The following is a 286534-nucleotide window of genomic DNA, read 5'->3' on the forward strand; positions in this document are numbered from 1 at the left end:
TTACTCGAAACAGGTAACCAACGAAAACGTAAGTCAGTGACCACGGCGCAAATGATGAAGAATGATGTGTGTTTGAAAAAATGGAGTATCGTTTAGATCGAATATAGGTAACCGGGTAGGTAGGTGGACGTTTTGGGATCCGTCGCGGGGCTTATGCATGTGTGTGTGAGTCTCTCTTTTCCGTCGGGTGGTTCCGTTGGGAAACAGGCAAGGGTAGGAAGGTCGCGATGTACCGTGATGTTACTAACTTTTGTAATCCACAGCGTCAAACGATCACAGAACTTTTTTTCTCAAAAGACTCCGTATTCAAGTCTCTCGACGATTAGTAAGCATTTGAATACTAACGAGATTGAATTTCCTATTTCTTGTCACTCTGGAACTATTTTTCAATCGTTATTCAATTCAATCATTCAGTCATTACCGATCATTATTCCATTCAATTGATCTCTGTGATCGTCTGAATGGGCAAAACGCATCTCTGGACCATCTATCGCGTTCCGTGGTACGCTAGATGGAGAGAGATGCTGAGCTCGAAGACTTCGCGTCGAAGAGGACCGCCGACCGTCACGCCACATAATAATGCATGCCCTCCAACCTCCCTCTCGATTTCGATTCGATTTGTAATCTGAGAACAACAATCCGCATAGTAATGTATCTAATTCAAAAAGATGCAGATGTGGATTGGGTTTCTACAGAATTTTTGGGACCAGTCCCAGATAATACAGATTTTTTGACAGTTTAATCTGTCGCGCCTCATTACGCGTAGATTAATCACGAGAGTTGGACGCAGCTTCATGCGCGTAAACTAATAACGGGAATCGGACACGTTTTTTTGCACATCGATTTTGCATACCGTACATAAAAGAGTTACACACTTTCAATGTGCTGACTTTTCAGGTCTTCGGTCAATGTTTTGACGAATGATAAAGTTTTCAAGTTCCACGGCGCCTTTTGCGCGTGGACTTGATGCCTTTCAGTTATGAGAGTAAACATGGCATTTGAAAACCGACGCATAACGTGCAGGAACAAAAATCACGGTAGTGTATACTGATAGTGGAGAATCTTGACTTAAGTATTCATGAAATATATCTGAAATGTACAGAAATACTCGGTTAACTGATTGTATTATTTTCTGATTCAGGGCAATAAAATCAATTTTTTAACTAATGCACTGAGAACTATGGAATATTCAGTCGGAAAAGATATTCACTGTAATAACTCAAAGCAGAAAGAGATGTCGATTCAAAACATTTAGAATGTTTTTCATTCATCAATACAATTAATAATCGAAAGCAACGAATATTAAAGCGAATATCATGTTGGACTCGACCCATTTTTTGTCAGTATTTGAACTCATGTGATTGTGCTAACCATACTTTCGTCTGTTTCAGCTAATCAAACCTTTTGTCTGTTTTAGCTAATAAAACTTTTTGTCTTTGTCTCTTTCAGTTAATCAAAATTGTTGTCTGCTTCAGTTAATGAAACCTCTTGTCTGTTTCAGATAATCAAACCTTTTCTCTGTTTCAGCTAATCAAACCTTTTTTCTGTTTCAGCTAATAAAACTTTCTGGTTCTTTTAGCTAATCAAACCTTTTCTCTGTTTCAGCTAATAAAACTTTCTGGTTCTTTTAGCTAATCAAACCTTTTCTCTGTTTCAGCTAATCAAACCTTTTTTCTGTTTCAGCTAATAAAACTTTCTGGTTCTTTTAGCCAATCAAACCTTTTTTCTGTTTCAGCTAATAAAACTTTCTGGTTCTTTTAGCTAATCAAACCTTTTCTCTGTTTCAGCTAATCAAACCTTTTTTCTGTTTTAGCTAATAAAACTTTCTGGCTCTTTTATCTGATCAAAACTTTTGTCTGTTTCAGCTAATCAAACCTTTCGTCTGTTTTAGCTAATAAAACTTTTTGTCTCTTTCAGCTAATCAAAATTTTTGTCTGCTTCAGTTAATCAAACCTCTAGTCTGTTTCAGCTAATCAAACCTTTTTTCTGTTTCAGCCAGTAAAACTTTCTGGCTCTTTTAGCTAATCAAACCTTTTGTCTCTTTCAGCCAATCAAACTTTTTGTCTGCTTCAGTTAATAAAACCTCTTGTCTGTTTCAGATAATCAAATCTTTTGTCTCTTTCAGCTAATCAAACCTTTTTTCTGTTTCAGCTAATCCAACTTTCTGTCTCTTTCAGCTAATCAAACCTTTTGTCTGTTTCAGCTAATCAAACCTTTTGTCTGTTTCAGATAATCAAATCTTTTGTCTCTTTCAGCTAATCAAACTTTTTGTCTGCTTCAGTTAATCAAACCTTTTGTCTGTTTCAGATAATCAAATCTTTTTAACTAATTAATTTGTCTCTTTTTCGTTAATTATATATTTTTACTTACCTAAGCTTGGTATATTTCTGTCTGTACCGACATATGTTACTAATTATATTTTCATCTATTCCAGGTTACTGAGTTTTGTTGACTATACTGCAAAATTAACGTTTCATTTTTTAGGCTTAGGTCTGGTTCAGGGTCAGTCACCTTGTTTTCACCGATAGACAGATTTAGCGATGTAGTTCAGAATCATCATTATCACAAAGTGTGATAAAATTTATTCAGCTGTAGTTTTTTTAAAATAGTTTTACAGTCTTTTATTGAGATCGTTTTAGTGTGAGTTTTTTTTGTCGAGTCGTTCATAGGGCATGTTCGGTTTGTATTTTACTGTAGAATTATACTGCTCTGTCGTATTTTGGTGATTGCACTTATTCTACTTCAATTTGTTTCCATTTCTTCAAATATTTCTGAATCGTCTTGTGATGGGTAAACGCCAACGTCTTACAGCGATTGATGTTTTCGGTTCTGGTTTAGTTGTTGATTGTTTTGCGTATTTACGAGGTTTTCATAAATGAAATAATAAAGTGAACAGATATGACTAATTATAATCTGGACCACTTGATAATAAATTTCTAAGCAATCTTGTGTTTGGGGGTCAGCGAACAGAGTCGCAATCTAGCCAGGTAAATATGAGTAGAAGATGAAAAAAGGAACCTTGATCATCTTTAAATTTTTATTAATTATTTTTGTGATAATAATTGCCTGAGGTACATCGGAGTTTATTGTAGCATGGACCCAAACATTAGTAACAATCGAGACTTACTTAATTTCCAAAAAATATTTACGAGTAGTATTTTTGTGTAAAATGGTCTGGGTTTTCCGCTGCAAATAAACTGCATTTTTCAAAAACCACGGAAATCTAACATCAGTTAAGAAATTATTTTTATATGTCAGCTGCATGTTTCGGAATGAAGGTATGAGCATTGACTGAAGATACATATTATTATCTTCAGTTAACGATATGAGTGGAGTATTAAACATATGTACAGAAATTACATAAGGTACATATACGAACAACTATATATTTCTATCCTTTGATTCACTTCTTACACTATATCTCTCCCATTCTTTGCATCAAGAAAAGGTTTCTAATTCTGTTAACGGTAAACCAGGTGCATGTTTGTTGTGCATCTATGATAATAATATTTTTGTCGATCAGATGGAGTTAGATTGATATAATCGAATTTGGCCGAAATGAATTTGCGTAGTTGAAAAGTATACGGCGTCCGTATGGGGTTATATGAAAATTTCGGTCTGTTCCTGTTCGACATTCCATAGGCATAAGAATATTTAACTCTGTATTATCTGGGTACACGTGGTGAACGATGGTAACATCAGTTTGTGATACCTTTACTTACCGACCGCGCACCGGATCGAGTAGCGCGTGTAGGGGAGGACGCAGATGGCGAAAAGCCCCATAAAGCTAGCAGTCTAGTATGTAAATCTAAGCAGACAGATTACAGAAAGTGACGTTTGATCCTTCCGTTTGTGACGCGGCGGACGTGACTCGTGCTTCGATTGTCGAAATGGAGTATAAAGGGTTAAAATTTGGGACCCTACTGTCTATTTTAGTGATAGTATTAGCAATTTATTACAGGAAATCAGAAAATACGTTACAGAAACGATTGATCGCTGTACTAGAAGGCCTAGAAAGGGTCGAAACGAAACATGAAGGATTACCGAGACCGAAAGTTGCAATAGGTTATGGAATATGTACCGATGTTTATATCGACGCTAAGTATTTATTGAAATACTCAAACGATATTAGAATTCCTGAACATTTCGACGAAATAACTACCGAAAAAGAACTGTTGAAAAGTTTTGCATACTATTTTCGTCATGGAGCTGCGGCAGAGTATGAATAATTTTGCAATTCACCACTCATCATTCTTATTAATTATTCATTCGATAATTGTCATCTTTCCGTCAGGCACGTCTTAATAGCGACCAGAATATTCCCCTCAAAACTTCTCAATAAATCCTCATCCTCAATAAATTTTGATCACTTCAAAGGAAATATTCATGTTCTTTTCAGACGATTCATGTCGAACAGTTCACTATTTGAGAAACTTGTTTCTCACGCTCGATCATTCCCATCTTCCTACTCAACTATTGGTGGTAATGCGCCTGTGATGGCTCTTAGATTTGTCAAAGAAGGTTGCGATGTGCTGCTTGCAGCTAAAATGACAAAGGCACTTCAACAAATGATTCCCTCTAACATCAGAGTCGTTGGAGGTGATGTTAACAGAGATGATGTACATTTAGTCCTGGAATACAAACGTGGTGAATCATGGGGACCTTATACAAGCTCTCGTGCTAATAGGTGAGATAATATAGGTAAATATTAATGAATACAATAATTGCAATATATCAAATTTTTTAAAGAAATAGCAACTAATTGTACCACATCTTAACCTGTGACATACATTATTCAAGTGATTGATATTGGCTAGGTACATCGTGCACAACGACATTAATAATCCTACCATCAGTTCATTGGAAGAGTTTGATAAATTATTACCAGAATTTGCTCCAGACTTGTTCGTCGTTTCTGGCTTACAAATGATGGATAATTATCCTTTTCCTGAAGGTATAAAATCTTTCATTTGGGTGTGATCTGGTGTTTGTTTTTCCATTTTTTTTTTTTATAAATTATAGAATTTCCTTTTTTTCTAGGAGTACGTCTAAGTCGGTTATTAAAAGTGAAGCAGCAGATGATCGCCCAGCCAAAATCGACAAAGATACATTTTGAAATGGCTTCGTTTACAGAGGAAAGTTTGTTGCTGGAATTGACTGAGCTAGTCATACCCTTTGCAGACAGTTTAGGCATGAATGAACAAGAAGTTACTAATTTGCACAACTTGATGTTGTATGGAAATATTTCATTGGTTGCTGATTCAAATCCGAGAGTAGCTACAGTTTTGGACCAAATGAGAACGCTGTTCAAACTGGTACGGAGAAACGAGAAGTCATTTATGAATGCGAGACAGTTGACACGTATTCATGTTCATACTTTAGCATATCAGGCAATTTTGAATGTGAAAAATTCTCAATGGAAAAACACAATGGCTGCAGCAGCAAAGGCTTCATTAACAGCCAATCGCCATGTGTGTGGATCGAATAATGTGAGTATAATATTTTTTGTCAAGTTCCACTTCTTTTTTTACTGCAGCACTGAAAGGAAGCACTCAATAAGCCTTTGATTGTGCAGAGTGGTAGTAGAATCATCGATGATTTCTAATAACTTGAGTACCAATTATTGTTTAATTTCAGGTTGATGTACAAAAGGCAATGCTGATAATGGACGACAGTTTTTCAACGTCAACTGAAGCTGGTAAAAGAATTCCTTTAGACATTGAAAAACCAGTTTCGTGTTGGGATGAAGTTTTAAAAATTGAGAACGATCAAATATCAGTTCAAGTCTGCGTTGCGCCAGTTTTGGTCTGCACTCAGGCCAGCCAAACTGCTGGTGGTGGCGATAATATTTCGAGTGCTGGTCTAGTGCCCCAAATTTCGTAATCTTTTCATTTGGTGTGAAAAATATGCAGTTATGTTTGAATATTTTTATTGTGTGATGCCTCATACCATTTATGGACCACATGGAGCACCATTAGTGCACGATAGGAATTCTTTTCATTTACACTTGATTGATAAGTCAAGCACCGTATTTCAATGATTCATTCCGTTTCATGGCTCTAATTAAACAAATCGTTCCAAAAAAAGTTCAGCTTTTTTGTCGCTTTTTCTTAAAACAATAGACAATATTTTAATGTCATTCCGCATTGTTACATTTCGTATTTTTATGGTATTATGTTGAGCATGAATTAATTTGCCATTTGTTACTAGAGGATTCAATTAAACTCATTTACTATAATGAGGAGATCCGAAACTATGTTTGAAGAGAATGTGATTCATGACAAGCTAGTCATTCCATTGAACTCGATTTACTTGAATGATTTTGTACATCATTTCCAAATCATGGAACGTAGATACTGATTTATAAGGCCAATTGAATCTTAACGTTTTTAGAATTTCATATGAGTAGATAATGTATACGTTTGATGTGAATAATCCTGTTCTAACATTCCATAAAGTTCATCTTGAAATATTACACATCAATATCGATTCTTGGCATTGAAATTATTCAAATATTTGCCATACTTTTAGGAATACTTTATTATATGAGTTAATTTGTCTCGTAAACATTTTATGATTTATGGGAATAAAATATAATGAAGCGACTTGTAATAATATACTTATTATCGTTTACAACAATTCATTATTTCATACTATAATGTATTCTAAGACTGAAATAAAATTTCGTTTACACATGATGAATATTTTTGAATTTTTATTGGATTAAATCATTATTAATTGGCGAATTGTTCAAATACTGTATAGCTAATAGTAAACATGGGCGTGATATAAATTAAGTCTTTAGTGGAATTAAGTGGGGACAATACCATAGTTGTTTCGGAGTATCTATCTTTATTCATGTTCCATACTGCGCTTTAGACAGTTAAAAATTATGAAATTAACAATGAAATTATAAACTAATATTGTAGTCGCATTGAATACCATGGGCTTGGTTAATTGAACTGTAATCATCCTATTAAATATTGTGATCAGTGTTTGCAACTTGCAAAGAAGAAAATTAATCATGACATATTTCAACATGTGAATATTTAAAACCTCAAGTATAATACACAACTAACGTGTGAGATTGTTGAATTTATACAAATCACAAAACGAAGTTTTATAGCTTTTCGAATTATTCATGCAGGTTGTTCCACATCTTCAATTTAAATTATTCCTCAAATATCCAGTACGTGGTTTGAAATTATTTTCTCTATTATTCAGAAGCAGAAATCTTGAGGATGAGCCTAATTTCCGACGATATTATACATACATTATAGTCGATATGACCAGTAACTACTTGACATATTTTCTTATACATGAGAAATGCTTATCCTAAAGTTCATGAACACGCGCAAATGAAATAATTATCAAAGAACTGAAGCAATGATAACATCAAATTTATAAAATTCTAACTACAGTAAACCACCATTGTTATCCACACGTTTCCAATTCAGATTCAAATTGATATTTAGCTTGTTGCTCTTGAGAAAAAATGAACTGAATTACCATGTTTACCAACCCAAATACGTATCTTTATATATTTATTTGAAGTCCCTGTAACTATCACTGGCACATATGAAATTGTCGGTTTAAAATATAGTATCGCCTTCGTCAATCCCTAACATTTTCAAGTCGTCAGGTCCAGGCTGTGTATCACCTTCAGGTTCAGCTTGAGTTATTTCTGGTGGTGGATGATCCATATACTCAGGTCCATATCCAATGCATCCTAACATACTGTACATTGTTGCATACATGACGCTTTCTTGTTGTTGAGTTTGTTTAGCATCTTTTTCTTCTTTTGGGAAAATGATATTCAAGGCTTCCTGCAAATCTTCTGGTAGTGGTATAGATGGGTCAGCACGTTTTTCTGCTGGCTCAGGTATATCTGCCACATCATGTATCGAAGTTTCTGCAGATGGTAGAGGAGGTGGTGGATTTGTATGAATTTGAGCAAATGTTGAATTGCTTTGTACCGGAGGTGGTGGTTGCATTGGAATGAAGGGAGGAATATTCTGTACTGGTGGTTTGCGTATTGGAGGATGTGTGACAAATGGTGGTTGGGTTGATAGGAATGCTGGTCTATTAGAAACAAACGGTGGCCTGGTTGAAACGTGGGGAGTAGGAATAAACGGAGGTCGACTTATAGGTGGTGGTGGATGACTCGGAGGCGGCGGTAGTTTGGGTACGTTTGTATTTGGTTTTTGTTGTTCAATAATTGGTTGTTCAATGATAACTCCTTCAGATTGATTTTCAATTTCCATGTCAACAACTTGAGGTGTCAGAGTTTTACTTTCTTTCAGCATCGGCGGGGGTGGTGCGACTAGTATCTTCATCTGTTGTAATTTATTCAACTGGTTCAAATTTCCGTTATTAAGATTTACTGGAGTTGCTAATTTCGTAATGTGGACCACACCAGGTGGATTTATTATTTCGCTAGGAACTCTTGGAGTGTCTTCAAACTTGCTTTGCTGATAGGGCAGTGGAGCTATGTCCTTGTCTGTAACTTTAGATTCCTCAGTTTTCTTTTTAAAGAGGGGTAGTCTCCCAATGAACGGCAATTTTCCTTTAGTTATTGTTGGCATTGGTTTTTTCGGCTGCGGACCAACTTTTTTAAATTTCGATGCAAGCTCGTTTGTCTTTTTTTCAAATTTGGATTCGTCATTCGAGGAGTTGTCTTCTCTTCTTTCCTTCTCATACCTGTCATAACTTCTCTTAGGACTATCTCGCCAGTTTCTGTCTCGCCTTGGGGAACCACTTTCCCGTTTTCTGCGATCATCGTAATATTCTCTGTCTCTTCCTCGTCTTCTGTCATTCCTGTCGTTTCTATCATTTCTGTCATTTCTGTCATTCCTGTCGCTTCTTTCATATCTGTCGTACCTTTCATACTTTTCTTCTCGCCTTTCATACTTGCGGTCACGCTCATCTTTATATCTGTCTCTGTCACGATCTCTATCTTCTTCTTTTGTTTCAGGTAATTTATTTTCAGTTGGTTTAACAGCCATATTAACTTGTTGCTTTGTCCAAAAACCCATATGTGGTTTGGGCATTTCCTCAGGTTTGGCTGCATCAAGTGATTTGTTAGGAGTAGCTGGCTGCTTGTCTTCTTCTTTTTTTATCCAAAACGGTTTCGGAGGTTCTTTAGGGCCCCAAGCTTCTAAATCTTCATCTGGTTTCTTGGGGAAAGGAGGATTTTGACTGTGAATCTCTTCATAGGTCAGTTTTTCTTGGCTTTGACGACCTATTGCTTTAATTTCTTCCTCCTGCTTGGCTTTCAATTTGTCTCTTATAGAGTTTAATAACTGACGATCATCTGCTTCTTGTTGTGCTTCGGGAGTTGGCTGCTTGATTTGTTGCGCAACCTGGGCCCACGATCCTTTCAATTTCATTCCATGGTAATCAATTTCCTCATTCAATATCGCTTGGGTAGCGGCCTTCATTTTATTTCTCATAGCAACTCTTATACTTTTTGATTTATCCTGATCAGAATCAGAAAATGACTCATCTGAATCTGAAGATGTATCAGTCCCACTACTCTTGTTTCGACGTTTTTTCGATTTCTTACTTTTCTTTTTACTCTTTTTAGATTTCTTTGGCTTGGATACAGGCTCGTCCTCTTTCTGTTTCAACAACTCAATTTGCATTTGCTTGTGCTTTTCTTCTGAAAAGGCTTTTTCACGATCAGCCATCCAGTCTGTCTCCCAGTGAGGATTTTGTTCCACAAAACGCTGTATTCAATTCAAAGAGGAAAATTGTACTTAGAAATCAACTCAAGTTAATTGCGTTATTCGACATATGAAATAAAACAAAGAATCTTTACATTATAAAATTGACGTCATGCTCAAAAATTTGATATTACATGTTTTAAGCAATAATCATTTTTTCCACTCTATTATTTGCAAATGGATTGTGAAAATTCATATAAATTCAATATGAATACTACAATGCTGTCAAGAGATTTAGTTAAAGATGCGGCATAAATTGGTTGATCAATCTCAATTAAAATAAAATAAAAAATCTACTCACAGAAAAATTCTCTGAATGCCTCTTTGACTTCAAGTGTAGACTGGCGCAATGCAGGTCACCGATCCATGAATCACAGAGTTTGCAATACCACGCTGTAGCAGAGATGAAAAACTGGAGACCTAGAATCAAAATTTGTTCAACATTGAGCTATGAAAATTTACACATATTAAGCAAGGCTGGTAAGTTTATAAAGAATGACCTTATGTTTTTCCACGATATACTCAAGTGGCTGAAAAGATAAATAAACACTATTAAAATTTTGTAAATATTATTATTTCAGTCAAGTTTGTCAACTTCTGTTCAAATTCGTGATAGCTGCTCATAGCTGTAAGAAACAAGGAAGGGAAGTTTTTATTCTTTACATGAATATTACAGTGCATCATTTATACAAATTACATACCGCATGTAAGTGAAGTAGGTAATTATACATTATTCACACTTGAATTTACAGATTAAAGTTAAAAGCTATTAAACATTTGCTTGAAGTGACATAAGTCAGGCATTGTTTGAGAGAATTATGCACAGCTTGACTTTCATCACAATCCATGGATTCATATATATTCTATGACAATTTTATTTAATATAGTTTTACACATATACGTCTTACTTGAAATTATTCACTGCTAATGAGCAATTTCTTTAAGTAGTAAGGACGGCATTCTGTTCACTTATCTTCTTTCTTCATATTTGATGATATACATAAATGTGCACTATCACGTACATAAAGTATTCTATTTACTTAGAATATCTCACAATATACAAAACACAGATGAATGGAGTCAATAAGACCCTCTCATAAGACTTACGGGGGAACATAGACTTATGTGGTACGGTAAAGTAATCAGCTCAATGGTAAATCTGTACTGAGTATTGAATTCTCACTTATATTTTCTCAGTTCAATGTCCTGGAAGTTTCGAATTACTCATAAAGGAGGAATGCTACAGATTAAGTCTTTAGAGGTGAGCAAACTATGAATCAGTATGCTACAAATATAAGAGGAAAAAATCATAAGAAATGTTATAAAGTACTCAACAGAATATCCTCTGTAATGATTTGACGGTTTGTAATTGAACTGAGGTGTGAACAGACAGGAAGAAAAATAGGGGGGTAAAAGAAATAATAGATTTATTTATAAAACGGTGAATTTCGGGGACGAATTTTCGAAAACGAGATTAAGTTTCTAGTGCTCATGTACCCATCCTGAATAATCTTGAATGCAGACTTTATGCTCTATCACCTAAATTTCATAAATTTGAATTCCTTGCGAACGAACAGCTGTGGCAGTGGCAGGTAAAGTTTCATGCTTAGTTAAAGATGGAGGTCGCCTCTTCAATACATACCGGAAACAGTGTGCAGCTACGGAATTTGTATGCTATTAGTAAAGATCCATTAAAAAATAATCATACCCTTGATCGGTGTTCGTTTCGTTGGAAGTCCGGGATAATATGGTACTTCTTTTTCCGTTCCCTCGCCGTTGGCTTTATGCCACGGCATGTCAACTATCTTGCGTTCCTGTCATGGGGAACGCAAAGTTATTAATAATCCTATGCTTTTACAAAGAAGCAGCATTACTTCGAAATATAGATGGACGAAGAAAACCAAATTTTTTAATCAAAATGGTTGAGCGACAGGTGGACCAAAAATTTCGATCCCACCACATGACCCATCTCCTGGTTCGCTTTTATGACATTATTGTTTGCAACGGTTGTAGGAAATTGCGGTATTCGTCATCAAAGTTAAATGAAATTCATTGATGATGTGCATCTACATAGATATATTTTACGAAAGAACGAATGATTACATAATAAATGTAGTAGCGATTTCAACTTACCACGCAAGCCTCTTTGTGCTCATTGCTATGAAGGTGATTTAAATACTCCTTCGCAGTTTTTGGAAAGATGTCGCACACCTTACACCAATGCATTTCAGGATCATAATGTACAAAATTGTACATTGGTTTTGTATCTTCGGGAGACTTTTTGTCTCTCTCTCGATCTCTGTCTACTTTAGATTCCTTGTCCGAGTCTGATACAGAGCCTCTGTCTGGGGATTCGGATTTCCCTTTAGGGAACTCGTCTTTAGGACTTTTCAAGTTTTTATTGGATTCCAACTTAAATTTCATCTTCAGATCATCCACTGTTGCTTTATCACCGATGATTCCAGTCAGCATGTCTATCACATTGTGTATAGATTTCATTTTGTTCTGAATCTCAATCTGTAAGAGAAATTTTGTGCCTGAATAACACCATTTTATCACAAAGTCAAGTTCACTTTCATGAATGAATTCGTAAAATTGGGGTCGCACGTTTTTTGAAATTATCATTCTTTGTTTGATATAGCAGAAATAGGGAAATCCATAGTTAGGAACACTGTTTAATTCACTGAATGTATGTAAGTATTCCAGAAACATTGGTATTTACTCCGAAGACAAGTTTTTGTCGTTATTTATGTATAGATTACTGAACTATAACTCACTTCCCTGAGTCTTACTTTATTTACCTGGAGCTTTTGATTCTCCTTCAAAATCCGATTGTTGTCTCTGCCACCATCTTTGCTTATTTCATCACACTGTTGACGTAAGATCTCCAATTCACGTTGAAGTGTGCTAGATTTTTTAATGTATTCCTCTCGCTGTTTGCTCAATGTCGCTTTTTGTTGCTTCACCTCAGCCGCAATTGCTGCTGAGTTTGTAATTTGGAGGTATTTCCAGAGTTAGGAATGGATTGGATATTGACAATTGATTTGAAGATCAATAAGAAATGAATAAATTTCATCAGATATGAAATAGTACATGATTCGAAACACGTAAGAATTCAAGAATCATAACATATATTATAAAAAAAATTCAAAAAAGAATCAAAAGTGGATAACAAGAAATTTTGATTAGAGATAAAAAAAAAAGAGCAACCAAATATAATTAAATACAAGCCGTTGATTAATCAATTTCCATCGGTGTAAATGTGATACATATTGAAAACGGAAGACAATATAAGAGAAGTGGAATGGATTGGAGTAAAAAAAATTGACTTTCATTAGAAAATGTACATGATACGTAGAAATAGCTATATTTAATTTGTTGATTGTATACCTTCTTTTTTAGCATCCTCAGGTCTTGGTAAAACTGAAGCTGCTAATCCCGGAGGTGCAGGTTCCACGGGTCTTGGTGGCTCGGGTTGTGTATTTAAATTAGGTGGAGGTGGTGGCTGTTGACTGTTGTACGGTACTTGGGTTCCTTGCCATCCAGAAGTTGTGTAGTCCTATAAAATTAATATCGACTCTCGATAATAAGATCTTGAAAGAAGTTTAAACGAATCCTTACCTTTGCGAGTCCGAATAATTGAAACGGGATATCGAATGTATTTTGAAGACTCTTCAAGTTGAACCTTTGATGTTTTTTATTTTATTCTCAGTACGATTCGTTGAAATGAGAAAAATAATAAAATTGATATACTTACTGTTCGACAGTATGCTTTTTTGTTGTGTCTATTGTTGTTCATCATAGCGTACAATTCAATGATATACATTTGTCATATAATAACATTATTGAACAGAAGGATGGACTAAATAGTGGGTATTTAAAATACGAAGTAATTATACGGTCATACCGCGCAATCAGTGTATAAAATTTATAAATTATAATTTAATTTGCAGATTTGATATAGAAATGTTCCCAAGTGCTCGGAACCAAATTCCCATTACTATTGGCAGGATGTACAGCTGAAGTATATCGCACATTGATATATTAAAAACTTATCTAATTTATTCATTCAAGTTGTTTAACTGGGACGAATCTATACTCGATGAATTGTAATCCTTAGATCAGAGGTAGTGGGATAGTTAAATAATATCAATTCCAATCTGACTCTTGGTACATTTTACACACTGATTTCATTCCCAAAATGGATCGACAGATTGAATTTAAACCTACAAATTGACAAATTCATTGTACTTACACTACGATAACTTGCCGGCTGCTGGTAGCTATAATCATAGGTTTGGTTGTAGTTGTAATTATAGTTGTATCCCTGGTTATATGCAGCCAATGACGGTGGCGGCTGGCCAGTATTTGGTGGTGGTGGCCCCTGTTTAAATTGTAATATTCAAGTTAGAACATGAAATCCTCGAGCATATGGCAAATTCTTAAGCTTAGTCATGTATCATTGTTTGAACCTGGTATTGGTTATGAATAGGAGCCTGATAATTGGAGGAAGCCACAGCTGGAGGGGGTCCTTGAGGTGCCGTTTGCGGAGCCGGTTGTTTCCAGTCTTGATTGCGGCTAGTTTCCTTACGCCTTCTGTCCCTCGAACTGGAACGCGATCTTCTGTCCCTCGATCTAGACCTGCGATATCTAGATCTCCTCGGAGACGGAGACCGATCATATTTTCGTGACCTTCTCCTGTGAGAGTCATCAGACTCTGGGCTAGGACTTCTAGGCCCTTTACGCCTAGATTCTTGATCCATAGCGACCAAGTTATTCAACTATTACTAGAAAAAATAAAAATTTAACGTTTTAAAAACATCTCAATGTGTCCCATTTCATTTATCTGTTGCCAACACTTCTTCGCGAAGGCTTCAGAGATTTGGGCATCATGCCAGTATGCGTGTGACACTTGTTACTAAGTATTTTGGGTACTGAAACGCTTCCTTATGTACTGTATTCGATGTTTCGTATGATATTCGAACGCCAATTGTCCGTTAATTCGTAGTATCGAAAATTGCAGACACTGAGATGTAGGCGTGATTTGTGCGCGATAAAGCAACCGCCTCCATTCTACACATTTACATTTGGCTCGAATTAAAGCGGCAGAACAAATCAGTGCGATGTGGAGACTGAATTAATATTCGTACTGCGTATTATCAGTTATTACGATTATAACAAGGAAAATCTGTTCAAAGATTGATATCGACGAAATTTGCCCTGCGGCCATTATGGCTTGGCTAATTTTACGGGTACAATTTTCAGGGTTATTTGTAACAGGTTTTACTATTATAGGTTACCTGACTTCAATATTCAGTTACGTATAAAGCTCTCACTCAATTAATTTCACTGAATTAATTGCAATGCAATTTCTAATACCATGCCTTCGTTTCCCAGCCAAAGTAACAGGCAAACACTTAGTCAGATTCACAAGCTTGCGCAAATGCTGCAAATGCGTGAAGTATGCGGCGGATTGCGGCGTATGCGTACGGCAACCACACAACCCAACCACACTGACTGTCGAGTACCGGGGATAACGTGGCGCTATCTTTGCTCCGAGTGTCGAAACTTCCGGGGCGTACGTCTACCTTTTCAAAAAATTGATTTTGCACGACAACATTAGAGTCGTTTGATACAATTACAATGCGATACAAAAACGCGGGGGGGGGGGTTATTCTTTCAATGAGATAACCGGTGATGACGCTGAAAGATGTTTGAAACTGCTTTCCCAATGGTAGACATTACCTTTATCGCCTTTATCATCGCTTATCGCAGTTGAGGAATAAGCGACGAACCGTGCACACTTACATTGTACGCCCTTATCTGTACAGTTAAGAATCACGGAGAAGTCTTGATTTGCAAACTAATATGAATTATTGTCATTTCAGCAGTCTTTTTATCGTAATCGACAGTTAAATTCTATACGAATCGTGAAAGAATACCTATTCCTATCAAGAGAAACTGGATATTTTTTTTTTTTTTTTAATTTAGTACCGATTGTACGTGTATTTTATAGATTCGTTTATATAACGCTCTTTTGGTTGACGAAACTTTAAGCCATCTATCGTCGATTGGGATGGCATTCGTTTTTAACGATTTATCTTCTATCCGAGGAATATTATACAGTTGCTAAGGAAAACGTCGAAGCTTTGCCACACAGTATTTACGAGTATAATCCAGTAATATGAGGCTAAAGAAAGTCTATAGACAATAGAAGTAAGAGATCCCTCGAACTGACGCTAATAAAAAAAGTATCGGGACGACGAATCGGATCTGACTTCGGTATCGTCAGACGATCGTCATCGAGCGTTAAAACCCACGTGACATCGTCCAACATTTTACCTTATACAAGCCCTACTCGGAGGGGTAAGATCCACCCTCTTTCTCTCTCGCCCCCTTATTACGCTCGTATACGTGTATGCATCCGGCACACGTTCCTACACGGCATCACGCGCGCGTGTTTTACACGGGGATATTCGCCCACGTCCGCGTCCTCGGGGGTGCGCGCATTCGCGCATTCTCGGCGAACGGATCGATGTTGGAAATAGCTTGCGCGAGCGAGTCAGCAGAGCCGGCGCTTTCATCAGAGCCTCAGGCTCTCGGCGGGCTTCGGAAATATTGGACTTGCAGCTGCAAAGGTTTACGCTGCCACACGTCCACGGCCAGTGTAGTGATCGGGAAGTTATTAATAATACCATTCTTTTTTGGCTGTAGTCGCGGAATGACGCGTAAAAAATGTGCACATCGTCGACGGGGCTGATGAGGCTCAAATTGTGAGTATCGACTAACGTTACCTACCATCTTCCTGCCTGCTACACGGGAGTCTGCATGATATACTCCAAGTTTTATCCATCTCGCAATTTCACCTTTTTTTCGCAAATTCTCAATTACTTTTCGATCATTGATCGAGAATCACTTCCGGGCGCGTGTCTAATTGTAAGTAGCTGTCGATATGTAGCGAGTTGGGGGAGCTTAAAATCATTCAATCCAATCGGCCTCGTTCTGCAGTAATGGAGTCCGCGTTTGGACTTTTCGAGTTTTTGAAGTAATCGTTTAATTCATCTCGTCGACATTTGTTCTATGTCTCATTGAATTTAATGAAAACATTCGCTGAGTTTTTCCATACTTTTGGTCATCTTTACAATTTCCTATATATTTTAACATAAGCTTACCGAGGAAAGATTCCGTTATCAATATATGAAACAATGTAATTAATAATCAACTCCGCGATTGCTATCAGATTTTCATAATCAATTGTCGAAGGATTCGATCAAAAAAAATTGTAATAGGATAAAACCAGTTCACTCAAAATTACGTCTATGAGAGGTTGTGTAAGCGCCGAGAGATCAAAAGGGTTCGAAGGCCAAATCGATAACGAACTAAAGTGTCACTTGAAAATGGAGCTTTTCACAAGGTACTGAAAATTTTTATTTTCATATACTTCAAAGCAAAAAATCGAAATTGTCGCCACACTTCCGTATTTTACGGAAAAGTTATGTGCTCGTCATCGCTGGGAGAAAAACTATCAATGCCACTCCTTTACTTAACATTTTCATCTATAAATTTATTCATTCAGAACTACGGTGAAAAACTAAAGTAACGTGAAACCGCAAGGATATCATGTAAAATTATTTTTGACCGTCATCATTACTTGCCCTCGGTGTTTAAACAAGTGCAAGAATTAGTTTCATACCTGTGAAAGAGTAAGCTGAATATCCCGACAGTAAGGATCAAAAATAGCTTCCATTACAGATCCAGATTTTACTGAAGTTTATCATTTAGTACCATGAATCTTACGATGGCAATTCTGAATTAGTCTTCCATTTAATATAGACTTTCAGTTTATAGTCTATCAAGTGCCCAGGTCCATAAATTTTTTGCTCATACGGCCGCAGAGCAAAAGTACTGATTTCTAAATATAAGTTCGACTTAAGTCTTCGCCTTACGTTTCGTCGCGTCTCTTGCTCATTCATTCGCACTAGCTCGAGCTTCGGATCTACCTTCTTTCTCTTACCGGCACCCGTTGCTTACCCCACGGTACCGCGAATCGATAATCTCGAAATAACTAGCTCGTCAATTTCACCGCATTCAACTGGGTCAAATTTCGTCATCGAGAAGAGTGAAAAAAAAGGTGAAATACACAATGAAGTTTGATTCATTATTTCTTAATTTCTTGTTTAACTAAATTCAAACATCGTGCGACGAGTGTGATATATGACGTCAGTTTTTCATCATACCGCGGTTCGCTCTCGATTTGCAGTGCTGCTTGTGGATTATAAGAAATATTCAAAGTTCTTTGAATTGCTTGGATCTCACTTCGCATTTAGATATCTGAGGGAATCTTGATTTAGGCAAAGAGCCAGGTTACTTTGACGGGAATCGATTTAAACCCCAGAGATAATTAAACATTTCTCCACGAGCGCTGGTTGATTGCAAATGCAGAGGATTGTGCAGATTTTTGTCGGTAATGGGTGTTGAAACATACCCTGCAAGGTAAAGATTATTGTCATTTAATACAGTTATTTTTATATCCGTGTGTTGAACTTTAATTGCAGCCATTGAAGTCGGTTTGATCTCATTTTAAAGTACGTAATTCTCTAGCCTTTGCCCTTAATATTGAAGGAGTGATGAGAAATAACTAAGGGAATTTTGAATCACTTACCTGAATCCAGAAATGTTAAGAAGCCGTTGGCACGCTGAGAATTTAATTAAAATGTAAATTCTGCATGTGGTATGAATATATAAGCTTATTTATTGCATATGCGAGTAAAGAGTATGTATATAGAAAGGTTCTGGTGTAGTGCGGTGCCATACATCGATCGCACCGACGCTTGGCAAACATCCCGTACAATGTATTAAAATCAGCCAGATGAAAAGTTCAACCTCAGTATCATTATTTGTAGAATGTTTTTGCCTCTCCGAGACTTATTTAGGTATAACTTCTAGCAACAGAAAAATTTCACCCACGCTGAAAAATTGAAAAATATAATTTACTCTGTCATTAACGGAAGCCTGAATTTCATTGCGATTGCAGCTTCTACACGGCGTAGCCGTTATCGGTCGGAATATTGAACAATGCCAAATGACTTTTACGTATGTACAGACCCTTAGACTGATTTTGACAGGTTCAAGGTTACCAGTGTATTCTCCTGCCAGTTGTTTAAAACAGGAACGCTCGTTAACGTGTGAAATGTCAGCTTAAAACAAATACATATAGTTTTGAATGTCGGTGGAAGTTTTTAATTTTTAACTACTCAGTTTGCGGTTAAACGGCGACTGTCTTGGAATGATTCCAGAGGCCTCCGTCACACCGCGGTAGCTCTTAGAGGATGCACAAGCTAGCCAAGGGTCTGAAGAAGAAGAAAAAGCAGAAGAAGGGAAAGAAGGGGGCGGAAGAGGACGAGTTTGACCCCGAAGAGCTTGAGCGTTACCGGAGAGAGCGGGCCGAGGCCCAGCAAAGAGCCGCCGAGAGTGGCGACCCTGGTGCAGCTGAGCCCAACGCAGACTCCGCAGCCGCGGGATCCGACGAGTGGAAGAAGTTCGAGGCCTTGACAGCTGGTGTAGACTCGATCTTGAAGAAAAGTCAGGGTGACCTAGACCGCATCAAGTCGACGTCCTTTTTCCAACGCAAAGCACCGCTAGAGGATCCTAAGGTAGCCAATGCTCAAAATGATAAGAAAAAGGCCAAGCGGTGGGTAGGCTTCGACGAGAGTGGTAATCCAATTGGTGAAAAGAGCCCCGAAGAGGAAGAGAAACCCGTTAACGACGTCTCTGATGGTTTCGTCGAGATACCCGACGACGAAGATGACCAGGAAGACTCAGCGGAAGAAGACATCTTCGACACCACTTATGTAGACGTTCTTCAGAACATCGACGTTCAACTCGCCTACATTCCAGAAAGTCCTACGCAGGAGGAACTTGGAGACGATCCTTTCGATACAACGAGCGCTGACAAGGTGCTGAAGACCGTTGACAAACGAGGAAATAAACTTGTTAGCTTAGGAAACGCCGTTGAAGTATTGTCCGGTCGTATAGATCACGTGAGCACCTGTAAGATATCCAGACCTAGGAAGGTTAAGACCCAAAACGATTTGCTGCTTGGTGATTTTGACGAGTCTGAGCAACTGGACTCGTTACCGTCCACCGGAGTTGTCGAGTCAGCTGTCGTAGAGAAAACACTTCTTGATGATGATTCCGATCTTCCTGACATTCCTGTCGACTTAACGAAGCTACCACCCGTCTTGCCAAGACCGGTTACACCGGAGACCAACGCAACCACCACTTTCAAACTCGACTCTGACCCAGTTGATATCTCCGAGTTTGAGGTCCTGAGGGAAAAAACTATCCTTGAAGAAATACCTGATTTGGATGATACTGAGTTTGATCTGAGCACGACTTCGGAAACACCTTTGAAACTTGAAGAAGCTGATGATCCTTTTAGTGCCAAAGAATCTGAGGAAAACAAGTTTCAGAGTGAGATAATTGAGGCAAGCTTCGAAGCTGCAACTTTTGTAAACGAGGAAGACCCGTTCGATACTACTTTTGCTGAAAATCTTTTACCGGGGAAGACGGAATTGAAATGCATCGAAAAGGAGCTTGAAGATCTTCCCATTTCTGAAGTCGCTATATCTCTTACCGATCCTGCTGGCCTCAGTCGTGATTACGAAACTGGGCTTATAAAGAACGCTGACGACCAAGACGGTGACATCTTTGACACTGACGCTTCTTCGACTATTCAAAAGGATCTCTTAGGTGGTTCTGTCACAGATCTAAGTCAATTAGTCGATCAGCCCATCGCTCCAATTGAAGAGATCACCTACGTCGATCCTTTTGATACCTCTGGCGTAGTGGAGCTTCCGCCTGGAAAAACTGAGCTTAAATTCCTTGAACGGGAACTTCTTGGTGAAGTTGAGAACGCCGAGCCTCTCTCTGACGACGACTTTGATCCACGAGGAGACGAAACTCCTGTCAAATCTGCTCCGTCTCGACCTCCCGCACCTCCGAAAGTTATCAAACCATCTCCTCCTAATTTCGAAGTTACTTTTGGGGACGCAGATGACGCCGTAGTTCCTCAACAAGGTCGGAAACCATCTAGACCAGAAGAACTCGGGCTCGCTGCTCCCGTAAAAAGTGTCGCATTTGATTTACCAACTCCGTCTCAACGACCTGATTTGCTCAAGACTTCAGAAGAGGAAAAATCAATTCCCTCGAAGCCTTTGACACCATATTCTCAGAGATCGTTTGAAGAAGTTTTATCTGAAGACGAACCCGGCGACGAGGCTGACATCGATCCTTTTGACACAAGCTTTGTGGCAAAAGTTGCACCTGGAAAGAAAGAGTTAAAATTGATAGAATCCGAATTGTTGAAGCGAGACTCCCAGCTTTCTCATAGCTTGAGTGATCACGACTTTAATCCGAGAGCTGAGGGAGCTGAGATCAATCAAGGAAGAAGATTCTCGGATTTTTCAGCGACTACTGCTAGGCCGAAGAGTTTGAAGATCGTGGGTGTGTCCACTTCTTTGATAGAGGAATCCGAAGAGCAGCAAAAATCGGTCTTCGAGGTGAATATCGAAGCTCACAACAAAAAGGCTAAACCCAGAAGACAAGAGAGTCTACTGGACGCTGAGTTTAAAGTAGATGCGAAACCTTTAACGCCAAGAATTGAGGGCACGGTAACCATTCAAGAGAAAGACATTTTGTACACCGATCCATTTGACACTTCCATTATAGGTAATATTCTTCCTGGAAAAGCTGAACTAAGGATACTTGAAAGTGAGCTAAGCGAAATACCTGAACAATTACCCTCGAAGAAACTCTGCAACGAGCAGAATTTTGACCCAGAACTTTCTGTTGAAGACGATTTTGATCCGCGGGCCGGCGAACCGGAGAAGCCACAAGATTTTCTGGGGTTGTCTGGTCGAGATACAGGCGTAAAAGTTTTGACACCCTTTCAATCGAGAGAATTTCCCGAGGAAGAGGATATCGATCCTTTTGACACAAGCTTTGCCACGATTGGTCCTGGCAAGACAGAGTTGAAATTACTCGAGTCGGAACTGATAGAAAAATAATAATTATCGAATTGCAATATCGTTTCCACTTTATTCATTTTCGTTGACTATTGGTTTACTGCTAATCGTTGAGCGCTCGCAGATAAGTACTGTCTCTATTTATTGTTGCTAGATATTGACGAAGTTTAGTGCTCGTTCAAGATGGAATCCAAGGGTGGAAATCCGTTCCTTATGGACGATTATGACGATCAAACCGACGTTGCTGGAAATCAGCAAGCTTCGAATCCATTCCTGCAGGACTTTGGCCCTGCAACAGCATCTGGCGGTGGTGAAAATCCATTTTTAAATTTCGGTGTCGATCCAGGTTATCAACCACCATCTACTATAGACTCCAACAATCCTTTCGCATCTTTCGGCGTAGAAAGTACAGCGCCAAGTTCTCTGTTCGGCGTTGAAACTTCCTCGGTAACTGCATTTCCGATGGATATGCAATCGAATGACATTTACGGTGGTGAAAATACAGACTTATTTGGTCAGGCAGAACCTGAACCACAGAAGCCACTAGACCAAGAGACCGACCTTTTCGGTAGTCCAAAAGAAACTAGTAAAACATCCCCAGTAATGATCGTTCAAACAGGGTATCCAGCTGAAGTTCTTGAACCTAAAAATGGAAAACCACCGCCCATGAGACCTCCTCCGCCAAGGCCTCAGCCTCCTCCTCCACCTTCTTCTCAAACAACGAAAACCAAAGATTTAATTCTCTCGGTGACCGGTGCGATGGATGCTACGTCTAATCATCTACTGGACCGCCTCCAAGCAACAAGAACTCCAAGTCCTACCCTGATGCATTCACCGTCGCCAACTCCAGAACATAGTTTTGCTGATCTGCTAGACGTCGACGGCAACGTACCAGAACTTGCCCAAGACGACAGCAAGCCTGAGACAAACTTGAGAAATAGCGACATAATGGATCTCTTCGATGCACCGAACCTGGATAATATACCCACTTCCGCATCAGACATGATATTTTCTGCTCCAAAGACGGAACCCACCTTGTTCTCTAGTACTGAAACTTCCGTTATCACAAGGGTTACTAGTACTCAGGAGAATCCGTTTGCAGATGTGGAAACTGAGGTTCCCCAGGGTGACGCGATTCACACCTCAGATTATCCGACCGAGAGTGCCGCAACCGCGGTTGAAAAGCGACTATCCATCAGTTCGGAGACACCGTTCTCGGCCAACAGCCCGTTCACAGCTTCTGACTTCATCCAGGACATCGCGTCAGCTGACTTCTCTTCTACTGCAGAGACCACTTTCTCTGATACCATTGGAGCGCAACTAACGAGTTCTACATTTTCCATGCTTGATCAAGCCCCGACTATGATGACCACTGCAGAACCATTGACCGAGTCTTTCGTATCTTCGACTGCTTCTGCTTTTGGAATAATTGAACCTCTGTATACTGAAACGGTCCCAGGAGTGAATACGACCTCCGCTCCGTTCTCTGCGCAACAGGATACCACTACATTTGCATCGGATCTACTGGGTGACTTGAGCCAGTCGGAACGGGAACCTTCTCTGGTTTCTACCAGCCCTGAACTAGCCTCTGAATTTCCTTCTAGTGGGGTTTACCAAACGGAAGGTCTCGATGACTTCTCCGCAACAGCTAAAGTCATTGAATCCACAGGAGATGCTTTCGACGCTTTCGCTTCTAAGTTCGATAAAGCGGCGGAGCCTGAACCACCGGGAGAGTCATTTTTCGATGCGTTTGGTGCTGGACAAACTGCGATGGACACATCTAGCGACGGTAAGAGCACACTGGTGTTTAGTGATTTTATTACCAAAATTTTTCTTTCGGTCCTACTAACAGTTTTTAAATTTTTCTCATAAGTTTGGGGTGATTCATCCGTGGCCGGGTCTGAAACTGCGACAGGTTTTGGTGAGAACGAAGGCTTCGATTCTTTTCTTAGTATGACAGCACCACCTCAGGATAACAAAGCGAAAAGGACCGAATCTGTGGATTCGGATGAAGCACCAGATTTCAGTATATTCATCAAGTAAGCTAGCGCTCTAGTGTAAATGCCTTTAGAAATATATTGTCCCCTTTCACGAAGAGGAATTTATACATCTCTTGTATAGCAAGTAAGTATAGCAGAGTATGTTCTTAGACCAAAGGAAGGGGATCAGCTGACAGCCACGGAAGGTGGTCCGGTGCCTGTCATTGCGCCACCACCAAGAAGTCCGCAGAATTCTGCCTACGCTGATTCTTCTCCGCGTTTTAATCCCTTCGACAAGTCTGCTGGATTTGCTCAAGAAGCTGCTTTACCATTGGAGACAGCACAGGCCGGCGAAATGACCAGGACTGACTCTCAGGTTGGCAAACACTTGACTTGACTTGAGGCTTTAAAGCGTATGAGCTTGAAGCATGGTGGAGAATAATTTATTTTTTGACTCTCCAGGAAACTCCACCAACTCCGTTATTTGACGAAGATGTAAGTCAACCATTGGAGGATTTTCCACGAGTGACGTATATCGGAGACGGATGGGAGATGCAATTGCGTCAGCCAAATAAAAAGAAGATCACTGGTCAAAGATTCTGGAAGAAAATCTTTGTGAAATTAGTTTATCAAGGCGATAATCCGGTTCTTCAACTATTCAATGGAAAAGATGACAAGGATCCGTTCCAAGAGCTGCCTTTGCAGGCGTGCTATTCAGTATCGGATATTGGTGCACAGCAATTCGATCAATACGGCAAGATCTTCACGGTTAAGTTGCAGTACATTTTTTACAAAGAGAGGCCTGGGGTCAGACCAGGTCAGGTTACCAAAGCAGAAAGGATCACTAACAAGCTGAGCCAGTTTGCGGCGTATGCCATCCAGGGAGATTACCAAGGAGTCAAGGAGTTTGGTAGTGATCTTAAGAAGCTGGGACTTCCTGTTGAGCACGCACCTCAGGTAGAAGCAGTTTTATTTATAATTGCCATTTTTACATCAACCAAGCGTCGGCGTTTCATAATGTTCCAAGAATAAATTTTATAATTCTCACACCCAAACAGATCTCACAACTTTTCAAAATTGGTTCTCAATGTTACGAGGATATGAAACAATTTTCGAACGCCGTTGAGGAAGCTCTCTTCCGGTTACCAGCTCACAGAGATCGAGCCTTGAATTACAAGATGGAGGAGGTACAAATAACGGTAGTCGACGAGCTTTACGTTGAACAAAGCGCCGAAGGACATGTTGATAAGCAAATTGCGAGGGTCCGTCTTTTCTTCTTGGGATTTTTATCAGGTGAGATATTTCAGGAGAGTTTTATCTCCAAGTGCTGCTACACAAGGTCGTTAGTACGCTAACCAAACAAATCCTCCTAGGAATGCCTGACGTTGAGTTGGGAATCAACGATATGTGGAGACAGGGTAAAGAAGTTGTTGGAAGACACGATATAATCCCCGTGGTAACAGAGGAATGGATTCGGTTAGAAAACGTTGAATTCCATTCCTGCGTACAGCAGGACGAGTACGAAAGATCTAGGATTATAAAGTGAGTGAAAATTACTCCGTATTTATTACGAAAGCAAGTTTTATCTTTTTATATTTCCTAGATTTTTTCCAAACTCCTCGAATTTCATTTGTCCAATACAAAATGCACCCATAATAAAGTAATAAAACTATCAGCACTGCTTGCCAAGCTAATTGATAACACACTAACATTTTGTAAGGTTTAAACCGCCTGATGCCTGTTACATCGAGTTGATGAGATTCAGGGTAAGACCCCCTAAGAATAGGGAGTTACCCCTACAGCTGAAAGCCGTCATGTGCGTAACCGGAAACAAGGTGGGCGGAAAGCATGCACATATTTAGCATATGTAGATACAGGAGAACCATTTGTAATATGATTTATGTAAAATGCGGAAAGGGAACCCTCATCCTTGTGTGTATCAGTACACTTGAATTCTTGTTGAAAGCAATAACAGTGATTCAACGAATCCTGTCTCAATGTTATTCATAAATGCAGATTTCATAAGGCGTATTTAACAGGTTGAGCTGAGAGCAGACATTTTGGTGCCCGGTTTTGCATCGAGGAAGCTCGGCCAGGTGCCCTGCGAGGATGTGATGGTTCGGTTTCCGATTCCCGAGTGTTGGATCTACCTCTTTAGAGTTGAGAAGCATTTCAGATACGGCTCTGTTAAGTCGGCTCATCGAAGAACTGGGAAGATCAAGGGTATAGAGAGATTCTTGGGAGCCGTTGACACGCTAGAACCACAACTGATGGAGGTGACCTCCGGCCAGGCCAAATACGAACATCAGCATCGTGCCATAGTCTGGAGAATGCCAAGACTACCCAAAGAAGGCCAAGGTACTGTTTGCCATTTGATTAATTATAATTAACGCAGTACGCGCTGCGTTCGCCTTTATCGATTCGTCGAGTGGAGTTCGAGCTACGCAGCGTGCAAGTTCCAATCTGAAAGAAATTTCTGGCACCTAATTTTCCGAGGAATTAGCGTGAAGAAACTCTGTAACGTTGTCCAACATATTGGTACATATTATCTGGCGAATATTGCAACTGTCCAAGTTGAAATAACTTTCGTTTCCAGGTGCCTACACGACCCATCAGCTTGTCTGTAGAATGGCTTTGACTTCGTACGATCAGATCCCTGAACAACTGGCTGAATATTGTTACGTCGAGTTCACAATGCCAGCTACGCAGGTGTCTCACACAACAGCGCGTAGTGTGAGTCTTCAGAACAGCGACAGCGACAATCCACCTGAGAAATACGTGAGGAATTTGTCGCGGCATGAATATAGGTATGTCGTATGAGGATGTGGCTAAAGAAGCAATACCAATTGTGAACTTCCTGAGGTGTAGAAAATTACGGAAATAAATGCGATTTTCATCAGGGTTGGTATCGAGCATACGCAAGGAGAGGGACCAGGCGCTTACGTCACAGCAACGTTGAGTAAGAAAATTCCGGAAGCTACACCCGAGGTGCACAATGAATTTCCTGAACAGCCACCAGAGTCGGATTCGGATTCGTCGGATTAATGAGGTTTCCTAGGAATAAGGTAGGTCGGTATTATGAGACATAATTAATTATACGTAGTGTTAAGGGTTTAGTTCTGTAATTATAATTTAAGAACTTACGAGAGTTATAAGTTAGTGACGAACGTGTGACTAAGAAAATAATTAACCGTTATATTGCTTACTATAATATTCTTAGTGATGATGTAAGAAATCATACGTTGATGTAATCCACAATGCAGTGATGCAGGGGATACAAAGATAGTTTATAAAACTTAAGAAAAACTTCGAAGAATTAATTTTTAAGCAAAGACAATACTGCTCTTTTGTTAAACTAGCTAAATATCGTAGAATTCCTGTGGTTCAGTAATTTCGGAGTTTTACGAGTTTCAAGGGCTGTGTGAAAAATACAAAAGCTGGCTTTCCAGGTAATGTTGATAATGTGTTTTTTTTATTCTTCATGAACTGAAATATCATTTGGAAAAATATTTAATTTTAAATAATAAGTAACTGCTTATACGGAACAGCTGAATAGGAAATCTATCCCGCGTTTAAATGTTAATAGATTTTCCCATTTTAGCAATTTGCAATAACTAAATATATACATACATATATGTTTAACGTATATATATGTACCCTAAGAAAGTTTGATTGAATTGTCATTCTTATTTATGTTTTCACTTAGGATTGTTAGTTGTTTAATAACGTTATAGCGATTAAACTCTTTTTTTAGAGATTAATATGTAACACTTTACCAACATGCATATCTTGTTGATTTCGGTTTGCAGATGGTCTAAGAAACGTTATATAGTCATTCTAAATTGTAGAAAAATAGTTATTACCATATTCATAGAAATAATTTACGCAGTAGACATGATATGAATATTAAAAAAAAGAACAGGTATCGACAATTCTAGTAAAAAAAAATGTGTGCATAATATTAAGACGAAAGATTATGAAGTACAATACTTATAAGTCTATTTATCCAATTAGGTGTTAGTCAACCAAGTATATATATATTATTACGTAAGTTTCATTTGAGTTATGCTTCAGTTGGCAAGAAATTGCCCAATTCAGTGAGAGACAGCTACACCAAATATTAGATTTAAGAATCGCTAGTTTCGAATCGTATAATATATATACGATTCGTATATTAGATACGATCAATAATTATAGGTTTCCTTTTTAATTTTCTTTACGCGTTTTCGTCCTGCAAAGGATTCAAAGAGTGTACACTCTAGTCACTAGATATAAGGCGTGAAATATAATACATTGAGTAATATATAATTATTAATTGCTAAGTAATCAAAGTATTATATTAATGTTGGTATGAAATAGGAGTAAACATAAAATATTCTACATTCTATGATGCCGTGCAAGAGACAAGGATTAAATGGTAGGTGATTACTAGGAGCAAATAATTTACAACGTGAATATGCTATTTACTTTTATGTATTCATAAAGATGGCGATTTAGTACATAGTATTTTTGATCGGTGAAACATATGATTGGGATAGCAAAGAATCATTTCATCTGTCATTGAAGCGTTTTGGAGTATTTTTTTTCATAGTCCTTGAAGCACGGTAAGCCTGAATCATCTGCGCCACAGGATGAAGTTATGCTTCTGTTAAAACTTTAATTGAACTTTTGGATAAAGTTTTACGGAACTTTAGCCAAAGAATAATTCCAGCTGGTGATCTCAAAATATACTCGCATGTGTGGACAAAAAGAAAGATGTGTACCTAAAAGTAGATAATTATTATAAAATTATATAAAATACATATAATGATATACGAATAGTTAATAGTTTTAATGCATTATATATACACTTATGAATAATTGTAGAAATGTTGAACAGAATTTTGCGTTTGAAAATAATCCCCAAAAAGTCTGCGACTGTTTTCAATCGTATTCTAAACACGTGAAGTAATAATAACAATATACATAAGTATGCAATAATTGATGCAAGAAATGATTGATGAAGGAAATGAAAGAAGGAAAAACGACAGCGCGAAAGAAAGAATATATAGTAACGAAAATCATCTATTGACCATTAATGGGTACAACGGCTCAGTTGCATTTGTGAAACTGAAAAAAATGAGCTGCCGTTTAAAATGTGCTACAGTAGATAAATAGCTTTGTGTGTGAATGTATGAAAAAACTGAACAAATCGATGTTATTTATTACCCACATGTAGAAGAAACGAATTTTCAGTTAGGAGTTTTAAATTGCGTTACGCATTCGGAGTGATCTGCTTGAAAATTCAAAAAAGTGAACGGCAGATCCAAATATTACCGAAACATTCCAAAAATGTAGCTGTTACGAACATGCATAGCAAAACATGCTTTAGCAAAAATTTAAAATATATAAATATATTTAAATAAACGTATAAATATTATATCTACCATTATACGAATATTACTACTCATATTACTATTATTATTACTACTGTTGTTGTTATTATTATTTTTATTATTATCATTATTATTATTATTATTATTATTTTTTTGTTTATTTTTATTACTATTATTATCAACATTATTAATTATTGCTACTTAGTATTATTATTAATATTATTAGTGTGATTATTATCATCATCGTAAAAGGTATTATTATAATGACTGTATATCGAACATACTCTATATATATATATGTATATGTAACATAATTTGCGATAAAAATAATACATATATCGTTAGCTAAACGTACGATCAATAAATTCTATGTATCAATAAATTATATGAAATTGTTTAACGGACGATATTTCTAGTAATTTTTAAGTATGAAAAACTTTCTCTTCTGACAAGTGCTGTATCGTTTTGCATTCATGTTTCAGCTGTATGCTCAGTCAGCGAATACTGTGTCAAACAATTTGCAGGTTGGCGATATGAATTGCCACGGGAACTGGGGCCGTCACTTTTTTCGCATCTTGTGACTTTTTTCAAAGTGTCAAATTTTTCCGAGTTGAAATTTCTTCTTTGCATTCTCTTACAGTTACATATGTTATATTTCTAACATTTTAGTGATCGGTGCTCATCTGCTGGCAGGGAAATTTCAGGCAGCTCTGAAAATTGTCACACTGGCTTCTGTGAGTAATTGCAATATATGTATTATTTTACGCGCGTGTAAACGTTAAAAAAAAGAATATTCGTAACGAATTTGGATGCAAATGTACATGAACGAGGTTTGAAGTATGTTTTTACGATTCGGGCGTAATTTAGAACTGCGAATGTTTCAATAAGGTTCCGTGTTTCTTTCAGCCTAAATTATGACTCGAAAAATAATTTCGCTTGGGGGTATTTTGATGAGGATAAAACCCGTCATTATATTCATTAGGTTTGGGGTCAGTGCGCCGTGAAAAAAGGTATGCAAAATTTCGATCCCGTACATAGGTATACTATCGCGTGCACTATAGATCGACCGCTATGATTCATGTTGTTTGTCTCTTTCTCCTATCGTCTGGAAATCTGGTGAACGAACTCTCCTTTCAGACTACTGTTACACACGCCCATCAGGCAGTCGTAATCACGAGGATTCGCAAAATTCGTTGTGTAGTATGCGCTGTAAATAGTTTCCGAAGAAGCAAGAAGCCTGGCAACTTGTGTGAATAAAAGTGAAGAACTGCGCGGTATTCGCGAGATCTACGCATATCGTTTTATTCCCGAGACCTCGAGTGAACCTCGTTGAGTAGTAGAAAAATAAAGAAAATAAATACAAGAAAGACCTGGCAGTATTGGGCGATTTGTATTGACAAGAAGAAATAATTGACATTGGCGATGCCTTGCACGGTGTTGTCCTTCGATGTTCGTACGACGCGTTTATAGTGTTTTATAGACTAGAAGTACTAAAGACTATTATCATAATGAGCTTTGCAGATGCGGGTCGAAGGCACGACGTTGACTAACGAAAAGGCATAAAGACGTGGTGGGCTTCGTTCGTTCTTATTTTCTTAGGCCAATTTTACTACAATTAGGTACGACTTTAACGACGCTCGTGTATTTTTCCATCAGAGTTGAATACGCGTATGACATCTCTATACGTAGCAGAGAGAAAGGTCGTCACGAGACGAAACTGTACACCGTACGTTGGCCGTTGCATTTCAAATTTCTCAAATCTACAAACTTACGTTGTATCGCATAAATTATGAATATCTCGCTGTGGTTAAAATGCGTAAAAATTGGCAAAAGAAAAAACAAAAACTATTCAACCAGGGGCTACGCATAATTTGAAACGAGGGTACTGCGTACTCTCTCGTCTACACGGCAACACCACGGTTAACGGTCACTTGCATGAGTTATGATGGGTGAATATTTCTTACGCTTCTGGACAATAAATTTTATGGATCTATCTGCCACGGAATAATAGTTTCGTAACCTCACCGAATTCCACACGCCTATAATCATGATAGATATCCACGACCCTGAACCGATTGCGAATGTTTACGAGCTTATCACCACCATAGAAAATAATCTATCGATATGTATGTTGGATGCTACGCGCGTATAGCTCGTGTATTCAAGGCTGCAATATCAGGCAAAACTTCCGGGTCTTTCGTGCTCAGATCTCATAGGTCGAAAGGACTGGTTTCAAACGGCGAGCCAACCCGACTCGTCGTCTATTCTGTGGATATTTCAAAACTTTTGCTCCACGCAAAGCGCTATGACGTACTAATTTGCTGGGACAGTTAAATTAAGCGGTTGATCTCGTTCTTCGGGGTCATCTGGTTGAAGTTTTATCTTTTTGGAAAGCTGCGAGATCTCTGCTGCTGATAAAGATTGTCGTCATCGTGTTAGATGATTCACGTCTCGGGATTCGGAACCAGGAAACAAAAAAAAAAAAATATCTTATTATCGAATCTGAAACCCTTCGCGATAGCAGAAAGTTTAAACATATCTAGGCGGTTCTTCAAGCGACATTCCGATTGGTCTCTGTCCCTGAACTCTGGACTCGACATTACGCAGTTCATCTCTGGGCTAGAATGACCGTTCAACATCGAGGAAGGCTAACTGCGAAGACTCTTGGTTGCATTACGCGAGCTAAACACGTTCTATTGACCTCGAAATCACTGAAAGAAGATTCACGTGCAGTGTCAACAGGAAAAAACTTGTGCGTTTAAAGTTCTACAAACAAGAATTGCCAAATCTCGGTGGAGTTTATCGCGAACGCAACCGCAAGATATCGGCTGTCATATTATCGGTCGCAATGGAGCAGCAAAGTCCTGTTGAAATCCTGAGACCGCAGCATAGAACGGCACGGTTGCATAGGAACACGGTAGACCTCGTGTAGTACAGTCTCGGAAAAGAAAGTCGTATCGACGCGCGTCTGAGAGCAAAGACTTCGATCGTGTATTTCCGGGCATGACCGACTGCGTTCGGGTCCGTTCGGCGCGATTCGTTTTTTATCGGAGCACCCACGCAACGGGCATAGACCGTCAGCTGTTTCTGTTTACTAAACAAAGGAGTTACTCGATCGTCAGTATAAATCCGAACGGCGAGGGAGCCGTTCGTCGTCGGTCGGTTCACCGTTTATCAACGGCCCAAGTGCCTTGCCCCAAGAGTATATTCGCGATCCTGGATCCGCGTTCAAGGAGGCGCGACACACTCCTGAGGAGATTCACCCGGCCCATAACTTGACAAGCAGTGAGTAGCACCACCAGTGCAGTAGTACGCTGAAAGGGACATTTTCCTCCTCCCAATTACTCCCGGGCATCGTACGCGTACAGGCCTCGACCCAATTTGCCGATAGATCTTTCAGAACGACGCGGCCTAGGTCCCGCATCGCAGCGATAATTTTTTTCCTCTCTATCCCAGAACCAAGGGCGGCCAAATTGGACTAACTGGAATCGCGGGGGGATGATTTTTCCTGCAAGTAGTACGGGTCAACGCTCCCTGAACTTCTACTCGTACCTTCGCGGATCGACCTAACGTCGTAAGGCCGTAGCCCTAGTTGACGTATGTCAATCCTTGGATATTATAAGGTGTAAATTGTTTGGTGTAAGAGAATATCCCCAGTGCGCCGATCGTCATTCCGCGCAGTCTCACTGCCGCTTCATCTGTAGCTGGAAAACAGGCATTAAGCATATGGGAATTTGTATATTTTCGCTGGATTTTTATGGACGGTTTTGAATTCAAACGGTGTAACGTTCGACGTTTGTAATTTATTTCGAAACTCGATCCGACGAGCGTTGAGTGTGACGTTTGAAGATTACGTGGTGAAATTAGTTTCGTTTCGTACGCCGCGGAGTAAGATACTAATTATTATTGTTTGTTTCGTTGAAGCATCGTACATACGTATTCCTTGTTTCACGTAACGTCGTCACAGCCGGTGATCGCCGTTTTGTTGCATTCGCGAAACGGCTGCAACCGAGGTGGTCTTTGTTCGATTCTCGAGTATTATTTATTCAACGACAATGAATAGAGGAGTCGAATAAACCTAACGACTACTGTGTAAATATACTGCGTTGCGAGAGGTAACTCGATGCTAAATAATTCGGAGGATATCTTTGCTGGTTACCCACCGCATTCCGTATTTCTTTGTGCAATCAATTGCTATCTGACAAGGAAGAGATATGAACGACGAACAAAGCGAGTCAAAGAATTCTCGGACACCGTGCAACCTTGGAGAGCGAGTAAACGGTGCAATAATAATTCTGCGCAGTAGATGCACAGGCCGTTTCTATTCGGGTCTGCACGCGTTTCAACTCCAGTCCACACTCTGGATTTCTAGGATATTGCACGTATCAGCTGATAACCGAATAGTACACCGACCAGCGATAACCTCAGACCGTTTAAAATACGTCGTAAAAAGAGAGGCTCGAACGCAATTTTTATTCCGTTCGGTATAAACACCGCGTAAATCATTGCGAAACGTAGATCGATTTCGAGATAAGCTACCTACTCATGTGACTTAGGTATTCAACAACGCTGTTCTGGTGTGTGAAATCATCTATTTGCGCAACGAATATTTTAATTACAGAGTCCCCCAATTTCTGGCAATTGTGAAAATCGACGAGGGTCTTCTATACCGCGACGCCCACTCACGAAAAATTTTTATATCTGAAACTTTCCTAATTTAGCTGATCGGACTGTAAAAGTAGGACATTTGGTAATCCGTAATTTCTTCGTTTTTTTTTTAATTGATTTTTAACATATCTTCTTGCGTTGTAAAAAGTTGCAAGAATTTAGTTCAAATATCAAGAACTTATGTTCCATGTTTCCCAGTTGCGAAGTCGTGTTTGCATTTCGTTCCGAAGACAGACTTATTGCGCAATCAAAGTCGAAAAATTTCGTCGTATCGCGGTGCAAAAGGAAGTTGCAGCGTTGAATTGCGAAAGTTTCCCAAGTTTCTCGCACTATCTAGTCAATTGCTCGTTTTCTGCCGATGAGTGTTCGCCAGTCGCGGAAACCGAGCTTAACTCGAGCGCCAAATGACCCACTGCGCGAAAGCCTCTGTCTGACATTTCGTAATCGTCTCTACTCCCGTATATTTAGCAATGTAGCACACAGCGGTGTTAGCCGCAATGTGCGAGTTCTAGTCTCGAGTGTCAGAATCGGGGGTCTTCCATGTGGGCTTAACCGCAAACGGAAGACCCCTGATACCGTTTCGTCATACGCCCTGCACTATCGTGTCCTTTTTGCTCGGCAAAGTGGCGGAGGCGTGGGATAAATCCGGAGAATCTAGTGCACCGGGGATCCGTGAAAAATAGTACGCCCTCTCTTCGTCGTAGGTAAAGATTAAATAAGGTAAAGATTAAAAGAAGCGAGCTAATTTCTCGTCAAAACTAAACGCAGAACGTAACTCGCTTCGTAGCTCGTGTTACGCTGCTGATACGTAACGCTAATTAAAATTTCTAGACACGAAGACTCCGGGTCGAGCACGTGCTCGGAACAACACGACGATCCTCTTCTGCGACGTTGAATGTTTCTTTTTTCTTTTTTTTTTTTCACTTTCGCATCCGCGACACGATGACGAGATCGTCGCGTTTCGACTGACGTACACCGGCAAGCGCGAATGTGTGGCGCACGTTAAAATTACCTTATTTCTTTGTCACGCGTTGTGTCAGTCTCATTCACCAATCTTCTACGACGCCAAGTCCAATTACTGACCCCGAATAACTCCTCGGCGACTGCAGTTTGATCGCGCATCAGTGCTCGAGGCTTCAAAATTGCTCGTATCCGTTGAGGCATTGGAATGCAACCGAAACGCATACAAACAGAGATAGAGGTTTATCGTAGTTACCGCGTACAATCATGCTTGAATGCACTCAACTTGATCCTTCAGTGTGTGCGTGCTACTAGTCGCTGACCCTCGGATTTTTCTTACTGCGTGATGTTTTCCAATTTTCAAATTCTACGAGTCCAGGTGCACCCACCTCTGGCACATCTGCTGCTAATCGATAAAGTCGTTAAAACAAACTATTGGAAAACAAAGAATACGTTAGAACCGTGACTGGAAATGCATCGCGCATATATTTCTTGTTTTGCGTCGATGTACACGCGTACAACCTGGGCGGTTGATAGTTGTCCCATAAATCACCGACGCAGGTGTAATTAACAATCTTGGTAGGCACTCGGCACGAAGTCGAGATACTGTATGTTTTTTTTTTTTGTTTTTTTTTTGTTTTCTTTTTGTTTTAACCTCTCGGCCGTTTTCCTCAAGTTCTGCTCTTTGCTTGTAAATTTTTAGAACGCAAAAAAATAAAGTTTCGTACCAAGATATTCTTCGGTGCTACCGATATCAGCATTACAAATCAGGGACTGAAGGCTGCTGGATGTTCATAAATAATTCGAAGCAGACATCTGCCTTTGCCATCTCCGAATTGAACGCTGCCGATCAAAGTATCAGAAGCTGAGGTCGCGTCGCGGTTTGAAAAATGCGATATTCTTGTGTGGAAATTCGTACTATTTTCGTAATATAACGATAACGATTCGACTTCTTTAGCCAACTTCATGATTTGTTCGTTTTGTATTTCATGTTTGTGGCAGAGTTGTTATTCAATGATTTCTACTATAGTGCGTGCAATGCTGAATCGACACGAGATTACGTAGCAGTTGATTCACGCTTTATTGTCAATAAGTCTGTATCGGAAGTTTTGTCTGATAATATTCGCAGTCAAACGATGCATGAGTAAGGCTGGCAATAAAACGTCAGACTGCCTAATCTGATTAATGCTATCGTTATCGCCTCGAGACGTTCCACTTAGTTTGTGATTATCCAATGTTACAGTCCTCGTGATAAGAGTTTTAGATTTAAATTAATATATTTATGATGATGCTTTTTTCGAGAGATTATTTATAATCATATGCGGTGTTTCGGAGAGGTGGCGAGAAGAATCGTCACCAGATTTTATCGGTAATAGATACAGTTTTGCTTGATAATAAATGAATGGGCTAATATTGATCATTATCAATTATGGTTTGATGTGATATAGCGATAATACTGGATGGCGAACTGTCAATAGCAAATGCCATTAACTCCCATCTCAATTATAGAGCAGCAACGTATGGCATTGTTCCAACATTACTTCAAGCTATTTACTTTCGATCTTGGCTTTGCGAATTCTCAACTGGCAATGTCTGCCCTTTTGTAAAAAATGCAAATTGCGTTTAGATTCCCGATTAACGTGTCGTTATCGAGGACATGAGTGGAAAAGTGAATGGTAATTTGTATCCTTGGGTAAATGACACTCATTGTCATTGTGGAAAATGTTTTGAAAAGGGTATCAGCAGTGTTTTCTTAATGATTAAATTTACTCGAAAATATTACCGACGATCACAGTTATATGGGAGCACGGGTATTCTAGCGGTGAAAAGTATGTTTGCATTTGAATTTCAATCTTCCAGATAGATTTGCAGAAGGGCAGCAGAATTTAATTTTAGCATACATCCTAACATATGAGTGAGATGTATAAAAATGTGGAATCTAGGTTGAAACATTGATGTGATTTTGCAACAGGTAGCTGTGAAACAAACTAAATATTATCTCAGAAGTAATACTTTTTGACGAAGAATGTTTTTAAAATTTTATTCTTGGTACGGCTCGCAGTAGCTGTACAGTTTATAGATACGGTATCGGCAGGTGGAGAACAGTCCTTTCCAAGCTGTAAGCGACTTTGTCTCACGTGACAAAACCCATTAGACATTCTCTCCTCTGACCAACGATGCTTGACCACAAAGTTGTCATAATGCACATGCTTGTTGGTGGCCGACACCAGAAGAGAAGGAGACAGATCGCGAGGGAGAAGAATAAAACGGGCCGGAAAAAGATAGAGAGAGAGAAAGAGAGAGAGAGGAGCCTAGGTTATAGAGAAAGTTCATTTTGCATGGCCGTTGAACCAATCTACGATTACGTAGGGCAGTTGGCGGCACGTTCATTGCAAAAGATACGGGTTAGATTGCAATAAAGAGTTAATGCAACCAGCCAACATTATAATTCGTCCCAAAGACTTTCCCCAAATTGTGGTTTATTTTTTATTTTTCTTTAAATCCTTTTTATCTTATACTTTCCTTGGACACGACGATGAACTTTGCAGAATTGTTATTGTTTTAATTCCCCGATTCATTCTCACTGATTCGTATTTCCGTTCTTTGGGAAATAACATAGTTTTCCGTTAGAGACTCGATTTTAAACTATTCATGTTGTTATTATCCGTAGTTTTGATTTTTTTATTTTTTTCTTTTGATAAAAATTTGAATGAATAATTTTACTACGATTTTGACAGTCGTGTGCGTTGCTGACAGAACGAGGGAGGGCAGATGAGCGTTTCGAATATTTAAAGTCCGCGTGGCCCTGGCCCGCTCCCAACACACTCGATTTTTTAACCCAGATTTCCCGTGACGTAATCGTTAGATGCTCTTCGAATCGCAGTTCAGTTACTCGGGACCAAAATAGAAATGGACAAAGGCAGGGAGCGCGCGCCCGATTGCCTCGAAATCGAACAATTTGAAACGAAGCTTTATTATATGTGATATTTTCAAGACACTTGCATGAGGATCGATGCGGCCTGCGGTAATATGAAGAACGGATGCAACGCGGACAAAAGATATTGAAGCAAATAAGAATATCGCGCTCGGCGTAAAAAATCTTATCCGTATCTTCAATCCCGGCAGTTCGACTGTGAATTTTGCATTTCACACGCCGATTTACGATCAGTCTGATGGAACACGCGAGCTGGAAACGCTTATGGATGTGGATATGTAATGTAGACAAAGATAATCGCGGCCTGTTTGTGCCTGGAAAGTTTTGCTTTCGTAACACTGCAATATGCAGTAACGTGTATACAGAATAATTATAATAAATTAGCTTGTACTCGATGTAATTTCTGCTATGTGTCCATAATTTTGCTATCCCTCGCGTTTGAGTACCGAACCGCAGACTTATAACTAGGGCTCTGATAAATGAGTATTCAAAATTGCAAAATATGTACGTATAATATAGACTTAAAAAGTAAAATATGGAAAATATATACTGCATTTTCTGGCTCTAAACATCATACTTTGTGTAGAAAACGAGATCGGGAATGAATTAAATAAAAAAATATGTATTTCCATAATAAACAGGGCCCTATTTATAACACTGCCACTTTATCAAGCGTCGCAAGTTGCCTGCCGGATCTTCGGTCAAGTTGCGTTTAAATTTTAACCGCCATCGGAGTTATTTTTCGCGTAGGTGAGCCGCTTCGCCATATCGGGATACTCGGACCGGTTCTCAGCTGCGGCGCAAAAAGACAATGGTTGACCTTAACAGATATGGAGAGACGAGGTTCTGCGGCAAATGCGAACCGCGTTCCGCGCCGGGAGATTAAAAACGACCCTCAATGTTTTACTCGACTTTCCGGAATTTTGCTTTTACATGAGATTCGTGTGAGACGGATCATGTTTAGCTTTTCTCGATCGACGCGAACTCGGTGCATGACGATAACGTCGACGATGCGGAAAATTTACATTACTCCTCGAACGACAATCCTTGTCTCGTATACGTGATGCTGTTACTTCTTAATGAATTTGTTGCTTCAGCGAAGACGATCCCAATGCGAGACAATGCAGCACTTTTTTAACCATCTATAGGAGTAGGTTTACGGCTTCCGCAACCTTGAGCTACGTCTGAAAGTGATTGCAGTTAACGCAGATGCAAGGCACAGTGTTCGTAAATATTCAATCAGCCTGGTGTAGAGTAGGTGAATCGTTTGAATTTTAGCGATTCTAACGGTTGCGTTCGTAATTGACAAAGGATCGTCTTCTGCTTCTTTGTTTCAGAATGCACTAAGATGCCGTCTTTACTGGAAGCCTTGGAGCTGAAATACGGCAGTTCAACGACCGACTGTTCTCTGACCGACGAAGAAACAGAGTCAGGCTCTCCGAAGACGGCGTTGTCAGTGAGCATTTTTGTACCGAAAAAATCACCTCGTCATACGGTTCCAGCGTTGCTCGTCCTGCAGGACTGCGATATAGAGTCTGCCGGAAATGACGACGAGAAGTTGAAGAACAAGTGTAAGAATGTCGAGGAGCTTGACTTGGCGCAAAACAAATTGACCCAATGGACCGAAGTGTTTGGCATTCTTCAGCACATGCCGAAGATAAAATTTGTCAACTTGAGTTTCAACAGTCTCGCGGACGGGCTTGAAACCAAAGACGGAAAGTACGATCTTCTCAAGAATCTGGTTCTAAACGGAACGCACGCGTCATGGTCGACGGTTCAGGGTCTGGTTCAGCTTCTCAAGAATTTAGAGGAGCTTCATCTCTCGTTGAACGAGTACAAAACTGTCGATCTCGAGTATGAGAAGCCAGGGAACAAAAACACGGTCGTAAAAAAATTGCATTTCACGGGTAACCCGATAGAGATATGGTCGGAAATATCGAAGCTTGGCTACGTTTTTCCGAGCTTAGAAAGCTTGGTTTTGGCCGAGTGCCCGATACGCTCTCTGAGCCTTGAAGAAAACCGAAACACCTTACCGAGATCAGTGTCCCACGAAAAACTGCCGTCGGAGAGCGACGACAACGAGAACAAGAATCTACCGGACTCCGAGACGTCCGACAAGTGCCAGGAGAACCGGATATTCGTCGATGAAAAAGCGTACAACAGAACCGAGTCGGAGTGCGAATCGAGCAGCACCAAAGTCAGGTCACCTCACGATCCATTCAGGATGCTAAGATTCCTCAACGTCAACGGGACGCTTCTTTCTACCTGGGACGACGTTGAGAGGCTCGCCAGGTTCCCCGCTCTCAAGTCCTTAAGGATCCAAGGGTGTCCTTTGTTCGAGGTAAATCATCTACGGCGATCCGCTGACTCACCTACAGTGATCTCCGATTAGTCGCTAGGTTTCGGAATCTCATTTCCCCGTTACCTGGTTCCAGAGCCCCCAAGAATATACGGAGCACGAAAGGCGGCAGCTTTTGATCGCCAGGCTCCCGAATGTGGAAACGCTCAATGGAGGCGGAGTTATCTCGGCCCAGGAACGGGAAGATGCCGAACGCGCTTTCATCCGATACTACATGGATAAGCCGGAGGCTGATCGCCCCGAGAGGTGATTTCCCTTTGAATTATACCTTGCTCTTCGATAACTCTCGCACAATATTCCTTAATTGAATACCAGGAATTATATTCGGGCTGTGATTAATTAAGAGAGAATTATCGACTTGCTTTCTGGAAATTCCAATTTTGGTAAAGGCTTGATCCGTTATTTTTGTTGTTTGCAACAGATATGCCGAGCTGGTCGGAATTCACGGGAAGCTGGATCCTTTGGTTCACGTAGATTTGACACCGGAGAAACGTGTCAAAGTCACATTTACCTACGGAGATCTTGTCGAGGTAAATTTAATCAACCCGAGTATCCGAACTTATAACTCGCCTGCGGAGTGTCTTGTTTCCCGTTCTATTTGCCAACCATATCTTCAAACTGTCTTGGGAACTTTTCGTAAACAGCGAAACTTTACGTCACAGCTTTGAGTGAATGAGTACTTGTATATGTACGAATTCGTTCCAGGTACGATGCGTGGATGTCTACCGAACGGTTTTCGAGCTTAAAACAAAGCTAGAATCCATGGTCAAAATACCAGCGAATCGGATGAGGCTGTTTTACGTAGACCAGGTAAATTTGTCGTTTTGCAATTAATTTGAAACGTGCATGTGTTTTTCAGAATTTCTGGTTTCTCGAACGACGCGTTACGAGTCGCGAGATCGCAATTTAAAATTACACTCCCTTCACGCCAACGTCCCATCCAGTCCTCACTAGTAAAAAAAAAAAAAAATATATACATATCCGCCTAACTCTCCGCAAAAATTGTCAAAGGTAAGCCACCGCGGACCCGATCAATTGTCTGAAGGTATATCTTCTGGCTTTTCAGGAAATGAAAACGACGTACGGACCGGAAGAGATGCTTTACCCGAACAAACAGCTCTACCGCTACAACATTCGGCACGGAGACGAGATAATAATCGACAGCAAGTTGAACCGTTTCGTTTCTACGTCTTCAAGCACGTCTTCGATTCGATCTTGAAGAGGTCCAGCGAAATATATATCTCAAGGAGATTCGATTCGCAGGGTCGGAAGTCACGCCGGGAACCCGCAATTCACCGTTCGGATTGAGGACCCTCAATCGCAGGCAGCGATTTCTATTCGTTGACGAGTATACGTTGAAAATCGGTCCAACAGTTTTGATATATACGTTCTAAGGATTAAGTTGGTGGCTGTATTTATTGATTCTTCGGGGTTGAATGCGTGTCGCGTACAGAGATATCTGCAACAAGAAGAATAGATACGAGCTCGTGTTATTCCTCGGACTGGCGGCTGATTCCCTCTCGTAATCAGAGAAAGGCACGCTGCAGTTATTATCGATTCAGTGTAGCTCTACAATTTCAATTACTAATTTATTGTTATTATTAATCGTAATATATATATCGCTAATAACGTTACAATAATACTACTTAGCTGTTATTATTATAATTATGGCACTTAACAATCCCGTTACTCTAGTTATGCCATGTTATAAGAGAAAGTAGAGAAGTCAGCGTACAGTTATGTGCACGTAACTCTGTCCAGGGGGATTCCGTCATTCAACGACACGATGCGATACAAGTTATCGTACTTTATTCTCGTCGAATAAGCGACGAGTGATTACGAGCCCTGATTGAAAATAAGGTTGCCACAATCGGTCCTCGAAGCCCGCCTAATCGTTAAGTGCCAAGTGCCAGAGTGAAGAGTAAGTCATAGTTTACACAAAGCAACACGTGAACCCGACCGTCCCGCGTTTAGTTTTGCGGCCCGAGATCCCGACTTCGTATTCGTTAATTAGCAGTCATTGTAGGAGATTACGAAACTTTCAACTGCATTTCGTCATCCTTGGCGTGGTCAGAGCTGTAGAGTATACCGCCTAGACGATAACCAAGGTATTTTATTCCCCGCCATTTTGGTGCTTGGGTATTAGATAAACGTGAGTTAGGTAGGCACTGGTCTGGAAAAAAGAAAAAAAGGAAAGCCTTGAAGGGTCACTTACAATTAGTGCCTAATTATAGTAAAATTTGAATAATACTAACACTGCCCTGTACATACTGTAATTCGTTCAGCTTGTCAAGGCTCTGTACATACATATGATGTTTTTCACGCGAGAACTGAAATGAGTCGAGGAAATTTCATCGACCACGAAACAACAAGTTGTAACGCTACACTTAGAAAGTTGGAGCGATGAGAATAAAAAAAAAAGACTTTTATTGAAGAAATCGAAATCTAGTAAAACTGAAACTCGACTTTAATCAAAGATGAATAGCATTACATCAAATGTTCATAATTATTCGAAATTTTCATACATGTGTGTTCACGGCTGAAAACTGCTGTGGTTAGATAAAAAATAAAAAAATAAAAAAAAAAAAAATGAGAAATAAGAATATTAATCTTCAATTTTATCGAATATGTTAACCAATTCGTTAGCAAGGTACATTGGCGTCAAAACCCTATTGTGATGTGTCTAGTCTAGATAAAAAAAAAAAAATTCTTCACGTTTCTCATTTTATAATAAAATCTCGTTATCTATCCTTTTTTGTGCTGGCGCAAATGTACGTACTAACAATAAAATAAACCATTTGTAAACGATATGTTGATGTATGTACAATTCATTGGCATGATTCTTGTTTACCTTGAAACGAGGGAACGAGTGTCCAGACGCATCAGGATTTTTCATTTATTACAGCTTAATGTGATAAAGTTTTAAATAAACGTTGACTCGTCCTCGTTAAAAAATAAAAATCATGCCTATCGGCAGGACTAGGATTAGAAAAAATACTGCAAGAAAACAATTGCCCAATCTACTCAGACCTGCACGGTATAGGTAACCCGAGAAAAGTAAGTTCAAACGAGGCTAAAAGGATAAAAAGGTGGGCCCTGTTGAGAAAATATGTTTGATTAAAAAAAAAATTTATGTGTAAAAAAATGTTTTCAGCCTTCCTAATATTGGACAGATTCTGAGCGTCTCTTTTACGGTAAGGTTGTCAGAATAGTTCCACAAAAAATGTTCCATATTACTTTCCGAAATACTGTTGCTTCCGAGTCTTCTTTAGTCATTAATAATTCTTTTAGAACTTGTTTGCATTTAAATATAAATTTCACAACAAACACCGGATTTTATCCGCAACTCTTTCGCGCATAAGGGGTGTTTTAAAGGTCCGGTGGTTGGCAATCGTGGGTTGCATTGAGGGCGACACCGGGGTTGGATGCGGGGGTGGGTTGGCTCCATCCATCGATCGATCGGTGGATGGCTGGCGCCGCGACGGAATGAAACGGAAACGTGACGTCGCGAGAGTTCGGAGGAGCGGACGTCGCGACGCTCCTCTCCGACGCCGCCTCCTCGAGCCTCGTATAGCGTAGAGAGGCATGAAGCGATGAATCCTGAAGAGTGATAAGAGAGAAGGGACGTGTTTTTGCACCCAGCTAGATCACCATGTGAGTTCACACCGGTTGGCATCACGAAGAACCAGCTTTGCTGAGAGGTACTGGAGCATGGTATAACGGACAATCGATTCTCCCTTAATGGAACGTAGCCACCGCAACTGGGGTAAGTCGAATTGAGCAGCTAATAAAAACCCTAAGCGTTTCAACCGTTTACCCTGTCAAAGTGCGGGTGTAAAACCTCTTAAATTTGATCGATATTATTCGACTGGTTTTCTTCTGCTAATTCCAATTTATTTTGCGTCTCAGAGTTAGACTAATATCGACGCGTTTTGTGTTAATACGGCATCTAAATTTTTTTTACTCTGTTGCTTCAAATCTTCTCTGTTAGCGCTGGAACGCTCGCACGAATACCGATAGCTAATGCATGCGTGCACCTATTATTCCGCTATCAATTAAGATAATTCAAGGTTCAGCTGTATAAAAATAACGAACACGGTTCTATTTTCAAACTCGTAATTCGGTTGTTTGTGCAGAGCGATTTTTGTCCTGAGTTAAAAAGTGCAGAATCTCGGTGAAAACATAACAGGTCAGAAATAGCATGTATTAATAGACTGTATTGCTTCGAAGCAGGCACACGTTGAACAAAACATGGCACAGCGCGATTCGAGTTAAAACCGAGAACCGCTTTACAAGCCAAGCGTGCATCGTTTTCCCTCAGTGTTGGTAGCTGACGCGATTTTTCGGATATTATTGGCATGCTTCCATGGCCAGAAGCTATTAGCCACTCCTGGCCTTACCTTTTTAGAAGCAATCTAACTTTGCGCGGTAGAAAAATATCTGTATTCCGCTTCTAGCCGCGAGCAGCGAAAGTCCGTAAATTTGATATCCTGGGTCCTACGTTTGTACTACATTCAACTTTTGCAATGTAGTCGAAACTCATCCAGCTCGAAGTTTGAAACTACGAAAAGCATTCCCTCCAAGCTCAGTTTATCCATTCCCTGATCCGCTATTTTAAAATTATTCTTCAGCCAGCTGAACTTCCCATCGTTGGATGCTTCACCCTCCGTGTGTCTCTCTACATCCGCGTTTGACCCGCGTAATCCTCGGTACCTCTGGGTAGGGCATGATTCGCAGCGGGTGGCGAACGGATTGATTGCGTTTAGCGTTAATTGGGACGCGTGGTGGGCGACTGATGGCGCTAATTTAGGTCGTGGCCCACGAGGGCGACCGTCGACGATGCAGCCGCGCTGGGTTATACCCAGAGGTTCGACGCTACGGTGTTGGCCAGTTGCTGGCACAGTGATTGCCTTGGCCACATCACGTATACCTATAATGCGCGAAGCGAGGGAGAGAAAGAGAAGAAGATCGATTGCTCTGTTTTTGTGAAGACTGGAGGTTTTTATCCACAGTAGATTCTGCGAAATCTTTTAAACAATTAGGGTGCCGTGAACGCCGCGGGTTTACCGCAAGCGCTGTAGAAAGCACAGATTTATACAATCTTTCACTTTCACGTGGTGGAGGAAAAGATGAAAACGCGATTTGCGGCTCGGAAGACGAACGACCGACCTATAACCTTCGCGAAAATCAATATGGTGATAAACCGAATCAATCAGCTTCTTTCAGTCGTACCAATAACTCGATAATCCCTTTGAGTAAACATATCCAGCTCTGGTTTCAGCGCCAGGGAATAGAAATAGAAGAGCAGGTTTTAGTTCCCTCGCATAATCAAATAGAACAAATCAATTCGGGGTTGGATTACCCGCGGGATCAGACTTTTTTTTCACCTGTAATGCCGTATGTCTTCGAATACCGAGTTCCCCGTCAGTCAGGCTACGGATAGGAAAGATGCGGTAAATAATTCGTCCTTCACCTTAATCGCTCTAATGTTTCGCTAATTAGGTGTCAGGAAAAAACGGTCGTTCGATCGCTTAGCGTTTTACCCCCGTTGTTCATTGTTCCAGTAATAATGAGTCGTCCGTTTCTTGCAGAGCAAGCCAGCGACAATATTGACAATGGCATCAGGATTCCCGAGCGTTCATCAACGGAAGCTGGGACCTGCTCCGATCGCATCTTTCGAAGATCTGTCGGATGAGTTAGAGAACGTAAGTTGTACGTCTGACCGAAGCCTTCCCGCGCCCCAATTTCGTGGTTTAACCAGGCCAAGGTTGGCTCTGGAGCTAACTTGTCTCCTACATCCGCGACGGGCAATGTACAAAACTTCGTTAAACCTTTCAAGATAATTTCGTTCTCCGCAATGCAGGGAGAGGCGGCGTCAAGAATGCCTGGAATCGTCGAAGTTACAACTCCGGTGACACCGGGTAGTTCCTTAAAAACACCGAGCACGCCCAGGATCGACATCAGCAGAGCCAGCAGTTCGTCTCACCACGAAGACAGCAATAATTCCAGGGACTCTTCGCCCGAGCGAGAACTTCTAGCTGGTAGGCATTTTTACGTCTTTTTTTACAAGTCATTCCAGCGTGAGCAAGTTCCCGTTTCTAGCAAATTGCGAGACCCAGAGACGCATATTAAGTATGGCTTCGTTATCGATATTGGCTTAGAATCTAGTAATTTTAGGTGCCGAGCCGCCTCCGGGAAGCAAATTAACTCTTGGGTACAAAGAGGATGTTACTGATCTAAGGTCGTCCACCGAGGAACTGGATTTGCAGGACCCGGTCCATGAACAGGACTTGAAAAGTCACTCCAGAAAGCTGGCGCGGAGACGGCTTAAAGAAGATGGAACTCAGTCGGAAAGTGGAGGCACGAAGGTTCTGGACCGTGAACGGAAGGACAGTAACTGTTCGGAGATCATATTGCTCAACATCAGTGGAAGGACCTCACGATTGTCTTCGGTTGGAAGTCAGGGCTCAGGAGTATCCGGAAAGCTGTCAGTCATGTCAGCCACCTCTTCAAGGTATGGATCATGTGGGATACTGGAAATACTCTCCTGAATTGAACTGACTTGGTTGCCGTAAGGCTTTGGTTGGGGAGTGTCAATTATCTAATGGATGTTTATGCTTACGGCGTTATGTAGTGGGCAGTACTGAAAAATGATCGATTTTTCTCAAAGCAATACACATTAACTTCCCGTTTTATTTTTTATTTTTAAAGGTCCCCGAGCCCGCACAAATGCCTCTTGGAAACATCGTTTTGCGGCAACAAACCGATGTTGGCTGACAACTTGATTGAACCGTCAAAGCCGGAAACTGATGACCTAGAAAAAGTTCTCCTACAGAGGGAAGCTGACACTACGAGAGCTCTCATCCCGGACAGTATAAGGGTGCCAATGGTAGCAGGGAATCTTAAACCGGATCCACTCGATAAGCCGAGACGACGAGCGCGCGAGGACCGAAAGGAGATATTCAAAAGAGAAGTTGAGATAACGAAACGAGTTCTCGAAAGAGTCCACATCGACGTGAGTTCCGCTCGTTACCGTTTTTCACCTACAGCTGCATGCCCGAATAACGAGAAAATTACTGCAAATCATTGGAGAAAAAAAATTGTTTATTGAAAAGAAGAAAGAAAAAAAATAAATGTTTTCACCTTTTCCAGCTATAAAGTGATATTATGCATATTTCTCAGGTTCCTATCACTAAAAAGTACGAAGAGCCAGAGTCAAAGTCGTCGTCGGAAGTGCAGAAACCGGCGTCCCTCGACTTGACTGATAAACGAAAGAAACCTCAAAACTTCAAAGAAATCGTGCAGACGACTCCGACGTCCAGTGGAATCCAGGGAAGCCCAAAGCTGCCTAGACATCAGAAGGTTCGAGAACTGGAGGGCTCGAGGACGCCGAGCCCATCTTCGGTTTCACGTAAAAGCAGCTTCACCTCGTTGTTCAAAGCCCGAACTGACGGCAGCGTTCTGAGTCCCGAGTCACCGACTCCTGGTGGAAAGTCGAGAAGGAGTCTCACTTCGAAGATCAAAGACACGACTGAGGGCATTAGAAGTAGGTCAAAGTCCCGAGAGAGGGTGTCGACCGACAGAGGTTCGACGCTGAAGAAGGAGACAAAAAATAAGGGTGTGTTTTCGTCGACTTTGAGTTTGTTCAAGAAACGGGAACGCAAGAAGAGCTGCGGTGATCCAACGACGCCGTTGGATGGGGATAATCCTTCCTTGGAGAGTATCGGGAATGTGGAATTCACCTTCAACTCGGAACGGAGTAGCCAGCAGAAGGAGGACTCGATATTCATCAGTCTGCATGCCGACGACAGATATTACGAAGTGGCTCTACCTTCGGAGAGCGTTTCCATCCCATTGGAAACCCCGACGAAACTCTTTGACGAGTACGAATCGGAACCACGCTCCGGCAGTATCGTGACCGAGGCTTCTATAGAGCACCATGACTCGAGCCAAGTTAAGACGGAGGCGAGTATCGAGGCATCGGTGCACAGGTCGTCTTCCAAGGATAGTCAAATACCCCAAAGCAACTCGAGGGAGTCCCAGATGTCTAAGAGCTCGTCGAAGGATTCGAGGATCAGTGTACAGACGACAAAGTCTCTACTGAGGGACACGAAGATTGATTCGGTCGCGTCAAAGCTCGAGCCCAACACCACGCAGCTGGCAAATGGCAGTGCGATTGAACCGCCCGTCAAAAAACCGGAAATAATAAAGCCTAAACGAAAGAGCAAAGAAGTGCGGAAGATCGAACCCTCCGAGACTATAGACGATACATCGCTTAAGACTGAAATAAATGGCAACGAACCACCTCGACCGCAAGTTCCGCAAAATTCTAGGGAGCACGGCTTCGTCGACGATGAAGGTTGCCTGAAGGTTGCCGATGGGCTGGTGAAAACACCAAGCGTTGTTTCAGACCTCGATCACAACAGTTCCGAGTCAGAGCGAGACTCGGAGATAGAATTTATCCGGAACAAGGCTGAGAAGGTGGCCGAAGAGTTGCCGGATGAAAGGAAAGGCCTCTGTTACGACGAAAGCTTCGAAGAAGACCTCCCTTACGTACCCACAACTTTACCATTGGAGAAGAGCGTCGCTGTTCCCATACTGCCGGTGAAACAGAGGCTTCAGGAAGTGAGGTGAGTACCGATTCGCCGAAATTGTGCAACGAATCGAGTCTTTGACAGTACATGTTCGCTGTTTCGTATGTTTCAGGACAATTCCAATCGAACGACCAAGGTCTACAACCCCTATAAACCCGACGCTGCTTGACGAATTCGTGATGCAGACATCGATGGACGAGCGAAGGGTGGAGAAGATGAAGATATCACTGCCGAGAGAAGACAGCTTCAAGCTAAAAAGCCCGAGAAAACAGATGACAAACACGTTCACCGAGTTTGCGGGTAGAGTGCCAAGAAACGCAGGAAAGTCTCCAAGTCCACCGCCACTTCCGCCGCGAGCACCGGCAGCCAGACCCACTGCCTGGATAAACTTCGAGGAGATACCGGAGAAGCGGAAGGCTCCTAAGAGGATCCAAACGATTCCGAGACCGGACGACGAGGCGAAGGGCGGGTATAGCTACGTTCAGCCGGAGGAATGCAGGTGCGAGTGTCACGAGGAGTCGAGGAGGGCTTCTCTGAAGGAGTCGACCTCGTGCACGAGCAACGGCGAGCGCCCTTGCAACGGTGAGAATTGCACGGGACCAGTAGCGGCGACTTCCGGCGACCGGGCCAGCATCGTCAGGTAAACGCATTAGGGTACGATTGCCTTCGGATTTATTTACCACAGTCATGTCGGAGGTACGTCGAAGACTTTGTTGATGAGTAGGAGTCTGTTTTTGTACTTCCAGTGATAGCTCCCTGGATTACAGCTTGAGCATAGAGGAACCAGGCGCGCAGCCTCTCCTGGGTCCCATGAAACCTTTCGGAATGGATCTGGACGTGCGTTCCAACCGATCCAGCACAATCTCGCAGGAGGAGGCCGACGACGCGCACCAGTAAATACGCATACCTTCCCCCCTTCGTCGAAGTCGAACTTGGTTCGTAATAGGGACTCAAGTTCAGCTTCGATACAGAACGAGCTTGTCAGTAATCTGGTAATGGAACAGCTAGCTTCCTCTCTATTGCCACAATTATTGCGTTCATTCGATTCGGCTTCGTTTTATTCGGTTCCCGGGCTTACTGGTTACCGGAAGTCGCATCGATCGGTGCACCTGACCATATCTTCTGCTAGATTCGAATATACCTTTGACGTGGAAACAGAATTATCGTGAAAAGTGGGTTTATTGATTGGCGCGTCACTGCCTTGGTTGAAACTTAGACCGGGTTAACTGCTATAGGTATGTAAAAAAGTGTTAAATAAAGAAAAAAATTAAACAATCCATATAAATAATAACGATAATGACGAGTGATGGCAAAGTGAGCAACTCTCGGGATACAATCGTAGTAATGATTCTAGCAGATTATTCATTCATTCTCCCCATTTTCTACTTTCGATTTTTTACTTTATATTTTCTACTTTCTCTACATATACATATATATACACACACGCATATATATATATATATATATATATATATATACATACATATATATTCTCTCGATGTATTTTTTCCCCAATACTTACACTCCGACCTTCGTTTGCGGGGCTTAGCGATTACCGCGTTTGTAATTTAAGATAGGACCAATTCCGCGGACGCAGTGTCTTCAAGATCAACACGCTTGATGCCTTGAAGTGCTCGTGATGAACGTGACGTGACGCGACACTACACAATAGTAATAATTATAAATGAAAAAAATTTATCGACATTCACTGATAAAGAGAAGAAGAAAAGATTCCTCATGTTGAAATTCATATTGAGCTAAATCGCATACATATACATATACCTACATTATACATATATTTATAGTATATTCTCGTCGTATGAAATACGCAGAACATTCTCACCATTATATTGCACACATTAACAAAGTGGTAAACATAACGCATTCAATAAACATACATAGGTACGTGCATGTGAGATGTTAAATATGAAAAGAAGAAGTCATTTGTAATTATGATACAACATTGATATTTTCTCCGCTCAATGCCTTTATTTCATAGTAATTCTTCTAGACGTATTTTCTATACGAAAACTGTACTGTGTTCAAATGAAGAGAGAAGAAGCAGAAACAAACAATGTACGATGAAGAGGAAATACTGAAACGTAATTCAACATCAAACTCTGCTTGTGAACAGAGTGAATCGCAAACAGGGAAAAATTGGTAGACAAAGACAGCATTTGCAGTGAACTGACTATTTGTAGACACCGAGTAACAGTAAATTGAATGATTACTACCTATGACGCTTATCAGAGAAAATAGAGTCTCTTAATATTTTACAAACGGTAGAAAAAATTGGTAGGGTAGGGAAATTACTCACTCTGGGCCACCAACATTGACCGATTTCCCAGAGTGCGTGGTGTTGGAATTGATTGAACCCGGAAGAGTTACCATATTGTATCCAAGTAATAACGAGAATAATCTTGAAGTAATGAAATAAAACTATAAAACTATAACGTTTAAAAAGAATATCGTTCAATTTGTGACCGAGTGTATTTTTTTCTCATAGTCTAACACGACAAGAAAGATGTTAATCCAAATAAACTGAAAACGCTTTTCAAGAAAATGTAGTTAGTGTACCATACGATCTTTTTGAGATTTTGATGTTTAGCTAATGAAACGTTAACATGTATTCGCACTGGGCTGGTTCCGCTTCGTGAAGAAAAAAAAAAAAAAAATTAAATCATTTCGTACCGTGCGTTGGTACGCATATAATTACATAATGATACGTTGTTTAGTGTATTTGGATGAATAAGTGACGGGACCGATTGCATTGTACTTTCTATTCTGGAAAAATGTTACTTTTAATTGAAGGATGGAGGATTTACTTCGCCAAATTTGGTTGTTGCACATCGGAAATAGCGCTGCATTTAATTATCTTTAGATCTTGGACCAATTTCAAAGTTTTGATTAACGAAGCGAAACGATCATTAAATTCTGTCATCCATTGTGGATACGTACAAAAATTGTATTTCAGGGTGTGATGTATGAATTGTAGATTGATCTATTTTTGTAGTGACTAGGACGAATCAGTAATTAAAACAGGAAAGATTTTGGGTGGATTACGAGTGGTCGGTCCTCGTGCGCTTCGTTGAGGATGTTATCCGTATTCTTTGAATTTTTTGAAAGACATTTAAACTATGCTTTATAGAGTCGCGACGTTTTGGCCCTGATAATGTCCTTGATGTGCTATGGCCCTGTAAACTCAATTGGGGACTGTTTGGGTAAAAGAAAAAGAAATCGAGTAATTATAATATGCAAGATACAATTCATCAGTTGTTACTAGTCGTTTAATAAATTCCACGAACGGGGCGTGACAACCCCGTATAGCAATATGAATATAATGATTAATGATTATTATTTCTAACGCATAAGGTATAAAAAATATTCAAATGTTTGTAATCTTGTGTACATAAAATTATGAAAAGATTGACAAAACATTTTCAAATGCTAATATAACTATAACGTACGTTTGACGACCTCACATGTTCGCAAAATAAAATATTTATGTGTTTTATTCAAAATGCCTTCTTAATTCCGATATTCAGAATTTCATATCATAAAATTTTCCACCCCGCTTGCAATGGGACGTAATAAAAATTTACAAACAAATTAATCCTCCATTATTGGTTCCTGATTTGTGGTAAAAAAAAATTCACCTAAAAATTGTCCAAAACCGAATGAGAAATGATGAATAATTTGTTATGCATAGAAAATTCTGATCTCTAAAAAGGTATAACAGTATTTTTGGGTTTTTTTTTTTGTAATTACAATTTAAAAAGTTTACCGACTTACCGACAATCGATCTGTTACACTTTCTCCGCTGCACGAACATCGCCTGGGTTGTCTGCAGGGAAATCGATTTTAGCCAGGCAAGCGAAGGCGAGCTCTCGGCGACGTTATATTTAGATGGACCCTCGCGTCATGCTGCGTGACATGGTCCATCGCCCACTAGGTGCGTAAAGCTCAAGATCCTTTTTGAAACCCAGTAGCAGCCCTACTCTCCACTGGCTTGCAACCCTCGACTGGTCAAATTGGCGAGAGTAATCGAAGCGTGAAAAAAGTCAGCGAGCCAAGATTTTAACTACGCAGACTTCTCGTAACCCTTGACAAAATCGTCAAAAAAGTTTTTTCGCGAGACTTTTCATCACCAAAAAAAGAAAATTTCCTGTTTTATGAGAGAAAAAGGTGAAATTATTGAAATATTAAATAATTCAAATAAATAATATAAATTCGAAAGAACCTAATCGTTAATTTAGAAAAAGTAGTAAAGGGGAAAAAGGCTTATCGCCGAAATATTGAAAATGTATTCATTTCCGGTTGAACCGGACCTTCAAATCAAATGGGACAGAGCAAATTTTCATACTCGTCATTTGATTGTAAAATTCCGTAAGTTTGAAATTTTTTCGTTGAGCTGTTTCCAAGATCATCGCGGGAGTTTGTTGGACAGACCGAAAGACGGACCGATAATCGTTAAAAACTTGTTTTTAGGATTTTAGAGGTTTGAAAATGTAAAGATTCGTTGAAATTAGAAATAGTGATATCCGTTCGAAACCAATACTTATCTTATATCACCAAAGGTGCTGAAAATTAAAAAATGATAAGTCACGACGACACCGTTTTATTTGAGTTGTGGCTCGTCGGTTGGCACGATATCATATTTCCCACCGTTTTCTACGTGCTTCGAATGGATTTTCACCTACTCTGGGAAGGGAAAGTCACTTCTGGTATCAAGACCAAATCGAAACTCGTAAATCTCGTTCTTCGCATTGCAACAAGTTTCAAAAGAAAGGAAGAACAGAAAGATAAAAAAAAATGTCTTACACGCAGTTGGTGATAAACGTAACCATCGACGAAACGTTGAACCACTTTTACCTTCAATAACTTTCGGCATCTACACGTACGAAACGACCCACCAAAGTTACCCTGTTTCGCAATCGCATCCTCTACGAAAGGTGTTTAGCATCGATTTTTCCTCGGCACCAGTAGTCAGGCACGTAGTATAATAATTCGGAGAAGTTGTGCAAGCACACAAAAATCCTCGGTAGCGCCATCTTGCTCTCGTGGAATTTTTTTTTTTTTTTTGCAAGTTCCATCGCTTAGCTACGAATTGAACTGCCGAACTTTGGAGAGAGGTCGGTTTCCGTAGAGCAATCTAGCTTAATGAAAATTGAATGTCAGAAGGTCTGGCCTGGTCTTCTGGATTTCATTACTGTTGCACTTGACACGGTTGTCGAGGTCCAGACCACTCCAGATGTTCAACGAGGGGACGGTAAGTCCGACGTGAGGTGGCGGATCGACATCCGGCAATATCGTTGCAAGAATTTCATTACCGGAATGAGCTTTAGAGCCGGCGGATATGGTTTTACTGAGAATTAGGCTGACGCTGATTCGAGCCAGTATGCTATCGCTTGAAATTTCATATTGCAATTCGATAACCGTTCGTCTTCGGTGAAAGTAAGTGGAGAATTTCGATTCTTGATTTATGCTTTCCGAGAAATGTTTATATCTCATTATCCGTATGGATTTCCGATGTTTCTAGAAGGTACCAGCCGTTGTAATGATACAGGAAAAACAAGCTCGGCAGTGAAAACTCTGAGTACATGTTACAAAACAGAGAATAAAAGCTCGCAGTGAAAATAGTCAGTGGGTGCTGGGGGGATATTTCGAACCACCCATTACAATTTATGCCAGGTGGTATTCACTCGGTGTTTGATGAGAAATTGTGTCAAGAAGGAGAAATGATTAATAAGGTATTGAAAAATTTGTAAGTACAACCTCTCTCGAAATTCTTATACAACATGAAATCGGATGCGCACCGAAAGTGGAATTAACTAAAGGTGTTACTCACGTCAAAGATCACCCTCGATTTCACCGATTGGTTTAAAATAATTACCGGACGTTAATTCGTGCGTATAATCGAGCAAATCCGCTTGCTTCACGATAGCCGAGTTCAATTTATAACTGACGATCACATTGACGATATTAAGTTGCCCAGATCGTAATCCGCGAGTCAAGTTTCTCGGCGTCCGCTATACGTCTTCCTTGTTTTAACAAGGGTTAATTAATGGCACACTAATTGCCAGCTACCGTTCGCACGAATGTACAGCTTTCCACAACAATAATTATGTGCTTTGGTATTAACGGCGGGTCAGAGATCCCCCTGATTTTCATGGCTGACTGGCTGCGGCTGGGAAAGATTCTCAGATACGTTGACGACGCAGTGATGAAAATGAGGGGTGGAACCCGGCAGTTTCTTTTACGAAAGATTGGCCATCTCTCTCTGCGGGCAGCGTAAAGACACGTGTGCGAAAAATCAAGTCGGTGCTTTGCCAATCTGTTGAATTACCCACCGCAATTTCGCAATCAGTTTGAATAGGTGAGCGCTAACTAACGAGTCAATCGAACAATCCATCTCCAGCAGAATGCGGCGAGTGCGAATTAAGAGCAGAGAGGCACGTGGTTATTCGAGGAACCCTTGTTCGGTCTAAAACATCATTAGACATAACGTTATTCGGCTCATATATTACAATAGAGCTAAGTTTGCGCACAATTTGCTGGATCTATATGTAATATGCGTTGTGAACAATTTCTTACGCACAATGGTTCGCGATACACGTTCTAATTTCAGACCCATTCAACCACCATGTTCCTCTCTCTCTCTCTCTCTCTTCCCCTCTCTCTTTCATGAGGTACTTGAGCCTCGGCTTTAGTCGTATAGGGGGGGGAGACGACGGCTTGGATCTCTGAAAATTCAGAATATTATATGCCTCGAATCCAGTAATAATTATTATACAGCTAGCTATATTACGAAATCCAGACGGCGGCCGTCCACAGTGTTTCATCACTCGCGTTGAGATTTCAAAGTTTCCTACTTTAGGATTGGGAATAAAATACAAGTGCCCCGGGGTAAACGGGTTTACGATTCACCAGACCTTCATTACGTATAACGTATCTGCGAAAAAGTTGAACCAGCCATCTGATTAATTTGTCGTAAACAGCTGAAAAGAAACTAAAATTCGATCTGAAGTTCGTTCGAACTTCATTTTTATCAGGGAAAAATGCCTCTTGAGCACTGAGCTGTTTATTTCGTGTTTTATAATTTAAAATGCCAGGATGATTTTCGCCCCGGAATAGAATGGGATACACACACCGGCACAATGGCGAACAAGGTTCTGCCTTTAAGCATAAATTTCGAGCGTCATGAGAGCTCATGAACGTTACATTCAATTGCAAACAGATGGAGAAATTCTCGTCCTTCTACGGTTTTTCCCGGGCGAGCCTGGACCGAGAGAGTATAATTGATTTTTTCCTTCCTTTTTACCAAAAGCCCGGCTTTATGGTCGATTTGAAGTTTTTATACGAGGTTCAAAAAATATTCGGTCGTGACGTACGGGCATTACAGAATTCGTTTGAACGTTGGCTCTGAAATTACAGTTCACAGGATTACCTGTAATTGTGACACAGCCGTATCAGCCAGTCGAGGTGTTTCACGCATATTTTCGAACAATAACGTGAAACTGGAACTTGTCGATACGAAAAAGCCTAATTAGAAGCTCGGAAATATCTCAATTTCGGAAAGCAGTACTCACTATGGGTATAAGATACTTGATACATTCTAAGCGTGGAAGAAAAAAAAACAATCTTAAAACACAAGTAGATCATCTGCCACGCGTAGGCAAAAACTGGGACGGTTTTCACTCCGCAATTTACGTAATTCTACTAGCAAAACTTCCATCATTATCCAAGTTACTTTGTAAACGTCCTGTAAAAATATTGGTGGTAATATTTAACACTGATTGCCTAAAAAGTTCAAAAGTTGTTGTGCTAAAGTTAGAACGAAACTGTTGGGACTATTAGCTGCAATGATATATCTTACATTTCAATAAAATGTCGTTCTATGCATGTCAAAAATTCATTTTGATTAATATTTATTACAAGTAAAATGAAGTGGCGTGCGTACGTCTTGACATTGCTACAAGAGATCGGACAGGAAGCTATTGGAACAATAATATCGGTTAAAAAATCGCTAAGAATTGGTAATACGACCATTGTATAATTCTATTTTCCAGGTTACTTGGGACCTTATATCTTAGGATAGAGGTGAGTAACGAGTCTTGTACTATATCACTTACAATTAGTACCAGCATACACGTAACTTCGTGTTTACACTTTGAGTGTTCTGTTTACGTTTTATTCTCAATTGTAGTACGATATTCGGTCGCACTAAATTAATCCGAGGCACAGAAGTTGTATCTTCGATACGGACGAAGGCTGAAGTCGGAGACGAATCGCCAGAAGCCATTATAATATACATACCTACTTTTTCTCACTTCGCCACAACAATTATTCTGATTTCTTTTACTTGGTGAGTGGTAGAAGCGAATTTTTCGAGGGTTGAAAAGCATAATTCGGAATACGTTGAATTCATCGGATTCTTGGGGATCGATAAGCCACTCCAACAATTTGCGGATAAGTATATCTGAATATGTCTGAGACTTTGAGAATTGAATTATTACAAAGAGGGGGCAGAATCATCTCTGAGATATCCAGCCAACGTACCCGTTCCATAATTTCAATAACGACACTAACCAGATTTTCTCGATCCACTTTAAAAACTTCTTATACCATGCGTGTTTCTCTCCGAGGAATGCTGATGATTTGTTTTATCGTGATAGGCTTCCTTGATCGTCCCCTTCCGATCATCGGCCGTATATTTGATACGAAGATCACGAGGAAACTGTTCAAAAAGATGCTTTTGTATCAGAAACTGGAAAATTTTCATCGTCAGTCGATATTGAGCACCGAGCCGAACATGCCGAGAGAGTGCGTTGGCAAATCGCTATTGTGAAGAAGTATATCGCCAGGGACACCAGTGTGCAAAGATTGCGAACTTGGGCACTTTATTGGTTGGAAATTGGAATCCCTCCCGAAGGTTCTGACTGAATGGACAAAAGTATAGTTACACCTGGTGTTTACCGCAACGCGATTAAATCCTGGTTTTTGGTGAGTCAAACGTTTCTTTTCCTTCATATTAATTTTTTTTCTTGTCAGAATATTGGAATTTTTCGAAGGTACGATTTTCACCACCTGCCGAATTTCTCCTTGAGAAATAATCGTCGTGCTTTGATTACTATTAATAAGATGAGTTTGAGAGAAAAAATAAAAATAAACCAAGAACGCATAGAAGAAATGGAAATTTAATGTAACATTTTATGGCAATTCGTAACTTCTTCCTCGAAAATTATCTGAAGGATGAAGCGAGGCTTTCGCTCAGATTTATTAAAGTTTAAATTTAGTTCAAGTTGTATACTTCTCAAGAGGAGAACGAATAATTACTTTTTTAATTCATTCGGATGTTTGCCCCCAAGCTTGTAGACACTTTTTTTCATTTTCACCGTGCATAAAAATATACTTATGAAATCGTTGTGTAGAGCTGGATACGCATATTTAAAGCAACAGCAATTTAAGCAATAAAACGTTTTTTCTGGCTTATCAACAATAAGTCTCGGTACGGGGACCGCCTAAGCTTTCAGAAGGCAACCGAAGTCTGGGGCAACGAAAGAGCTTTTGGTAAGGTCCTTGTTAAAATCTATATCGTATCGCGGTATCGTATTATTATATGTATAGTTGTCTCGTAACCTGAGATATATTAGGTCTTTTTTATGCCGTTTTATTGACAGCTTCTGAAATGACGAAGATTTGCGGAGAATATAACCGAGACAGAAAATATGAAATTATATACCTGAGTAAAAATAATTTTCAAGACTTGAGCCGTGAATATGCATGAGATACTCCATAATAAGGGTTGACTGTAGAATCCTCGCCGCAATATTACACCGCGCTCTTCCAATTTATAAGATCTTTTAATTAAATTAAATTTATCGAAAATTGAACGGAACCTCGTTGCACAGCGGGCAAAAGTGCCTAAAATAATCTTTCCAATTAAGTAATTAATTAGTTGACGCAATCATAATAACAACAACGACAACAACAACAACAACAACAACAACAACAACAACAATAACAACAACAACAATAGCGTGATGATAAAACAATACTAATTAGTGTTTCGGAGAGCAAGTCTCGGTCCTGAGGGTCGGCTTGAATTATGGTCTGTATAAGAGCTTGAAAAGACAAGATCAAAAGAGAACCAATGAAATGAAATGAATTAAAAAAGTTTATGAAATTCTTCGACGAAATCACGAACGAATGTTTGCGTAAAAGTAAAAATAAGCGCTCGTAGCCATCACTAGATGGGTGTACAAGGTGCCATGATGTATTGATTGGAAGCTGGGCTACAGGTGGCTCTCTGGCGCAAGCGCCATTCGAGCTGTTTCATATACGCGAAGGATATGAATAACTTTGCGTTTCGGTTAATAAAAGCTTTGTCAAAGAAATGGATAACGTTTCAGTTTCATCACCGATGCCCGTATGCCCAAAGTGATTATTCAAGACTGATCCGCGAACGGAATCGTAATTATTATTCTTTGATCCGACAATTATTTTGAATTCAACACCGCAAAGCTGAGTCGAGTCAATCTAGAGTCGACGCGTAAATCTGCCAAGGAGATATCGTTACAAAATGTAAAGGAGATACAGGAACGAGAAATTTCCGCGATATTCTATGATTCGGATCTAGTTTCACACAACCGTGATACAAGTTGTAGTCACTTGCCTCCTAACACACCTTCCATTTATTTCGCACTTAGTTTCCAGCGAACGATCTTCAGCGTGGTAAACTTGTTACTTCCTAAACAGCGCAGCGTGTTGCAAATTCACTTAACCGCACGCCCACGATGTTCCGTGACTTTGTTAACGGTAGTTGTACAGGGCGGATTATGTTGTACGAAGTTCCGGTTGAAGATTATCGGCGCATCAATTTATCTCAACACGCCAATCGCCCGTGTGTGTTCGCCGTTGACGAAATCGGGAGCTTGATGCAGGTGATGACAAAAGCTCATTGTCGGTGAACCGGCCCGTCTATAACGATCGGCAAATTCATTCCGAGATTCTTACGTCGTATACCTAGGGTGGTCCGTTACGGTGGTCCCTTTTCGGGATTCGGTTAATGAACCACTTAACCAGCTCCGCGTAAGCAGCTGAGCTTTCCCGAGTTGTTGCCCGGAAATATACCTAACGATAATGACGATGCTGGAATGCCTATTTCATTGTACAAATACAATCGCGAGATACGGCTGATGCGGCCGTTCTCCTTGAAACTTAATCTATAAATAAACGAGGCAAATAAGACGAAGAAAGATATTACGGAGAAAATGAAATGGATCGTATAACCATAAAGTGGAAGTGAATAGAAATAAGAAAAGAAACCTCGTGTTTATCCATACGCGCCGCAACCGCAGGGCGGAATCTCTCCGGAGGTCACGTCTATATCGAGAGTTTACTCGAACCTCAGACAATCGAGCAAAAACAAATCGCTGGGGGATCTTACGGCCCTTCGGCGATGGTAACCAAAGAGCGTTAACTGACTCTACGCTCTGAGTTGTCTATATTTACTCGTGATACCAAATTTACGAAGGTCGCGAATAGATTTCAATGTCGCCGAAATATCGGAAAACTTTCATAACCTCAGCTCCTTTGAGATGATTTCTAGAATGGAAAATACAATCTGAGAATTCTTCGCGTCGTGAATTTTTTTAACAAATAATTACCCTACATGTACAGTTTTACGTACTTCGATTGCCTCGTGCTGTTTAATATCCCGGTTACTCAAAAATATTCTCTTACACCTTGCGAAGATATTTGTGTGCACGAACGGATTCTATCTACATTCAATGTATAATTTAGTATTTGTTTTCGCGGTTGAATTTTATTCGATGTTTTCGTTCCTTCCTCTCCCTCACCCCCCCTATTGGATTTGTACTTGTTTGTCGTGGGGGTGAAATTGTGTTCAACGACACGGTAACGTCGTGATTCCGAAAGCGAAACGGGCAAAGCTGCAAGCGTCTTTTACGAAGCCGCGTATCCGTGGGAGCAAAGAAACGTGGTATACCACGTTGTATCACCATATGGGATCCAAAAATTTCCATATACTTATTCGATGTTTCGAATCAGTCGATTTGCATTAGTATATAAGGCAAACCTGTGTCGAACCCGGCAGCAAAGCCGTACACGATCGGAAAAGGATCATCTGTCTGGGTGGATTATTCAATTGACTCGCAGGAAACGGCGGCTGAAAGCTCGGTGTACGTATTTCTATTCCACTTTGCGGGATAAATATTTGAATCGTTCGCATGCGATTTTAACTCGGTTTACAAAATGTAATTCATTTTCTAAACGTGGGTTGTTTCTCATTGAACAAATTTCCTGTACACCATTTCTGAACCCCCCTTTATTTTCCTTTGGAGAACTCATAATCCCAGTGCAATATATCGCTTCGAAGTTCGACCCTCGAGCGAGAAGGGTCTCCTCGCTGTGAAAAAAAATTGATGGAAAAAATTAATATAAACATAATAAAAAATAAATAAAAAATGAGCAAATTCATGTTCAATTCCTAAAGGAAACGCCGGACAACCACGCCGTATTACGTCTTTGGCATAATATTGAAAGTCGGCTGATTCTGCGGGGCTGAATCTGACCTACATACGTAATTCGATGTTGAATGTTTGATCTCTCCCCACGTTGCCCTGCAGACATCCGGTCTCGGAGTCTCGCCGTCTGTCGCGATGGCGTGGGCGTGCACCATCCGCGTGTCTGCCGGCGTCTCGAAGCGAACCTGTAGATCGAGTTGCGTCATCCTCACCCCTTTCGATTCGAGGCCCTCCGCCCCGTTTCCCTCGTGAAATTTAAATTCAGAGAAATTGCACCGCCCCTGCGCTGCGCCGCAAGGGTTCAAAGCACTAATTTCGCTTCCTATTCATCTTCATTTCCCACTCGAGCCCCTCGACGCTCATCCGCAGCATCGTGACGCGAACATTCGGTAATCGAAACCTCTGTCAATGTCGCGGCAGATATTATTCCTGCAGGACACGAGTCGCGTCAAATCCGGATTCTCCCCCTCTTCGTTCGCCGGTAGCCCCCGAATCGGGGGAGCATAGAGTCCGGATTATCCCTCGGGCTGGGATTGTTGGACTGTCGACCCGTCGTGGTCGCCTTTACTCGAGCCGTTGTTTGGCCCCGGAGTACAAGGTGGACAACGGTCACCCGATCTCGGGGGTTCGCTGCTTCGGTCCCGAATGCTGCTGTAAAAGCAACTCGAGTCCCTCTTTCCCGCTGCCCTCGAATCAGCGGAAGCAACAAGCGGATCCACGCGACTCTCACGGAGACGTGAATTCTGGTTTCCTTCTGTGCGGATCTTCTGGTCTGGGTTCACGTCGTCAGAATCCCGGTTCCCGGGAGATACGCGGATGGGTTCACAGTGGAGGACTTTCGTCTTACACAAGCTGGGTACTCCTTCTCCCTTCACTTTCTCTAATACACCCTAACAAACTTGTCAAATTTTACTACCGTAAGCCGAGTCGACTCGACGTGGGTAACTTTTATCGATGGAAATTGATAGCGGAACACCGCTGCTGCTGGGACACCAGTGAAACGCTATCGGCCCGATTACATCCAGATTGTTTGTAAACAGAGTATGAGTGATTTGTGACCAACTTTTTGGAAAAGGCACGTTGCCCTATATATATATTCAAGTTTGAATTTTCCACTCAGAAGCCGCGGAATCGTCGAGATTGAAACGCAAATCTTCTCTATCCGAGAGTCGAAGGTGCCTCGCGCGTTGCAAGTTTCGTTTTTTAGGATTTTGTTTATTTCTTTCATCCCCGAAAATGATTTTCCGTGTTTTAAATTTCACCGAGGGTTTACGTTTACTTTTTCGGCACGAGGCTGCTTCGTTCACGTTTATACCCTCGGTCAAGAAGGTATGCGTGATATAAAATTTCTTGACGCATTTTTTCGCTTATAAATTTACCGCGTAGTGTCTCAATATACCACAGGGGTGAAAATATAGTCGACGGTTTCCGCCGGAATGCATTTACAAGATCACCACCCCCTTTCCAACCGGCGTCCGCACCCCCTACCACACGGCAAAAAATTACGCGAATCACGACGGCGAGCCAAGGTCATTACAGAACCGACCCTGATAAGGCCGGCGTCCAAAGAGTGCGAATCACGGAGATGAAGTGAAATCTGACAGACTTATCGCGGTGTCGCCAATGTGCGGATGCTGGGTCGTTTCCCTCGTGATTACGTTGATTTTTTTGCATGCCTTTTTTCAAACCTCTTTTTCTCTCATCTCGTCACTGTTTGAAAGGAATCTTTTCTCTTCGTTCTTCTCGTTATAACTCTGCTCTATTTCACTTGACTTTTTTACTAACCGAAAGCACACCGTGAATTTGGCAGACGGCGAGGCGCCTGCGCGCTCAAACCTTGTACCGCAGACCTGGTGGTGGATGCCGAGCTGGAGGTAGACGTGAGAAGGGGAGCGCAGCGACAGTAGGGCCGCAACACCAATCCGCGACAGGCATTATTGTGAGTAACTCATTTTATGGGTAATTGTATACGTTTGCTTTTTTCCCTCTCTTTCCACAACGGAAAAAAGAAAATGATTATTTAATTTACGAAAGCCATTTTTTACAAAAAGCGAAAAAAGAACACGTTATTCCACCGTTTGACAAACGTCTCGATTCGAAATCGTCTGTGGGTACGCAGATGGACGAACGTGGTAAACAAGATGTAAAAAAAAAACCATTCGTGTTGCAAAAATCTGCGCACAATCGGGTATATGATAAGTTTGATAAAGCATTATACGTACAGTTACAGATGTACCGGTTTTGTTTATCGCGTATACTTGTTTAACCACATTCCATCGGCTTGTTTCACTATCAGGACTATCAGTATACCTGTAAATGTGACAGACGACATTTTTTATGGATCCATGTATATATCTGCGTTCGTAGCGGCGGGAGAACGGTGTAACTTAATATTCGATCTCTCCAGGGAGTCGTAGTTTGCTATTTTTGTACGTTTATTCTCCACTTTATACGAATAAATAATATTTATAGTACACATGCAGGTATGTGGATGTTTAGCGACGAGTGGGGTTAAAACTGAAAAATCTGAAACTTTCAAAACTCTTGTCTACGGTCGAGTGATCAAAGAACGCGATATCGTTCCCTCGCGACGGATTATACAAAAGTAACGACTGTTCAAGCTGCTCCTTGACATCAAAGAGAAGCGAGACCGTTTTTGCGAGGTCGGCGTGCGGTTAATAGCAGCCTTCTTTGAACACGCGTACCAAACTTGGGTAATTAGCACTCGCGAAGGACTTCGAAAGTTATACCGATTAGCCAAAAGTGTCGGCATGATCATTCTCTAATGTCGCGTCGTGTAACGCGAGACGCGCGCGTTTGCAACCAAGGCGATTCGGTGACGCCAAAAGCATGAAATCGTCTCACGGGATGGTGAAATCACCATTTTAGTATACTTGGTGCGGTTGGCCCGCTGGGATTTACCGCGCGGCCGTTCTGCCGGTATAATTTTCATGAATATATCGCGCCACCATTAAGTCCAATGTTTACCTTAAACCGGGTTGAGCGCGTTCGCATGGCCACGACGCTCATTTATTACCTTTCTTTTTCAACTTTATTTTCTCTCGTATCTCGTCCCTTTTTTTTTAAAGCATTATTATTTAATCAGGTTAAGCCCGAGTCGACGTTGTCGGCTCGTTCATCCGTGGTATATAAATTGGATGACGCCGCATCTGCCCTGTGAAAATATCTCTCGCTTCAAACGCGATCGACCCTGGTGGATTTGCTCGGTTGACCATCGGGTGAAAAAACCGTAATAACGATGTAGCATTGCCGGGGTTGTTGTACGTGTAATCTATGCGATTGAAAAAAATAAATAAATAATGGGAGGACGGAAGACAAAGGACGAAGAACGTTGGATTTCACCTGACAAAGCGGCGACGGCGCAAGGGATGGTTATAACTTTGTAAATCGGTTTTCACGCGGTACGAAATACATAATTTAACCCCAGGGCGAGAGAAAGAAAGAGAATGAGACAGAGAGAGAGAGAGAGAGAGAGAGAGAGAGAAAGTGTGTGAAGTCTGGAAGGTGAAAAGTTTCAGCACCGTTTTCATGAATTATATGCAGCAAGTCGACAGTAGAGTGGCCTGATATACGGCCAGACAACAATGGGCTAGACGCGTATACTTGGACCCTCAACATCTTCGCGTGTCCCTTGTGTGTACAGGCAAAAGAAACAAAAGCTGAAAATTAAATTCACCAGCTCACTGCATACGTATAGCAATTCGTGACTCAGGCCGGATCCCGCTACCTTTGTATCCGATGGCGTGGATCCTCACGGCAGGATTTACGATAAGGAAGGATAAAGGTTGCGGTTGATCGGTGAAATCGAGTTTAGATTCGAGTTAAAGCTGATCTTTGCTCCCCTTGGCTATTTGGGACTTAGATTGACCAAGACCCTGGCCGTTAGATGGTAACACTTCAAACCGGAGCCCCGGTAACTGAACGTCCATTGTTTGCGTCCATTTGCATGTTTCCCCCTGCCTTTGTAGTCAATGGATTCGTTTGATATTGAAATCGGCATCCGCGGGTGGAATTTTTTTTTATTTCTTCCACCTTTCATTCGAACCGAATCAAACTATGCAGAGATATAAAAGTGCGTCTTTTGTTTCGGTAGTTTTGTCAATAGCGACTATCTAATCGAACCTCGTTGAATTGAATTGATACGCTATCGGTAACTGTTGTATATCTACCTTTTCACCGCGTACGTACGTAAAACTCACAACGTCGCTTAGCTCGCCCCGGAGATCACCCTCGCCTCTGTGCACGCGTGCATGCATCCGTGATACACGTAGTTGTGTGCGAGTGCGTATCTCCCGTTTCTCGAAATCCCTGCGCCTCTCTGGTTGGCACCTGCAGGATTTTAGATACATAAGTATTTATACGTATATACGCGTCAATCCCCGAGACATTCCGTCTGGTATTTTTCATTTTTATCGCAAGGTTGTAACAAAAATAAAAAAAAAAAAAAAAACGAAGAAAACGACAGCCAGACGGAAAACCTTTTATTCAATCAGAAAATGGTTGTCTTTCTCTGTCGGTGGCAAACACTTTCGATCCTTTGAAGCGTCACGGATCCGGCCATCGGATGGTTGAACGATAATTCTGTTTTTGAGTTTTTGAGGTGACCGAGGGGGTCCGGCAAAAGAACGCTCGACCACGTTAAATCGAATGTCTTTTATACAGTGTACGTCATATTTTTATGAATTTCACGCATCGATTAACAACAGTCCAATTCGAATCGTTGATCTCCGTTATGTCAATATTACGTTGTTTTTTTTTAATTTTTTTCCTTTTAACCTAAATTTTTCTTTATACATCTGCGTGCTCGTGGCTTAGCGACGATTATAATTCTTTTTACACCGTTCGAAAACACTGCGTCTCGTTCGAACGCAGGGGGAAAAAGTTGAGCCATTCATTTGGTTCGACAGACGTGAAACTAATTGATGGAATTTCCGATCGTTCGACCGCTGTAGTTATCAGGCAGAAGCAATGTGGCTTAAACTGTTCCAATTTACACACATTATGAAACAAGCTTTCGTTCGATTGTGAGTAATGCTTTGTACAAATCGGAGCTTTTCTCACTTGGTAATTAAATTCGCACGCATCCACAGTCAGCGAATCGCGGCCTCGTTAACGAACACAAAGAGAGAAAAAATGGATCAAATATTGTACTGTGAAATGTAAGGAGCGACAAGTCAAAAGGATTTCGCCACTCGGTTACCAACGTGCTCAAAAATCATCCCCAATTCTTTTCTCGAGAAGTTCCCGTGAAATAAACCGGTTTCAGTAGAGCAATTCGCGTGATGTATTAAGCGGATCGAGTATTCATTTCGCGCAGGGGAATTTTTTTCGATAGACCGCGCTGATCGTGAACCCAGAGGATACGCAGGGGGATCAATCGATCACTTATTTATTCATTAGGGATTAGCTCTAGGAGCAAGAGGTATGGGATGGTCAGTATTTGAAGGCGAAATTACACCGCCGAGGGGCAAAATTGTTATCATGCTCGTTCTCCGCGTGATCGTCGAGCTTACGATATCAGTCTCGAAATTTGATCACGCTGTCCGACATTAAGAGGTTCGTCACATCTGAGACGAGTAAAAAAAAGTTATCTTTGAGATTTTTTTTAGCGTATGAAACCCACTTTTATTCAACATTCATGACATACATTTCAGAGTATAGTATTTTACGTTGATTGTGTTAAAATTTCGTTGCCAAATCCTAAAACTTAAAAAGTCTCGGCCGTCCGGCGCGGCGTCCGTCCGAGATGCATTTTTTTTGTTTAGTCAGCAGTTGCGGTATCAGATGTACTTTCGTTATTTTGTATCAGATGAATAAAAAAAAAAAAACAATTTCCCTGAAAGTATCTAGAATTAGCAAGCAGCGATCTGGAATAAGGATATTCCAAATTTTTAGAAAATGGTAGTCTGTGATTTGAAAATCGCAATATTTTATCTAAAGTCGTTTAGTATTTACAAAAAAACAAAACAACTATACTTGGTACAGAAAAAATGGATGATTCTCAACTAACTACTGGACAATCGTATGAAGTGGAACTGCATTGTAAAAATTTTAGCCGAATCGCTCGAGTAGTCTTTGAGATATTTCTTCTACCAATTTTGAAAAGATTGTTTCGGGAAAAACGCGTCTTAAGTTTGTAGTGCAGTTTACACCGAAACAAAATTTTTTTTCTCAAACTTGCATAAAATCATCGCTTCCTAGACCACGCAATGTTCGTTCTTAGGATGTCGACGACTGCGAAAGTTCTGATTGTTTCTTTTCTTTATTTTTAACAGACGTAACGAATAGCCGGCCGTTCGTCAAACATTTGGCAACGGCCGCATGTTACAGCTGCACCAGGAGCTGATTGCCAAACATGATAACTCTGCGATTTTTGGGATTTCCTTCACAAGATTTCCCCGACATACACTCAAACCACATGGTACTTGCAAAAAGACATATTTGCGAAGAACCGATTTAATCGACACGCGAGAAACTTAACGCTGCGCACTGCGCTGCAAACTGGCAGCAAACGACTAGGACCAGTTGCATCCGGGCCGATCCGCGCACTCCTCGAGCAGTTGGGCAGGGCGCCAGTGGAGGGCCACCTGTTGCGAGAAACTCTTTCGTTGCACTCTCGGCCGGCTCAATTTTCCCCAGCCAAGTTTCACCCGGTGTAAAACTGTGCCAGAGACGGCCTTTTCGTCGTGCAGGTGGCGCCGGACACTCCAGACTGCGAAACACGTTCAGAAGCTTGCAGCCGGGTACCGTCTACCTGCGATTAATTCCCCATGAATTGAAATTACCGCGATTTTGTGCCGCGAGCTGGTGGGCAGCTCCTTTCGGGGCGAAAGTCATACCGTTCTCAATTACGGGCCAAAGTAAACTCTTCGCTGCATGTTGCGGTGACAGAGGCCGCAAGGCGAGATTAGCCGTCGGTTTTGCCGCCTCTCTTCGCTCTCCGTGCGTGATGACTGTGTGCGTCGATATCTGGGCGTATAACATGTCCAAGGTCAGCGTTGCCAAGGGGACTGCAAACTGGGATAAAAGAGACACGTTGGCCCCGTGGCCCTGGGGATTCCCCGGGGATGATGCCGTGGCAGCCCCGCTCCTGCCCCTTTTTCGACCTCCTTTTTCGGGGGTCGTCCGCGAAATACCAGATATATACTAGATATAACAAATTCGGAAATCGATTCGCGGTCACGTCTCTCGGCTTTTTGGCTCTTTGCTCCGTCGGACCTTTTCATACCACCCCCTTACTCGGGCGTCCGTCCTACGCAGCTGCTACATGCACTAGGCGAAACCTCGTGTACGCAATCTCTTTTAAATTGAACGCTTTAATGCCGGAGGGGGCGGAACTCGATGGATTTTCGAGAGGTCGGCGAGGAATGGTTATCAGAAAAATATTTTACATTCAACTCGTCAATATTTACCGGCTTCGGGGTACGCGAGGGGAAATTTAAACTCGCTGTCTACCTTTTATACAATCTTTCTTGGGTATAACGAGACGTACTGTTTATCTCTTCCGAGAGGTCAACGCTATTTGCAAAAGTCACTTGATCGTTTCGTGAACTTTTTCATTACCTTCAACTCTCAGACTCGCAGGGAAGACAGAAGAGCAATTTCCCAAATGGAATATCAGCGTTTCATTACTTGGTACTCCGTTAATCAACCTTAGCGAATTTCCTGCCAACGCTGCTGAAATTTTTCTCACTGAATAATTGCTACGATCGGTTTTCCTAATTCGTTGGAATCTTCGAACCCTTAACAGACGTACATGTAACACACCCCGCATAAGATTTCCCTTGACGTTCACATATATGCCTTATACCGATCCCACGAACAAACTCTGGAGGAAATTTCCGATTCGAATTCTCCTTCTCAATTGTCTGGTCAAGGTAAAATCGTCCCTTGTCGATCTGGCTGATTATACCTGCAGTTTAAATTTCACGACAGAAATATCCCGACTAAACTGGACTCCCTGACGTGTCCTAAATCCACGCAGCTCTGATGCGACGACGGGTTCAGACGCTCCGCGGATATTCAATATGGACAAGAGCGAAGAATTGAATCCGAGCCAATAAAGGTTCGTTATTCGAGTAAATTTCCAAGATTTCTGGGAGCATGCCTGGAATACCTTGTGCCACTGAATATCCCTCAGTGCGCATCGCTGACGAACGAAATTTAATTCTCACCACAACGGTTCGGCGCGACAGCTCACTCCGTCCTCTTCGTCATTGCGAGAATATTGTAAAAAAATTATGGAAAGAGAGATGAAAATCCGGAATAAGAATGAGGAGAAAAAAGAATACAAGAAAAATGATATTCCTCGCGAAACTTGCCGCGCACGCTTATGGATTTCTCGAAACACGGGGCAGTGATTTTATTGCTGTATCGGGCTTCGACTCGCGGGGCGCATTAGCCGCGCCGGCAAAGCTCAGCTTCCCAGTTGGACATCTCAGCTTGAAGCTTTTCTACGAGCCGTATAAGTATCAGAGGAATCGTTTACTGTAATGGAGTTTTTCGTCGTCAATCGAATCGAGTAACCGGTTGGTTACACATCGTGATATATATATATATATATAAAATAAGACACACCGTCTTGATTTCGTTTCTGGCGTCGGTTTCGAGGAGTTCAAGACACCCGTGAAGCCTTAACCGCAGGACTTTGCAGAGGCCTCCATCAAGGTCCAGCAGACCTCTTCAATCAACTCCTGAACACGACACCAAGTCTCAGCCGTGGTTCAAACTGTCTCAAACTGTCAAAGGAGGGTCATGCCTTCGAGAATCACGCGTTCGCCGCGGGTCCAGGCAACGCGAAGGACTCTGTCTCCGTTAACCCCACGCCACCACTCGACGCCGATGGTCTCGCCGCAGGGATAACGAGCCGTCTTTCGCGTGGCTTGGGCCTTGTGGAAACCAGCCAGTCGACGACGTTGAAAGCCGTTCCGAACCGTAGATGATCCCCGGGTTCCTTCGGCGAACGAGCATCAAATACTCTTGTCATTGGCGGTGTATTTCGAAGGATATATTTTCTTTTCATTGTGGTATGTCGGCTTCGTTAAGGTCGTTCGATGCTTCTTTACTATCATGCCAGCAAAGGGTCGCTTTTTACGAGAGTGATGCGTCTCGCTACATCGTGCCGAAAGCTGAGCTACCGAAGATCCTGGCTTTGTCTAATTGAGTGGGTTTAAAAAATAGTCGCAACCTGCCAGGGAAGGAGATTGTGAGTTGTAGAACCGACTCCCGCGTGATCAATCAATTCCGAAATCAATCGTTCCGAAAGCACCCAGTCTTTCATACTACACATCCGTCATTTCGTCACGATCAACACGCAAGTCGCCGTGACCAGTCAACCGCGCGCTGTCAGCTGGCAATCACGCGTCGCGAAATGACGGATGCGTGTTCCTCCGCGAAAGCAAAGGGCTCAATGTACGAACCTTTCTTCCATTCGATCGTCGAGTGATCAACCGAGAGACTCAAAGCGCAAGTGAATAGCTGCTCGAGGGAAAGAAGCTTACATTTCACCGATCGATAATATACGGTTCTCCGGTAATCAGCTGTACAACAATTTATTTGGCAGATTATACGGTTCCAAAGTACTGCAATATTACTTCGAGTGGATGGAATTCGTTCTAAGTGAGAGGAAGAGGCTGGGCTGGATTGTACAGGGTAGAGAGCAGAGTCGTGTAAGGGCGTTCGGGTAATCGAATTAATCTGCTTAGGATGAAATCTTGAAGGTTGGGGTGGGTGGCCGTTGTGAAATTTCGTTCAGGTCTGGTTGGCTGAGCCGATGTACATACATGTATATTAATGTGTGGATACAGCTTGCGTGTTCGCACCACTCGCGCTGGTCCAGAGATGATGACCACCCGCGGTACGGGGAGGTCGCGTCTATTTATAGCCAACGAGGGGTTCAGCGAGACTACCTGTTGTTGGCGTTGGCTACGTGCACCTGGGTCGAACAACCCCCGGCGAGGGAAGTGGGTCAACCGACCCGCGGAACTGGGTCAACCCAGCTCCCACCCCAACCCCCACTCCGACCCCTCCGTTTTTGCCCCCATCTCTCCCGACCCGCCCCCGACTCTCGTCCTTATCGCCATCTCCGATGAAATCGCCTTCTCGATGTCGTCCCGCCACCCCGGCAGCGGCTCTTATATACGCGTCGCGTTAAATAACGCCTCAGTGATCTGATGAAAATTAGATCCAAAAATGTGTGATAAAAGTGATTTTACATCAGCACCTCGTCGCACTTTCGGGCGCCTCGAGTTTGGCGAAAGCGTAATCTGCCAAGGTCGATTTACTCGACGCACGGTGCTCCGCTATTCAAATTTCTTTTTTCCTCTCCCTTTTTGTTTTTTTTTTTTTTGTTCTTTTTGCTTTTTAGCTTCGTTAGCTTCGCTTTGCAAGGGCTAACCTCGTTCCCGGACAGATTTATCCCTCCCCCTCCCTCTTCCGTTCTTCAAATATACCTTGGGGCGTGTAGTCGGGAATCCCTTAGCCAGTCCTCCTGTGATTCACCGCGGTCTTTCAACCATGGCCGGGACCTGGAGCGCCAATAAATATCCGTAATCAGCTAATTGAAATCGGTTCAATTTATAACCGCGTCTGTTTGCTATTTTTATTTATGTATTTTTTTTTTACACAAAGGCAATTCATGTATACAACATTAACGATTTCTTGATACTCGTCGTGTGATAGCTCTCAGTCAGAGTATAAATAAACTCGTATGTACCTACAAGCTCGTTCGTTGTTCGCCTTTTCACTCAATCGCTTCAAACCTTTGTCTCCATGGTACTGCCAGTATAGTCAATACCGTTGGGTGATAAAAAGTAGTAAAATATCGAAGGTAACGGAGAAATATTCGGTATGTTCTGGCCGTTTTCTGAATCGTCAGCAAAGCTGCAGCATGGGCAAAGATTGGTACGAAAAAATTACAGGATAAAAAGTCACGTTGCCTCATCTCGCGGTGATCGTGAAGTCTTAACTACCCAACTTGAATTACGAACTTGTACAGGGGCGATTTTTGTGTGGAGTGAGCTTCGCCGCGAGAAGCGCCAACCGCGATAATTTCCCGCGGTGTTATTGTCAGCGGGTATTTCATTTCCGGTATTTATTCTAGGAATGAAGTCGGTATAAGATGTAATTTCTGCGCGGCTTTTACCCTCCCTTTTCAGCCCTGTCGTCAGCTCCTTTCACCCCTTCCACCAGCGGATGACCCAGTTGTCACCGGGACGCAACAAGTCCAGATTCCCTCCCTCGCGAACCCCATCTGGAGACGTTTTCTCGGGTCGGGAAAAATATTGTTCCGAACGTGAACAGCCGCGAGGGTGAGAAGATGTAGGGCAGAGGACAGCGTGACTCTGACATTCGAAATCCCCGTTTACTTCCGGTGACTGAGTAGGTACGTTTACACGCGCGTTATTCGCATTTATCGGTATAATAGATACGTTTGTACACGGGCGGAGAATCGTCGGGTGAAAATATCCTCGTCGTAGGCGCGTGGTAGCGAGGAAATTAAAAGCGATATTTATTGGTGACGATACATTATATGTTTATACTCGAGGAGGCGGAGAGCTGGACCGTTCGAGAATGGGATCGATAACCGTTACGGGATTGAAATCCATCGGCCTTGGTGTATCCCCGGCGTCGTGACGTCCTCACTCCAGGTTTCACGGCTTCGAATTCGATTATTTCCCATCCTCATCGATGAACGCTTCAATTCTCACCCCCGTGATGGGGCCGTATGGCCAATTTCGTATTTACCGGTGTATTTACGCGACATGGTCGGAAGCTTGAGCGACACCAGATCCCGGTGCCTATTTCGGTTCTCTTTCGCTCGGGGCTGTCTCGAAATCCATTAAGGACGTGGCTCATCCCCGGGCCTCCGGCTGAATTACGTATTTACGTATACCCTTAAACCCGTTGCCTGCAGAGCAAACTCGCGAGGAGTTTTGTATGATGTGCGTTTCTGTATATTCGTGGAACCCGATCGCCTCAAGCTGCAGATCATTCGATCGGTACCGGATAGACGAATTGCTCTAGTCGCGACCTGGTTACACGTATCTAAATTCCCTGTAGATTGTATCGACGCGGTGTGAATTCAACTGTGTGCAGACGTGTGAAATATCCACGGAATAGATCATATACTACAGCAGGAAATTCTAGCAAGGATAGAATTTTTCGTTCGAGGTGAAATTCGCATATCGATTATACTGCAACATCATCGTTGTTCCTTTTTTCTTCCCCCTTTTTGTTTGCTCCCTGATTTTTTTTTCTCTCTCCTGTTTTCCCCCAATCATCGGGATATAGCTGAGGTATAACTTTTTAATTCACCGTCGGATACCAACAGTTGCCCTGGGGGGTAACGGGGGTTAAGAAGCGGTGGAAACGACAGGGAGCGTGCAGAAGCGGAGAGGTAAAGTTGGTGTTACGTCTGGGCTGCCAGCCGCAGGTTTTCCTCATCTCTTCCGATCATTTATTATCTATTACTTATGCTTACCGGTTCTCGCCCATTCTTCACAGTAATCCTATGGTCTCTTTCCTGTCACATTGTTTTCTTCCGGCCTCAAGCTAGGCCTTGAAAGCTCACGCCACTCGCTATCATTCTAATTCAGCAACTTTTGTTCTTGCACCTTTCCTGCATTCCTACTCTTTTTCTCTAAAACATGTCTATTTCGACATCAATCTGAGTAAATTTTATTTCGATAATCAATTAATTACCCCAAAACTGAACGAGACCAACTCCTAACTCCAACTACCAATTCCAACTATGGATTTCGTATTTCGATATCCACTTTGTTCACCCAAACACCTTCACACTTCTTACCGTTTTAATAAATCATTTATACATTTAAATATGAATCTTCATCATATCATTTCTTACACCTGCTTCCATTCTCGAAGTTGAGTGTAGAGACGAGGTTGAGCCGAAAACAGACAATGATAGTAACGATACTAACAATAAAGATACTAAAAAGTAAAAACGAAAGAAAGAAAACGAACCATAGGCGGCGGGCGGTGGATCTGTATTCCGAGGATTAACTTGGTAATTGGGGTCGTTGCAGATGCGACGTTGAAAGCCGATTTAAGGTCACCAAAGCCTAAGCCCGAGTCTGCAGACCTGAAGGTACGTCATCGTCGGTACTCGGAGTGTAGAGTGATTAAAAGCTCATGGTAGGCCAGAGCTTTTATATGAGACGAAACAAATCGGATTCCAAGAATTAAATTGTCGCTGTAGCTTTCCAGTAGTACTGCGAAAACATGGAAATCCCTAAAGTTTCAGGTATATCGAAAAGGCTTTAAAAAAACTTCGATAAAAAGAAACCAACCGCAACTCGCCTTATTGGTTGCGTTTACTTTCGCGCAGAACGATTATACAAAACTCATGTTCAACCACGCAAGTTCTGCTCGATTCCGCTTCGCGCAGCAGTTATTCGCAGGCGTTGCGAGCGTCGCATGGCTGCTTGAACATGAAAGTGCAAAAAAAAAAAAAAAAAAAAAAATTTGTCACGCAACTTACAATAGCTAATGGGTATCATCTCTTGCTGCGAAGTTTCCTTGAAACGTTTTTTAGTGAGTGGAAATGAGAAGCGAAAAACCTCCTCGGGCGTCTGAGATACCGGCGAATAAGACGCGGAGCTTTTAGGCGGCTAATTTTCAATCTCGAGCGTCTTTCAAAAGTGGGTGTATACGTACCTGCATAAAATGAAATTTAATCCCGTAGTTATCTTCCTCTTCTGACGACATTTTTCTGATTAACTCGTACTCGCGGTAAGGTATAAATACATGTACCCTGGGCACAAATATGCTTCGGTATTCTGTAAGGCGGTGTATTTCCACAATTTTTCACCGCATTTTTCGCCATTCCCTGCAGCGTGAGGCATTTTCGTCCGAACATGCAGCGACGGCCGTGTATTTTACGAAATTAAACCGTTGCCCAGCCGTTTGTGAAACATCCTTGCTTTCCTTTCGTTTGCCAACTTTGCGGAATTATTATTATTACTCCGACGAGTTAGCGGTACCTTTGATACAGCCGTGCCCCCCGGGGCTTACCGGACTAATCGTTTAATTTTGATCCACCGGCTCATTCGAAGATATCACGCCATGGAACCGAACCACCTGGAGCATGTATTAGTTCGTGTAAATTCATTGATCCACGTCCGCGAGCCACGTATTCAATCATTTTTTCATATATTTTAAACAACGGTTCAGCTTTAATTTACGACACCTCGTTTCAGGTTTCTCTTCGCTGGATGTTTAATCGGTTCTTACTTATAATACCGGCTGGCACACAAATTTCATTTCCCCTATCATCGCGAAGTTTTGGCACAACGCGCAAAAGAGACCCTCGATACATGTACTCGTTGCAGATCAATCGCTATTCAAATTACGCTTCACCGTTTCAAGCGAGACGATATTTCGGGACGAAATTATAATCTAAGGCTCTTATTATATTTCGAAACGAATCTCCGTTAATACCCAGCTACGCGGGATGAGGTTCGTTCGGGATTTATGAAATTAAAGTCCGCGGTCCGACGGTTCCTCGATTATGACCGGTATCAAGTTGAATGATTCTCGACACGTTATACCGCCCGTCTCGATACTTCCCGGGGATCGCGTCCGTTTCATTTTTTATAGCCTCTTTATCGTCTTGATCGCTAACCCTAAACCAGGCCGTGAACCGCCGCAGTTTATCACCCTTGAATTCGCATCGCCCAACACTTCTCAACCCTCTCACCGCGATGTAGAAACAACGATGCACCTTTTCGCCCTCGTTCGTGTATTACATGGGTTGGTTTCTGTAACATATATTACGCTTCGCGCAGTCGAGGGAATCCACAGGGAAGGCCAAACTTGTTTTCTAGGGGTGAACGCAACAAGTGTATCATCCTCCTCATCAGTAAAGACTGCACAAATTGAGAGAATACCCTTGTGCCTTGAGGAAGCGTGTTTCATGGTGAAAGGGTCGAAGGACGTTGAAAGCTGTTTTCCTTGTTACTTCGACTTCTTTCATCGTACATGGAAATTTGCGATCCCCCGAAATTTGGATACACGTTGTGTGCGAGTTTTGTTTCGCGATTCTTTATTTCACAAGCGACTAGCGGTTTCTTGAACGTATCGCGTGGATCAGTTTTCACATTCACACGTTGTTGTACAACAATTGCACGCGAAACTCGTCCTTTTTTCATGGCCAAGTGGCGAAGGTATATATTTGAAGCACGTGTCAATGTTCTAAATTGGAAATTCGAGAAAATTTTTTATTTTTTTACTCTTACTCCTTTTTAATCCGAGGTCGCAGTCACCTCTCTGTACCACATTAATCATGGCTCTCTGTTCGGCGACAAAGACTTAAGTCGGTTGGTGTAATACCCAGTACAGCTTAAGCGTTATTACGCAGCATGGGAATATTCTAATTCAGACTATCAAATCGATTAGGTACTCGAGCGTATAAGGTACAACTGGCACAAACGTTCTCGATATCGATAATACCGCTATATTGATATCACATCGTGCTTCCGTTAGCACGACTCGTCCGATTTTGGATAAAACTCGTATTCAACGCCGTTTATTTCCCACAACGAAGAATGCTCGATCGTCGATGACTGGTCAATTATCTGTGTTTCCGCAAATTAATCTACGCCGATGTGCTTGATCAAGATCATTTGTTGGAGAAAAGCGGTTACGAGACTCTTATGTTATGCTCGTTATTATCGTCTGCGCGAAGATTCCTGTTGCTGAAGGGTGGGATCAAAGTGATGGACGATGATGAGGTTGATTCGGTTAGCCAGTACCGAGCCATTCCTTCCTGGTTAATTATCCGGCGACGTTCGGAAATTGATACTTCTTTGCGCGATATATTCTCTGGGTATCCCGAGTTGCTCGAGGCAATCTTGACAGTTTTCGTTCAATGAAGTTTCATTTAGAAGCGATTGGTCCGTGCTTGTGTGTTTCTTTACTTGTTGATTTTTTTCTCTTTTTCATTTTACCCCTCGTTTCGTTATCTTGCCTCCTGGCCGAATGCCGGAGTTTTTCAACTTGGATGCTTGGCAAGACGCATCATATTACTTGATATCCAATTATCCTCATCGCAGTTCAATTCGCATCGCAACCCGGTGATGTGCAACGAAAATTTTCACGCCCACACGCGCTGAGCAAATCCCATTCTTGTCGTGCTGATTTTCGCAATGCTGTATATGTACCTATAACATTGTACATACAAATGAGCAAGGAGCTCGGCGGGTATATGCATACCTACACCCTGTGCGAATCGATAGAGCAAACTGTTGATTCCCGCCCGGATACTAAGGCCGACTTTTTCCAATGGTGAGCGAGCGACTTAAATTCAATGTTATTTTCCAAGAAAGTGAAGTGATCAGAGCAATTTCCTTTCTTCTTTCCATTTTTCTTGTCCTTTTTTTCTGTTTATCACGATATTCCGTAGCGCGGGTATGACAACAATTTTCACTCGAGATACGTGCGGGACGTTGGTGGATGAAGTTTCAGGGCAAACACTCCACAGTTGCATAAACTCTGCCACGTAGAACTTGTCACGAACTTAATCTAATCGTAAATTGCGCTGGTAATTAGTCGCATGTTTACGTCTGGGTCACTCGCTTAATTAGTGTTGATGTTCAACTCGAACGGGGGTTATTGATTCTCTGCATCGAAGCGGTCGGTGCAAATGGGGTGGCGAGTGAAAATTTTTAAACCGCTGCGACGTGGTTTAAGTCATCGTGAAACGGGATAGAATCGGCTTATAAATGTTTACTGAGGAATTTCCTGGGATTCGCATTACTCTCGCGGATTTAGTGCTGAACCGTCAGTCGATAGGAAATAAGGGAGCTTGGTTCACGTGCCAATTTAATTTCCTCGATACTTTTGCTCGTGGTGTCGCAGAGGCAGGGGTTCGATTATATACGCGGAATAGCTTCGTCCGAAGTGCGTTTTATTATTCAAGGAACTGTGGCTAATCTGTAAAGCAAATTCTTCGGGAGTTAACTTTGCCTTGAAGGTTCGTCCTTTGAATATCGCAGGTACCGCCAAAAAATTTCGACTTGTTCCTCGTCGAGCAAACATTGCACGGAACTGGCAACAACCAAATGCGAGAGTTAAATAATCATAAGGTACCTACTGTAAGGTGCCCTGTAGTACTAGGCGATACCATCGGATAAATTGGACCACCTTGAAAAGTTTCCGTTCAATTTATTTCCCCGCCATTTATTGCGATTAGTGAAAAGTTTGTCCGTCTGATGCCAATTATCGTGAATTTCTTCTTCTTATATTTTTTCGCGTTTAACAAAAGGCCGATAAGTAGTCACGCGAACGTTTCAGTTCTGTTGACAAAACGTGGGTGCAGTTCTCAATTACAGACATAAAACAAAGACGAAAACAAACAGATCGAGAGTAATCTGCGAATAAATAAATAAGACATCTGCATCTCCCAGGTTGAAGCATTAAGCATTGGTACAAGTTACCATTTATTTCCTTTACTTTTTTTTTTTATCTACAGACGATCATAAGTACTGAATTTCCAGAATACGATTGGACGCGTGAAGAGAAAATGGAAAGTAAGCTTCGTCTCTGATTTGAAAGAGATTTTTATAGAACTTGTTGTTTTACGTTTACATTATTATTTCAGCATACACACACACACACACACACACACGTGTTATTGAACAATTAGCTGCGGGAATTCGTATCGTTCTTTCCCGTTGTAAAACATACCTTCGTTTAATTTTGTCGAGTTTTTCGTTGAACACCGTGTACACGGTGTCCATGCCATCCCTTTTACGGCCAGTACCCTTGATCACGACGCAGATAGTATTCCTTATCTGTCTCGTCTCCATTCTGAGCGCATTAGAAACGGATGGAAAGTTCCTCCTAATATTCACGTGTGCAATTTAAGCTCGGAAAACCTTTCTTCACCCTGACCTCATTCTTCGTGGAATAAATGCTCGTCCTGACCCCCGCGCTTTTGCCATTCCGACAGGGTGTATCTTCCCATCGTGCAAAGGGCTCAGTTTGCCTCGGTGACATAAAGGCCGAGATCCCGAGTCTCTGTCATTCGTGATACTCCGTTAATATCGCTAACCGTTGCCGCATCTGAAATCGATGGAGCCTAAGTTCCGGAATAACCGCAGGGTTCTATGTAAGGCGGTCGGAAACTCAACGGAACCAACCCTCTTGACCCGCACTTTATTCCTGCGGTCTTTTGATGCTGATTTCTGTCTCATCCCCCCGGAATTTCTGCGGGCTACAAATATTGCCTTCACTTCGAGGGCAAGTTTACTCGGAAATAAACGAAATGGTCGTTCGTTTCTAATACAATACATAAATATTTATGCGCAAACAACAGAAATACAAGTGGAAATGCCGGTGATATTGACCTCAGCGTCGAATTCTCTTTGCAAGAAACCCATCTGGCGGGTTCGTAACAAGTATTTATTGTTTTTCCACATATCTTTCACGTGAAATTCTTTTGCGGCTGTAATGAATCAGGGATGAACTAACTTTCACCAACCCAAGCCTGTAAACAATTTTTACCAAGTTTCCAACTCGTTTCATTCTGTGTGTGTCGTATATTCAGTATTCGATACTAGTTTGAAATTCTCTCTTGTTCAATCTGATTTTCTTATACCTACGTCGGCGGTAATTCTGGTCAAGGATTTACTCTCAATTCAACGGGCTTTAGAACCTGCAGAAATTTGGTTTCTTATATTCCTTTGCGTCGTGGTTCAAGAAAAGGAATCCTGGTCTCCAGTTCTGCTTTTTTCCTTCGGGAGAAGGAAAAATGTTGGTACTAGGAGGGCAGAAACAAGCAGTTATAAAAGTGTAAGAACATTTCGGGATTGTTAAAAATTGATAGTGCACTTGATGCGAAAAGCTTCGGGTTCTGCGTTTCGACCGCAGAATACAAAGCAGGGATCCTCGTGCGGTGGTTGGATACCGAATTTTTAATGATCGGTAACGTATTCCGCCGAGGAGCAGGTGTATTATCGTTGCGGGGGTACGATGACGACGGTGGTACCAGATTGAAAAATTGCGCGTACTTTTTTGACATGTTATAAAACCAGCGTTTCAGGTACGAGTCCTTTCAGCGAGCGCTCCGCGGTTGAAACACCCTTCTCTTCCATTGCTGAAGCATATTGAAAATCCCCGACGGTCATGAATACGTTACAAAAATTCATGATGGAATCGCGGGATGTTTATTGATTGCCAAGAGTAGGCAGGCAGGCAGCAGGGACGAGGACAAAGGGTGGCATCCATCTCCGGTGTCCCTAAATCTCGGCAAATTTCGAGAATTTCATATCTCTGATACTCGAAGATGTCTCCATATCTCCCTCGCGTTACAGATCGTGCCGTCTTTTTCCTTCTTACGACATACATTTCTCGCTTACTTTATTCCCCTCCGGTTGTTCGAACGCCGAGCCGTCTAGAGTTTAATAAGCTCCTCGATGGATATTGTCGGGGTTCTTTTGCAGACTTTTGGAGTGATTTTTATATAATCATTATGAGCTTTCGTTAAACGTCCGTCGTTATAACCAAGATTCATACTCGGTACTTGGTTCGTCGAGAACGACGCGGAGACAGTTGATTGAATATAATAGGTTTTCATTTACTTTTTCAGCAAACAAACGAAAGTATTTTCTTCGAGTGTTTTTACCCTCCACCGAGGACGAAGTAAAATCCAGGAACGTTAAGCAAGTCAAGCGAATACAATTCGAATCGTAGGGACCTGAGTGTATTACGTTTAAAATGATGCATGCCGACCGAATCCCCTGTTTGCGGGGATCGAGCCGTGTACTAAATAATAACAATATGCTCTGCAGAACAAATTTCGTTGGTAGATAACATCGCGACGCGGTATTTTGAATGATTTGTCACATGGGATAATATCGGGAAACGATGCAGGTTTCGTGCGCGAAACTCTTTGACCGAATCAATCACGTGTCGAATAGCGTTGGAAAACTCGAACAGCAATTACCGATAGATTTCCAGGCATTGTTTGCACCCCCCCCCCCCCCCCTCCCTCCTCCTGAAACTTTTGTTTGCACTGCGTTTATTTTTTTCTTATCTTCGCGTTCGGCTCATTACCGCGAAGCACACTGCAGAGCACAATGGCTGCCACTTGCCGTTGGCAAAGAGCTGCGATTTATTGGCTCGAAAGCACAGGTGCTTCTGCGTGCGTGTGTGTGTGTGTCTGTGTGTGTATGTAGACGATCTTCGCAGTACAATCGGCCGGGCTAGATTCGAGCTTGAACGGTATCTCAAACGAGTTCTAGGCTGGATGTCGGACGGCGACTGCGTAAATTGGCGCATTTTTCATCAGATAAAAACGATGAAAATACCCAACGGCATACCTTCGAAGTCGAGATCCCTCCCGGGTCTTTGAAAGATTTATTTTAAACCGTGTTGACTTTCAATGGTATAAGTAGCCAGAAGCCGTTACGAACGGATGATTTATTCCTATAAAGACATGAATGTTTGATTCAATTTTTGCGCTTTTCTTCGTCTCGCCGAGTTCCTCGTTATACTTATGTGTATACCTATAACATCCGTAATATATAATGGACGAGAACTTAGCGTGAACGTTCTGTAAAGGCTGTCAAACTTCTATAGGAACAACACTATCGTTCATTCGCATTGTTGGCGATGAGAGGGCTGCTCCCTGACAGTAAATCGATATTGAAATTCAGTATACGGACCACGGTGAGCTTTGAATCGCCCGCAAGACGTCAGATTTTGATTCAAAACGCGCGTGTAACGATAATACGTATGTCTCGTGTATGTGTGTGTGTGTGCTTTGCGTTCGATTGACAGCGTCGAAAGTGCCTCGGCGACTCGTCGTGCGACTGTAATTTACATTGGATATATCTCCTTCCTTCTCTCCTTCTCCTCCTGCATCCCTCATTCTCTCGCAAAACTCTGCGCAACAATTCATAGCGATACGATACAACGTTCTTGTAACAAGGGTGTTAATAGCTTGTATATTATATGTATTGGTACAGAGTTGGGTGGAAAAAAATTCGTTCCCCAGTCAACGCACGGATGTATTTTTAAAGAAGCGTGAATCTTCCTCGCTCACATTGAAAATGAATGCTTTGCTGAATATATACCCGGCTGGTTTCGTTCGGCTTTACAAAATTTCATATCGTTTTCGCGTACCTAATTACAAGCGTAGAGGTAACATTATACGCACAAGGAGCTGAGATATGTTAATTTAATTTCGTGTCTCTGCATTGAGCCGGCTCTTTTGACACAGTAAGTGTTTTTCTTACCTCAAGAACCAACCCTCGCGAGATTGTTCATTTCCGTTATTTCCTCCGTCGGAAGGGCGGAAATTTTGCTCTACCGCGATAGCTTCCGCTGATCACGGCTAAAACGTGATACAACTTCACAGTTAGCCGGTTCGTATTTACAGTTCGTATTTAAAGAATTCTCCACCTTTCATCCAGCGAGAGCGTATCGGCTGTTCGTTTGAAAACGGAAGGCGAGCGCGTATAAAATGCGCGAGATTTTCGATAGTACAATTACAAGATGGAGCGCTTGCCTTGACGCCGAGGACCAAGGGCTCGTAAAACGGTGGCTATCCGCGACATGTAATTGCCCCGATCTTTAAGGGTGATCTTTACGACCTCGAGTCAAGAACGCTCCCAGGGCTTCACGTCCCGATTCGCATTACCGCAGGATACCAACCCCCTTTACCTCTCCGTGCTGACATTTTCAAGGTTCCCGGATAAGCTCTCGCTGGACATCATTGAGGCAATATTTTTTTCCCACGCATTTCTTCAAGCCTTATACCGTTCTTTATCGTACGGGTAATTTTTCCGCCTGTTCAATGTGCGCCCACGCAAGAGCGGCGGATTATACGGCCGGGAATAAGATGTACGAAGAGATATCTAACGCGAGATCGATTCCGCAGAAACGCGAAATTGCCATTACTAAACTCGAGGGTGGGTAAGAATGTCGGAGCTGATCGCGTCTTCGAGCTTCGGGTCGAGCTTGCGACGTTAGACAACCGCCTGTATTTTCTCATTCACAATGTATATCCATTTTAATTTTTTTTTTTTTTTCTTTTTGTGCTTTTTTCTACTCCTTTCTTTATCCACCGAGATGGCACGTGCGGAGAGTCAATTAGCTGCTGCCGGAAGTACGGGATTGAGGAAAGGGTGCAGCCGACACGGTCATGCGTGCAACGCGTCGTCGTGTATTCGACAACGTACGGCGGAATGCTTTTACAAGTTGGAAAAAAGAGCGCCGCTGAGACACGGAGAAAACAAGTTTCGCTCTATCTTGGACCGTGTTCCAATCGGTGGACAACTGCGTGTCGGTTAAACTTGATTGAGGTAAATGAAGCACCGGCTAAGCCTGGAATGGCGAAGGAAACCGCGAAGTACGCGCATCTCAATTCGGAACTCGTGCCGATTGAACAGATTTTTATCACCTTTCGATGTCACGTTGGATTGGGAAGGTTTCAACTCGTGATGACATCGCGTTCCTTCATTATTCCCCGGCTTTGAACCCGTCTAATGCCGCCGTCGTTGTAGCTCCCATTTCCTTTCATTTCAACTCACTAACCAACGACGAGGTAAATCATACAAGTCCTCAACGCGAGCTTTGAATTCACCATAAATTCGACTCGGAGGTGAGCTTTGCTTCTCAACCTACCTCCGTCGCGTGTAATCATACAAATGCAAAACAGATTAACAGTCGAGTCGAGTTTATTGCGTTCGATATACGTATATTAAAGGCCAGCGTATCGTGTGCAGGGGTTTCATTCAAAAGTTGCTTATTGTGCCGACGACAGACGGACGATGAATTAGAAGAAGGTTGGAAGATGTTGATAACGAGTCCTCTTTGCCTCGAGTAAATATCATTTTTGCTGTAGTTATCAAATTTGCATAGATCGAATTAGACGGTCTGAAATAGCCCCAGTTTCCTGCTTGGCGTGTGATTATTCACCACCGTCGTTAAGCGCCAGTTGATATCTTACACGTTGTACATGCAACTGTGATAGATGGTCCGAATGACGTGCGGCATAGCTCGAGACAGAATGTCGTAAACTGGAAAGCTTGCGGCGAAGAGACGTCAATTTTTTATCTCGAGACAGCGGGAGAATGAGGGACAGAGGAGGCGGAGCATTGTTAATGTTTGCTCGCAAGTAGAATCGCTGATACAAATGGGGGAGTCTCTTCGTACAGCGATACATTCTAGATGCTTTATACCACTGCTTGTATTCTAGCTGTACGCGGTTGTTCTTTCCCTTGTATAGGTAATGCTAACGGCTCTGGGTACGTTGAAATACACAACCCGCGTTGCTTATAGTTCACGGGATTTTCAGGTCGACGTAATTATCGATATTCCAGGCATTCCGTGTCCCGTTTGCAGTGCTTTCTTCACCAAACAAATTTTTAATCAACAACAGTAGTTTTAATGATCGTGCTTTAGTCTGATTCCTTGTGTTAATTATTATGAGATTCGAAGTCGAACTAATTTGCACTGAATACCGAAAACCTAAACAATTTCACCGTTCATCAGAGATTGTTAAATGGCGTCTCATTAGATTTATAATTAGGAAAATATGGAAAACGATGAAATTTTTACTTACAAGCTCAAAGAAATGTGAGGCGTTTCATGGATGACTGGAACCGAAATATTTTGATGAATATTATTTTTGAGAGAACGGCGGTAAAACGAGTCAGCTTTTGATGTGATTGTTTTTTTTCTTCATTCCATCGCTGTTTTTTCCTCGATATTTCCAAGCTCTCTCTGATTGGAGTTGATATGCTTTGAAGCAAAAATTTCATCACTATTTGTTCTTTTAGCTACACACCATGATACAGGCGTGTATTCAACTGGGTAAAACTCAGAGTCCCTGCAGTAATTGAATTAAAAACTGGTAATTTGATCATTTCCACACACTTAAAATTAATTTCTGACAGTTAATAGATTGAAAAAAATGCTTTGAAACGACTGAAGCCTGATTCATATTACTGTAATTATTCTCGTTAGTCGAACACTTACCCGTATACGCTAAACAAAAATTTTGTCACAAAATAACGATCGCCCGTCGTGTATTTTTGTACATACCTTGCTAACTTCGACCCTGTGTGAGAGGTCCGATCACCCGATCAGAATGATGTTTGATTTTAAGGGTACAATAGAGAGCTGCAAGCTATTTGTCGCGAAGCAGTGCACGTGCGGGTTGGTGATAAAAGCTCTTCGCATAATTTGAAAATGATACCACCAAGTGTCGTAGGTAAGCATTGCCAACCGATTGGTGGCTCCCAGTGCCTACATACATTTCACCACCGGGGTATCAGTTTTAGTGAAGAATTCCCCGGCCTGAAAGCCCCTTCGGCGACACAATTACGAGGCACAAAGTACCTTGGAAGACGAACGCGTGTGTGGGAGACGAACGAAGGTCGACTGGGACTATGAAGAGACACTTTAGATCTCGGCTCGCTTCGCTGTTGTTCGAGCACCCGGTGTAGATGGAATACGTAATTGATTTAGGTGGTGTACCGAGTTGGCTATTACCCAGCCTCTGCACACACCTGTCCTCCGCCCTTCTGCCGCTAAGATCTTTCCCCTACCTCGTTCGAAACAGCAGCTTCCTCCATCGGTAGCTATACACTGCCACAGTTGCTAACTCAGTAAATTGTCTAATGGCGTTAGTAATCGCGTTGCAAATATTTTAAACGACTTTATAGTTTACCCATTGCAAACAACTGTCGTAAAACTAAACTAAGAGAGAGAGAGAGAGAGAGAGAGAGGAGAGAGGTTGTCTGCCGTTCCTGTCGTTAAGGTAACGTTCTTTTAAAAGGTTTCCGTATCTATTATGTATTCGCCATTATACTACCGACACAGTGTACGTTTACTTTGGTGAAAAATTTAAGGTAATTAAGAGGAGGTGCCGTTGTGATGGAAAATTTATTCAATGTGCTGTGTATATATATATATATATGTATATTATACATTTTTGTTAAATTATGCCTTTCAATATTTTGTTAATTAACTTTCCCATTCAAAGTGCGTACGCATTCATCGTGACGAATACGTCAATTTTAGCTATTCGGAATTCCTGCATTTGCGCGTTAAAGTTTTCAGAATCCAACGTCGGCGATTCATGTTTAAAACGGCTTTTAAAGTAATAAATCTCATTATCGTAGCGAAAACAGATGTGCGCGAGGCATGAAGAAGAGGGTATGGCCTTACAAGGAACGATTTGGGAGCGGTAACTGTTTTCATTTGCGAACATTTATGCGTAACGCGATTTTCAGCGAAATACGTGTAACAGATTGCCAAATTATTCCGAATGAGATCCAACAAATTAAACCGTGTCTTTTGACAGCTGTGATATAAACTTGCACTTCCGGGATGAGAATCACCGTTGATGTATTTAAAGTTAAAGGAATTTGCATATCTGCCTTCGAAAATCTCGCCGTATTCAATATAAATAATTATTCCCCTCGTACATATACGCCATCAATTATTACGTATTACGGTATAACAACATTTCCCACTTAAAACGCCGAACAAAGTGAATGTTAAAACGCTTATAAATGACGTTAACTCATAATTGCAGGACGCTACGCTGGTCTCGCTTATGCTCATCTCCTACGGAATCTGACTCATGATTAGTATGTGTCTTTGTGCAGAAACTAATTTAGGATCAGAATAAGTGCTGTATGGATTTTTAATCAAATTCTTCGGAAAATCGTGTATTATATTTAACACGCTGCAAGAATTTACAACAAAGTAATCGTCTCGGCAAGTCTCTGGTACAGATACGAAGAAAACCTCTAAGAAGAAACTAGTTTCGGTATGTTTTGCAACGTTTTTACAAGAAATTCGTTAGGATGGCTTACCTTGACCGCAGGGACCGCCGCTTAGGATCACGACCCTATTCTCTCGAAATGACTTTCCGGTTCTTTGCAAGCCGCTTTCGTACAGAATAAACCAGTTCAGTCGAAGAAGGAATAACGATGCATTCTGTTACTTCATTCAATCTTTTATAGAGAAAAGTATCGTACCTGCGAATTTGATGTTCCTCGAGTGACCCTCTCTGAGAGGGGAGAGCAAATGTTAATACCCCAGCCTTTTTCCCGTCCTCTCGTTCGCAGTTTCAGAACGATTAGTTGAATGAATCACCTGTGTTTAAGGAGGGAAACGACGAGAAGAACGATGGCATTGCTCGTACAAAGCAGTGCTTTGGGAAATGAGGGTGTATAATATTTGAAAGGGAAAATAGTACGACCGTGAGAGCTCGAGGTGTACGCGATCAATGCCGGATAACAAATGCTGTGTTTAAAAGGGACAGATAAAATGGAAAATGATAAATCGAAGTGCGGAGGGGAGGGGGGGGGGGTTGAGAAAAAGTGGGAGAGGGAAAAAAATGGTGTCATCTATCTCGTTAACTAAAGTGCTCAGAAATTAAATTAATTCGGGATACGGGCATCGGGTAGGCAGGTCCACTCCCACTGAGAGTATATTGTTCTGACTTTTTTAGAAGATCCATTGTGGGAAGTTGCTAACACTGAAACAATGCCCTCATTGTTTTAGCATCCCTCAAAACAGTACCTACACTCAAACCACGCGATCTCGGTACCCCCGTGCTGCCTTTAACCTGATTGTCATATTCGTCCTCATCGTACGTATAATACCCTCGTCATTGGCTTCGGCTCCATGAAATCAGACTACCTTTGCGTCCGCCTTTTTCATTCTTTCAGCTTTCGACCCCGATGAAACTCGACGGAGGTATACGCGTTTCTCTTTTCTCATCAAGCTCGCGGAAAGAAGCTTATTCATTTATCCGCAGACTGGAATTCTGAAATCGAGAGAGATATTTTTTTCCTACATATACTATGCCCTCCTACACGTGCTGGAAATTGCCCCTCGCCGGAACACGCTCTATTTTCACACGAACAGTTTCGTTCGATGAAACACCACCTTCGCTGTAATTTTGACGGAAAAAAAATGAATACACATATATACATAATAAGACCAACTAAAGTAGCCGTGTAATGATTTTTTTCCCTCTTCTTTACACGCCGATGACGTACAATGTGGGCGGTGGCCCAGCTGTGGGGCTACTTTATGGCGTCATATTTTTCCCATCCTCCCTAAGTATCCCACCCACGGACTTGCGCCAAATTTTGTCTCCAACGAACGCAGATGGTACGAGACCCGGAACAAGAATTATAACTCGGATGAAAATTTTTTCGTTTTCCGACTTTTCTGCAGATCAAAGAGGAAAGGTGATGAACGAATTTTTTAATGCTCGAAATGAAAACCCTCCGATAACCACTTTTTTCTATACATGACTGTGCGATTTCCATCGTAGACCTTACTTCATAACAGGGAATATTAATGGCTCCCGAGCGGAAACTACCACCTTGAATCTGAGCAGTAGGTCGTGCAGCTTTTCATGTTTCATACTAGGTACAGTCCTCTTTGCAACGGGCTCTTTGCGTATATTTGCGAGTATGGAGATTCAAGCCTTTCTGACCGACTTAGGACGGGCAAAGCTCTTTTCCTTTTCACCCTAGCATCGATTTTCGGTTCTGCAAAGACCTCGCATCAGACGAATCGTCTTACCTTTCCCATTCACATGAAATTTCAACGAAGATCTCCTTCTTCTCGACCTTTCGATGACGCGTAAGCATAAAGTATTCAAGGTCGATTTAGTTTTCACTTCTGCGAAGTCAGCCACTTATATATAATATATATAGATCGTTTTGCCCCCTGGCTGAATCTTTCGTGATCATGAGATTCATTTTTCCCTAACTAAAAACGAAGCAATTAGAACTGCACGAGAAAAACCAGTCTCATCCTTCCGGTGTGCTGTGTGAATAAAACTTTGCACCCTCTTTTCCTCAACCGTCAGGGACAAGTTTTACCGATACAAGACCGACCGAGAACGAAGGAGAACGAAACCCGGAGGGCGGAAAAAGGTGAGAAAATAGAGAAAGTGAGAATGAGAGACACGTCGTAAAAGTTCACTTTGAAATGCGAAAGAGACCGGTTATATTATTTTATTTCATATTACAGCCGTCACTTTCTTTCAGATGAAGTGCCTGTCGTTTCAGCGATCATGCGATATTGATAAACCGAAGTTGTGGTGTGCCACTGAAATTTGTTGAGAGAAAGAAAGAAAAAAAAAAGAAGAGCAGCGCGTATAACGATAACATCAAGGTATATACCTAGAAGCCATGTATATCATGTATTCATGTATAATGTATATACATATTGCAAAAAAGTTCTCTTATCCATAACATTTCGTAATTCAGGATGGAAAGTGGCAAAAGTTTTGTATTCTACCATTATTTTTCTGCAAATCATAACGCGATAAATATCAACACCCGCAAGATAGTTCAGAGACATTAAACGGGTAGCTCCCGCCCATGGAAAAACGACCGATTACCTTGGTTTCGGGTGGTTTTCACTCTTGTACCATTTTCTGTCCGATGCATTTGCCACAAGCACTCAGGTCGGCGAGCCGCCTGCAGCCCGCCGTATCCGATGTACCGTCAGATCAGCACGTCAAATGAATATTCGCGTATACGAACCGCGCTCATCCCGGAAGCGCCTGTTTGTTCGCCAGTGGTCCCGATCCATGCGGTTGCGATAGTCGGCCAATGCGAAGAGTACAACCGATCATTGCAAGCCTGCGCTATTGCGCGATTGCGTGAGGCCAGCTGGCTAATGTTTGTTCGTACAGCGCGAGCGAAGTTCAGATAATGCGTGGCAGTCGAGGAATGCCGGGTACGCGAGCAGGTTATTTGATATTAATTAGTGCCGGTTGGTGTAAGCGCTGAGCGTAGCCGGAGCCCCGGTTTCAAAGGGTTGTCAGAGGCAGACAGAGGACGAGAACAAGGGTACGGGGGTCGTAAGGTCGAGGTCGGGATCGGGGGGGAGGGTGGAGGAGCTTTTCACCCCGTGTGTGAGCAGCGTACGCATGCATCGCATTCGTACCTATTTCCATATGTATGTACTTACTTACCGACACCTCGGTGCTTGTACGTAACCGTATGAGTACCTACTTGTCAATATTCATGTTCAGGCAAAGAGAGGAGAGTTAACTATAAATAAACTATGGATTACCACGCTGTCATTTCCAGCGCACGAGTAAAGGTAAGGGTGAAACCTTTGCACAAGGTTTATTAAGCATGTTTACCGACTCCGGTGCTTTACGGAAATGAAAGAACCACGCATTACTAATTTAGCGGGACGGTTGTTTGTTCGTTACACTTCTGTGCATCGTTCTCAGACATCAATGTAGAAGAAAAAAAAAAAAAACGTATTAATCATCGGCCAAGTTCTAATGAAGAAGAGATACCGCGTAGTTTTAATATTTCACGAAGAATATGAAAAATTCATTTCGTTACCTTAATAAAGTTAGCTAGTTGGTAGAAAAGAGTTGCTATTATATTCCTATTTTCTTCGGTTGGTGGAATTTTATTTTTATACCATTTTTAAATGATATTCAGACGAATACAGTTTCCGGAAAATGTACTTCTAACTTTCCCTCACGTTTTCAAGCGGTACGGCAAACTGTTTCTCAAAATTATCTCTATCAATCAGTTTCCTGTCCATATTTACAAAAGCTGGGGCCTCGGTCCTGTTACAAACTTGCCCTGCGATCAGTGAGCTACGGACAATAGGTTGAACCCTTGCGCGGTGGTTTGAAACCTCGTTGCCAGTATTTGTAGAATGTTCAGTAATTTAAATTTCTTGCTGTACTTTCCGTGACGTACGGAATTTTTAAGTGGGCGGCCGCTTAAATGTGCGTCAAGGATGGAGCCGTTATAATGAATAATAATGAGAACAAAAGAAATTTCGAACGCGTGTACCCTTTAATCTTCTATTGTATTTCCGTCCCACGCTCACACCGTCTTTGTTAGCCCCCCCCCCCCCCCCCCCTCCCACTTTCACAATCAATTACCACCGTCACAAAGTCACCCTGGAAAACAGGGAACGTCATACCGGCAACTCGATCGTTATAATCACTCGCAGATCGAGTCAAAGGCAGTAATATGCGCCCAAAAACGAATTTCCCGTGGAAAAATCAAAACGCAATTGAAAACAGGGGTGAATGAAGATTGTTTTCGTATCCATAGAAATTTGTTTATCCGCGTGCGTTTGTTTATCAAGCGTAAATCGAATGTGTTTCGAAACCTCGATGCTGCTTCCTCCAATGTTTCGAATTATTTTTACATCCTAAGTTGTCGATGATATTGTCCAACTGGCTAAAATGGGGTGAATCGGTGAACCGAATTTAACGCTCACAATGCTCGGGGTTAGAGAGAAATTAATATCTTGCAGCGGGTGTAGAATGTTTCAAATATTCTACTGACGGCGATTCTACAGCGCCAGTTATATGGCCGTTGTGAATCGAGGGAATATCGAAGTGTAGATTCGAACAAATATCAAAGCCATTGTAGGTGTATGTGATTATTATTTCGCATGAAATCCCGGCAAAAAATTTCCAATAAATTGCTTGAAACGTCAAATATCCGTTTCTAGTACATGCATATCGTATAAATCTACTACGCAGCAAAGAGATACCGCTGTTCTTTAACAGCCGCGCTCGTCGCAGCTAGGTACATAGGTACTTTACCGTTTTGATCGTGTACGAGTCGTGATTCATGTCTCTCTCACACCGCTCCTTCTCACATTCTCGTTTATATCCTGCCGTGCTCGAGCAAGGGTATGTATTATTTTTCTGTAAAAGAAACAACAAATTGATACCAATGGTTCCCTGTATAGACGACTTTGCCATATCATATTACCTGCAGCCAGCATATGACTGTTGTAGCTAACAACCGGACCACATAATGACAAGATAAAACTACATAGCGTGCACGAAAGAACCTTGTGTCGAGTTTCTGGTATTCGTTTGAAATCTGCAACCCGTGTACACAAAGCCTTGCCGTTCCTTTGAGCTGACGTTTCCTAGATACGTATCTCTCGCTTTCAACGACAGAACTAGAACACTCTGGGTCACATCTCAAATCGCCCATCCATGGTTCATTACACGTTCTTACGATCAGTAAAAATTATCGAAGGATTCCCTTTCGCCTCTGCATCGACGAAATAAGATACGCGCCTTAATTGTCTAGTTAATTTTCAGCCCAGCGGGCGCCGATCAAGTTGCAAAATGAAACTGAGTAATTTAATTTTAGTTGGCTTAAAGTAGCAAGATGGGGGGAGGGGATGAACTTTGTTTGTAGTTTGGTTTCGGTTATTATAACGAGCAGATGCGCGTCTAGCAGGTTAATGTGGCAGGGCTAGGCAACGCAAAACACCGCACAAGTTTCCCCTCGGCAGTGTGTGTCTTGGGACCGCTTAACGCTTATTGTTAGTTGATAGAGTCTGGAGTTTGTGCTGATCTGAGTCGGATGGAAGGGTGGGAAGAGGGGGCTGGTGAGGAGGAGGTAATTTTGATGAGGAAAATAAAGTCTGTCCGAACAACCCTGTGCTCTTTTCAGCTTCCTCTGATCTTCGCAGCGATTAATTACAGAATTCTTTGAAATTTTCTTGAGACCGTTCTGCGCTAACAAAATCTCTCCGGCGATGAAATAAATTCACGCGTCTACTCGTTGCCATTAATAAAATTTCTACGTTTACCAATCCCGCGATGTAATCTACCCCGTATCGAAACTCCGCGCTCCTTATACCGGCTTGACCTCAACAATTCGCATCTGTGGACTCGAAATTCCAAACTTAATGTTCGATATGACGCTATTAACAGTCGTGTCCACCGAGACATAGCGGCAAATTGAATATCACTGACGACCCATGCCCTATTCCTTGACTCGACAACTTCTTTCCACATTCACTTGACTCCCATAAATTTCTGTCCCTTCCACCCTGTAGGAATTCCAAGGGTTTCCTCGCTTATCGCGCTCCGTGTCAGTTACACCCTCTTACAAGCGAATGAGGGACGTCAGAGTCGGGTATCGATGACATAAAAGTCCTCTTGGATGTCGACGAGGGAATTTAAAGTTGTGAAAGGATGGAAAACTGGTCATCTTCTTTACCCTAATTCCCCAACTTGAAAGGGTCCGCAGATCACAGTTTGGACCTGGTAAGATATGCTTTGCCAGCACTCTGCATACACGAGGCCCGGCCCCTCGCAGGATTAATCAAAATAACCAGCCTAAATTATACTGACCGAGTTCTGACAAGAGACGATATAGCGAGGCTGAGGGTTCGTCTGAAGCGGAGGAACTTCATCATTCCGTTTGAGTAATTGAAAGGGTTCCTTTCAAAGATGCAGAAGCCCAACTGGGGCCCGAACCTCGAGTCTCGGAGAGAAAAGAAGAAGCGTTTTGATCGTGCAGTTGACTTCCACGCAAACCCGTTTCACATTTCGCGGAGTATTTTGAATACTAAATTGATACCGTAATGGGTTCCTGGGAGTGTGATTCAAACGAGTTGTGACTCGTAATTGCGTTTATTGGCGCGGATCTATTCGGAAAGCCTTTCATACCTTCTCATGGCGAAGGTTACCAAACTGAATAGAATTGTGCCCATAATGCAGCAGGAGAACAAAAGCTTTCATGGGAGGCAGAGTCCCATCGGCATGGTATACACGTTCACGTCAAAGAATCTGTTCGGGCATCTCACGGGTAGAAAGCACTTCGCTCTTATTACTAGCCAATAACTTGAGGTTGTCGTGGATACGACGTGAGCATAAGAGGTCAATGGTCAAGGCACGCGTGCGTCGGGCCGACTATTGCGTGGTCACAAAGGAAAAGTACCCTCAAAGAGGACAGTAGACAAAAGGCAAGGCACCCTGTTTTTCGTCTCACGTCTCAAATAATTTCTCTGTGTTCCCTGTTCCTCTGGTGGTCCTGGACAGGCAATCACGCTGTCAACTTATGCCTACGAAATAAAACCAACCCCAAGTTTCACCACATGGTTTTACAGAGACTGTCGACTACATTGATCAATTCCCCAACGCCTTTGTCTGAAAATAGCATATCGCTGCTGTATTTTAACAAGTAAAATGTACCGTCGTATGTCATAGGTATGTGCGTATTGTTAGTGGCTGGTAACTGTGTTACATGTTCATTGTGGTTCTGAAGTATTCACTCAGCGCGCTTTCGGCGAGAACTGAATCGACAACCTTGAATGTTTTGATCCAGATTATAAATCTGTCAGTTTTTTCAGTTTACTATTGCACGAACAGCACTGCCATTGTCAGTTCGATGCTGCCTCGTATCGTCAGACGGGTTTCATGGTACAGAAGATCGAGTAAGATGGGTCAATCCCGATAACCGTTCAAAGCAAAAACGAGAAGAAGAAGAAGAAGATAACAAGATGGGAATTATTGTCTGGGTCACGCGAAGACAGGAGAGAACGCCTATGATCAGCATTGGAGAACAACTTTTGGCTCGCGCTGTAAATAGGATTGACAGACGAAACATCTATTTTGATCTCGGAGCGAGCGAATGCTTCAAGTAAATGGCGAAGCCCGTCTCTTCATCACTCTGGGGTGCGCACGACAGACGCGCTACAAATGTAGGCCATAGCCGGCAGAAGGGTAGTTCAACTTGCTTACACGTAACTTTTCGACGAGAGAACCTTCGGGACGTCAAGCCGAGAGGGAGAGGCGGGAGTAACGGGAGAACTAAGAGGGTCGGGAGGACTTGAACTTCTTTCATCACCGGTACCGGGATCCGGCCCGTTCTTCTCTCGGCAAGAGCCGGTTTTGCAATTATTAGAAAGTCCCGTTTGTTCCCATGGCGACGAGTCCCTAGCCTATCTTCATTCTTCTCACCGTCTACCTGCCGGGACGCGGAAGCGTTCATTACTCCGTTAGGGTACATCCAGAGCACCTTGAATGCTTCTCGAGATACTTGTCCTCCGGAACATTCACCTCAAGGATACTTCCTTTGTGCCTAGTCTCGAGCATGGTTAGCGCAATGGTTTAGTGTGACGCGAGTTTGATCAAATCACGATTCATTAGCTTCGCTCGAAAATTACTCGAAATTAACATTTCGACAACTGGCAATCTCCAACCGGGATCGCTTATCGCCATTCGCATGCTCGTTCACCCTCACATAGTTAGACTCTCCACATCCGGGGCACCGGAACTGAAGAGTGCATTGAATTATTGATTAAATCACCACTGATGTTACTGCACCGTAAAGATTCGTCGAAATTTCCGTGATTCTGCTCACGGTAATCCTGACCTATGAATCATAACGGAATCGATGCGTTACACGATTCAGGGAGCAAGTTATTACCACTTTATACTATCACAGAGGTGTATTCGGTGCTGTATAATAGGTACCCTCTTTATCCCCATGACAATGGAGGGAAAGTTGAAGAAATAAAAGTCACTCTCAACGAGTGTCATATACCGGCATAACTACGCCAATAAATTCAAATTATACTTCTCGCCTCCTTCAACAATAAGTACAGTATCCATATCGCGTGATGGGGTCGAGCCCATCTTGTCGGTGAGGCGGGTCTTTCTCCCAAGTTTCTCCCGGTTTATTTTCAGGAGTTTTATTCTAACCTTATATTTCGGTTTGATGAAACAGTGTTAAGTTGGCAGATTCTTTCATGATGCACCAAATAACCTACCACGACCATTCCAGCGAAATTGCGCTACCCCAGATTTTTCGGAAGTACCGAAAAAACTTGCCATCCAATGAAGGGTATGATTAGAATAATGCTTCCTCGGGGATTGAGGAGAGCACCGAACCTGGCAGGATTTGAAAAAAAAATCACTGGGTAGGGATCTGCTTTATTTCTTTTTTATTTTCAAAACAATGGCGGACGTATCGAAGAGTTATTAATCGGTGATTGTGAATCGAACACTGAACAAGTTACTGTTTTTCCCTTTGAGTCTACCTAACTTTCAAATTTCCAACCATAAACTGTATTTTAGGACTAAGAAGAAATTTGCGAAATTGGTGAAATATTCTTTCACACATGTATGTGAAATGACAAATTCGAAAGTGATAAAAATCTTTGTAGCGATCAGATATGAGAGTGCAGGTTCGTTGGATCAGGTGTACTCGCCTGAACGTAGCTTCCATAATTAACAATAAATGTGCGCACAACGGAGTGCACGTTGCACATCCCTTCCATTACAGTTAACCGCGGTCTCTTCAACAAATTATGCATGTACCATATATTCCGACCACAAGGGGTCAGTTTGTAAACATTCGAACTTAATTAACCTTGTTGCTCGTGTCCGTCAAAGGCGGGTGTTATTTCAAAATAGAAATCCAATCATACACTGTTTTTCCGGTTTTACCGGCTTGACCGGCTTATCCGGTTGTATTGAACGATTACACAGGCTTGCGATGATTTTCCCATGATAAAACCGAGTAGTAATTTCGGCAGGTATTAGATACGAATCTATGAAAGAAAGTGTTTAAAAAATTCTACGCGTAAATTTTCCAACAAACGTTTTTTTCTGATTTCCTAGTACTCCTAGAGTTAACTTTTAATTTCTGTGTTAAATATATGTATTAATGGTAGTGTTGGTATTTAAATATTTATTTACTCTCACTAGATGTTGTTTAGGGTGATTTTAAGCATACTTAGAGATACGTAAGAACAAGAGAAAAAGATTGAACAGGAGTTTTGAAGAAAGTAAAAAAAGATATAGGTCGTTTCGATTTATCTAGTCTCTTAAGTCTTGATTAAAACTAATACTGTTCATTTTATACCTAAGCGTACAGTTCTATATTCATTATATTTTCATTTCTTCATAAAAATTGTTCGAAAATCAGTAAATATGCGTATCTTCCATAAGAATAAATCGCGATATGCTGTATAAAAGCCAGCGCTATGTATGAACTCAACATACGTGAATCCTTAAAAAAAAAAAACATCATTGCTTAAGGGGGAAATTAAAAGTTGTATTTCGCAGGTCTGTGTTACGTGTTTAACGGAGAGCGATCACTGCCCGACCGTTTCACAAAATTACACAAACAATCGCAGAAAAAAAACCAAAAACATATAAACAAACAAACAATTAGGTCAATTCACACATCTCTCCGATTTCACCGACGAGCAAAATCTCGGTATGCTCGAGACCATTGCAATAGTTTAAATCACTGTCTCATAAAATCGTATACTCGAGTTTGCTGATTTTGGGGTTGCTTTCCACATTTACCGACTGCTGACTGAGCGTAGGGATTGGGGTTGCGGTTGAGATGCTGGTGGAAGAACACAGAGATCACTTCCCCGATACTCCACCAGTGGCTGTTGCACGTGTGGATCAGACAGACTGATCTACGGTAGGTATACAAATTATCGTACAAGCTCTTCTATTCCCGTCTACGTACGGGACTGTAGCTCGGGAAATTATTCGTCTGACTCAAGGTCACCATTATATACATCTATATGATATACACCTATGTATGTTTGATTGGAATTGATGAAGTTGGCAGTTTACAGGTATGGGGCGATTTTCCGTATCCAGCAAGCTTATTGATTTTGTTGATGAAACAAAAATTGACTGGTAATTAATTTTCTGAATTATTAAAACAATTTCTTCACACATAGGGTAGTTGATTATACAATTATAAAATGTTCTACGTGTTGTGAACTTTTAATTTGCTTGGCTATTGATCGGTATATACGTTTATTATTAATACGTTGCGTTCGATTTTAAACGGGCTTCGAAAGATTCTTTCGCAAAGTTATTTCATTATAGCGGTTGTATAATGGCGCTACAGTAACGAGCAATTGGGAATCCGTCTGGAATTTACCTCATACCTCCTCGTTTACCATACGCTAGTGAACTCTAAGCCCTGCGATTTACAATGCCGAGAGTGATCCAACAGCCACCGGCGTTGAATTAATATACAACTTTATTTTTCTCCCTCATTTCACTTCTTTGTAGAACGGTTATTCGAAAAAAGTGTGTACCTATCTTTTGCAGGTCGGCCAGGCCCTTGCCATGCGATGTCGTTGCCCAGCCCCAGACTTCGACATTACAGGTCGAAAACACAAGATCAAAACTTATTTTCTCAAAATTTCTATACTCTCGTATTTTCCATTCTGAAATATTTCTGCTCTGCATCCTTAAGCTTTGGAATGAAATTCATTGATTCGAGTTACACGCATATTTTATACACATATTTTTTTTCACAACGTATTACGTTTCAACTGTAACATCATTGTTATACAGTTAACAGTTTTTGCATACGTTTGCAGCATTACATACAGCATTGTATACATTGTTGATTGTGTTTCAACAATACATTAAGGTAGTAGAGTTTTTCTTGTGTAATCAGTTGGTCGCTAACCATTCAACAAATTTCGTACAATGTGGTTTTAAGTTTATTTGCAAACATATAATTGGCTTCATATACACATGTTGTAGAAGTAAATTACATATATACCTTTCATCGATCACTTTAAGAGAAAGAAACAGATCGAGAACGATTGATGACTTTTAATAAGAACTCAGACGAACGGTTTTTTCTCACTGACTGTAACTCGACCATATAAGAAGTTACTTTCAATTCGGTATTCACGCACACATGTACGTAGAAATATAAAAAAAGGAAGACCAAAGCAAGACTGTGGCTTCGATCAACTTCGTTCCAATTATGTAATAAATTTGATTCATAGAACCAGCTGAAAGACGCGGTTCACTAGACGAGGTTTGAACGCGAGACGAGTTAATCACCGTTTAAAACCATCGTTCGACTAAGTCTGTTAAAACTGCTCTCTCGGCATGGCCTGGTTAACTCTGTACTTCACTTTATATTATAATTAAGATGCACCCATTTCTATTCCTTCCACCGTATGAATACGATGTAAGCAATTCACTGCTGTTTGGTAGCAGTATCGATAACCACGTCAATGTTTTATTTCCAGGACCATGACAGCAATTTGCTTCGTGTGCAACCTGCCCATCCTCAGCCATCAGGTGGGACTAATTTGGCAGGGCGGAAATGGGTGGGACGATCTTCTTCGAGAGCAGGTCGAAGAATCAACCCTCAAACAACGGCTGGGTAAATATTTTCAACCAAATCAAGCATGAGGAATACATATCATGGTTTTATAAATCACTAGCCAACTTGCATTTCTTATTAGCGCATGAGATTGAAAATGTTTTTGACAATGAAATAGAAAGAAGAATTTTTCCATTCCGCATCGTCTTCTTTTTAACTATCTCGTACTTCTGTGTGAATGTTCAAGACTTCGTTTCTGCAATTATTTGGCCACGGTGGATAATGCAATCCTCATACATATTTCTACAGCTTTGATTGGTATCGAAAATTGAGGAAAAAAATATTTCTGAAAACGATGATCCGATACCTCTTTTAAATTGGATAAATGAAATTTCCTGTGGTTAATGTCACGCCGTCGAGGCGTTTGCTTGAGTATCGTGTTGGCCGTATCCAAGGAAACCTTTTACCTTATCGCGTCCCCCGCAACCGAGTAATTTTAATCAGAGCTGGGCTGGGAAAAGAAAACAAACCAGCTAATTGAAAAGTTAGAAGCGTTATGCTAAATATTCTGAATCCTTGGAACGCCACAAGACACTTGGTAAATTAAACAGAAATTATATTAGATCGACCACATCGCCTTCTGCTTCTTGCTACTTCACCCTCGCATCCTCGTAATTTTATTACTGTACTCATAATTCCGGACACTTGTAGGAGCGGGGCGGAGGGACTCGGCCGCACAGATTACCTCAATTTCACCACCGAATGAGATCCAGGAATCGTCTCCTCCAAATCAGCGTCGGCGTCGGTCCAGCTTGGCCCAGTTGACGGAACTCCTGAAGGAATGGGGCGGCGGCGGGACGTCGAGCAAGGGTGGAAAGGGTGGGAAGCTGCATCGGCGAGAGACCCTTGCGGACATCGCGAAGTCCATGCCATGGCCGAGACAACAGACAACGGACGCGAGCCATATGACGAGCCTCCGAAGTAGGAGGGAGAGCTCCGTCGACAGCGGAATCAGAAGTCAGGTGTCCTACAAATCAAGGAGAGACTCGACCATCAGCGACTTCAAGAATGAATTGGCCCGATTTTGGAGCAGAAAGGACTCGCAGCAGTCTTCGGCCCCGCCAACGGTCATTTCGCCAACCACGAGGAGAGGTAATCGCGACTACCGTATTTTACTGTTACAATCCGGGCTCTGCAGCGATTCTCGAGTATCTTGTTCAAGGAGCTCGATTCTCGAAAAGAAGTGGGCTCCTTGGCAATGCTCGGGAATTCTTTGAGCTCCCGAAACTTTGTTACAATCCAACCCAGGCTGCCTCGCCCTGCTTTGTTCGAAGTAATAAAGAGAGAAAATTGCTGACAAAGTTGTCTTAAAGGTCAAGAATCTTCGGCGTGGATATACCGAGAATCCACCTGGAAGAATTTCGCGCGTTTGCTAACCGGGATCAAATTTCTTTTCAGGCTCCGGAGAATCCGTTAAAAACTCGAGACGTGGGTCCGGAGAGAGTGCTAAGTCGCGGAGAGATTCCGTCGTCGGTGGGCAGTCGGTCAGCCCTGGAGAACGGAAACACAATTGTCGACACCACAGACGCAGGCAGTCCCAACAGTCCCAGGAAGGCGGAGGTGTCACTCCTACTAAATACTACCGGAGTGACCAAAGGCCCAGCGCTTCGAGCACCGACAGTGGGGCCAGCTGTGCGGTTAGGTTCGTCTCATTCACTTTGGCGGCATTAATTTTGCAAGAAGCATGTGGGAACGTATATCACGATAAACGGATAGCCGACAAAGTTTCGCGTGGGCGGAAAACAGGAAGGGATTCCTCCGGTATATTCGCTATCAAGTTTGCGGCGTCCTTGCATTTAACCGGAACATTGGAAGTTATATTCTATTGAAACTTGAACGATTGTTGTTGTTGATAAAAATCGAGATATACACGCTCTGTTATACTGCTCAGGGAACATCTGGAGGCGCAGAGACTTCAGGCTGAAAAAAACGAGAAGGCTAGCTCGACGGTGGACGTGAAGTCTGACGTGAAAGCGCCAACGACGACGCTGACGGTAGAGATGAAGACCACTGCAACTGACAGTGGCAAATCCATGAATCTAGACCCGACGATGAATCCTCCCACGATCATCACGTCCGCAGTGACGCCGCCTCTGGTGTCACCGATGGCCGGAAGCAGTCTTCCCTTGCCAGGAATGTCCGCTTCCGGTGGCTCAAGTCCCGTAGGAACTCCGAATTTGAACAGCACCCCAACCCACCCCCTGCTCACCACAAGAAGAGATTCCACCACTCAGGTAAATGTTTCAACCAAATTGGCCCACGTCGATGTTTACAAACCCATATTCCAACGCAATTAATGAAACATGAAAGTCTGAATGAAACGACAATTGAATAGTCAAAGGCGCTCGGACAAACAGCCGTGTAGTCATTAGTTTGTTACAAACACATTCGGAAGAGGATTCTGACTTTTGATCTGAGGACAATTACTCATTGAAACATTTGTTCAAGTGCTATTACAAAGGAAAAGAGGCATCACCGAGCAAATTGGCAAGGCTAACGAGGCAGGCAGCTGCTATCGACGAATCGCTCCCACCTTCCGGTCGACGAGGGAGTCAGCCGACGCTTTCTCCGGATCCTGATGACGGAGGTACGGGCTCGAATGTATAGAAGGGTTTCCGACCACAGTGGAAACGCCTCGAGTGTACTTGCTCATCAATTTTACGGTTTGTGGTAAGAAATTTTGTCCGTTTCAAGGTCGCAAGGCTCGCAGGGACTCGTTGAGTCCAGACTCAGCCTCCTATCCCAGAAGGCGTGACTCTAGGAGTCATTTGAGCCCGGACAGAAACGCTACTGATAAACGGGACATCAGTCCGATTCGACAGAGAAAAGCCAGGCTGAGACGGCAATCAACGTCCATCGCGTATGGTCGACCGCCCAGGTAAATCCTAGTTTACGTCAAAATAAATTGTTTTAGAATATTTTTCCTGGTAAATCATTCCGGTACATCTTGAAATGATTTATCATAATTTCACGACAACTGTTGGGTTCACCAAGGATCGGGTAAACATAAGAGTTATTGCTTCTCATTCTCGTTAATGTGGAATTGACAGATGTTGAAAAAGATATATATAAAACGATAACGAGAAGACTGTTGCTAGCTTCTTATACTTACGTTTCATGCTTGCGGAAATCAAGTCAACTAGATTCATTTATAAATTTTCACGCTTCACTGTCCCAGTCAAAGATTGAAAGTAACGTTGGACCGAATTTTTGTGAATCCCAGGTCTTCGGATAGCTCATCCTGTTCATCACGGGATCCGAGTCCCTGCGCCCGTGGACCAACTACCATTCAACATGCGCCGGTGATCAGAAGACAATCAACGACTGAAGAGATTTTGATCGCCAGAGGTTTCAGGCGGCAGAGTACAACGGAGGAAATGATACGATGCAGAAATTTCAGAAGACAAAGTTCCCAGAGCGATGACACCGTAGGTTTTAAATATTAAGAAAATCACGATTCATTAATCGCAGACCGAACAAGTCATCTACCTTTCAAAATTTGTTTCAGGTTCAAAGGTACAGAGGCCGAAGGGACAGTTCGGCTCAAATTACTGACGGAACCTTTGCCACGATGACGGTCGAAACGACCAGTACATTTTTTGACAGCAGCACGCAGACCGGTGAGTTGTAAATTTCGAATGAGTAAATTAACGATTCCCGTACTGTGTTACATTGACTGAAACATCGTGGTATTCTGGACTATTTCATAAGTTTGAATGAATGACTCACATGCGTCATTGCTAACGCGAATATTCTATCGTGACACACGAAATAACTACAGTGGCTCAAAATACCTCCGATACAATGTATAATTGTGAACGTATTCACTATTTGGAACAAAGATGTTGCCGAATAAACGCAATAAGGTTCCTTGAACTTTAAATTTTTGTACATTTCGTGAAAAAGTAGCTGAATCCGATCGAATCAATACTTTATCCGTATTCATCCCCATACACGAGGTTCGTGTCGTAATTTTTAACGTTTGAACACGACGCCGAAATCCCATGATACCTCGAATTTTTCGGGCCAATACGAAGCAGCCCTTTCGTGCACGCGCATGGGTAAATAATTTTCATAGCGGGTAACATCACGCAGGCGCTACCCTTGTTATAGTTCCCTTATATTGTAACAGGGTGCATCCCAGTCGATAGCTGACAACAGAATCAGCAGTAAGTAGAAAAGTCTGTCGAGAGATAATAATAATAAAAGAAAACTGCAAAGTCTTAAGACGGTGATAAAAATGCTACAACAACTAACCACGGGGTAGGTGTCACGATTTCGAACGTTTGAAGAAATGACAGAAGCGGGGAAATGATTGATTCGACTTGTTGGAAAGTGAATTGATTTGTTCGTTGATAAGTCGTTGATATCTCAAGTTGATAGATTTTTAATAGTGTCTTGAACGGGATAGAGGAAAAATTAAGTGAAAAATAAAATGGTTGAATACGTGAAAAATTGAATAATTGTTGCGGTGAAACAACGTCAATAAGTGTATGGTGTGCGTGATGAATAAAATAAAAAAAAAATTACAATCGCCCGAGAGTGGTGTATATCGTAATTGTTGAAGGGGTGAACAGTTAGAGGGCCGTTAATTAATTAAAAGTGACCGTTCGCACTACATTCGTATATGCTTAATCATTTTAAAAAATTCTCACCTAGGACGAACACTTCGATTTTTCATTAGCCACGCAATGGATGGCGCCCTTTCTGAATATTTTATCAACTCAGGGATTTTGTATTGGCAAAAAGTGAGATACCTTCGGTCATTCGTGCTAATGATGATAATTCGTTTGCCCATCCGATAAATTGCTTCGCAACTTCTGTCTCCGTTTTTCATCCGGATGAGAAAAACGAGATGAAAATTTTCATACCTTTTCATAGACAACCACTTGTGGATGCGAGAAGGCGAAATAAGCTCTTCCCGTATAGGACGAACGAAAAGACCCATTCTAAAATGTCATTCTTTGCAAAGCGCGAGTGAATTCTTGATTTAATTAAATCACCCATTAATCCCGACTTAATATATCAGTCTTAATGAAATTTTAAACGAAAATGGTTTCCGTAATTGAATAACCTTTCATTTCGGGATAAGGATTATAACACGTTAAGTATAATCAAGAAAAGCGGGCGGTGAATTGATATGAAGCGAGATAGCCAAAATTTAATCGGCGGTACACACCACTGAAATATCATTACGGATGAAATCCGAGGCTTTGTTGGGAAATTCCACCCCCACCGCTCCGGAATTTTCATTGTACTCAAGCCACACCCAACTTCTTTATTGCTGAAATTCCCTAAATTTTCAAAGTATGCATTTCACTCAAGGACCTACGCTTTATTTCGATTTAAAGAACCTTCTCCACTTTATGACAACAACCATTACCACGAGGAGTGCCTGAGATGCAACAGTTGCGGCCTCAATCTTACCGGACCAAATCAGAAGCGCGCACGCAGGTGAGCCAACCAATGGCAATTTTTGCATTCCCCCGTATCTTCTTATACGTGTAGATAAGAGCATCGTATAGAATTATTCTGACATGTATACGTACACCAGTAGTACTTGGTTACGCGTTTGCATGTTTAGCGAGAAGGACTTAATCGGCGGGAGTAGACCTTGCCGCTTGAAGATATAAAACCCTCTATTGCTGACCTATACCTACATCGAGACGATAAAATTGCCATTCCCCATCTCGAATGTCGTTCGGATTCTCATTTTATGCACTTTCTAGTACATGATCATCCCTTCCCGCCTATGTTTGCACGTACATGAACGACCAGGATTCGCCATTTCGCCCGCAGGTGCCAATAACGCCTCTGTTAAACCAGCGATCCGATATTCCTTCCAGTATTGACAATGAAACGTTTTGCAGTTTCGACATTTTATTACTCAAAATTCATACTCACCGCATTCTTTGTCCTTTACATACTTTTCAAATACATTTAGTCAGCTGGATTCTTCGGCACAGAAGCTCATCATTTTTTTTAATTATTATTTTTTTTTATTTACAAACTAATAGTCTACTGAAATCGATCTATTACAGGTTCAAAAACCACATTCTGTGTGACTTGCACTTTGCGGACGTCGCTCTGATGGAGTGTGCAGATTTCATGCAACAACTTCGCAGCTTCAAGCCTCAGAGTCTGGGCTGTGCCGTCGCCCGTCGAAAGTCATCGACTACCCTGATCTTCCCGTTACCACCTCAAGCTTGTTCAGGTTAGTAGCAATTCGTATTCCAGCGTACTAACCGCGTAGTGACAATTGCCTGGAAATGTTAATAAGTGAATATTTCGCACTCGTTGTTGCGTAGAAGTTATTCTGCAACAGGTACTCAGATATTCAAAAAGCTTAACCGTCTGCCGGAGCAATACAATCATCATTAATAAATCGTAATGCAAGTGAAGATGGACTGCGCATATTTTCTAAATTAATTAATCAGCTGTTTGAAGTGATAGTAAATCAGCAGAAGTTCTTCGCATCGTGTCAGCCTTGTTAGTCGCACTTCTTGCTAGTAGAAGTATTACATGCTATGTCAGCCACGCTGCTTGCCTAGTAGAAGATTTTGAACCATGTCAGCCATGCCAGCCTCGCAAACCGCGTGAGTAGAAAAGTCCTGAACTATGTCAGCCGCTCCAGTAGTGGAAGAACTCCGTGGCGTACCAGCCACCGAATTATAAGTTATCTCACGTTCTTAATCTCGCACGATGTGCTAAATCCGAAGAAGTCCAAAGTGATTGTTGGGTCGCAAAACCCTCGCTAAGCTTTAAGAGGTAGTTTTCAACCTCACATCTGGTTCCCAAATATTTCTTGCCAACTCTCACTGAGTCCTTCAGCTTTCTATCCGTATTTCCTCTGTTCAACCACTCAAGAACTTAGCTGCATTTTCTCCCACCGCGTCTGCATTTTTCAAAATTACCCCTGTGAATGTTTTCACGACACGAGTTGTTCTCAATAAATTTCAATCTATACTCGTGTAACAATCTATCAATGAGATCTTCACATAAATAACCAATCACATCGATCTACTACAATATCAACTCTTTAAATATATTTATTGTTATTTTAATCACGATCAAACCTCATTCAAAGCTAAGTACCCGTAATCCTTTAATTAGAATTACAAGGAGTTCGCGTGATATCCGAAGCTAACGGAACACAAGGGAAAACGATAACAGTGATCTTCAATGCCGATGAAGAGAATTATAAATAAACAAAAAAAAAAACGTACGTAAAGCTACCGCAGGCGGTTCACTCTAAGTTCGAATACCAAGCCCTGTCTGCCAAACAGCTTGGTGTTCTACCTTACAGTGAATCGACTGCGGTCATAACATCATCGCTTTCGACAAAATAACGAAGAAATTTATCGACAATACGTGCTCAAGGGTTGAAGAAGCTACTCTCCATATCTGGATCTCGGTCAAGATTTTCTTCTCCCTCTATGTGTACGACCATCTCTCGATTGGCTCACTTAGTCTGAGATAACGCAGCAGTTTGACGAAGCACATTTGCACAATTAAGACAACGTTGATATTAATTATATTCAGTGGTAGTTGAACGGAATTAATTATCCGTGTTCTTTCAGACGAGTTCTGCGAAGAATTTCCTCACAATCTAATCCCAACCCCCGGGTACTGGATCGAATGCTCTCGTCAAAAGATTGCCTCGGATACTATTTGGGACGAGAGCGAGAGTGACAGAGAAGTAACAGATCCTGATCAGGCTGAAGAGCAGGCAGATTCGACGTCGAGGCAGCAGAGGCAGGATTTTTGCCTCTTTGAAGAGAACGAGATAGAGACGGACGATGCGCCGCGTAAGAAAACTGCGATCGAAGAACAGTGGGAAAAAAATCAGGGCTTCGAATTGACATCGGTTGAGCAAGAAACGTACGAAAAATACTTTTACGGATCGGAACATTGGAACTATTTCACCAACGACGACGACCTCGGTCCGGTGATACTCAGCATTAAACAAGAGACGATTAACGGTAGAGATCAGTTCCGGATTCTGGTCAGAGCTATAAGCTACACCGTTCACGGCTTGATACCGGCCAGCTGTGTGTTTGCCGATCGTTACAACCGCGAGGAAGTTGTTCGTAGCCTCGGTAAGGAGGTGAATATCAACCCTCCGCTGACTCTGGGTCAGCTGCCAGACACACCTGAGGAGCTTCTCAAGTTGGACCAGGTCTTCATTAAGTCCGAACTCAAGGTTGGGGTGATTTACGTACAGGAGGAACAGTACAGCGAGGAGGAAATTCTGGACAACAACGACAACTCGCTCTCGTTCGAGGAATTTCTACAAATTCTCGGCGACAAAGTCAGGCTCAAGGGCTTCGACAAGTACAAGGGTGGATTGGACACCGTGCACGACTTGACGGGGCTTTATTCCGTTTACACAAACTGGAGAGGAATCGAAATCATGTTTCACGTCTCGACGCTGCTTCCTTACGAGAAACACGACCCTCAAAAGGTATTTCAGATACTCAGATATGCTTTTGCCAACTTTAAATGGTGAAATACTCTTTGAAGCAATATAAAGAATTTTTTTTTTTTTTATTGACAGTACTACTAATCTCATTTTCCCATACGTATTCGGTGAAATTCTGGTTACAGCTGCAGAGGAAGCGGCACATAGGCAACGATATTGTTTGCGTGGTGTTTCTCGAGGCCGACAATACGAGTTTCAGTCCAGCGTGCATAAAGTCGCATTTCCTCCATACTTTCATCTTAGTGCGAGTCAGTCCAAGAATAAAGCGTAAGATCACAAGGTACGAGGTGTCCGTGGTGACGAGGGATGAGGTTGGCGCTTACAAGCCGTACCTGTGGGAACAAAGTATATTTGAAAAAGGTAGGAGGTTTGAAAAACGCCACTCATCGTCAAACACCAATTCTATAAGTTCGTGATCATTCGACAGGACCGATGTTCAGAGAGTGGATTCTGACGAAAATAGTAAACGGGGAACGAGCCAGTTACTCAGCGCCGAAGTTTGCGAGGATGCAAGAAAGGACCAGGAGTCAGATGCTCGAGGACATTGTCGCCAACTTGGCAAATCACGCGGAAACCGGGCAAATCCCTAAGCCGTACAGGTAAAATAATGCTTTCTAATTTACTCTGATCTTTTAGTTCGTAGCACCGATTTTTCCTGTAAAAAAAAAATAAAATCTTCTTCGACTCAACGCTTAGACGCGGGTCTTGGAGACCTATCGGTCACATGAGACCCTCTTCTCCGTTGTTGGACTCCGTGAGAGATCAATTCGAAGACTACGATCAGCTGGCCAAGGATTTCACCCGAGTATTTCTGAACAACGTAGCGAACGTGACACTGAACGCCAGCTTGTTTGACGTGTCCTTTTTGGTTCCTGGCCAAAAGAAGCAAAAAGTTCGGTTTATCGGAGTTCGAGCTATTCTCGGTGTCAGAAGCAGGTCTGCGATTAAATCTCGAGTTATACCGACGAAAATTTACCCAAAGTTCTCCCAGTTTAACGGTCTCGACATTTTTCCAGGGTCTTTCAAGAAATGCTGTACGGAATTCAAACGGGATTTGGAAGTCCCCAAGTTCCGGTCGGCGAGTTACTTTCCAGGCCTGTCCCCACTGCACTTAGTCCACAGAAGCCAAAAAGTTCGAACTTCCTTCAGGTTCCTGACGTGGAAAGTCCAAGGTAGGTTGAAGAAGCAGTATTTAAAATCACCCGTCAATCAATTTCCCTGAAACTCGGAGCAGGAATTTTGGCAAGCGTGTCCGAGAAACCAACGATTGGAGATTACTCTTTTCAATTCGATTTCACGTTGAAAATAAATGCACTTAATGGTGATTGGCTTGGAATTATGTTATCGTTAATATGGTGAGATTGATTGCTGTAATTTGATCGATGTCGAATGATTGATATCCGGGTAACAACTACGTGGCGTAAAGTCTGCCATGATACAATCCACACATAGTGGCCATTACGATACATGAATTCATTTGAATTATGCCAAAAGATATATTCAAAAATTTGCATTTAGTAATCAGATTGACAGTCAGAGATCAGACTTTGAATATAGTCCTTTGATACGAATAAGCCATGCCAATGCTATGTGGCATTAAATATGGCAGGTGGGCTACCCGGATATAGGAACATATATGTATATTTCGATGTATTTTTCAAGGCACATCCATGAATCCAATCTTCACAGCACCGCATGTTTCCAAATTTTTACAATTACTCTGATTTTGGCATGTTTATATACCGTTCATGGATAGTACATGTATATTATATATTTAATTCATGATTTTCAACACGCTTGCTCGGAACTTGTTGTCAATTGAAATATTTCTCACCTTATTGTGTTTGAATGTTTTTTTTCTCCTCAAAATTTACATTCTTCATACCACCCACTTCATATTTTAGCATTCGATAACATACTCGATATATCCCAATAAAAAAATAATCTCTATGGTAATTTAATTCACTCTTGGTATTCGAACGACATCCGACTTACAAAAAATTGGAGAAGAATCAGACTTCAAAACTGAATACCGTGACCCTTCGCATCATGTAACTGCACTTTTTTTAATCATATAACTGTGACCCTCGGATCACTCTGTGTTAAACTAATTCCGCCCCAGGAGAATTTAACGAATCGCACACATTGTAGACACAAATGAACGATGAACAGAAAAGACACTTCTTTCAGCACGAGTTATCCGCATTGACGTCTTGTTAATCGTACAAGAAATCACATACCCAGCCATCCCAAAGCTCCCAAAATCTCCTTAAATCCATTTTTGAATATCATATCTGATTGTCCTCCGAACCCCGAAGTGCCGCCCCGCGGTTTCTGTGAGATACTCGTTCCGATATGTTTAGGCCCAAAAGTGTGCCATCCTCTCCAATGGTGAAGCGTGCCTTCTCACGTCTCGGGACCATCACGGCAGGATGGGGTCGCAGCATTCGTAAACACGGAAGCGGAAACACCCTCCAAACCGAAGACCGAAAGTTGTGGTCCAGCTCTCAGGACTGCAGCAGTAAGCAAATTTCGCGCACGATTATATCAACCGTCCGCGTGAAGGCAAGTGTCTTTCAATTCGTTTGAATTGGCGAAATCCTAATTGCAGATAAAGAGGGTAAGGAAAAGGATCGAGGAGTACAGTCACTGGCTGTTCCCAGGCTGAGCGTCTGTGCCGATGCCCAGAAAGTCGACAGAGCAAAGCTCGCTCAAACTGAGGTACGTAAAATATCCCACCAATTTCGAGTATCGAATGCCTTTTGCGGGTTGCAACGTAGCCCAGCGAATGACCGGCCGGCCCTTCCAATTTTCAGTTCGACATAATCGAATTTGACCCGGAAACCTTCAGGACTTTGTTGGATTATCTGCACACCGGATCATGCCCGCTAACCTGCACGAATATACCGGGGCTGATATGCGCCGCCGAACATTACGACCTCCCCGAACTGCTTCAGGCATGTTTCCATCACGCGAAGCAGTTCCTGCGCATCGAGATAGTCTGCGTGATGCTCTGCGCTCTTGAGAACTACTACTGGAGATACACTTCGGCCTCGGAACTGGTCAACATGATCCTCGCTTTCGTTGAAACTCGGGCCTGGCAGCTCTTTCGGAATCCCGATTTTCTCACCCTAAGTGAATCCATGGTCCAGATGATCATGTGCCGTGAACTGACTGTCATTGAAATACATAAGTTCGAGGCTATGCTGGAGTGGGCGAAGCACAGGGTGGAGACCAAGACTTCGGAGCTCGACGCCGAGCTGGAGTTCAAGTGTATTATGGAAAGACTGACTCGGGACTTGAAGCTGCAGAATATTGCACCGCACGAACTCATCAGGGTGAGTCCAGGGCCAAGTTCCTCTATGGCCAGTAACGATTATGTAGATGGAGGAAAGTCGAACATTGAGATGAGTCCGCGAATCGAAATTATTGTTTCAGACCGTTTTACCGTCTAAGGCTATCAAGAACGAAAGGATTTTGGAGACGCTGATGTACCAGGCGCACACTGGAGTTTTTCGCAACGTTGACACTTTCTTGGAAGATTACCAGAGAAGGATACAGAATCCGGAAAGCTTGGATTGAAGGTTATAAATTAATTTGGCATTGGAATTCATGCTGCGCTCCTCAATTATTCGAGGAAAAGATTCTCTAGTACCAACGGTTCGAGAGTATTAAAATAATCGTCGCGGATTTTTGGCTTAGATACTTTACCGGAATCACAATTTGCGCATAAAAGCGCGAGCGATCAGAAATCGTTTATTTTTTCGATTTCTAAACGCAAAATGAAAAAACAAAACTTGAGTAAAACTTTTAAAAAATTTGGAAATAAAATGGAGAAACGAAAAAAATTTATTCGGACCGTTAAATACTATGCTCAACGTACTGGGATTTGCTTTTTCTAAATCTTTGCGACGCGGTTGATCTGCTAAGATCAAGACTTGCGATCGTAAGTAAGACCTAACAATGCGTATACTACGTGTAACGTATACAACGGTAAGTCTGATGTATTCGAAATTTTGGTAGACAATACAGAGTGTTCCTAGAAATAGTTTCTGGTTATTGTATGTACACTAGACGTGTATATAGATGCGTCTCCGCGATCAGCAAGTAAAAAGGAACTATAAGGAGGTGGTGAGAAGTTTTTAACGTTTATGAATTAGTTTTATATATATATAATATATACGAATTCTAGATTATACTAACGATAAAAGTATAATAAAGTCTGCCTTGAACTGTGCGTTTGCGAGAAAAAAAGGTTAGAAATAACGCGAAACAATAGAAATGCGCGTATATTTCAATCAATCTCAAAATCAATAAGAAAAAAGAATTCAAACGTTATAAATTTATTTTTAAAATATATGAACACGCCATATATTATTATTTAATACAAAAAGTTTATATTTTTTTTCACCCCGTACGACTTATTGGTCAATTTTTTTTCTTGTTTCCCTCTAAATTGAAAAAAATGTCGTTACTTTTTCATTTTATTCCACACGTACGAAAAGTTATAACAAGGTATGATTGAGAATTGTCAAACTTTCACCTTCTTACAGCCCTTTTTATTTCTGTTTAATGGCAGCCAGTGACGGTGACGCTATGACCAGAGCACGTATCGATGTAGCGACACTCTGCGTATAACTACTATACATTACATACATATACATGCTGCTGTATTCTAAATAATGAAAATGACAAGCTAAGGCACAAAAAATTTTCGCAAAATTCATGGCTTGGTTGACAAAGTGAAAGAAATTGAAATCACACGACGAAAAAGAAAAAAACTCACGAACAAATGAATAAATAATATATAAACACAAAAAGGAAATGAAAGAAAGAAGAAAAAAAAAAAAAACTCCTCGACACCTTCGAACGAGGGCTGAATATTAGTTAGGTGTGAAAAATAAATATAAATTATAATGAAAATACATGTGAACTTGATCTTTGGCAAACTGAAATCCATCGCATTGTGTGTATAAAATAATTTTTCTCAAGGGACGCGATGTGAGCTTGTGTGTATAAAAATTGAAATTATGTGACGACAATCTCGCCCGTTGTAATGAAAGTAACTCGCATATAAATTGTTAATAAATGTTTGTGACAGGGTTAAAAACTTAGCGCATGAATGGGAAGAATTTTTTTTTTATATATATTAGCAGAGTTTTAATAAGTGTTAAAAATTACTATCTGCACTTTATACGTATAACCTTGACAGGGCAAACGTCGCGTCTCTTAAAAAAAAATTCACGATTCAGGCTGTCTGCATTTGAAACCAATAGTAGACAGATTATTGTAATACTTATTACATATACTTTGCAAGCAAGATCAAATAATCGGCGGCATGTAAAAAAGCCGAACATGACAATCTATATAATAAAATAAAAATCTAATATTCGATAAATATGAAATAAACATTATATATACAATAATAATAATAATAATGATTAACAATAACAATTATTGAAAACAATAATAATATTAATAATGGATAATGAATAATAATAACTATTATTATTGAAAGCGTTGATGTTGAATGTGGGGTAAAAATATTTGAAGTCTGTTCTGTTTTCTATCGTAGATTTTGTATCTTCAATACTCTAAGACAGAGATTCTAAAATCTGTGGGGCTGGAACGGGCTGGAAAATCATCATTTCTATAGGGAACGTCAAAACGGTTCTAAGGCTAAAACTAATTGTAAGACCTGTTAATCGCTGTTACGCAGAGCCAAAAACGTTCGCGTATAAAAATGATCGGGTCTATAATTTGAATCACACGACTGTACTGTAATTTCGTATAAAGATACTCATCGCGCTGAACGGAGGCCGAGACGCGTCGAGCCAATTAATTATTCCTGCAAGCTTTTAAGCAACATATTATTATTATTCGTAGCGTTAATTTATTGTTTCGCGTCTCGGTTCACCGACACCTTAGTTCGCGGCTTGGAATTGGATCGAAATACGAAGTCACGAGATTCATACTTTGAAAAGGACGATCCTGTCATTACCTATTATATTACTGTGTCTTACCGTGTATATGCCTAACGTGTATAATATCTGGCCATACACAGAATATGTATGTATTACGTACGTACATGTATAATTTACACGTCGCACATGGAGACACGCACGCATACAAAAAATACAGACACATTTAAAAAACAAAATAATTATAGTAATCGTAACAATGATGAAGGTAATAACCATATAATCAGAATAATAATATAAATATAAATAATATTAATAATAATAATAATAATAATAATAATAATAATAATAAGTGAAAACAAATTACACATACAGAACGTAGCTGCTGCAATGGAGAAACCAGACAATAGGATAAAATATTGTACAATACGTGAAGAAAATTACATTATCGTGTACAAAGGTGTAAAACAATGAATTTATTTTGAATATTAATTGTGAAGAAAAAAAAAAAAAAGAAAAGAAAAAAAAAACACAGCAACAACCAACGGGGATTGAAAATATTGTACTACGTGTGAAGTAGGTTATATGCTGTTACCATTCTTTTACTGGATCAATTCTCCAACGCTTATAATCGTCTAAGATACACCATAAATTTTTTGCATTATTCGTTCATTAACTATTTTTATTGTCTATAAAATATAATTAACGAGTTTTTCCGAGTGATAGAATTATTCGTCGTACACCTAAAACACTTGTTAAAACGTGAAACATTGAGTGACAAGTTTAGATTTTATACGAAGTGTTCAAGTCTTGTCCTACTCATATTCTTGCCTATTTTTTTTCCCTTTCCTTTAACGTAAAAACTGCTGTATTCTACGGATAAATTTAGACCGTTGCCAACGGGATCGTCCTTTGCGAATTCAACAATGATAAAACTTAACAAACTCTAATACATAATATTATCTAGTACATAATATTATACCTATGATTGAACAAGCAGCTGTATATTATTACATATAATCGTGTATAAGCTGTGGAGCATATTTTCAACGCCGAGTAATTTTTCGAGCCCCAATTCCCCACATATAATGTATATTCTGTTATACATAAAGAGAAGAAAAAAAAATTGTACTACGATATACATGTACATACATATATGTGCAAATATACATGCATGTACACGCATGTACGTATGTATGTATGCAAATATTTATACATACATGTATAATAACATATTGTGAAATAAATATTGTTGGTTCTTATCGAAGAATCGCCCGAACTGTTAACAAGTGTCTTATCGTTCAGGCAGAAGGCTGGATGAAAGAATTATACAGAAAATTAATGTATATTTCCTGTTAGAATTTTCCATCGTACTCCAACATTATATACGCAACTATACATAAACCATCATTATTATTCGCATCATTCGAGTATTCGTACGTAACTTTTGAAATTGAATCGTCACACTCATACCTACTTTGTTATAATATTTCTAAATGTTGTCGAAACAACAATAACCAAATTTACCCTATTTCTTGAATTTGGCACACGCCTATCTTTATTGTACTCATGGTATAGGTAGCCAACTTTCATTTCACACACAGAGAATGTGGAGACGTTTCGGTTTTAATCAAAAACCTGTGACTCACATCGTCTTTCATCGTTATAATTGTGTAATCAGCAATAGAATATAAGACATAATCATAACTGTATAGTGTATATTTCTTCATGTAAATCGGATATTTCAACCACAAAAGGAAAAAAGAAAAGAAAAACAAAAAGATCAAACCTTCTACAGATGTACCTACAGACTTTATCGCGAAATGTTGCACGCTAATGATTGCGGATTCAATGGGATGTGTCCATCCATTTGCGACGTTAATAATTGCGTTATATTACTTGGTTTTACTGTCAAATAATTTCGATTCAGTTTTAGAATCAGTCTCTCCCATTACCAGAATTATATAACTCGTAGATATCAATTAAAAAAAATAATATTATAATGAAAACGATCGCATTAATTTCTCTACAGAATTTCGTACAAATTATACCTCATTTCGCGTACTTTGTGTATTATACCTCTCCACACGTACCTGTGTATGCACATACTTGTACGTAAATACGCAACATCTTTTTTCTTATATAGATGTGAACTGTCCCTAATAAATCCCAACTCCCTTCAGCTCTTGTTGTACGAAGTTAATTCACAGTTATATAATCAAAAGGATGATAGGAAGAAAATAGAAAATCTTAAGAATAAATAAAAATTGCCAAACACCGTTACATAATGGGCACGTGACATATTATTGGAGATCATCTAAACTTTTGTGAATGTTGAGATTAGCCAGCGTCAGTTTTTCAATTAAGTCCAATATAACGTATATACTTGCAGCGACATCGAAGAAACGAATAAACGTTAATATTATCCCTATATAATGCGTGTTTATTCGATTTGTATAAAAATAATGAGTAATATTAATGGTGTAATGATAATAGAAAAACTTTATAATCGTTATAGTAGAAGGATGCGATTTAATTATCGGCGCCGCAATGCGCGAGAATTGAAAACTTTTTTGTTCGCTTTTGTGAGAAAATACATATTGGCGTTGTTATAAAAGTTAACGAATTCACGATATTGATTTTCATGTTCCTGTGTGGCAGGTCTCATCATTCAAAGACTTTTCGACGACACAATGACACGCACATGAAAGCCAACACAATCTAAAGTAAATTATTATATGACAAAAGTTTATTGTATATGAAGCTACTGTGATGTTACTGTTGAATATAATAAATATATATACAATATATATATATTGTAAATATATTATATATATTATATATATACGTATATATATATATATGTATGTATGATGTATTTATCTTATGGATTATTTATTCCGTACCCTGCGGTTGAGAAAAAGTAAGAAAAGATAACTTTGATTAACCATCCAGATTGATAAAATATGAATTAGTACAGAACAGAGGCTTATTTTCTTACAGAGGAATGAGACCCGTCTCAGCATTCTTATAAAATCTCATTTATTTACAATTTTACACTCTCAAAGTGTATCGCTGTACAAGTTGTATAGAGTAATGTAATTATCGCTATAATAGTCATTTCGTTCATTGATAATGCGCCTTAAAATTTTTTTATACATGTGTTTGTAATTATATATATATGTGTACTTATCCAATATTAAATAATTTCTGTGTCCGGTTTCATGAATATTTGCCATTTAGATAGATAATTATACTTATAGCTATATGTATAAAGATATTCGACAAAATTTGCGCAACTGCTTCGTTGATATTATAATTAATATACATGTTTGTACATCTTCACCTTTAATTTTCCATTTCCCTTACACCGGTACAGACTAAATCAGTCGATAAATCTTACGATTCGCCGTTCATGATTGAATACTTAATCTAAAAAAAAAAAACATCTTTCACATTTGCTGAAATACAAGACGAAAGATTTTGACAATGTTCGTAGATTAAATCTATGAAAAAAGGGATTTTTTCTCGTTCCTCCTTTTTCTGTCAACAATTGATGTCCACCACATAAGTAACTAGTCGAATTAAATCGAAATGAGCTTGATTTATTGTAAATCATAATTTTTTTTCTCATAGCGTCTCTTTTTTTTGCTTTTTCGCTCTCTCTTTCCCTCTTTCTCTCTCTCTCTCTCTTCCTTTCTCCTATAAGCGTGAAATTTAATACACAGACAAAAATACGCAATGATAAGACAATTTACAGATAATCGATAACAACTTTGATATAGCCCGCCATGGCACTATACTACAATCGGTAAACACTTTGTAGGGGTTCAATTAAACGTTGTAATAAACTAAAGATAGTAATTATGGTTCATACTTAATTTGTAGACATCTTATCACTGTTATTATTATAATTTTTGTTTTTTTACCCCATGCCACACTGATTTCTGGTGCCCGACGTACTTGTATGAGAAAATTAATATCAATGCATGGGGTAGTGCACTTGGACCTATTGAATGAATGAAATGTCCAGACCAAGATCCTTTGCATCTTTCGACCACAACGTTTAAAAATAGTCTTAGGTGTAATTAAAAATAAGCGTATAGACAGTGCTGGTATTAACGGATTTAAACAGTGGGCAACTAGCCGGGCAATGAATTTGAAAGGAAAAAGAAAAGCAAACGGAATAAATTGAGTGACGAGAGCAATTTCCATATCATATAAAAGGAAAATAGTATTTGTAAAACTTTGAATTCCCTTGTCGAGACTAAAATTCGCATTTTTTGAGCATACTTCTTTTGTTTCATTCTTACTATACGGTTACTGACGGCATTAATCTAGTCAAGTTCACCACATTGCTTGTTCTTCAATGCCGCAGACGAAGATTTATTATTTTATGCCCAAGTTGTACGCAGTTCAAGTTTGGTCACGAGCTGTTCAACGCTACCGTGCATACAGACGATCAGACATACAAATAGATGATCTTTCTACGATTTTGTATATTAATATAATAACTGTGCAATCGTGAGTGGTACCATAAAATACAAGATCCGAACAAATAACAAGCGCACCACACCGACGTCGAACTGCTCTGGCCGTTGTCTTATAATTATTATTATTATTATTATTATTAATTATCGTTATTCCTATATTATTAAATATTATTAAATACAATAAAATAATATAGAAGAAAGAGCGTTGGCAAACCAATTATACTTAAAACACATATGGAATGAATAATTAACAAGATCTCTATCTGTACAAGTATAAGAATTTACATCTAACAATATTATATACATACATATGGTGTATATGTATCATGCAATATTTTTGAAACTAGACACAGCAGGTTTAAAACGAGAAAAAAAGCCCCACAAATTCGAGAGTTATGTACAATTTTGCACGCTTGCGTGACGTAGATAATCAGTTCCAGGATTCCTGAAACGAATTTTAAATCACATTAGCGTATTTGTATTGCAAGATATTAGTTTTGTTCACCATTTCGCTCTGACGCTCCAGTCTTTTGGTGTCCAATGAAGACATTTTGGGTCTATTCCTATCTGACGCTTCTCCATTGCGGCGGCGTGTTGCTGTATTATATCTCTGTGAAAATATACAATCATAACTCAATGATTTTTCCACTAATTTTCGTTCAATGTTAGATGTCAAGTATATTCATAGAAGTTTAGATGACGATGAAGATGATGAAATCGATCATTTGTTGTCTCCTTACCTATTAAGCGTAACGATGTATTGTCCTTTGTAGTAATTAATGAGGTTTAAATTTTGCAGCGTTGATATGACGTCTTCTTTTTTTATCGACGTCAGTTCACATATTTCGTTTATCGTTATCTGTGGTTTTTCATTCTCGACTAAGGGTTTGACATTTAGTAAAATGTCTAGTATCGTGTGGGCCCAGTAACTTCTATACGACAATAACCCCAAGTCGGACAGTGGCTTTTCCGGAGATCCAGTCTTACCCTCAAATTTCGATAATTCATAAGAAAATTCAATTAACAGTTTTCCATAACCCTTTCTCTGGTAAGGAGGCATTGTTAAAATACAAGCGACATTGTAATCCTCGGTCGATTCCTTCTCCTTCGAAAAATATCCCACAATATGAAAACCTCGGCTATCGAATTGTGTCATAACGTAGAACAAGAAGGGATCCGTGTCGTAATATAAAGTTTTATGATCTAAGAATAACTTTGCTAATAAACAAAGATTTTGAGCATAATTCTTGTTTTTCCTTCCATCTATTTCAAAGAACGATATCGAGCCTTTTCTGTATATTTCGTTTCCAGGCGGATGCCTTAAATTACATTTTGCCAAGTGTCTTTCTAGACATTTTCGACTCTTTCGATACTTGAGGCAGAATTCACATATGTAAATACATTGGAGGCTGACCATTTCTTGAGGGTACGGGCTGAAATACCATGGTTTTATCCTATGCCTTCCCAATTCAATTAATTCTATATTTTTCATCCTAGTTACAACATCATCGTGGTGATGCGCTACCAGTGAACCGGTAGACCTTGGACCGGTAGCCGCAGGTACAGGTTGCGGTGGTGCTTCTTGAGAATCCTCGTTCTCTAAGAATGTAGCTTTTCTTTTTCTAGAAATTTTTTTCTGTAACGCTGCCTGCAGTACTGCCGAACCGTTGACCGGCTCAGGTATCACATTGTTTGGACTCGGCGGCCTGCTAGGAATCTGTTTTTTTGGTGTCGCTGCCCCCGTTCCAGGCGCTGTACCATCTCGCCTTGGAAATTGAACTTTCCGCGTATCTAAACAATTTTCCATCACCCACTCGTCCAATCGTTTGTTAACTGAAATAATTTAATTTCCTGTTGTTCGGAGTGGCATATCGAAGGGAAACAATGTACACTATTCAAATATATCAAGTTTGCAGTGACAGTTCAAGTTTTCATGGCTAATGACAGTAAACTTTTAACAGAAAAGCTAATCAACTGGCTATTCCATGATAATACCAAGGTACGTTTTATGGAATATTCATGTTTGCAAAGTTTCCTGTCATCTAATTGCAGTAACTGAATACTTACAATCCACATAGTGGACATAGTAGCATTTGACACCTCGCATCTCTTTGACGCTGATGATTTCAGCGAGCGCTGTAAAAGAAAACGTTGTGTAAGAAACGAAGAGGGCAGCGGAACGAGATCCAAATATTTTAAATAATTTTGCAGGGCTACAAGTAACTTACGCCAGTCGTCGCCGTCTTGCATCCTGACCGGCAAACGACAACCCTCGACAAGTGATGACTGAAATTGAGGTTAGAATTAGTAAAATTCACAATTACATCCAACGTTGGCTCCGGGGTCAAATATTCATATCCTTCGCAGTTGTAATACAGCTCTACTTACCACTGAATCACATATCGTCTCCCGCTCATCGTGTTCCTCGATCATTTTGATCAAAATTTGACCAAAACTTGTCACTAAACACAATGTTGTTTTCATACACTTCGGGGAGCAGACACTAGCGCTATTCTTGGCTCAGAACAGAAGCCTTTCACTAAACGCAAGCGTTGCCGGTAATATCTTGTTAGTTTTATATATTGTAAAGAGACAAGGTTTGCGGTTCATCTCGTACTTTCCATTAATTTTGCGTTAATGCGAAATATTTAATTAATTCCGAAATGCGTTACAGATTCTGTAGTACAGAAAATACAGAATACATATTTACGCCTGACGCTACGGAGAGTAGCAATTTTGCACGACGCGGGCCGCATTCTGCGCATTCGCCACGCGCAGCCCGAAACTTCGTTCTGTAAGTGAGCGGCGTCATTCGCTTTCGAGCAGCAGGAACAGAGTCACGTGCGTTGATCGTCTAGAATTCGTACCGCAATAGTTGGTCTGCATAAGGTGATTTGAGTTCTTTCTAAAATTTTGAAGTTTTCTAGATAGTTAATTGACACATTCAGATTGTTCTCGGGCAAACGTTTGACTGTTCACCAGCTTTTTGTGACGAGAGAATGTCCCGTTAATTTTCTGTTGCGATTTTCTCTCTCAATTTCTGATCAAACGGACCTTTGTAAAATGCAATTTTAGCACGTTAATTATGATTTGATTTATTTTGCCGTAAAAAACTGTCTATCGGAACGTACGCTGAATGAAAGAGTTTCGTTATTAACATGTAGTTGTACTTGCGTCCCTATAATGCGTAGCGCGGTGACTCGCGCAGTTCATCGTTCGCGAATCAACAGATCGTCGTTTGTTTATCAACACCGAGGCATTTCTGAGAATTTTGATTCGTACTTCCATGCAACAAGGGTTGACGCGTTACAGCGTTACTATTTATTTCGTGATTTTAATTGTCTTGACCTTGTCGATAGCTTATAAGGTGTTATGTTAAAATTACACTAAAATCCTGTTAATAAGTCTTGGAAGATGTGATGCGGTAGCTGAACAGATGAATTTATTGCATAAAGGTAGCAGGCATAAAACAATGGAAATTATTTCTCACTTTATTATTTAGGCAATCGATAAAATTTTCCAAGGCTTGGCGTAATATGTAACATACTACAATTCCGTTCGTTTAACACTGATCGTGAGTATATGGATTTTGAATATGAAATATTTAAATCATATGGGTGGTCTTTCATCTGATTACAGAAATAAGCTGCAGCGAGATCGATTGAGGTTCTAGCTAAAGTCTGAATCGTTTGACCTTAGTAATGAATGTGGGAAACAAAATACACTAACCGAACAGGTCGTAGCGTTATGGAAGATCGCAAAACAGGTACACGTTTTATTTCATCCTTGATTATCCTTTTACACTATTTTCACTCTGGAAAATTGATCTTTTATTTGAAATTTATTGCTGTTTAGTTTTTTGATTATATTTTATAAAAACTATGGTGCATTTCCAATGCTGCGTGTATTGATTTAAACGATAAAATAATAATGAAATGTTATATCTTACCCCATTACAGGAACAAACTACACTGCAGCACCATTAACCGCATTTAGCAATGAAGTAAATAAAGTAACCTGATTAATCGATCTCTGAGAACAAAGTGAAAACTAAACCATCCACTACAGTGAAAAAATTGGAAGGTACGTAATTGATATGATTATTGTTTATAATGTCGCTTTTGATTGTAAATGATTTTAGCTGCTCGTTGATTTTGTGCATTTACTCACTACTTGTGCTCATTTCATTAGCTTTCATTTATTCATTCCTACATGTCATTTATTAATAGCAGTAGCCACCACTGAGATAATATGGAAAAAAAAACCGTCACACGAAATCTGGTCCAAGTATATTGTGTTAGTAATCTTCTGTTATTTTCTTATTGCAGTGTAAATACGGCGTCACCTCACCACTCAACCTGAGATGCTACAAGAACTACTGCATGTAAAGTGTGGAGCAACCTGGAGAAGGTAAGAATACTTATCTTAATTATTGTTTGATAATTCAAGGTGGCACATTGAGAGACGAATTTTTGTCTTTGTGTAACATTCAGTGAATAAATATGGAAGAAGATAACAGTAATAATTAATTTGAGTACTGAAAATCCAGTTTGCCAAATTAATTCGAGTTAATTTTTTTATTTTTCCAGAGTGAAGCAGAGACATCCGAGTAACTTCTCCATTACTCGGCAACCCCGGTGAGTTAGCATGCGTTTAGGTTACGGGTGTTTTCCTTGGTCCCCTTTGTAACGTAGCATGGCGATTTAAACGGTTTAAGTGGATTTATCTGAGGTTCTAATATATTCCAACTATTGTTTAATCATATTCACATAATTATTGAATCAATGCAATTTCAACGTTCGATATAGTGTAACGTAATCAAATTCCGTAGGAATTTCTGATCCATCTTACAAATAGTTCATATACCGATAGTCCACCAGCAACCATTAAAGTAATACAAACTATAGGGATAGGGTTGGCGGGAATGTAAGCTTGCCACTAATTTGATTGAAATCCGCGTCTAAAATACTTTATTGTCATTTTTTGAACGTAACTCTTTTAAGTACAATAGCATTGCAGCTAGAAGACAGGGGTCAAAAACATTTTACTTCCTAGAGGTAATCAACGAAAAAAGTAGGTCACAGTGAACACAGCGCAAATGAGGAAGAATGATGTACGTTGTAAAGAATGGAGAATCGCGTAGATCGAATATAGGTAATCGGGTAGGTAGGTGATCGTCTCGGGATCCGTCACGATATTTATGTACGTATCTGTGTCTTTCTTTTTAACATTTTTTTTTGGGTGGTTCCTTCTGTCATTATCAATTATTGTTCAATTCAATTGATCTCTGTGATCGTCTGAATCGGCAAAACTCGAAGACTTCGCGTCAAAGAGGACCGCCGGCCGCCAGAACACGCAATAATGCATGCCCTTCCAATCTCACTCCCGGAATTGATTCACATGATGTGAGTCGAGCGATCGTAACTTTTGTGCGTCCATTTCGCCAGTATGTGCAAAAAGGTGACGTAATTTTTTTCAAGTAGGGAAATCTTCAAGTCTGGTCGCGTCTTTTGCGCGTCAACTTGATACTTTTTGATCCTGAAAGAAAGCGTGTCATTTGTTGGCCGGCGCTCAAAGCGCGTAGATAAAAATCGTGGAGTGTATATTAATAGTGAAGAATCTTGTGTATATAGAAGTATTTGCTTTACTGATCGTATTGTTTTGTATTCTAGGGCAGTTAAGCGATTTTTTTAAAAGTAGATTGACAATGAGATATATAGAGGGTTTACTAAAAATGCTTACTTCAATAATTCTTGGAAAAAAATTCATGTTGATTCAAAAAAGGAACGCTCTCTAATAGACAGCAATAATCGCGTTAAAGTCCTATACTGCAAATGTGTTGGACAAGCACAGATTTTGTTAGTGTACCGTTTGTTGTTTGTTCCGTCTTCATGCCAATCCTATGTATTATCTCATCTGTTTCACACTACAGTGGAACTTCACCATGGTAAATATGCTCTGTATTATCCATTGCTTTTGTGTAGGCACGGTAAAACGTGGGTCGGTAACCGACTTGCATTTACTGTTGGAAAAACCTATTTCATGTCAGAGAGTGCTATCAAATTCTTAGGAAAGCGAGTAAGCGCGATTGCAGGAGCTGAAATGCGAAGCGCGAACAAAAAATTGTCCACAAACACGACATGGACAGCTTTTCTCGCACTTTGAAGCTTCGACACGGAAAGCCGAGTCTCCGTTGTTCGAGTCAGATAATTTAAACATCGTTCTCGCGACAACGTTAGTTCCATAACAGTTCTCGCAGTTCCCCCAGCATCTCGTACCATGTCGTTCCAGTCGGTCGGAACCAGGATCCAAGCTTTATCGACGCGACCTGCGACGGTATTCTGTCATAATGGAGTACAATACGCTTTAACTCTTTCCTATTTTGTTGTAGCATAATGTTTGTCGACTTTTTGGCTTTACTACATCATTATTGATTTGTCGTATGTATTATGTAAAAGTAAAAGTTGAAAGTTTTCTGACATTTCACTGGATACTCGGTGCGCAAAGCTCTATTACCAACAGACGGTAACATCGAAAATCTGTGTCGGCGCTGTTATAAGTCAATACAATTTGATCGTGTTGCTCTTTACAATTCGTTGGCGGTTTGTTATCAACTTGAAAAAAAAATCCTTTTTTAAAAATATGCAGCATACTTTACACCTCCGTAATTAGTGTTCAAATGTTATGATGTTCAAGATCGAGGGCGAAATGCAGAAGCGAAGAACTGTTTCGTGATATGTTACATACATTTCCTTTGCTTCTCGTTTCTTATTTGCCTGCTCTTAAATGATTTGCAAATTGCATGGAATTAGCACCTACTTACCTATAAATTTTCTGCTCTGTACTGTTTTCTGTAGAGTAACTTGACGATTTCTGCTGTTAACGTATCGTTTTCGTAATTTCTTGCGGAATGTTTATTCATTTTCATCTTGCATAAATTATCAGAACATATTTTCGAATGCGTATTAGTATATAGATACGTGCTCTTCCTTGTGCATTTCGGTGGTATACACGCACCTGACTTTATTCTTTGTTTATAATTTATTCCTGCGACGGGCTTACTTCTAGTAATTATTTATGTGCCGCCTTCTACGTTCACCAAATATCATCGTGTTGATGTTTTAACCCTCTGTGTTTACCTCCGAATGAACCGGAAGTGTTTTATTACGGGATTATTCCATTTTATGTTAAATCGCGCTGAAGTTGAGACCAGCTTACCAACGTCAAAAAATAAAGAAGAAAAATTTTTAGTCAAGTGTCTGTGACGGTTCATATTATATACCTTGCTCGCGAATATAAGCTATAGATCGTGAGGGTGGCAGATTACCATAAACAAAACTCGGGGTACAACTGGAATTCATGGAAAATACTTTATTTTGCTCATTACAATGATTCTTATCACAATCTTGGCTGCTGATAAAATGAATTTCCAATTATGAATTCAACGTCGTTCAGAAATATTAACGCGATGTTAATGAATTATCGTAGATAAATCAAAAATTTGATTGCTACGATCGTTTCTTCAAGTTTTTAAATGGATGTAAGAATCGACAAAGATCGAATCTCACAAATATATTGATAATGGATAAGTAATTTTTCGTATTACACTGGAAATCATTTTTGTTGTGGTTTTCGTTTGATGTTGGTAGAATAATAAATTGATCTTACGGCCCTTTTCATCTGAAAAATTTCGCAGACCAATCAAGCAGATTTAACGTTCCTATAGTCAGAAAATTTAGTATCATCGGCGATAATTCCACCAAATAGTAGCTCTAATAAAATTGTCTTGCAATTTTAACAACATTCAAACCCTTATTGACACGATACAGATATTTTTCAGAACTGTCTATAGTAACTATATGAGAATAAGACATTTTTTCTCTAATTGCTGAAAAAAATTGGTTTCGTTCAATCGAACGGCGTAAAAAAAAGCAACTTGGAAAATAAAAGAAAACGTTGTAGATATTCAGAAAACACGAATAATCAAAAAAAAAATATCATCCTGAAATAAACACCCTGCGCACCCGGATTGAATTCTCACCCGGTAGATATGCGTCCCTGGGCATATATTGTTATACGAAGTCCCCGAGTACATAAGTGTACCCACATCGAGCACATAAGGGTTGATAGTGCTCACGCGTACAAGGCACCCTTATGTACAGGGCGTGGCCACGGCCGGCCAATCGGATCGTAGGAAACCCCCGAAAGCCCAAATCGAACGAAATAAAAATTTTAGCGGCTGTGTCAAACGCCACGACGTAAGGGGATCAGCAGGGTTGATCTGGGCTTACCTACATTTTTCTTACTTTACCGTGGCTCTCCGATCTGCCTATCCCTCTTCCCTCTTTCCTCTTTCCTCTTTCCTCCTCCCTCCTCCCTCCTTCCTCTACACGCATACCGCTCTTCCAATACTCTCTATCTGCACGCTCTGTCTTTCGATTCTTTTTACCACGGAAATTTTACCTTATCTCTCACTGTCAATGCATTTACCACTCAGGGAACGGCGCTCGGTCTCGTTCACATCACCCAACGACGCTCGTGTTATTCTTCGAGTCAACGTGCGATGCGAACCTTTTTTTTTTGCTTTAAAAAAAAAAAAAAAAAAAAAAAAAAAAAAGACGTTAATGTACCTACAACCAACGGTCGATATTTTATTCTGTGCACTTGCACCGATGTCGTGTGATTATAACTTGTTAATTTAAATCCGTTCTATAACGAGACTGCTTAAAATAATTATTATCTCTGTAGAAAAATTTTTCCTTCTATCAGCCAATGTACAAATTCGTAACGAAAGTGGGTTAAAATACTTATAAGTTTCTTGTCACAGGTAAAGGATAGCGATTTCACAGATAGAGCAGGAAAATATAACAAGTTAAATATAAAATTAGTCGCGTACATGCTGCAGGCTTAATTCTAATCGAATTAACGCTGATTTTTAAATTAATTATTCAACCAATTTTCTCGGAGCAATGCGAAATGAGGAGGGCGTGTATTTAATAGCTTTAGTGTTACCTCGGAGGCATGCTGCCATTAAGAATCCCACAAGACCACCCCTATCCTTCTTCCTCGCCCTCCTCGCGAACTCCTCACCCTCTGCATCCCCGCCCTTGCCAACTCGCACACTTTATACACATTGACTGGTTCGTACGTACCTACGTAGGCGAACGGATGGGCGAATAACTGCACACTCCCCGAAGGTTTGTACGGCACATGGGCATCCCGGTGTGTACTAAAATCATTAGACACACGTGTGTCGCACATCGCGCAGAATCCTGACTTGCTTAGAATGCTTAGATACCGTAGCCCGGAAATCAATATGAAAACAAACTGTTACGAGATGTTCTTCGAGGTTCGTTCTCACAAGTTGCGTGTGTATTTCTTTACAAAATGTTGTTCGCTACGATGATTCTCACCTCTTTTACGACGATTCGTCGGTGTTGAAGATAAAAAGACTTTCGAAACCTGCAATTTGTGCAATGCTTTTAGGTATTGATACTCTTACCGCATCGTGTACACCTTGAAGAAAAAGATTGTTTCGTATCTTGAATCTATTGAAGAATTAGTTCAATTTAATTAAATATTTATTTAACTACTCGTCATGTCTATGTGTAGGTTATACATTACAACGAACAGATTTTATTCTGGAATCATTCAGTGTGTGCAGAAATTGAAAATGATTTGTTTCAAATGTCGTGCTGTTCTCTCGTTGCGCGTGCCAGTAAAGATACTCGAAAATTCTAAACTTTACAAATTTTGCACACAAGTCGAGCGCTGGAAACTGACGATTTGGATGCATGAAATGAATAGCGCTGCACCCTTAATCTTGCATGAAAATGAATTTAACTCGCGTCGTCAAGAAACGCCACGTTTACCTCTGTAAAACACCTGCACCTTATACACGTGTATTATACTACAATGTGTATGTGTATATAATATAGGTGGAAACACTTTGAGAGCTATTTCGCATATACGTACGTGATCTTTATGCATCTATTTTTCTAAATTACATTGCCCTCTTTTGCCGCGTACTTTCCTCGGTGTATGTACGCATGTATACAAGGTGCAGTGTATATAGATATGTATATACTGAATATAAAAGGTTGTTCAAAGGAAGAACGTTTTCTCTTGCGACGCTTAAAATTCATAAGACGTTCTGTTTACTTACTAAAGATACCCCTGCCTCTTTGCCGTCTCCCTTTTTCTCATGTTTAACGCGTGCTTTATCGCTAAAAAGAAAATTATTATTAGCCGCACTATTATTTTCCACCACGCGCTTAGATATTTCCACGATGCTTACGAAAGAAAAAAAATTTAATACGGTACATAAGTATGAAAATGGAAGCAAGTGCATTCAATTCAGTGAAATGTTTACTTTCGACATCAAGAATTATGTCACAATGGGCAAATTTTAAGGGTGACTTATAATCCACCGAAACGTTGTGTCGTCGGAGGCAACAAATAGAAAAAATATTCTAGTCCTATCTATGAACAAATTTGGTGCCGCAGTGGAAAAGATTTGATGGTGATTACAAAATTAATCCGTTTCCGACGTGTTTTCTCAGTTGTTTTTCCTACGAGTCTTTGGTCGTATTTTTGGAGTTCCCGATGTGTCTATTAGTTCAATATTGGGCGAGGAGGTTACAAATTAATTCCGAGACCATAAGCTTTTCGCTGCAAATTTCGTAACAAAACCGAGGCTACATATTTTTAATTATTGCCAAAATTCTGAACGAGTTTGAAAAATTGTAGAAGTATGTTTTGACCACCACCGATTTAATTCTGCAGATCGAAGTATATTTTCATGAATAATATCAAATCAACATCGACATATCGTACGTGTAAGTGCCTATATCCTACTCAATAAAATTTTTTCGTATTGTCAGACTAATTACTTAATCCATTTTATCATAAACATGGAAAAAATATTGATTATCTCTCGATAGGATACATTAAAAATAAATTATCTTTTCTCTTCAAAAAGGTAAAAATTATAGTTAATAAAATCAGACGGTAACTGGTTTTAATTCCGTTTAACGAATCATGCCGCGATCATGCAGTAGTGTATAATAGATTACCAAAAATAGAAATTCAATGATTATCTCCGAGCTTTTCTTTTCACCAAAAGTCTAATGTGATAAAAGTCGGATTGAACAAAACGACCGTTTGTATCGAGATATTCTTACAAACTTGTACAGTAACAAATGTAGGTGTCGTAATTGTCATGCCGAAATGAAGTTATCTTGCGGAGGCCTTCGGGGCATGGCGAGAGGTGGGGTGAGGACGAAGGCATTATTCCTGGAGAACGTGTGCATCTCGGTGGGTGGATAGGTACATCGGAGGCGAATACCTGCAGGTTGAGTTACGTGTGTATATATATATGTGTGTATATACATGAGTATTTCGCGGGTTGAGAAGACATCAGCCAGGGTAGTAGAAGGGCGCGCGGTTGGTAGCAGCCATCTTGCCACAAACTTGGCTAGACCAATGAGCGAGGAGCCGTGGTCACCGCCGTCTTCTCTCTCATCCTATAATACACGCGCGCAACCCTTTAATTGTAATCAATTTACTCCCACGAGCTTTACTCGTGCTCGCTGTATAGGCATATATGTATGAATATACGTATATATAATTGTTGTGTGAGCCGCGGTGCGAATATAGTGAAATAATTAGCGTGAAAGATGAATTGCCAAAAGTTAGAGAGCTATTGTTAATGGCGTTGTTACTCTCCCTTACACCCTATACGTCTACTTACACGCGCGCATACGTATACATTTGTATAAAATCGGCAACTTATAAGCACAGGTACATAACCGACTCGCCGACAAACGTTCAACTTGGTCAAATATCTGACTCGTATAATAATTATGGTACTTTCCTATAGTAACGATTAATCGCATTAGATTCTCACATCTTCGGTTGTATTAGATATAACTCAGGTCACGATCGTCTGCGAAATCGTAATATCACAATTACCCAATGCGTTCTCCACTCTTCTCTACTTTTCTATCAGTTCCTTTTTTCTTTTTTGTTCTCTTCACTTGAGGACGAGTGTTTGCTTGTATCAAATTACATAACGGGCTATTATGCGTTAACAATGTGTAACGTAGTTACACATTTGCCTAGTTTTGCATATGCTGTGCAGGGTCGCGTGTTCCGTAAACCAGTTTCGGTGGCATTCTAAAGGTCTTTTGCTGCACCCGCGCCCATCGCATGACTAACCCGTTGGAAAAGTTGCAGCGAGGGTCAAGAAGCTCTGACCTCTGCACGAGCGGCTTTCTCAAAATGTCAAACGGGTCACTGATCAGTGATACCGGAAACGTCACCGGTTTCGCGTGTTTATTATATACGTTTTCTTGCTTCGTATACATCCTTCTTCCTGAGGGATGAATTGCGGGAATCCGGGATTATCGATCGATATTCGGGCTCTCCTGTTTTTCTCGGCGGGTAATCTGGAAAAGGATCATTTACATCGAATTAAACACTTTACTTGACGATATGCGATGGGAATTCAGAAATTTATACAGATTCATTGTGTTCGTTTAACGAATAGATTCCTCATTGAGCATAAGGAGTTTCGAGATTTTTGTTATTGAGGGGGAGAACATTTAATTACGTAAGCTTTCTACAAAAACAAAAAAAAGATACAGTAATGCTTGCAATCGTTTTCCAAAAGCTCATAGCTACGAATTATAGATCTATAGGAAGTGTTCGTAACCTTTACATTAATTCGCGTTTATTCTGCAGAGGGATGAAGATGATTATCATACCGTATGAAAACGTAAAAACGCTTTGCATCCGCACATACATGTGCGATATATTGTTATATATATATATTTTTTTTTGTACCATTTTAATCGTACGGAGCGAGATTTTGCGGGAGATCAGCAGCAGCAGCTTCAGGCTGCAGTCAGCCACCGGCTCGGATGGTAACTGATCAAGTTGTTATCGAGGTTCGGTCTGGTGAGCAAAAGGGCGAACATCGTCCGCGATGAATATCGCGTCGCATGTGTACGAGACGGAGGTACGGGTTGAGATTTTTCATCCCTCCGGTTTTGTTGCGGCAGGTAGTCACCCTCGGTGCTAATTAGAGCCGAGCCACCCACGTGTCTTTCCACAGCTTGGTTATGCTAAAAATAAACGCAAAAGGACCTTTTCAGGTTTCGTTTCAACGTGCGGCTCTGTATGCGAATCCGCACGCGCGATTCGAGCTGCTTCGCAAACCTGAATACACCTACAACCCCGTGGGTATAGGTTGGGGCTGGTTCGCCGCCGCCATGTCTGCATGTATATACCATCGGGGTAGTTAATTATCGTCCAAGTGTTCTTTAAAGAGCGAATTATACACGGGCTACCTTTGCCGCCAGCCACCGAGCCTTTCAATTTTCACTTCTCCGTCACCGCAGGACGTCGCGCGTTTTTTCTTTTACGCCTCGACGGATTTTTTCTCTCCCTCTCCGCCACCGTGCTAATTCGACAGCTATTTCTTCTAAATGCATCCCTCGCCTTCATCCCGCTCTCTTTATCCTCTCAGCTAATACGGATGCAACCATTTTCTTCCGCACGTTTCTCTCCCATCATGTATTTTTCGTTATTTATATTATATATATATATATATTTTTTACACCGTGTGGGCTGTGGGTAGAAAATGAAAATTCGTATACCGTAGATTTTAAATGACGATTAAAGTGCAGATATGAGATGACAGTATTAGAAATTTTTTCCTCGTACACACAAGTAAATAATTATAGCAAGTTTTTACAACTTCCAAGTCTGCAAGAGTATCATTATATCCATAAGGCTTGGAATGAATTTTTTTTTGACGTTGTTGCCCTTAGATGAAAGATCATTCGTGCAGAAAAAACAGCACGATACACGTTATTGTGTTCAAAGCTATCGTAAATTATCGACCAGTGTTTAATCATTTTATTTTGTCACGATAATCGATCAAATTCAACAACAGTTTCGTTCGAAAATTAGTTCGATGCGTTTTTTTGGCAAAACTTTGAAAAAAAGAGAACCAATAATTGTGCCCTTAATCTCTAACTGCTAGAAAATGTCATTGAACTCGTTATGGCTTGTAAAATAAAATCGATGAGAACGGATGAAAACAATTTCTACAAGATGTTATTTCACCAAAAAGTCAATGACGAATAAACTTCATACCTGCGCATCAAGCTGTTATAATAATTATTCGTAGAACAAATCCTAAAACATGCGGTAAGCAAAATATTGAAGTCACGAACGAAACAAAATTATATTACGACCGTAACGAACAGAAGACGCATAATTACCTCGACCATACAATAAATGAGAATCGGAACGGTTAGAAGAGATATTTGGTTCGAGGTTCGATCAACCCTCGGGACGACGCCCATGGTCGTCACCGCATTTCACCCCCTTTCTCGTTGAGTCAGTGACACGGTGCGCAACGCCGTTAAGAATCATTTCCGCAGCTAAGAGACGCGAGACGTCGCGTCGCGTCGCGTCGCGGCTACGTCAACTATGCGTTGCAAATCGTCCGGTCTTGGTCCTCTGCCGGCGAAGGGAGCGAGTCCCTTATACGCTTCCTGTTTGACTCTAGGCACCTCCATTTTCGCGCCCCCCTCGCATCCCTCGACCCCACCTCGGTCGACACTCCACACCCACAAGCTCGGCACCCTCGACGTTCCGCATCCCTTCGGTGTCCCTCGTCGGTATTTCGAAAGCAGACCCCATGGCTATGTGCCTGGCCTCGGGGGCGGCGAGAGGGCGGCAAGGGTGGGTGGGGTGGGGGTGGGGGGGGGTAACGGTCTACCAGCCCGAGCCCCTAAGAGGGTTTCCTCTGATATATTACCTCTGTAGCCACCCTCGCGCGCCCTAAACCATCCCTTATAGCAGCCATCTTGAAGGACTCACCCCGCCCGCCGCGCGATCGAAAATCCTGTTAGAGTTATATCGGTTTAGCGTCCATTTTGACGAAGGGTCCTAGGGTGTTCCCGGGATTTCACTATATTGCGTAGGTGTTTGTATGCACACGTATACGCGTATAGTTGATCGTGTATGTACCCACGGGAATTTACCAAACTATTTCGAGGGAGGGTGTTTCGAGTTATACACGGAACTCGGTACCGGGGATACCAAACTAGGCAACGCGGTGTGCGCCGTACAAGAATCTCGCTATGCATTGTTAGAACTCTTCGAATAGTAGGGATTTTAACCGGGAGACGGCTGTGAGCTGCCCTGTAGTCTATACTTTCAACGTTGATGGTGTATTGGTACTTTCATGACGTTCAGACTGCTGATGAAAGTCTTCGGTCGGATGAAAGTTTCATTAGCTTCGCACCAAAGTTACGTGTTCATTATTCTACGATTGAGTGTTGGAATGAAAAAATATATATATATATATTCTAAACTCACCAACACGGCAAAGAAAATTTTCCGTTCATTCGAACATATACGTATGGTTTTATTTGATAACGCAAATAGTTGTCAACATTTTCGAAATTGGAAATAACATTTCTTTTCCCTATACTTTTTGATCGGTCTGTTAGGTCGAGTAAAAAGAAAAAATCCTTTTCTTGTGTTTCATTGATATATTCTTGAATGCGTATATAAATATACACATAATTCGTGAGGTGGTAAAAAATGAAAGCAATATGCAACGGATAAGGATGTAATGAACTGAAACCAGCGGAGGCAAACGTCACCTTATAAATACATCTGATAATAATTAAAGCATCGCGGAAACCGTGAGATAATTAGTAATCACCGCGTTTATCCCGGATTCAGCCTCGCAGTCGCGTACCTTTAATTTTCGAAAGAAGACGAAGAAGAAGAAAGAGAAGGGAAAGATAGGGCTAGACGTTAATTATTTTCACGTACTTTATGTAACGCTCAAGGATCGTGCCGACGCTTTATGTGTAAAGTAATGTATGTAATACATACATTCATTACATACATTCTCTCGCGCGCTCAGGAATTCTCTAAAGCAAATGATTTTATGCTGAATATAGTGTACAACACACCGTGAGAAAATATGACCCCTTGACACTTGATCTGGTAATTTGAACAGATTTTGCCGAGGCAGTTTCAAACAATTGTATTGCAATAATTACTACAGTTGAGAAATTACTTTTAAAACTGCACGTATGTATATTTTTGATGCCTCGATATGGTAAATAATCAAAAAAATAATCGATGCAGAAGATCGATTTATTATACGCATTTAGTATCGCAGAAACGAAAGGAAAAAATTTCTTTCCCTTATTTTCAGCAACCTGCCTACGTCGCGAATATCTTGTACATACATATAATATGAGCTCGGGGTGATAAGCAGTTTTCTATACCGTATTCGGTACACGCCTGTATCGCTTCTCGCCTGTGACACTTTTGAAGATGGTAAAAGTGACGAGAAGGAGATACACACCCCACTTCCTTTCATCCAGCCACTAGGTTTTCACCGGTTCTTTTCCGCGCCTCGCAAGTTTCACCGCCTATCCAATTTTTTTTTTTTCATCCCGTATACATGTACGCGGAATTTCAAAGATCACCTATTCTTATTCGATGATAGACCTTGTACACGTAGTACATTATACGAAAACATGTCACGCTCTGTCGTATGCTAGAATCTTTCCTGCGTAGTAATAATAATAATAATATATCAATATAAAAATGATCTTAATTTTTCTGTACTCCGGGCGGATTTGTATTTTCAATGGTGTTCAAATGAACGTAGACTTCACTTTTTCCCTTGTCGCTAATTTTTTCATTATTTGGTTTATTAGAATTTTGATTTTCAATTTGAAATTTATACGAAACACCCTACAACGTTTAATATTAACGAATGACGAGCAAAATGAATTCTCCCGCGGTTAATGCTCATATGGGCTTGCATGATACATTTTTTTTTCAAATATTGACAGTACAGTTTCGCATTTTTCTGAACTAGACCTGGTGTACCGATCGACAGACGAGGTAAGAATCGGCGTTCGTTCTCCCTTATGCAAAACCGATCGAAGACTGCGGTATACATATTTTACGACCCCTGGTTTGAACGCAGGATTTTTAGCCACCGACGCCGAGCGCCGGCTTATAGCACTCCATTTGAATACTGTCGATTCTCAATTGTTACGAATCAAAGAAGGAAAGGAAAAAGGAGAAAGAAAAAAGAAAGTATATAATTTGGGACCGACGCCTGGCAGCTGTGTGGGACCGATATGCAAAAAAGGGTCCCGGAATTAGAATATCCTCGCGGTCTCATTTGAATTTGAATCTCGAATGCGGATTTTCGGAGGGTTAGGTGAGTATCTCAGGTAGCGGAAGGGTTACAAAAATACTTTGGCCCATTAAAATGTAGGCTACCGACACACAGCAGCTACCTGGATCCCTCGGGACTCCGGCGTACGTTTCATATGGTACACATTCAGCGACGGGCCGAAACGGCGAGAGCCGTTCGCCTCTCTCCGGATTTCATTCCTCATTAGAACCGTGTTAAATATTAAATACGGAGCAGTGGCAGGGCTGCCCTACCGACGAATCCACTGCTGCCAACTTGGGGTCTGTATTTTCACTCGATATTTCAACGGCGCGGCCGAATCGTCGGCGCTAAAATAGTCCCAATTTTTTTTTAATCCAATTCACGTCGTACCTAGCTACGGAATTTTGCCGGAAAAGGTAATCGCTGCTTTCTAATCTTTGTCGCAACGGAGATCGCCTGACGCGATATGTCCTGTTTTACGAAATTCCCCGCGTCTTCCACCTCGGCTATACCTCACCCCGAACACTTTGATATCCATATCGCACACGACACACGCGGTATAAGACGAGCGAGAGGGTGGTTTTGGTGGGTGGGAAGCTATAGCCCCGGGCCCTTCCTTCTGTACAGAACGTTCTATGCTCCTTCCACGTACAGTCAGTCCAAACACCCGACGCGATCATTGAAAAGTCATCGGTTTCCGAATTATTTCACGCTTTCTTCCATCCCAGAAGATGATCGTCTCCGAGAATTCGTGGAACGAAATTTGATTCGAACTGCTTAAAAATTAACCGTATCGTTTGATGGACTCGGTATTTTTGCCAGATCGTTATCCATGCATGTACGGAGATTCAATCGGAACGGATTGATTTAGGCAGGGGAATTACGAAAACTCGAAGATGCGGTAATTTGACGCGAAACCGAGACACGATCGGTATCTCAGGACCAATCGCGCCAATTTATGTGTAACGTATGTATGTATAACGCTAGGGGAGAAGAAGCAAGCGAACTTTTTTACGGTTAGGTATATTTTTGGAGGGCACTGTACCTACGCCGGGAGTACGTCGGGTCCGTCAAGTAACTCGTGCGAGCCCCGACGTCGCGCGTGGACTATAAGTTTACCGTCAGCCGGGAAATTTTCGACCCCTGACGTGCCGTATATACTCCGTCAAACCGTCAAGCGGAGCGCTTGGAAAGTTTTGGATCTCAGCCCCGGGGATTTTGGTTAGAATATTGAATCTCGAGTCGAGGTTCTCTGGGCTTTTGGATGAAGGCTGATGGCTGCTGCTACTGCTACTGCTACTGCTACTGCTTTCTGACTCGTTCCTGTAACGAGCGACATCCACTATATACGACAAGGCGATGTGTCTGCCTTCGCGTTTCTACGTCATTTCAACCCCCCCGCCAAATAAACCGATTCCTTTTCGAAAAACGACTTCTCACCGAATCGAGAGACGCGCTCCGTCTCGTCTATTTTCCCACTTTATTTCGCCGTTTGGATAATCCTGCATGATCTATATGTATTCAGATTTTTTTTGTCAAACCCATATCGAGCAACTCTTTAATCAAAACTCTTCGTAATGACGTAGCGCGGTAATTTTAACGGCTTGGTATATTAACTGACGAAGAAATTCACCTAAATTCCGTTAATTTCCAATTAAAGTTGTAAGAATGATTTTCCGAGCTCAAGAGAACGAAATTGAACACTAATTTGTTTAAATATAATATTTCGAAGAACCTGCGTAATTTTAACGTTAATTTGGTCAAACCATAATTTCGACTTGGGATTAAAATGAGCGCCGACTACAAACGAAATTTATTTGATACCTACTTACGCGGCAGTAAAAATACGACGAAAAAAATTACTTTATGCCAAACACGTGCCGCGGATGATATTCGGAGAGAATTTTTGAAAAGACACTTCTCGTGTCTTTTATCAATCTAAAGGTTTCGGAGCATTGATTTGAATAAAAATCATAAAACGAACTGTGACCAAGTCTGTATAATATAGTAAATACAAAATTCTATCGTATAAGAAATTTTTCACTCGCGAAAACTACTTTCCACTAACGTCACAATAACGACTAATATCTTCACAGCGTTCGCCGTACTTTTTTTTTCGTGGAAAAAAAAAGACCAACCGCAAAACTGCAGTTGGCAAAATTACAAAGATATCAATATATTTCCTCATCGTTTCTTGAAACCCACACCTTATTTCCATAACCAGCTAGGAAAATTCAAATTTTCGAGGGGGGAAAATTGAAAATCAGAAATGGAAAAACTTGAACGAACACGCAGGGGGAAGTTGGGGGTCGTCCAGATTGCAGGTAGGCACTCGAGTCGTCAACGAACCAGTTTCCGTTGCAGACCGGACAGTCGATTCGCGCGACGATCCCTTTGCTCTGTTTCCGGACAGCGCGAAGCTACCTGAGAATACATTTCGATAATTCGCTCGACGAGATCGCGACGCCGGTCACGCGAAAGGGTCGCTTTGACCATCCGAAGGCGCGTGCCCGACCCTCGGGCAAATTCCAGGGCGCGACCGGACGGCCCGAAGGGTCAGTCTTTGACCCTGGGCGTGCAGCCTGGCCCCGACCCTTTGGTGGTCAAAACAGGCAGAAACATGGCCTGACCCTCGTATATCAATTCGGCCGCTTCTTCCGGCGCGCTAATCGCCTCGGATGAATCGGTCACTCGACCGGGAGTCTAATACAGCTGAAGAACCGCAATTGATTCTTTGCGGGAGGAACATTAACGGCTATTAATTTTTGGCGCTTGGATCACGCGTTGCGTGTGGCGGATTGGGAAGATGAAGGTTTTTGCAGAATATTGGAAGCCGAAAAATAAGGATGTTTGATTGGTTCATTTGTTTATTCGTTCGAACAAAAAAAAATTGTTCCATATTTCACACGTTTATTTTATTTTTCGTGTTTTCAGTGCTGGAACATTATTGTATCAAATAAGTTTACGAGTCGATACTGAGTGTTTTACAATAACGTTATGTCGACTGTAGACGTAATTGCTGTAGTAATACCTGCCTAATTACACTTATTCCAACTTGGACGCCTAGTCGGTTTACAGAAATGTTCATAGAAATTGGAAAACGTTTCATCGTGATTTCAACGCCCACTTGTTAAACCAAAATTTAGGTCTAACACAAGTTTTCATTGGGATGAAAGACCGAAATAAAAATGAAAATCGTAATACAAGTCTCCACGGTGCGTATTCTTGTGGAAATAAGAATAAAATATCAGATACCTTAACGGTTAATTACGCGATTGGTTTGGTGCAGCACCGGAAAGCAAATATTGGCCAAGTACCAAGTTTCCGATTACGGAGGAGATACGTCCGCGAACTTTTGGCATTGAATTTCGGAATTTCGTCTGCAGAGCCTCGAGAGTAATTCCTCCACGTATAAGGTATCCTGGAATGATAATAATAAAAATATATATCGGAGAATATATTGACAGCAAAATCAGACACGCGGGGGTGGGGACCCGACACAAGGGAAGCTTCGGAACCTATAGAAGCTCGCCCCTCTTCGATATTAAAAATTTCAATATCCTAGCCCCGAGGGGGTGGGGCGGGAGGGGGTGGGGGGGTCGCCGAGTACGGGGCTGCTGCCGAGGGAAACACATAATGTATTCAGATGAGGTCGCGGCCATTCCATCGGCGGGAAAAACGCACAGTTTTTCGAGAAATCGAATTCTCTCCAACGGTTCTTTGTTTCACTTTTCTCATGCGGAAAGGAAGGTCTACCTACCTATAGCCGACTACGTGCGTTCACATCTATTTTTCACCTCTCGAGACGTAGTATAGCTTCGCTAAACTTCGAGCAACGCAATTACTTTTCGCGGTCCGTTAAGTGGATAAATGAATTTGAAACCGGCAGCTTCCAGGTGGCTTTTGACATCTATATATATTTATGTATATATATATATATATTTTTTTTTTCCTCAGCGTCTGTTGAAACCATGATCATGGTCCGAGAACAGAAGTTTCTGGAATAAAAATAATTTTCAGAAACATGTATCTACGTTACCGATTATCAGGTGCTTCGTAATCTTTGTATTAAATTAATAAAAGAGCCGGAAATTTCTTTCCAGCGTAATTTGATCCGGTTAAATACTTTGGGAGCTTTTTTTCGGCACGGAGTGCGAAGCGAATTACATTTAGCTGGAACGCTCGTGTCCTAAATCTCGAACAGACATCAATTTCACGTCGTTTTATTTGCTCATTTGTGATATTTTAAGCCTCGAACTCTATCCGTTTAAACAATTTTGAAGCCTCTATCGAAAAAAGCGATTCATTTTATTAGAAAATTCAATTATCCGAATTACCAATCTTTCCTAAAAATATTACTTTATTCATACTACAAGGTTTATCAATTGAAATTTCCGCAAATTGTTTCGACGAACGAAAACGACAATAAATATTCTATTGAAAATGATTCAAGACTGCAATTTTGTATACGGTAATATCGGTAACGTGCGTTTCTTCTTCCATCGAGCTGACGGAATCAGAAAAACGAGCTTGAAGGCGAAAAAATGGGAATACGTCTCGAAGTTGGTACAACGAGTTATTGGCCCGAAGGTTCTGGTAGATCGGTCGAGTTCTGACGGGAATAATTGGCAGCGCGAAACGGCCGGATTTATAGGTAAAAAATGTCCCGGGAGTAGTCAGCGCGGCGTCGAAGGGCCTCGAAAATAAAAGGGAGAGGGCAGAGGAAGTATGCAGTACGTCTCTTCCAAATGAACCCCCTTAACTGTTCACGGCGTTCGGTCTAAACAACTTAACGATAAAATTTATAGTTCCACAGCCCGCCCACCCCTGCGGGCCCCCGTCCTCGTCCTCGTCCTCGTCCCCGGGATCCCGCCAACCCCCACGAACCGCCCCTTCGCCCCCGATTTCATAGGCCTCGGGGTTTACGCCAGCGTCCTCCTATCGCGCTATCGTACTTCGCCTCCGTCGACGGCCTTAGGCGTCTATTTACCCACATGGACGTGCGTGCATATGTGTGCGTGCCGTATAGGCGGCTAACCAAGGGTACGCGCGTGAGCTCCGCAGCATCCGTCGGCATCCGCGGGTATGCGAAAGGGGGCCTCGAGTGTTGGTGAGCTTCTCGCACAGCCATCGCCGTGGAAGGTCCCTTGTAAAGGACTTTTACCCTGCAGAGTTGCGTCGTAATTTATGGATGCTGTTCCCTTATCCTTAGGATACGAACTCCTCTCCCCACACGGTGGCCATCCCTCTATCGATCCCACGGCCCAACGGTACAAGGCACCTAACGGGTGTCTTGGAAGAACTTGGCCCTTCGCCGCCTCCGCGCTCCCTTATCCCACGGTCTCATCTACGACTTGACGCCCTGATCGCGGGGACGCTTAAGATTTTACTCATTTTTCACCTTTCTCTTCTTTCTCTTCTTTCTACTCGTTCGCACTCCTATTTTCGCTTATTTCGATACGCTTGTATGGTATATATATTTTTTTTCTCTCTTTGCCAAAAGAGGAACCTCCGTGCAATTTTGAAAAAGAAGAGTACAGTTACAGCTGTTCCCCCGTGGCTTGATAAAACTGCAGGATATATAATCGGATATAAGAAACGACCGTTCGAGCTTTTCCGCCTCTCATTTACCACCCTAATCGAAAAGTTTAAAGAAGATCGGGGAAGAGCCCTCTGTAAGGTACTCGAGGAATTCGCAGAAGTGAAAATAAGCGGAGGCAACAAAAATTACGGAGCCAAGCCGGGGTGTGAAAGGGGGTGGAAGTGAATTACAATAAAAATCACGAACCCTTGATATACCAGCACGTTGCAGTAGCTTCCGCTTTACTTTATCTTTCGCCCGTAATACCTATCCGGCACCAGCACCATATCCCAACTCCCTAGGTACGTACGTACCTATAACACAACTCTTGTAAGTCGTAATCGCCAAAGTTCACGCGGCATTCTGCACCGTGGTAACGTTTCCGTTTAAAGGGACACGTTTTACATCGTTCCATTGCAGCTGCAGTATAAACTGTGCAGCTCCACTCACCCAGGTAGGCGAAGTGTAAAGTGAAAAACCAAAGCAAAAGATGTACGGATATAGTACAAGTTTAGAATCGACGATCCGTCGATTCATCCGAAACACAGAGTGTCGTGCATATTCAAATGAATTCTCACTTCGAACCCCTATATATATAGTGTATACTGCAATTCAGTCCACCCGTTGTTTATAGCGACTAGAGACGAGTGTTGGTCTCCACTTATCGTTAGTAGCGTTGGTGGTCGGACCCCGTAAATCATCCAAAGTTTGAGGCTGGGTCCGGGGTCCGCGGGCATGCCCGTCGAGCTTGCAGACGTGTAAGGTTGGCACGTCGAGATACGTCTCGGCATACATGTACCTGGATACTTATGCGGTACCTTCATCGGACGCGTGTTAGCAGGAGGACGACGTCGGCGGTTCTTCCACAGCTAGGTCGGTTCTGGAGCAGAGAGAGGCCCGTCTTATATTGATTTCTGTCCGCGCCGTACGTCCCGCTTTCCCGCTTTCTACCCCGTCGCTTACCGCCCGGTCGTTCCTCCCTTCTCCACCTCCTCCTCCTCCTCCTCCTCCTCCTTCTCTTCGCCCTCGGCCTCACCCTCACCCTCTCGTTACCCTGCCAGCATTCGGGGGATGTGGATGTGGATGTGGAAGTGGCCGAGGAGGGACGGTAGGGGGCGGAGGGGGGCCGCCGCACTTTCGTCGGGCTGGAGACCCTCGGGGGCGGCGGTACTCTGTCACATTCAACCCCCATTGAAATAAGAGGCCAGGCGGGGGTGCTTGCGCCGGTCGGTTGGGGGGATGGCGGGTCGGTTGAGGGGGTGAGGCGAACGGAGGCGGGGGGTGAGTTTCGTCCGGCCAAGGCATACCTCGATCGATTGGGGTTGTCCAAGGGGGAGACACCCGCGTGTGTGTTATATATATATATATATATATATGTATATACACGTACATACATATATATGTATATATTTACCTGTGTCTGTGGCCATGCATGCGTGTGTGTTGGTCGGTTGCCATGGTTACCCACCCTCGCCGCGGGGGTGAAACGCCATTGGCCAGTCACGGACCCGACCAATCCGGGATCCGTCCATCCCGTCATCTTCTAGCTCGAGATGTGACCGACGATACTGGCCACGAATTTTCAAGTTTGTTACAATACGTTATATATATATATATATATTGTGCTGGCTATTTTTTATGCGCATTCACCAGCCGGTGACGTGCCATGGCGGCTGATGGATAAAAAAAATGAAAAAAAAAATTAGAAGGATATAAAAATTAATTCATATTACAACGTAGGTACGGCGTTCGGATGAGATTTAACAGGTTTTGCTAATTTTATACTTCAACGCGCCCGCGTCCGTTTCGTTTCAAAACTTGGAAATTACTGTTTACAATACTTTTGTATCAATTTACAAGGGTTTCGTTTCGAATTATACGTCTTTTACACATTTGTTGAACGATTGCTTTCATTCTGCGTATTCCTTTTACAGAAATACAATTGAAAATACTCGTTGTACTGAAATAATTCTCACACGTTATTATAGATAATCTTTCGTTGCTGATCAGGTTTCACACGCATACATGGCTATTCGCTTTGCCAAGTATTTATGTACATCGAGTTTCGAGAAGCGAAATATACGTTGTGTATATCATGTATAGAAATATGCAGGGAAATGAGAGAAGGTGTAAGCGGCAGAAAAATAAGAATACGCGACTGGTGTGATAAAATAAAGATAACGTCGAGACACGATCTGAGGTTATCCGGTAGCGGTGGCGTTCAATTTGAAAGAGAGAAAGAGAGACATAGAGTGCAGAGTGAGGTCTCGCGCAAATAGGCGACAACCGTTAAACGCCTGAGGACGCTAATTGAAAGTACACCGCGATAACACTGTCTCGGCAAATCCCTCTCCCCCCCCCCCCACCCCCTCTTTACCTTGAGCAGCGTACCCTCTGCTTCCGTTCTTATTCCCTCTTCTTCGTCCTTATCACTCTCTTATTTCAGGGTTTCCTTGAGAAAAGACGGCGGGTCGAAAAGAAAATATGGAAATTTTTTTATTTTATTTTTTTTCACCCTCAGGAAAGGGAGGGGGGACAGACGAAAGTTTGCAGGTGTGCGCGTGTATTCTCGATGCCGGTATAAGGAGGGTGGAGCTGTGAGAAGTGGGACGAGGGGGTGTGTAAGAAGCTGGTGGGAAGGAAGGAAAGACTCGGCGGAGCGCGCGAGAAGGAACTCATAAAATAATTTAACCCACTTTAAGAAGAAAATTAACAGAATGGCGAAAGTCTTTAAGGATCCCCTGTCCCCGCCTCAGCTAGCGCCACGTCGAGGTTGCCGCTCTTATTCATTGAGTAATCCCCCCCACTCTGCAGACTTCCGCCACTTTCTTCATTCATTCTTTCTTCTTACTACGCCACCGTAGTACTACTATACTACACCGAGGTGTATAACGTACATAGGTATTCGCATTGCCACGTATATCGTACCTTTACATACACCTGTGTATAGTTATATAAATGTATATATTTATATAACTACTCCTCTGTTTTCGCCCTTTGTTTTTTCTGCTCACTCTCTCTCTCTCTCTCTCTCTCTCTCACTTCCTCTAATTATGAATGAAAATCTTTGGTCTGAATTTTCCGACCTTCCCCTTCCTTTCTCTCTCGTTCTTTCTCATTTCTCTTTTCCCTTTTCTATTTACCTTGCACTCTCCGTGCATATTCCTGTAAGTTTAACTTTCTTATGCTACAGATCTTCGACGCAAACACATACACGTGTGTTATATACACTTACGCGCAGTGCACTTATTTGCATCCAGTCACGAAACGTACGTTGTAGAAAGTTATTTTCTTTCGCGTTCTTTACTTTATTATTCTCAGTGATTTCATCCTACAAGTACATCTACGTAACTGTACGGAAATGTGCAGTGTGATAGCATTTTTCCCGTAAGCTTTGTCGGAGTTTTTTTTTTTTTTATTCCTCGCGTCCTTCGTAAATCCTGTATAAGTTCTTTTACGTATATTTCATATGACATCTATTTCTTCAGCCATGCACTCCAATTTATTACGGTAATTACTCCGTGGTTGCGGTTTTTTTTTTATTCTTCTTCTCACTCTTAATGATACTCATGAAACACGTATCGATGTACTCGAATGCATTGTTACTCCTCACCGTACATCGTAAGCAATTTCAACGAATCTTTCAGAGCATTGTCACTTTTGTCCAATTATTTGATACCAATATCTATAATAGTATCATTATTTTGGCATGATTATATTGTACGAAGGAATTTCATAAAATTGTAAACAGTAAAGCTTAGTTCAATAATTTCTAGGTATATTTATCTTCACCTGCGGCTATAATTTCAATACAATTTTCTTCCCACACATCTCGTTCCATTTGTTCTATTACATAACAATTAACTGGCCCTGTTCGATCGGGTGATTCTCCAGGCACGTCGATCCACATTCTAGACATAAAATGGAGGCGTACCCAAAACGCGAATTCTCTTCCACGTTTATTGTTAGAAGATTTTGCGAGTTATGCGCAGCGTAAAGTGGTAGCTGCGAAACGCACACGGCATACATATTTAGTTGTAGGGGTAAAATTTTCGTACGCATCCAGGAATGAAGTTTCGTCGAGAATTGTTTTTTTCGTAAGATATACATTCGCGCATGCATAACACATCACAAATCCATGTATGCGTATTATGCACGTATAATGTATGCGTTCGCTACACGATATCGCGTCTCTCGTCTTGTCTCGGCCCTCGTGTCGGTGTACAAAGCTGGAACATTTCTTTGGCAAATATGTTTTACCCGTGAATAATATAGCTACTTCAATCTCCGAGATGATAATCGTTACACGTGTATAATATGCGCGCATTCATGCTCGGGAAATGTTAGCTCTGCTCTGCAAACAACTTCCAATGCCTACGTGGTGTATTATACTTACGATACACGTATCGTAATATACCTGTTATTTTTATTTTCATTTTTTTTTTCTTCAATTTTTTTGATTTATATCACGGGACTGGCAATTATTTCGCTGCCAATTGGGTTGAAGAATCTTTGTCTTACACTCGGTAGAAAAAAAAATGTCTCCTTGACCTCCCGCTGACGTGGTTATCTCATTTTACTAAATAATTGAATTTCATTTGACCGAATGAAATCAACTCTCGAAGAAATTCTTCGTGGTCGATACTTTTACGAAGTACCTAGAAATTATCGAAGTAAGCTTTACTGTTTACAATTTTACGACATTCCTTCGTACAATGTAATCGTGTCAAAAAAGAACGATACTGTTACAGATATTAATATTAAATAATTCGACAAAATTGACAGCCCTCCGAACGATTAGAAGAAATTACTCACTGCCTTGTAGAAGTAATCAAGACACATTTTCTGCCGTCGAATGTTACAACTTAATTATTTCGTGGTATCAAAGAATCACGGACGACGAATTTTTTTTCCTTGTTATGTTAAATGAATATCCTTTCAAAGATACTTGATACTACTGTCAAATTAGTTTAACGCTGTATAAAGACGTGTCTGATAAAATTACGTGACATCTAAAGAAGTTAGCTCTTCGTTCTTAACCCTCCGACGGAATTCATTGACAAAGAAAGCGCGTATTGCTCACGCTAAATCGCATTGTATGCGAGAATAATTTTTTCATCAGTTTTGAAAGCCCTCAAGCTTTGATTTACGAGGAAACGCGGGTTCCGCGCGTCACTTTTCAGAGTGCGACGCGGGGTTCGACCAGTTTTACATCCCGTCTCACGGTGCTTTTCAAAGCTTACCCTGCAAGCCGAGGCGTCGTTCTAACTTGTACGACTCGTCGTCGTCCTCGAGCCAACCCGCCGGGTAAAAATCGGGGTCTTTTCGAATAAAATGTGAAAAACAAAAGGCTCGTGCTGGATGCTTGTGGTGCAGGGCTCAAATTTCCTCTGGTACGTTTGACGCTGTGGTCAGATACGACCTTCTGCCATCCGGAGTCACACGCGTGGAGAAACAACGGCGAGAGGAGAGCCCGAGAGAGATGGAGAACGAGAGAGAGAGAGACGCGAGCGAGTGGCAGGTCCCGCCGCGACCACGAGATCAATATGTATGCTGGGGGGGAAAATCGCGGGTTGCGGACCGTTCGCGGAGGTTGGGGGTGGCCGGCGAGGAAGCTGATTGGCCAGCGGACAGCCCGAGGCCACGCCTCCGCCCACACACGCTGTCTTAACCCCCTGTAACCACCTGGAGCGTCGCGGTCGCGCCTTGTCCTCCCCCTACCCGCTACCCCCTTGTCCCCCCTCCCTCTCCCACGCCGCAAATCCCCCCAGCAGCCTGCATCCGCCAGGGGATGGAAGCCGGCTACCCCAAACACTCTTACCGAATTCGGGGAAATTCATCGAAAATTGAAAATCGTCTTAGAATAAGGCACCCGTCCGTCCCGGCGGGTTTGAATCGCGTTGTTTTTTTTTTTTTTTTTTTTTTCTTCCACCCCCGTAATTTTCCGCGCGCACGTGCATCTGTGCAGCGGAGAATACTTACGCCTATTACGTATAGATCATGTATACATGCGTATTTCGATGGATGGTATGCATGCAGGGATGTGCGACGTGTAAAAGTTTATCAAACCGTTTTCCTTTCCGGCTGTATATATGAAGAGAAGAGAGGCAAAAAACGCTGTAGAAAGAAGCTGGAAGAAACGCGCGTCACGCGTCTTGTGATTTCATTTTCCTTCAAGCCTCCTTTGCGTGAAACAAAGGAAAGGAACTTTCCTCGTTCACGGTTAAGGGTTGATTCTGAATTTTCTCCTTTTATTTTCTACCTTTATTCTTCTCATTTTTTTCTTCGGCTTTTCCATTATAGCTTTCTCTTTTGCGAAATGAGGTGAAACATACTTTTCGGACGGATAAACCTCTCCTACGTACATAACCACTTTACAATTTTCTTCCATTTCTCGCAAAGAGATGTACACCTGTACATAAGTGACGACCGTGTTACAAACACTGATATCTTTGTATACAGGGTTAAACGAGCTTTATTACAATCACATATAATTGTAAAATGTATAAAATAATTCGCGTGTACACGCGTCTAGGTTTCGATGTACGTGCATTGTGTTGTGGAGAGAATTTTCCTCATTCGGCAGGAAACAGCACGGACGTTTTTATAATAGATTTTGAAAAAATTCTATCTTCTTTACATGGAACCTAAACCTAAGCGCTAACCGTAAAACGAGTAGGTCGTGTAACTCCGTATTAACGTGTGCAAACGCGCAATATCGTTACGGGTACGTTGCAGTTTTGTTACACAGGTACGTAGCTGGTGCGTATATTGTGCATGCATGCATTCAAGCGTAAGTGCCAACTCGGGAGTTGCGTTTCTCACGTCACGTATCAAAGTTTTACAGAGTCTTCTACTTTCCATAATCTGCACCAGTTTCGCTTACCTTCCGACGACCGTTTCACTGAATATTAACCAAATTATCGTCAGAACTATGCGACGACGCGATCTCGTGGCAGAGATGTATTTTTATCATATAAGATTCCCGTAGGAAAGATTCGGGAGATCCTCGCAGCTTCTCCAGCATCCCTTAAATTGGTTGAATATCATTTTTTTTCGCGCTCGCATGCTGCACGTCATTTTACGTAGGTACATACATTTATCTACGCGTATATGTATATATGTATGTATAAACGTCCCACGAATGTCGGCAGGGATTAATTCCCGTTGGATCGACACCCGACAGCGACTCCCTATTTTATTCGCTCTTTTTTTTTTTATCCCTTTCCGAGTTGGACCGTTGGTCGATTCGAATAATAATGCGTGAATGAAAAAAAGAAGAGAAAAAAAACAATAGTAATAAAAATGAACTAGAAAAATGAAAAGAAATGAAATAAATAATAATAATAATAATATTGATAATAATAATAATGGTCAGCAGAAACAATACCGCGAGTTCCCACAAAGCCGTTGGCTTCCGTTAAAACAATGGGGGCAATGCGGATAAAACAAAGAAATAAACATGAAAAGACAAAAGGGAGAAAGAGAGAGGGGCCGAGGGAGACGGAAAGACCCCGCTTGAATCCGTAATTTGCCCCCGCGCTCTTTTGTTTCTCGAAAGCACGTGCCCCTCCCCCCACGTTCGCTCTCTTTTTCCATCTCCTTCTCACTCGATCACTCTTTTTCTCTCACTCTCTTTCTCTCTCTTTCCCTCTCTCACTTGTCGAAATGAAACCCCTTTTCCTCGCCCTATACCAGCCACCGTCTTTGCGGTAGGTCTTGGGCATCCGAGAGTACAGCTTCCGGAGTCTCTGTTTTAAAATGTCGTAAAAGTTTCATGGCTATAAAATTAAGAGGCACCAACTCAGACTCGACGGCGCCTTCGCGTTGCTGTATATAACATGCATATATATGTATATATATATAAAATATATATAATATACCAAGCGGCAAGAACTCGAGATAGAGAAGAAGATAAAGGGACAGAGGAAGAAATTCTTTTGATTCTGGTTATTTCGAAAAAGAAACCAAAAAACAGAAACAACTGTGAATGTACGATCTTCTCTCGATCACCGCGAGACATTTGATATTGGATTATACCTAATTGTAAATCATACTATAATACTCAACTAGATGTGTAATGAGCGAAAGTAATTCGCAAGTTACTTTCTTGCCGGCGAGTTTAAAGTTTGGATTTGCCGGAGGCGTGCGGGTTATACGATATTATATACAGACATCGGATGTACGCGGCGCAAGGGGAAGTAAAATTCTTAAGGGAAAGTTTTCCGGTAAATTCTTTCCTCATTTTCCCCGTGCGACGTTGAATTATTCACAAGCTCCTGCCTCTTTCTCTCTCTCTCTCTCTCTCTCTCTCTCTCTCTCTCTTTTTCTCTCTTCGCTTTTGTTTCTGGGCCAGGGTCGCATCCGGCAGGGTCTTTAGGTTAACGAACTTTGGATGCTTATTTGTATCTTTATTTCCAAACGAATAGCACACTCCTCCCTCTTCGCTCTCTTACCCCCCGGTTCTTCATCCCCTACTCTTTCTTACTTCATCACCTCTTTATTTTCACTTTCTCTCACCCGCTCTCGCTCTCTGACAACAATTTTCCCCGAGTTCATTAACCCGCCAACCTACTTTTTTCCTTTCTTCACTTCTTCCTTATTCTTATTCAGCTTCTTATTCTCCTTTTTTTCACGACGAGCTCAACTTTTTTCACCTTGCTCGAGGTCAGGATCGCTATCGGAAACCTTTGAGTTAAATCCGAGACGGTAAACGAGGAAGAATTTCAATTCCCCGAAGGGGGGTGGGGGGGTGAAACGAATTTTAGTCGAGTAACGCGTAATTGAGATAAACTAACTCGACTAAATCTTAGGTATATTCAAATCCGCCATTCCGAGTCAATTGTCTCTCTGGGAAATCTTTGCATGCTCGATTAATAACCGTCCGACGAAATCGCGGTGTCGTATTACACATATGTATGTATTATATATATATATTTTTCATTCATCTTTTCTTCACTATATTCATGCCGAACCTTCGCATAAAGTAGGGTAACTTTTCCGGGTAATTTGACATCCGTAATCCTACAGTCAAATGCAGCAGCAAGCAAATCGAAGAGTGTGAACGAGAATTGATTTATTCAAAATTTGGCCCGAAGCGATTCCCACGGACCCAGTCAGCGAATAACTGATATATTCGAATTCCGCGTCCCGCTGCCGCATGCGGCGCGTACGCAGGCACGGAACCGCAACGAAATAGTGAGCACGCATCCTCCTAATAACAAACGAAGGATCCGAAGGGGGTTGGAAATTCGAGACGAAGGTTTTCGCCGGGGTGGACCTGGAATTACCTACTTTGCTCACGGCGCCTCTTTTGTCAATGGACCTGCCTTCGGATGCAGTGTAACCCTTTCCCAAGACCCTTCGAAAGCCCCGCTTGCACACGCAACCCTTTCGGAAGATGATGCAGTGCAGCGAGCTCTCGCCCCGCGTTTTCTTCACCGATTTTACCCACCCGATTCTTCGCGATATACCTACGATTCTTCGACCCTCGCGTGTCATTCGATCAGAAAATTCGTATAGCCCTACGGCAGTCTCGATCCCTGCAGCGGCTCACATCTTTCATCCGGCTCACATTGTTCGTCCTCTTCCCGAAGCGAAGAAGCCTCGCATGAAGCAGGGTTTAAATTTAGAGGACTAAGACGCGAAAGGGTTGTTTTATTTCACGGTTATAAACACCGTGGCTAATCCTCATTCTCGACAGCGAAATTACGACGTCACAGCCAAGCCGTGAATCCAGGTTAAAGGGTGGAGGTCGAAAAGTCGAATGCCCACGCGATAAAAGGATCGAAATATCGAATTTTCAAACCGAAAAAATCTAATTCCTTGAATATCGAAACACTGACATGCAAAGTGCACTGATGTCGAAATGTAGAAGGGTTAAAGAAAGCAAAAATATCGTGGAATCGTCGAAATATGTTTCTACATTTGAAGATCGGTTCGACAAGTAATACAGTTCGGATTGAAATTCTCTGCGTCGTTTCACCTTACATATACTCATCTACAAGTCGGGACATTGATATTCACACTCACTCAAACGACTCCGCGAAACGTTGACGTTGCGTGTACCGGAAAATATTCTATTTGTTTCACATTTTTAAGTTGTTCAGACTTTATTCAACGTTAGTTTGAAGCGGCAAAAAAATCGGCGTTCGATTTTTCTTTGCTAATTATTCCGTATCCTGTTCCTTGTCAACGATTAAAAAATCTCTGCGAAATGGAGCCTAGAAAAAAGGTTAAATTAAATTCGAGTGATGTTATATAAGAAAAGAGCACGTGTAATTTTTGACATAAAAAATATGTCAAGTATTATGGAGAATATTACAGCTGTCTGTGATTAAACGTAGGAGAAATTTTTATATTCTTTTTCACGCGTCTCTCTCTCTCTCTCCCTCTCTTTTACTCCATGTTCCGGACACTGAGAACACCCAGTGTTAAGCTCTCGTACTTCTTTTATTTCTCTCGATTTACTCTAGTTTAATTTACTCTCAAGCAGCGTATTACATTGTGCTGTCCATCTCTCCTAGTCACAGAGTAATTTTTATTTTGTAATATTTACTTTTATTTATGTATTTTTTGTTTTTTTTTTTGCAATTCTCTGTGGCTAGGTATATTGTCTGATATTACTACAGACATAAATACACATACATATCCATCCATCTATCTATCTATCTATCTATCCGTCTCTCTCTCGTTCCCTCGCTTTGCAAAACGCAAAACGACGAACGATCCCCGGTGACACACGAAAAGTTACCGCAGTTGTTGTAACCGCGGATTTGAGTATAGGGATATTTTTTTGATGAAAAAAAAAAAAATAAAAAATTCACGTGTATGCACGCATATGACCTATAGAAGAATACCTACGTGGCACGTACAGGGTTCGCTTTTTTACGAGGTGAACATATGCGTGGCTACGGTTATCCATCTAGTTAGCGTGTACGGTATCGGCTCAGCATCCCATTGAAATATTGAATGGACCACCGCGCTTCGTTAACCAGTCTGTCGCATTTTTAACCCATCATACCCGCTCGCCGAACCCTTTTTTTCGATTTGAATACATTGTACCATAGGCCAACATACATATGTATGTATGTATATGCTGCAAACCTCGTCTCCCTGTGTCTCTATATCAAAAAATTTATACCTGAGGCCGCGCGTCCGCCGTTTTGTTGCCTTCGGTCGCATTTTCTTTTCTACTATTTTTCCCTCTTCTCTCTCCTCAACAATGCGTCTGATTTTGATTTATACGACGCGAGATCGAGCCTCGGATTCAATGCAGAACGAGCTGTCACGTGTTGCGTGAAAATTATAAATTCATATCCCGATGCATCGAAGCGTTTCGATCTCTTCTTTCCCTTTTTTACCCCGATCTACATCATCCTTGTTCCCTGTCTCCCGTTACCCTTTCGTCCCACGTTTCATTCCGAATGTAATACAATTCGAGCCAATCACGTGTACGAAGAGAATGAATACAAATAAAAACAATCTGTCACTCTCGATTTTTACCTATCTTATCACACGCGATTGCTACTACGTAAAAATAAGCGGTGGAGTTAAAAAACGTTTACTGGTATTACACGTAACTCCGTCTCGTGGAACTTGCGGCAGAAAAAAGGCTTAAATTTTATCCCGTCACGCACTGGGGCTTGACAATCAGATTAACGTTCCTTGTTAGGCAACCCTTATTTTTTTTTTTTAAGGACCATGCTCTTCGGAATTTTTATACTCCTTAGGTACGCCGCTCCGCCTGCTCGTGGTTTTCCGTTTCGCACGAACCGCGAAAGCTTTCCTTCCCTCACATTCATATTCGGAAGGAAACTTTTTTCCGCCTCTTCCCCTTTCCACTCGTCCCGCCCGCCGTCGTGCAAAGTCTTGAACCTTGAACTACATTTTTAATTGCGATTTCCGCACCGCGCCACGGCTCGCGAGCCTGACGATAAAAACAAAAGGGAAACAGTTCTTCACCCCCTTTTTCACCCTGCACCCTCCGACCAGGGCACAGGGGGGGGGGGGGCAACACGCCCCTGAGCAACAAGTAGCGCGTTCGTTTAAGACGTGTCGACGTTCTTTTGTTCCTTTTTAAAAGGCGGCCCAGCAGCCGGCAGCTTCCTCTACCCCTCCACCAACTTTAAAGAGAACGACGCTCGACGAAAGAGTTAAAACTTTACCAACTTTTTTTTTTCTCCTCATTATTCTTGTTCCGGTCTTTTTTTTTTTTTTCCTCCCACACCTCCTTTTCCTATTTCGCTTCATCTTCTCTCAATTTTATTCCTGCACACTTTTCATTCCGACTTTTTCTTTGACCTTCGCGAAGCTTTTGCTTCCATCACTTCACCGCGGCAAACTCTTTAGAGTCTTGAAAAAAGTCGAAAGTGCCGTGGTATGTATACTATATACATACATATATATATATACATATGTACATACATATGTATACAACACATACGTATAAAACATTCCCGAGATAATACCTGCAGTGCAATTTCTACACCGCACAATGCCGTGGAGTCAATTTATAAAAAACGAAAGAGAGCGAAGATACAGAGAGAGAGGGAGAGAGAGGAAGAAAAACCACCTGGCGCAGAGTCACATCGGTGGATTCACCGAGTTTCCGAACGAGGATGATCAGATCGTAACTGTTTTCCTAGTACACACTCGGTGTCACTCGAAACGGTGGAGTAGACTAGACTTTGGTTATTTTTTTATACCTGCCGGTCGGTGGTTTCCCCTCGACTTTTTGGGGCGAACACGAAGATCGGTACCTAAGTATTATACGCGTGGAGTCTGCGAACTGCGTTATGGGGGGGCTATGGTGCAGGGGATCGGCAGGTAAGCCCTTTGACGCGATTCGGGGTGATTTTTTGAAAAAAGCTTCACCTGTGTCGTTTTCGGGATTACGTCTGTTGAAAGGGTAGAAAGAGAGCCCGAGTCTCTCTCTCTCTCTCTCTCTCTTTTTCTCTGTGACGGAAAGGGCGCGGTGAGGAAAAAAAAAAACGCGGCGGAAAAAAATCACACAATGAGAAAAAAACAGCATTATTGGCTTTTCAAAATAGTATTTACCGAAAATAACCAATTTGGGGGGATAATGCGAGTTCTATAACATTCGCGCGACACTTTGATCCCGCCGTGTCAACCACCTCGAAGTCATTTTTCACCATGAAATTTATTAATATACGATCAGCGCTGCATGCTGTGCTCGGTAAAAATATTTTTGCAGGTTCGCGAAAAGAGTAGGAATTTGAAATTGTGACTGCTACGATACAAGTGAACGACGTTTTTTCATTTAATTATATATACTTTTCCATGATCTGATCATGGTCTATTATCCGTGTGCAGGTTCAAAAAATTGATGAATATTTTACTCGCGAGTGATTTGAATATTTGTTCATTCAACGAAAGTGTTCTTGATCACAAAGTACACTCAAAGAAACAAAGGTATTTCTTACAAGATAAAAAAAAATCTCTTCTTTCAATCCCAAACAAAAATGTATAGAAAGTAAACTCAGTTTTGTTTGATTTTTTGAAATGTAGGTAATTAAATAAATTCCTTTACCGTTTGAAAAAAAATATTGTAAGAAATTTTTTATCGTAAAAAAAACAACATTTTATCGATTTAGCAAAGTAAATTTTTCTCCGAAAGAAATTATACTTTATGTAAATTGATGAGGCGTTTTGCTCAAACAACAAAACGATTTACTTACGTTAAATAAGTAAGGGCAAAGAAGTTCCGCGAAGTGAGTTCAATTTTCATTCAAAGACAATTAGTTTTCCCATTAGCGGGTAAAACGGTCGAGGGCCTTCGCTTAACATGGGCGATTCAATCTCATCGGTATCGAATATGAAATCACGTAACTATATTACGAGGAAGCCCCGTAGAACGTACGGTTCGATTGCCGATCGTAAAAGGACGACGAAGCCATACTCAGGCTTATACACGGCCCGATACGCGTCCGGGACGCCTTGCCGTTTGAATCGTATCGCTTTTCGGCTCCCTCGAGCTGAAATCTAGTAAAAATGGCATGTGCTGCAGGTTTGTAAATTTTCAAAAGTGACAGAGCTTTTCCCCGCAAAAGGAATCTCAACGCTTGCGTGCAGCGATTTGACCGTAAGAAATTGAATTCTTGTCGGGAGATTGTTGATGGCGGAGCCGCGGGACTGTCTCATCTCGAAACTGTCCATATTTCTTACTAACTGAAACGTCTTGGCGTCACGTAGCCGCTCTCGCATACGTGCCGAAGACTCGCGTGCACCAACACGCAAAGCTTAGTTCCTGTGTCACGCGACACGTCGGGGAGGACCGAAGACACGCAATAGTTTCCCAGAGTTCACCCCTTGGGGAGAAACCGACGGTCCTTTGCCAGGGCTGGTCGCTCCTTCCTTCTTCAGTTCGCCAATTCGCCTGTGTGCGTCTTGCCGTCTGTACGTTTACACTTTATACACTGCGCGTATGCAACGTACAGTGGAATCTCTCTCGAATAAGGCGAGAACGCGGAGAGGAGAGAGAGAAAGAGAGACAGAGAGAGAGAGAGAGAGATAGCGCGAGAGGGAGAGAGCGGGCAGGCTTCATTTGTTTCAGGAATGGTGGGTGGTGACGTCACGTGGTGGTCGTCGTCATGGTTACCATCTGGGCTTGTCGAGACAGGGGGGGGGGGGGGGGGGAGGATTTCCTATCCTAGTGGCTGGAAATCATCCTCCTTGGAAGTATCTCGATGGTGTTACATGACCTCTGAAACCGTCAAACGAAACTTCCTCTACCTTGTACCTAACCTTCGCTTCTAATTCTCCCGGGAATCGCCCTTTGGTTTATACTCCTGGCACACCTCGCGAAACGATCGATAATTATAAAACGCCAAAATTCTATACTGAAATTTGAACGGGATTGAATGAGAGCGTTATTTTGACCCCATACCCTCGAATCGTGACGACAAAATTAATTGAAAAATTTTTAGGTGTATAGGTTACGACGATGAATACATCACCGTGGTTGAAAAATTACTTACACCTCGAGTCAGTCGCGTCGAATTGTGAAGACGTTAATTTCAGCTAAAAACGACGAAGGAACGATTAATCAACCCCAGCTCGCGCCACTCAACCACACCGATTATCACAACGTAATGTTTTGCGCGTATAAACTACGTGTCTTATAACCCTGTATATTAATCTTGTTTACAGAGTGCATTTGATGCGCGATCAAATTTGTATTCCAACACTACGAAGCTTGAATACATTTTTCTTTGTACTAATTGTAACGTTCGTTCGCCAAAAATTAAGAGTGAGGAAGATGCTTTTCAGCATTTCTTATGGAACAATAAAATTTTCCCACGCACAGTGGCGCAATTTGAATTGCAGCATTGAGCGAATGATTTATCATCGAAATATCTTTTAACACATTCTTGCGATCCATTGCGTACAATTATGATTGAACATAATTAACCGAGCATAGCCCGGGGCTTTTGTATACCGCCTGTTGACTCGCCGATCTGTTTCCGTATGCGTGTTTGCTCGCTACACGGAGTAAGGAGAAGGCGGCAGTGTGAGGCATATACGCGAGTATTGTTTCCTTCTATGTTTGAAATTAATTTGAAGTTGCCTAGGCAACCTTGTAGAGCGAGGTTCGCCGGGCGCACTTGGGAAGGGCCTTACATCCCCCGGAGCCCGACACTGCCAGTCAATAAGGACTGTACCTACCCAGCGAAGCAGTTTCGAAGTTACGTTCGCCGGGCGCCGCGAGATTTTGGCGAAGGGTAGATACGAGTCCAGAGTTTTCCGTGAAACTGCTCCGCTGAACGCCGTCCGACAGGCAACCGTAGCTACATAGGTAACGTTTTGAGCTTTGCCCACGTCACCGATAAACAAGCGGCGAGTTTCACGGCAATCTGTCCTTTTCAAGTTTTCCTGACACTTCGAGATAATGCAAAAATCGTGATTTCTCCCTTGTATCATCATTCAGCCTCCGCAGGGCGACTTGTTCGACTTTCGCGAGCGTCTTCGCGCCCTCGCTACGTTCGAGGGGCATGCGAAAACCACCCTGCCGTACATCCTCCCCGTTGATATATAAATACGTGGCACAAGGTACACCCCCGCCGACTCACACACGCCGGGATGACAGCCAGCGTCTCGGCGGTCCTCCCTTACGGGTCCCTTTACTTCGCCTTGAATACACGAGCCGCGCGTACAGCTCGGGATCCAGGCTTCTGCCGGCTTGACGGTATGCGAGGTGCACCCACACCTCGATACACGGATACGGACACACGCAGAGGTTGAGACTTTGAATTGCTTGCCAGCGACTTATCGTTAGCGTCTTCTGCAGTTCGGATATATCCCGCTGCCATAGCCGTTGCCGGAAGGTGCCTGATGCCAATTTACGTCGACTTACCGTCGTCGGCCCTTTACCCTTTATTCAACCATTCTTAAGAGAATTGACAATTACCCGCGACATGTCGTGTCAGGATCGGTTACAATTGCCGTATGGATTTATTGATTGACGTTGGTATCCGGAAAAAATTGGAGATCAAACGTTTGTTCGGAATATAAAAACAACGTGGCGTATGAATCGAGGACTTTTACGATTTTCATGACGTTGATGAATATTTTTTAACCCTTGCAACAGGCTTGCAAATTTTTTCCATTCCATTTATTCGCGAATGCGAAGGCGATTATACGTTTTTAAATTTGGCTCCATTTGTCTATGGCTAAAAGATGACAATTGATTGACTGACAGGTGCACCGTGCAAGTCGCACGCATACATTAGCTCCGTTTGTATTTTATTCCAGAAGTTGCCGAGCTGATCTGAACCAGGCTTATTGTTTGTTTGATTGTTTATCGACAAATTGATAGCAGAAGCAAATTAATTTTGAGGTTATAGTGCGATTCAAACGCGAAGAATTTGATATTATTTTCATAATTTTTACAACCAAAAGTTGAAGTATTTGCGACAGTCACATTCGCAAAATATTCGCACGTTTTTTGTGAATGGGAATATTCGTTACATCATTAATTGTGATGTAAAAACGCGGGAGGTACGTAGAAGAAACAATTCAAACTTACTGCATTTTTATAGCATCACTGTAATTAAATATTTACTCCAAACGTACGAATAAATATTTTTATTTGGTACCAAACGATTGTGGCGTATAAAATTCCCGTTCAGATTGAACAATAACTAAAGCAAAAAATAACTTCAAAATAAATTAAACTGAATCTATTTTTACGTAATCGTCATTTACCGTAATCATTACCTTGTAGTTTTGAACTCTGCATTATCTATTAACAGAGGTATAAGGAAATGCAGCGTGTAATTTACCGCGCGATTACATTTCACTCGAACATTTGAAACTGAGAAATTTGCGGCGTCGTGTAATTTGGCAATGCGGAAACTTTGTTCCAAGCCCTGGGACACTCAGCTACGGGACGAGCATCAGGCGAGCCACGGCTGGGCGTTTTAATTAAGGGCTTGTCTAGGCGGCTTGTCCTCCGCAGCTTGACGCAACGGTTTCTTACCGCAACACCTGAAGCAGCGTTTCTAGCCGCACGGCGATCTTCTTGCGAACGCGAGTAAACTCGGCTACCCGGGCTTCGCTTTCCCCGAGATGTATTAATTGTCATTGTCGTGGCACAAAAAAAAAGAAAAAAGAAAAAAATCGTCGACTGATCCTCCGCGGTTTCATCACACCGCTCATCGGCGAATTAAACCGTCGTCGTTCCGCACCCCGAAAAGTACAAAGTAGCAGCCCATAAATCATAAGGAACCATCCCCGACGTTCGCCTGACCGAAAAGTGTTGTTTGGACTGACCCTCGACCCGGCACCTAGTCGGGGCACGGGCCCAAATGACCCCTGGTTGACCGGCGAACCGGATTTTTCACTTCTCGCCGACCCGGCCGACCCGAACGCGGTTGCATCACTCCTCCCCGTGGCACGCGTCCAGCCTTATAGACCTTGTATAAACCGAGAAGGGATGATGATAATTTATCGCCGTTTCGTCTTACAGCGCATATATGCGGAGCGATTATTAACCAACTGATTTGTTTTCCGTTCCTCTTATGGCCTCGGGATCGAAGTATAAAGGTACTTACAAGGAGTAGGTATAAAGGGAGTTTCCAGAGGCTCGCTATTTTTTTTTTTTTTTTTTTTTGGAACCAAAACCGGACAGGGTTTCCTTTCTAAGCAAATCTTATGCGCCGATGACTAGCCACGCAAGTGACAGGAGAAACAAACGATACCTTGATCATAGACACATCAAACTCCTGTAAAAAGAAAACTCGTTCCAGTTTTGATTCCAAATAGATTGCGGACCACTGGGAACCCATTAATGAAAATTGTTGTACGTAGATAGCAGAAAATGTGACGCTGGTGGTCGGTCAGTTCAAAAGTTTGAGAAACACGTTCCTCGATTCTCTTTCGCTTTTCTCGATCAATCGATGTTTGGTAGGATTGTTATACTTAAAACGAGACTTTGCCAAAACGCCCCTTTCCCATCGTCGCCATTCTGCTCTAATCGAGTTTTCTCCACCATTGGCGCTCGCACCAGGCGCAACTTGTAATTTCCGGTCAAATTCACTCTCGTCAAATCAACTTACTCACGGTCAAGTAGCACTGCCCAGTGGTCAACTGGCTCGCTGCGGGACGTCCGATTCTCTGGTAAAGCAGAAGTTCACTCGGCACAAAGAGGGCGCGGTGTTTAAACCTTAAAAGGGGTCGGACACGAATTTCATTTCGCGGGTGTATAATCGCCATTTTGACTAGCTGCCGACGGCCGTCGCGACGCTACGCTGGGTGGATTTTTCATTGCGGAATACAAACGTCCCTCTGTAGCTACGTATATTGTGCAACGATGACAATCACCGCTGCAGATTTATCCATTACCGTCATCATCGTCGTTAATATTTCTCCGTCAATTTTTCATCACGCGCAATACTCGCTGAATATATCCATATTTATACATGACAAACGATCACGTATTTTATGAAAGACGATATGCAGACTTCTACCAGCAGCGATGCGTTATATCGAAGTTGTAAAAATTTTCTCTCCACTCTTAACTTCAATTTCCATTCTCGCATACAAGTTCCGGTAGCTAGCGTCCGGATATATTTTACTTACATAAAGACGGCTCAGCGCGAAAAATCCAGGGTGCAGAAGCGCGGCTCGTCAATGTTAGGTAGTTTCCACAAGTCTAGCAATAAATAAAACGGTTTATACGTGGTAATAAGAGATTTTCAGGATAGTTTAACGCCGGGCACCAAAGCACGATGTTAAATTTTACAACTATAACGCCTCCATTTTCAACGCGATCGCCGCTGTATACGAGGGAGGTGGCGGTAGTAACTTACAAGACGGTTATTACGGACGGCGCCTTTCCTTAATGTCCTTTTCGCATTACTTTATTGCTATATCTGTTATACGTATACGTCCATATCGTTTGAACATACTTTTATACATATACGAATGCTTGTATTCGACGAGCAATATTCATTCGTTGTATATATTCTTCGACGCCATTTTTATTCCCTATACACGTTCCTTGTCGATCGTACGACTCGCCGACGCGTCGGAATTCTCATTGCCATCTTGTAGTTGAATATATTTTGACTTGACGATCACTTTTAAGTCGCTCGAAATGCCCGAATACTCTCGAGTCTTGTAATGTACATGCACGTAAGTCACTCGGTCTGAATTTCACACGAAACAGACAATATTTACATAAATTATATGTATCCGTATATTAATGCACATTTTACGATCTTGGATACACGAGAGAATTTTGTTTTTCAGATTAGTATTATATTGTGTGGAGCCCTGAGAATGCAGGCTAATTTTTTATGGTAAATAGTACAAATTTGGCAGTTATACCGTTTACAAGGATTTCTAAATATGTTCACCCCTGAATTTCAGAACGGATGATGTAAGCACGCCGCGTGTATACCTACTCTGTAATTTGTGCCGGTATTTATGAAAATTACCCAATGTGCGCTGGTACCCAGCGTATAAAATACCTACTAAAGTATAGTTATCGTATAAATTCCTTGTGGTAAGATTTGATTCCCTAGAAGATACCCAAAATCGTTTGACGCTGCGAGTAGTAAAAATTGCAATCAAGAGGTATGGTTGAAATTCTCTGTACGAGTACGGACAGATTTATTTGTTTGTTGTCGCAAAATTTCTATATCACTTTGAAAAACTGATAATATGAAATTAAATGATCTAAACCGTGAAAACTCGTACCGAATTTTCGAAATCCTTATTACACGAGTGTCTGTACATAATTCATCGGCATATCTACAGATACTTTTTGAAACGAGATGTTAGGAAATTTTGCAACAACTTTTATCACACGGATTTGTGAAAATTGCAGAGCGACGCTATCGCGACTAATTGTAAGAGAAAAATCTTACCTCGACTACACCAGAAGTCCGCAGATTATATCCGCGTTGAAGCAAAAGCTGCTGCCGTCACACTGCCAAATCGTCGACTAACTAAAGGGTTAAAATATTCCTGAATATAAAAGACGCGTGACGCGGGACACGTTAATGTATGCGTGTGCGTGGCGGGGCCGCACCAATACGGTGCGAGCGAAACTCACGCATTTCGGGGCCCAGGTGGGGCCTTCAGAAATGACGGAGGTGCAGAGCGTATGGAAAACGCGAATCGAAGCGAGTCTACCTGGGCCGGACGAGGAGGGGAAGGGGGCCCAGACTTGGGGGTCTCGTGCCGATCGCGAGTCCTGGAGCATTTCGAAGGGCTTGCTTTATCACCTTAATGCCAATTTTATAAGGACATGGACGTTAGCGCTGGCCGCCAAACCATGCACTATACTGGATAATTGATGATCTTTCGAAAAGTACCATTTGTTAAACGATCGTTTACACGAGGTTCGGTTCCCTCTTCATTTTATTGCTTGACAGTCCTTGTTGGATTGCGGTTACCTATCACTTACATCCTCCGGCTCTATTGCCGTTTTTTGAAATCCATTTTAGACTCAGCAGGTGCCGATATGCCAGTCGGACTCCGTCCTAGTTCGTTCACTGCGTGTCGCTACGATTTTTACAAGGCTTGAAATCAAATGAACGTCAAACATCAAACGCAGACAATTTATACAGCTAATTGTATAATTTTATCGGATACGATTGTCTTCCATTGGTGATAAAAAGAAACCAGGATGATTTCAGGCCTTTCAGATACCGGTGTGAAAAGCGGGCAGGTTCAGCCACCGAGCAAACAATAATCCAGACAAATTGAAAGGCTTGTCGGTGCCAGCTCGACTATACATATATATATATTATGATTTAATCGCGCTCGGATTTATACCGCGGCAATCCTGGATTCGCGACTCAAAATACAAACTGGAATCACCCTTGTATGCACCTGTAGCTTACAAGAACGTTTCTGCTGACAAAACGCAGTCGGTTTGTTGCATCGGAATCTGCGATTTTCAGATTTTGCATTACCTTCTGCGGTGTACGCGCAGAACGGAATAATAAAAGCTCTGTTTTTCTTCAACCCCTGGCTTAATTTAATATCGCGCTATTTTCGGGGCGTGATTTGAATTGGGTATAAATTTTTGCACAACCGTAGGATATCCGCGGGATCTGTTTTACGGCCGCGCCGAGTCTCGGATGATATATATAAAGTACACGCGAAACCTCGGTTCATTTGATGATTGAATTGGATTTTTAACGGCGTCGCGGTACAGGCGGAAGGGTGGAGGAGGGAGGCAGATAGCCCGAGGCGATAAGGTTGTTTTTGTCAGGCGTCGAGTAGACGGCGAAAGGGGTTATTTGGGCCGCGTTTATAACGGATGGAAAATGTTACGTGGAGGATCGGCACTGGACTCAACCCGCAACCCTTCGAAATGCCGCAACGCCGCTTTCCATGCAGAGGACTTAGTTAAGACGTCAGTGGGCCTGACAATAAGGTCACCCATGCGGACCACTTTCGCACCTTTCGTCGTATAGAATTTGATTTTTATCTTCGAGTGGCCCTACTCTCTATTCGGGGTTGATTTTGAGATAGCGCGCGTTATTTTCTAGGACTCTTCAACGCCCGACGGACCGGTCGACGTCCCCAATCGTAAAATCGTTCCTCACTCTCGTCGACTTCGAAAAGGCACGCTCATTCCATCGGCTTGGCTCTGACCTGCATCTGCTTTTTTGGATCCGTGACGTTCGAGTGTAATTTTTTAATTTTCGTTTCGGTAATTTTTTTTCCACGTTTTCGGTGTTTCAACTCGCGTTAAACGAGACGCTAATTCGACCGTTCGCACAGGGAAGTCCCGAAGACTGTCTGTCCCGTAGCTGTTCGTGCAGAATGGAATCGAATGCGTTTACAATAACATTGATTACGTCAATAATGGGCCGAATGGGTCGAGGGTTGAAAATGGGTGTTAGGTTTTCCGGGAGCTAACAATGCCCGGCGAAGTATACAAATAAAAAATGGGGACGGACGGGGTTCCAAGATACCTAGTTACCCCTTGAATATTCAAATCGCAACCCTTCTACCCTCAAAAGGAATTCTCCGACCCTTCGATCGCTCGTTCAATAGGAATCGATATTCAAATTTTTTTTTCCGATGGAGGTCACGGAAAACCGTTACAATACGACTGCTGCACTGGTTATACTTAATTCGCCTGCTGCACATCAGCGCCATCGGCTTGGGTAATACTTACATTTGCATTTCTCTCTCTCTCCTCTCTTCTATCTTTTTACTTATTCTCTTTCGCTATATTCTTGCACCAGCTCTATCTCTCTCTCTCTCTCTCAAAATCTAGAACGGAAACAGCTGTGCGACGTTTTCTATTTGTACACACAGTATCCGAACACCGTTGCATTCCGGATGCGCGTAGGTACAGTGGAGCGAAGATTCTTCCCTGTGCATAATCCGTAACAACGCAATTCGATCTCTTAACTGCACTTGGAGTAGAGTTTCTTTTCGAATGTCTTTCATGATCTGCAAATTGTCGATGCCGTCGTATTACAGTTTCAGCGATACGAAAAGGAACGTATGAGGTGACATCTTCCACTGTAAGCTCGGATGCAACAGTCAATGAGAAGATTCAAATTTTAGGATGCGATTTAGTAGAACCGAGTACGTTTCGGAGGTTCATTCAAGTTATAGGGGGAGGAGCAAGGGGGAGAAGAGAAGACTTCTTTCATCGTTTACTACGGGAAATAATACGCCGTAGCGCGGCGTAAAGTATAACCTGTTAAATATTCCATGGAATCTTAATAAGAAGAAGAAAATAATGACTCTTGTAAGTCTGGGGTGGTTTCGCGTCGGTTGAGGGATGGAGAATATATAAGGCGCCGGCACCGATGCTGGTGGTGGCGTCCTGAGCGGCGTCGGCCGTGACCTGGTTTTTTCCGAAGCAACAGGTCTCTTCTAATTAAGAACACTTAAGAAAACTTCCCTCTTAAAGCCGACGCTCCCCACTTTCTCTTTCTTCCGCCTCCTTTGATAACGCCGTTACATATTTTAATAACCCCTTATAAAAATTCACTGACATTTCACCGAGCAGCCAACTACCGATTAATTACCCCCAATGTCTAGCTCTGATTTTATTCGACGCAATGTTAGGTAAATTTGTTTCTTTCAAGCGTCAAGTTCGATGTTCTACAGTCACGCCTTCGCGCCTCATGACTTCTTTAATCGTTTAACAAGAATATGAAATCTATGACAATCTGTTCATGTTTTCATTTTTAAAAATATCCTAGGATATGTAACATACTTTTGTTTAAAATTCATTTAATGTACAGTCAAGTCTTGTGCATATAGACGATTTTTGGCTGAAATTTACGAATCATATATTTTCAATTTTCCTTCTCGAAATCACGTATGGAAAAAAAATTACAATTGTGCGCGAAGTGTGTTAGAAAAGTATTCAAACTTATTAGTGGCGGATTTCGTGACATTCGTACTTTTTATCTGCCTACCCGAGGTATCGGGTACTTGTGCCAGCTACGGGTGCAATGTGTTTTTGTGTAAATTTGTACCTCAAGAAGTATGTATACAATCGAGTTAAAAAAAAAAAATCTACAGAAACCGAGTTTACTCCTCGGGCTTGCAGAAACGCGGGCGGAAGTTGAAGATTACAAGAGACTCGGTGAGAACAAGATCGCCGCATTGCCTAGGTCATGCAAACCGTGAAATAACGACGTACAAAATAATTGTGTTGTTCGGATGGATGCTCGGTGTAACAACGACGACGAGAAAAAGAAGAATGATAACAAGGATCAGAATCGGAATAAGAAGAAAAAGAAGAAGAGGAAGAGTAAGAAGAAGAGGGCGATACTACAATTTGGGTAGCGTTCAGAGTGCCCTTAAATTCACCCGGGTCACGGGTGCTGCCATTTTTCCCATTGTCGGTTAATTCTCCAGAGTATAGAGAAGAGCTATGCTCGATGCTTCGTTGGCTCTAAGCTCAGGTTCAATTCCCAATCGTCGCAGAAATTTGACTAACCCGCAAACAGGCGTATCCACCTCTCCTCTCACCGATTCCATTTCTCTCTTGTTCGCCCACACGCGACCCTGTACACAGAAAACCCATATAAACCCAAGTATAAGGTACAACGCGATACGAGGTGAAGTTTCTCAGCCTTTCCGGCATTCATTAAACTTGCAACCCTCGGGGTAGCTAGGTGGGTACGTTGACTACACTTGATACGCTCACCCCGGTAAAGCTCGCGCCTACGCGCCCCGACGCACACCGACTTTCGCCCCCCCCCCCCCCCCCCCCACCCCCTCATCCTCATCCTCATCCTCATCCTCCGCCACCTCCTTCCGGGCCCTCGGAGTAGGCGCGAGTACATACGCAGCTCGGAGAGAAGAGAGCTAGGCCTCCGCGCTGAGGAGAGCGAGCCTCGGAGGACATGTATGAGGGAACGAGTATGGCTGGTGGAGGGATGGGGGTGGATGGCGGGCCGGCGGCCATTTTGAGCGCATATATCGATTGTTTGGCGGCTAGGCGGCTCGGCCATTCGCCGTCGGGGGGTGGCGGACGGGGGTGGGGGGTTGGGTCACCCTAGCTCTCGTCCCTCCATGTTGGCTAGAGTCAACGGAATGCTGCAGCGGGGCGTCGCGCGGACTCTCTGCCCCGTATATTTCGCCACCTGTCTCTTCGAGTGCGAATCTCTTCAAGGTACTAAGTGTTTTTCGGGGTGAATGCAGGTGATGTCTCGGAAACCAGCCCTTCGGCTTCGCCGGAGTCCGCCCAGACTCTCTCTCTCTCTCTCTCTCTCTCTCTCTTTCCCCCTCTCTCTTTCTCCTTCTTTCTCTCTCTTGCTCTGGTCACCAATCGGAACGCGAAATGACCGCCGGACACACGTCCGCTAGGGCGCAGGTCCGAGGACCAGCGTCCACCGCGAGCGGAATGGGGAACAATTTCATCCCGGGGGGATCGAGAGGGGATTAAACTGGTGGATTTTACTTTCCCTGGCCGTACTTGTTTTATTTTTCTTCTCTCCTCTTTCTTTACTCATTTTAGTTAACCTCCCGACGGGATATTGTGAAAACGATACGCGGCGACGACGTCACTCGTCTTAAAGGGGAGACTTTCCGTTTAGCCTACCTACACAGCGGGAAAGTTCTTGCGAAGGTTTCACCGTCTTCTTCTATTTCTTGTTTTTTTTTCTTTTTATTTATTTTTTTTCATACATATACTTTTTATCCCCCTTGCTTCTCTTTTCCCTTCTGGCGTATCGCCAACTAGGTGAAAAGTATAACAGAAAGTGAACTCGGGAGTTTGCAGTAAGCACGCGATGGTTGTATATACATATCTTATATACATACATATATACATACTTTCGTTTTAATGTTTGAATACGTTGTACGTATAAATCTTAACTCTTGTAGGTATATTTTTTGTATAATTAAAGGTGGAAAATTGACAACGATCCAGGGTAAAATGATCTAGATTATTTTATTAGCAAATTTTCATTCGCCTGTATTCCGCGTAATCATTTATTCCCGTTCATCAGGGCACGAATTATTCATTTTTGTTACACGGTTGTGCTAACCGACAAGATTTGACACGGAAATTGACCCAGTTCTTCACGCCCTCAAGTACCTCGGAATCGTAATTTCTCGTATCAGTAGACAAGCGTAAGACAGACGAATGCTTTCATTGAAAATTTTCCAAGCTATCTGTAACCCATAGAATCGAACAGACATTTAATTTTTCAAATACACAATAGTTGGTGAGATAAAATCTTCGCACTCCGAAGGTATTGTAAACTTGAAAAATGAATTTTGAATCCGAAATCGACCAATCAATCGACGCAGCGATTACTTTCTTTCCGAATATCGTCCGTCGCCGGAACCTTGACGATTTCGCTCCCTGACATCTTACAGACTATAGGAGCGCAGCGGTATCATGTGGGTAGGTACGCGTATAAGATATATAATCTATTCCTCCGGGAAGAACGTGTAAGGTATCTCGGAGCAGGAGGCATTCTAATCCTCTTTGAGAGACTCGGCTCAGGGCGCGCATTGAGATATGCCTTTGAGGGGCGCTCCTTGGGACCTCGCTCCTATTGGCTCCGGGTAATCTCGCGTAAGTTGGGTTGCCTAGCCACAGGATCCCGCACACAGAGATATCCGCTCTCTCGCACATGTGCTTGTTAGCCGCAGGACGCCGACCGTCAGGCGTTCCGATCGATAGGGCAGGTCCCTCTAAACCTTGGCGCATGTGCCATCCGGGTTAGCATTTCGCCTCACTAGCTTCGGCATCGCTCCACCAGAGAGTGCTAGATTACGTTTCCAGGCTGACCCGGCAGGCTGATGAAATTTCAAATCAGATCAAATCTCATTTTTATTTTGCACACCATTTTTATTTTGCTAATTCTCGGGATTTATTTGTCACATCGATTGTTATTGATTCAAGGTACTACCTGTCGCGAGACAAACAAGATGATAGCAAGAGAAGGAAATGCATCGATTCGTTCATTCGGGTAGAGAGAAAGAATTGTATAACGAAATTCATCGATTTCGCATCGATCTTAGGTATGACAACGGTAGTTATTAAACATCGTTTAAGAATTGCGAGACAAATAGTCGAATACAATAATAAACGTATTTTGCAAAACATTGATGTAGAAAATGTGAAAAATTGTTGAAAATAGAACGCATTTTGGTGAATGGAATTTTTTACTGCTGGCAGAGATAAAATTCATTAAAAGCGTCAATTCAAACAGAGCCAAAGACTCGCGATATAAATTTATAAACGAGTCAATGACCGGCTGGCGGTTTTACCGCTTGGTAGAGAAGAATTCGCGATTTGAACAAGCGATGTTTTTCTATACCGCAAATAAGGTCAGAAATCCTCGGCCTTATATGTTACTGATAATGGAGTGCATAGTTCGCTTGTACGTCATATATTCAGAAACATCTGTTGACGTCATTTGGATTTTTTTGTTCCTTCATTCTCGCCTATTAATCATCGTTGTATGCCGTACGAATGGCGAGCTCCTATCAATTTCTATCGAACAAATATACGAATTGTTACATCACAACTCGCATGCAAATTCATCCATCTTATGGCACAGGTCGGTCCTAATGCCAACCGGTGCGATAACTTAATGCCAAATTTCGGCTAATCCTTTCAGAGTAGCTCAATTATTAATTGATGCATAAAATAATTCAAAATTGGATGGTATTTTTTTTTTTTTTTCTTTTTCGAGAATAATAACTTCTCAGAGTGAATATACACGCAATGACGATAGATTAGGACATTTTTTGATAATATATTCCTAGCATGATTCAACAATAATTACAACATCGGGTGTATGATTGAATGAAAAAAATTCCAACCGCGATTCTATGAATTAATAACGCGGAATCTATAAGCAGCAATCGGCAAAGTCTTTCAGCGACATAGGTATGACTTTTGTTAGATCTGGCGTCCGGGCCACCGATGTAACGTGACTAATATTTCCCGAGTCAATATTACGCAATAGAAATACTTGGACTCGTAGCTCACTACTGCAAACTCTTTGTTATTTAGTGTATGTACGCTTGTGACGTAGGCGCGATACGCCAAGCTGCCCCTCTTTCCTCGCTCCTTTCGCGTACGCCGAGTTTCGTTCGTTGCGGACATAATTTGCGGTGGGAATTTCGTGAAAAATAATCATTTTCTTTGTTTAATATCGCTGAAGCTGCGAACGCGAAAAATTGGGCCCGTTTCGCCTGCTCCTATGCAATTCGTTCGCTTCTGCACCCGGGTTGCACATCGTCAGGGTGCAACCCCTCTTTAAAACTCAACCATCGAGCCTTACGGCCCGCAACACGTCGGACGTTAAGCGCACCCTTCGCTGCATTTTGCGCCACTCGAGATGCGTTTCTAATTCGTCACCTTCTGTCTTCATTCGAAGAAAAGTAATTTGTCGAGCGGTTACATGGCTTTTGAAAATTCAGAAAACCTATTCAAAATTTTTTTATTTTTTTTATCTCATAGTAGAACATGTCAAGAATGTTTTCCCAAAGGTTCAAGTCAATCGGAGTAAACGTCTAGGAGAGAGAGAGAGCCTTTGGAAATTCCTCTGATCAGGCTAGATCGGCCAGAAGCGTTATATAGTTCTTTTCTCAAAGCTATATTTTTCAAGTCGGTGGACACGATTTTGCAGAAATTGATGCACCGATTTTATTGATATTCTGCACACTCCTTCTAGATAGAATTCAGTAGTACTTGAGCGAACGTTTTTTATTTTTCTTCTATTAAAACTCATTTTACAAGGCAATACATGGTGTAGATTTTACCGCAAATTGATACAAATATTCCAGTTTCAATGTTTTTTTTTAAGTCCTTCTCTTAAATATAAACTATACTCGCCTACTAACAGAAAATATTTCAATGTTTGATTTCTGATAAAACTATCACGAGTTGCTCTGTCCACCGCAAGGACACTTTTTTCTAAGGAGTTTCTGAAAACTATATCTCGACGTCTGAAGTTTCAAAGTTTTAAATGAAAATTTTACAAAACATTATTAAAAATATTGTTCTTTTTATGCCCCAAGTTTAAATAAGATAATTCGTTCATCGCATTTTTAAAAACTTGAAGAAAATATGCCTTTTTTTACCTGCGAAACCCATGTAACCCCTTAATAAATGAAATGAGTTCAACTAAATAATAATAAATTGTTGAAGAATTTTGACTTGATTCTTTGAGAAAAAATTGCACTGAACATATATAGTAAATATTACAAAGTCAATGTCGGAACGTCAAAAAATTTCAGAGAGCAACTATTGTTTTTATTAGTTTGTTTGAAATAAATAAATTTGAATTATTTTATACGCAGACGGAAGACGAGCTTTTTCAAAAGCGACTTAACGAGACTTAGATTTATTATTTTCGAAATGAATCGGCCGAAGATCTTCTTCTCGGGTTTCGGTATCATCTCGATCCAGGGGGCTGAATCTCGTTGATCCTCGAAGAGTCCTTATCTGCAAAACCTTAAGAGCGGAGCGAGCCGCTCTCCTTTGCGCAAGAACTCGTGTGTGACATCGCTGTTGAGAAGAAGGGCCAAATTGGAGCAGTCTTGGATACGCGGAGATTATTAATCCAAGGTAAATATTAAAACGGTAAACGGTGGCGAGGCAGCGACGAGGAAAAGAGAGCGAGAGAAGAGAGAGAGAGAGAGAGAGAGAGAGACGCGGTGTAAGAAGAGACAAAGACTGGCGACGAGGCGACGAGTAGCTTTGAGATATCTCAAATGTGTTATCCTGCACACCGTTTGCTGCCGCTGCTACGTACCTAATAAATTTATTTCTGAAATCCCAAGAGCGTTTTGTCACCTCGGAATTTTTGCTCGTGGTCACACCAGAGGCGACACAAGAGCAAACAATTGTACAAACACCGCTGTATTTCATGATAACACGTGTTCAAACAAGCCACTTACGTAAGGCTCGCAATTAAAATAAAACTGGACTAGGAAAAATACCCATACCTCAACTCCGTTTCACGCTGTTATTATTCGACTCGACCGCGTTACTTGCCGTCTTCGCCTATCGCAGGACCAGCCATTCGTGCCATGTTATCAAAATTTCCGTGAAAATTATTCACATCTCGACAAATAATCGTATATCACCCTTATCTTTGATAACGAAGAAGCAAAGTGACCGCGTGATTGCCCCGCTATATTTGTTTTAAACAACTTCGTTTTTATTTTATTTTATTTTTTTGCCAACATGTAACCGCTCGCTATTAGTCAAACCTTGCAGGATCCTTATCTGCGTATACTTTTATTATTATACGGTCAATTATTTGATACGATCATTTTTCTCTCGGTCCCTTTGATTTTTTCGCAAACACGTAGTCAAAAGCGTCTGAAAAGGCTTCCAAACGAAACGCGGCCTCATGTTTGCACGATACGCGAAACGAGAAATGGCCGGTACAAATTCTCGTACAGCTGGTGCAAAAGTTCTCGACCCGGCTGCCTGTTTTCTTCAATACGCAGTTTCTTTCATTATTCAAGTAAACGTATGCATTGTGTATATATACATACATATATATATATGTATATGGGCGTGTGTGTCTGTCTGTAATAATATTTCTCCGCAACTTGGAGAAACGTTAATAAATTAGTAAGTGATTTTTACCGTGGGAATAGCGGGCGGGCTGATACGAGCCGCTGCTAATAACGTAATAAATTACATGCGAGTTTCTTTTTCTATCATTTCGCCTGTTATACTTTTTCTTTTTAAATTCTCTACCCCGCGCATTACATTCACGCCACGATTTATAGACTCCCCGGTGAGAATGGTTCTAGGAAATTGAAGAAAACCGTAACCGCGTGCAACTTCCTTCCTGACCCCGCGAATCTATCTCCTACAATTACTAATTATGATCTTATACTTTTCTTAGTATTCGGTTCTGAGCCCAGGTGTTTAAATAATTTCAAGTAAATTTTCCGCGGCATTGACTACAAAATTGGGACGAATAAACAACGGACGTATGATCTAAATTATATTCGGAAAGCCAGTCGAGGACGTTGTATCACAAATTTGCTAACAACAAATTTCACGCTGCATGTGCATGTGACGAAAAATGTGTTTTCTTGTTAGTTTATTGTCAACAATCGCAAAGGTGCTGACCTCAAACCGGAATCACTTTCGGTTATTTATCTGAAAATTACCATTTCAACTTATTGTCGTCAGCTAGCCGAAGCCAGTGATGTAATCCTCTAGGACATTTACTTGATAGAGCAATTCATACGCATCCGAGGATCGATTCCTGGGTGTATAAAGATCCATAGAAGATTATCCAGGCAACCTCTAATTTTCTTAGACTTTTACATTTCTTCCGCTTTCGTTTCTCTCTCTTTTTTTCATTTTTTTTTATTTTTTTTCTCTCGATTCTGCTTCTATTCCTCCCAAATTTACGAATAATAGCCATTTGAGTTCAGAGTGCTAGACCATGTGACATAATCCCGTTTGACGCGAACATGCTCCTAAAAGCGTGAAGGATCACTCTCAAAGGACGTTTTTTCCAGATTTTGTAAATAGGAGAGCACAATGGGTAACTGGTTGACCCGTGAATTTATCCACCCTTGGTCTAAGCTTGCAGTCCTGTAAGCTCGGCTATCCTTGTTCTTTTGTTTTTATGCAAAATCGTTACCCAATTACGGTTTCGCGATATTGACAATTTAAAAACAATTATCTTACTTTGTTTTCCCTGAATTAGAAGGAAAGAAAAAAAAAAAAAAACCACGCACGAAGGTGCATGATCGGGATTCTTGCGAGTGAAAAAAATACAGGTTAAGGTCGCGATGTTCCGGCTGAAAGAATCTCAGGTGCAGGAGGTTCAGGTCGAAACGGGGACAAGGAGGATGGCGCAGGTCCTTTCGAGTGAATTCGGCCAGCACAAGATCGGGGGCAAGTCGGGCATCCTCGACGATCGAGGATGAGCATGCCGGGAAAAAACGTTTTTTCTACTCCTCTCTCTCTCTCTCTCTCTCTCTTTCTCTCTCTACCTTTCACACTCGCTTCATCTTGTCCCCGAGAAGGTAAATCCTTTTTATTTCGTCGTTGCACTGCAGAGATCGGACACCCATCCGGCTCCGTATGGGGGACAGCGTTATGGGGGACAGCTGCAAAAACGTATCCAGCTTTGCCTCCTCGTCGCCGTCGTCCTACCCTAAGGAAAGGATACGTTCGGCTGGGTCAGGTCGGCCGGCCTGGGGGACGAATCTTTTTTATATCTCAGATCCTGGCTGATCATTTTTTACGAACCCCTTTTCCCTTTCTCGGCTACGTGAGAGGAGAGAGGGGCCCAAGGGCCCAGAATCCGACCCCTGCACGACTACCCTCGGGCTCTTCGTTTCGCGCAACTGTCGTCGGAAGAAGGGCGTCCTTGCCGATCTTCTATCCGTTTTTCTTTCTTTCTTATTTCTTCGTCTTTTTTCTCATTCAAGTTTCATCGTTATCCGAAATTTCTGTATCGATTACTCGATTCGCGGTTGGCATTCAAAACGGTGAAAATTAAGCCCTTCTATCCAAGCGGTATTATTAATTGACAGTTCAAAATACCTGTCTCGAATTCGAGCTACGAACTCGCGACGCCTTGAGCGAGATAAGCGCGCTAAGAAAGAAGCTAGACATATTTACAATTCAAATTCCTATCCACGTACCCTGCGCGCGCACTTGTTGAACAAATTTTCACAGCTGATATAGTTCCAAAAACATCACGACGACGGACACGCCGGTACATTATTATACAGGTATACACATATATATGTACATCCCGTGGCGTTATAATTGCTCATTAGCTCGGCTATACCTGTATATATTTGTACCGGTATACATACGCAGACATTGTAGCGTTCGTTGGTCCTCAACGCCACTTGATCAAACATTCGTGTACCGTCCATGGATTAATCGATGAAAAGACTCTAAAATTTATAACACATAGCCTCAGAAAAAGAAAATAACTCGACTATGATACGTCAAGTCTTTAGATCGCGATAGGATGCCCGCAGTGCGCGGTTTTCAACAGACGTACGTTTATACGTCATTATATGTGTACGGTTTTAGAGGAATCAACTAACGCAGCATTAATGATTTGTCCCGCGAACTTTGAAAATTATATTACCTCTCATCGATCTTACGCTTTGCATTTAAAAAAAACTTGTGCACATTGAATGGTATTCAGTATTTTAAGCAGCTCGACACACTCGTTGACCAGCTGTTAATTTGATGGTTTTCAATATCCTGCATCCCTGCGTACTAATGAAACGAGAATCCAAGCCCGACTCCGCACTCTAAGGGGTTTTAAATCGCCAGTAATTTCAATGAAAAGAACCCTAAGGGGTATCGGGAGGACGGATTTCGAGTATGGGGTCAGGTTGGCCGGACCCTCGGACTTTTCGCGGGGTGTAAAAAACCGGGGACGAGAGAGAGAGAGAGAGAGGATAATGAAAACGGTAACAGAACCACGGTAGAGCGGAGGGTGGCTTGAACTCGACCTTATCGAGAGTCCGTCCCAGGGGCGGCTAGTGCCACCCTGTAGTAGTCTCCGTTTTGGATATCGTGACTACTGGTCAGTTCGAGTTTGTTCGATAGTCGGTGCCAGCCAGAGATAGCCAAGGGTTTGCCAGCGGTGACTGAGGAGGGTACAGGAGGTAAAAGGAAGAGAAGAGAAGGGGACGGGACAGGATGGGGAGGTGGTGGGCCTTGGTACCGTTCTGTGCCAAGAGGGCCACCGGTCAATACCTTCAGACGTGACTGCGAAGAGCCACGTGCAGAGACGGGGGGGAGAGGGGCGTGTGCCGTGCAAGCCTAGTAAACTAGCTGAACTGTTGTAGGTGATCGCTGCCGCGGATATAGAAAATAGTCCAGGGTGATACGGAGGTGAAATATAACCATGTATACCTACACGCGTATGGCGTGCATGCACAATGAAAGAGGAAGAAGAGGAAAGAAGAAAGAGAAAAAAAAAAAGAAACAAACGAAACGTCGGAACAGGTATAAAAGAGCGGGAAAAATTTATGTTTATATAATAATAATAACAATAATAATGTCGTACGCGATATCATACCGAATACGGTTGTCGATATAACCGCGCTGCTGCATGCCAGCAAAAGTTTCCGAAAGCTCGCAAAGCACGCGTGGGCACCGAATCGGGCTACCTATGCGAGTGTATGTAGGTATAGTTTATTGCATAAGCGCCGTATCGAAACACGTATGTATGTACGTATGGTGTGTGTTAGGTTGTATAAATAAAAAAATAAAAAAATGACAAACGACGTGAGATGAGAATAAAAACGGTGCAAGGTGTTGTCGGTGTCTGGATTTTCTTTACCGCAACCTCTGACCCCGCACTCTGCAAAACCTTGACCGAGATTTGCAAAGTTTGAGCCTGCATTTGCAGGAATTATAATCGCGTGCCGGTTTAACCAGCCTCGGATCTCTTTGGCTGCGTCGGAGACGAGCGGCGTCGCAGCGGTGCAAGCGTGTTATATGGCTCAGGGAGAAAAGGGATGCGCTCCGTAAGGTTTGTAAGGTCTGCGTGTCTGCCCACGGATCGCCATCGTGAAGTCTAGACGCAACAGCTTCTCTTGGGGGTGTTGGAATAAAAATAGTTCGATGTACCGAGGGTCCGACCCGCGGCTCGGAAACTCGCCTCGTGGCACGCGCTACCCCCCAACGGATGTTGGCAGTCAGGGCTATTTTCATTTTCCCGCAACTATCTCTAGACCGGCTCCTCCTGCGTGCTCGATGTCTCTTCTAGCCGCTGCCGCAAAGGCACCGAACTCCTCGTTTCGATTTTTCTAGCTTCGAAGCTCAGGACTCGGTGTCTGTCGCCTCGCGACCTGCATGCACGTATTCGGGGTGTCCTGGTTACGTTGAAAGTTTTTTTTTTTAAGCTTTTCCTCGTACGTTTTCACACAGTTTTTTGTCGCTAACCGAGAAACGCCGATCAGTTTTTCGTACCAACGATACTGAGTCTTGTTAGAGAATGTCAAAACTGTACCCAAGAAAAAAAAAAAAATGCTGTCTGATAGTATTCATGTTTCGATGGTTTGTAATTTTTGTAAAACGCGTTACGTTCACGATTCTTACAAATCTCACTGCGACTAGTGTAATTTTCAAAAACTGATTAATTATATTTGCAAAACTAGAAGTTATTGTACGTTCAGTTTTACGCAGGTACATAGATTGAAGTTTTTCCGTAGGTACATGGAAAACGTGTAATGAGTTTTTTCTTTCCACCAGGGAGTATCTGTGTGGTCAGAAAAATTTGAAACTCCGGATGTCACGAGGCGTATGCAATTCTTATCGCGTAAGCGCTATTCGAGCTTAAAAGGCGCAACTAGTATCCGAGTAAAGAGATGCGGGGGCGGTTGATCGCCTCTGGCGTAATGACGTCATACCCGGGAGTTATACAGAGAAATGGCGCGCGAATTTTCGTTGCATGACAAAGTATATAACGCGAGTAAATTACGGTCCGTTTGTTAGTTGATATACGATTCGTGTCAAGATAATATTTTCGTACGACTGGAGAGAGACAGAGAGGGAGGGGTTAGACCCAGCACGCGGAACGTAAAGTCAAGTCTTTATGCGATTAAATTTAACGAGATTATAATTGCGTACAATTGTGACCGCTGATGGTTGTAATATAATTAAACAAAAGCTGGAAAGGATTATCTGCTTGACTTTGAAAACTTTTTTTCTTTTAATTTAAATAAAAAGTTTCGCTTATTTTCAAACGGGAGCCTCTTGCTGAAACTTCTATCAACGTTTACGCCCTGATCAGTCCTGCTGCTGCGCGTGACATTTTTATATTATATGATAAAACTCATTTTTTCATCTAATACAATAACATACGTAGACTTACGGATTTATACGAGATTGAGCAATGCATGAACGTGATAGATTGATACCGCAACATAACCGTGAGAAATATCTGCCGTGTCCAGACATTTACGTACAATCAAATAATTCCTGTGGGGTATTTTTTGCTATCAATTGTTTGGTTTTTCATCTTTCTTATTTCTGTTTTTTTATTTTATTTTTTTTTTTAATCCGCAACAGCCAGCTGAGAATTTTCGAATATTCGTGAGAAAGTATACGTAGAAAACCCTCGAGAAGATCAGTTTTTTTTTTTCATAGGGTTTGTTTTTTTTTTTTTTCTTAACTTTGTTCTCGTCGCCGAAGTCGGAAGAAAAAAGTTGTACTCGAGCGGGGTGGAGAAAAAAAAAAAAAAAAAAAAATAACTTGCGGCGGAAAAAAATGTAAGTGACCGGAATCGTAGGATATTTCGTACTTCTGTTACAACCGGTGCAGGCCAATAATATCGATCTATTGGACATTGCGCCCTGCATTGTCACCCTGGCGCGTTTTCTATTTGAATACGCGTATACGCGCGTCCTTCCGGCCGGCTCCCCTATTATGTGTAAATTGTATTATTTTTACCCCAAATATATATCCCCTCTGCATGGGGTCTCGCCCGGGGTCAACAGGTCAAATTGCACATGTCCACCTAAAGTCATATTGCCCGTGGTCCACGACGTCACATGGATGGACATCCGAATCTGTATGGTGTGTGTGTATATATATTTGCCTCCTCGTACTCACTGGCGCGTTTTTATTCATGCGTTTATTCATCACACCCTGCAGTAGGTACTATGTATGCGCGTGTATACAATGTTAGAAAAAAAAAATGTCCCAGCAGGTCCACTGAAATTTTTGGATTGATTTAACCATTTTTTAATACATTAATAAGTCAGATGTTGTTACGACGATTTAAATGTTAAAATCACAAAAATGTGTGTCATGTACACTGACAGAAATGTAACAAATAACACACTGTATAAAGTGAACCTAGTGGGACATTATGTTCAGTAAAATTTTTCAAACAGTGTATATATATAATATGTGTATGTACGTATTTCATGGAGTTTATTTGCCGAAATATTTGCCGAACTTTTACCATACGCACAAGCGGCGATCGGTTTGTGTATACCGACGTATGCAATAGTAGATGAAGTTTTTGATCTCTTCTTCGAATGGATTAAAATTACTTTCAAAGAACTGAAAGACTAATGAGAAAAAATGAAAAAAAAGAAAAATCTAGTCCGCAAGGAAAGGATAAGAAAAAATTTATAACGGTAAAAACAACTCAAATTTCACAAATAATTCTATAACCGTAAATTCGTCCCTCAACGATCCTGCGAGGTAAGAAATGGAGAAAAAAAAACACTGAAGTTGGAAAAAATCATCCCGTTGAAAGGACGTGAAAACGAAGAGCGCGAGGAAAAAAATGTATATATAAATTGTATGCAAAGAAGCGAAAGGGTGCTTAATTTAGTTAATTTAGATTTTATCCGTTAGCCAAGAAACGAATGAAAAAGATTTTGAAAAAGTGGAGTGAAAAAAAGAAACCGAGAAAGGGTTGAAACTACCCCCGGAATTATTATATACTTATTTAAGGTCTGGTTTTCCGAGGGTCCTCTGGTCGGGATACTTTTTTGGTCAGTCCGCGTTTTTGCATCAGTTCTTTTATTATTATTTTTTATTTTCCTTGGTTTTTTTCCACCGCGATATTATAATCGGTGTGAAATCGTAACCGATCTCGGACCAGGTTCTGGTAGATTCACACACACGATATGGGGCGTCATTTTTTCGCCAAGAAAAACAAGTACCATGTTACAATGAGGGGGGGGGGGGGGGGGGAATGACACACAAAAAAAAAAAAAAAACTTATGCGTGCCCGGTTAGAAGTAAAAAATTTATGGTTTTAAAATCATGCGAAAAATTATTATGCCCGACCAGGCACCACCGGCAGGAATTAAAGAATAAAAATAAAAAAAAACCTGCCGTGCCACAGAGAGTGAAAAAACAAGGGCCACTTTTTCAAGTATTTATCGGGCAGGTATCTTTTGTATAATCACATCGTTTTTGCAAATACCTTGGGTGTACGTTTGAGGCAGCAAAAAGTTGTCTGGTTACTGGTACCGAATTTACGATTTTGTAATCCGTCGAGAAATTATTATCGAGACGAGGAAAAAGAAATAATATCAAACGTAGGCCCATGACTCTGTGCGTTGTTCAAAGTTGAGAAATTTTCATTTTTCTTTTTGTAATTTTTCGTTAACGAAACAGGTTCAAGACTGGATAGAAAGACACCGTTCTATAAAGGACGATTGTGTGGATAGAGAGGTGGAAGAAAAAAAAATGTAATAAAAAAGTATTACGATGGTCATTTAACGTTAGATAAAAAAATACACAAAAGAATAGAAGGAAAAAAACACGCCTTAATAAAGAAACACACAAACGGTAAATACAATTCTCCCGTAGGCTACGTGTCAACATTTTTTTACCCCGCAATGCACGCGCATTGTAGATATTATACATATATACATGTTTGTCGTCGGCAGACATTTGGTCATTTTTGGCGACCCTCCTTTTTGACCGTTTGACCATATGTGGTCGTATGCATAGACGCGTATATGCAAAAGGCGGATATCGATTTTTCGCAATAAAAGGCGGAAAAGCCTGCGGCAGACAAGCGAACGTTCGCTCGTTCCCCGGTGAATGGGCCTGATCGCGTTACCCAAATTGCGTGGGTCCCACCGTGACGATTTAGTCAGATACCCATGAGCCCATAGAATCGTGGGATACCAATGACCATGTTCCTTGAGCGTGTGCCTCGAGCACGAGCAGAAAAAATAACGGCCGAATTTGACAACGTGCTAGTCATAAAGATAAAGTCTAGAGTGTTTCAGATAAAAATAATCCACGATTTTCCAACATGGCACCACCTGAAAAGTTTGTTTGGGTTAAAAGAAGGTTTCGGTCAAAAGATGAGCGTTCTACGTTTTTTTTCACATAATCTTTCTTTCAACCTGAGCAAACTTTTCACGGGGTGCCACAGTGGAAAATCGTGATTTTTTTTTTCTGAGACGCCCTGTAATAGATACGCACGAACAGGAATTCGGGAGGACCGAAAACGCGACGGTAACGTGAAAAACGCACGTGAACAAAAATATATGATCAAGGTCCTCTCTCGCCAATTAAGCGAAGTGCCGACAGTTTTTCTCTGAAGATGAACATCCCATCCCGCCTCTTTCTCCCCCGTGTTGTAGTGCAGTAAATGACGGCCCGCAACAAACGCGAGTACGCCCGCTCTTTTAGGGTCAGTTTTAATCCGAAGTCTGACGCCTGCTTTGACGCGAAGCGAGGGATTAAACGGGGGGGTGGGAAAAAAATATATACATGTATATCAGAAGAGAAGGAGCGGGAATAAAATGTGTTTATATACGTGTATCCATTTCATTATTTCACCGCTAATTAATTCGCAATTACGCGAGCTTCCTTTTTACAACCCCTGTGAGCCTCGTGTCCACGCTGCTTGTTAATCCCCAAAGAGACGGCGTCGCGCTCCGCGGGCTTGACAAATGTCTGTTCATCTTTTTTTTTCCCCGCCCCGCTGAATTCGCGGGGCAAGAATTCAGCATCGAAGGCGTGTGGAAAAGTAACCGAGTCGAGGTGATTTATTAAGAATTTACGACAATCCCCGGGCCTCTCTATAACGCCGCTTTCTCTGTCTTTTGCTCTCTCGTTCTCTCTCTCTCTCTCTCTCTCTCTCTCTTTCTTTCTCCTTCTTCTCGCTCTCCCTTTCTCCGTCTCTCTCGCTTGTTTGCACGCGAATCGCAAATCCGACGTAATTTTATTACACCATCCTTTACAAGGCTGTGCTCTGTACCCTGACCTAACTCAACGCGTCGTAAAGACTCGAGTGATATTCGTTATACGAAGAACGTTAAAATTTGTATTATTATACTTGCGTCATTCGTTTCGTAACGTTTGTTCTTGTTTATGTATAATATATATTATACACGTATATTTATAAATACTATTATCACTTTCGCCCCTTGCTTATAACTGTTATACCTGTGTATACATACAAGATACCTATGTGGAACAAATCATTGGTACTTCACCTATTATTGTAATAATGGGAACGGTTATTCGTATCGATGTTAATAATTCAATCTAACCTGCGCTTAACCGCCACCTCGTCTGCACGGTGCACCATAAGCTATTCTTTGATCCATTAGATATTCAAACCGCTGCAACGAGCCGGGGGATGGTGCCATGGCTCCGTTACTCGAGCCTCGGGTAAAACGTTGAGGTGTACGGTGCAGCGTATAAGAGTATAGAGTGAAAAACGTTGGAGAAAATTCTTGGGATCGGAGAAGATACCGAGATAGGTGTGCATAACAGTAGCGTTAGTGTCGTAGGATCGACGTCTGTTGGATACCCCGATTTTTTTTTTTTAATTCTCTTTTTCATCCCTTCGTTTCTGCATCTCTCCTTCTTTATCTTATTTTTTCTTTTTTTTTTATTTCCTTCTTTCATACTTCTCTCTGCACGTTGTTTGCAGAGGGTAGCGTTACGGTGACGGGAGCCAGTCTCTTTTTAACCCTATGCTAAATAGGGGTGCGTCTCGATAAAAAAAATAAAATAAAAAATGTATATATATTAATAGCTTCCCAGCCCTCGATTTTTCAAACTTTTAACCCCCTCTGCTATTCGCCCTCTTTCCCCCCTCCACTTCTATTTCTCTCACTCCCAACGAAATGCGGTAAGATATATTATTACGCTCTTGATTATGCGTCATCGGTTACAGTATAATATACTGGATTTATTTATTGTTCCAAGACTGATAGTACAACGTCTCGGAAAGCTGAACACGTTCCTATTCGAACATCCGTTTGAACTTGCCCTCTCTCTGTCTCTTTCTCTCTCTTTTCCCTTCCCTCAGGGCGAGAATCTTCCCGCTTTTAAATACGCACGCATGCGGATAGGTACCAAATAAATTTACCACGAAGAGACGTGAAACACTGAGATTGTCTGCAACGTCACCCGGTGTCGCTACCACTGCAGCACAGCTGTTTTGCCCGAGATACGGTTTGGGCCAGCTAACGGTTTCACCGAACCCTGAATGCGTCGGGGAAAAATGTCTCGGCATGCGCGAGAAGAGAAGCGAAGAGAAGGGGAAATGAGAGAAAAGAAAAGCTCTATACGCTCCTGCACTTAGCGTCGTCAATCAGCGGCCTCCGGCCCTCGACGTCAGCGTTGACCCTGCAGATTTTTCGGGGATCGAAGGAAGTGGCTAATCTCCACCCTTGGATACATTGATAGACAGAGGCGCAGGATGCGATTGTGCAAGCTGCAAGATGACGTATCGACGCGAGGCCGACTCGCCGCTGGTTTCTGGGAGGGTGAAAGGGTGCGGGGGTGGGCGAAAGGGTGGCGACAGAACGGAGGAAAGTATAATGGCCCGGTATGATGGGCGCTTTCACTTCCATATGTGTGAACAGAGCATAACGGGGAACCCTTTCAGACTGTACTGACGGACAGACGGACGGACGGACGGTCCGACCATCGTCGGACTTACGGACTTTCCATCCCTCGGATTCTGGCTGCCCAATGCCGCGTCTCTTTCCATCCCAACAACCCCCGCCGCTTGCGTAACGCAACAAAACAACAGCTGCGGCTCAGACGATCATCAAAACACACATGCGTGCCGTGCGTGCGTGCGTGCGTGCGTGCGTGCATCGCACGAATTTGTCCGTCAGCACTGCTGCAGGCTGAGCTTTGCCCGTTAAACGGGTGCCGCGCAGTGAAGAGTGGATAACAACAACAACAACAATAGCAACAACAACAACAACAACGACAACAGTAATAATTTCATTGATAATAATGATAATGATGATAATAATAATAACAACACGCACGGGTGGCGGTTGGTACGCCGAATCACCTATTACGACTATTATGTCGTATTCAACACCCGCCTCTGCCGCATTCACGTCACTGTCACCAAACCGTGAGGAAACGAGAGCGAGTCAAAGAGATGGACACCGGAAAGGAGAGGTATAACGGCGAAGAATGGAAGAAAAGGGAATAAAAAAAACTTTACAGGGGTAAAACAAACAGAGACAGAGGAAAGGATGCGCCGGATATACGAAAAGAAAAGACAGTCTGGACGGTTGAAGGACCCACGCTCTTCGCTCAGGGTACGTGATTTTAATCGAATCAACGTGAGATTTTCCTTTACAGATAATCGGGATACCCGAGATATTCTCGGCTGAATATACAGCCAGCTGTAGCGAAGAAACGAAACGAAGGATAAATTTGATTTGAAAAAATATTTTTGTTTACTGGTTTCGATAGACAGCGTTCGGTGATGGTGAATTTTGTATCTTGTACAGTTGGAGACTAAACGGCAATATCGTACCTGACGTTGATGATAAATGAAAAATTCAACGCAACACCGTAGAAATCGCATCTGAATAAATCAAAGGAACATTTATAACGGCAAGATTTTAGGAATGGTCAGTTGTAAGTGGCGGAAGGATTGATCGAAAGCGCGGAGATTCGATTGACCTGGGATACTCGATTTATTCATGTCTTCCAACGAAGGAAGAAACCAGACGAGACGTGGGGGAAGATTTATAGGAGTATATCTAGGTATCCAACTCGAGCCAAAGTGAAGGATGCACCTGATACCGGTGATCCCGTGGATAGAGAGCCTCCTTGGCAGTGTGCGGTGCGGTGGATCCAGAAGGCGAAGAAGAGACTCGGTGCACCGCATCAAGGCACGAGGCATTGAATAATGTTTGCTCTCAATGACCTTAACGGGTCAGGTTGGAATGCTCGTCCTCGTCCAGCCACCGTCGCACCGCCCGCCCCGTCAGCTACTTCGGCGTCCGCGTTAATTATAACCGACTTCCGCCGATCTAGATTTCATTCTTAACTCATGCTCCGACGGAGTTTTGCCGGCCTGGATGAGGAGGGGGGAATGATAATAGCTACCGTGACCCATGTGGTCAGTTCACACGAGAAATGAGACTTTAGCAACGGAGCTTCGTACATAAGAGACTTCCACAATGTGCCTTGTACTCTCCCACACTCAAGAAGTCTCACGCCCTCGCATCCTCTCCCGCGAGTCCGCACACACTGCACGCTCCTCGAGATACTCCTGCCGATGTCTGTTCCAGGAGGCGGACATGGTTCCGTTCAACACGACGTCAGATCGTAGACCGATCCTCCGATCGGTCGCACCTGTTGTTCGATGGCCAAAATCTACTTGCGAGATCATCTTTTCTCTCATTCGGTAGGTTGAGTCTGGAAGGAAGGAGTCGAGTGACGCACGGACATCGCGGTTTGCGGGTTTTACCGCTTGTCGCGTGAGATCGCAAGTTAAAATGGAGGTTTTTAAGCAAATATGAATTTCGCATGCTCGGCAGTTGACGAAGCGGCAAGGTGAAGAAAAGGAATTGGAAACGGCTAAGGCCTCGATCCGATCGTTCGTATCGTCGACGGTGAGAGGAACACTCGAATGCCTTCTGTGCGCCATGGCTTGGCCTAGCGCACTGCTATCTTTGATCTTTACTTCGTTCGACTTAAGACACCGCGTAGCTCTACTCCATTTCATTAATGTTAATTGTCCGGCTCCGTTGTAAGGTGCTTCTGCTCTCCTTCGACCCAACGTTTCCCGGGGAGGGAGTTGAGCCGACTACCGTCCTACTACCGCGGGATATGGGAGCCGGATTGACAATTTTTCATTCCCTTTCTAGATTGTAAAATTTATACAGACGCGGTAGGCTTACGTTTGCCTACGTCAAGTCGACGCGTGCAGGCTTGGCGAAAAGTTTCGCGTTTCGTTTGCTTTTTAATTTTCATCGCTCTGCCGAGGTGTAATCGTACGGGGTCTCCTTCGTCGCGAACGAGCGGAAAGAACACCGATCGAAGTGAACAATTATTACCGATAAGAAAATTTTCTCATCCCTCTGGCCGTCACCTGGCGTAATTAGAAATTCCTAACCGTGGGTATGTTATAAGGCTTGTCCGAATACCTCGTTAAAAATCCATGACACACAGAGAAAGTTACGAAGCCTCTGTGGAACCGACGCTGGTTACCTTTGGCTAACGATGCCTACTGCGGTAATACGTCTAGTCGCTTTACAATAACGCTGACAGACTTACTTTACTGAAATTGGCCGGTCTCGTGTTTTCGGAATAGTTTTTCAAAGGAACAGTTATGTATCTAATATTTTTTATTCACGTCGTAAATGCATTTTACGAGTGGATTTACTTGTCGCAATTTTCTTCTTTCCTTGTTCGATTTCGGGGCAAGAAGGTTGTTCGCAGTTGTTATTTGAGTTTGTTACAAAGCGCTGGTTATGCTCTTCGCTAACGATGTCAGCTGGGAACGGCTGCAGGAGTAGCAGTGGTAAAATCTTATCAAAAAGACATTAATTCGCAAATCACCGCGTAATTATATACAGGACCGGATCAGGTTTTGCGGTCATCATAATTTACTGGGTGAACAATTTCAATCTTTTGTTGTTGTTGATTTTTTCCATGTCATCCTCGATCCCTCAGTACGACTGAAAATTATTTTACCCAGTCCAATGATCCAACAAATAGACGTTATTTAATTCCGTCTCAACACATCGCCATAATCGCGAAAGTCGCGAACAAACATTTCTTTGCAATTTATTTCTCATTCTCTGAAATAACGTTGCGCTTGATTTTGTTACTGTGTCTACATGCGACGAAATGATGTGTAAAAAATTGGAATATCAATATGTCATACGAAGCAATAATTGATGAGTGAAAATTGTTAGTTAGAAAATTTTGTCGTTCGAAATAACTGAGTCGGTAATATATTGCTTCAATTTGTCAATCGATTCGCACGATATAAATTGTAATTGCTAAGAACGTTTTGTCCACGCGATTAATATGAGAAGAAAACAAATTTTCACAGTGAATTAATTGAGAATTGAAAAATTCAACGAAGCATCTAATCGCAGATCATATCCCTTCTTCAAATAACCATACAATATTCACGTTACACGTACAATTATTTGTTAATTACAATGCCGAAAATTTCTGCCACCGTGGTTCGGAGTTACGGATTCTGTTTACATGAAATTGTTGAATCCCGATTTAGGCAAATATCTCCCGGTGCTCCCTATCGTTACGGTATAATTGAATCAAGTGCTGGGTTTGACTCGCGGACAAGTTAGGGAAACGGTGGCCAGCCAAATCCAGCAACCGTCCCTTCAAACAATGCGTCCACTTTAAAACAAAGCAAGATATTAGATAACCGCTTTTTAAATACGCAAAGCCAGGACTTAACTCCATGAGGGCTGTCCAGGACAGACTTGATGCTACGCCGCGATTAACTTGAAAAGACTCCGCCGCGTGCGTCCGGCTTTGATTTCACATTTTTCAAAAAATTATTTATATCTCAAACCTCCGTTATGACGCGGCACCGTCCTCGCCCACTTTTGTCGGGTAGAGGATGTGAAACGTTCTCCGCAAACAGCAGAACCGAAACGACGGATGAAAAAAGAAAAAATGACCCACGGTTTTCACCCCTTTCATCGGACCTAAAATTGACCCCGATCAGCCCTTCAAATTCCCAAGTTCCCAAGGACTGGATATACCCGTTGCCCCTACCACAAAATACATACCTATCTGTATATGTATGTGTGTAGATATATATATATATATACATATTATACGTGTACGCATAACTGTTCGATCCATTGGGTTCAATATTTGAGGAGATCTCATTTCAATCGAAGACCAACAAGAGAAGAGCCTGCATGCAGTTCCCGCTGCGAGTAGTAGGTACTATAGTGCATCCAGCGAGGTATCGACAAAAAATACCTACCCCTAACGGATCTTTCGAGGGTAAGGAAAAAAGATTTAAAAAAGTGAAAAAGGAGAAGGAAGAAAGGGGGAGAGTGGGGGGAGGGGGGAGGGGGGGATAGCAGCGTTTCGGGTCCAGGGTTCGGAGATGGCGCGTTAAAAAAAAATCCTGAGGGTTTTCGTATCCCGAGATTTGTTTGGGCCGTGTACCCGTACCCAGCACAGGTATATAATCTACTGGTCGCGATGTCCCGCATCTCGGTATAAAAAAAAAAAAAAAAAAAAACAGAGAAATAATCTGGCCTGAGAAGCGAGAGAGAAGGACGCCCCGTTATCTTTACGATATTTGCAAAACGATGGCTTATTATCTGGCGACACACAGTACAGGCCGGGATTTCATCATGCCAGAGCATGGGTGTATAATACATAACGTGCAACGGCACGGCGAGGTCTCTAAACACCGAGGACAATTTTATCTCAGTTAAGAATTAATCTTGGCCACACTTGCTACGCAGCCTTACGGACGACCCGCAGCGGGAAACCCGCTTCTTTGAATCGCTGTGGAACGAGCGGAGGAAAATAGAAAAATAATAATAATAATCCACCCCGTGAAGCTTTCATAGTCTTATACAGACGTCGACGTCGGCAGGTTACATGGGGGAAGTGAAACGTGAACGTGGGGAGAGTTTCAGACTCATCCTCATCGCCCACTAAATACCCATATAGCGCGAAAATTTCGGTTACAAGCGTTATGCGGTTGCGAATTGTCGTACGGACCGCAGCGACTCGTTAGATTCGTTACGTTCGCCATGCGAAGTGACTGTTTCACCCTTTTTATTCTTGCGTTATTTCCTTCTTGTTGTGGTTTACCGAGAGACTCTCGGTGTAAAGGTAGGGTAAGATGGAACCGAGAGGATCGAGAGGACGATGACTGCGCCTGACCGCAATGCAAGTGTAAAGAATAGCGATGCGAAATTAAGCACGAGGGAGTTTTAAGATGCGGGTGGGACGGGGGGGGGGGGGGAGAAATTTTTACTACAAATCGTCAATTTTACGCAATTTTCTTGGGTGGTCCTAATCCCGGATCGCATTCGCTCGACCACGAATCTATTTTCTGGGTCTTAGGAGGCTCTGACCGAACTCTTTGTCGAATACTGAACGCTACGCGAGGTCTCGTCATCTACCTTCGAATCCCGAGACGCGTTGGACGTGAGAAGGCATATTATAACCGTGAAGTGATCCGTGGCCGTTTCTCACATGGCCGACTTGTGAACGCGGAATTTGTACATTTGACAAATTTTTACGAATGGTCAATTCCCCCCCCCCCCCCCCGCGCATCGGCCATGTCGATGGAAAAGAACGAATCTTGTCCTTGCTCGTTTGCTCTTCATAAAATCAAATAACTAAACAAACGGAACGAGGGATGTATATGCGTTATATATGTTCGTGCGAGCGGAGGGATCAAATTATGCCTCGGTGCGTATAATAAAAGCTGTTCATTCCGCATCTAGTCAATACCGGGAATGTGGGGAGAATACGTAATGGTCGCCAGTTCCGATCGGATAAACAGCATGAGAGTGATATCGGCGAAAACGGCGTACCCACCTACCCTTGTCTCTTTCTCTCTCTCTCTCTCTCTCTCTCTCTTTCTCTCACATACGCATACAATCGGTATCCGTATCCGTGTATTACATTCACGCACGTATGACGTAGTACAGAAGCCAGCCAGTTTTGTACGAGCCATGCCGAAACGCAGCTATGCATACATGCATAATGTAATATGCCGAATAGGAATCACTGTTAATCCAACCATCTGCCCGCCTTCCGACAGTTATTTCCGATTTCGTGTATTTCGTATGCTCATTCTTTCAACTTTTCCTATCACTACATCAGAGTTAGTTTCACACGAAAAGTATTAATTTTATTTTTGCGGTCAAGTTGACACTGGACGCTACATAATGTGACGAATCGTCATCGTGAAAAATATATACTTGCAAAACGGTTGTCTAAGGTTCATGGAAATCAATTGTTGTACCTATCAATTCCCGTTTCCGTAAAACTTGTAAGAAAATTATTATAAAGAGTATAAAAGAGCCGTTCGATTAACCCCGCATATTCATTGAACCTCGATGCGATTGCATTAATATACCAAGTTCCAAAGCAGCGATGTAACATGACGGTACAAAAAAATACGGGAACGTTGGCGGTACGTCTGCAACGGAGTGGCTCCGCAGTATTTTATAACGCTCGGGCCAAACTTATCGTTGAATAAACTTTGAGCGAACGGACGCAGCCTATGGCGAAAGATGAAGGCCTCGACTGTCCAGTGTCTCACCTGTTCTCTTATCTCGACAAACACGGCTCGTATCCGTCACGGTTATACTCACCAACTTCTCTCGCAGGTCAAAACCAACGAAATTTTTCAGACCCATAAAATGACCGCTTTCTTTCCCTCTTTTTTTTTTTTTTTTTTTTTTTTTAGCTTTATTTTTATCTCTCCTTTTATCTTTCCTCCGGCGACATTGACGCCTCAGCGAAGTCAAAATGTAGAGATTTGCTCGTCGAAAGGATTCGTGATGTTCCTAATTCGCAGCCCCTCCTTGAAAAAAAAAAAAATATAAATAAAAAAAGTAATTTCCGTAGCAAGACGAATGCAAGAGAGAAAAAAAAAAAGTAACTCGCGCGAATAAATTTCGTTGGATTGTACGAGGAGCATAGAACAGCCTGCAAGACTTCGCGGTCTGTACCTACCGTACATTATATATTTTAGGTCACTCGAGCATTGCCCGCGGTGCGGCATACGTGCAGCGAAACGTGGCGTTCAAGGGGGCACTTCGTCACCTTTGGTGAAGTAGTCAGGTGAAAGCGCATTGTCTCGTTAAAAGAAGCCCGCCGATTTTTACCCGATGAGGTGAGAATGAAGAAAACTGACCGTAACAAAACAGCGCTGTTCTTCTTCCATTTTGCCGATAAGGCGACGTGGTCATTTGTTACCTTGTCCGACGAGCATTGTTTCCCAAATCTGATCGATACTCTGCCCCCCCCCCCCCCTCCTCCTTCGCCCCCCCCCCCCTCCGATAGACTCCGGCATCTTGCGTGCATTGTTTTCCTCAATTCTTGCAAAAGAAAAGCGTCTCTCGGCGAGATGCATGCGTTTCATTTCACCACGCGCACTTAATAAACGACCCAGCCATCAACGATTTTCGCAAGTTTTTACTTTTATTCTTACGTATAATTGTTTTTGTTTTTTTTACTCTCTCTTTTCTTCACCGAAACTGCATCTGATACTTTTTCCCGATCCTTCGAAATGCATGCGACTGCATTCTGTGGAACCGTAAATGTATAGGTATATAATAAGGGCCGAGTCGGCAGCCAAGGGAATTGCGAAAAGAGAAATTGGAAATCGAGAGTCAAGTAATTGGATTAGCATCGATTTTCGATTGTTCGGTTAATTGATGCTGCTCTATCGGTTTATTCTCATTTCGCAGAAGGTATTAGCCGATACTTTTACGATGATGAAGCCAGTTGTTAGTTTTCGTTCAAGTTTACAGGGTCCCGTTGCGATGCGACGTGATAAGAGGTGTATATAAGTTGAATGAGAAGAAGAGTTGATAAGATAAAGGCAGGAATTGCGAATCTAGGAATATTTTTCATTCCACGCAGCAATCGAGAGCTTGAGGAATTGGAAAATAAACGCAATTCACGATCATTCAAATATAGTAAGAGAATTCTGATTGCGAATGGGAGACGCCGGAATATTATTCAGGACACCGGACGAAGTTTAGAAAGCCCGAATCAATTGATTTTGGAGAATCTGTATTGTTTGTAACTTACATAATACACGGACAATTCCCGGGTTTGCAAAGCGGCTACCTACTGCGCGAGTAACGAAACTTGTACCAGCGAAGCTTTTCACGATATAATTGACCAGCTCCAGTTGTTACGGAGAGACGTTCGACGAAGCGACGTCAGAATTAACGAGAATACACTCGAGCCGCGAAAGCCTTTCCGATAGACGAATAATACATCTACAAATTTATAAGTTTCAACACACTCGCGTTACGTGTACGTATACCGATCGTACAACTCTGAGCGAAGAATATAATAACTTGTGCGAAGCATTGTCGATTACGTAAGCCCGGCGATGGCATCAACGACGCCGTCGGCTTTGTGTCCCTCCGCGTTCCTTCTTCTCTTCAAAGGTGCAGAGCGGAGACTTTCAAATCGGTAAAAATCTCGCCACCTAAGAAGGCGAGCGACGGACGCCCGACGTATCGTTCGAAAGCTCTCGCTACCGATCATTCAGGGTGCGTACGGTTTCCTCATGGCGCACATGCGACCCGCGATCGGATACTCGTAGGCTAATTAACGCTCCTGTACCCCCGATGAATCGGTTCTCCAGCCGATCCTTTGGCTTCGCACGCCGCGATTCTTGGACCAGGATTGCGCACCGGGGCATCGGTGGAGAACTACGAGCGCGCGTGGAGATACCGCTGTACACATACCGATCAAGAAACTGCACGAGACTCGACGGCGGTGGATCTCATCGTGAGTTCTGCATTAATCCGTACGCCAAACGCGTGTGTGAGTAAAATAATATCGGTGTTTGCCTCTCTGTGTTCGGTTCGAGTGGCTGCGGTACTGTTGGCGCGGTGAAGCGCCGGCCATATAGGCCAGATACATGGGAACGAGACGCGAAAAAGTTCAGTTCTCCTCTTCGTTGCGAGAGGCCGAAAAAATGAATTCGTGCGCATCTCGTGCCCACACATCTAACTTTCACTTTGGCTAGATCCTCGCCACTCGCGGACTCCGCATAGACCCCGTCGTCTCACCGCCGACGACTTCTGTGCTGGAACAACGATCCTCGTTTGTATCCTGCCTTTGCCGGACCCGCGAATCGACCGGGAAATATATTTTCAATGCAGGTTTTTCACTCGGTCGAAACTGTCCCAACGACTCTTTGCCGAAAATGGATCGGAGATTCGAAGGGTCAAGATCTAAGGCCATTTACTACGGATTTATAGACAAATATTTATCAATTATTTACAACCCCGTGCTGAAAACTCGACGGATCCTCGTCTGGAGTTCACTCGTTAGGTTCGGTCAAATTGCAGATTAGGAGCGTTACTTCCGGGCGGAATTTCACCCTATTTTTGAACTTGATTCCTCGACTTTGTCCACCCCAATTCACATATGCGTATTCGCCGATTCTCCGCCTCGCTTCTTACGGTATTATATATAATGATTTGTATAGTAAAATCCATCCGCACCTCGCAGTGCGTATGAATAAGCAACTTATCTTTCACTTGAAAAATATTAAATATTCTCGTTACACTTTCGTTCGTTCGCCGATTCATGTTATGCATGTCCAACGTACCTACCGATCCGCGTACCTAGTATGTGAACGCGCGAGACGATTCAACCGTTTTCTTCGGTATAGGTGAGGATATCAATACCTAGCTACGTGGAAGGCGAGATCTACTCGTGCCAGACAGTGTTGCAGTCGTATTCTCACGTGTCGTGACGTATGATACATCCGTGTGCGATACCGATCTGGCAGCCTGGCTGGTCGGACCCAGAGAAACATCCCCAGCGCCGATACCGCAAATGCGCTCTCCCTATTTTTATTCTTATACTTCTTCTACTTCCTCTTTTCTCTTCTTTTTCATTTGCCCCTCTTATACCGCAATCTGTACCGTAACTTTCTTCGGCTTTTCTGTAACCTATGTTCGATAATTTCTGTGCGGTATGGGAATTTAATTCCAATGATCGTTATCCGCAATAGCAGCTACCGGAAGAAGAGGAAATCGATTCAACATGTTTTTTTTTAACTTCATGGTTTTTCAGTTGTAAGACGTTGCAATTTGCGTCCCGAAGAATGATACCAAGAAGAAGAACTTTCCTGATGAACGTAACTCGTAAGAAGTTGTGTGTGATTTCGGTTTGAGAATCTGTTCCGCGATTATAACTGTGACCGACTCCTTGTCACCGATCGAAAAAAAATCGTCGAAAAAATATTGCATCTTAACAGAAACCCCGATGACGGCTCCGCGACCTCTCGCTGACAGATGAGACGCAATTGAGACGATTTGAAACGGAGATCTGGATGCCCGGAAGAGGTGAGCCATGTACATGTTTAACACCGAAGCGACACGTAAGAGGAGAGAAAATGTGTCCGCCACGTGTGGATGAGAGGAGGGTGGGAGTCATAACGGCGGAATGTCCGATGAAAATGCAGCATCCGTACGTATACTCGAGTGAATAGGAATGACGCAGAAGGCCGGAGCCTTTCTTCTTCTCGAACCCGGGCTTCTGACCAGTGGTTAGAGACGTCTTCCCTCCGGTGAAAAAAATGGGCAAAACCGCTAAGAGCGCAATCTGAATACCGCTTTGTCGCATCACGATTTTGCCCCGGTCCAGCAACACGAGGCGACAGCCTCCCGGCTCTTCTCGTCCTCCTCGAGAAGCCCGGCCTCGAGTCTCAGCCTCGGGTAACCGGGACTCGGCAATTTTCATTAAACATTGTGATTTCGTGTAATGTGCTTTGTTCATTTTTATTCGCCGTTTCCAACCATCGTCGTCGTCGTCGTCGTCGTCGTCTAGTGCTATTTCCATTCCTATTTCTATTATTCTAGTCGCGTGTATATATATATTCACCGCCTTATAGCTGCAGGATACTCGAGGCTCGACTCCTCCAACTATAACCGACTATCTTTACCGCTTAACTCTCGATTCTAATCTTTCGCAAACTTTACGCGTTATCCGATCTCGCAATTTCGGTACTACCGTGTTCGCCTGGGTTGCCATTTGCTTACAAAAATTTCATTACAGACGGTGGATTACCACCTAAGAAAGAGGAGAAAATAAATAAACTACTCGCAATTTCGAGTGGATATTTATGAATTTTGATCCGATGACGTGAAATTTTGAACGACTTCACACGAAGATCGTTATGATCATGTGACATTGCAAGACGAAGCTTTTGAACCGAGCGACCGATCGGAGACCGGATTCTGCCTCCTAAGCATCGATCTCGATACATCGAGCCTTTAAATTCAAAATCTCGACTCGTAGCCTATATTTCGCTCGGATCGCGGCCTAGAATGAGGGGCACGAGTTTAAAAGACAGCGACACAAACACAGGAGTCGTGCTCTCGTACGTTCCCAATATAGGGCAGGCACAGTCTCACGGTCTAAGGCATCTATCTGCTCGGCTATGGCTGTGTGTACACATCCTTACACACTCGAGTGGCGTTAGAAGTGCACGATACACCCACACACCCACACACGTTCGCTCAAAGTACACACGTACCGAGTTGCGAACTTTTTCAAACATCTGGATAGTCGGCGAGCGCCGAGCTCGCTTTCCGATTAGATTTATTAGAATAATTATTATGTCGTCGAGATGCGCGGAGTATATCGCGTATACGTACACGCGTGTATGCGTATTTGCTCGCGATTACTCGCACGCTGATAAAGGCTACGAGGCGGCGCTAAAACGAGAGGAATAAGGGGAAAATACATCAGGGTAGAAAGAAAAGCATTCGAGACGATCGGACGAATCGGCAAGACGCGTATGCCTGCACATGCAGGACTTGGTAACCACCTCATTGTATAACCCAACAAAGGAGGCAGCGAGATACGTCTAAACTGTGTAGGAGATAGCCGGCCGTCCTCGCGAACTATCGTCACGAGCATACCGCTGTAGGTATACAGTGAACTCTTGAACCTTTCGTCCGATCGCCAGTCCATCGTCGAACGTACGTACGCACACTTGAGATTACATTCAAGACGCCGGTCCGACGACCGACGCGACTTCGTCACCGCTACGGGGATAAATAACCGGCCGGAAATCCTGCGTGAGAATTGGGCAAATACAATACCAGCCTGCGTACGTACGTACGTGTACAAAGGTTGTAGTAGGTAAATGACCACGTGCGAAGTGGGCCGAAGCACGGGCGAATAATGGATAAGAATTGGAGGAAAGCGGAGGGAGAAGTTTAAGGATTCGAGTTTGGTTTGCGGGAATAAATGAAGGGAAAAATAAAAAAAAAAATAGAAAAATAAGAATAGGAATAAAATAACGGGAGCTAGGGCTGAACGATCGAGAAAATAATCTCTCCTGTACCTCGGGGCGGACGATTTCCCGTTTAAGGTTAAGGATAATATACATTGGCAGGCGTGCAGAGAGGCAGAGGTCGGTGTTTCCGTATATAGGTAGGTGTGCTCCGTAGAACGGATGCGTATGGTGTAGGAGGCCGATGCCGCGTAGCCAATCAATCAGTATTGCTGGGTTTTTTTTTCGGTGGCCATATGTCATAGCTGCCGGTAGGAGAACATGCCCGAGCATAGATCCTATGGATCGTCGTTTGGACCGTCGCGTTGCATTGCCTCGGCCCCCGTCCATTTCGTTATTGAGATGGGGGAGGGAAAAACCGCAGGGCGTATTTTCGCGGGAAAATTTGTCGCCCGCGCGCTTACGGAGCTCACCGTTATTAACGTGTGGGTATAATATTTATGCTAGATTCTGGCGCTGACAATGAGCTGAATGCATCTTTTTACCGGTTACAATACGTCTTGAGGTATTGTTTGTCTGGTCACCGACTTGACTTGACGCGATGTAGACGACGTTGAAAACAAGTTTCACGTATGCGGGACTTGAAACGTGTAGGTTTGAAACGTGTGTCTTTTTGCATATGTTGCATGCACCTAATAATGTGGGACGTCGGCTTTTTAGCGGTCGGAAATTTTGACCGAAACGACTCGCAGTCAAGTTGACCGCGTTTAGCGTGACAGGTACGATTACGAGTGTAATATTGAGCTCAATCACGTTTCGGAATACTTGTGGCCGTAATGAATGCAGAGGTGCAACCCTGTCCGTGGTGTAAATGAAAATAAAATATATCACGTGGGTGGGTGCAGTGCGCCAGTTCTTTCGCGGGGCTAGAAAGTGTCCCAGACCGAAAGTTGAGGAATAAGAATGAGAATAAGGCAAAATAAAGAAAAGAAAAATACTCGTGGGGAGAGTGAGAGAGGGGGTGGGACAGGGAACGGGGAGAGAGAGAGAGAGAAAAAAAAGTCCGGGTCAGTTTGAATAATTTTGACCACACCTCTCGTCAAAGCAATACACGAGCGTATGAATACATACATTTAAATGTTATCCCCGCCGGGAAGCTATTGACTGAATTTTTAAGCAGGTTCACCTTCGTTGCAACTCTCGCCTGCGTATATACGGACACTCTACGATTTTTCTTACTTTCGTTGTTTTACATTTATATTTTACTTCCGATCATCTAATCGTTGCGATGTCAATGTTCTTTCACGAAACCCATTCTACGTCAAGACTTTTATCAAATCCCTAGCTACCGGTCGTAAAATAGTAACCTACCGCTGGTATGCGTCTTTGATAAAAGCGTCAATCCGAAATATTGCGCGCACGCATCGCGACTCGTGTAATTCGAAAGTTACAACTATTCTGTTGGCCGTCATTTTCAACACGTTCTACAGCGTGATTTGTCAGGCAAGACACTCGAGACCGGTACAAACATGAAAGATTTCGATCGCGGGATGATTGACAAAAAAATAAAAAATAAATACCTAAGTAAATAAAAATAACAAAAAGAGTTCGCGGTACGCGAAATAAACTACAAATCGGATGCAAATTGGATAAGTAGCGATTAAAAAAAAGTCCTCAAAAAGACGGATAGGTGCAGGGTGTGCACGGTTATACCCAAGGCATACATGTATAGTAAACGCGCGCGTACCGTGTTAGCGGGAAGGTGTTCGTCATTCGAAAACGAGTCTAAGAGTATTTTGACTTACGAGCCGATGTCTAAAGACATTATCGGTGACATTTGTCCAGGGTGGACAAAACATGTTCCGGTCCGGTAGGATGACCCTACGCCGCGCCTTTTGTCAAGCGAAAGGTATGGTCGACCCGACGTGTCTTTGTCATTATATAACTCCATTGTGCCAACACTTGCTAGTCGGAGAAGTCGACTATATACCTTTGCATATTATTAAAATGACGATGATTGTCATTTTTGTCCCCGCTTCGCCCCCTCCTCCGCCTTCTCTCTCTCTCCTCTACTCTCCTCTCCTCTCCTCTCCTCTCTTCGCCGACGCTCTCGGTCCGTCTGCATCTCTGTGGGTCGGCCGGTCGGTCGGCCGACTGGATTGCTCGCTGGCTGGTCTGTCTATCCATGGTAGGTGGGTACGCGAACGGTGTTTACACGTACGTGTATAACACACCAGAGGCGTGCGTCTCTCCTCCGAATCGCTCTCGGTACCCGAACGTCGTCGAGGAGTGACCCGGTGCAGGAATTTCTTACCCCCGTTCCCTTGGCCGCGCATCATCCGAGCAATGGTGCGCCTAGTTTTCTCGATCTCTTCTTCTCCTCGTCCTTGTCTATCTTACTTACGCATCGTACGGACTTCTCTCTCTTTGGCGCCCGGCTCTCAGCCGTCACTCGTTACACACATCTTTACAAATTGAAAAGTAGCCGGTACACCGTTGCTCACTTCGTTAAACTTACGATAATAGCAACTTTTTTTACCACCGGGTCACGTCATTTTAGCGCGTCAAATCTTACGAGGATAACGAAATCATCGTTCGGTAGTCCGACAACGGTCGTATTTATGAATTTCTAATAAGGAAGATCGTTTTTTCGGATCTTTAAGACTCGAGGAAAGGAATCAACTTCTAGCTGCGGTGTGTCTAATGAAAAGCAAAAAATTCGTGCGAAGTTGCTTTCAACTTTTCGTTTTCTACTCGTTTCCAGAAAAGAACGTTAAAGTTCCTTGCCGAACTTGAATATTCTTATCAAAAATGAAAATTTCTCTTTCCTTTTTACCACAACCGTAATCGGTATCCTGCACCAAACGATCGGCGAGGAAGGAACGTCCCGGTACACCGTAAGTCGACGGCTGCCTCGGCTGTGCGAGTATATGGTATAATGTATACATGTATATACACACATATACATATATATATATATATATATATATTCTCATGAAATAGTTACTAGAGTAAAATGTCACGAAACCTATCGCGCCTTTCTCTTGCGGCGGACGCAATCCGGGCGAATAATTTGACCGACAAAACTCTGTGTAACAATGAGAAGATGGTCGACGTCGAATTATTGGTCAATCGTTTGCACTCGGTTGAATAGCACGCGATTCGACCTGTTACGTTGCGATATATACGTAGAGGCACGCGTGATATCATTGTGTCGGGATTGCAGATTCGAAAGGGGGGGCAAAAAGACGCTGTTTCGTTATAACAGGCCAGACATTGATCGAATGAACTTATCGTCATCCGTTTACCGTGTGCGAGAATCATTGCAATAATGAATATAATTGTCGGGTGAAGCGGGAAGATGATCGAAGACTCCAACAACGAATCGTCAATGTACGACGACCTTCCGTCTTAACAATTTCTTACGTATATAACTCGTATAACGCGGGTGTAAGACACGCGGCTCATTTCGATTCTTGAATACTCAGCAATTTGGTTGGAAAATGATTAACAAGTGTACGTATATAAGTTTCACGAGCACAGCCATCGCGCGCGTTGTACGATGTTGGATATATATCCACGGATACTTACACACGTAAGCGCTCCCTTTTCGAAGCAATTGGTAAAAAATAGGTTCTGACGCAACGAAACAATTCTTTTTACCTTAGCTCTACACCTGTGTACCTATTGTTTTGACATGTGTCCCATTGTCGGGTTTCTAGCACACGGACTCAACAGCCAGACAAACGTACGTTGTACGTACGTATTCATTTCTGGGTCCGCACCTATGACACTTCTCGCATGCGGGCAGCGAGTACAGTCAATGTCGAAAAACACCCGTATACGAGGTATGAAAAATAAGACCATTCCTAGCTTTCGAAAGTTTTTTACTTAGTTTATTGAAAGTTCTCTAATACCTTGAAAAATTCTTATCCCAAGCATCGCTTGCGATATTTATATACGATCCGTTGGCCAAAGCCTTGACCGATGTTTTACCTTTTTCAGCGAAATTTAGTACTTGTTTTAAAGTATTCGTAATTCCGTAATATTATATTATACAGTGTGATCGCTTCGAAACGTCTGGTCCCCGGCTGCAAACGTATCCGACATACGTGACTTTGAGCAGCATGTCGTCCACGAACCGTTTGTAAAATAAACGGCCGAACGGCGAGTATCTATTCATTTTTTGCGCCGCTGCTTCCGATCGACAAATATTGCAAAAATCTTTAACCCCGAGATATCTTCCCCGAATGTCATCAACGACGAGGGGTAATATTTTTTCGGTGACTGTACACCGTGGTCAAGTTGCCCCATGCGCACCCGCATGGCGAAGAGGACTCGGGACAGGTGAGGCAAAAAGATAAAATTCGATCTGACCCTCATCGCGTGTACATACACACGTACATACATACATATACGTATATATAGATATACATACTTTACATTCTCGGAAAAAATAAACTCGTGCAGGTTAATTAACGCGAATGAAAATGTAGGTTCATCGTGAAAATAAGGTCGGACGGTGTCGAACAGCCGGGACATCGGATGCGACGAGTTAAAAGTTTGAAATCGATGTACGGAAGGTTGGTGTTTCTGTTTGCACACGCGGAAGAAGTCTAGTTTGAATACATGTGCATATGACGCCTCTTTTCGTGGGTGGGAGGGAGTAGCCGGATAGACTTCTTCACATGGATGCTGTTGCTGTGTGTGTGTGTGTGTGTGTGTGTGTGTGTGTGTGTTTGCTCGTCTCTCGTAATTTGTCACCGGCTCGTTATCCTGCGAGAAGAACGACGCGCGACAGTTACGAAGGAATCTCAAAGCTCCGCAAGTAATTAGCAAAGAAGAAAAGAAAAATGAAGAAACCACAATTCCCGCCTACCGAACCACCGTCTTGCACGTGTTTCTTTTTGTCTTTTTCTTCTTCTTCTTCTTGTTTTCTTAAAATATTTTCCAATTCTTCATAATTTTGTTATCATTTTTAAACAAGTCACGTTTCTAATTTGCGGTCTGCCTCGCTCTTCCACCTTGTTACGTATTATTCGACTCGGACCCGACAATGCGTGCTTCGCAAACACGTATTTACTGCAGTGGGATAAAATTGGCCGTATATACTAGCCATTGCAGGGAACCGTTTATCCGACAACGCTGCGACGGTATTTGCGCGGACCGTCGTGATCACTGGCTTATTGAATATTACCTGCACGGAAGCATATTTTTTTTTTTTTTTTCAATCTTTTTATCTAGTTTTTTGAATTTTTTCCCTCTGATTCTTTGCTATTCTGCTTCGTGACTCTATCATTCCCACCGCTGTACGTCTTCTTATACCTTGCGGAAATAACACTGTGCGGTTTCTTTGCAAGTTCTGACAAGGGGCATTTAGCAAACTTGTTCGGTAAGGAAGGGCGGGGTTCCGAGGGCGGGGGGGGGGGGGGGGGGGGGCGACGGCAGCTAGAATAATATGCGGCTCGTTCTATAAGGGGAGAGATCCTAATCTTTCTTAGCTTTGGTCGAAAATTCAATTAAAGTTTTGATACGGGCGGGCAGTAAACCAGGACGGTTGCGGCTGAGTAAACCAAAATTTCGCAAGGTCCGTGGACTTTCCTTGGCCCGGGGGCCCGGAGCTGGATCGAAATCCGCCCGTCCGAGGGGCCCGTGAGTAAAACGATTAGACGGACCCACCGCCCGAGCGGATCGGACGGGGCACCTGGTTTTTTAAAACGTACACTAGAAATCTTGAAATTTATCTACGGCAATTTGTCAGAATCCGTTTTTCTCGCGTCCTGATCCCTCTGCGGGACGCCCGGCCAACCGGCCGGCAGCGATTCTGAGGAAGGAGATTCTTCGGCATTCCGCATCGGAATGTTTATACTTTTGAATTACGTCAGGCTACGTCGATTTTCAGGGATGTTGGTTGACCACAATTTGATGATTTTCGACAATTTTGCTGCACAGATTTTATTTACTTTTTATTTCTATTAGCAGTGAATTCAATGTTGCCGTCCCCTTCTCTTTATCAATATCTGTGCAATGTTGTACAATTGAATTCTACGTTCCCAAAATGACGGAATAAAAGCGTTCTAGCGAAATTGTGGAAAACGAGTCTAGTTAGATTTTCTAAAAATTTGAAGCGATACGAATTGTACCGTAAATATCCAAGCTTCGGTTTCTACTAATTCTACTATGTTGTAGATTTCTCGGTAGCTTATTGTTTTCATAATTATTAACAAATACTCGGTCCACGAGTATCTCGGTGTAAACTCACAAATAGCATCAAATTTTAGACGGCTAACCTCCGCAAATTCGGCGATTCTCGCGACAATCGCCGCGTTATTTCGTCCCAACTGAATCGGCCGCGTCACGTGGCTTTCCTCCGTGGCTTCCAGTCCGGCAGCCTTTCTCTCTCGGTTTGGCGCGTCTTACTTTTCGTTTTCCGCACAAAGGCAACAAACACCACGGGCAATCGCGGAAGGCATCGGAGGAGGGCGCCCCTCCTAATTTCATTACAAATTTTAAACTCGATTGTCTCCGCGCTCGCGGCTCGCGAACCACTTAAAGACTTCCACTGAGCCTCCGGCCCTCCTCCTCCCATTGCGGCATCGCCTGATAATTTCCAACCTCACAGCAAGAAATTTTCTCAATTTCTGACGCGGCTAAAACTATTAACGACGGTTAGTCGTGTAACGCGCGGCTTCTTACCTTCGAGACGAATTATTGCTGACCCTGTTTTCCTGCATCCGCGATTTCTTCCTCTCCTCTTTTCTCCTCCTTCCTCCGGACACTCTGGATAATCTAGATCCTCGTAACCGTGCGAAAATTTCGACAATGCAGTTAGCGGAGTGTTATACCTAGTTTAGTTCGAAAAGGTGAAAGGTCGGTAAGTCCGGCTAGTCGTAGGAATCCGCAGTTGTCCAACCGGTCATAATCAACAGAATTGCCCAAATGTGGTCCGTTCGGCGCAAGAAGGATCAATGAATTTTGCACGTCATTCCGAAAATCTGTTTGTTGTCCCTCCTAGCTTTCCTAAAAATCGTCCATCATAGGCAAATATGACAACCGGGCAGCGCCCTCTACAAAAGATCGGCACCGTGAATAATATCCGAGACCTGACGGTGCAAAATCGGACCTTCCATCCCGCCATCCGATCTACCGAACTCCTCGCTGCAGAACAAAATCTCCGCATCTCTTGGCTGCCTCCGATATTGTCAATGACACTTCCATCAATGCCAAACGGTCAGTCCACATCGATTGAAGGTTTTTTTTTCTTTCTCTTTCATTCCTTTTTTCCTCATCTCCTTTCACCGGCTAGATTTGTGCAACGATTACACTCTTTTCAACTTTTTTGCATGACTTGGGAACACATTTTTTTACTATCTACTTTACTTTCTAAGAGGTTTGAAAATCATTGAAATTAAGTATTTCAACGTTATTTCCAAGTAACAACGGCCAGTGAATAATTCACGGCGGGTTTTAACGAGTGCAGTCGGTGAATACCATCAATTACATCTGTTCGGCTAGTCGTTTGAATTTCCCTGCGAATAATGCGCAGTGCGGCGCGTCGCGTAAATCGCACGCGTGTCTCTCTAGCGCGAAAAATAATTTTTCTCCCCATACTGGGCTATTTTTGACCCAACGGAGTGCATCAGGAGTTACTGACCCTTGGGCAGTCCGCGACACCGTCCGACTATTTTTAACTGTGCGAAAAATGCATCACTTCCTTCGAAAGCGGGAGGCGAAAAAATACGCTTCTTTGTCCGTCCGTGATCGCTTGCCAGTTGACCCGGCGTACAGCTCGCTGAATCCGCGTTCACCACGGTTCACGTAATATTTCACCACGTTGAAGAGAATCTTCGAGCCGTGGGCGGTTAGAGTGTAGGTATATTAGTCGACAGGCTAACCTCTTGTAGCTACGCCAATTTTTATTCCCCGCTTCTTTCCCTCCGCAACTCGTTGATACAACGATTCAAGCGAAATTTCCCACCACCGTCACAGGCTAGTCTGATTTTCGCCGAACGGGGAAAACGGGGATAAGGACTGAGCTAGGATTGACTAGCCAGAAGAAGGTCCGATTCGTGGAAGCCACTCGGGTCACCAAGGAAGCAATTATCCATCACCAGGAGCTTGGAGCAGGTCGACAGTTAAGGCTCTGCACATTGCCCAATCTCCGAGAGGATCTTTGTCCCGCTAGGACGATGTGTCGTTCGTTTTCGTCCCGAGAGAACCAGTGATTGTTCCTTTTTCGCCGTTTCGTTTTCATTTCTGTTTTATTATTTTTATTTTATTTTTGAATTCATGTTTTTCTTGTAATCCCGTAACCTGCAACTAAACTTCAAAATCGAGTGGTGAGGAGCAGGTGTCGGGGAAAATGTTGCCGGAAGGAATCTTAGAGCTCTGTATACCTACGTGGTGAGGTTGAAATTTTAGGAGAGGTTAATGATTCCGGATAATAAATATCTGGTAATCATTCACTTATTATCTCCTTCCTCCCTCCACGACGGTGCGGCACAAATTTTCGTTTTTATCACGCTGCAGGATCTTTTTGCGTAACTGTAAAGGATCCTAAACCCGGAGTCTCTACCTATCCTGAATCTTGGATGACCCAGGATGGACTCAGGTAGAAAAATCGAAATTCATAAAAAAAAACAACTAAGCGCATCTTAGCGCAGACCAGCTGACCAACCGTGGGAAGAGGTGATTGTGAGTTTTTTTTTTTTTTTTACTATTCATCCCACTTTCACCTCCTCCGCTTTTTCGTCTTCTTTCTTGTCTTCGTCTTATTCAAGGGATTCGAGAAAATTGCTTTTAAATTGGCGAACCCCTATACTGGATATACTCTACAGTGGACAGGTATTAATCTGCCGGCCATTTCCGGGGAACCTCGAAATTAGAACACACCGTATATTCCTCCCAGTTTACAATGCCGGCTGCCAATTCAATTTGAAAAAAAAGTCTCATTCAAAGCTCGCACATCGACATAACGTGTTAAATTAAATAAATACAACGCCTTGATAAATATAATTACGTATACAGCCTGCGGTAATTATCACCGAGTATTATACATTAGTAATTAACGCACCTGTTTGAAAAAAGCAGAGTCCGTTTTTTTCATTCGCTACATTTTGGTGTTTATCAATTTTACTTTTCTTTTCTTTTTTTTTTTTTTTTTTTTGCAAAATTTCTCTGTGACTCCCTTTGCTGTCGGGCAGATTTACCTGTTTCGACAAAAGACGCGCAGCAACGATAATATACAGAAATTAAAGGTGGGGTACAATGGGAAGTATTTTTTGTTCTCGAATAAACAGCAGGAAAAAAAAAGAAGACAAAGTCTTGAAGCCGATCCGAATGAACGAGACCCGCAACTGGAGTCGAGTGTTTTTAAATTATACCTACAGCGTCTTGTCAACGAACGGTCCACTCAAAAAAGTTTGGAGTAAGCCGGCGTGCTGTTGGATCTTCTTGGTTTCGTGAGCTCGTGGACAGATTAAGAGAGTCTCGCTGTGGTACATAAGAAGCTGAGGAGAGAGAACAGCAGAGTAAAATAAGGAGGAAACAAAAGTAGAAAGAAGAAGAAGAAGAAGAAGAAGAGAAGGAGGAAGAAAAAAACAAAAAACATCCGTACGTGAATGGTCGAAATTTGATCAAAGGACGAAAAATCTGGTGCCTCCTTCGGCGTCCATCGGGAGACGAAATGGTCTCACGAATTTAAGAGAACACACGTGGTTCCTGGGCATCATCCCCTGCCCAGCCCGTGCTTTTTCATTCCCTTTTTATAAACCTTTTTTTCTTTCACATTTTTTTCTTACCCCTTGGCTGGCCATCTGCCACTGCGGAAGGGGCGGCGAGGTGGGGACTTGAGGGCCCGAAGGCCTCCGATTTAGGGGTAACGGCTTGAGCCTTCGCGTTTAAGATCTCGGCCGAACAACTATAGAGTTGAAGGTCCCTAAGAAAGACTGAATGAAACGTGAAAGGGGAGACCGGCCTTTTTTCGAGATAGAATTTGATAAGACTTCGATTGTCGTGAATTTAACGAACCGACCGCCAAAACTATTTTTACGCCCTTCTCACATTCCGCGCTCCCTGCAATTTCCTTCTTCATTTATTCCTCTGTTATTCGTCGTCTTTTTTATTCTCGACGTGCGCCGCAATTCGTAGTATAGCGATTCCGAAAATGTTCAAAATTCATTACTCTTATTCGAATCTCCTCCTAAGACCGCCGAATATCACCTACTCGAAAGTTTTCGATCCGTTTTCGCGATCGTCGAAGCACGCAGCTTGCGCTTTCTCCCCTGCGCCACTTGCGACACTGCGTAAAAATTTTCACACGGAAATTGTTGGATTTTTTGAAAAAATTTCGAAAACAGGGAATGACGGGGCAGCCGCGCACCCGTCTTTGGCAAAGTTTTGTCTGGGGGGGAGGGGGGGGGGGGGGGGGGGGGCAGAGGGGGCAGCGCGCGCACACCCCTCATCTCGGCTAACAACCTAGCAGTATTTCAATTTTTTCTAATACATTTTTTTCACCTTCCGCTGCACTGGGAGGAGAATCTGTGCCACTTGGGGTACCGTAAGCTTTTTTATACGCTACTTCCGTCTTCGTTTAGGAGTTCCTGGGCTGGCCTTCCCTACGCTCTTTAAGCCCGCTCGATATCCTTCCCATAAAAAACCAAGGGGTCCGTTCGAGGCTCGCGTACCATATCCCATCGCGGGGCCCCATAGACTTACACCTAGCACCTAGCGGAAGGTTACCCCCCGGAATAAATTTTTTCACTTCTCATTTCCCTCTTTCTTTCTCTCTCTCTCTCTCTCCCTCTCGCTCATTGAGTTTTTTTACTTCCTCACCTTCACCGCGGCTTCAAGGGGTCGTGCGAAACTTCGACGGTGAGAATTTTTTTATGCAAAAATGGACATGGGAAAAAACATCTTCGCGGTCTTGCCGCAGAGTGGCTGACACAGCCACACTGCACTGCAGAAGCTGATGGGGGATTTAGAGGAGTCTAGGATCGAACGGACCTCGGCTTCGTCCTTATTTCAGCCTCTAATTTATCGGGCGTCCATTAAATCAACGGCAAATTGGAAACGCGGTCGAAGGATACGCGAGAAAACGAATATACGCAACGCTTCTCTTGTCGTCCAATCGCGAATCGCTCTTTTACCGCGAAACGCGGACAGAGTGAACCGATCGTTATAATGCGGCGTGCACGCGCGCATTATAACCGTGTGAAGTTGATCTATTAAAATTGCGAAAGATCGTTAGACGGAGATCGTTTCGAGGGCGTGTTTCACTCGGTGAGGAAATGCCCTGAAACGGTACCTTCCGCCACCTTCCTAACGCAACCCATCCCGCAACCTTCTCCCCTAATCTTCGGAAAGCCCGAGCGAAGAAGAAGAAGACGAAGAAATCGTGCAGGGCATTAGCGAACCAAGTATAAATCTCCGTGACACGCGAGCTACTACCCGTCATCCTCTACCGATATATATTATATCCAACGGCTACCGATTCCAGATCGAATTACTTTCTCCGTAACTGCTCGCGTGGATATATATAGCTACGTCTCTGATCTCAAGTCGAGATATATCCTCACCCGCAACGAGCTTTTCCATACACCCACGATCGCATGATACAAAAATGAGCAAATCAGGTGGAAAATCTGCTCGGGGGAAAAAAAAGTCTCATTCGATTTGCGAATTTTTTCAGGCTAATGGGAATATTTTCTTAAAGATTTTAAAACGTGTTTTTTGGTGGTTTTTTTTTCTAATCCCGTGACTTTTTCTCAAGCGGATGAAAATTTCAACACAATCCTGATTCATTCGATACAAATATTCGACCAAAAAATTTTTGAAGATGACGATTTGCAAACTATGTACATCGATTAGGAACCATATCTTCGTTGGCGTATCGAATCGAAAGGACACAAGCCTTCAGAATCGGCCTAGCAAATACAAAGAGTACAAAGCCGAATGGATTAGATAGAATTTCTGTAAATCGTGGGGCATTCATGACTGCAGTACGTAGACACACACGTATGGGAGGCTTGCAGGTTCCCGCAACCCTTGCGTCGTTGAGCCAACTTCCAAACACCCTTGGCAAGGGGTCCGTCTCTGGTTATATTTGGTGTCTGTCACTTCACAAGCACACATGCTCGCAGTGGCGTAGTCTCGCTCTCCTCGGACGCGATGTTTTTTCTTAACTCCTCGGAGCGAGCGGCGTGCAGTCTGCAGCCAACGGTTATCGGTTGTCACATGCGGACGATCTAAGAGGCTAGCCCACCGCGCGGTTTCACCGAATGCGAGAAGAGAGCCAGCGGAACGATTTGTCCGAGACCGAAGGCGCTCGGTATTTTTTTTTTTTTTCTGTTTTTCACGCGAAACGAGACCAGCCCGCGTCAAAATTCGACTTCCAAACGCGGCTAGCGCAGATCCGGGGGATATCGGGGCTCCCACGACGCTGACGACGTCGGTCCACGACTCTGGCACTGGACGCTGGAGAGAATCTGCCTCTAGCAGTGATGTACAGCGGCACGAAACGCACATGTGCGTCTCGGAGTCGCCAGACAGAATTTTTTTGCCTCCAAGTAAAAATAATCTTAAAGCCCCGAACAGGATGCGTTGTTGGGGTATGGAGGAGCCCTGGGGTGAGGAGGGGGGCCATCGTCACCACGATGGTCCAAGATGGTCCGCGCGCACCAGTACGTTTTTTCACCCTTTGGACGACCGCGTCTTTGCCATCAAGCTAACTCCTCATCCACTACCGGGTGACTCAAATTATCAACCGAATTATACGCGGCCTGAAACTCTCGGCTTCGTTTTTTCACTTGCCCGCGTGACGCGCAAGCTGAAAGCTCGCGTCAACCTCAATTCTCGGACTCGTACGAATTTCTGGCTAAAGGAGGTGTGTGCGGCTCAAAAACAGAAACAAAATTAGTCCCTGTGTTTTCGAACGAATTCACACTACAAGTATTCACGTTTCTTTAAGATTACACATGTCTGCGACGAAATCGTCATTACAGAAGAAATTATTACAGCATGAAGGGTATTACACGATATGATTTTTTTTATTTCTTGTTCGAGAATCAGAATATGTTGTATTTTGTTTTTGCATTTACACTACTTAAGTCTATTTAAATAGTATCTGTATATGTATACAAAACCAGTTCGAACTGATATAAAGAGAATTTGACGGAGAAATTAGAAAGAGAAGAGATTCGTCGTGAAACTTCAATCGATGATACGAATAGAAAGAAAACTACTAAATAACTAGAATTATACTAGTAGACAAATTTTCTCATGATTTTAATGTCTAAACTTCTTAAGTTTATAACTTTTTTTTTTGTAAAGATTGCTGCGATCATCAGTGTTTGGTTATGATTTGTAAGGAAAAATAGCGTTTTATTAAAAAAAAAAAAAAAACATTACATGAAAAGTATACGTGGTACATAATTCTTATTACTATATTTCGATTCAAGAGCATCAAATCTATTATAATTACATATAATAATAAGAAGCATAAAAAAAAATTAGTGTTTTTCTTTTTTGCCCACCAGTGATTATCTGCACTGTGAGCTTTAAAGCGGTTTTCGACGAATGATCTAGGTATTCTACAGTTTTAACTTTAACCAATTTCTCGCTAGTGGGTTCTTCCTATTGGGAATCCCGGGTTAATTACATGTTATCAATTATTTACTTGAACTGTCTTACGAGCCGTCAGAAATAAAACGTAGATACGCCCGTCGACCGTGATGAATTATTCTTAAGGGTTGAAAAGTTGGTGACCATGCTTTCCCTTCAATTAATTATTTCTCAAGGCAACAAGCCCGAGTGCGTCGTCGCTTCGTGTCCGAGCGGACTGACACACACATATATATATATATATATATACACATATGTAATGCATACAAATGCTACACAACGTCGGTACGAAACACTGTAAACGCAAAACGCATGTAATTGAACAACTTAAATTTATTTATAACCATTATTTGGTCGGTGATGCCAAGTATTTCTTGATCTGGTATTTCAATCTAAACTGCCGTAAAATGTTCTCGTCATTTTCGCATACTGCTAGTCTATTCCTTAAAAATTTCTCGGTTCTTATATTCTGCGCCGGCTTGTATAACATGATCGTGATGGCTATTTTCTGGCTAACACTTAAGGTAGCTCTTCAAACCAGGTACGGATTTTTTGGGTGCCTCGTCAGAACGTAGCATTGGTTTTTTAATTTTGAAACTTTCAAATATTCGTCACTGATTATTGTAAAATCTAAATATGGTGAAGAATTTGGAGAGAAGTAATAAAAGTAAAACATGAAACGTGAAACACCGTTTTACCGATAAACAATCATTATTTGTTACATTAAAAAGCAAAACTTTTGAAACCGGAATGAATATGCCTGGGCTTTCAGTTTTGGAGTTATAAATTTTTTAACTAATCAATTGGTTGAATATTGAATTTTTTATTTTTTTATTTTGTTGCTTCTTAACCAGCATTTTAGGAATTATCAAGAATTCTGTAAGTTGAGGGTTTCGATAATTTGAGATAATTCACCACAAGGTTAATTAAAGTTTACTCTTGATTACTAATTTTTCTTACGGATGCGATATTTTCCGTTCATCTCTACGGCCGGATACTTTTAGCGAGCGATGTACCTTCAGTAGTCGAAAAAACACAATGCTATTGCTATGTCTGCAAAATTGTTTTCCCAATTCCGAAACAAGCGGCTGAAAACTTGAAAGTCTCAAGTGTAAATATTTTCATCCGTACATTTCACAGTAGCCAATCGTACATTTGTTGGCTGAGAAGTCCACAGATATATAATATAAGCTCGATCGCTGCGTCGTCGGGTTAAAAACAAAAGCGCGGAAGTTCACTATTTACGTATTCGCAGCGAATTTGTCAGATTTAAAATAAAGTTACAGTTTGAAATTGTATTAGCGACGAATATCTGAAACATTGAATATGAAGAAATGTTTCCATTTGTAAAATCACATGTTTTTACACTTTTCCAAAATCTGTTCGATCACACGTCGACATACCTGTTTCTGGACCAAAAATCGAGAGTATAAAATATTACGTCGGAATGAATTGAAAGGAGCTACAATGCTCCTTTCACGCGTTTGCAATGTAGGAGATATAAATAATGGGCATGCATTTCACAACATAGACTCTGAATAAATACCTTGGCCACATGTCGCAAATGTATGAATCAATATACCGATGTCCAAGCATATGTATAATAACATTGACGTATCAAGTGGTCGGTAAATAGCGGTCGATGACATCCAGGCTTGTATTTTTCAATATATCGTACGTATACGTGTGTTGGTAATTATTTATATTTTTCACCTGTCCATAGATAACGTGTACGTGGTTATTTAAAAATGATCGATTTCGTAAAATCGTAGAAAAACTCGATGATAACAATTACATTGAAAATGATTGTGGAAGTGACAGAGATTCCGAACGCAAGTTGAGCAGGGCAATTAGGTGGGGGAGCAGGCGCGCTGACGCGGTACAAGAGAGGCTAGCGATGAGGACCGATGAAGACAGCCGTCGAGCACCGAAGCGTGGAGCCGCCGCCGGCGGAAGAGAAGAATCGAGGGGCTTGAAATTTTTATTCATGCAATTTTTCTCACAATCAAATCGTGGTGATCCTACCCGTTGTATACTTGGAGTATAATAAATTTTCTCAACTAAAATATATCTGGAGGACTGTAAGAGAAAAAAAATCGTAAATTTTTCAAATCGTCAAAGTCACTCGTCAAGGTCAGATTCGGTTCTCAAGTCACATCGAGTGAAATCGATCAATTAACTTCGCACCTTCCTCAAAGGTTTCGGGTGATTTCGAGTCGAGATTAGCCAGGACACAGATCCGACCGACTCTATAAGTGCTCTTACCGAGTGTGTATGGGATTTGTTAAACAGGGCAGGCCTGGCAGCCTCGAACCCTATATGCCTTTACAGTTCCGATAGCGAAGTGTCTCTGGTCTGGCTTGTCCAGCGTGAGTCCAGCAACAGGGTTTAAGAGCAGGGTGAGATTTTGGGCCCCGTCGTCTGGGCCTGGTGCTTATATTTAGTCGAGACCTAGACAAAGAGGTTTTTCGAGGAAAAATATTGGATTTTTCCACCACGCAGGCTCGGCAGATTGTGTAAACGGTATGCATTTCGAAGCAGCGTGTTAATGAAAATGCGATTGAAATTTTTCCGATAAAATCTGTCCCTTATTCAAATCTTTTGCCGCAATCTCGAGCCTTGCCGCAGGTTGAAAGCTCCCCAAAGTCCCGGAATCTGTGAAACTAAAGTTTTCGGTCCTCCCGCTGGCTCGCTGAAAGAATACGAATTACCTCTGACCACAGATAAGTTTCGGGCGCTAAATAAATTTCCCACCTTCTTTCGGACAACCTCATTCAACTTGACTTCTATAAATGCATAAAATTTCACAGCGACGAGGGACAGGAATTGAAAACGCTTGGCATTATTTTGTCGCAGTCGATGATTTTATTTATTTACGTATCTACACATTTTTTTTATTTTTTCTTTCATACGGAAAGCATGAAATGAGAAATTGAAAAATGCGAACGGGATTGAAATTGAGATTTGGTTCGGCTGGCTCGCAGATCTGGTCAGGCAACGACGCCCGCGATTTTGAGCACCCTATAATTTTGAAGAGGGTGGTTTTGACTGCAGTGCGACACTTGATTGGAGGGAAGGGGGCCGACAGAATTTCCCAGGCCTGGTGCAGCAGGAGCGAAATTCTTCGAGTCTGAAGTGAGTTTTAACAATCCGGAAAAATTATCTGCTGTTGCGGTCTGCTTCGAGGCCTGGACAGTCTCTCCTGGACCTGCCCAATATCTTAAGCACCCAATCTTGGGCGCAGCGTTATTTAGAACCCCGAGGATCGAAAACATTGTCTCTCGGAAAAACAGAGACGGAGGAATGGCCGGCTCTCGCTTCTTTCCAAGACACCTGCATTCTCAAATCGATCGAATTTCTACACAGCGAAAGAAGAGGACGAACAAAAAGTCAGACATACACAGTACCGGAATTTATTTACAATTCTTGGCATTGTTGAAACGATGATTTCACCGCAGGTCTTCTTTCAATCCTCGGTATTAGAATTCGTACTAGGAACGTTGAACCGAAAACAGTGTTTTACATGCCGGATGTGTCGAGAAGTTTGATTCACTACTATTCCAATAAATTGAGATGACGCAGACGCTCATCATTCATTTTTTCAATGTAAAAAATTTCCGTTTTTTCCCTGCCTTTGAAGTAGTCAAAATTTGTATCGATTTCTTGGTTTCTTTCGAACCCGTTTACCCATCGTCTGTGCAACAAATGGCAAAACAAAAGGGAAACAAACCAAGTAATAAAAATATTCTACGGCCTCCGAACGCTTTGCTCGAGCAATATTGTAATCTGGAAATCGGTCCGATACCTGAGCAACCGAAATTCGTTTAATTATCCAACAACGCGACGATGGATGTCATCATCTCTACTTTAGGACAGTATATTTGTACTTACATCCTCGGTACGATTGTGTCTATATAAACTTAAAAACCACACGTGTTCACCAATCTGCAATGTGTATTGATACGTGTAGGTACATAGTAAAGCATGGCCTTAAATACAACTACACGTCTCGTTACTTGCGTCAGTTTACCGAAGTTAATTTAAAACGTTTATGCCTGTATCAACGCTACCGCGGACACATTCACGCGTGTCTGTTACACGCGTGCACGCAGGTATGTCGGAAGGGAGGGAGGAGGGGCAACTCACCGACGCCTCCACCCATCCATATCAAACCACGAGGTATTTATCCTCGATTTCTTATAATTTCCCACCGTAAGAAACGCGGGGTGAATCTTACTTACGGTTGCAACAAGTGCAGGAAGAGCGCCGTGATCGGTAACTCGAAAGCGATGTGCGCGCTGCTCCGAACTCGTCAAAAGTACGAAGGAGAATTTTTCCGCCGCGGTGGAAAAATATCCCCGACAACGACAACGGGTCCAATTAGCACAGTGTGCGTTTACACATCCGCCTCGACTTTCCATTCCCCGGGTAAAATCCCGAGCGATTTCATCGCACGGTTACCCAGTGTGCTTTATACATCGATGTACAGGTATATCATTTACCTACAGTGGCACGAAAAACGCGAGTACACACACGCAAACACACGCACACACATACGCACGTATCGAAGGTACTTGAAAAAAGTATAACAAGTATCGCGCAAACCGGTGTGTCTGTGTTCGTCTTCGCGTGGGCGCACACGGTGTGTTTTATACCTCCGAAGCACCTTCTCACGTATCCGCACCGCACGAAGATTACGTTCAACACCGATGATATTCTACTTGGGAAGTAATCGCGGTGTGCCTGTAACCCGCGTTACGTATCGGATACAACGTACCCTGGAACGGCGGGTGCGGCAACGGGGGAAAAAAGTAAAAAGAAAAAAACGTCAACGGGATCAAGGATCGACCTGTTAAAATCGTGACCATGCACCCAGCGCTGCATCGATCTTTCACCGTTCTCCAGATCTTCGGATTATTATATGTTACATGTATATAATATAGGTATATAATACAATACATGTATGTGTGTATGCAATGCGCTATTCCTAGGTATGGAAAAGCCAACGTTACACAAGACAGAGAAACGGACACGCGCGAATGTGCCAAAGAAAAGCAAGGAAAGAGGGTGAAAAAATCCTCCACCCGGCAAGGTTACACCCCGCGACTCGGTGTGTCGCGTGTGTTATATATGCGCGCGAGCGGAGGAGATAGAGGCACGGGAAAGCGTACCCCGAAATTTCTGCCCCACGTAGAGGCTACCCCCACCCCGAGGACGCGTTCGCGCGAGGGCTGAGGGAGAGGGGCGGGGGGGTTGGGGGGGGGGGGGGGTGCAAAGCCACCCCACGACGCGTGGGGTGTCCGGTCGAGCCGAAGGTTGCCGAACGCGTCCGAAGTGCGCCAAGTGCCCCACACAGCAGACCCCACCGCCCCGCCATGGCGCAGCTATCCACAGTCCACTCAGAGATACGGCCGTCGCTGGACCATCGCTCCAGGTCCACGCCGAACTCTTGCACGAGCTCTCCGACCAGTGACAGCTACTTACTCGAGGGCCTCCGCATCGCTCCGCTCGAACACCGTACCTCCGGAGATATTTAAATACGCACGAATACCGGCAGTGTGACTTCTACGGGCACATGGACCAACGCCGAGGAGATTGACGCGGCTGTGGTACGACGGGGATATCGCATAACGAGATTGATAAATAAATAAATAAATAAGTAAATAAAGAAAGAAGTAAACACACGCCGCACGAGGAGTCGACGTGATATCTCTAATTACCGTATCCATCGACACCCTCGACCACCCCCCGTCTCACCCCAGTCCCGCACCGCCCCTCCGGCTGAATGTAAATAATATATCCGATGATATAATTGTCGAACAACGAACGAGCGAGAGGAGCGGAGCAGTTTGTGAATGGTGATCGATTGTTTTTAGTTATTTTTTTGTTTACGCCTCTATCGTTTTCCTTCGCCTCGATCCTTGTATGTACGTACGCGCTCGTTTAATACGGTATTTTAATAATTATTCGGCGACGGAGGGGTTGTGTAATAATGAGAAAATATTTATTAAAACAAGGATAAAATATAAAAATTTCTTATCGTATTATATTTGCTGGTTTTGATAAAACGTTCAGTTCTGTGCCACATCGTCATGACGCTTCGCTGACGGTGAATCAACGATAATCTGTCAGTTCTTCGCCAACCACGAGGGAACCGACAAATTTTTAATTCAACGCTGTTTTGTGAAATGACAGTTTAACCGCTAGAGGATCGCGGGGGATTCTCGAAATCTCGTCAAAGATCGCCAGTGACAAATTAAATCAAAAATTAAATTATATCGGTTGAACAGTTGTGAGCGTAACGTATGCGAAATTCGAATCTGTTGTAACAACGCAAGTCTGCTACGAGCAGTTTAAAAAACAAGGAAAGAGGGTCAGTGACAGTTTTTACAGACATGAGGAACATTTGACAGAAGTTTTATTTATTTATCAATCGACGCGGATATAACATTCGGTTTTGTTTTATTACGATTTAACGTTCTTTTAATTCAAATTTTCATCACGTTTTTTTGTGAATGGTGACAAAGTTTCGCAGAAATGCGGTGAAACCGCGCAATGCGATGCGATGCGATGCTGCAATTGCTTCGTGTTACCGACTATAAGTGACAATCTGAAGCTGGACCTTGTTTCTAGTTTTTGTCCGGGAAAACAAATCATTTTGTTGTTTTAATTTTCTTTTTCCCCATTTCTCGCGGAAAGAAGATCAGAACTATCAAAATGAGGATCAAGATGCCAGCTGTCAGAATTGCCCAAGGTAAGTCGCCAAGAATTACTCGTAATTTCGAATTAAATATATCCTGATCTCGTCTCATTTTTTTCGTTCTCCAAAGTTCCTCTATTTCACCGTTTCCTCGCTAAGGTATTTCGTCCCTGTTAAACGCGGGGATGCGAGAAACGGCCGTAAGAAGAGAACCAGTGTACTCTAAAAGTTGCGCGACGTGTTCTCCGGTAGTCCGAGTACGATTGTCACCTATCGTTCTTTTCTCCAATACGATCGCGACGTGTGTATTCCGAGTTACCGACTTATCACGCTCTAAAAATACCGTACTACATTGTAACATTCTCCGTTTCTGCGAGGAGAAGTAGAAGAAAAAAACTTCCGTCCAAGTACCAGCGGCTGTTTTTTCCTAACATGTTTCCTTTTCTCTGTATCTCGTATCTTCTCCCACGTAGACGTTGCGAGGCGAAGAAATGAAAAAGAAAGAAAAAAAAAAAAGTGAAACGCTAACGGTCTACATTCTTTTCGCAACTTGCGAATCGAGCCTCTTCCGTTGGACACATGCACTTCTCCTCAATTACAAATAGTAGGGGGTTAATTATGTGTGAAAGGACGTTGCTCGAAGCTCGATTACATTACAGTTCCCGTTTAGTCCGCGATACCGTAATTTCACGCGTTTTTTTCCGAACTTGATCGTTCGGAAATCAGTTGAAAATGAATGAACAAAAAAAAAAAGAGAGAGAATACCTGCAACTCGTTTCGTCACTTGTTACCGCGAAAAAATAGCCGCGACCCTCGTCGCGCGATACCGAATCCTCGACTCTCGCGATTCCTTACTCCGCGCGTTAAAACTCGTCTGCCGCCTTATTTTCGCGAGGTTAACGACTCGCGGATCGTCGAGGGGTAGTTGGAGAATTTTTAATTAGTTGGTAACCCCCCCGTCGGTTTCCCCTGACCCCCCTTCTTCATCTTCGGACGAGATCGCAAAGAGCGAAGCTCTCCTGAATTCTGCTCGAGGATGACGAGGGGGGGAATCGCGGCAGGGGTTACGGGGGTAGGGGACGGCGGGTGGGGGGCGCATTGTCATGCGCGAGTTTTTCACAGACTTTTCCACCCCCTCATCCCCCTTTCGCGTCGTCGTTTTCTTAATTACAACTGCGATATTCTTTAGTCCGCCCGATGGCGTCGGGGCGAAAAGATACCGGGGGCATCTTCGGATGACCCGCCCGTCGCTCTTGTACCGTCTCTCGAATCTACCTGTACGTTAGAGAAAAATCACAACGTATTTCCGATTGCGATTCCTCGTAACCGACGTCGTTCGATCAACCTGCGGTGATAACGAGAACCGTGCAGCGCGTACGTCATGGATTTCCCCTTTTACTCCACGCGGCTTTGCAGATGATTCAGTGTTTTCTCGTGTCAGTTATGAATTTTGACAGCTGCGGGCTAAGTGCGGTAAAAATACTCGAATTTTTTTTTCCGAGGTTCTTCACAAATCAATTGATTCGTCAATTGATCCGATACGTGATTTCTGTCTTTTTCTCGGTTTCTTTCCTACCGCTAACCACCCCCCCCCTTCCCCCTCCCTCCTTTCGTGCTTTCAAAATTAAGCGATCAACGTCGATTTTCTATTGAATTTTAACGATGCGAACGTTATCTCCATCGGAGTTTCTCTTAACGATTCCATCAGGTTTTTCGCTCGTCATACCTGTCGCAAATTTTCCGCAATCATATTAACTGTTTTTCTTAGATCGATACGTCATTGAACACGAAGTTGTTTTCACACCGAACACAAGCGATGATATACGGGCTACCTGTATATGGGAGAAATGAGTTCCGTTGCGCCTTGCGCTAGTTTTTCTCAACCTGTACAAAGTACAAATAAAAAAAAAAAAAAAAAAAAAGAGATGGAAAACAACGATTTCTCAGTGAAGGAAGAATCCAAGTTCGATAGAAAGACGGAGGAAACTAGGCGTTTGAAAACTAGATCTGCTCGCGTGAGAAAGATAAGAAAAAGAAAGCGAAAAAAATTGATATCCTCACAATGTGTTGTTGTTTTTTTTCTCTCTCTCTCTCTCTCATTGCGCAATTTGATTGCACATAGCTATAACGCGGTCTTCTTGTACCGTCTCTTACACACATAATAATCGTAAAGCTACATAAGATGCGCTACACGTATGAATGTGTATAAATGTATGTACGTATGTTTGTATGTACGTTGGCTACCGTGTATAACAGATAGCGTATAATATGTATAACTTTTGAACGGTATCCGTCGGTGCATTGTTTTAACAACGGTGTCTTTACACGTCAAATGGATCCGCAAGTGCACACGTAAGATACGTAAAAACTGTTATTTATTAAACAAAGTGTGTTTTCAACACCCGGACAACCCACTCTTTCCCTCCTCTCCTCCTTCGACACGTGTGACACATATGTGTCGTATCTATTAAATATTGTCTTTGATGTAACCCGTCGCCGTTGCAGGATCGTCTCCCTCTCCCTGTAACACACGCACACACACACACACACACACGCAAGCGCACGCTTGATCACCTTGTACCTACTCGCTCCTCTCTCTCTCTCTCTCTCCCTCTCTCTCGTCGTTAAGACACGGGCGCAAAAAACTCCACCTCGGCTATGCCTCTTCGGATTTGACTTCGGAGATGAACCTCCCGGGCCAAGTTCGTTCGCCGCGTGGCCCCGACCAACCAACCCTTTCTTGGCTCGCGCCCCGCACGCGCCCAGGTAAGGTGGCGTCGGATTATGTCACGGGACAGAACTGACCCGAAAGAGTGCGGATGCTCGGGCCGGTGATCGTGGTTTCTTTCCTCGCTCAGGGACGCAACGTGGGTGGCGCAAAGAATCGTCGACGGAAAAATCATGCCTTGCGGAAAATTGTAAAGGGATTGATCGAGAGTAATAAAAATTGAATGAAAATGAAGTTCCGAGATCGAAGATTCGTCGGAGATGGAAAATCGTGCGTGGGTGGTTCGACCACCCTCCTAGAGATGGCGCCAGGGGTCGTCGACGAACGACGTCGGGGTGCGTCGACGCAAATTATTATCAGTGTCAGGCGAGGAATAGAGAAGCTGCGGTGGGAACATCCGCATTTACAATTTTACTTAATTTTTTCTCGCGGAATCGCAAACGGTCCACCGTTCCGAAAACAGACGAGACTGGCCAGCGCCTCGTTTTATCTGCACAATTTTCGCCCCACTATTTTCTGACAAAACTAGCCAAGGCTGTATATCGTCTATCCAATCTAGTCCCGGCAATTCCGTCTGAAATATACGATGGTTCGCTCCCATTTGCGGCCGAGGCTAACGTCAAGTGGGTTTATTTCGTACGTTTTTCTGGGGGGTCGAACTGCACCGAAGCCCGCGGTATACGTTCTATAGGTGTAACGATCGACTTTCGAAACATCACCGTGTACGGAAAGAGATTAACTTCGGTTATAACTGCCCCGGCTTATTGCCGCAGGTCCGACCCAACCGACCGTCTTTGTAAACCATTGACTGCTTACACTCCTTTCTTTAAGTTTATGTTCGGGGCCAAAAACAGCGCTACGTCATACGCGATACACCTAACGAGGATTAGCATCGGCGATACGGTCGGTATGTGTTATAACGGCGGCCATTTTGTATTTACCATTTTTATTCACCGGCTTGGACACACCTGCAGCCACCACGCCGCGCTCGCGCAACGCCTATCGCAAACATTCTATTACGTATACCGTTTCTTTCCTCTCCTGTCCTCCCGTGCTCTGCAATAACGATCTGGAATTGATCAATCAAGGAAGTACCGAAACGAATATCATTTTGGAACAAGTCGAAGGCGATTGTAGCAACGGTCACGGGCTGACACACCGTCTGCGTATATTCGATTACGTCCTGAAGCCGGTACCGCGAGTCGTTGATCGTAAAATATAGCGATTGTTAATCGCAACGAATGAAGAAACAATCACCCGAATAGACCGATATGTACAAATTATTCCACGCCTGTGAATACCGATGATGTATCTTGTCGATGATGTTCGGTCGCTTTTCCCACTGTAAATTACGGTGACAAATGTAAATACTACATTGTTGCAGGCTTAAGAACCGATACAGAATCATTTCGTGCCCATTATATCGGAGACACCTGATTCACAAGTTTACATCTTGACCCCCTTGGGTAAAGACTATTAGCACGGAGGCAAAGTGCAGCGGAGCGGACTGACTGAGGACCGACTGACTGGTCAATGGTCAGGTAGCCCTGGACATCCCCCTTTGACCGAACGACCAACAAAGCCCACAATGCCCGAAGATTATTGCTTCAGAAGTGTTCACACCTTATGCAGGAGGTGAGGGGCTGCTGCGGGGCGGTGTCGGACAATGAGGGACAATGGCCAGGAAACCGACACTACAAACAACATAAATTTACCTTGTCCCATCGAACCGGCGCGGCGTCCGAGTGGCGCGTCTCTCTCCCTGTCTCTTTCTATTCTTCTTCTTATTCTTAGGCTTCTTTTTCTAAACGCCTATCTTTTGGGGTTTTCTCTACGCCCGACGTACGACGCTGAACGCCTACTATAAACCGTTTAAGGGTGTTTGAAGGCGTTTAAGAAAACTTACGGCTTAAGAGGTCGTAAAACTATTTTATCCGAGATGAAAAGCTCGGGAAATAACTTTACAGAAATTATCCTACTCCCGCCTACCTCGTACAACCCTCTCTTGCAAGTTTAAGTCCGCGAGTAAAGATTCGTTGCCGTTTAAAGAACGAGAGAGAGAGAGAGAGAGAGGAGAGAGAAACTTCTCTCGGTGAATGATTCGAACGGTATATACATCACACCTGTATGTATTCTTCGAACGGGGAGGGGATGCTGACGCGAATGCTGACTTTGCACCGACTCTCTCGATTTATTATATCACGCTTACGAGGTTGTTGATAAGCAACGTTCGCTCGGCGTATATCGCGAAAGTTTCTTGTACAAAATTTCACCTGCGAAGAAACGAGAGAAAAAAATCGTAGCGCGAAGGAGAGGAGAGAAAACCGTTGGAGGGGCAAAACGAAAATTTGAATCGCTCCATAGGCATACCATATACCGTATACCAACCAACCAACGTGCCTCGACGCCCGTTACACGAAAGAGGCAGAGATCGAGGGTACAACACACGTATGTGTCCGGACGTATGCGAGGTTCTATAAATAAAGTTTAGGAGAGCAAGTTCAGGGGAATAGGGAGGACGCGAGTGTTTTTAGAATCTCTTTTTATTTTCATTTGGCTTTTTCCATTTTTGACCCGAAGCCTCCGCGTACGCACGCACGTACATACAGATACGACACATGTACGTTAGTACGGATCGTCGTTTATACCGCACACCGTGTAACGAAGCAATTTCTGTGTGCCCTTGCATACGGCACTGCAACGTTTAAACGCCCCCTGACCGAGGACAACGAAAACAGACGAGGAAACCCGGGTGAACTTCTTTCGGTTTTTAGAGTTTATTAGATCTCTCCGAAACTCCGCGGTCTCAAAGGAGGGCCTCTCTACCTTCGAGCGAATGGGAGAGAGACAGATGGATAGAAACGTCTTGGAGTATTTTCTTGCCAAGGCTTTTAACTGCCAGGCACGTAGTCCGACGCTCTGTGTAGTCCAGTTATTTTAAAAGTTATCTACTTTTCCTCGACCCCACGCGGCGAGGTCGAACGGTCAAAATTGACTCTTGAGGCTGAATCATTTTCTGCTGTACTTGCTCTTTCCTCTTCTTCTTTTATTACAAATTACCTAAACTCGATGCACGGTTGGGTTGGTTTTACTCGAAACTAGACGTCGGAAAAGTCTTAGGTAATCGAGTACACACCTGTATACATGTACACCTACACGTGCAGTTCCCGTCTCAAAGACGGATAAAAGATCTCAACTGAGCCAAGACCGCGCCCGTTTGATTCTTTGCGCCGGAAAGGGAAGCGACAATTTTCAACGCGATCAAGCGCCGCGGCTCAAGCGGGACAGGAAATTTGCTTTAACTTAAAATGTGAGCACCGCAAAATAAAAACACCGCACGAGAGAAATTTAAGAAATCATGTCCGGCCATTGCGACGTTGATTTGAAGGGGAAAAAAACCTCGAACCGAGACATGCATATATAGTAAAAGCGGCGTGGCCGATTCCCTGTGGGTATGTACAATTATTTCCTCAGCTCTCGATTGGCGCACTCCTCGTGCAAAGGCACGACGGGATAGTTTCGTATTTTTTTTTTTTTTTATTTTTTTTCTTTCGGAACAATAATTGCCGGCTACTGGACCGATGGCGCTGAAAGATGGGACCAGGAGGGGCGACCTTCGGGGCAGTGGGGTGGTCTCCGAGTGTGATTCTTTTGTCGACTTCTTGGGCAATGGGGTCGTGATTCGCGGGGGGTTGCGATGGAGTTTTTCAAAGTTGACGCAAATATCATTCATTTTTTCGGTCACCGGATTCCGATGAAATTTTTCAAGACCCAATTTTCCGTCATTATAAATTTGATTCATAGTTGGAAATGAATCCTTCGCTGCGCATCTCTCGACACTATAGAGATAATTTTTTATTATTTTTTCATTCTTATCCTTCTTCTTCTTCTTGTTCTTCTTCTTAGCGAGTTCTTCCTCCATTTCTCGTTTGTGATCCAACTCACGTATTTCTAGTTGACAATGAATTGCTTTAAGAAAATTATTCCTAAGGTGTTGGGATAGCTGATGGTCAGGTTCGGTAAACACCCTTCTCCGTACAACAGTTTTCACGGAGGAATTCAAACGTGTCGAGGTGTGACCGAGTGTGACGGAGAGACACGATTCGACCGCTGAATGAGAGTAGGCGGTATAACCTTTGACCTAAAGAATTGAAAAATTGGCTTTTGTCGTGGGTATGCCTATGCTGCCGAGAGTAGCTAAACAGCTGATGGAACAGACCCGAAATGATCGAACGAATTTTTTCCGAGCTACGTTTCAAGTTCACCGAACTTTTTTATGCACGTCTATTCGGCTGGATTAATTTACTCAAGTGCGGCTTGTCGTTGAGTTCGTGGCGAGAAGGACACGAGATTTTTTTTAAATGAAAATTTTCTAAATTATTTAATATTTGTAACTTCACGCTTGCGATTTAATGAAGAGAATTTTCGCACTCCCGTTGACCGAAGATCGTGCAGGGCGCATATCTGCTAATTAGGAACTCGTATGGCGCACATGCGTCGAGTTACATTATTCAGGGGAATGCCGAGCTCCGAAACTCACGGTACACCGGGCAGCGATAAAAGGTAGAACACAAAACAGAAAACACGGTGTGGACAAACTTTTGCAAAACTCGCTGACGATGAGAGTAGCGAAATGGGTATAATATACAACCGCAATAATTAATAAATTTCAATTTTGATTGCTACGGTGATATTGCGGTGAAATATTAACGTCGTTACGAAAGGTATTTTTTTTTTCAATCCATCCCCATTCTAAAATTTATCACAAGATAAATCCCCACAACGATCGCACACTCATTCTGAAAAGTATTGAAATTTGAAACAATGAAAGTTACCATCGACAGCCTAACGAGGCACATCTTCGATTTAATCGATGCCAAAATATAAGATTTCCTTCTCAGCGGTGTCTCAAAATTTTGTCGAAATGTGGTCAAACGGACATGTGCGAGACACCTGGACGCATAACTGTATTCAGTCCGATCCCACATGATTTATTTTGATGAAAATTTCACGAAAGGGTTTTTTTCTCACTCTGAAAGAGGTTGAAAAGAGGGACAGGTCAACTCTAGGACCTGTTTGCTCGATTTCAATGGACAATGTCCTGCCCGGGACAAAGGCCACCTAGATCCTCCCACGATACGCATGAGGGGCGCTCTCGCGGTCCATTCAACCGATCCGTGAGAACTCCGTTTCATATTTTTCATAACTCCCTGCAAACGGGATGATATTTTTCTGCCACACACCCGCCGTTTCGGCGTCCGTCACCTCTGGTCACTGATTCCCTCCGCTTGTCCGTCGGTCGACGTTTTAGCCGGACTTATCCAAGGCACCTGTGGGCCCCGAAATCCGTGAGAGAAAAGTAAAATCCATCGAGAGTCAGTTCAAAGTCGAAGGAGGCAGAAAGCTTTTTCTTCAGTTCATGGCGCCTGCCGTTATGCAACCAACCTAGCAGTGATGTATTACCGGTACTATCAACGAACATTTCTTACACATGCCCATATTCCGATTAACAAACCGCGGGATTTTGCGTCGAAGCAACGGAAGGCAACGACAGGTGAAAAAAAAAGTATAAAAATTGGGTGCCTTGTTTATCGATGTAACGTACAAGCTCACCTCTGGGACAACGTTTTCGTAAAAGAAAGCTGGAGAGAAAAAAATGCGTCACCATTTTGAATCCTTTGTCTACCGTACGTTTCGGGGGAGACGGAACGGGGACCGGTCTAAAAAACTGTTACCCCTCAGGTACGCGTATATATATATATATACATATATATATACACATGTATGTGTATAGCCGACAGTCGTAAGGGGGTTTTAAAAAGTGGGGGATTTTCTATAAAAATTATCCCCACTACCCCGAGGGTCCTTTTCATTCTTTGATATCCTGTTCGGCTCTCGCCAGCGCGGGGATCTTCAGTTAGCATCCAAACATGGACCAAACAAGATCTTACACTACCGTTTTAATTTGTGAATGAAGATAATTTGCGGTACTTTCGATCGTATCCGTGAAGTTTGCCGATCGGCGATGCAAAATGGGTGGATTGAAGGAATCGAGTGAGCTTGGACGGTGCCTGGTTTGACGAATACTTGCTTCGTAATTGCGAGTGATGAGTGGATGAAGACCGTTTCTGTACGCGTAGAGATCAGTGATATTAATCGGAACGCGATGCGGATAAAAGGTGAATGTTTAATTGGTTGAAAATTTCGCCTGGAGCCTTGAGCCCCGAAACGAGGTGTCGGCATTCGACATTCGTGCATCATAGGACAGCTGATCTCCTGAGATGGGAATTATAATTGAAAATTAGCCGATTGGTTGCCGTTGATCCGTTTAGCAGCTGTACCGCTGGGACGCTGTTCCGTTACGGCTTTATACCTATAGTGTGACTTTGATAGACGTTGAGGTAAAAACGTACGTATATAACGCGTCGAGGATCGCCGAAGGCGGTGTCCTTGTTAGTACCTACGGCGTCCTGTCAAAACGACCAGAGGACACATCGAAACAATCGAATTACGATCATCCCCAGGGCGAGTCCCGTCCCAAACCAATAATTCGATTACCCATTAGTATTGACTCTCGCCAATTTCCTTTCGGGTCCGCCGACCGGAGTACAGGAAATATCGCAACCTTGCGACAACTTTGACGATAGAACTCGGATTGAGATTCTCGTTAAAGTATTGAAATATTTTTGGAATTGATATCTTCCCCTCGTCGCCTCTGCCTTCCGATACGAATCGAATCGACTTGCGGTATCTCGGAAAATTGATTTCGGTAAATAAGAATCGACACTCGGATATAACGCGCGGTTACAGAAAAATTACCACGCAATAAAAGAACCACCCTGTATATCATGGCCGGGCATTACGGATGTATGGACCAATTTGTAAGCAATCCAACTTGTAGTCGCGAACCGATATTCCATATACTCTCTGCACCTTATCTTTTCCTCATATACATCCGCGGGACGCGAAATAACAATACCCGACACACATCGACCGATGCGATGTTGCTGCAGTTATATCGGCTAGATTCGTCGTCTATCTCGAGTACTGTGTACACCTAGTTGTACGTACGTATGTTACGTATGTATGTACCTTGGACGCGCGTGTAATGCCGGCGCGGTTCGAGGCACGAGTTTTGGTCCAGGCAACATCTGCCCCCGAAAAAACAAAAGCCCATTGTCGCTAACGACCGGTCGCACGTCTCTTGTTTCTAACCGAGCGCTTTTCAATCGTAGGTGCTCGCATAACGGACTCTGCTGGTCTATTCAACTTCTTCCGAACTTTTTTCCTTTCTTCGTTGCTATTATTTTTATTTTCATTCACCGCGTTAGATTTGCTTTTTTTCTCCCTTTTTTTCAATACAACCCTCCCAAATTCAAATATCCTTACGCGGGACGCGGTTGATTCGACCAATTTTCTATGCCACGACATGAAAATCTTGGACCTTGCCAGCAGTGGTATCTGTCTTTACTTGTCGCTATCGTTGCGTTTGAATATTTTTCTTACACGTACGTTTCGCGGACAATGTATTTTTTTTTTTTTTTGTTTTTTCTTGGGGGGGCAAGCGCCCGTCTATTTCCCGCGCCTACGCTTGTTATACCCACTCTTGTTTGTTCGGTCGATCGGGTCGAAAGATTCTCGAAGAAGGCGCATGTCGCGGGGGCGAAATCGCGAAACTAAGGAGTGGGATGGGACGTTACGATTTCTATAAGGACGATTTGGCCACAAGGAGGTCCTGAGGTCATCCGCAGACGTCGCAACTCACTTTTAGGGTCCTTGAAGAGCATTTCTGGCAGCCGTACGATTTCCCGTTATACGTTGGCATTAACATAGAGATTGGCAGCGTTTCATATATCGATCCGTCCACCCCGCCTCCGAGTCTCCTCTCGCTCATCTCTCAACCACTCTTCGCGGAGTCGAGTGCTCACACCCGCCACCTCCGACTGCCCCCTGACAGGGTGTCTGGCACGAATTGTTTTTCCTTTTCACCTCGCGCCCGGCTGATCCGACCTCTTTTCCCCGTTTTAACCCCGCTCTCGCCCCTTCCGCCTGGAAAAAAAAAAGAAATAACGAATTCCCCAGGGGTGGAGTCTCCGCTTGACCAACGTCCAAGGCGCAAGCTCGACTCGCAGGCTCCACCCTTGCGGGGAATTTCACCATCGACACGTGGAAATTTGAAAACCTGACATTTATACTTGTTCCAGCGGAAACGTCTCAAGGCTCCAGCCCGGACACGGTGCAATGCGGGGGATGTCGGGCCTCCTATCCTCTCGGGGACATCGTCAGGTTCATCGAGCACAAGGTGAACCACTGTCGGAGCACCCTTCAGGGCTGTCACAGCCCGCCGCCGGCCGCTGCCCCCGAGGACTCGGACCCCGAGGACGCGCTCGCCCTGAAGAACGACCAGGAGAAGCTCAACTCGGTGCCCAGCATATCGGCGCCGATCAACAAGCGCGGCAGTCGTCTCGAGAGTCCGCCGACGCCCCAGGGCTCCGGATCCGACGGCGGCAGCCCCATCGAGCTCAGGGCAAGCGCAAGCTCCACGCCGAAGAGAAGACTCGAGGAGGACAAGGAGGAGTTACCTAAAAAGCCTAAGACGGAATCGGTCGATGCCGACACCAACACGACCAGTTCCGGTAAGCGGAAAATGGGGTCGCGAGAAAGAGAGCGAGAGAGAGAGGGAGCCGTCGGCGAGTTTAGATCGGTTCTTCAAATTGTTGGTTCTTTTTGTTTATTTGTTTCTTCATTCGTTTATTTTTTTCTTCTACTTTCATAAGTTGACCATTGATCCTGCGATTGACGCGCCCGTGATCCTGGAAAGGGGAAAGAGCGAATGAAGAAGATGAAAAAAAGATTTTTAAAAGGACACTCGCAGCGCGACATGTGACGATCGGCACGGTCTACCGATCCCGAACAATGAGGGAGAGAGAGGGAGAGAGACGCGCCTCGTTCGATTTTTGAATTTAAAACCACCCCACGATAGGTATGAGCGTAGGGGGTGAATTTCGCCCATTGTCAACCTCGACGAGCCATGTGCTGAAAGGGTTAACGCGCCACTGTCACCGTGCTCAGTGCGGTGAATATCGAAGCTCATGCGGGATTTTCTTTGTTGTTTACTTGTTTGTTGCTGATTTCTTTCTTTTTTTTTTTTTTCACCTTCGTCAAATTGAGGAAAATTGTCCTTATAATCGAAAATATCGTTACCCGAATAGATGTGCGACTGGTAAAGTCATTCCGATTACCTCTAGTCTGCTGTATCGAAATTCACTTTATACCAATGAAAACTGTTTGATGAAGTTTCCGATGCGGATTGTTAGTTACTGGTTATTTTACTTTAAAAATATGAGTGCATTAAAAAAACAGGATATCGTCTGGATGATAATTCTCGTTGCAAAAAAATACGTTATTCAAATTATGACGAAAAGATAACTCGGATCAATACTTGACTACTCTGGAATGAAGTCACTTTTCCAGCTGAAGGTATTAATTGATACATATTCACGAAGTAGTTACAGATTAATTTTTTTTTTTTTTATCGTCTCGTACTTATCGTTTTATCCCAACCGTCGAACAACATTACATAAACAGACAATGCTTGTCGTTGAATTTTGTTACCTGTAGTAATCTAACAATTTGACAACTTGGAATGGCGTGAATTAAACAGCATCAATTTTTTCCATCGGAATGAGCAACGGGGTTTCGGTACAGAAAATCTCTGTGCAGGTCGAGGGATATGACGGTCGTGACCACGACACGAACCACTGACGTTGATAAAAAGCGCATCCAAATAAATAACTCGAGATGATCCCTCAATTACGCATTCGGCGTGTAAGAGGATCTTCCGGTCGCGTCTCTCCTTTGAGTCCTGCAGGACGAGAGGCAGGCGGCGTGCCGCAGACACCCGGAGGACGACCCCTGTCGCACACCCTGCGAGCGTGGAGAGGATATGACTGCCGCGTGATCGCGTGGACGGCACACGAGGGCATTTGCTTTAACCCCTTGGCGCGGGTTTTTGTCGGAAAGTTTTTGTAACCGAGCAACCTCGAGCCCAATTAGAGTCCTCCCATTGTGATGCCACGTGGCGACGTAGCCGTGACCCAACTGCACGAGCCACTCGCTTTAAATACGACGAGGTGTTCCTCGCTCGGCTGCCTACCTTCCTTCCTTCCTTCCTTCTTTCGTTCCATCCTTACTCGCGTGATCATGCACCAGGTACAGATACCGCCGAAGGGGTGAAGCGGATCGTGGCACCCCGAGTCTCTAACGAAACCTGTCATCGCCCTGCGCAATTTCTCCATCTCGAGACACGTCAAACGAACTTTTTTTTTCGCTGCTTGACGACGTGACGCGCGATATTGAGAGAGAGAGAGAGAGAGAGAGAGAGAGAGAACTTATCGCCTTTATAGCCGTTACAGTTCGGAAACAACGCGAGCGAGTCGCCGTGTAAGCCGTCGAAATTGACACCCAGTCCGTTACGCGGCGCGATATACGCAGATTTGATATCACGCGTCAGGATTGTCTGTCGAATATTAATTTTCGAATGGGGTGAGATATGTGTATACGTATACTTTTTCTTCCGTGATTCCCCGTTCCGCGTATGCGGCCTTTCTTATTTCATCCCCCCCGGATTCTCGGTTCCTCTCAGTTTCCCGGTTTTTTATGACGCTTTTCCGACCCCTTACCAAAGACCGCCCAAGGCGATCTGCGAATTGCGTGTCAATTGGCGACCGACACACGCGGTCGAGATCTTGGAAAATACGCTTCCAGCCTCGGGTATCCGGGAGCAATCTCTCTTCCGCTATCTTATTCATCTTGTATCCTAACGCGTGTACAACTTGGCGAGAAACTCGCTACCTCCGGGTCCGAGTTTAGGTATACGATATACGTACATACGGACAAGGAGAATTTCTCAACTTTGTTCTACGGTATGACATTAGGAATGTCTTGCGGCGAGACGCGAATACGACGTAAACGGCTTAAGTACCTTCTACTCGACAAACGGCAGGACGGACAAAGTTGGCTGACCGCAAGGTACAAACCGACCGTGCAGTCCCTTTGTCCGATATAAAAATAACAGACTCGTCTCGCCGCGAAACGCGTCCAGACGCGGACGTTTCGTCGGATATTCCTCGCACCATGTGCCCATAATCTGAGAGTGATTTTTTTTCCACGACAGTTCCCTCTCGGTTTTTGCCCGCGTTAACATGTCCTCTCCTTCTGCTTTCTGCTTTCTGATTTTCTTCAATCGTACGGTTCGGACGAAGCCGCGGGGGGTGGGAAACGGGTCCAGGATAAAGGTTCAAAAGTTGGGGTGATTAGTCGAGCTCGAGAAGCTGCGTCATGGTTTCGGAGATTATTCCACCGAGGTAGATCAGAGCAGCGCGCGAATCATTCGGGGATCTCTACCTGGACCAGGTTCGCGTGCGTCGTCGAATTTTGTCCCCCTTCTGCGGCTTCCGAGCGCCGATGCACAACCCTATCGTCGTTCGGCCCGACAACAAAGTGCATACGCCGAATACGTCGGCTAATCGATATTTTAATATAATCAGAGCCCGGGGATGACGCGTGGCTCTGCACCTTTGTGACGTTATACTGCAGCCCCGATGCAGGAAAATTGAAAGGGAAGAACGACGCTAGAAATCAAAATCCCAATATCGAGCGCTTGGATCTTCGTCTTCGTGCTTTTGGGCTGCTCATCGACAAACGCGGCCGTCGCATCTCGGCGACGTGACGCGAATTCGAAACTTAAATTCTGCCCGGCATTCGTGCAACACATGTCTTTTACTGTGCCGAATTTCACGGGCGTCGAACCCCCCGCGCACGTGTCGTTTACACTAAAATTTCCCGCTTTATAGAGAGCCGCCTTTGATAACGCGTGTAAACTTTCGCGTCCGCGATATATGTGTATAACGTATATGCGGTTGGTCGATGTGTCCCAAAAGTTTTCTCGACGTCCTTTTTGAACAGCGGGTGAATCGGTCTTCGGAAGAATTCTGATCTATCCGATTGCAAGATCCGGTTCCAGTGAAACGTCGGTGCAGCATGGATTTTTTTTTACGAATTCGACCGATTCTTTTTCCCGAATAAATGTTCTCCGGTTCTCCGATTCTCCCGGGGCTGCGGGGCAAGTCAGGCTTGTTTCGAAAGTGACCGAACAATTTTCTGCAGAAAATCGGGGTCCAAATTGCCTGGCAGAGCGTTTAGAGCGAAATTGTTTGGAAGAGCATTGTTTAAGGATGAGTTGAACCCTGGCCGTTCGTTCGACTCTGACTCGGAAGTGCATCTGCGCTCAGCAGCTCCCCAACCTGCAAGAGGGACGCGGAATGTACGGGAGGTAATTGTCGACGATGGATAAATCGAAACTATTCTATCCCCGAAGCACAACGCGGTGCGATCTTTCGCGGCTTTTGAATTTTCAGCGAGATTTCGTCCCGCGGTAAAAAATAATCCTAACGGATGGCCGGCCCGTCGTTTGCATATGAAAAGTACACAGAGTCACCCCCTTTACACCCCCCCCCCCCCTACCCCAATCGATAATACTTTCTATAGACTAGGCTCTGCTTATCTTTTACCCTTGCGGCGCGGCGCCGCCTTTTCTTCGACTACACAAGGGGAAGTTGGCAATATTTTCGACTTCCGGACAGAAAGGGAAATTCGTCACGCGCCGTTATAACCGCCCCGACTTCTGCGGATCAGCCCATCCTTGGACTTGAAACAATGATCTTGATTTTTAAAAAGTTTTTTTTCACGCTCGAAAAACTCGTTCCTTGAATGACTCGGGAGTTTTTCCTACTGCCACCTAATTATCGACGCTTCGAAATTCGCGCCTTGCGCCGTCCGGGAACTCGATAGCAAAAGGTGCTTTCCGCAGCGCCTCGATCTAGCGACGTGTCGAATTTGGAAACCACTTAAAACAAAGGATCCTCTTCAATTCGACACGCCACGATCGCCTTGTTCTCCCTTCGCTACCTGCCCATTCATACAACCAAATTGGTTATCCGGTGGTTCGGCTGTGTTCGAAAAATCATTTCCGACAATTTTACTCGAGGTGATTTTCGAAGGTGCAACAGACTTCCGTGACCAGGCATAGAGGCGATAGTTTTACAAACCTGGATCAACCCGGGTGCAAAATTTAAGCTACAAATTATTGCAGTTTCATCGAACGATCGAAAGAAATTTTAAATTCAAATGGGCAGCTAACAAGATCTCGGCTTTAAGTCGCTTAGCGAACAAAGATTTCTTCTCGCAGTCTCCGGACTCCCGTTTAATTAAGATCAGTTTATTTCGTTGACGGTTCTTTGTCCCTGATCGATTTTGCCGCTTGTACCTGGTAATCCGCAAATTTTCATCCGTTAAAGCGCACGCGTTTCGTTTAATTTTATCACGTCCATGCTTCTAACCTGAGTGTGAAAAATTGGAATTCTCACAAAGGGTTTTCATCGGCGTTTCGGACAGTCTAGTCGTTAAGCTTGACCGCGTGCATGAATCTGCAGACATGCAGGGCTATATGGGTGTATAAATAACGGTAGGAATTTTCTTCGCTCGGAGAGTTATACGACCCGTTGAAATATGCTTTTGCGGTTATGTCTTGCGTCCTTTCAAGAGGGTCCGCGAAACACATGGCGATGGACCTTTTCACCGAGGGTGAAAAACTGAATTAATAAAATCCGGCGGTAGCCGCGAACGACGTGGGCGATGTCGTCGACGCCACGTGGGGCGTGAAAAATGACCGAAAATCTGATATTCCCGGATTAAAAACATTGAAATTCAAAACCGCATCCCTGCACCCCCTTGCCTCCCCCCCCGGCCAGGGACAGAAAGTCGTTAAGGGTCAGTTTCATCCCGCTCCACATCCCCCGCTTATTGTCGGGGATATTATTTTTAAGCCCTCCTTCCAGCCCCGTACCACCCGATATATACTATATAAGGCTCTGCAATTTGACACAGACGCGCCGTTTGAATCACGAATTGAATTCGTTCGGCGATTGAAAATTAAGGAGGGATGAAATTGATACCCCCGGTTGCTCCGCGTCTCTCGACGGGGGTGATATTTTACGATTTGCCGCACACCGGGTACACTGACCAGTCCCGATACACTCTCACCCACAAATCGACGATTTTGCTTTTTACACATCCACAATACAAATCTATGCGGCATCTAGGGGACGTGCAGTTCGGTCAAAGCTTGAGCCATGTATCGAGTTCGCGTAGATATTCGGCTCACTTTTTCCTTCCCCATCCATCTCTATTCTCCTTTACTTACGTTTTGTACTTTACGAAAGAGTCGGAAGACTTGTTTTATTGTTGGTGAAAAATAAAAAAAAAAAAAACCTGCAAGTTTACTTTTGATAAGTAAATATATGTTTGAAGAAATGGTAGATCAGCTCAACTTCTATAATTTGTTTTTTTTTTTTATATGGCATACATTTCTGAAGTAATATTTGAAGCACTTTTTAACCAATGGATTGCAAAAGCGGGTCGCACCACGACGTTGACACCTGCCCATTAATATCAATCGCCATTAAATTCAACGTCATTCCTAGAACCGTTCTTTTAATATCGTAATTTGCAATAGCAATTCAATTTCACAATGGTGACACTCGGCGCCTTGTCTTGTCGTACCTAGAGTTACGCAATCCAATCGAGCGTCGTCCCGTAAGAGCACCAAAACGGCGGTTTTGCAATAACAGCGTGCAACATGTTCCGCCCGGCTAACCATGAATCAAAATTAAAAAAGGCTGTAATAGTGTGACGTGGGATCCGTTGTACCGGAATAAGACGATCAGTTTGACCGCTCTGTTGCAGAACCGAGATGGCTCCAGTGTTCCCAGTGCGCCCGCAGGCTGTCCTCGGCGTGGGAGCTTCTTCAGCACGCGCAGAGCGTCCACGGGGCGAGACTTTACACGTCCTCGTCACCCTCGGCGAATTCGTCCTCCAACACACCAGCCCCAAGTCCTCCGACGCAGACGTCGACGCACACGCACCACCTGAGTCCCCCGAACCATCTGAACCTCAGCGGTAAATCGACGGGAAGTTCGTCGGCGGGGAATTCTTCCGGGGGTGGAAACACGAGCGGAAGTAGCGGCAGGCAGCTTCAGTCCTCGGCTTCGCTGGTCGGCGATCCTCTGCACAGTTTTCTCAGACTTCCGCAGCACCTCGAGAGGAGCTTTCCGCCGATGTTCAGGCCGGACTTTCTCGCTCTGAACCCCCTCGCCTCGTACCGGGGACTCCAGGACCTCCAGACCGCTACCAGGAACCTGCAGAACCTCGGAGACCCGCTCCGCGGGATGGACGGCCTGAACCTCGGCGACTCCCTCGTACGGAGTTCACTCGACTCTTTGAACAACGCGAGGAACCTGGCGAACCTGGCCGAGCTGTCCCACGGACGTGGGCTCTCGGGACAGGCGCATCCACCACCACTCGAAGCGAACCTGGATTTTTACTCGGCGCGCCTAAGGAGCCTCGCTAACCCTTCCTTAGGCGCGGCTCCGAATCCCACCCCAAACACGCCGTCGAACCAGGGCGCGGTGGTCAGCGTGCAGCCGATCCAGCCACCGAGTCCGGCGGCCAATCCGGCGAACCTCACCCACAACAGCATCCAGAAGGAGAACTCGCCCCCGTGCTACACCCAGAGTCCGATCGGCGGTCACCACAACAACAACAATTCCACCGACAGTGACAAGACCAGTCCGCCGGTAGCCTCGACCCCGATAATCGCCGACTCGGAGACCGTCTACACCTGCGAGGTGTGCGAGAAGAAGTTCCGGTTCCAGTCGAACCTGATAGTTCACCGAAGAAGTCATCAGGACAAGGAGCACGCCTTCCAGGAAACGATACAGGACACCACGGCGACCAGGTGCGAGATATGCGAGATCGAGGTGCCGAGCTTTTCCGAACTGCGAAAACACATGCGGAACGAGCACCAGGAGGCGCTTAACGTCGCGTCGAGTCCCCAGGGCAGCGTGGAGACGGTACCGGACGACGGGAGCAGCTGCGACGAGAACATGGACCTCGACGAGGGCGAGGAGACGGACGCGAAGCGGGAGGACAACGAGGAGAACACCCCCGAGGACCTGAGCACCACTCAGGGTCAGAGCAGCGAGGAGGGCGGAACGCGGGTCGACCAGAAGCCGAGTCTGGTCGGTGACCTGATGGAGAAATTCGGGCTGAGCAACATCGCCCAGTACTCGGAGGCCTACAGGCAAGCGCTGCAGGAGAACCATCGGGGCGGTTTCGTCAAGACCGAGTCGCCGTCGAACCTCGTCAACTCCCTGAACAACAACAAGGAGAAGGACAGCGCCCTCTCGCCGACGAATTTCAACTCGTCGACTACGCCGAACATCTTCTCAGGTCAGGGATTTCCCCGTTCGGCCGGGCCCGACTTCGGCGGTCTTTGGCTGCCCAGCCCTCACTATCTGGAGAACAACGAATTCCGGAAGGCCTCGAAGGCCACCACCTCGAGTCTATCGCTTCAGGGACTCCCCAGTCCGTTGCTCAAGAAGGAACGGAGCGGCAGGAACGACACGTGCGAGTACTGTGGCAAGGTCTTCAAGAACTGTTCGAACCTGACCGTTCACAGGCGATCGCACACCGGCGAAAAACCCTACAAATGCGAACTGTGCTCATACGCCTGTGCCCAGAGTTCGAAGCTCACGAGACACATGAAGACCCACGGCCGTCATGGCAAGGATATTTACAGGTGTAGATTTTGCGAGATGCCGTTTTCCGTGCCAAGCACGCTGGAAAAGCACATGCGGAAATGCGTCGTCGTGCAGCAGGGCCAGAAGATGGGGATGCCCTACTCCGGGAGTCAGGACGAGGACTCGTCCTTGAGCACGAAGGATACTTGATCCTGGAACGTCAGTCTTCCCCCTATACCGCCACTCTGGCCCCACAGGCCGCCGTATCCGGTGTACTAGACGTTCGTCGCGTTCTTCCGGCTGAAGGCCAGAGACATCCCTTCGCCACTTTTCCCAAGACTCGAAAGACACGGACGATTTACCCATCCTCGTTTATACTTTCGAAAGGGTAGGTGAAACGCGCGGATTGTCCGAGTCCCTGCAGATGATTGCCAAGTTTTTGTTTCCTTTTTTTTTCATCCTTCTCGCAACACGCGCTGTAGAATATCGGGAAGGAAACATTTTTTTTTTTTTTTTTATTTTGTTCCCTCCAAACCCATCTGCAGTTTAAAGGTTCAGCGATTCGCGATGTTATCGCGAGGATGTGTCAGACTGGCGATTGGATAAATGCCAAATGCGAATTCGAATGGAAAGTCAATTTCCCCGAAGACAAGTTATGCTAGTGAAAACTGTCGGATTTCGAAATTCGCCAATCAAATATCGAAGCTCTATGGTCGACGGTCGAAGGCTGGAAATGCCTGGAACAATAGTACTCAATACTAGTTGTCAGCAACCTCGGAGAGATGATATCCGCAATACGAAAAAGAAAAGAGTCGCTTTGAGGTGTAACAAACTTAGAACGAAAACGTTCCAATAGCGAAGACTGGACGAGAATAAAATCAATATACAATTTTAAACGAAATACTTAAACCCCATTAATTTTATTCAAATAAATGGTTACCATAATGAGTCTCATGCCCCCTATCAATAACACTTACGAATAATTAATAAACAAATAATAATAATAATAATAATAATAATAGTAATAGTAATAATAATGATAATAATAATAACAATAGGAGTAATAAAAATCACACACGTACACATATACACAAAATAAAACACACACTATGAATAGTAACTTTATTATCATATTATAAAGATTATTTATTTAATAATATAATATATCGTAATATATATCGAAACTTTAAAACTATGAATGTACTAGTACGTTTTTGTACATTGTGTAGTAATTTTTTGAAAAACAACGTGTCGCTTTGAAAATGGCGCATTACAGTTCTGTATATAATAAATATTCACTCTATTGTGTATTAATATCGAGTAAGAAAAAATATTAATTTACATAATAATTATTACGTGCTACCCATATGTAATTTAAGGTCTAGATCGATTATGTGTAAAATGTATCATACCTATTATAATTATTATCACTATTACGACTACTACGACTATTATTATTATTATTATTATTATTATTATTATTATTATTATCATTATTATTATTATTACTATTACTATTATTATTGTTATTATTATTACAATTATCATTATTACTATCATTGTCATTATTACAAATTAAACGAAACGTACATTATTTTGTTCCGATATTAAGTTATTATTGAAATGTTTTTAATAGTTAAGAAGATGCCAAAGTTGTCTAGGTTTATCGTCTATTATCTATATATTGTACACGTGGTGTCTGTGAGGGAAGATATATAACTATAAATTAATCGCGTTCTTCTAAGTTATTTCTGCGGTGTTTGTGAGGGTGCAGACCTTTTTAATTCAGATGATTTAAAAAAAAAAAGTTATATCGTTGATTGGATCTAACTTCCTTTCCAGTCACCCCGCTGTCACGTTTTATTATCGTACTATTATTGCCTATTATTGTACGTATCAGTTCATTCGTTGATTATATTTATTATTACTATTATAATTATGACTATTATTATCATCATCAACATCATCATCGTCATCATCATCATCATCATCATCATCATCATCATCATCATCATCATCATCATTATCATTATCGTTATCATTATTATTATTATCATTATTATTATTATTATTATTATTATTATTACTGAAGTCGAAATACCCGTTTCGACCTTCGTAAAATCAAAGATTCATTACATTCTTGATCCTACGAAAGCCGTCAGCGATTTCGATCTTCAATATTTCGAAAATTCTGTTTCTTGCCCAAGACTGAGGTTTTTTGAATATATTATTAAAAATATTATTATTATTTGAATGAATTGTTCTTTTTTTTGGTTTTTTTTCTTTTTTTTCATATTTGTTCAATCAAGATCGTTTTGTCGTTGTAAACTTTTTGAAGAGAATTGTTCCTAAAAAATGTAGGCAATAAGGTTAAAAAGAAGAGATGAAGTGTGTGTGTGTGTGTCTATGTGTGTGTGTGAGAGAGAGAGAGAGAGAGAGAGAGAGAGAGAGAGAGAAATAATAAAATAAGCAAAAGGAAAAAAATGGGAAAACTCATATCAGATAGTTTTTGGTGTTAGAAATGTACGGCTCTAGATAAAATCTCGTTATCTAGTTAAAAATTTGTTAGATAATCTCATATACGTACCGGGCCTGTTTATATATGTACGTGTATGTGTATATGACTATATCCCTATATACGTACATGTATATGTATATATATTATGTAAATAAGGCACTATATTAATACTGCCCGTAGCAAAAATTTGAAATAATTATAAATTCGAAATGTTAATAATAATAATGATTATTCTAGTGGTTATTTAAATACAATTATAAGGCCCCGTTTTGCTGCGGACAGGATGAAGGGACGGTGTTTTTTCGAGAAATAAATGAGCAAAAAAAAGAAAACACAAGAAAAAAACGAAAAAATTTGAATGTTAGCCGAAGACCGCAAGTTATAGTATGTGTCAAAAAATAAACGTACGCAGAAAATACCGTGGATGCGAATGTTCGTTTCGGTTTCTTTCCGGTCGATTATTTTTCATGTTGAATTCAACTCGCAAATTTCATGCTCTTTTTTGTCTGTATTATCTGTCATGCCATAGGACCAAATTCTCTGCCGCGGACGCATATATTGTATTGATAATTTTGCATTGCAGAAAGTCGTTTCCAATATTTCTACACACAGGGTAAAAGAATAAAGACAAATTATTCCGATAAAAGCCAGTATATAATGATAGATTCAAAGAGTATCTATAGACAAACCTATATATGAATAAAATATTTCATGTAATTGTATAATAATAACAAAAAGAAGAGAAGAGAAACAAAGAAACTAAGAAAAAATTCGAAGTAATCGACAAAGTAAATGAATAAATTTGAAAGAAAAGAAAGAAGCAAACTAGTTGCGGCGAAAAATTTCGATTTTAACAAAAATTTTCTGATCCAGGGTAAAATGAAATTAAAAAAAAAAACGTAAAAAAAAGAGAAAAAAAAAAACAAAAACGAAAAGATGAGAAAACAGGAAACACAAAACTCGGTTTTTACGGCAGTGGAGGTCAGGTTAAACCTGGTCAAAACGAAACTTATAAACCGAGATTCGACTTTAAGGCAATACGAACACGGAACTCGCGTGGAAATGTTTGTCATTCGCCTCGGTCGGCGAATCGACTGGCAAACTTTTTCTCGAGATGGCCATTAGTTATAAAGTAGCAGGTACGGTGTATGTCTTGTGCGATTCAAATAAACGGAATTGTTTTTAAAAAATATAAATACACCTATATAAACTTGTTTTGACTCCCTCGATCCCGTTTATTAATCCCGCGTTAAACCTACGCTAACAATTTTATACGATTCTTCGCGATGTCATCCGTCCGCCGAAAGGGAATAATTTTTTTCATTCCTCCACTTTTCTCGTACGCCACAATTTTTTACAACTTTTTTCTTCCAGTCGAACAAACTCAGCAACGTCGGCTCTACTTTACTCGCCCGAACGACTTATAGAGCCGCCGAAGCATTACATACGTATATACACGCAGATACGATAGAGCAGTAAGGATAGAAGGACGGTACCTGTGTACCAGCTTTAGATTCCTCCCTCCCCCACCCCCCCCCCCCCCTCCCCGCCCCCGCCCTCATTTCGGGAGAAATTCATATGGATAGAGGTATACTAGACCCAGCTACGTACAGACACAGGGTTCAGCCCTCAAAGTACCTGCAGCTATGTCACGGTTACTTTACATTTGCAAGAAGTATTTCGAGCGAAGACGTCGGAACGTCTGGAGGCTTTGAGGTGATACATGTAATACGTTACACGTATAACGTATCAATGGGGGGAGGGGAGGGGGGAGGGATGAAAGGCGGGGGTGAGAAAGCGGCGGGAGCTGAATAGCCAACCCCTGGCGAGCGCATCCGGGTATTATCGTTGTAGGCAGTGGAGGCAGTGTATCGCAGACGTCGAGGTTGCGACGGGTAACAGATCTGTAACCCGGGTTGCATATGCCCAGGGAGCCTGACCCCCGTTGGACACCCCTGAGTCTCTTACTCCTCGACGACCCTTAAGCACTCGGCTCGCGACCGTCGCGGTCTTTCAAAAAAAAATCGATACTGCCTGTCCACATGCATTTTTAATTAGACGGAGGCATTTTTCGTTTTTTTTTTTCTCTCTTCTTTTTTTTGCGAGTAATCGGTAGTTGTGAAAGTCTTTGTTGCTAGTTCGATTTGTAACTCGTCACGCGAATTGTACTCCCGCGGTTTTCATTCGGGATGTTGCGTCATTTTTCGGACAATTTTTATTTGTATTATCAGAATTACTCGGTTTCTAATTTGCAAATTTATATCGAAATTTCATAGAGTTTTGACAACGTCTAATATCGTGGAAAAATTAACTAACGGCATTTTTTTTTTTTTTTTTTTGACAGTTTGTTAGCAGTAATTATGATTTTATAATGTTACACGAGACGAACTTGACAATTTAAGCAGAGGTTCGAATATTCAATACACATATTTCAATAACAAGGAGAATGAATTAGGTTCTACGCAGATGTATGCATAATACTGTAAAATCACAGTATCATTGGTACCCGCATATATTCAAACCCATTAATTTGCGTGTACTTAACTTGGCTGGTAGGAGATGTATAAAATGACATGCGTCACCGTGAAGGATAAATCTAATCTTCACCTTTTGATAGACCTACAGGATTACTCTAACGAACCCAAAAGTGATTCAAAATTTTCACTCAAAGGAAATTCTCGAAAATTTTCACTGTAGAACCAGACGAATGACAAAAGCGGCACGGTAATTTCGACCATTGAAAATTTGCGCGCGTATATACGAGAATACGTCAATAAAATTACGGTTGTTCACACATTAATCGTCTTACACAACAAACCCCGGAACCCAAAGTTAAGACAATAGCGTCGATTTTTGGTATAAGCTCCATTGTTCGTGGTACATTCATCTGTCAAGTGCCGTGACTTCTGTGAGTCGCTTAGAACCAAATCTGAATATTAATTAATCAAAAACAGTGCGAAAGGTAATGAATTTTTTCACGAAAATTTCACAGAGACGTGGGAACGACTCGAGTCCATCGATTGAGGTGGAAATTTTTGAACCAACGACGGACGAAGTGCGTGAAATTGAACCGCAACGCGGACACCGGAGACAATTGTTTTGCGATGTCAGTTGAATGCGTGTTAACTATAGTGACGTCACTACAATGGCGAACACTAATCTCGACGTCAAGCACAGCAGTGGCCCTCCTGCCGACTCTATCACTGATTTACCCCTTTATTTTCAAAACAAAACTTGTCCAAACAATTTCTGACTTGATTGCGACGGCAAAAATATTTTACGGAAAAGCTTTGAATTTATTTAGAGAAAACCTTGACACATCCAAAAATTTGTACAGCCTTAAATTCACATACTCGTCTTTCGCATGAATTAATTTCAATTGAAAATAATCCGGTTGTATTTGGTCAGTGGATTTACATTTTGAGACGCTCCGAGGAGTGACTTTATCGTTCGTAATTTAGTTTTCAGGACACTTTACAACAAGTTCTCGGGTTAAACACGAAGTGAGGTATTTTAATTACCGAACTTGAAGCAAAAGTAGGAATTATGAATATTCATAGTTTACAAAACCTGTTCCGTTACGATATTAACATGGTAACGTCAGTTTAAGAACTAGGGCAACTTTTTTGCGCCAATGGTACCGCAACCCCACGACAGTGTGTCCATGTTACCTGACGCCAGACGGTACACTCTCACCAAAAATTAAACTCACCCTATAGTCGGATTTATCGGTGGGTGAAACTTCCCCAGGTAAAATTTGTCCCCCGGCAAACTCCGGGCCGTGCCTTTGCCCTAGGGAATAATCTCAGATCGATCGTTGATTGTACCTCGTACCTACACTGCGCTAAAGGTATATGATTGGCGAATATTTTTTTATACGATGAAATGACGTAGAAAACGTGTATAACCCTTTCGTAAATGGATTAGATTTTCAAAGCTTGGAAAAATTTCGTACGAATGTAATCCACGGATACGGAATAATCATAGAAGTTACTAAACAGTTGGGTAGTAATGTTTGACCATCCAAAGATGTGCCGAGCAAGGTTAAACTGTTATACGGAGCAAGTGATTTGGAGAAAAACATTTCGTAACGGGGATAGGCCTTTAAGTTTGAAGTTTGTTAGATCGTCGAGTTAGTCAACTGTTAAGCCAGATAAGCAGCGAACATGCCTGAAAACAATTGGGCCGGATTAGAGGGTAGTTTCGAGCCGGGTTTCTTGCTGGTCAAAAGGTTACCCAAGACTCATTTGTCTTCGAATCAAACCTGCCGGTTTAAAATCACACGTTAATGCGGAATTGAATAGGAGCCACGCAGTCACGTCTTGGCGACGTTATCCCCCATTTGTATTGCTCAATTCACGCATGAACCTTCTGTGAGCCATTTCCTGATCAGCTGTAATTCAAACCCGCAACGCGAATGTTATCTACCTTAGCTACGAGCCCTTCTGCGAAATGCCTTCCGCATCAAGGTGATCACGATCCTTCTTGATAGGATGGAACCTCAAATATTATATACCTTTTACCGGGGGAATTAGCACGTCAATGCAAACCGCGTCTGCGTCGTCATCTAATATCACATCTCAATTGTAATCGACGACTCGGAATTCTAATCAATTGTAACTTTCAAGTAACTCTCAGAACTCGCTGACGAGGGATGAAGGAGTTGGAAAAACCGGGGCAGCTGGTCAACGTCAAATTCGCAGCCTTGTTCGTTCGTCGGTTGACCACCCCCACCCTAATTCGCTCGTCCTCGAACGGTCAGCATTCGCCTGCGTGCGAGGGTGGCGTTGACCAATGACAGAGCGTCCTTCACCGACCCCTTTCAACTGACCAATAGAAAGATTTCGGCAAATGCGTCGAGGACGTGTGAATCAGCGAACCCTCGCCTCGCACGATCCTGCAACGCGTAAGTTATGCCTATTTTATCGTCAACATCTTTAGCCGCACCTATGTATGAGCATCCGCGTAATTCTACCCTAGAAAATTTGTTCAAGATCCCGAATACAACTCGCAAGAAATGAACTTCGCGAGTAAAGCACACGTGCAGAATCTCGCCACCTTCGAGTCCTGAAAAGCGTGCGCGGGGCCGCCTTAGAAACGGTGACGAAAATCGCCCCCGCACATGTAGCGAAAACAAAAGAAAAGAGCTTAAAAGCCCGACGGACTAGGAGGAGCCGCGGTGGTGGAACTTTGCTCAACTTAAACACTCTGTAAGTATAAGTATGCAAGAGGAGAGGTTGACTCGGATGAGAGCGAGGCGAAACGTAGAACGAGCGAAATGGAAACGGTTTCTTCACGCGTGTGTGGTACGTAATATTTTTTTCCACCCTGCGAAGCGGGAACCGTTGCATCCCTCGTCGCAACACGCGGACTGCAATCAGTGCGTGCCTATGCGCTGCGCTCAAGCACCGAGTAATACCTAATAATGATGAAGTTCCGTGCAGCAGTCCGCGTTGAGGAACGCGGTGGCGAAGGAAGGGGGCGAGAAGCGAGGGAAGAAAGCTGCAGGGCTGCTGCGGCGAAGGGAGGAAAGAGGGGGGGGGGGGGGGGCGAAGAGAGGGATGAAGGGGGTGGCGGTGGGGGGAAGGCTGAGGAACTCGGCGTTGGGAGGGTCGAAGGCAACTAACTCCAGCGGTGCGGAGGTGCTCCGGGGTGGGTTACACATTTGAGTACATAAATGTATGTAACTTTGAGTTTGTGTTGGAGTGGGCGGCGGCCATCTTGTCCGGTGGGTATTGACCGAGGCGACCGCCGCTCTCGGAGACGACATGCCATGGCGGGCCGACCACGCCGACCACGCGGACCACACTCGGCGCTAATTGCACGCTCTTTGATTTCGCCGGAAGCTCCACGTCTCGTATTCCGGCCGTATCTCTCTTTCTCGGAAGAATTCGAGCAGCGAAGCTTTCGATGCACGACGTCGCAAATCACGTGCGGGTCAAAGCCCAAAGCCAGGACGCTGTGTGTCGGTGGCTTATTTGTACGTGGCGGATAAAGTAATTGAACGGACTTGTTATGTCCCTGGACGTCCGAGGGGTGATTTCATGCACGCAGGCGCGAGGACTCGTTTTCTTTACAAGGCTTAGGTACTTACACTTTGCAAGTGTAACTATCCTGCGATAGTTTTTTTCTGTTCTGAGTTTAGTTGACACGTCTGGCATTGTTAATTGCAGCGACAGAGAGATGTCTCGGAACGTAATGTGCTAGATTATTTGAACCTTACACTTCATCTGTTAATGAAATCGTGGCCACCGAACCACTTTTTTCTATTTCAATGATGGTCCGCAGACTAAGAAGAGACGCGAGGATAAAGTAATTGCATGGAGGATCGGAATGATTACTGTTGTTTCTGATTATTATACCTCGAATCGGTTAATAAAATCGCAATAGACAGCACTAAGCCATGCGGAAACAAGATGAGGAAAAATCATAAATCTTATTTGAAATATATTAAACCTATGAAACATACAGTATTTCTTAAAAAATTCTCTAATATACATTGCTTCTTCTTTACACAAAATTACTAACTATCGCCATCAATTTTGTATTACTAATAAAAATATTGTAAATAGCACAATTTTTTAGGAATAAAAACACTGGTCAAACGCGTACCAGAAAAAGTTCACAAGTCATGGGAATTATTAGTCGAAGTTGGTACGTTAGGTGCTAAAATTTAATCGTTATACCTGTTTCGAAACGATCGATAATAGTCTTCTTTGACACCTTGGCTAAAAATTTTCTTAGCTTAATCTGAAACGTTCGATCAGCACGTGCAATCCATGAGCCACTTTTCTTTTCTGTCTTATAAAATTTATTATTCTAAAAATACGTGAATTACCGTGAGTTTCGGACGTTTTAATCAGTTTTTAATACGGAAATAAATCCTCAAACTGGCACGTGTTACGTACCTCTTTGAAATTTTTTCCAGCTGTACGTTTGTGCCGTATCAAGCTGACTGATCAAAGAATCCAGCGTGAAATCAAGGCAGATTATAAGATAAGTGTGCCGGTTATTGAACTTGTCCCAATTGTTGACCTTTTTTCGTTGTATCTGTTTGATCCTTAGTTTTAAAGCAACCAAAAAATCAATTTTTTGTGTCTAACCCTCTGGTCATTGGTTTTAATCGTCGAGAAATCTACAATTTGTGCCTTCGATTTGTAATGTTGTAAAATAAAAGGGTCAATGTTGGGTTTAAGCGTGTCAATAACCGGTACACTTACCTTACCTACGGGAGAATTAATTTGGGAAAACGTATAGTTTGCACTGGCGAATTTGCGGCCCTAGGCGCGCCAATCACGGTGAGTTGGCCTGACGGGAAAATCGAGATATTGGAGGAGAGGAAGGCATCCCTTGGAAGACGGCATCCACGTACCGAGTACTCGAGGTCAAGGCGACGCAGCCCCGAGTACTCGAAAGTCGAAGGTACAGGCAGCGTCGTAAAGTAACCTCCGCAAAGTTCGAGCGGGATTCCCTCGGAAACGCGGGAACCCTTTTCTGCCAGGGGCATCATCCAATTGTCACCTCACGCCCGCGTAATCGATCTCGTCAGAATAAGAAATTCATCAAAACGGCTCGCGGGTCGAGCACCAGGCACTCGAGTCTCAAACGAATCCCTACGCGAGCGATATTACCAGCTAGAGTAGAGGAGCCGGATCCTGTAGGGTCGAATTCCGCCTTCTCCCGACGGCGGAAAAACAAGAGCGTGCTCCAAGACATTCCAAAATCTGAAGCGGAGTTTTCTCGTCCAATTATTCCGGCTCGGATTACGTTGAATATAGCTGATCTACGTCTGTACCTTGACGTTTGAATGAATCAAAAATTCACTTTTGGATCCACCGCGAAAACCTTGATAACGATTAAGTTTTGACAAATGTCCCCAAGCTGGGCGAAGCTGTCTTCCGACCGAAGTAACTTGAACCAGTGATAACCGCGAACTTGAACTTTACGAAGCCGTGTAAAATTCGGTTTGGCAAACTCGACGCTGAGCTCAGCACAAGCGTTCAATTTCTGAAAATATCAACTCACCACGCAAGTGTAATTATCCCTGAGTTTTCGTCAGGTTTCAACGCTGATACGAAAAGGCCAGTAAGGACTCTGTAAATCAGCGCCGAAAACCTACAAAGAAGAAAGAAGATAGTAGAAACAAAACTTGGCACCTTTAAGGCATTTTCTTTCGTTCATGGAACAACATGAGCTAGCAATGAGAGTTATGATTAAACTCAGGGGCTTACACCAAGGTTAGCGTGAAATGAATTCCTCCGAAAATTTCGGGGGTCAAAATCTGTCGAAACAACATTCCCGTGGTAATATCGGCGAGAGTGCTCAATACCGCGCAGCTCAGCCTGGTATTTCTGGCTGTTCGCTGTTGCATAGTAAAGACTGGCCTTTATTCCCCGTTTTCGCCTGGCACGTACTGTTTCAAGGGTGAGCTAGCCACCGACTCTCGCTCCGGCTAAAATTCCACCCTCCACCCTCCGTCCTCCGCCCTCCACCCTCCCGGCAACCCACCGACGCGCACTCTTTCGCGTAAAGGGTATCGTCCTACCGGGCACCCAGCCTCACCCGTGGATCTCTGTAGGAACGGTTGTATGTGCCCTGCTCCGTCGGTGGCCACCACCTCTGATTATACGCCGGCATCGGCGTACCCTTTCCAACAACGCGCTGTACTCGAGGTCGTAGCGGAGCAGCGCCGAGCCTGTAGTGGAGGTGTGTGTTATAGGTATACCTAGTACACCTACCTACGTATAGATGTAAAGGTTGTTCAGCTCCGCGGTGGCGGCGAGGAGAAGGGGGGTCTTGCTTTTGGACTCAGCTTGTAGTGGTGCAAGGGTTCGACCCTTAAGGGGTTGTGGCTACACCACCCCCACTACCGCCGCCCGCTACCCCCTCGCCGGCGGCCATTTTATTCACCCTTTAGTCTGGACTCTCCGACGAGTAATTCGTAATTCGAAGTATTCCTGTCGGGAAGGATTTCGCACGACCTGAGAAAACTCGCGTTTTCATCCGGACCACCGGTTGGGTGTAAACCCACACCTGGAATTATACCAGCGATATTTTCTACCGATTCAATCAAGTTTCCGAGGCTCTTTTGTGCCAGACGCACTGAACTGCCGGAAGTGTACGTCGAAACGCCATGCGATACGGGAGAGAATTTTTCGGGTACAGCTAAATTGGCTTACCGGTTCAGCAGATCCGTCACACTGCAATGCTGAACGCGGATTTTGCTGTACTTGCAAAATTCGAACCGTCGCGGCGAAAAAAAATTTTTCCGCGCTCTCTGTGTATCGAAAAAAGTCTTCCGCTGGATCAGCGAATCTTTTTGTTTTCATCCCTGCGAATGCTTTATCTTTACTTTCAAGCACGCGTCTTATTGTATCCTGGATCAGTCGTGCATTCAAGAATATCTACGAAACTCATCAAACCGACATTGTTTTTCATCGTTATTTAATCACGTTTTTCCAACAACTTCCGACCCCGAAATACCATTTACGTTGTATCCGCTGCAAGTATCGGATGTTGGAGTTTTAGCCTCGCGATATCGAAAGTCGGTTCACCGCGACTCCCCGAGGCTTGATTGGGATTTATTAATTGACACAGCCAGTTAACCCCCACCCCATGTTGCAGAACCATACCCATACTCAGAGCTATAACGTTTACTTGCAAACGATCCGAGAGTGCAGATTATACCAGGACACCGCGCCATGCCGTTATCAGATTTGGCGCTCTATTTCGGAGGGTATCTGTTTACGGCCGGACTAATGGTTCGGTCCAAACGGTGTAACTCCCTGAAGCTAAACGCGAGGTTCTTCTTCGATAATAATTAATATTCAATTACTCTTGCGGCCATTCTGTTTTCAGCTGTTATCCTAAACCTGTACACCAAATAAGGCAGAGGATGGGATGAAATAAATCGGGAACAAGCAGTCACTCGTTTATTAGAACGGCATCAGTCACGTAAATGAGGATTTGGAGTATCTCTTTATTTATTCACAATCAAATATCTTACCGTCTACGTACTACCACGTTAATTACAATGAGTGTGAAACGGTGATCAAGATCATTTTTGTTCACCTCGTGCAGCTGCCAGAGTCCTTCGGCGAAATGCGATGAATGCAGGTCCTGAAATAAGAAAAAACTATTTCAACCAACGGAAATTTGCTTTCGTAAACGCTGATTGTAAACAAGCTTGTTCATCGGTTTCGAACAAGGGCGTTTCGCTGTAGCGGACCGACCGATCAGTCTACTCACGGTCTTCAGATTAGACGAATCAGATTCGGCTACAGACATGGCGCAGCTGATAGCAACGACCACGAGTTTTTATTCGCAATAAGTTATGAACAGACGATTTTGTCAAACAAAAGTGGCAGTGCTGTTCTGCGTCCAGAATCCATCCTCTTACGGATTCGGAAACATTATACGATATTTCACACCATATGAATCAAAAGGAATAATTACATCATTATTTTCCTCCAATACAATTACGTCGAAATTACGAGAGGTTGTTAAATACCGAGGAAAAGTAATCGCCAGAAGGAAAACCGACGTGCCAGTGTTAAAGATTGAAATCCAACCCGACGTTTGTGAACTTGTGAAGACCCGTGAAGTATGAGGTCTCGATTTCCATTCCCGTGGACCGTTCAGTTTCCGAATATTGTTCTGGCGTAAACAGAGTGTGGTGAAGAAAAAGTAGAAGAAGAAGAAGGAGAAGAAGAAGAAGAAGAATAAGAGGAAGAAAAAAGTGTAAGTGATGTGAAGGATCTTAAGCTGCGGCAGGATTGATGAAAATATAAACAGTCTGCCCATATTTCTATTTATTCAGCTCTCAAATAGATCGTATCGCGAAAGTACGAGTATAAATTGTTGTCGAATAACATTAGCGGTGGGACAACATATATCATTCTGGGCGCGCACCTCTGTGTTGACAGGCTCTACCCCATTTCTGGGGTAGAGTTCACGTAAAACCGGACACGGAACCAGACTGGCTGGTCTCATCGCCCCACATACGAGTGACCACAATCGCCCTGTAGACAAATTTGGCCCAGTGATGCCCAACCGCATGATGTCGGATCGCCAATCGTGAGTAACGTAACACTTACAATTACATACAGAACGTAAACAGTGATTTGTTGCGTGTTCAAGAGACTTGAGGAAGAAAACTTTATTCGCTGTTTATTAGTCCTCACCGCCTACCTTCAAGGTGTTTTATAATAAAAAAAATCTACGAAGATGACACCGAAACAACTTCGTTGAAAGTAATCGCAGTAAATACTTTTGAATAATTGACGACTAATTCCGATACTCTCCGAGTCTTGGATGCAATAAAGAAGGCCTGATTTATAATAATTAATATCCCGTTACAACAGGCGCGTGTATATATATATATATATATATATATATATATATATATATATACACACATACTTACATAGGTGAGGAAATCGGCCTCTTTAATTATGACCAATTTCTTTTGATTTGAACACGCTTTTCTCGCCCGGCTTACATCATATAATTAGGTAAGAACGAGGCCTCTTCAACTCGCTTACTAAATAATAACAATTTCTGTTCCCCGGCGGCGTAACGCCGCCTCGAGCCGGCAGACCCAGGCAAGGGAAGGTTATATTATACGGGGTCGAACGGGGGTGGCTGAAGATGGAAGTCGAGCTTGCTCGGGGGAGTGTACACATATCGACATCGTCCATGCATGACAAAACGCCTGGCTAGCCACGCCGGGAAAAACGACGAGAGATCCGGTCTTCATCCTCTACGAGGATACACCCCCACCGCCCTTCTCATCCACGTATGTATCTTACACGCGTTATACTTCGTACCTACCGACTACGACGCCAGCCCCCGAAAGCGAGATGCCGAAAACTCGCGAGAAAACTTTGCGATAATTCTCTGGACGTCTATCCACCCTCAGACCCGCTGTTTTCGCGGTATGTTTTCCCTCTTCCCTCTGTGTTTTTTTTTTCGCCCCTTTTTCCCCGTTTCTTCCGTATTTTTCTACCTTTTTGCCAAACAATGGACTCCCACGCGACTAGGGCATTGGCCGGACGTCACGTCATCTCGCGGAATAATAACATTCGTGGGTGTGGGAAAAAAAGAATAAATAAATAAATAAATAAAATAGGAAAGAAAAATTCACGCCGAGATAAGAACTGATCTGAATAATACGGTCGTCTCGTTTTATGCACGCTACCTTCGGATCTACTACACCGTATATGAGGATATCACTGCCTCGTGAATACATATGTGTGTGTGTGTGCGCGTGCGTGTACACGTGAGGGACGCATCTGTGTACATACATATATACGGCCATTAAGTTGATCCTGCTGCACCGACTCGGAGGGTCAGAGATATTTTAATACTCGATCTACCGGGTCCAGAGGTCCAGCATCATCCTAACAGGTGATGAAAGACACACCTGTAAAGGTGAAGGATCAAATCTTGCACAGCCAGTTTGCTGTCCGTGTCCAGAATCTCTCCACAGCGACTATTTCGTCGGATACTCTGAACCCCTGCACAACAACATCGACCGATCCCCATTAATCAGGTCAGATTGTCGTAATTGCGTTTTTCAAAACCCGACAAGAGTTTGCAAGCATTTTTTTTTTGTACAACGTATCCACGGGAATCTTGTTTCGAAAAGAGAAAAAAATTCAAGGATCCCAAGAGGACCGAGATAGTGCAACGCAAAGTTCCGAGCGAGATACGAAAAAAAAAAGTTTATAAACTTTTGTCAATTAATTGGTTCACAAAATATCGGTGATGGGATGATTAGAAAATATGAATAAATTACGCAGGAATATGAATTTAAATCGGTGCAAGCCGGGTAGGATTTTCAAATTTTCGACCTCTGTTTCCTTGATAAGATTACGACCTTTTGACCGAGTAAAGTTCACCCTGATTTTAGAGAACTTGAATTTTTATATCTCGGGACATTGCGTACTGAATGATTTTGCGTCTCTTGTAGTGATTTTTTCATCGCAGATATAATAATCAGAAAAATACAAGGCGTAGTTTACAGTAATTACTTGCGTCACTCGAAAAATAAGCTCGCTCCACCATCGGGAACGGTCGATTGCTTTTGAAATCGTATTACGAGACAATTTCTGAGAGCTCTGCGCGGTGGATAAAGTTCGGAATATGATATCTTGTATATTTGCAAAAGTAATAACCGTAGGTGGGTACTGGAACGAGGGTGTACTAGGGGGTGGGTGCAGGGTGGATGAAGGGTGGGAGGGAGGGGGGGGGGCGGGGGGAGGGTAGCCTGGCGACACTCGAATCTCCAGCTGTAAGGGTCCATCTCATAGCAACGCCCACAGTAGCTGAGATCGATACGAGCGCAGTGTTCTGGAAACGTCGAATTTTCTCCCATTTTTCAATTTCCAATAAGTATTAAAAAATTTCACCTCGATTACCGAGACCTTGGGCCGCAACCTCGCGTTCGAATTTTCGAAATACGCTACTCCAAAGACCGGGAATAAATTTTTGAAATTATCATTTGATTCGCACTTTCAGGCTCGACTTCGCTCCACTACTTGACTGGTCTTTGTACCTTGGTCGTACAGTACACGCTCAAAGTTTGTACGATGAAATAGTTAGGTACAACACAACTGCGATTTGTAGTCCTGCATGTGTTTCGAAATTTTACGAAACACCGTAAGGCAGAAATTCACGAGTTGCCGTCTAATTTCGCGCCATGATCCTCGAACGGACGCGCAGATTCTGCTCCTTGTAATCTATGCCCGAAGATCGACGGCAAACGAACGCTCTTGGATTCTACTTAAGTATGCGAAGGAAAGGAAAATTAATAATAAAAGAGCCTCGATGGCGTGACCGAACCTCCCTTTACTAGAATAACTGGGCCAAGATCTACAAGATCTGTTCTGTAATAAGAAGTGAAACGGCGGGAACATCGCTAAAGGTTACGGTATTTTTTCGCACTTCAAGATACACGGAGTCGAAAATTTTATTATTTACAATTGTTCCCACAAGTGTTTGTTCTTGTCTTTATTCTATGTAGTCGTCACTTAAAACTCCCAAGCTCTGAAAATATCTGCATTCGGGTATTAGGCATTTTAAGTCTTCCTCTATCCGTTACCAGAATCCCCGTTACTTGCAGAAGTATCACCACGCTGTTTACTGTCGTTCAGCGATCGTTTCAGAAATTAATTATTTACACTAATTCTGTGAATATCTGAGCACCTTGGTGTGACCTGCGTTACGTAAAAGTAGCGGAAAAATCGCCTCGAGAAGTTGCTTCGATACGCAACGCGAAGTCGTCGACAGTAGTAAAAGCATTGCTAGTCAGCCCCTGCTTGACTCGCCTGTCGGGCAAGAAATTCCTGAAAGGTCAGTTCACCTCGCATAGAAAAACCACGCGATTTTAATATTTCTGGTTTAAATTTCCTCCGCCAAGATTTCTGAACTGTTTTCAAATTTACACCGTATAAATTAACAAGAATCAAAGTCGATTAATGGCAAAAATGGCGAGTACTAGTCACAAGAATCGTACCCTATAATGAATCGAATATATATTAGCGTGCAAATAAATCCAACCTTTCGCCAAGTTGAGATAAAAATTCGGACTTTCTCTCCCGATTCTGTAAGATTGTTTCTTTTATTTTGTAAGCGCTATTCCGTTGAAACCATCTCGTTTGACGATCAAGAGAGAAACAACAACGAAGTGGAAAAACTGCCGAGCCAAATGAACGGAAGGCTGCATATACGCGCAAAGGCACTCACTTAGTGAGTCTCCGTGTCTCGGTCACGGGTAAAGACACTACCGACGCCATTAACGATTCGCACTCGAGGCAGCGCGACGCTTCGCGTCGGTTACGAGCCGAAGTACCCGAACGCTAAGTCGTTCGGACGAAGGAGCTGGGCATCTCCTCTGTACTGCGTAACGCTACGTACACCGGTATAAGGGAAAATGATACCACGTTTCTAGGGACGTATCTAACAATAAGGTAATCGCAAAGTGCATCGGCAAAGCTCAGTCAGGACTTAGAATTCTCAAGTGTAGTTCCATGCAGAAAACAAGTGCTTGCTAACCTTGGTCAGAATTTAAACAAACAGCTTTGCTACTAGTTGGTGCAAATTTCTACACACGAAGGAAATTGGAGATAATTAGATCTTGTGATATTTTTCACGAAATGTTGAACAATTTACATTATTAGTGATAAAAAGATTTTTCCATATTCGAGTATAGTTTATTACGATTATAAATTATGATTTCGTGCAAGTTTCACGTGTAATTATAGAAGTAAAATTATACGTAAAATAGTGTATGAAATAAATTTTTAATACGACGAAAGAACATTGCGGATTTTGCAAAGCATAGAATGTGCGTACAGAATTTAACATAAAATAACACGTAATTTTTGTCCGCAGTTCTATCCCTAGTAAGAATTTGTGAATGATTGTGAATTGGATTGTTCGGGTGAATAGTATACTAATTTAAAATTTTCTTTCGCTGGTTGAGCCATAAAAATTTTATTCAAATATTTTCAAAATATTACAATGAGTTGTATAAATTTCGTAACTCACGTAAAAATAGCAAAAAATGCAACGATGTTTCCGAAACGCGATATACAACATAAAATGAACGGTTTTCGGCCACCTTACTTCGGTATGGGGCCCCATCGATCGATCCATTTTCAATGATATCAATACCATATAAATAAAAACATGCGGTTACGTATGATACACAATCAGCTATGATAGTTATAAGCATTGGTTTTTGAACAATCAAGTATTGAAAAGTACCGTTCAACATTATCAGTAAAAAACTGTGCTTTCGTAATTAATTTATCAATTATTCAAATCCACAGTACCAGAACCAAGTGTGCAGAACGTTTTACAAGTACAGTGGCAAAGGCACAAACGAGGCCTTCGTTCTATTGCCTAGATTTATTGAATCAAAAAAGAAAAAAAAAAAAAAAAAAAGACGTTTTAACGAAAATGGCAATTCGGGGTTAGCGAGGACGTGAAATATCGCGTATCCTCCTCCGGCGAGTGCAATGAGGATAAATACAACAATAGCCGAGGCCTGAGCGGCACTCGGGTAGCCCTCTTAATTGGGTCCGCCATTTTCGGTGTTTCGGCGGGCGGTTGGGCAGCCCCCGCGCCCTCGCAGAAGGGTTGCACCCCCTTTCCCTTGCCGCCCGCCGCCACTCGGTGGGATCCCTCGTCGCCCGGCGTCCCCGTCTCGCCGCCCCCGCTGCCCCCGCATCAACCGTTCCGTACACCAAGCAAGGCTCGTCCACGTCCCGGACCCTCGAGCCTCGAGGCCTCGTTCGCTCGGCCCGAGTGGCTTTTGTTTTCGCCCCAAAGGATCCGCCATTTTGAATTTATGATCCCCGGACCCGCTCGGACACCAAAAAACTTTGGTCGTTAGCGGAAATTAAGGGACTACCTCGGTTTTCGTACGTACGAGGCGCGTCGTCATCGCCCGTAATAAGAGAAGAAATGGAGGGGGAGGGGGGGCATGGACGACCCTTTGAAATTTAAGACCCAACCGAACCTCCTGACACGTGTGATAATTACAGTACGATAATACTGCGGGCCGCGGATGCCATGGATTGGCTAATTCTCTGGCCAAGGATCAAACTTTGTCAAATGCATTGATCATGTTGTTTCCAAGTATACAGCAGTGAGTCTGAACTAATTTCCATTAATTCTTCAAAATTCGTGATATGTGCAGAAAAATGTTTTTACCTTTTACCTCTAAGACTAAGTAAATATAATATTTGGAAGATGAAGATGCTATTTTTGAATTTTAGCCAAATTTGAGATTTTCCAGCTTGATGGCTCAAAGCATTTGCACCTTCGCTCTTTTTTAACGGGCTTTTGTGATTCGAGAAAAAAGCAGATTTCGGAAATAGATTGCCGTGATGAACAGGAAAATAGATCTATTTGAAATAGAAGATCGTGTCTGCAGTTCTTTCGAAAGAAAAATTTTAAGTAGTTTGATAACTAACCTCAAGTTGCGAATAAGAAATGGACAATTGATCGCAATGTGAAAATTCCAGGGATAGTATAAGGGAAAATTAGTTAAATATGCAAGGGCGCAAATAAATTAAGCCCCCATCTCTCATGATAAATGTATACACGATAACGCACGAGGCATAATGGTGTGAAAATACCTAAGCGGTGTTATTATCGCAACGATTATTATATTTATAATTAAGACGTCGTAATTAACGTGCGATAATCGTTGTGGTCGTTATCATTCCGGGCACGTAATTCGGTGAGAAATCGTCGCCGTGGATATTCCGATAACTCGATTCACTGTCTAATAGTTTAGTACAAATCGAATGTCCGCCGGTCGGGGGCGAGCGAATGCAGGGTTCTGCAGTCGGCGGAGATGTCGACTTAAAACAATTGCACGAAGGCGTTCCGCAATATCCCGACGTTCCTAATTCGGTTACGGAACTAGAGTGTACCTGGGCTCTCTTCCCTCACATCCCTCCTCCATACCGGAGCCTCGAAACGTGCTGAGAAATACGGCGATAATCGATATGGATTTCCAGTTCAAACATGCGAAACACATTAACTTGGTAGAGGTGGCGATTTATTGACGGTTGATTAACGCCTCGAAAAAATTCACAATTTTCTCTTCGATGATGTGATTCAGCGATGATTTGTGAATTAGTCACAACAGAGGTAACGGGATGACACCCTTGCTTCGCTGAGGGATGATTTACCCGTAAACTATGATAGGTCGCGGTTTCCGGTAAACTTTGGTTCACGTTTAAACCTGGATTCTGAATCTGTTTCGTTAAAATTATACAAGTATAATCGCAGAATACTTTACGTGCAGTGGAGAATTTGGGAAATAGAATCGAAAGTTCTTAAATTCAATTGAATATAGAGAAGTTTCATGGATTCTTTAAATTTCATATTTTAGCAGTTTAGGGAAAAATAATTTAGTAGTTTATTTTCGATTTTACATTCGAAACAATGTTGAATCAATTTATCAGCAGGTTTCAAATGATACTGTGCAACAAACTTTCGTTACTCACAGACGATGAAACTTGACCGGGAAAAAAATTTAATTTTTCTTTAGAAAATCTGCAATTATAGTAAAATGGTTCGTTGTTGTAACTAAAAGGATGTCGACTTTCCATACAAGATAGAACAGTTTGATAAAAATCAATTTTGAACATAAAGCTTAAATGTGTGACATAAATTACACGAGGCTTGTAAAAAAATTGTATTTTCTTTCCTGCCGAAGTTATGACGGAACCGGTATCGACGTTTGATTTTAGTAATTAGCCTCGAAACTGAAACCTGAAATTGAAATTGAATTCAGCGGTCATACAAGTCGTGGAACGCGATGAAACAACGTTTTCAGACAAGACGCACGTATCGGGAGTGAGACTAGCTTCTCGATATATAAATGTTTGAATATTCATCGGACAAGTTTCGAGATGATCATTTCGCGATTAAAAACTTGCAGAGATCTCAACCACTCGTGTAATAACGATCAATCAAACAATTAGCATGAAACTTTGCCGTGAAAAGTTGCCGCGGAGCCGTCGCTCCTCTCAGATTAAAAGATTTTCATATTATTCAAGTAAAAAAAGAGCGACTCAAATACTTGCCTCGATCTCGCCCGGCGGTAATTTTATTCAGACTGTCCCGTTCTCCCCTCCCCTTATACTTCGGACATCGTACCCTCAGTGCCAGAATCGTTCCGGCCCTGCAAAAATGGGCCAGCCCACCAGTTTTGTCCACCCCTCGAAGCCGGTGCGGTTTCCCAAGCGTAGCAATTAAGCCCAGGGGCGAACTTCTGACTCAACACTCACCGGATATTTTGTCCTGCATTACCGACCCTGCGCACAACCAACCCTTAACGAGGCTTCGAACCCCTGGCAGATGTCACGGAAACCGTTTGTACCGACCCGGGTGAAACTACTCCGAGGGCGGTAAATGCGAGGCCTGATTACACTGGCCGTGCGTCTGTCGACTCATACCCAAGCGACGCCGACGGTTCCGGCACTGAATATTTATATCTAATTCATACCCGCGGACAGCTGGAAAACGCTTTTCTTTTGGTAAGTTATTCCTTCAGCATCTTATCGCGCTTTAACGCGAGAGAGAAATTTTCGCTATAAGTCAGAAGATATTACAAGTGAAATTAAGGTCAATGTAACTTCCGGTTTAATTTGTTTCTTTTCTTTTTTTTTCACCGCTTCGTTCATCGCGAGCCCTTTGCAAATTTATCTCGGGTGACCGAGTAATGTCAAAAGGAACACAGTACGATTCCAGGATCGCGTCCAAGAGCATTTTAGTTTTTCCTTTACGCTTCTCTCTTTTTCTTTATTTATTTTTTTCTTCTCTTCCACCGTCGGAGGGAAAGCGCTTGAGTCGTGAATGGCCTGACATATCGCTGCCGTGCCTGTACCTGACACTTGGGATTTTTCCATTAAATTTTCCAGACCCGGAATCTATCACTGTTACAGTCCTAGCGGTCGTGGAGCGTGTAAGTGATATCCATTACAATTATTCTCAAGCTTTCAAAGCCCGGCAAAAGGAGAAGCAGAGCAAGGCAGTGCGCAGGGAAATGATTTGAGAAGGGATAAAAAAGAAAGAAGAAGCACGAGAAAAGTTTTCAAAGGAGCGAAATCCGCGGGCGCAAAAATTCATTCGCGACATGTCGCTCAGCGATGGGGTTGAAAATTCGTACCGACTTTTGGCGATGCGCGTGATAATTTTAAGGTCAAAGTCAAACGTGCAACACGTATTAAGGCACCGATGAAACCTCGCGCAAATTGAATACGGACTTGAAAAAAGTCGAACCTCGTATTCAGAGTATGCAGAAGTTCTTAAAGTGCTATATAGCCCGGTTCGTAAGTCTTGTGCCAATATGGAGTCACCGTCTTGAAGTAAATGTAGATTTCAAAACCACATTCAAACAAGAACTGTCCAAATACAGATGCGGAGCTGCGGGGAATATTTGCCGTGACTCTGTAACTGCAAGGATATTTTTTTTTTTTTTTTATGGTTCCTTTGTTCTTCGCCTGCAAATCACCGATGATCTTGAACACGTCTCGTTGAAATCTTTCACACAACTTTGCTCCGGATCTTGTTCGCTTGGCAAATAGAATTTTCCTCAAACTAATTTCACGTGCAGATGTTCGAGATCTGTGAACGTAGCTGATTGTGACACGATTTGTTCCTTTCCATTAACCGACAGCCGCATTAAATCATTTATTACTTTACTCGGTTGCCGTGCAGAGTAAAGAAAAGGAGAAGAACGAACAGTTAATTTGCAAGGTTAACGAACAGCCGTCATTTCGATCGTCCGTGATGCCTAGAACAAGTAACTTTTCAGCATTCGTTGTACGTTCTTTACGCTAGGCAAGTCTTCCATTTCCATTACGGCAGAATAAATTTATGATGAAATTGTTACAGCAAGTTAAAATGAAAATCTTCACGGCGCGTAGAATATATGCGAGGGTCGAAAGTTTGAACTCGAAGAAGGCGTTTTGTCATTTTGGCGTGCTCGGCGGGCACAGGGCGTATTAACGGAATTTAGATGCCTCGTGTTTTTTGTAACACGGTCGGGCGATTCAGCCGGGTCCGTAGAGCCGTCGGACTTCGGCTAAAACCCAGCCTAATCGCAACCCTAATCCCGAGACTCGCAGGCGCCGGGCTGCTGATTCATTTTTCAAAGAAACCGCGAGAAAATGCAAATGCGGAGGGCATCTGGCAACAATGGCCAAGGTCTCACCCCCCCATTTTAAGGGTTGGTTTTCGCCTCGGCCCGAGGGAGGCTGCCGGGTAGGTGTGGGGCTTGCCGGCCATGCAAAGCAGCCTGGCCTTCCCCGCCGCGACGCCCCCCGTCGGTATCCCCGACGGAAACCTCGACACCGACCCCAACCCCAACCCCTGATAAGGGTGGACACCAGCGATCGATTAGAGGCCACCCCCACCAGCATCTACACCGAGCTTTCGCTACATTCTAACTCAAAACGCCGTCCGCGTTACGGTCATCACCCAGAAACGGTAATATTGATTATCTGCATATTTGCAATCACTTTTTGCGGGTCCAATTCGCATTTGTCTCGCAAACAGTGCTGGGAGTACCTGAGTGATTTACGGTAGACGCAATTTTACGCTTCTCGAACATGATCGCGAATTCGTTGTAGGAAAAAAAATTACGTACACGTTGTTTTATTTTATGTTTATTTTAAATCGCTTTTTCCAACGTGTTATATTCGACGATTCTCTGGTATTTCCGAGCCCTTGCTCTTTGTTACGTGTTCGATACGACGAGGCGTCAGAAATAGCGAACTATTTCAAATCTCTAATTCAATCGGCTTCGAGTTAGCGAGGGATCAATTATCGGCGAGAGCGAATAATGTGTTTATTTTTATACCGAGTTGCAACCCCGGCGATGTATACCTACCATAGATTGAAAAGATCAGCCGAGAAATTGGAAATAAATCTAAAGCCTTTAAAAAAAATTGGCAATAAATTCTGAAGTTAGTCCGGTCCAGTGGGCATTCCCACTTCCCCCTTGCCCTTAAATTTTAAAATTCCCTAATTCCGTGGAAAAAGGGGGAATAACACGGAGTGCGCTGCAGCAAGCAAGCGGAGGAGAGAGAGAGAGAGAGAGAGAGAGAGAGAGAGAGAGAGAGAGAGAGAGAGAGAGAGAGAGGGAGGGAGAGAGAAAGATATATAAATGGAGAAAAGGGAATAACTGAAAGAAAGGGAAGAAAGGGTCGGTCCAACGACCGTACTGGGAGTACTGCTCGTCGGCTATGCAATCGATATAAAATTCGGTGATGTCACCCTTTACGTGTTTTCGAATCTTCAATTTTTCCCTACTCCGCGGACTAAAACCCGCCAAAGATAATAAACCGGATGATTCGAAAAGGAAACGTTAAACGAATAAATTCACTCCGAAATAGAAATAAACAGATGCAGTGGCTAGCCATTAATTGATTCGAAGGGTAATTCCCGGAGCGATATAGGTACACGACGGCAGACCATAAACATAATAAATTTGTAGTACCGGTGTAAAATTCGTACAGGGTAGTCCGACGGTGTAAAAGGGAGGATGAAAAAAGCTGAGGAAAAAATTTTTCACAATGGCCTGTCGCGCTCCAAAACCCAAAACAGTTCGGGAAAATGTCATTTATTTTATTATTTATTTTCGTTTCCGGGCACCCCGCACGTATACGCGAGAGCGATTGGCAATGTGAAATGTAGGGAATGACACGGCTTCGAAAGGGACGATCTCTCCTAGCTCCGAGCTTGGGATATCCCTGCAGGAGCAGTAGCCTAATGCATTGTCGAGTCGAGTGCGGATTTTTAACCCTTAAAATTTAGCGAAGGGTGTCGCGACCGAGAGAGAGAGCGAGAGAAAAAAAATGGGGTTCAAAAGAGGGATTACATCGGGGATTTTGGTTTTCGCGTTTCATGTGCAGAGCCAAAGCCGATTTCCGATTTTCACTTTCAGCCTTGCACTCAGGAATCAGCCGTACTCGCTACACGTCTTTGTCCGCGGGTAAATTGGCCCGTTTTCCCCGAAAACTGGCCAGTTTCCACCTTGTAAATGCATTAAACACGTGTCAGGGAAAAGCTGGCGCCAGTCGTTGCGAATCAATTCGCCAGGACCTCGAGTAATTTTGTATTGAAACCGTTCCGATGGATTCTCTCGCTAATAACTCAAGTCAGCCACCTTCCGTTCATTAATCAAAATCGCACGGTTATTGTCTTCGGTTCGTCGTCTATTTGCCGAGCTCAGCGCTATTTACTAGATACTTGAGAATTCTAATTACACGCGGCGAATACGCGCGTCACCTTGCGACCAATTCATTCGCGTGTGCAAATAAATGTTCGCAACATAATCTATTCGCGAATCAACTGTCGAACGTCGCGTTTTGGAGTAAACTTTTGAACACCTCCAATTTTTCCCCCACACAGATATTATCGTCGAGTAGAAATTCGCTATTTTCAAAGAAACGATGAGAAATAAATAACCGGAAATCAGGTAAAATTATCCCCGGAATTCTCATATCGAAAAAATATGACAAATTTTTAATATCAAATTCCCGAGGCTTCGTCTTCATTGCCTTCGCTTTTCTGCTTTCCGTACATTTTCCACCAAAAATTCCAACGAACCACGAAGTTTTATTTCTTTCCAAGCGCACGACTTTTCAGCCTCGCTTAGTTCCGCGTATAAGTATGTGTAACATATAGCATTCCTGCGGTGAGACTGTTTTTTCTTCTCCTCATTTTTCGTCATATTAACTCGAGCCATCGACCAAACTCCCGATACCGCATATTCAGTTTCCGCGGTGTTTCCGAGGATCTTCTCAGCACCCGCAAGTTCGTTGTGTATTTTTTATTCGATATTAACGTGTAAGCACGTTTCATTTTTTCAGATTCCGTGAGCTCCGAGTCCCCCGTATGCGCAAAGTCGGCTATGGCCTGCGGACCCCAGCCTTTGAATTTTGAAAAGTCACGTTCTATGGGTGTGTTTGTTTGGACAACGGTTTTTTTTCCGCCGTGGGAAACGGGCCCAATACTTCGGAAGAGACGGTATCGATCAAAAATATATTAGTCCCCAATATGACAGTGCAGAGTGCTTTTCTCTCTCTCTCTCTCTCTCTCTCTCTCTCTTTTTCTGCAGAGGGTAGAAAACTTTTTCGGATCCCAAACGGAAACACAAAAGAGGCATACCTGCCGGGGGAAAAGGGTTTTGCTACCTGTAAAAAAACGGGGCAACTAAATTAATGATTTAGTGTCAGTTCCGATTCGGGGTTCCGTTTTTTCTCTCTCTCTCTCTCCGTCTCCCTCTCTTTTTTTGTGCGAGCTTCAGAACACACTCGCGTCTTTTGGAGTACCGCGAATCTCTACCGTAACGTTTCTTAGATCAGCGTTATAGATTCTGAAAATCTGCAGCCGTTCAAAGAACGTCCGACGATGAAACTGACAAATAAAAAGAATCTTTTTGAACCAGTGACCTGACGCCGTAAGATATATTAGGCGCGTTCATCCGTTTTTGCGATTCGTTCACGCTTAAAGAATTCTAGATTTACAAACGTCTGGTATTTTCACCCCTTCTTTCCAGCTCTTTCTCTTTTTCGACGAAATATTTCGCGAATGAACAAACTTGCGCTGTTTATATTCCCTTCCTTCTCTCTTCTCCTCCTTTTTTTTCATCGCCTAGCTCGCCCGTTAACCGCGCAAGATACGATACTTTTTCGCAGTTTGAGAACACAACGCGTTTCGCCCCTGCCCTCTGCTCCCCTCGCATGCATATACACGAACCGTTGCGTTCCGAAGAAGAGAAGAAAGGAGGAGTAAAAAACAAATAAATAAAAATAAAAAAAAATAAAAAAATGCCGAAGCGAAAAAGGAAAAAAAAACGGCAGCGAAATAATACACGGGCAAGATGTAATTGAAAATTATTGCCGAAAAACGCGTTCGATCGGAAACTAGACCAAGGAAAGGGTTAAAATACCAGGTACGCGAAACCTTTCGACCCTTCCGCATTGAATATATCGTACGGATGTTACCGGGGGTTGTAAGCACGTACATAGATGTGTAGGGGATGCGTTATAATATCACCGAAACGTGCTGAACCTCAACATGATGCTAAGGGCGGATGAAAATGGCGCGTGATTCCGTTCACGCGATTGTTTTCGAGCGAGAACGAGAAAGGAAGAGAGTATAAAGTAAACGGGAAACAATTGAAAAAAAAATAAATAAGTAAGTAATCAAATAAACGAAATAAATGTTACATTCGTCGGTTTTTTGAATTTGAATTTAAATTCTGCATCCCCGCGACTCCCTCGAGACACCGGAAACTCAACCCCTGGTCACTTCAAATGCAGTTTTCAGTTTCGCGTGTCTCTCCGTGCTGTAACCTTCAATTTTTGAACGCTTCGTAATTCCCGGGAGACGCCGGGTTCGGGATAGCGAGGGAGGACCGTCCGCCATCTAATACGTATGTAAGAAAATCCCATCGAAGTTGCACAACGTTTCGCGACGTGCTGCTGGAAAGTTCTCAACTTTCCACTCCTTGTTTCGGCTCGGTTATTACGCCGTCTTCGGGGGCTAGAACCACCCGGTTTTTGACCCGGAGAAAAAGGTCCAAGTACCAAGGTGACCCCTCGCCAACCCTAGAGGACCTCGAAGGACCCCGAAGCCCCAAAGAAGGCCTTTATAACGACGTGAAAAACCAGCTTTGACGCGGCTTGACCACGTGCCGGCCTCACCTCGCCTCCCATTTCCGGTTCAAGTTTCTCGTCAAGACGCCCTTGTTAATCGGCAGCACTTCTTCTAACACCGAAACGAAAGTCTTGTTATATTTTTAGTCGAGAGTAGACGCGGAATTGCGTTAGGCGAATATATTATACTCGGAATTCGATGCGTACAGTGTAGGTACGTGACAACGGGAATCCTCTCTTTCCGTTCTATACCATACGGACGGCATATAAATACGTAGGTATATTTTCGAAGAAGTTTTTCTAAAGGATACGGAATTCGCGCATAAAGGACGACTCGAATCGGGGAGCACAAAACACCACTTAGGTCGAGCTCACGCAGCGCAAACATGCTAATGGACGCTATACTATCGTTGCGGGTCCGTCTTCGGAAGGATTTCTTTGCCAGAGCTACTTCAGCTTCCTGCAACCCCGTTTTTTCGCGTATCGAAGCCTCGGGAGTGACAACCGGAAAGTGTATATTGCCCTTTTGCCGAATACGTCATACGCACGAATTTAGGGACGATGAAAAAGGTGGCGAGATTAATTGGCGTGTTATTTTCGCCTCGCGATACGCATACGAATCGTGGGTAGAATCGGCAAAAGCTAGTCGATAAACCGGAAAGTGGAACGGCCTCTCGGAAGTAGGATAATCGGATCGAAGTCAGAATCGGACAGTTTTGTCTTATCGAGAGGTGTAATATAAGGAAATCATTTAGGCAGGCGAGAAATGTGCCGCAGGCTTGGCCGGAAATAACGATTCAAGATAAGGGATGAAAGCTTGCACGGATTCGCACCTATCGGTAGACGCATCAAATCATGTTAAGATCATTTCATCGCGCCTTTCCTGCCCCGAGGTTTCCTCTTTTTACACTCTTCCACGTCTTCTTTCCCCCCCTTTTTTCCTTCCTTATGACCCTCATCAGAAGCAGCAGCAGCAGCAGCAGGGTTAGTGTATGACTGTAGATAATGCCCCTGGTCTATCGACTGTCGAGGGTCTATATAGAAAAATTGTGCCGCCTCATCGAGGCCGAGGAAGAATTCTTCACATTGTAAAAATAGAAGGAGAAGGAACGAAAGGAGGCTGCGTGGGGTGGAAGAAAAAACAGACACGAACCCTTCCGATTATTAACAACAAATTTTGCCCCGTAATGATATCGGTCGCTCGGTGTTTCCTCGGGGGATGAAAAACGCCATTTTGTTCGGAACCCTTCGGCCTACCTCCCCCGTTATATCGTATTGATAAAAAAAATACAGCCACCCCATTGGTCCGCTGGACAGAGGGGGGCGACCCCTTGCTGACCAAGCGAGACGCAATCCCTATGAATACACGTATCGCGGAACGCGTTGCGCGAACGAATGCTGCATATTCGAATTATTATCACATAAATAACCTGCTGATCTACGTAGATTTTCATCAATTACGAAGTTCCAATTCCAGTATTAATTTTTTTTTAATGAAAATATATAACAACGCGACACCATTCGCATCGTAACATTTTTTGAGAAACCTTCCGCGTCTCTATCGCGTGAATGAAACTAGTCGGTGGACGAATACTGTGCACTTTTCGCATTTGTATAGATTTAAAAGTATCAGAGTAAATTAGTTTTAACCCACTCTCACCACGATCATTTTAATAAATAGTAGTACTAACCTGTGATTTCAGAGCTCGACACCTCCTCGTTGATGCAAAAGAACTTCCCTCAAAAATTGTCAGAATTAAAATCTCGTTATCACCGAGTGCGGAAGAAACAAGGTACTATTTATACCTCCGTTTATTTTTTTAATAAAAATTCTCCAACTTATCTGAGATTCATCGGATAAATTAAAATCAAGGTACTATAACAGATCGTCAACTCGAACGTGGAATGATTTACTCGGTAACAAATGAGCACCGAACAGGCTGGCACTTGCGATCGCGATCGGGTCTTGAGATCGGAATCTTGACATTTCTTTGGAGCGGTGTAATGAAGAACGAAATGATCTTCTCGGCAGTGAGTTCAGACAGGGACTGACTGAACGACGACGGTAGAAGAGATCTCTCGTGAGAGGTGTGAGAGGTCCCAAACGGGGTGAATAGGCCCAAAAATCTTACCTGAGGCAACCGCGACCTATTGGTGGGGGTCAGGTATGAAAAGGTTTTTACATAACCCTCATTATGCAATGCCGCAGGAGGGCAGAATGAAAGATGTAGGAAAGCTCGACTGCTGCTCCACCTTTCCTGCATTGCACACCGTGCAAAACGGTACAGTCTCAACGTTCCCATACCTGCCCGCCATGTGTAATTGTTCGAGTTCCGCTACCTGAGATGCAAATACACACTGTATCGTACGGCCGTGTGTATGAATGTGGCGTGGATACGAAAGCGGCGCAGCTACAACATGACATATCAGCATCGCTTCGCCCGTTGCAGGAAAAATTAATTTAATTTATTTCTACCCCGCTGGGAAAGGAAGGTGGATGGATGGATGGTTGGATGGAAGCGTTCATGACGTCGACGCCATCTCCCCAACGAGCCAAAGGGTTGGACCAGATGACGCCATTTCCAATTTCCTGAATGAAAAGCGGAACCAATTCACACTTTCAACACCTGGCTCCCACCCTTCCTCCTTCTCGACGTATAACTGTTCTTTAATTAACTATTTCAACGGACTAATTGGCTTGAGAGAAATGACTCTCACCGGCATGTGAAACTACTGCAGGCCTGGTGGACGCCTGTTACATATTCGACGTCGTTTGTAGCGCGACGAGTGAGTACCTACTTTTGTTCTAAGCTCTGCTCTCTTTTTTGTATAAGAACTCTGAAGAATGTTGTTTTACTTGTTGCGTGATTTACGACTGGCAGAAAAAAAAAATAATACAAAACGAATAAAAAACCGTGAAAAGTTGGAAATTTGCGAGATGAGAGAAAATCCCCGGTGTGTTCGTCGCCGGTGCTGTGCCGAGAGGCGCGTTGATGGGGAGTCGCGCACCTGATACCCTTAAATTTTTCCCCAAATCGCGTCAAATCGGTTTTAGCGTACCTGCTGAGTTTCCGGGTGTAGCTGCAGTGTCAACCTGCTTTCGCCCGATGAAGTCGAAATGTTTGATCCACCCCATGGGGTGGATTACGCGCTTTTGACAAAAAAAAAAGTAGAGAAAAAAAACGACTACACAACGTGTCGAGCTCACAATAACTCTGGGGTAGTTTTGGGTAAAAAAACGTGAAAACCGACACCAAAATAAAAGGACGAAACTACGGGTGCGCGGGTTACATGTACAGAAATTGCCTGCGGCAAAAAGCGCATGTAATATACAGCAAATAACGATATCTGATTCACCCTTTGCACTTGTTCGAGTATCGTACCTATTATTAAGGTTTCTTTACCTCTCGCCCCCCCCCCCCCCCCCCCACCTTTCATTTCACGCGATCATATCAACCGTTGAAATCTCGTTCTCCTATCAACTCTGGCATCCGACCTTTCGTTGCGGCCTCTCAAGGACGCCGGGACACTCAGTGTAATTAGTCCATATATACGCACACGACGCCCAGACTAGACGGGCAGACACGCATACAGGCGTGTAAAGTAGAGCACGCAACTGTGTAGTATTTCTCTAAGAGTTTAGAGGCACGGATAATTGGGTACCTGTGGGATCCGCGAACTCGACCCGAAGTCAACGCCTGTTGTTTTTAGCTCCCACACCATCCGCCATCGCGATTTTAGCACCAACAGCCTAAGTCGACTTAGAGGGAACTTGGACCGCGGATGACTTTTTACCGAAACAAATATCGCGTAGTATATACATACATATAACCAGGCATAGGAGCGCGTGTTTAGACGGCACGGTATGCGTTTGTAATCGCCGATTACGATCTGAATTCGTTCAAGTATACCCAAGGTACATGTACAATATACATTCGAAGCGCGATGTTATCTGCGGGCGAGGAAAAAAGGTGTCCTTGAAATAATTTCCCGCGGCGCGACGTGATCCTCCAGAACGCACTGACCCAAAAAAAAAAACCTCCCCTCCTCAGACCGGGGTCTGACGTCCAATTGAGATTCGGATCAGTTACAAGAACCATTTCGCAGAGCCGCCAAGATTTCGGATAATTTCCGAGGCGTTCGGCCGGGTTGAAGAGCCCTCGAGATTCCGAACCGCGTAGAGTTCGTTCGAGTTCGAAATTTCATTCGGGGGCGAGGATATCCGGGGTGCCTCCACTCGAAATCTCCCTCTTTGCGGTGGCCGTTCGCCACCCCGTAGATACGAGAGGCCGCTGCTCGCCCGGTCCCGTTTTAATTTCCAATTTTAATTTAGCTCCGATAATTTTCACCGCTCCAACGGGTCTGGTGGAATCGGCGGCGCCGATGCGGAGAGCCACGCCAGCGGAGGAAATCGTCGAACGCGCGTAACGCACCCCGCGATCGATAGACCGCTTGTAATCCTCTTCTGAATTTTAACCCCATCTGTCGTAGCATGCGCATCCCGACTCGTCGTCGACCTATTTCGTTAACCGAGTTCAAAGGATTCGTACCTGGGCCCTAGGGCCCCGGTCCCGCAGCCGCACGGGTCCGTCGGTTGCGCAAGAGCCGAGGGATAATCCATTAACATAATTTTACATAGAGCCTTATTTAACGCGGGGAAACATTATATCCGAGCCCGCCAGATGCAAAAGAGGGAAATAATAGACGGTGGCGCGTAGGTATGCCTGCAAGCCTCGAAGGTCCTCAGGTATACGGATACTCGCTATCCGCAAGGGGTTAATTCAAATATTTAAAATATCGAACAGATTTTACACGTAACGGTCTCCGGCTACCTGGAACTGGTAACTCTAGCCCGCTCGAGTTTTACCCCGCAACGATCCGAAGGGCTCAAAGGGTTGCGACGCCGTGAGGATCCGGGAGTCTAATTTTCGAGCGCAGGTATAAATGCACGTTCGTTCACCGTTTTCCATCGAAATTAGGACCTTCCAGGTCGCCGCGATACCTTTTTATCCGAAGCCTCCCTAGAGGCGTTGCGCTGCTGCGCTTTAAGCGGCGAACTGGGACAACGCGAATTTCGACCTGTCTTTGATTTACGCCTCTTCTGACGGCCCATTTGTCCGCGGTCCCTTGGACACTGAGGGAGTATCGGCCTTATCTACGCCAGCCAGTCGCCATCTTAAAACCACCGCTGCCCGGGTGCTCGGGACAGAACTAACCTTCCCCCCCTGCCCTCGTTTCACCCCCACGACCCCTCCCTCCAACCACGCGACCCCTGCCTCGAAGAACTCGCCACTACGCGTGAATTAACCAGACGCCCTTCGCTGAGAGAGCCTCGCTGTTTTCGTTCGCCCACATTTTGCAGCTTCTTTTTTCTCGTTTTTCTTTGTCGTTTTTCTGTATTTCATCATGCGAGTATCGACGATCCAACATCGACACTTGTATGCAAAGAGTAGAACTCAGGCAAGCGATTCGACGAAATTACGTTTATTCACTTACACATCGAATTACAAAATAAATTCATTTTTCTGAGTTGAGAATTACCATTTTTTTTTTGTTTTTTTTTTTAAAGTTTTACGGTCGTATACGAAGAAGCTCACACGGAGAAGATCAATTCGATTGAATATAAACTTGTCGGAAAATTTATTCACGCTGATCGAATTTTGAACCGATCACACTGAATAAATTTTATTTTCAACCAAATTGTTAATCTGATACGTAGATACGTACCGAAATGAATTTGTTTTCCAAAATCGCAATCCGAGCATCAAAAAATTAATGCATAGATACCATTTTTGAGTGACAGATAATTATCGCTAGAAAAAGGAAATACCGATGGACAAGCGGAAATGCAAGGAGAGCAGAGCTCGCAAATTGGTAATAAGTAACACACGTCCGTGAGGTTCGGACGTACAGAGATCGGGAAACCGATTTTGAGAGAAATAGGTAGCCTGTGTACGTATACCTATCTGGTATAGATATAGACTCCGCATCATGGAGGGTGTGAAATTTGATCAATACCCACGACTGCTACATTTTTCAAGCGGTCTGCTAAGCTGGCCATATGTATTCTTATGGACCACCCTGTTTATGGGGTGCAATTTATTTCCGAATCGAAGGTAATGGCCGGCAGTTTACAGAGATCCCCAGCCTCGGTCGTTCGTGGCCACATTAAAATTTCAAACAAATACAAAAATGGAAATATTCCGGCCGCTTATGTGTTGACCAATTTCCCCAGCCGGCTGACAAAGGGAGGCTGAGCCACCCTCCGAACTCTCGGAAGATCACAGCCCAGGAGGCTCGTTGGGCCGCCAAGAACCACCCGAGGATTCATCGATCTTGACCAAACTTGCTCCTGCCTGATAGGACTTCGAAACAGGAGGCTTCGCAAGGTTCCGTTCGTTAGTTTTTTCCCTGAAATTTTTCGAGCAGAAATTGTACGGCTGAGAGAAACGCGGAGGGTGATGACAAATATTTTCCAACCCGTGGGGATATCATATACGCGGCGCGGATTTCGCGGGCTTTAGAAGACTTTTCGAAAATATCTTTCCCAGCTTGCAAAGGAAATTTCTTACCGCGGTAACTTACCCTGCAGCGGATGTATTCTCCTCTGTGCTTTCGATATAAGGACATCCATGCCTATACGTGTACGGTATGCTTTGAGATTTTTCATTTATTTTTTCTCCTCTCTGGGTAGCTCGGCGGTTCTCGTCGCGTCTTCTACCAGCCCGCTTACACTAGACAGCTGAAATCAAGCCGGTGCGGAAGAACCTTCGCCGGAGATTAGGCCAGGCATAAAATTAAATTTCGATAAGCTATCGAACGGACACATGTACGGCTTTCCTCGGAGAATGAGCATCCTCGAGACCGTTGGAGATTTCCGAAACGCCCTCGAACGCAATATCGAACTTCCGAGAGTGATTTCCGTGAAAATTTACGTGGAGAGAAATTTTTTGACTCGCGTTTTGCGCCCCGGATTCGGCGAGGAATTCGCGGCGCTCTTCTCTCTTTCGGATTTCCTTATTTTTCTCTCGTCGGCAGTTTTCAAATCGAGGGACAGTGACTCGCCCGTTTCCGCCCGGTGCTTCGCGTCCTCATACCGACGTATTATATATATCCCGGGATTTAAGGGACGCAAGGAATTCGCCCCCTCGCATCCCGCAGCCTACCAGGGACCCCCCCACTCAATTTTTATCATATATCTAAAAGTTTGGCCGGATTGGCTTTCGCTTGACCTATGCCCAATGGCGCGAAATACCAGCCCCCCTTTCCTATCCCTGTATTATATCCATCCAACCCACCCACGCGCCAATGCTATCGCGCGAGGCAATCGCCAGGGTTGAAATTTCTTTCCAATCGGTTTTACATATACACGAAGACGAGTTTTATTCCTCAGCCGGTAGGTATTCGTCTCGAACTCAACCTAGATCCCACATCTAGGACGACTAGGTGAAACTGCGAACAACAAACATCCGAAACCGCCGCGTTCTGGCACGCTTGTTCTATAATAACTTCGTCTTGGAAGAAAAAAGTAGCAAGACATCCAACGGCATGGATTCGAAACCTTATATTTTATGCCCAACCATTAAGGATTTTTATTAGGGTTAAAAATCGACACCACACGGAATATTTATTAAAATTATTATATTTGTAAGCTACAAGGATCTTATTGAAAGCGCAAAAATAGAAAATACTCAAACTGTAAAAAAAGCTTGATCGGTGCTTCATTTACAAATTGTTCCGGTAGGTTCGTTCGATCCCACTTTACGATGGCTCATTTTGTTCAGAAGACCATTTTGCATGACGTCACTAAAAAAGATTTTCTTTTTTCTTTCTAATGGGCAATTCAATATTACCATTTTTGGACCGTAATCAATATCGGTACACTGTTGTGAAAATAAATATTCACGATGGCACCTCGATGAAAAAAAGTTTTCCTAATAAGAGGTGAAAAAAATTTCTGAGAATTCGAAACGAATCAACAATATTCAAGCATATATGCGAAATCTCAGTATCCTACGTTTACGTATTTTTAGAGATCTAATTCGTAACTTACGAATACGATAATTCAACACACACTCAACGTACGACTCTCTCGTAACGAGTTATTAAAAAGTATCCATTCTTGGCCAGCCAGCCTGCTTAACCTCATCGTCTAACGCACGTTTATCTACACTATCTTCAACATTGAGTAGGCTTAAAAACTGGCAATCTCACCGAAAACCTGAAAACAATTTATCTCAATTTCCTCATTTCGCTTCTCCCTCTTTGCTTCTTTATCTCGTATAACTTTGAACCTTATGGCGCCTTTTTTTTCGTGATGTTCCGTTCGTTGGGGTGCAACTTTTAACCGCTAAGCCTCGGCTACTGACAGCCCCAGGATTGAAGCTGGAGACAGGGGCCCTACCTGGTGCAGGACCTGATACACGGCAGAGTCACGGCTCCGTTCAACCCCTTTGCACACGGGGTCGAAGGGCGCCAGTTTTGGGCCAGACATCGCACGCTGAACATCGGGTAAGAGAGTTTTATAGTTATATTTAGCTACGTTTCGTGCTACTGGCCGGGCTCGGTATTAACGGTGTTAACTTTCATCCCCTTTTCGTCACTAATTTCCGGTGTTTTACCTCGTTTTCAAAGTCACGCGCATCATTGTCGCGGCTCTTGTCAATTGAGGGGAAAATGGTATCAGTGATTCGATTGTTCGTGCTCTTAAATTTTTGCTCGCAGTTTTAGTCTAAGTTGAGGTGGAATTCTTGTGGGATGCGGAAATTTATCAAACGAGACAAAAATGGAAACATTTTAATTTTTACACAACTGAGGCTGAATTTGATTGCTTGACTAGTTGTCCGATCATCTGCAACAAAAGTTTTCGGTAGGAGAGAATAAATAAGGTTTAAAAAAGAAAAAAAACAGCGGAATATTAATAGCAGTGACCATGGCAGTAAATTTGTTATTATTCTTAGATTCCCGTTTCATCCAGCAGCTCCTTTTCAGCCTCGGTACTTTTCCAAAATAGTTGTAATGTCGCTGGTATTTTGGTACGGAACGAGGAAAGGTTGCCGCCATTATTCGATCGCCGGGTAACTTGGACCGTACGGTTTTGGGGTGGTCAGAAATAAAGCGTTTCGAGCTCGGCCAATCAGGGTTCAGACCCAATGGGACTCTCCACCCCGTAGCTGAACCGACTATGAGCGTCGCGGTAGTTTCGCCTCGCAATTACACGCCATAAGTTATCAGTGAATCGAGGACGGGGACTGTAAGGGCCGGTGAACCCGGGGGCGAAAAGTTCAGGAACAGCGTGGAAAACATAGTAGACAGGTACGCGTTTCCCTGCGGATGTGTGCGCGTCTAAACGTGTGATATAGAAGGCCCACGGAGAGCCGCCTAGCCGGGATTTTCACGCACCGCGTGACGTCACAAGTCACCGTATAACACCGCCTGCAGAAGAGACACTCGCGGCCACCGACGGTAATCGAGATTCGCAAGTTTTAGCACGTACTAAGGGTTGATTCGACCCTTCAATTACTCTCCTGCCTACCCGAGGCACGTCACCTTTGGGACCGCGACTAACGCTCCTTCCAAACTCGTTCCTTCGCCCGATTTCGCCTCAAATATATAAGTGAGGAGGAGAAGATAAAGGCGCGAGGAAAAATATCGCTCAGACCGTTCTAACGCGGCTTAATCATTATCCACTTTGTCGGCCGGTGGAAAATAGGAGCGGGGGGGAATGAAATGATGAAAATTCTACTCGCTTAACGTGCGGTAAAATTAAACCCACACAAATTTTTTACTAATTATAATCCTGGAGGTTAAAAAATCTACAACCTGCATCTGATATCCGAATTAAACGAGGGATGGTCAGGCGAACTCGAGAAAAAAAAAACAGAAAGAAAAACTACGCAGCCCACTTGGGACGGCTGTATTTGATAGAATCTAATCGCTATCTTACGCAAGAACTGGGTGGAAGTTTTTTCATCTTAACAATATCTTCCACCTTTATATCTGACTTCGTTTTTCTTGTTATATGCATGAAAATAAAACGTGATGCGTGCACGGTGTGGGTGAGGGAGCGAAGTCTGTAGGTTATCGATCCAGTTTGATGTATTACTGGCTTGGTCCACCCCAGCGTCCCGGCAGGACCTCCTCGGAATATGCTTTTTATGTTTTTCTCTTCGCCCCCGGACGCTCCCGCCGCCACAACTATCGCCGTTACCACGACCTGCACCGTCGAGCGGGTGGGACGCGGATAATGGTCGCTCGCAAATAAATGTAGCCACTATTTGTTATTCCGGAGTACCGCCCGACCGAAAAAGAGCTACGCTTTCTGTTTCCCGATCTACGCCATTTTTTATCATTTTTTTTTTTCCTTTTTTATTTGCCAGCCCTCTATACTGTTTTTCTACTGTTTCGTGATTAATCTAAAACTCCTATTTTTTGTCCTTCTGATTTTTATATAATATTTGCAAGCGATTCCGAGCATCCTGATTTTCATTTTATTCTTCGCGCATACTTTTTACCCCATCGAAAAGAGAACGCAATTTCTTCAGGCATACATGTATTGTCTTCGATAGGTATATAAGTTTCCAATAACGATATACCTTTGACGGAAAACAGAATACGGGTACACCGATACTGACCCAACGTGTCACTTGTGTGCGGATAGAGACATGTCTCGCGATTCTCAGGTCGCGTATACGCGCCCTTATACGAAGAACACGGGCACTACAAGCCTCTTGAGAAATTCATATTTATACATACGTATGCGTATCTTATACTCATATTAGGTACGAGCCATATATACCTTGGGCGAATAACATTCTAATTTTCCGGATGGATGAAAACGTATGAAAATCTGCGGAACAAACGGAAAACGTTAGGGGCGCCAAGTCAAGACCAATAAAAGTCTCGACTCCCCTTTTTGCCTCGCTGTTCTTTGTATACGTATGATACATACGCGTTGTTACGTATACGTACCTATTTCATGCGGTGACGTCATCGAGGAATTCGCGGCCGCAGCTTATAACCTCGTGGAATTCACATTCGGAGATAACGCTATCAATTTTTCATCTCACCGTCTGTCCGACCCTTATTAGACAGCAGTCACAGCCTTCTGGTTAATTAACGACCGTCGTCAGCTAAAATTGACCGAGGAATCTTATCAAACGCGCAGCAGATGCACCTAGCCGTATATAGGCCGCAGACCCCGTCCATTGTTCTTTAAATCGGGTCAAAATTAGTTGAATAATGTATAATATAATGACACGGTACAGCGGGCGGATGCAGAGCGAAGAATACGTATCGAATGTACGTAACCATCGATCCTGCAGACTTCGGGTAAAAAGTTTGAATTATATTTGGAACAATTGTTGCGTAGATGTAAATTTTCTCCAAACACCAGAATGGAAGAACATACGCGTAGCCGACGCATAACACGGGTTACATATTTCATTCGTTATTCATTTTTTAGTTATTCTATATCAAGAAGGGATCTATGAGGCGCGGGTTAAAGTATGGGGTTGGGAATAAGAATGAGGAATAAGAAGAGCAAGAAGGAAAAGCGCATTTTTATTTGAAGTATTTTTTCGCCGGGCAGCATATTCGGTGCGATGGGAGCTATACGTTTCAAAATATATGCAAAAGACCAGGGCGCCCTGCGCATCCTAACACGGTACAACCCTCGAGAAAAACTAACCCCGGCCAGAGTTGCGGATCTTTGCGAATTTTTATCTCCACATCGGGTGGTTCGTTTTCACGGATCCACCAGTCAAAACGAAGATCCCTGCCCTTGATTCGGCCGATGTAAATACATATACATGTGTATACATATGTATCTACATACATGTATAATATACGTGCATTTTTCCTTCTCGACCATCGGCGCCGCCGTTCCACCCCCAAGATCGGAGGAACAACTGGCCGGGAAAATGGAACTCCGTTTTTCCACGACTGTACCGCAGTCCGGCCGACGTAGTTACCATCGATTCGTGGCCGCAACTGTTTCGACCGTTTAAAAAAGAAACGCCTCGAGTACGAGGGTGGAAAACATCTTGCGCGGACATATATTTCTGTTTGTCCAAAGGGCCTCGTACAAATATGGGGCTGATATTGGCCATTTTGGAGCCCCTTCGTGTTCCTATTACAAGTCCAACCTCCTTTTCTTTCCTTCTCTCTCTTTTTCTCTCCTGAGGGTCCCTCCGACAGGAATTTCTCGCTCAAATATCAACCAAGATCAAGGGATACGAGTTGGATGAAAATCGACATTATTTATCTCTCACGGAAGCCGAGCTCACTTCCACCCCGAATTACAAAGCTCAGGTATGTTTGGAGAAAGTTTAACCTTACCGATAGTCGTGAACTTCCACCTCGGCGGAAGGTTTCATTCGTTGGTTGAACAAAGCACATTTTCTAATTCAACTGCGTTTAAAAAAAAGTGCACGCTTTCCCGATCACAGATCAAAGATCAGCTACACAATACGGACAAGTTGCCAGACTCGGTAGTTTACCGGTATCGGAAACTGTAATCACGGCCAGTACAATCCGGCGGTGCAGAACGGAAGCGAAGCAGCGGCACATACAACGTAGTATCGATGGGTGTGCAGAGATTCAGGGAATAGTTGATAGAAGTAGGTGGGTGTGATGTTGAAGGGGGAAGAGAGGGTGCAACGGCAGGGCAAGGAAATCCAGGACGAGGGTAGGCAGGAGGTTCGCGGGGTTATTTTGTCACTATCGGAAGAGTGTTATTTACCGAAGATAGGGCTACGGAGGCTGTGCAGAGGCTGCGTCCTTATTTACATGTGGTAAGTCTCCTGCGGGACCAAATCCCGGACCGAGCCTCGAACCCTGATAATTCTTGCTTTGATCCCAGTCCCAGGAGAGGCTCCTGTCTACTCGGAAAAGGAATAAGGATCGCCACAGGAAAATAACCAGCGAAGAGATCAGGAAAATTGCACAAATTTTTTTTCCTCCCAAATATATTTACTTCTTTCCTCATATCTTTCATTTCCCGTCCGCTGCTTTCTTGCAAGACCACATTTCCCTCATTCTAAGAAGACCCGCTTCAACTCCGCACTCAGCCATACACACTCAGACCTCGTCCTCGTCTCGCTGGTAGAATTCGTACCCTTCCCGTCTCGGGATATGGGATGCGTAGATGTGGCCAGTCCCTAATAGCATTCTGAAATTAGTCCAAATTAGTGGGAATTTAATTTCAACCCTGAACGACGCGTGCCTAGGGAACAGTTTTAATTCCTCAACCTTCACGAGCAGTCCAGAATTTCCTGCTGGCATTACACGTACACACGGAGGTGAACGGCGTATCGTGTATTGCATCTATTACCACGCCAACGTGCGGTGAGATCAAATTTTCGCTCGGCGAAACCTTCGAGCTTAGGTGCTTGGTCAGAGAACCTTCGCAAAATGAGAGAAGCGAACGGTATTATTCCGAGAGCTCTTACGCCCTCAACCGCACCGACCCGCCTACCGGGTGTCTGGAAAATCGCCGTTTTATTCGCGCCCAAATACGCGCGCAACCCTGTCACAGTCGTAACGTCCCTCGAACTTTCCTCGCTGATCGCTGGCAATGAGCTTGGAGAACAAAGGAGTGACCACCGATCGGTTTTTCAACTCTACGAATTCCTGTAAACGACTCATTAGCCGATCGCTCGGTGGGTCGAGGCTCGACTTCCGAAACACCCAGTGAGTAATCTCCTTGGTTAGTTAGCGAGCCTCGGGATCCCGGCGTGGATCCTAGCAGGATAGAATATCCCTCGGGAGATTTTCGACCAATCGCTGGTCTGGTCAGCGGCGTTGGGTAGTGGGGGTCGCCGGCAGGGCATTGGTCAGTCCAAGGGTTGCCGGGTATTGAGCGACTCCGTCCAGGGGTTGAAAAAACGCCCCGAACTGACCTCAAACGTCTACCCTCGTCTCCGCAGTCCTAATGTAGCTAACTTCTGTGCGGCAACTGTGGAGGTTCGTATACGTCTATGTATATCCGTGTATACTGGCGTATATATGTAAATCTCATGTACATACATACGTACATATATATTATATAAATATACATATACGCGGAGCAGACGAGCCGGGCTGTGGGTGAGCGCACCGGTTCTGAGACGAGCCTCCCCCGCGTATTGGCACTCTTTTTTAACAGCTTATGTATCACTGGAGAATGGAGAATTAGCCAGACTTTACAAATCATACGAAAAATCATCTCAAGTTCTATTTTTGAATTTTTGAACTATATGACACAAGTACTGTGTATGATTTTCACTGATACATCAACATTCTATAATGTACAAATTTGGCTCCGCGGCGGGGCATTGTCATTTGCAAAGTGCAAAACCGGCTCCATCGAGCATCAACAAACTTCGTTTTCTTTGACGAGAAGAGCGAGTGGCACGGTGGTGCGGGGAAGAGAGTTTTGTCAACTTTGCAATTAATCCTTTTAGAGGTGGACCGTTGCTCGCGAGACAGACCGACAGGCTACAGGCATACATGATAGACGGTTCAGCTGCCCTGCAGTCAATTAGTTAATTTGAGCCCGTGCACCTTACAGCTGGAGTAAAACAAACCCCTCCGGTTCTTCGACGATAAATAAAATTGGTGTACAATTTTTTTCTCCATTATCTTTCATCCCTGATCAAAACTCCTGTGCAGAGTCGGACGAACGGAGTACAGACAGACAGGACATGCACTCCGTATAACGCGCAGTCCTGATCCCAACCGGTTCGAGTCCGTGGGCTATTTGCATAGGCGATATCATGCCGCGCGCCACTACGCTCTCTCCCCTTTCCCCGCTCTCTCTCCCTCGCTCTCTTTCTCTCTCTCTCTCGCGCGCGCGCTCTCTCCCGGTTCAGCACTGTTCCCGAGGACATCTCGGGATCTTGGGAATTAGATTAGTGGTGGTTCTCCCGAGCAAGACTTGGACTATACTCAATTTCAAGTAAGATCGCACTTGGAATGGGCGAAATCCAAAATCAGTTTTACGTGATCACCTATTCAGACGGTTATCGTCACTCGATAATTTATACCAATCCCGGGTATATGACTCGCCCATTGTTCGCCAGAGAATTCCGTACCGTCCGTACTATCTTTCTGAGATTCTATTTTACTTTCTCCCCGAGACCTTTTATGCACAATCTGTCAAGACCTCGCGGAGGTGCGATTGCCGCGTGCTTCGGGCGGCACACGATTTAATCACGCGCCTTGACGGTTTATCCGGCTATTTTTTGGCGACGCGAAACTTTGTCTCCCTGCAGGCTGAACAATAACCCCTTTCATCCCTCTTTCTGTGCGTAGTCAATACCATCTCGGCACTCCCCGAGCCCGATGGACGACGACGCATCGTATTGTCCTCTTTAAGAAAACTCGAGAGACAAAGAGCCGGGCCACTACAGTCGCCATTGCCACACGGTCAGGCACCTGTGTAGGTGAACGAGACACGAGAGCAGCTCCCAGTTCGATTAAACTCTCGTCCGAAGCGCCCATCTCCAGCTCAAAACTTTATAAAAATCCGCCGCATCGTCTGCGAGATATGATATGGAAAGCAGCTGAAGCCACGATTGATAACATACATGAATATTTGTAATTCCTCTTCCGAGCACCGTCATTCGTCTAATGGACTGACTACCCGCGACCAGCTCGAGTCAAAAGTCGAAATGATGAAATGCCGAACGTTACCCAAAAATGCGAGACGTTCGATATGTGAACGTAAAATGGCTGGCCGTCGGAGGGTGAAGGGAGTCAGTTGAACGGAGCATAAAAAATGCAGAGCCCCGTCTAACGCAGTTAATTTAGCGGATGGGGCAGTTCCTCCAGCATCCCTTCTTCTCGCACGACGCGGCGTGGCGGCCAAACATGGCCACTGTACAGACACGTCGATGTGTAAATATGTGTAGATATACCCCACACGAATGTACATACGCGGGCCGGCCGTACCTAGTGGAGTCTAATAAAAAGCATCCCCGAGTAGTGGCGGTCGGGGGTTCGGAGGGTGGAGGGCGGCAGGGTCAGAAGTCCATTCGGAAAATGGAGGGACCCACGCGACCAAGTAAATCTACCCAATAACGAGGTCCTATTGGTTCGGCCGGGTTTTCGAAAATCATTCACGCCCACCACGCGCTGATTTGAGAGATTAAATTTTTCGGGGAACGAGACGGGCTGCTTGCCGTTCTTTCGAGACCCCTGCCGACGTGATACGAGGGGTTGATGATTTTTGGGAACTTTTTTTCCCCCGGCTGGAGTGACCAAACTTTCACAGTCTCTTAGCAAGACGTATGTGAGTCGGCTAGTCCCGGCCAGGGTTCGACTTGACTTCCGACTTTCCCTGCAGAAAACATAGACTAAGGGTCTCATCCCCCTTCTGCAAGGATGCTATAAATTCTGTCCCCTGATCTCCAGATAGTGGCCGGATATAAGATGCCGATATAGGTATATCCTAGTTTGCTCGGGAATATTTGAAACTGTATCGGTGACCTGCGCGATTCGATGCCTCGTCGACTGTATTGCGAAACCCGTATCACGCTCGAAATTCGCAGCCACTGGACGAGGTGGGCTGGTTTTACGAATCATTTCTGCTGCGTCGGATCATCTCAATCGTGCAATAAAAATTGTGTTTTCATTTAGCTGCGCAACAGAGCTTGCGCGATTATCGAAATAATAATGACCGCTCGATCGGAGTTGAAAAAAAAGTTGCAACTGTTCCTAGGGTGAGAAATTTGGAACCGTACGTCCGATTCAACAAATTTGGTATATTTCACTCACCCTTGACACGCGCCTCAACGGTAATTCGATAGATCGAGTCACGCAGACTCCGTCGACGCGCTCGACTTGTTCGTAAACATTCGATTTCGTTCAGCCATCGAAACTCTTTGCAGCCTCGTCCACGCGAATGATTGAGAAAAGTAGGGGGAGAAAAAAAAAATAAAAAATAAAAGCGGAAAAACAAATCGGAAATGCCTTGGGTCAAATGCCCGCTGGGAAAGTAGGTGGAAATCGGGAAATAACCTCTGGTGGGTGTCGAAATTTAAAACAAACCGATTTCCTAATGGCCTTCCGACCGGAAATCTTCGCCTGGCCCATCGACCAATCGAATCTCACAGTGAATTTCACACCCCATACTATGCGGGCACGAAAGAGATAAAGAAAGAAGAAAAAGGATATTTCCAATTTTATCAAATTTCCTGCCGATTCCGGATATTAAATGGAGGTATAGCCAAAGTCCAAGGGTCCAGATCTGCTTTTGTTGCTTGTAACAAACATGGCCGTCTTGCGCCGTCTCCGAAGTCACGTGTTATATGGTCTCTTTACAGGGTAAGAGATTTGCTGGGCTGCGTTAACTCTCTTGAAAATGGCCGTATTGGAAAGGCATAAACCCGCGAGGGTAGAATCCGGCCTCTAAATTAGGATCATCGGATCGTCCAATCTTCGAGAATTTTTTACTGTCCTTCAGCGGGTCCGATCTAGATCGTCAAGGTCTCAAAATACGCGGGAAAGTTTCGGGCTTAAGGTGAAATTTTCCCAAGTCCCAGGAGAAAATCTGGGATGGAGTTATCTCTGGCCAAAAAGGGGAATCAGCCATTACAGGAGTTAAGAATTTTTACGACAAAGATGGGCTTCCAGTGAGTAACAAGGGTGGCTCTAGTTCAGGAATGCCGAGCACGTTCTCAACCAATGCTAGCAGCCAGGCAGTAAAACAAATACACCCCTTATACAGTCGGTTCTGTTCCGCACGGTTCGATAAAGCGCAGCCCGCAAATGTCCTCTATTTCAAATATCCTCTTTATACGTACGTACCTTGCCTTGCCTACCTTACTTATACCCGCCATAGCGTATAGACCTGGCCTTAACGGATGACGGACACGTGAAAGAAGTGGCCAATATGGGCTGGATTCAGCGTCTCACGTGACAGACGCACGGCGCTCTTTTGTTTTCGCGGGCTTTGATCGAGTGCCCTTTGTGTCCTTTCCCTCTCCGAGGAGTCCGTCACTACTTTCTAAGAGTGCGATGACGAAGGAAGTGGGGAGTGTCGTGTCACGTTTCTTCCGGTACGGTATAAAAATATCGAAAACACCCACCTTCGAGGGCACCGAAAATCAAATCCTTTCTTTGATCACCTTTTTTCCCCCTGCTTTTCGGTTTCATTATACCCCGCTTAGTTCCAACCTGTACAAGTATGGAGAACCTATTCACCCCCACTGGTTCACGATCAAAACCATCGTCGAAACGACTCTAAGAAAGAAAACGCCGTCGGGAAACAGACTAAAACTGAATTCAGTGCGATTAAACATGACAACAGTCGCTCACCTGCTGTTGGAGCCTTCCCACCCCTCGAAACTAACCCGCCGACTGCTGTCACGCTGATTCTTTGGTATACAGTTCAGAGGTCTGACCCCTGTTCTGATCTCTGCGCTCCCGTTTCCATTGGACCAGTTTTCACCTGATCCAGGGCACGATCTATTTTCCGAGTTCAAATTGGGGTCCAGGGAGCAGGCAGAGATGAGACAAGATGAGACCGGTCCATTCGCGTGCCAGGAACCTGCAATGCCGGCGATATTCTATCGTCGTACCTCCAGGCCCTCGCCTGGACCCAAACTCGAAACTGGACCCTAGTTATGAACCTGTTGGTAGACTGGAACTGGTCCATCCTGGTCGCGTGAGGGGATGCTGGCCCCCTGATGACAGTGTCCACTTATAAGGGTGAATTTAGACCGCTAAATGCCTCCAATTGACCCTTGACCGATATCTTGTTGCAGGGGTGCAGAAAGAAGGCGAGACTACGAAGTTGGAGGATTTGATTGATTGCACTCAACGCGCTCGAGATTTGAATCTCCTTAACGTTGGATCCTATGGAGTCAATCAAACTAGAACTTGAAGGTGCCGTGGAATCTTATTCTTGACAATGATTTTCAAGCGATATGTAATGCCTGAGTAAGCAAGCTCTTTCGGACGATATGAACGCGCTTACCTTACCCAGGAAACACCATGCTTCGTGACCCTAAGTTGCTCAATGGGTATCAGGATTCACCAGGAAATGAAACATATTCGACACCATTTACAAACCCAGGTGAGGTCAACAATTTCACTTGCAGGCTATTCAATTCCTGTCTTTTTTCGTAATGTATTTTGAACAGCTAAGAGGACAAATCGTTATTCATTTCGTCATTATTGACGACCATTAACATAAACCAACTGTATCTTACGACTGTATTCGTTATAGATAACACGAGAAACAATGCGACGCTCTAACCGCGAAGTATTAGAGGAGTTATGGCTCTTGCTGGCGGTTAAGATTCCTTCAATGGGTAAGAATCAGTTGATGGTTCAGTAATAAACCAAGAACGGACCATCATTAAAATATGTGCTTCTAAATTCAAGGATACTAACGATGACCGTGGCAGCGACATCGCTGGAGAAAACCAAAACTTGTCCTACTATGGAGATAGCAACTCGAAGGGGAGCCTTTGGATGAAATTCCTACCCTATGAAGAAGGGTAAAGGCGTCGAGAGGGTAGCTGTTGGCAAGCCATTCGTCAGAAGATAACGTTACTCAATCGACGGTCGGTAACATGCAAAAGCTAAACCATCTACATTCCAGTATCTCTTTTCAGTAAGCTCTGAAAAAGCTTAGGGTGTAATGATTAGAGTAATTACGCTTTCCATCGGTAAATGCGATGGCGATGTCTCAATTTCCTGTGACAGACACAAAACTGTAACATTGAAACGACTAAGTTTAAGACCGCTATCAAGAAACAAATTAAATGAGAGTGAGAAAAATCCAGTCAAACGATACTTTATAATGAGCATTGAAACATGAGATGATAGAAAAATAAGGTAAAGTTTAAGAGGAATAGATGACCGGTTGCCGGAGCAATGACATTGAGTCGGTACGAAGTGAGTACATGAGACTACTTCTTGACTGCAACTTGAAAATGTCACTCAGCTCGATCATCCCCGTGGGAAGACGCGTGACCGCGTCCACCGCCGACCACCGCAACTACCTCCGAGCACCACCAACCACCTTTAATCACCTCCTCCCACCTCCGGCCACCTTCGTCCTCATCAACCACCTCGTCCCCCCCTCATGCTCCTCGTCGTCCACCCTGCCCGGTCGTCATCGTCCTCCTCGACCTCCTCCGATCACCACCAACCACCTCCAAACACCTCCTACGTTGTCTAAAGAATAAAAAGACAGTTGCCCTAATGGGCTTTGGTGTGACAACCGAATTCGTCGTGCGCTTGAGCTCCCTGAGATGTTCCATCGGTAGAGTTAAAAACTTATTGCAGAACATCAGAGAGTTACCGATTTCGACGTGATGCTGACTGCATTCGCCTTCCGAGTAACACAGCCTTCGGAATGGTAAGCCCAAGCCGGTACTTAGCATGTGTGTAGTTACGGACTTGTCGGCGATGCAAGAAATTAATGATGAGGATAAATTTCTTCCAAAATTCGTAGCAAAACAGTGAATCGATTAAAGTATAGGTACCCGAGAGATGAATGTATACATAGATCATAGATGTAATAATGATGCACAGACCATAAAGTATGTATGTATGTGTGGTACATGTACGATATTCATATATATAAACCATTTACGATTAATACGTGATGCATACTATAAATTTTGTAATTTTCCAGGAAACAAAATAGATTATCTACGATAATCGGCTATAATATGAAAATAAAAGAATTATTCATTTCGAATTGGGATTCTATTCGACACGCTCTCGATGTATTCCGAAACATTGTTATTCATAATTATTCTAACAACTTTTCATTTGCTTGCGCGATCTTGAATTTTCGTAGGCGTAGAATCGGAACGCTGTTTTAGCTGGTCGCAAATGAAGTATTTACGTTGGGTAGGGAAGCAGAATTGTTTTTCGATAAGTGTATACAAAAACATTCAGAGTAACTGTAATACATCACGGATGCGCTGATTTTGATCGAGATGAAATGGATGCTCCGTATATGAGATAGTATTTAACGCAGTGTAGTGATTTGAAGACCTGAAAAGATGATAGAGAGAGAAAGAACAAAGCTGCTTGAAACGTGAAGTGTATTTTAACACACATTTGAAAGGTGTGAGCGAAATTTTTTATCATCCAACGGTCGCAGAACGACAGCGTTATTAGCTGACCCGCTAACTGAAGAATATATCTTTAGTCAACGGCTGACGATCGAAGGGCCTGGCCGCTTGAGTCTGGAATCGGCCGGAAAGACAAGGTGCATATTTCTTGTATGAAATGTGAAGACTAAAATCATTATACATCGTATCATATCATCATACATCATACATCATCATACATCACATCATACATCATCATACATAGTATTAAACTTCGAAACCAATGTTTGAATGCTCGGATGTTCACAAAATGACGTCACCCAAATTTTTTTTCCCTCGACGTCATCGATCCATAGCAATCGTCGACCGCCAAAATTCCTCAGTCTGGAAACAACCGCGCAGTAGAGCGGACGGATGAGAATCGCGCTCCGCAGATTTCGAGTACCGGGTTCTTTACCTCCTGGATTCTGCGGTCCGGGTCCGCTTCTTGGTGCAACTCGACTTCCAGGACAAGGGCTCCGTAGTTCTGGCTATCCAGGTCCTTGATCCGGTGACTTTTGACCTTTAGGACTAATTTTCCGTAGTTCGGGCTGTTCAGGTCGTCCACCTGATGGATCTTGACGTCCAGAAAAAGCGCTCCGTAGTTCTGGCTGTCCAAGTTCTTAATGTGGTGACCGTCGACCTAGCGCTCCGTGGTTCCTGTTTCATGTTTACGATGAATTATTTCAATTCATTTTTTTGCGTAAGCTCAAATTCAGTAGCTCTCATTGCGCTAATAAAATTTCTACAATTTTTTATAATTTTCTCATAATCCCCTTGTTAAAATGTGTCAATACAGAAATTATAATAATCCTTACACAATGCTTTTGATGTGTTTTGATACTGGAAATATTTCTTAGTATTCGAGGTATACCCCGAAGTGGTTGTTTTTGGTTGTTGGAGGTGGTTGGAGGTGGACGAGGAGGAGGACGAGAAAGAGGAGGAGAACAAGGTGGACGAGGAGGACGAGGATTTGTGCTCGGTGAGTAAAACATTATAATATTTGATAACAATTGTAATTATATTTCATCTGAAATATTTCAAACTTGTCATGTTTACAATAAAATATTTCAATTCATTTTTCGCGCAAGCACAAATTCAGTAGCTATAAATGTGCTAGTGAAGTTTATTCTACTATCAATTATTTAATTATATTAATCCTTACACAATATTTATGATGTGTTCTTATACTAAAAATATTTATTACTATTCAAGGTATAACCTGAGGTGGTTATTGGTGGTTATTGGTGGTTGTTGGGGGCGGTTGGCGGTGGTCGGAGGTGGACGAGGAGGAGGACGAGAAAGATGAGGAAAACAAGGTGGACGAGGAGGACGAGGATTTGTGCTCGGTGAGTGAAACACTTTTATAATATTTGATGGCAATTGCAATTATATTTCATCTAAAATATTTCAAACTTGTCATGTTTACAATAAAATATTTCAATTCATTTTTCGCGCAAGCACAAATTCAGTAGCTATAAATGTGCTAGTGAAGTTTATTCTACTATCAATTATTTAATTATATTAATCCTTACACAATATTTATGATGTGTTCTTATACTGAAAATATTTATTACTATTTAAGGTATTACCCGAGGTGGTTATCAGTGGTTGTTGGAGGTGGTCGGAGATGGACAAGGCGGAGGACGAGGAAGACGAGGAGAACAAGGTGAACGAGGATTTGTGCACGGTGAGTAAAACAGTTTGATAATATTTAATGACAATTGTAATTATATTTCGTTTACAAGTTTTCAAATTTGTCATGTTTACAATAAATTATTTCAATTCACTTTTGTAAGTATTTATAAATATACCATCTATGAATATTCATTGTTGGTATATAAGGTCTGGCAACGTACCTACTTTCTGTAAGAGATGTTGAAGATTTTCAACATAATTATGTTTCAGTTCTGTGCCCCACCTAGTGATCCACTAGTACATATCCTCCGACGTGACATCGCTGTGCTACGTATAAAGAAGAAAAGATTTATTAGGATGCGAATTGCTCCTCTCTTCTTGCCATTGTGCTTTCAGCCATTGTTGTGCTGTGTGTTTAAAATTTAGGACAGTATATAATATAGAATAACAGGTACAGCTACGAATATAGCACTACAATAAATCTTATAGAAATGAGCTCTCATTGAGATTTCTCTGTATTTATAACTCGACGCGAGAAGGCAAAAATCAATGTAATGCCATCCGTAAAGTAATTGGACTCGTATTTGCACTACGAGAACTCGTTGGGCATTTTGCAGTGAAATTTGAAAAATTGTTGTACAAGAAATTAAATAACTATAAAAATGGATAAAAAATATTATCTCTAATAGTGAATGTAGCTAATACAGCTTTAACCGTATATTGATTATGCTAATGATCTATTGTGACAAGATTGGAATTAGATAAGCTCTCTAAATACTCTTTTCTAGACTATTAATTTATATCATGTATATGTAAATGTATATTTCTTCAGTTTATACAATCACTGCACTAGGATTACCCTTGCCACGTTTTATGGTGCGCTTGTGTAATTTGTATATTATTAACCTTACGTTTTACTCTATTTGCGACAAGTTTTGAGTGTTTCTAATTTCTTGGCAATTATTTATGTACATGTATGTGTATATATGTATATACACATGCATAAGTATACATATACATATTTTTTTAACTAGATATACATATATTTAAAACTAGATTTTTACAATAAACACAGAGGTTTTAGTATATTCACATACGGATTTCTGTGTAAAGGTATACTTGAACTAAAATATCCTTATCTCTAATACGGAGTTCTTCGTAATTCGCATTTGTTCTTGTAACCCAATGTCCTACATACGATGGCAAAAATCTAGAACCAACTTAACTGAGTCTCAAAGCCCTGTTAATTAATATAAATGCAGCTATTTGATAGAAATTATAGTTTATAGTTTACACAGTCCATTGCATGATATTTCATTATAAATACATATGTTTCAATGTATTTAGGAATAATTTATGAAATATACAGAGGTCATGTGCAAATAATGAATGAATTGATTCGACCGCAGTTTGATGTATTCATTAAAGCTTCAACAATAAATTTAAGCTTTGTTACTTCTTTTATTTCATTATGGATAATCAAAAACATTTCCGATTATTCGTACTGTGGAAGCATGGGGATTAAACCAAATGTAGCAAAAGATTAGAAACAGTGTATGTAGAGTACGGGTATTTTTCTAACAATGCAAACACGTGCCGCTAGCTTAGTTTTGACATATCTAGAATACCACGCCTTGCGAATCAGCTTTCCAGACAGAGATGAATGATGAATTTTACGGACTGCATTATCGTTGTTGAATACTCTATGCCTCATGGGGAAAGAAAATCTGTAACGATAAAATTGATGCACCGGATCATCGTCGACTTTAACTTTTGAAATGTCCTACCATTTCCGAACACCTCCAACCATCCTATTTACCTATATTACTAGAT

The 286534-nt window shown here is 42.8% G+C and overlaps 8 protein-coding genes and 2 long non-coding RNA genes across 27 annotated transcripts; 8 read left to right on the forward strand and 2 right to left on the reverse strand.

The window, feature by feature from the left end:
- Window positions 1-3794: 3794 nt before the first annotated feature.
- On the forward strand, window positions 3795-7480 carry LOC124184429 (ADP-dependent glucokinase). Of its 2 annotated transcripts, none has more exons than XM_046574120.1 (5): window positions 3795-4219; window positions 4400-4687; window positions 4818-4954; window positions 5041-5489; window positions 5638-7480. In XM_046574120.1, exons 1-5 carry the CDS (start codon window positions 3891-3893, stop codon window positions 5881-5883), a joined length of 1449 nt encoding a protein of 482 aa, XP_046430076.1. In that variant the 5' UTR covers window positions 3795-3890; the 3' UTR covers window positions 5884-7480. The 2 variants fall into 2 exon arrangements, with proteins under 2 accessions (XP_046430076.1, XP_046430077.1); XM_046574121.1 differs by having other exon boundaries at window positions 4508-4687.
- Window positions 5690-15220, reverse strand: LOC124184428 (zinc finger matrin-type protein CG9776-like). Of its 2 annotated transcripts, none has more exons than XM_046574119.1 (9): window positions 15026-15220; window positions 14198-14512; window positions 13981-14109; window positions 13116-13284; window positions 12527-12705; window positions 11859-12242; window positions 11434-11539; window positions 10027-10145; window positions 5690-9728 (listed from the first exon to the last, which is right to left on the reverse strand). In XM_046574119.1, the coding sequence occupies exons 2-9, from the start codon at window positions 14486-14488 to the stop codon at window positions 7593-7595; spliced, it is 3513 nt and encodes a 1170-aa protein (XP_046430075.1). In that variant the 5' UTR covers window positions 14489-14512; window positions 15026-15220; the 3' UTR covers window positions 5690-7592. The 2 variants fall into 2 exon arrangements, with proteins under 2 accessions (XP_046430075.1, XP_046430074.1); XM_046574118.1 differs by having other exon boundaries at window positions 12527-12708.
- Window positions 15221-16272: 1052 nt separating this feature from the next.
- LOC124185565 (protein stoned-B-like) lies at window positions 16273-29201 on the forward strand. Its single transcript, XM_046576442.1, has 12 exons — window positions 16273-16498; window positions 19022-21790; window positions 21923-23540; window positions 23625-23790; window positions 23902-24106; window positions 24193-24687; window positions 24789-25023; window positions 25104-25272; window positions 25451-25565; window positions 25770-26088; window positions 26327-26537; window positions 26631-29201. Exons 2-12 carry the CDS (start codon window positions 19055-19057, stop codon window positions 26773-26775), a joined length of 6414 nt encoding a protein of 2137 aa, XP_046432398.1. The 5' UTR covers window positions 16273-16498; window positions 19022-19054; the 3' UTR covers window positions 26776-29201.
- Window positions 29202-32214: 3013 nt separating this feature from the next.
- LOC124185757 (tubulin-specific chaperone cofactor E-like protein) lies at window positions 32215-42835 on the forward strand. Of its 6 annotated transcripts, none has more exons than XM_046576838.1 (7): window positions 32215-32390; window positions 32562-32702; window positions 39006-40009; window positions 40104-40273; window positions 40449-40557; window positions 40733-40837; window positions 41094-42835. In XM_046576838.1, exons 3-7 carry the CDS (start codon window positions 39017-39019, stop codon window positions 41244-41246), a joined length of 1530 nt encoding a protein of 509 aa, XP_046432794.1. In that variant the 5' UTR covers window positions 32215-32390; window positions 32562-32702; window positions 39006-39016; the 3' UTR covers window positions 41247-42835. The 6 variants fall into 6 exon arrangements, with proteins under 6 accessions (XP_046432794.1, XP_046432795.1, XP_046432793.1 ...); XM_046576839.1 differs by having other exon boundaries at window positions 32562-32679; XM_046576837.1 differs by lacking the exon at window positions 32562-32702.
- A 642-nt stretch (window positions 42836-43477) lies between these two features.
- On the forward strand, window positions 43478-51338 carry LOC124185756 (muscle M-line assembly protein unc-89). 5 transcript variants are annotated; one of them, XM_046576831.1, is made up of 8 exons: window positions 43478-43793; window positions 45619-45732; window positions 45891-46068; window positions 46205-46541; window positions 46739-47042; window positions 47210-48657; window positions 48734-49261; window positions 49368-51338. In XM_046576831.1, exons 2-8 carry the CDS (start codon window positions 45643-45645, stop codon window positions 49516-49518), a joined length of 3036 nt encoding a protein of 1011 aa, XP_046432787.1. In that variant the 5' UTR covers window positions 43478-43793; window positions 45619-45642; the 3' UTR covers window positions 49519-51338. The 5 variants fall into 5 exon arrangements, with proteins under 5 accessions (XP_046432787.1, XP_046432788.1, XP_046432789.1 ...); XM_046576832.1 differs by having other exon boundaries at window positions 49346-49510; XM_046576833.1 differs by having other exon boundaries at window positions 43479-43793; window positions 48734-49275; window positions 49368-49509.
- Window positions 51339-63055: 11717 nt separating this feature from the next.
- On the forward strand, window positions 63056-116457 carry LOC124184604. 5 transcript variants are annotated; one of them, XM_046574494.1, is made up of 22 exons: window positions 63083-63108; window positions 97341-97444; window positions 97605-97668; window positions 99036-99172; window positions 99824-100264; window positions 100571-100814; window positions 101064-101406; window positions 101621-101759; window positions 101867-102050; window positions 102396-102600; window positions 102681-102792; window positions 104524-104626; window positions 105214-105386; window positions 106753-107636; window positions 107780-108014; window positions 108082-108253; window positions 108351-108590; window positions 108671-108826; window positions 110018-110175; window positions 110266-110375; window positions 110471-110992; window positions 111093-116457. In XM_046574494.1, the coding sequence occupies exons 3-22, from the start codon at window positions 97607-97609 to the stop codon at window positions 111234-111236; spliced, it is 4764 nt and encodes a 1587-aa protein (XP_046430450.1). In that variant the 5' UTR covers window positions 63083-63108; window positions 97341-97444; window positions 97605-97606; the 3' UTR covers window positions 111237-116457. The 5 variants fall into 5 exon arrangements, with proteins under 5 accessions (XP_046430452.1, XP_046430451.1, XP_046430450.1 ...); XM_046574497.1 differs by lacking the exon at window positions 97605-97668 and adding an exon at window positions 97598-97604 and having other exon boundaries at window positions 63091-63108; XM_046574495.1 differs by lacking the exon at window positions 97605-97668 and having other exon boundaries at window positions 63073-63108.
- Window positions 116458-117514: 1057 nt separating this feature from the next.
- On the reverse strand, window positions 117515-120751 carry LOC124184605 (histone acetyltransferase Tip60). Its single transcript, XM_046574498.1, has 6 exons — window positions 120457-120751; window positions 120297-120354; window positions 120136-120204; window positions 118809-119901; window positions 118574-118678; window positions 117515-118513 (listed from the first exon to the last, which is right to left on the reverse strand). Exons 1-6 carry the CDS (start codon window positions 120550-120552, stop codon window positions 118462-118464), a joined length of 1473 nt encoding a protein of 490 aa, XP_046430454.1. The 5' UTR covers window positions 120553-120751; the 3' UTR covers window positions 117515-118461.
- Window positions 120752-122031: 1280 nt separating this feature from the next.
- Window positions 122032-122705, forward strand: LOC124184673. The gene is made up of 3 exons (XR_006871236.1): window positions 122032-122151; window positions 122397-122478; window positions 122658-122705. It is a non-coding gene; the product is annotated as an uncharacterized LOC124184673 (long non-coding RNA).
- Window positions 122706-201728: 79023 nt separating this feature from the next.
- On the forward strand, window positions 201729-235347 carry LOC124184671 (B-cell lymphoma/leukemia 11A). Of its 3 annotated transcripts, none has more exons than XM_046574652.1 (3): window positions 201729-201793; window positions 225816-226247; window positions 232417-235347. In XM_046574652.1, exons 1-3 carry the CDS (start codon window positions 201769-201771, stop codon window positions 234459-234461), a joined length of 2502 nt encoding a protein of 833 aa, XP_046430608.1. In that variant the 5' UTR covers window positions 201729-201768; the 3' UTR covers window positions 234462-235347. The 3 variants fall into 3 exon arrangements, with proteins under 3 accessions (XP_046430608.1, XP_046430607.1, XP_046430610.1); XM_046574651.1 differs by lacking the exon at window positions 201729-201793 and adding an exon at window positions 213595-214937; XM_046574654.1 differs by lacking the exons at window positions 201729-201793; window positions 225816-226247 and adding an exon at window positions 213595-214937.
- A 13032-nt stretch (window positions 235348-248379) lies between these two features.
- Window positions 248380-282319, forward strand: LOC124184672. The gene is made up of 4 exons (XR_006871235.1): window positions 248380-248566; window positions 280715-281025; window positions 281179-281263; window positions 281337-282319. It is a non-coding gene; the product is annotated as an uncharacterized LOC124184672 (long non-coding RNA).
- Window positions 282320-286534: the final 4215 nt, after the last annotated feature.

This window comes from Neodiprion fabricii, chromosome 6 (genome assembly GCF_021155785.1).
Source record: "Neodiprion fabricii isolate iyNeoFabr1 chromosome 6, iyNeoFabr1.1, whole genome shotgun sequence".
Classification (NCBI taxonomy): domain Eukaryota; kingdom Metazoa; phylum Arthropoda; class Insecta; order Hymenoptera; family Diprionidae; genus Neodiprion; species Neodiprion fabricii.

Excerpts from the sequence above, each read along its gene's own strand:
- LOC124185565 (XM_046576442.1), top strand. The coding sequence starts at position 19,055 with ATGCACAAGCTAGCCAAGGGTCTGAAGAAGAAGAAAAAGCAGAAGAAG. Across the intron at positions 24,107-24,192 it reads TGACCAGGACTGACTCTCAG|GAAACTCCACCAACTCCGTT; the intron begins GTTGGCAAACAC and ends TTGACTCTCCAG. Across the intron at positions 25,273-25,450 it reads GAAAGATCTAGGATTATAAA|GTTTAAACCGCCTGATGCCT; the intron begins GTGAGTGAAAAT and ends ACATTTTGTAAG.
- LOC124185756 (XM_046576831.1), top strand. The coding sequence starts at position 45,643 with ATGGCATCAGGATTCCCGAGCGTTCATCAACGGAAGCTGGGACCTGCT. Across the intron at positions 45,733-45,890 it reads TGTCGGATGAGTTAGAGAAC|GGAGAGGCGGCGTCAAGAAT; the intron begins GTAAGTTGTACG and ends TCCGCAATGCAG. Across the intron at positions 47,043-47,209 it reads TCGAAAGAGTCCACATCGAC|GTTCCTATCACTAAAAAGTA; the intron begins GTGAGTTCCGCT and ends CATATTTCTCAG.
- LOC124184605 (XM_046574498.1), bottom strand. The coding sequence starts at position 120,552 with ATGAAAACAACATTGTGTTTAGTGACAAGTTTTGGTCAAATTTTGATC. Across the intron at positions 120,355-120,456 it reads AGACGATATGTGATTCAGTG|TCATCACTTGTCGAGGGTTG; the intron begins GTAAGTAGAGCT and ends CCTCAATTTCAG. Across the intron at positions 120,205-120,296 it reads GCAAGACGGCGACGACTGGC|CGCTCGCTGAAATCATCAGC; the intron begins GTAAGTTACTTG and ends TTTCTTTTACAG.
- LOC124184604 (XM_046574493.1), top strand. Across the intron at positions 99,173-99,823 it reads AACCCTCAAACAACGGCTGG|GAGCGGGGCGGAGGGACTCG; the intron begins GTAAATATTTTC and ends GGACACTTGTAG. Across the intron at positions 110,176-110,265 it reads CAGCTCTCAGGACTGCAGCA|ATAAAGAGGGTAAGGAAAAG; the intron begins GTAAGCAAATTT and ends TCCTAATTGCAG.
- LOC124185757 (XM_046576836.1), top strand. The coding sequence starts at position 38,878 with ATGCAAGGCACAGTGTTCGTAAATATTCAATCAGCCTGGTGTAGAGTA. Across the intron at positions 38,927-39,005 it reads ATCAGCCTGGTGTAGAGTAG|AATGCACTAAGATGCCGTCT; the intron begins GTGAATCGTTTG and ends TCTTTGTTTCAG. Across the intron at positions 40,274-40,448 it reads GAGGCTGATCGCCCCGAGAG|ATATGCCGAGCTGGTCGGAA; the intron begins GTGATTTCCCTT and ends TGTTTGCAACAG.
- LOC124184428 (XM_046574118.1), bottom strand. The coding sequence starts at position 14,488 with ATGGATCAAGAATCTAGGCGTAAAGGGCCTAGAAGTCCTAGCCCAGAG. Across the intron at positions 11,540-11,858 it reads AGCACAAAGAGGCTTGCGTG|GAACGCAAGATAGTTGACAT; the intron begins GTAAGTTGAAAT and ends TCCCCATGACAG. Across the intron at positions 9,729-10,026 it reads GGCATTCAGAGAATTTTTCT|CGTTTTGTGGAACAAAATCC; the intron begins GTGAGTAGATTT and ends AATTGAATACAG.
- LOC124184429 (XM_046574120.1), top strand. The coding sequence starts at position 3,891 with ATGGAGTATAAAGGGTTAAAATTTGGGACCCTACTGTCTATTTTAGTG. Across the intron at positions 4,688-4,817 it reads ACAAGCTCTCGTGCTAATAG|GTACATCGTGCACAACGACA; the intron begins GTGAGATAATAT and ends GATATTGGCTAG. Across the intron at positions 4,955-5,040 it reads TAATTATCCTTTTCCTGAAG|GAGTACGTCTAAGTCGGTTA; the intron begins GTATAAAATCTT and ends CTTTTTTTCTAG.
- LOC124184671 (XM_046574651.1), top strand. The coding sequence starts at position 214,901 with ATGAGGATCAAGATGCCAGCTGTCAGAATTGCCCAAG. Across the intron at positions 214,938-225,815 it reads AGCTGTCAGAATTGCCCAAG|CGGAAACGTCTCAAGGCTCC; the intron begins GTAAGTCGCCAA and ends TACTTGTTCCAG. Across the intron at positions 226,248-232,416 it reads CACCAACACGACCAGTTCCG|AACCGAGATGGCTCCAGTGT; the intron begins GTAAGCGGAAAA and ends GCTCTGTTGCAG.